At 41.5% G+C, this 211,000-nt stretch overlaps 1 protein-coding gene and 1 long non-coding RNA gene across 3 annotated transcripts; one reads left to right on the forward strand and one right to left on the reverse strand.

Annotated features, from left to right (window-relative positions):
* Positions 1-16,446: 16,446 nt before the first annotated feature.
* On the forward strand, positions 16,447-21,118 carry LOC120521782. Its single transcript, XR_005632192.1, has 4 exons — positions 16,447-16,520; positions 16,690-16,781; positions 20,607-20,671; positions 21,049-21,118. It is a non-coding gene; the product is annotated as an uncharacterized LOC120521782 (long non-coding RNA).
* A 30,714-nt stretch (positions 21,119-51,832) lies between these two features.
* On the reverse strand, positions 51,833-157,843 carry LOC120521723 (NACHT, LRR and PYD domains-containing protein 3-like). Of its 2 annotated transcripts, XM_039743127.1 has the most exons (10): positions 157,241-157,843; positions 131,680-131,775; positions 129,767-130,000; positions 119,134-119,293; positions 114,163-114,228; positions 112,888-114,073; positions 68,408-68,581; positions 65,105-65,278; positions 53,032-53,205; positions 51,833-52,268 (listed from the first exon to the last, which is right to left on the reverse strand). In XM_039743127.1, exons 1-10 carry the CDS (start codon positions 157,817-157,819, stop codon positions 52,169-52,171), a joined length of 2,943 nt encoding a protein of 980 aa, XP_039599061.1. In that variant the 5' UTR covers positions 157,820-157,843; the 3' UTR covers positions 51,833-52,168. The 2 variants fall into 2 exon arrangements, with proteins under 2 accessions (XP_039599061.1, XP_039599066.1); XM_039743132.1 differs by lacking the exons at positions 65,105-65,278; positions 68,408-68,581 and having other exon boundaries at positions 51,836-52,268.
* Between the last annotated feature and the right edge of the window lie 53,157 nt (positions 157,844-211,000).

Consider the following 211,000-nt stretch of genomic DNA (forward strand, 5'->3'; position numbering starts at 1 on the left):
AAACTTGCACTTCTGTTATAATATTGCTCAAACTGAGCCACTTATTAAAGCATGTATTTACAGATGATGACGATACCATTATTAAGATGAAATGCAGAAAAATATGTTTATTACATTATACAGATAAATTGTTAACATCATTTAAATAATCTATACTGTTAATAATTAAACATGTGAGGATACAGTGTCGCAGCACTAGTGATGAGCTGGCGTCCTGATTGTTCCTGCCTCATGCTGTATTCTTACTGGGACTGGCACGACACTGGATGGAGAGATGGATAGAATAATTAAACACATACTATGAAGATATTTTAATGTTCTTTAAAAGTTTTGAAGAATCAAAGTTCTAAGCTTACAGATGGCTATAGTCTATTACAGAGCTGATTGTATGGTGATTTGGTATTTGGATAAAGAATACTAAGGAAAGGAATTGGAGGTTAGTATGTTTGAATGAGACAGTACTGCTACAATAAATTATTTCATCGAAGGTCGCGCATGGCGCAGCAAGCATCTTGCAGGAGGCAGGAACAATCACTTCACCACCATGTTCCCATGTTTAATAACGTTTTTTAACTTCTATTAAAAATAGGAAAATGATAATCAAGTATACATCACAGTATTGTAATTATTCAGAGAGCTGTAATATCACGAATGTAATGGATTCTGTGTCCTTTCGGAGGAAGAGAAAGCCCGGAAGCACTTAGTGATTTACACACATAGAAGATCAAATACAAAACAAAGCATTTAAGGTGCTACTAGTAAATTAAACAATTTTAAGATGAAGTTTATGATGTTCTACTTTAATGACAAAATAAACTACATGATTAAAGTGGAAATTTCGAGATTAAAGTTGACATTCCTTGCTTTTGTCCCACTGAGTGCCTTTTTTTTTCTCTGTACCCTAATGAGCTTTCATATGACACTCAGACGGTGGGCTACGACTCACCTTTTCACGGCAACTTTGATATCTGACCACTTCTGTTTTATTTCGGGCACTGTGCAACTTTGTCAGCTTGAGCTTTTGAGTTTCTCCGACACTCTATGTCACTTGATCAACTTCCTTTTGTTGATTATACTTCTGTTTACACTAACAAATAGTACATTTTTCTTTGCCTCCATTTGGTATTCATTGAAATTCTATTTTCCCTCGTGCTTAAGGGCTATTTATATTGATCTGAATATTCAAAGAGACATAATTCTGGGAGGAGTTAGGGAGTGGCAGCAGACTCATGCATGTGCGCTAATTTTGACGCTGACTGGGATTTATGTAGCGGAAGAATGTGGAAGCTGGCATTCGCACAGATTTATGCATCTGGATTTTTTTGTGTGCAAATACATTTCCACTTTTGTGCTTACATTAGTTTATAGTGTGAATTCTACGTACGGCGTTATGCATGAGGCCCCTGGTGCTCAGTTTGAAACTTACCAGGTCGTCTTGACAATGTCTACAGGCCGAAATGCATTGAGATACTGCCATGTGATTGGCTGATTTTGTGTTAGCAAACAGTTGAACAGATGTTCTTAATAAAGTGGCTGTTGAATGTGTGTGTGTTTGTGTTACATACATATTTATATATTGTTGAGGTTCTGTAAAATCTTCATTTCGCCTTGGGTCAAATAAAATAATATCTAATCTGATGTAATCTAATCAGCCCTCCATCCAGCCAAACATTTGCTCTTTAGCCCACATATGCTTACCAATTTACCAAGTCCTGAAAGATCATCCTTCATATCCTCCGTATGATCCTCCTCCTCCAAATCCTCCTCCTCCTCCTCCAAAGCCTCTTGCTACTCTCATGTGTCCCCTGTAAGGATTCAACGTAGATGACAAATTAGGAGTGCATTTCCATCCCTGTCTGTCTCCTCTGTCCCTTGAGAAGATGATTTCTAGTTGTGTGATCGCTGGCACAGTAAATAATCACATTTTTATTCTCATCACATAATTCACCACATTTCACAGCCTGCTCCTTATCTAAACCAAATGAAAATTGTCCATCACAGAGTCCTGCCACCTCGTGCTAAAGGCTCCTCTGCGTGTCAACACCATTTAGAGGGCAGGCTGCCATTAAAGCCTCCTGCCATCAGACCCCACTTACCGTCTTGCTGTGCCCATCACAGTATGGAGGCTCAGGCTGTCTATTTCAGTGCCCTCAACACCACGGCTGTCCACATACACACACTTTATGGACTTCAGCTATTCAGCGGTCCTCTAATTCTCAATAAGTATTTTAAAGGCTTGGTGATGGCACTGAACTTTCAACTGGAAAAATTAGATTTTTTTTTTTGCATGGTTAGCGTTTTATTATTTTAAAGTTTAAGACATCAACATGAGAAATTCACATATAACAAAACAACAACCTTATAACAGTGGATTGAACACCAAAACAGCCATTAAATCCAAACTTAAAAACCCCTTCAAAGCTTAAGACCTGCTCTGAGACTCCCTCTGCTCCGGACCACTGTACTGTATACTGTATATACACATATTTAACAAAAGGGAAAAAGTCAAAGAGACACAAAAAGGGGCTGAGACAGAAACAGTTTATATTAACACAAACACGAACACCGAGGATGTGAAGAAAGACGACTGGAGACAAGAATCGTTACTTGTAAGAGACCACCAGGGCTCCTGATAAAAGAAAACAAAGGGGAAGGCATTTTAAAGGTTCAAGCAGCTCCTGAAATGTTCACAGTTAGAACACAATAAAACACCTTGGAGACCCCGAGGAGGGCCTGATCAAGGGGGTCCTCACATCAGAACAAATCAGGACATCGAGAGCACATCACTTATCAAATGCTGACAGTCGCTTTGTGTCGCCTCGGTGTGAACACAAGTCTTCTCTAAACTTATTGTTTGGCTCACTCCTTTATCTAAGGTGACTTTCAACATTTAAGATCCAATTTGTTTCATTTCTTTGTATTTCCACGTGGAGCACCGGCAGGTGAAGTGACACAACATGTCAGTATTGGGATTGAAGTCCAAAGCCCTGCTGTTCTGTCAGAGTCGTGTTTACTGACCACAGCTCAGCATTTAATTCTGCTGGACAGGCAGACCTGATGACCAAACTCCTCAATTTAGGACTCAGTGCCACTGCTGTTGGGTTTTGGACTTCCTAACCAACACACCTCAGCATGTGTGAATGGCAGCGTCACATCCTCCAAGCTGACCTCCAGTACTGTCACTCCACAGGCTGGTGTGCTGAGCCCCCTCTTATGACTGTGTGGGCACACAAGGCTCACTTCATCATTAAATCTCATTGTTACTTGGCCACGTCAAGACTCATTTTTAACAATAATGAAATGACTTATAGAGAAGAGAAGAGGTCTACCTGCTGACTCAGTTGGGCCAGGACAGCAATCTGACGATTGATATCAGAAACAAACAAGGAAAGATCATCAATCAAGGAAGTAAAAAGCAGACCACACAGAAGCTGACATTAGAGAGAAAGCTGTAGGGAGATCAGCAAATATAATTTCTGTGATTGATCATCACTGACAAACCAAAGGGGACACAACAAATTTTACCTCTTGTCAAAAAAGCTTCATCAGCATATCGAGTTCCTCGGATGTCTGTGGGCAGCTCACATTTCTCCATCTTTTCTAATAAACCTCTACAAGTGTGAAGTGGAGTCTTTCTTCATGGGCTGCATCACATCCTGGTAAGGCACCTGCTCAGCTCAATAATGTGAGGCCCTGAAGAGGTTGGTGAAGGTGGCACACAACATTACTGGCACTCAGCTGCCTCCTCTCTTAGAGAGACAGACATGGTCACTAAACACCTCAGCCACCCTGGCAGCTGTCTTTCTTACTCATGCCCTCAGGGCCGTTGGCACTCGTACACCTTATCTAATTAGACGTTTGTAAAGTTTTACCTGAGAACGTGACACAGCGCTCTGCATCTGCACGTAGTGAAGGTCTCTACAGAACAATAAACTGAACTGAATTGAATTGAACTCGCTGATTTAAGGACAGTTTCTACTCACAGGTCATAAGTTTTCTGAACAGTCAATCATAAGAACAAATCTTATACATCTGCCAGAGATAAGCTGACTTAAGATGTGTCTTTGATATGAAAGAGATGGTGATTGGATGAGTGTGTCTACAGTAAGAGTGAGTGACGTAGTGTGTTTGTGTGTGGGGGTCTCTGTTACAGCTGGGTTTGGCCCCAAGTATGTTTACTCTGTGAGAAGTGGGCTGAGGGTCTATTCAACTTGATGAAGTCTATATTGCTGTTTATGATATGGCGATGTTTATTCATGAGGTGACAGAAAACAACGGCACCCACTGCTACTTCAGAATCAATAAATGAACATCTGATTTCAAAGTAAAGACAAACCGCTATGACATGATGGCAATTTCATTATAACTATGTTGAACAAAGAAGATTGCTCTCTCTCACATGAAGCTATTTAACTCATCTCTTTAGATGTTAGTATTATTAGTTATTATTTATTACATATTTACAATTCTAGTGATGATTTTTGAATTTATAAAGCTATGAATTGTTATTTTACCTTTACGTTCATCTCAAAGCACAGTCATGGGAGTCAAACAGCTAAGAATTTCACTGCATGTTGCACTCTTTGTAGAATTTGTTTGTGATAAATGAAATTTGATTTGTTTGTGACGTTCTGACTTGCAGAAACAAAGCGCAAAGTAACGTCCCAGACCTGCAGATCAAAAGTCCTTGTATTTAAATGTGTTCCTTCACCAAAGAATCAAATTTAGTTTTAATGGTCGAGATTTACAATTTCTGTTTTTGTCACACACTTGCAGCCACACATCACGTGAGGAAATATTTGTTAGTTTGGTTTAACTTAAAGAACAGATGAGAATAATTAAAGTGTTTGAGTTCCTCCCACACAATACGGTGGTTTCAAAGCTGGAATTGACAGAAATTCTTCAGGGGTACATCATCTGATTCTACTCACCTGAAGGCCAAGGTATCATTTGGAGCTGGTGAGATTACAAGGGAATCCTCTTCTGAATTAGGTCGAATGTGAGACACCTGAAAAGTAAGAACAGAAGTACAATGAAGCTTTGGGAAATGGAAACTAAATTTCAAATGACCTGCTGTTTAAAAGTATGGAGATGAAATTTACCAAAAGGAAACCTGCAAGAAAAAAAAGACATATTTGTGTACAAATGTCACAGGTCAGAACTCACAGAAGCCATCGCCATCGAGCACAGGCACAGCAGAACCAGCAAGGTGGTGAATCTCATCATGGCAGTGGTGCTGATGCTGAGACGTCTGTTCAGATAAGCAGCAGCAGCAACACCTCCTTGTATTACTGATCAGTTTTTAGGGGTCAGTTTTGCATTGTAGATATGATGTCTACTGGGATGTTCAACTTTCCACAGGCTGTGTGGTAAGAGGAAACGTCAAATTTATACATTAGATGATTGTGTCATTATTCAGTTCCAGAAACATTCTGTTAAAAAGTCACAGAGTTAAACATAAAGGTCATAATCTGTGTTTAGATGTCATGACAAAATTAAAATTGACATTTAAAAGCAGCGTCACCCTTGCGTTTGATTCTCTGCCCCTGACCTCATGTCTGTCTGTCTGTTATAAAACAGCATCTGGTTTGTGTATTTTTAAGGTAATTTGCCTGAAGAGTTTCATTTACATTCAGATGAAGCAAACAGAGCGTGCTGTTCAAGTCCGTGAATTATGTCAAGCCTCCATTGACAAACCATTGGCTGGTTTTCAAAACCGTCCGTCTTAAAACAGAGAAACATTGCACGTCACCTCCATTACTGACTCATCGACTTATTCATTTTCCTTTGAGAGGTAACTTCAACTTGTATGGTTTGAATGTTTTCTTCACTTGTTTATCCAATAGCTGCTCCTGATGGCCAAACAGATCCCAGTAAAAGTCAATCAGAGTATTGGTGCAGCAAAATGAAAACTCTCGGGCAAAACCTAATTTCAGAAAACACTGGGATGACCACTGAATGGCTTTTCAATCAGTTTTTTACAGATTTGTTTTTATGTCATTGCTTAAAGAGCAAATTAGGAGTTGAGAACTGCACAGAATTTAGATCAAAACAAATCATTTTTTATGGAGACAAATACATCCTCAGAGGTCTCAGCAGGAATAGTCTGGGAAACTCTAAAGGTCTTGTTAAAAGGACAGATTATCTCATATCTTTAACACAGAAATAAATTAGAAACCAAGAAGGTATCAGAGCTAACCAGTAAAATTACTAGAATAGATGAAGAACATGCCAGGTGTCCAAGTGAGGCTCTTCATAGGAAAAGGCAGGCTGTGCATTCAGAACTCAACATCTTAACAACCAAAGAAACTGAATAACTCATTTTTAAATCAAGACATCATTACTATGAACATGGAGAGAAAGTTAATAAGATCTTAGCTCAACAAATCCACAAGCAAAAAGTTTGCAATACAATCCCAGCAATCACCAAAATGAAAGGAGATAAAATCATTGACCATAAAATATAATGCACAAATTTAGAGACTACTATAAATCCTTATATTCTACTGAGTTTAAAGAAGACAACACACAATCTAATGCATTTCTGGATGCATTACAGATACCACAAATAAATACTCTCAGTGCAGAGGAATTGGATAAACTTCTGGCGCTATCAGAATTACTAGATGCTATAAAGTGACTTCAGAGTGGGAAAGCAGCAGGCCCTGATGTCTACCATGCTGAATTTTATAAGAAATTCTCCAGTCAGCTAGCTCCCCTTTTATTAGAAACATTCACAGAAGCCAGAGACAACCAAAGTCTACCTCAAACTTTTCTCCAAGCATTAATCAATGTCTTTCTTAAACAAAATAAGAACTTATTACAATGTGCATTATACGGACCAACCCCTCCTTGAACCGTCACCTTATCGTGGTGGAGGGGTTTGCGTGTCCCAATGATCCTAGGAGCTATGTTGTCCGGGGCTTTATGCCCCTGGTAGGGCCACCCAAGGCAAACTGGTCCTAGGTGAGGATGAGACAAAGAGCGGTTCAACAAACCTCCAATGAAGAATAAAAACTTGGACGACGTTTTCCCTTGCCCGGACGCGGGTCACCGGGGCCCCCTCTGGAGCCAGGCCTGGAGGTGGGGCTCGATGGCGGCCTGGTGGCGGGCCTGCACCCATGGGGCTCGGCGGGCACAGCCGAAGAGGTAACGTGGGTCCTCCTCCCCATGGGCTCACCACCTATGGGAGGGGCCAAGGAGGTTGGGTGCAGTGTGAGTTGGGTGGTGGCCGGAGGGACCTTGGCGGTCTGATCCTCGGCTACAGAAACTGGCTCTTGGGACGTGGAATATCACCTCTCTGAAGGGGAAGGAGCCTGAGCTAGTGCGCGAGGTCGAGAGGTTCGGCTAGATATAGTCGGACTCACCTCGACGCACAGCTTGGACTCTGGAACCAATCTCCTTGAGAGGGGCTGGACTCTCTACCACTCTGGAGTTGCCCCGGTGAGAAGCGCCGAGCAGGTGTGGGCATACTTATTGCCCCCACTGGAGCCTGTGCATTGGGGTTTACCCCGTGGGCGAGGGTGGCCTCCCTCCGCCTTCTAGTGGTGGGGAAGGGTCCTGACTGTTGTTTGTGCGTATGCGCCCGAACAGCAGTTTGGAGTATCCACCCTTTTGGAGTCTCTGGAGGGTTGCTAGAGGGCATACCTGCTGGGGATTCCCTCGTTTTGCTGGGAGACTTCAATGCTCACGTGGGCAATGACAGTGAGACCTGGAAGGGCGTGATTGGGAGGAATGGCCCCGATCTGAACCCGAGCGGTGTTTTGTTATTGGACTTCTGTGCTCGTCACGGATTGTCCATAACGAACACCATGTTCAAGCATAAGGGTGTTCATATGTGCACTTGGCACCAGGACACCCTAGGCCTCAGGTCGATGATCGACTTTGTGGTCGTGTCGCCGGACTTGCGCCATATGTCTTGGACACTCGGGTGAAGAGAGGGCGGAGCTGTCAACTGATCACCACCTGGTGGTGAGTTGGCTTCGATGGTGGGGAAGATGCGGTCAGACCTGGTAGGCCCAAGCGTGTTGTGAGGGTCTGCTGGGAACGGCTGGCAGAGTCCCCTGTCAGAAGTAGCTTCAACTCCCACCTCCGGCAGAACTTCAACCCGTCCCGAGGGAGGTGGGGACATTGAGTCGAATGGGCCATGTTCCGTGCCTCTATTGTTGAGGCGGCTGACCGGAGCTGTGGCCGCAAGGTGGTCGGTGCCTGTCGTGGCGGCAATCCCCAAACCCGTTGGTGGACACCGCGTGAGGATGCCGTCAAGCTGAAGAAGGAGTCCTATAGGACTTTTTGTCCTGTGGGTCTCTGGAGGCAGCTGATAGGTACCGCAGGCCAAGCGAACGCGGCTTCGGTTGTTGCTGAGGCAAAACTTCGGGCATGGGAGGAGTTTGAGAGGCCATGGAGAACACTTTCGGACGGCTTCGAGGAGATTCTGGTCCACCGTCCGCGCCTCAGGAGGGGAAGCAGTGCAGTGTCAACACCGTATATGGTGGGGATGGTGCGCTGCTGACCTCACTCGGGCGTTGTGGGTCGGTGGGAGGAGTACTTCAAGACCTCCTCAATCCCACTAACATGCCTTCCAATGAGGAAGCAGAGCCTGGGGACTCTGAGGTGGGCTCTCCCATCTCTGGGACTGAAGTCACCGAGGTGGTCAAAAAACTCCTTGGTGGCAGGGCCCCGGGGTGGATGAGATACCGGAGTTCCTTAAGGCTCTGGATGTTGTAGGACTGTCTTGGTTGACACGTCTCTGCAACATCGCATGGACATCGGGACAGTGCCTCTGGATTGGCAGACCGGGTGGTGGTCCCCTCTTTAAAAGGGGACCGGAGGGTGTGTTCCAACTATAGAGGGATCACACTCCTCAGCCTCCCTGGAAAAGTCTATTTGGGGGTTCTGGAGAGGAGGGTCCGCCGGATAGTGAACCTCGGATTCAGGAGGAACAGTGTGGTTTTAGCCCTGGTCGCGAACAGTGGACCAGCTCCTCACCCTTAGCAGAGTCCTGGAGGGTGCATGGGAGTTTGCCCGACCGGTCTACATGTGTTTTGTGGACTTGGAAAAGGCATTCGACCGTGTCCCTCGGGAATCCTGTGGGGGTGCTCGGGAGTATGGGGTACCGGACCCCTGATAAGAGCTGTTCGGTCTCTGTACAACCGTGTCAGAGCTTGGTCCGCATTGCCGCAGTAAGTCGAGCCCGTTTCCAGTGAGAGTTGGACTCCGCCAGGGCTGCCCTTTGTCACCGATTCTGTTCATAACTTTTATGGACAGAATTTCTAGGCGCAGCCAGGGTGTTGAAGGGGTCCGGTTTGGTGGACTCAGGATTGGGTCACTGCTTTTGCAGATGATGTTGTCCTGTTTGCTTCATCAGGCCGTGATCTTCAGCTCTCTCTGGATCGGTTCGCAGCTGAGTGTGAAGCGGCTGGGATGAGAATCAGCACCTCCAAATCCGAGAGCATGGTCCTCAGCCGGAAAAGGGTGGAGTGCCCTCTCAGGGTTGGGGGAGAGATCCTGCCCCAAGTGGAGGAGTTCAAGTATCTTGGGGTCTTGTTCACGAGTGAGGGAAGAATGGAGCGTGAGATCGACAGGCGGATCGGTGCGGCATCCGCAGTGATGGGCTCTGCATCGGTCTGTCGTGGTGAAAAGGAGCTGAGCCGTAAGGCAAAGCTCTCAATTTACCAGTCGATCTACGCTCCTACCCTCACCTATGGTCATGAGCTATGGGTAGTGACCGAAAGAACGAGATTGCGAATACAAGCGGCTAAAATGAGTTTCCTCTGCAGGGTGTCTGGGCTTTCCCTTAAAGATAGGGTGAGAAGCTCAGTCATCCGGGAGGGGCTCAGAGTAGAGCCGCTGCTCCTCCGCATCGAGAGGAGTCAGATGAGGTGGCTCGGGCATCTGATCAGGATGCCTCCCTGGTGAGGTGTTCCGGCACGTCCAACCGGGAGGAGGCCCCGGGGAAGACCCAGGACACGCTGGAGGGACTATGTCTCCCGGCTGGCCTGGGAACGCCTTGGGATTCTCCCGGAAGAGCTGGAAGAAGTGGCCGGGGAAAGGGAAGTCTGGGCCTCTCTACTTAAGTTGCTGGATTATACAGACCAATTTCACAACTTAATAATGATGTTAAGATGTTGAGCATGGGAAAGGTGCTATATAAATAAAATGTATCATTATTATTTATTATTAATATCACACGATTAAACTGGATTTATTAAAGGCCATCACTTAGCTTCCAATTTTCGACACCTGTTTAATTTTATATAATCATCTGCAAAGTCAAACACCTCAGAGATATTATTATAATTGGATGCAGAAAAAGCATTTGATATGATTGAACTACCTTTTCACTACATTAGAGAAATTTGAATTTGGCCTGAACATTTGTGCATGGATCAAACTACTGTATACCAATCTAGAAGCTTCAGTTTGTATTAACAACATTTAATTCAGACTACTTTAAACTAGAACATGGTACTAGACAAGGATGCCCCCTGTCACCACTACTTTTTTCAATCGCCATCGGACCACTGGCAATACATTGTTGAAATGCTTATCAGAAAAAGGGGATAATCAGAGAAGGACTTGAACAGAAAATTTCTCAATATGCAGATGATATGGTCCTGTATAGTATATATCAGACCCACAAAATACTGTGCCTGCAGACCTAACAGCACTTACAGAATTTCAAAAGATTTCTGGTCTCAGAATTAATTTGACTAAAAGTGTGCTCTTTCCAGTGAATTCTCAAGCGTACAATATTAGATTTGACACCTTCCCTTTCATTATTGCAGATCAGTTTAAATATCGAGGGGTAAACATCACAAGTAAACATAAAGCTCTTTATCTACAAAATTTTGTCATCTGTATGGAAAAAATTAAACAAGACTTGCATAGATAGTCAACCCTTCATCTCACTCTAGCTGGAAGAATTAACACTGTTAAGATGAATATCCTTCCTAAGCTTCTCTTTTTATTTCAAAACATTCCAATATACATCAATAAATCGTTTTTTAAGCAATTAGATTTAAACCATAACCTCATTTATTTGGAATTCAACACATCCATGTATCTTAAGAGTGACTCTACAAAGACCTAAGGCAGAAGGTGGCATGGCTCTACCTAACTTTCAGTTTTATTACTGGGCAGCACACATACAAGCTATAAAAACCTGGACACAGATAGATGAACATATGCACAGGCTTTGTTCACAATAAAAACAAAATCCTGCAGTACTTCTTTAAATTCCCTGCTTTGTGCCCCTATGAGTGCAAGTCATCGCCAATATACAGATAACCCAATTGTGTTTCACTCACTCAGAATATGAACAAATGTAGAAAGCATTTTAAGATGGAGAATCTTTTATCTGTGGCACCTCTGCATGAGAACCACCTCTTTCAACCCTCACAAACATATGCAGTTTTTAATATCTGGAAAACATTTGGGATTAAATTGCTCAAAAATCTGCACATAGACAACGTCTTCGCATCTTATGAACAATTACATTCCAAATTTAACTTTCCAACAACACATTTCTTTTACTATCTTCAAATTAGAAACTTTGTCAAACAGAACCTGCCCGATTTTCCTCATCTCCCACCTTCCTCTATGCTGGAAAAAATATTGCTCAGTTTCGAGGACTCAGACAGCATTTCTTCAATATATATAAAATTATTTTACAGTCCCTCGCTTTCAAAGATCCAAGAGGACACTGGGAAAAAGATATTTCAATTAATATATCAGAAAAGGAGGGGAAAATAGCAATGCAGAGAATTCACTCGAGCTCCATATGTGTAAAGCATACAATTATACAACTTAAAATTATATATCGAGCACATCTGTCTCGACTAAAACTCTCCAAAATGTTTCCAGGGCATGATCCAACCCGTGAATGTTGCAATTGAGCTCCAGCCTCACTGGGTCACATGTTTTGGGCCTGTGCCAAATTAACATTATTCAGGACAAATCTTGAATTACCTTTCAGACAGTCTTGGTGTCACAATCCCTCCTAATCCACTAACAGCTGTGTTTGGTGGGCTCACCGAGGGGCTTAAAGCAGAGAAGGACAAACAAACCGTGATTACCTTCACTACACTATTGGCACGCAGATTTATTTTGCTAAATTAGAAGAATCCTAACTCTCCTCTTTTAAGTCAGTGGATAACTGATGTTGTATAATATTTGAAATTGGAAAAAATCAAATTAACACTTAGGGGATCTGTGCAGAAATTTTTCAAAACCTGGCAGGATCTAATAAATAATATTTTAGTATAAGCTCTTAAAGCACCGAAGAAGCAGATTCTCTTCCCATTTCATTTTCTTCTCCATTTATCTTTATCCACCTATTAAACTCTTCAATATATTTATTTTTACAAGCTTTAAGTTTTACTCCGTTGGCCATGCTCTCTTTCTCAGGGATGGGGGTTGATTTGTTTCCAATCCTATTTTTTGTAAAAATGTATCTATTTGTATGGAATGAATACAATAAAATCAATAAAATTAAAAAATAAAAATAAAAAAATAAAGATCAAATTAAGTCATAGGTTAAGTGCACATACCTCTTTAGGATGAGGGTGTGTAGGGGGAGCTCCGTTAAGAGTCCTGCCTCAGATCTAGATGTACGAGAGATGTGCACAAATCTGGTAGGTGTGAAGAGTCACACAGACCTCAGTGAAAGTCAAGGAGCCGCTACCCCAGAACGTACCTGAAGCTGAGTATGAGAAGCCATGGGAGAAAGGAAAAGGGTCCAAAAGTGATTAGGATAATACTCACCACTGGAGAGAGTGCTGGAGAAGCTGATGGCTGCAGGTGGGCATGTGAGTGAGGGCACTTAAAGTGTAGGTGAGAGGCTCTGGCCAGTGGAGACACAGAGGTCACATTGTACTCTCTGATTGGAGGATCGAGGCAGGGTCACAAAGCACCTGAGAGGTGGTCTTGATGGCAGCAGGAAGAGCCCATACATCAGGAGCTAAGGGGAGCCAAAGCACAGATCATTGTAGTAGGGGGGATTGGATTGAGCCAGTAGTAGCTTGTTGCTTTTTTGTGAAAGTCTTTATTTTTCTTGATTTAGCAATTACAGGAAGAAGAAAAGATGTGCATTCTTTTGTTTATAAGTATTTTTCTTTTTTAATTTTTATTCAAAATTTATTTTAATTTGTGTTATTGTGTATTGATGACACAACACTTTTTTGGATATTCTTTATTCTCATTCTTTATGTTATTATTTTTTCACCATTCTTTTTGGTGTACGTACCACTGGCTCTCAGTAATGAACACCCTGGGTTCGAGGTCATGCCAGAGATACGGGGCATCACATGCACAGGGCTTTGAACAGACAGACAGCAGCACCCCGAGTGTCGCTAATGAAGTCTCCATTTACATCCACAGTTCAGAGGAACACCGGCTGGAAAACAACGGACCTCACTTCCTGTCCATCACATAAGCTTATAATGGAAAAATGGAAAATATCAATTATATGGACTAAGTTGAGTTTGCTATTAACATTTTTTGAATGTTTAATTTGTAATGTTTAAAGTTATTTAATTTTTTCACAACACCACCATCTGGTGGGAGATGGTAGATAATGGTAATGACCCCCTTGCCCCAAAATCAGAGACACCTGAGGCTCTCTACCTGACTAGATGACAGAAGTACTTGTGTGTGCAAAACTACAGGCGACATCTTTCTGAAATCACGCAATTCAAATTTCTGCTTTTCATGGCAGGAAGAAGAGTCTGCAGTGGGCTGCATGTTAAAGACGGCACTTCAACGCTTGTCTGGTCTCGGGTGCAAGGCTTGTGTTTTTATCTTTACACCAATAAGCCTATCGAAGATATCTGTATGCATTTTGAAAACACACTGATTTGACTAAATGCATAAAACAGCAAATATCACAGTTTCATTATTAATAGTACATTTCATGTAATATTTGTTTTTAAGTGTTGATAATTTTATCTTTGTTAAGATGCGTTTCTGTCCTCATGCATTTTTACTTTAAGTCAAGTAAATTTTTGAACAAGTACTTTTAGTTTTTTTTTAAGTAATAATATTTTTACTTGACCACTGGTTTGGGCGACTCTACCCATCTCTGAAAGTAACAAGAAAAACAAGAAAAAGATGAGAGAAAAATAAACAGCAAATAACAGAAGAAAGTAGTGAAATGTTGAGAGCACAACGCTATGAGTCCTGACGTTGTCTTTGTGCAAAAATGTCCGAGGTGTACAAATCAGGTACATCTTGAATCATTTTGATATTAAAACTGTTCTTGTGCTGTCTGCTCGACCATAAAGATGACAAATGCAGTTGTGTTCAAAATAACAGCAGTCCGACATCACTAACCTGATCAATCACCGTCTTTGGTAGAAATTATATTTCTACACGACAATTAATTTACTAGCAGGTGTAGCAGAGTAATTGAAAACCAACAGACCCCACAGTCATGACATGCATGCTGCTGATTCTGTGTTCAAAATAACAGCAGTGTGGAGTTCAATTAGTGAGGTCATTCATTCGGCGTCAATCACGGCCCTCATTTAAAGAAGGAAGGCAGCAAATGTTGTCCATGCTGGTCAGAGTGCATTTCTCTCTGAAAATCGGAGTAAAATAAGTCAATCCAGACATCGTTCAGAAGAACAGCGTACTTTGACTAAAAAGTTGGTTGGTGAGGGGAAAACATAAAGAAATGCACAACGTGATAGGCTGCTTAGCTAAAATGCTCACAAATGCTTTAAAATGGCAAGCAAAACCTGAAGGACGTGGAAGACAATGGAAAACTACCATTCGAATGGATAGAAGAATAACCAAAATGGCAAAGTCTCAGCCAATGATCAGCTCCAGGAAGATCAAAGAAGGTCTAAAGTTACCTGTGAGTACATGTGATGCCAAGCTATCAGCAAGAAGCCCCCGCTAAGTCCCATTGCTGATAAAAGACAGACGTGCTGAAGTGGTGACAATTTACCAAACAACAAGCCACAGTTCACTGTGAAGACGGAGAAGCATGGTGGAGCAAGCATCATAATATGGTGTCAGGCCTATTTATCACATACCAGGAATCATGGATCAATCTGAACAGCTCAAAATACATGAAGAGCTCATGTTGCCTTATGCCCTTGAAATGAATGTTTCAACAGGACAACCACCCCAGACACACCAGTAAATGAGCAACATCTTGGTTCCAGACCAATATGATTGACGTTATGGAGTGGACAGCCCAATCCCCGGACCGTAATCCAATAGGAGTGACATCACAAATGCTGTTTCTAAGGAAAAACCAAGAAATACAGAAGAATTGTGGAATGGAGTCCAATCATCCTGGGCTCAAATAAGAAGTTGGTCGACTCCATCCTACACAATTGTGCAGCAGCTCTCAGAAACATTGGCTAAACAATGAAATATTAGTTCAGTGATTCAAAGGAAAGAAAAACCTTGAAACAGTTTATACAGTGAATGTTTGAGTTTGTATAGAAGAATGCAGACACTGCTATTTTTTGAACAGCCTAATATTCCCTTTTCTTTACTTTCTGCAAAGGAATAACACACGTTTGATCAATTTGTCTTCATTTTTTGATTTGGACTAGATGACAAATGACTTCCAATGATCTACTATGGCATCAAGAGACGTACTGCTTATATATATTATATTTCATTAGGGGGACTCAAACTATTCTCCTAGCTTCTGGGATCATCCCACACATTAGAGTCTGCTTCTGTAAATGTAAAATGTGTGTTCTTGGAAGCAGACGTAGGATTGGTAGTGAATGTGGTTCTGCTGTTCAACTTGCTTGGAAATACAGTTATTACTTTCACACCTGCCTCAGTGTCATTATTTGGAATTAACTGAATCCAGTTCACTCTAAACAACATAAGGTGTGATTTTTCCATTACAGAACAATTACAATATTCTTTATTATTATTGATTTTATTGATTTTATTAAAATCAAATAACATTCCATACAAGCAAGTCAAGTTTAACGAAACTAGGTTTTAAACAAATCAACCCCCACCCCTGAGAGAGAGCTAGTGCAGCAGAGTAAAACTAAACTAGTAAAAAAAGTAAACAGATAAATTAATAAATGAATAACAATAAATAGAATAAGAAAGAGGGGAGGGAATCTGCTTCCTCAGTTTAAATACTTATTCTGAAATGTTATTGATCACATCCTGCCAGGTTCTGAAAATGTTTTGCACAGATCCTCTGAGTGAGAATTTAAATTTTTTTCCAATTTCAACAAGTATATGACATCAGTTACTCCACTGAAGAGGAGAGTTAGGATCCTTCCAGGTGAGCAAGAGAAGTCAATTAGAATATTCTGATGTAAGAATTTTCATTTCTTACGTTTGTTCAGCCTAAGATTTGTTCAGCTTTCCATTCCAGTAGACCTCCCACCTGCCATGTAAAGCTGTCCCACCCCACCTGATCTGTAATATAAGGAGTCGGAGTGGCTGACCAGGACAGGAGCATCAGCACCACCATGAGACTCGCCGCATTGCTGGTTCTGCTGTGCCTGTGCTCTACTGCGAAGGCTTTGGTGAGTTCAGACATGTGGCATTTGTACATTTGACATCTTTAGGAAAGTGTTAGTAAATCTCTCCTTAGAATCCATCTTTGTCTTTTCAAAGAACTTAATGATAGCCATCATCTTTAATCTGTTTTTTTATAACTAAAGCTGCTTTTTACTTTATTTCTTTTTTTCCCAGCCCTCTAGCATTCCAGCCACACCAGAGATGGGATTATCTGCATCAGGAAATGGCACAATAAACATTCCTAGTAAATCAATAATGAATGAAGTGTGAGTATAAATCAGAGGACCCGCCGCTGAACAATTAATGTTGGTTCCATCTTTGATCCCTCTGCTGTATGGGAGGCAAGTACAGAATTAAAATAAGCTGCATTAATGAATTACCAAATAGGAGGTTTTAATTACAGTACTTTGATGGACTGAAACTCTGATCAAAGGTTCTGAGTATTCTCTGATTATCATTTTTAAAGATTCTAAAGCTCACACACATGCATATCCATCCTCCCTAACATCATACATGACTGGAGGGCTTTTTGCTGACAAGTTAGCACAATGAAACAATGAATAAAAGTAGGAAACAGATGTTACTGTCTAATGACTCCAAAATTATTGCTGGAGTTATTCATTAAAGAAATGAACAATTTGTTCTTATCTGTCTTCCACAACATCACATCCTGGACTAGACTCATAAAGATGACATTGCCTGCATCCCTGCCTGCCTCCTACAGACACAAGGAAATACGTTTATCCTGTGGCTGACATTCCTCTTAAAATGAAGCCATAACTTCCTGGCAGAAATCAGCTTTACAAGCATACAGAAAAACAAAGAAATGTGGAACAACTGTCATATAGAATTAGAAGGTGATCATACTAAATTTATAATAAATCTAAATACCCAAATTGATTACCACAATTTCTTCCACACTATCAAGAGAATCATCCCACCCAATTGTGATTCATCTTCAGCTCTCAAACAAATCAAAACAAACTAGAAATGATGTGCTCAATTTAAATTGCAGTAGCGGGTTTTCAACAAATATGCCCTTTCGTCTATGATGAAAAGAAAATTTACCCTTATTTTGGTAATTAAAACTCAAATAAACTCTTTACTATTAAAACAGCCTTCATTTAGTTTACATCTACTGCACACTAGAATTTGTCATGCGTATGTCATGGATGCCACCTTGTGCTGTGTTTTCACAAGTGTGAATTATTAGACAGAAAAGGGAAAACGTCAAAAGTGTCATAACAAATTCAGTGCAGAATTTCATTTCTATTTTCATTAAAATAATTTCTTTCTTATCCAACATAAGTCTATGACAGATCAGAAATCAAGTACATTTTTATTATAATGTCCTAATTCTTCTAATACACTTTTATTAAGCTCTCCCTGCCTTGACTAAGGGAAAGTCTCCTGAACATGACGTCATTCTGCCTGAACTTCCATTAATATGTTGAGAGCAGATATCTAGTCATGTATTTCATAATCTTCTGTCATCCTTTGCTAGCTGTCGGCATCATTTTACTTCAACATGGCTAGAATCACTTCATAGGTCTGTCATATTTGCAAAAATATATTTAAATGCCTGTTAGATATTCTGGGAGCTATATATTTATTTGTATTGTATATTACTAATATTTTTACATGTAATTAATATTTTGCATTTTGGACATAATCAGGAAGCAAAGCTGAACAAAAAGCCTTTGTCTGCCTGTAATGTACATTTAAATTATTTAAACGTTAAACAGTTTTTATTCATTCATTTCTTTTCTTTGGCTATGCTGTTCTTTCCTCCTAGAGGTCCAAGTCATCATTTTCCCTAAAAATCTCTCTTTATTTTAAATTAAAGTGCTGTGAGTGTTTACTTGGTTTTCAAATGTACCTGAATGTAACAAATATTAAATTGTAAGGATTTTAACAATTTCCTCATTAATCTCAACTGAGCAGGGCACTTATTCAATACAGCTCAGAAACACTTGTAAAATGTATTTGAGTGTATAACTGGAAACTAGTCAGTTAGCAAGCAATACAGAAAAAATATGAAAAAGCACAAGACAGACACATAAGCTGTAGTTAGTTCAAGATGAGAATGAGTACCCTTACTCAAGCCCTTTAGCTGCCTCCCATGTGCACGGAGCAGATAGGAGCAGATGCCCAAACAACAACAGACGAGACAAAACCTAAACGGAGTTTCTCTTTATTTCACCATCACAAGAACGTCACGCACGTGACTCGCATTTGTTTGTTTCTTTTACGTTCAGGTGTTGTGTGTGAGATGAGTCAGCAGCTGAACTGTGAGTGTGCTGAGGGCACTGAACTGAGCACAGCTGTTATTGACATGGATTTTTAAAGAGATCTGATAAAATAATAAAATGAAAATCTGAAATATAGCAGCTTCTTAATGAGAAAATGCTTGCTGTGATGCTTAACAGTTCTAACAAAAAAGAGCAGTGAATGGGGGATCTCTGGTGAAAAAGTGACTTTCACGATACGGGAAAATTATTAAAAAAATCTGTATTACTACAATGATAGACCCAAGAGCTGAGCTGAGGGGTAGAAAGATCTGTTCACAAAGGCATTGTCAGGTGTTGAGAAGAAGAAGACGAAGACAGCTCTCTATTTGACTAATAACACCAAACACTAACTACAATCCAAGAAATGATTTGCAGAAAGTGTCACACAGCTCGTCTCGAGTAATACAATGTGAAAAATAATTCAAGGAAAAAACAAACAACCATTCACTGACATTTAAATGTTAGTTTTTGTGTTCAAAGTTTTTTTTACTTTTTGTAAACACATTTGAATTACATTTGAATAGTGACATTCGATCTAACAACCCTGAATCTTTACTGCTAAGACCTGGTTAGGGTCTCACATTGTGTCACATTTACAGACCAGTCTCACACATACTGTATGTATAGAGATGTGACAACATGGCAGGATGTCATGTTTACACCTAGTAAAGATAATTCATAAAAGGTTACCTTTGAACCAAATTAGTCATATTGAATCTCTTTTCATCTCCAATAAGCTGATCATGCTGTTCTCTGTCAAGGAACCTTTCTGATCTTTGTCTTTCATCTTGGATGTTGAGAAACTTTGTTACCAACTCAGTTTTAATTTTCTATGGTCAGTTTTGCATTGCAGGATTTTTGATGATTTTCTTTTTCTTTTGTTTTTATAAACACGGTTCAAAGCTTTACTCCCCAGTCTGAATAAGTCAAATGCTGTCCTTATACTGAGAGGATTGTGCTCCAGATGTCCCCTCTCGCTACTCTTGTCAGCACTGTCCCTTGAGTCTTTGGCAGTAGCTGGCCATTGATTCCTCATGTCTGAAATATTCTCCACAACAAATGAAAGCATTGATTTTCATTAATTGGAATTTTTTTTTCTTTTTTCTCTTGTCATTACACTTAGAGTGCTCTATTTTTATGTTTGTCTGTTAATGACAAATATGTTTGGAGATTTATAAGGTAAGAGAGGGAGACGTTTCAAGGCAAGGAAGTTCTGCTCACTAATCATGGTGCTGGGGAGCGTTGCCTATTGATTCAAATACTCAAAGCATGTGACAGTAAAGACCTTTAAACCTAAACCTATAACAATGGCTAGAACTTCTTGAGGCCTGTCTATACACCGTAGAGCTCCTCTCTATGCCCATGAGGTCCACTTGTTCTCCAGCAGAATTCTTCTTGAACCTCCTTCTCCTCCTTCCACACCCACTCTGGCCACTCTTCCTCCCTGCCATGTGACCTCTTGCCACTCATGCTGTCTCCATGACATTGTTACGCACTGAGGTGCACTTAGCATTAGGTGGCATCACTCTGTGCTGGTTTCAAGTTTCTATTTGTTTTGTGAGGAGGACTTGGCCTGCAATATGCGTTGTATTGAAAACTAAAACCATAACCCCAAGAGGTTGAGACTGATGACTTTTGAAGACAAAGAAACAAGACATAAACTGATTTCTGCCAGTACCATATTTGTGTGTGTGTTGGGATTTAATTTTACTTTTTCCTAAGCCATTTATCCTTCAACAAGAAACAATAAGGAAAGACACTGATAGAAAGACACTAATGATGTGTTTTCTGCTTTTACAGTCTGCAGTTTGGAGTAAGAGGTCCACCAATACCTGCTTGATGACATGCAAGACTAACATAAGTTGGTAAGAAAATGTGTGCTACAGATACAAAAAAGATGAATGAATAATTCACTTGCCTAGGAGGCATACAAATATTAATGGATCCATCGGTGTGATGGGGACAGGGTGTTCCACACTTCATTGGTTTTACATGTTTGCTTCCTGCCACTGCAGAACATCATCAAAGTTGTGTTAAACTTTAGTTTGGTTAAAGATGACTCCACCTAATCAGAATCAGTGTCCTAAATAAAGCCATGAATATTTCAAAGCCTCCCCAGCTCTCATGGCGAGCTGCATCTATGAAGGCTAAAATCACAGCAGATATTCCAAAGTCACATATGAATGTTCTAGGCCTGTGGTCTCTTTCTACTGATTTGATCAGCTTCTTCTTTGTTTTTCAGCCCAAAGGGACCAATCCAGGAAAGGCAATAAAAAAAAAAATGTCATTGCTTAAAATAAAATAAACTGAAATGCATTGAACCAGTTGTCTCTTTGTCCACATGTTTAAGTTTTTGTCTTTCAAGTAAATGTTTTGTTTGATTTATTTTTTTATATTCATTACTCAGAAACTATAACATCGCACAGATTGATACCAAGAATGACTTTTAGGCTGACCAGTGAAAAAAGTGATTGGAGTAATCGCCAGGATTCACGTTGTCAATGCGTCATCTCAAATTCTTATTTACGTTCCTTTGACGCACATTTACTGATACGTGACTGCTGAAGGACACTCTTCACCAAGGTCATCCACTTCTAGGTGTCGTGCTTCACACTATAGTCCTTTTCTAATTTCTGAGCATTTTTGTTTGTTTTTCAAGCAGGTATATTTTTATTATTGTTGAAATTACATTGTGTATTGGTTTCTATACCCGTTACTGGTTATGTTACTTAGAGGTGTATTATGTCATCTCACCCCACCTATATAAGATGGTGGTGCAGGTTACCTTGCATTGTAGCTTTTGGATATTTCTAAACAAACCCTATTCTTTGCACATGCTTTATCACCCACTGTAAGCCAAAGGAAACTTGTCATTGGATCAGAAAGTGATTTTATTTTATAAAGGCCAATTAGATAAATGTGACAATGTTCCCTAGATGTAGGCCCAGGAAATTAGAACATTAGAACAGGATGTGAATAGAAGATTAGGCTCAAGACAAAATTTTTTCTACAGTAAATTTTTATACAACGTCTGTACCTCAAAGTGTTTTACAAGAAAAAATAAAATGAGAAACACTAAAGTGAAAATATTAAAAATGAGCTAGAATAATAGAGATACAGCATTGTATGGTCACATGGCCAGGCAAGAGGCTAGAAGTATCCAGAATATATGGGAATCAACAGCTGCAAACATTCCTCCTTGAAAGGATAGTATCAAGTCCAACATCATGGCCATATTTTCAACAGTAAGTTCTTGGAGTGAACGGGCAGTTAAATTGTCCACTTCCAGTGGTCAAGAAAGATCAGTGATGGCAGCGTTGAGGTCTACAACATGAAGTTAAGTATAAAACAAATAAGCAACAGTCTGTCCTTTGGTAAGGGCTCTCCTTGTCCGCGAAGGCAGTCGGGGAAATGTTTGATGAACAGTCACATGAGGAACACCAGCCGGAGGGCAACCAGGAATATATATTGTGACCACACACAAAATAAGTTCCATTGAGGGCCACTAAAGCTTTAGGAAGAGTCACTTGCAGAACAGGTTTAGGATTAATGTCCCAACCTTCATAAACTTTGACAGGATGACACAGCACACTTGCGTTACTCAGTTTACAACAAGTGCCTGAAAGTGGCAAGTACCACAGTCTTCTTCAGTAACACACCTTTAAGGGGAATTATCATAGAACTGTGACCAATCCCATAAATTTAATGGCATTTTGGACACCAAATCCTCCACTGTGGGCCGCTGAACAGTTTCTTAAAAGACAAATGTTCTCCTTATGTTCAGCGTCAATACAGAAATGGGGATTCCATCTGGAGTAATATGACAAGAGTAAATTTAAAAGGTGGAATTTACCTGAGAGGAAAATTAGGAGGTGTGATGAGCCAGAAGTCAGAAAATATGTTGTGGCATTAAGTGGAGCTGCGTCAAATGGAGCAGGTTCAGGTTGATATGGAAAAGGCATCTGCAGAGAACATGACGTAAAATACCATCATGACAAAGTGTTATAACAAATAAAAGAGGGCAGAGTTTTCATAACACTTGTATTCTTAAAAGTCTAATACAACTATTTAATGTGAAAGATACTGGGAAAAATGGAGTACCTGAGCTTACCAAATGTAGAAAGCCAGTACAAATCCTATAGGAATAGTTAAAGCGGCCAAAATGTGAGAGAAGGCTAAGTAAGTATTAATACCATCTGCACCATGAGTGTGTTCAAGCTCATCCGCAGTGAGGAGATGTGAGAGGTCTCTTATATTGTGACAATATAAGAAACACACGTTATAAGGACTCATAAAATCAAGGATATTAGTGAAATTCAGGAATTTATTTAGGCTTCTATGAAGACTTTTAACACAAGAATCCCTGAAGTCTATGAATAAACTCGTAATCCTGGACCACCTTCCTATGCACCTTTCTTCATCAGCGTCTTTTATTTTGCAAATGTGTTGATCAGCACAAGCAGCAAGTAGCCTGCTATCTCATCCCCCACTGTCAGTGGCAAAATTCTCAGAGCTCAATAGTGTTTATCTGGGTATGAGGTGCCTGGAGTTGTACAGGTTAAATAATATATTGTTATTTGGAATATGTACACTTTTTGGGTGTTACACACCAATGTTCAAGAGTCCTATAATTCTGTTGCTTTGCCTCCTTTAGGCTGATTGGACTCTAATTTGGTACAGCTCATATAAATCCACTGTCCATCAGCTGCCAGCCTCCACCCAGACATTGCAAAAATGGACAATGGAGGCTGAGGAGGCTCTGAAGGATTCCTTTGAGAACACAGACTGGGATATGCTTTGTGAGTCACATGACGAGGACACAGGCTCTGCTACTGTGTCACAGAATACATCAAGTTTTGTGTGGATAACACAGACCCCACCAGGACAGTGCACTGTTTTCCCATCAACAAGCCATGAATAACAAAATATTTGAAAGGCCTACTGAATGTGAAGAAGAGAGCCATCAGGTGTCTGTTAAGACTCAACTCATATGTATGATTTATTATATAGTAGTAATAATAATAGTAGGTCAAAGTGCTAAATGCAGGAAAGCCCTGTGAAGGAACCAGCAACATCCTGAATTACGAGGCAGCAGTTTTTACCCCACACTAGTCAAATTTCTGTGAAACAGGTGCATTCCCTCTGTGAAACGCACAAACACACACATCTGTGTAGACATCTTTACTTCGTATCAATTGATATTTGGGTTTCAGTTTTCACACATTGACAGTAAAATGTAAACTGAACAATTTCTTTTTCATCGGTTTTACTCTTTAATAAAAACACACTTGTTTTGTTATACATTTTGTGAAAGTATTTATAGTTGGACTTCAGTCTTCACACATTATACACTTCATGTGAACATTTTCTTGTCATTGCTATAACATATGAAAAAGTTTCTGTTTTAGTTACGTGTTCAACATTTCTTGCCTTGCATTTCCTTTCATCCCACATTTAAACAGATCATTGTAGACACGGAGCACACATGAATGCATTTCAAATAGCAATATATTACTTTCCTGTACAATTCCAGATACCTCACTCACAGATAAAGAGACTTGAGCTCTGAGAATTTTGTGTCTGACTTCAGCTGCCTCAGTCGGGGATGAGATAACAGGCTGCCTGCCTGTGGCTGATTGACACATTTGTAAAATAAAGGGGCTTATCAGTGGTGCAGTCAACGCAGTGATGAGGAGCTGCAGGTACAATTAAGGTGGAACGGCATTACAAATATTTTCACAGGCTGCAGGGACTCTAGTGTTAATGGTGACAGAGGCCTGCACCTTTACCTAATGTACCTTCACTTTTCACATTTGTGACATCTTTAATGTCTTAAGTGACATTCCCTTACACTGCATACAGTTACTATGGCTTGGTGTTTGCTTTGTGGCCATTTGTATCCTGTTGAGTGATTTGCATCCTTAACTGTACCAACCTTGTTGACCCCCTAATGGCTTTGAATGACCAGCACGTCTTTACTGACATCTCAATTGCCTGCTCAGTTTCTTTTGTTGTCACAGAACTCAGTTTGTTCATTGCTAGTGATCTGTGCTAAATGTGCTCCACTTCTGTGCCACATCAACCGCATTTCAGTCTTACCGACTACTCCAATCCCTTTTTATGGCTGGAAATAGAATTGAAGTAACGTTGACTTATTTTTATTTTTTATTGTGTCTTCTATTTTTCTATTCTTTATTTTGTAAAGCACTTTGAGCTTCATTTTTTTGTATGAAAATGTGCTATATAAATACATGTTGTTGTTGTTGTTGTCTATGAACCTGATTATGCCTGATAAAATACCAAGCTTAGGTGATTTTTACATTCATGTTTGCTGTACTTCATAACCCTTCACTACTGAGATGGTTCAATTACTTGATTCTTTTACTCTTGTTTAGTCTGTAAATGGCCCTCCTCAAGTCCATGGTCTTATTGTATCATCCAGGCCTTCTGTCAGTGATGTTAGTATTGAAGACGTCTCTCTTTCTGATCAAATGCCAGTCATATTCAGAGCTGTAGCTCCTTCTTAAATAGTCAGTCCTGGGATTTCAAGCAGCAGCTTTTGTGCTATAAATTCTTACACTACGTGTGTTTTTACTGACGTTTATATAAATTCCTCTGGTGTGAGCTCTGAGCTTTTTTCTGCTGATTACACCTTTCTTAGTGTGTGATGTGTTTTATGGGGGGGTGGCTATTGTTTCTGAAAATGGCATTAAATGTTGCACACTTCCTACTGAAGCAAATTTCACTTGTGAAATGCAGTTTTTATAAATTTAGACGTCTGCTGTGTGTCCAGAGATAACATCAAAGCACAGCACAGTTAAATTCTACATACACTTCCACACTTGTGAAGATCAGACACTCCACATGTGAAGCCATCCCTAGTTTAATGACTCCATCTGGGCTATTAGTAAGAAGTGTCAGATGGAAAAAGATAAACGACAGACATCTTATGAGATTCTGAAAACCCATCTGTCTGAATTCCAGCAGGCTGTCAAATTAGCCGAGACAAACCCTTGTCTGATATTTCTAATAATGATCAGACACCTGAGGCTTCATGGATAACGCTGTACGTAGAATTCACACTAAAACATGGCATATGGACAAAAGTGGAAAAGTTTGTACACACAAAAAAATCCAGATGCATAAATCTGTGCATTCACCGACTTCAGCGCTCTTCCACTTCATCAATCCTGGTCAGCTGCCACTCCCCATCTCCTCTTAGCCCTTAAGCTCAGCATTCTGATGAAATGCAATGGCAAAGCACAGGGGAAAATAGAGGAATTTCAGCGAATACCTAGTGGAGGCAAAGAGAAACACACTATTTGTTGGTTTAAACAGTTTTTTAAACAACAAAAGGAAGTTGATCGAGTGACATACCGTGTTGGAAAAACTCGAAAGCTCAAGTTCACAAAGTAGCACAGTGCAAAAATAAAAAAGAAGTTGTCAGAATCAAAGTCACCGTGAAAAGGTGAGTCGTAGCCCACTGTCTGAGTGTCACATGAAAGCTTATTAGGGTACAGAGAAAAAAAAAAAATAGGGACACAGTGGGAAAAAAGCTTGAAATGTCAACTTTAATCTCGAAATTTCCACTTTAATAATGTAGTTTATTTTGTCATTAAAGTAGATCATCATAAACTTCATCTTAAAATTGTTTAATTTACTAGTTTCTCAAATCCCATCGTAACTAAAGTAGCACGTTAAATGCTTTGTTTTGTATTTGATCTTCTATGTGCTGTATGTGTGTGAATCACTACGTGCTTCTTAGCAGACTCTCTTCCTCCAACAGGACGCAGAATCCATTACATTTGTGATATTACAGCTTTCTGAGAAATTTAAATACAGTACTGTATACTTGATATCATTTTCATAGTAATAGGAGTTAAAGCATGTTATTAAACATGGGAACACGGTGGCACGGTGATAGTGACGAGCTGGCGCCCCCTTCAGTGATTGTTCATGTCTCATGCAAGATTCTTGTTGCGCCGTGCGTGACCTTCGATGAAATAATTTCTTGCAGCAGTACTGTCTCTTTCAAATGTACTAACTTCTTTTTCTTTCTCTAAGAGCACAATCACCACACAATCAGCTCTGTAATAGATGTTAAGCCATCTATAAGCTTAGAACGCTGATTCTTCAAAACTTTTAAGGAACATTGAAATATCTTCACAGTACATGTTTAATTATTCTATCCATCTAGCCATCCAGGGTCACACCAGCCGCAGCAAGAATACAGCGCAAGGCAGGAACAATCAGGACGCCTGCTCATCGCCAGCGCTGCGACACCAAGTACTCACATGTTTAATTATTAACAATATAGATTATATAAATGTTAGCATTTTATTTGTATAATGTAATAAATATGTTTTGCTGCATTTCATCTTAAAAATTATATTGTCAGGGATGTGGATCTAAAAAAAAAGGGAAACCACACTGGAACAGTAGCACTGCTTTGACGATGGGTGCTGCCAGTTTGCAAAACTGAGCGGAGAACTTGTGTACGCCAGGGTTTTAGCTAGCGTGAAAACGTGTGTGGCTCTATGCCAAGTTTAGGTTTTATACATCACGATTTAAGTGTGTGGAAACGGGAGTACGCAAACATTTTTGTGTGTATGAATTGTTTATATGCATCCATGTTATGCTCTTAAGTGGCTCACATACAGATAGACAGTGGCAAGTTCTTACATCGTTGTCCCTCAACTGGTCAGCCGACCCAGTGACTCTGTCTTGCGCTATCCCAAACACGGCTGAAACAAGGATAATGATTATAGGTTTCACAAGGTTTCTGTTCATTCCAAGGTTTGTGCCTGAGTCTTTAACATTCCATCCCAAATATCTCATGAAATGACAAAAACCCAGGTTCAATCCATGGGAAGGGTAGAAATCTTAAGTAACCTGAGACCATTAGATTGGTTCCAGGAGTGAACCAAGTAGTCCATGACAGGGTCATTGGGACAACTGACAGCAACGAGGGTTAGCAGTGTAATGACTGTGTCAGATTCCCCAAATGTCTTGTTTATACAACAGGGATGCTGTCTTCCTGGGATATACAGCAGGTGTTCTTCTTTAGCTCAAACAGTTTAGTCCCTGTGGTGGAACGTCATAGACCCAGGTCCAGCACCAGAGAGAAGCAGAAGATCTCAAGGATCAAAAGGTTTGTTACAATTTTTCAGAAGTAATGTTGATTTTATAATCTAGTCAAATGATCAAAAGTAAAATACCTAAAACTGAAGCTTTTGAAATTCTAAATCTATCACCACACTCCTTGATATTCAGGTGCATAGAGTTTTGTTTTTCAAAGTTTTCTCTTCAGCGCAGTAATTCTATTCTTAACAAAAATTTATATGTTTGTCAGTACTTCCAGCTCAGCACTGAGGCACAGATCACATTCCCTCTTTCCTGGCACTTTACACAAGCGTATAAACTTTCCAAAGTGTTTTTCAACAGCTTTCACCTCAGAGTCATCCCATTTTTTCTTCCTGACATGTTTTCCCAGACCTAAGAGATAAAAATGCACTCGATCAGTAGAATGATATTTATATTAACATTGGAGTAGAGCTGGATTTATGACATTACCTTGAGAAACACTAGTAATGCTTGTGTCCTGTTCTTGCTGTGGAGGATTGGCTTCTCTAACTAAAAACAAAATTGACTGAAATTAATATATTTTGTATTAATCACTGTGGGGCATGTCAGTAATTTACAAACGCTCAAGTCAAGCTCTGTCTGCAGCATTAAGTAAACTGTCATTGAGTTCTTATTCCTTGACATCTCCCACTTCATCCTCACTTCCTGAATAGTCACTATGTACTTGAATTTGATAAATCACTGTAAGAAGGCTCTATATAGCGCCTGACTTGACACAGATTGGACACGGGAGGGATGTGTAAAATAAGCAAACAATACCCACAGACACAACACAGTCCCAAGCACTAAGCACACAAGTCAAGCAAAGCACTCTTCTTCTTCTCTCCCTCTCTGGCACCACCGCTCCTCCCAGGCAACCTTGTCCTCCTCCACCCGACTCTGGCTGCTGAGTGGTGGTCGCTGGTTCCTTTTTATTGGGTACCCAGGTAAGGGAAAACCAGTGCCCAAAAGGAGCCAGCAGCTCCTGCTGCAGCACCCCCTGGCGGCACCTGTGGAACCCCACAGAGGTGAACAGAAATCCAACCCCCATGAAGCCCTGGGGGAGTCCGAGGCAAGGCAGTAACCCAGGGAGGCTGCCATCTAGCATCCAGGGGGACATCCTGGGCTTCCCACCATTGTCCCCCTGGCAGATGTGGTGAAGGGGCGTCCCGGCTAGGCATGGACCCCGGCCATCTGTCACAACACCTACACTTTTACTACTAAATATAATGTCAAACAACTGGAGCCAGGCTAGTTGTTCTGCATTCAGCAACACTCAAGGCTTTTAAAATGCTGAAAACCTTTTTAATGCTCTACAACCCAGCACAAAATGCCACACCCTTGCCAGGCAGCAAAACAATCTCCAAATACAGAACTGTATTAATATGTAAGAGGTCATATACTATAGCAGACAACTGTTCAGTTTGATCTCCTTGTCAATAAAATTCTGAATTGCCACACACACGTGTAGAACTGTACATCTATAAATTGTTAACACCCATGGATATGCTGTGGGTGTGGGACAAACATTAGATTAGTAAAGCTACATTAGGCTCTGGACTGTGTGGCAGAGGATGTTGTGAGCACAGACACAGATTCAGGTCACACACATAGAGGGGCCATAATTACAGCTGGAACACCCCGTGAGGACAGTGAAATAACACAACCCTCACACTTCTATGACTACGGGCTGAAGAGCTGCTACAAATATTTACCATTTTTACATGGATACTTCATATTCTTTAATATACAGTAAGATTAAATGAAGATTTCTTGTTTACCTGCTTGCCATGTGGTAAGCCTGAATTAACACATTGCTTATCAACGTTTTTTCCATTCAACTCCAGTGTTCCTTTTTCTTTAGGAACATCCCAGTACACAGACATTTTAACCTTCGTCATATAATGTTCATATCATATGGACAAGCCACTTACTGAATGATATTCATCCACACTCTTCTTAGCGGACTCTACAGTCCTTTCTCCATTTGGATGATTCTCTGTTTCATCAGTCACCTAGACAGAATGTAACACACTTTTCACACAGAGCTGAAAAGACTTCGTGCCAGCAAAGCAGCAGGTCCAGATGGTGTATCGCCACGACTGCTGAAGGCCTGTGCGCTGGAGCTGGGGAGTCCTCTACAGCGCATCTTCAACCTGAGCCTGGAACAGGGGAGAGTCCCAAGGCTTTGGAAAACATCTTGTATCACCCCTGTCCCAAAGGTATCACGTCCTAGTGACCTGAATGACTTCCGGCCTGTTGCTGTGACGTCACATCTGATGAAGACCATGGAGCGGCTGCTGCTTCACCACCTTAGGCCACAGTTCCATCACGCCCTCGACCCTCTGCAGTTTGCATACCAGGAGAAGGTGGGAGCGGAGGATGCCATCATCTATATGCTACACCGATCCCTCTCCCACTTGGACAGAGGCAGTGGTGCTGTAAGATTGTTTTTGGACTTCTCTAGCGCCTTCAACACCATCCAACCTCTGCTCCTTAGAGACAAGCTGACTGAGATGGGAGTAGACTCACACCTGGTGGCATGGATTGTGGACTATCTTACAGACAGACCTCAATATGTGCGTCTTGGGAACAGCAGGTCTGACATTGTGGTCAGCAACACAGGGGCGCCACAGGGGACTGTACTTTCTCCAGTCCTATTCAGTCAAAATACATCAGACTTCCAATATGACTTGGAGTCCTGTCATGTGTAAAAGTTCGCTGATGACACTGCTATTGTGGGCTGCATCAGGAGTGTGCAGGAGGAGGAGTACAGGAAGTTAATCAAAGACTTTGTTAAATGGTGCGACTCAAACCACTTACACCTGAACACCAGCAAGACCAAGGAGCTGGTGGTGGATTTTAGGAGGCCCAGGCCCCTCATGGACCCTGTGATCATCAGAGGTGACTGTGCAGAGGGTGCAGACCTTTAAATATCTGGGAGTGCAGCTGGATGACAAATTGGACTGGACTGCCAATACTGATGCTCTGTGTAAGAAAGGTCAGAGCCGACTATACTTTCTGAGAAGGTTGGCGTCCTTCAACATCTGCAATAAGATGCTGCAGATGTTCTACCAGGCGTTGTGGCGAGTGCCCTCTTCTCGCCGTGGTGTGCTGGGAGGCAGCATAAAGATGAAAGACGCCTCACGCCTGGACAAACTTGTTAAGAAGGCAGGCTCCATTGTAGGATTAAAGTTGGACAGTTTAACATCTGTGACGGGCACTAAGCAAACTCCTGTCAATCATGAAGAATCCACTGCATCCACTGAACAGGATCATCTCCAGACAGAGGAGTAGCTTCAGTGACAGACTTTTGTCACTGTCCTGCTCCACTGACAGACTGAGAGACCCCACACTATGCGACTTTTCAATTCCACCCGGGGGAGTAAATGCGAACATTACTCAAAGTTATTGTCTGTTTTTTTTTTTTTTTTTCATTTTTATTACTATTTAATTTAATATTGTTTCTTTGTATCAGTATACTGCTGCTGGATTATGTGAATTTCCCCTTGGGATTAATAAAGTATCTATCTATCTATCTATCTATCTATCTATCTATCTATCTATCTATCTATCTATCTATCTATCTATCATTAAATTTTTATATTACAAGCCTTCACTTGTGAAATTCGATATGATATTCTTGTGTTTTCTTTAAAAACTGTATCATTATTACTTTACATAATCATATGTAATGTCCTCTCCAGGAGATATTTTTCTAATTGTAAAGAGACACAAGTCTGGCTTTCCTTTCACGGTGATTCTCTTCACTTTACAATTAGGGTTAACATGATTGTCATTTACCAATCTTCCCAGCGAATCATCTCCTTTTGCAGCATCAATGCTGTAATTTTTAATAACAGAAAACAACACAAATACATTTAGAGAAAAATAGAGCATATTCCATATTCAAAAGTAAAACATTAACTTTAAAAAATCAAATACATACCACCAATATTTTCCTTTCCATTTGACATCATACAAGAATTCCTTAAGTGCATCATGGTATACATTTTGTTGTCTGTGACACTCATTAATGCTTATTAGGTCCCCTCTTTGTAAAGCTACACTTGCAAACACACCTCTACCTACTCACAGGCAGGAAGGAGAAAAGGAATTAATAGAGAGCTGTGAGAACAGGCGTCTGTTTAAAACCTGGATGATCCTCTACAGTCAAGGCGGTCATGTCCTGCTCCTGTAATGCAGCTTTAAAGGTCTGTGCAGGTTATTATGTGATCAAGAGCTTCCTTTTCTGGGTTAGTCCTACACTTTTTCATCTTAAAACAACTATAGAACACAAAAACTCAGTATTTCATGAATTAAAAATGCAAATTATAAATTAATAAATAAATCAAATAAAAGTAAGACTTTGTGTGTTCTGCAGTCAAGATACAAATCCAGGGCCCATTGCTCTGCCACAGATGTCAGACTGTCCAGCTCCATGCCTACAATAGAGCTTGCCTTCCTCACCAGTTTGTCCAGGTGTGAGGCGTCCTTCTTCTTTATGCTGCCTCCCCAGCACACCACCGCATAGAAGAAGGCACTCGCCATAACTGTCTGATAGAACATCTGCAGCATCTTACTGCAGATGTTGAAGGATGCCAGCCTTCTAAGGAAGTATAGTCGGCTCTGTCCTCTCTTACACAGAATATCAGTATTGGCAGTCCAGTCCAATTTATCATCCAGCTGCACTCCCAGGTATTTATAGGTCTGCACCCTCAGCACAGTCACCTCTGATGATCACAGGGTCCATGAGGGGCCTGGGCCTCCTAAAATCCACCACCAGCTCCTTGGTCTTGCTGGTGTTAAGGTGTAAGTGGTTTGAGTCGCACCATTTAACAAAGTCCTTGATTAGTTTCCTATACTCCTCCTCCTGCCCACTCCTGATGCAGCCCACAATAGCAGTGTCATCAGCAAACTTTTGCACATGACAGGACTCCGAGTTGTATTGGAAGTCTGATGTATGTTGGCTGAACAGGACCGGAGAAAGTACAGTCCCCTGTGGAGCTCCTGTGCTGCTGAACACAATGTCAGACCTGCAGTTTCCGAGACACACATACTGAGGTCTGTCTGTAAGATAGTCCACAATCCATGCCACCAGGTGTGAGTCTACTCCCATCTCAGTCAGCTTGTCCCTAAGGAGCAGAGGTTGGATGGTGTTGAAGGTGCTAGAGAAGTCCAAAACATAATTCTTACAGCACCACTGCCTCTGTCCAAGAGGGAGAGGGATCGTGTAGCATATAGATGATGGCATCCTCCGCTCCCACCTTCTCCTGGTATGCAAACTGCAGAGGGTCGAGGGTGGCGGACCTGTGGCCTCAGGTGGTGAAGCAGCAGCCGCTCCATGGTCTTCATCACATGTGATGTCAGAGCAACAGGCGGAAGTCATTCAGCTCACTAGGCGTGATACCTTTGGGACTGGGGTGATACAAGATGTTTTCCAAAGCCTGGGACTCTCCCTGTTTCCAGGCTCAGGTTGAAGATGTGCTGTAGAGGACTCCCCAGTTCCAGTGCACAGGCCTTCAGCAGTCGTGGCGATAATCCATCTGGACTTGCTGCTTGTTGGCACAAAGTCGCCTCAGCTCTCTGCTCACCTGGGCTGCTGTAATTGTGGGTGGGGATGTCTCACCTATGCTGGTATCAGCAGAAGGATGGTTGGAGGATGCAGTACTCCGAGGTGAGAGTGGGTTAGGATGGTCAAACCTGTTAAAGAAGTTGTTCATTTGGTTTGCTCTCTCCACGTCTCTCTCGATGGTGGCACCCACTTTGAGCTGCAGCCAGTGATAATCTTCATCCCATCCCACACTTCCTTCATGCTGTTGTTCTGCAACTTCTGCTCCAGCTTTCTCCTGTACTGCTCTTTGCCACCCTGAGCTGGACTCGAGTTCCTTCTGCACGCACTTGAGCTCATGCTGATCACCACCTTTAAAAGCCCTTTTCTTCTGGTTCAAAAGGCCCTTGATGTCACTTGTAATCCATGGCTTGTTGTTAGCATAGCAGCATACTGTTCTTACTGGAACTACAATGTCCATACAGAAGTTGATGTAATCAGTTGTGCATTCAACAGCCTCTTCAATGTTCTCACTATGTGACCCTGCAGGATATCCCAGTCTGTAGTTCCAAAGCAGTCTCTCAGAGCCTGCTCTGCCTCAGGGACCACTTCCTGAATGAGCGTGTAGTTGTAGGTAGCGCCCTCCCTCTTGGTTTGTAGTGAGGCTGAAGCAGAACCAGGTTATGAGCTGCGGGGTGGCGCTGTATGCATCTTTAACATTTGCATCCAGTAGGTCGATAGTCCTGTTTCCCCGGGTGTTACAATCCACATACTGGGAGAAGGCAGGTAATGTTTTGTCCAGCGTTACATGGTTAAAGTCTCCAGCGATTAGCACAAGTGCCTCAGGGTGCTGCGTTTGTAACTTAGCAACTGCGGAATGGATGATGTCACTCGCCATCTCGCGTTAAGCGGGGGATGTAAACAATAACAGCAATCACGTGTCCAAACTCTCTGGGCAAGTAATAGGGGCGCAGACTTACGGCCAACAGTTCGATGTCCCTGCAGCAAGTGGAGATTTTAACGCTTACATGTCCTGAGTTGCACCACTTTGTATTGACATAGAGAGCGAGTCCTCCTCCTTTCTTCTATCCGCAGGTACTTGCGTCTCTGTTTGCTCTAACTGTGCTAAACCCGGGTAGCTCCACGTTAGCATCTGGGATGATAGACGTTAGCCATGTTTCACTAAAACACAGCAAGCTGCATTCTCTGTAGGTTCTGACATTTTTCACCAGCACAGCCAGTTCGTTGATCTTATTTGGTAGTGAGTTTACATTTCCAAGGATCACAGAAGGCACCGAAGGTTTATAGCGCCACTTTCTCACAAGCCTCTTGGCTTTTATCCTAGCGCCGGCTTTGTTGCCCCGATATCGTCTTCTTACCTCGTCAAGTAAATAGGGAACCACACCTGCACGGGCATTTGTTCTCAGCGCTTGAAGTTGACTACTTGAATAGGCGAATCTGGGCGTGTAAAAATCCAAGTCAAGTAGTAAAAGTAATAAAAAGTGTCCAGGAGCGATTCCACATAAAAGAAAGTGGTAGAAGTGAATGAATTTCAATAATAATTCATTTCTGTTTAAAATGCCAGGTTTTGAACTGTTTGCATCATTTTTATTACAGAGTTCATGATTTTGTACTAAAGAGCTTAAAATATCAGATTTTCTTCAAATGCAAAATTTTAAGTATGGCATTCTGTCACATATACAGGATTGTACAAAAATCTTATATATTCTTTAAATGTTACTTTTTCTACATTTTTTTCCAATTTGTTGCTAAGCCTTTTTTGTACAGTGGTGCATGTGAAAAATATTTAAAATATGCAAATAAATAAAACTGTCACATACCACGGTTCAAATTAACCAGTGCAAATATACAGTACGTAGCTTCTTTGGAACCTCTAGAAAAATAAATCCATCCATCCAAATCCAAATGGGTGTAAGACAGAAATCAAACCAAAATTAGACTCTTGCATCAGTCACACTTCCTCATGTGGAGTTCATTTAGAATTAGGTGTTTTAGCATAACCACAATTGTCCTTCTCAAGTGTGTAAAAAGATTGGGGACTGGGCTCTATAAAAGCCAACCCGAGGCTAAGAGGAGCATGGCGGTGATAAGCCGAGATGTGAACACAGATGTCTGGAGCTCTGTGACAGCCCTGCAAAGTACTCCTCAACCGTGCTGCTGTGAACTATTCATTCAAATTTAGAAAATGACTTCTCAGTAGGCACTGAGCACATAAGTACACAACAAATTCAACATTTTCACTACTGGGCACAGGCATTAGGCACATGTAAAAAAATGTGGAATAAAAAAAATCGAGTGTGGCCAAGACTTGAGACCTGGGTTTGTTCCCGGGTCTTTCCTGTGTGGAGTTTGCATGTTCTCTCCGTGTCTGCATGGGTTTCCTCCTGCAGTCCAAAGACATGCAGGTTAGGTGCATTGGTGATCCTAAATTGTCTCTAGTGTGTGTGTTTGGTGTGTGTGTGTGTCCTGCGGTAGGCTGGCGCCCTGCCTGGGGATTGATTCCTGCCTTGCGCAGGGTGTTGGCTGGGATTGGCTCCAGCAGACCCCCGTGACCCTGTAGTTAGGATATAGCAGGTTGGATAATGGATGGATGGATGTGTTGAAGGAAATTTTTTTATATTAGCATAGAGAATAGCAAATTAACATAAAGAGCCATAAAAAGTAATTAAAAGCTTCTAAAACATTAGATTAAGCATAAATTAGAATGTTAAGCAAATAAGATAGGTCAAGTGAATAGTTAACTAAAAATCAGTCATTTTACATTATTTTTAAGCTCACAGCAGAATTGCTAGTGCGGGAAAAGAACAGATAAGGAAAATAAGATTGAGAACACTTGTGTCAGAGATAGGAAGCTAAAAGAATGATACCACAGAGAAAAGATGGCTCTAAAAGGCACATACGAGGCCAGCTGAAATATTGAATCAGCAAAGATGGCAAAAAGGCATTGCTGCCAAGGTCAGGTGATGTAATGCAAGGAAAATGACAAAATGTGTCATTCTATATATATTTAGAAAATTACAACACTAGCATTTAACCAAAGTACTGGAATTAAATATAAATCAAGCATGCCACACAAATGATTACATAAAGGCACCTGCCATAGTTCAGTTTTAATTAAAGCTTAAAGCTTTAGGCCACTATTATAAAAAGTTTGGAAAGCTTAAAGGAAACCCATATATGGAATTAAAGCCTTGGCCAGTTAGAGAAAATGGGAACAGAATAGAAAAATAAAAATACCAGGAGGGGGCCAGTGATAGGAAAGTAAGGAAATAATAAGGGTTCACATGGGAACTCAAGGTTTAGCCGGACAGGAGTAGAAGGGAGGGAGAGAAGATGAGCAAAAGAGGTCGGAACAGATAGGAAGTGACATAAGAAAAGCCCAAAGATGGTAAGAGGAAGTCATCCACCCAGTCTTAGACCAATCAAAATAAGCCCAACAGAGGAACAATGGGCAGTAAAGAAAGGTGCAAAATGAGCTACTTGAGCAAGGACAGAGTGATAAGAAAATGATATAGAAGTTTTGGATTTTGTACTGTTGAGGGGCTCAGCTCAATCTGGCTGTATTGGGTTGAGTCCTTGTTGTTTTTTGTGTTGTTTTATTGCAATAAAGCTTTGAAACTCTGTCTGTCTATCCCGAGTCCTAATAGCCTTCATTTTCAGGTAAAAAGCCTACTGGTGACAAATTTTACACCACGACAGATGGACCTTAGATGTCCATTTATTTTTTTAGATGGATCATAATGGCAAGGTGAGCCAAGCCAAACCAGAAGTATTGTTATTTTTTTTTGGTATATTTTCAAATTTTTTTCCTGAATAAAAATGTAGATTTTATTCTAGGTTGCACCTTTCAAGAATAACACTAAGATCGACATCTTTTCATTTGATACATTTATACTTATTTATTTAGCAACAGTTAATTTATTAATGCATCCTCGCATTAGTGCCCTTAAATAGCAGTATTATGAAACCCTTTTAATTATTTAGTTATAAAATTATTCAGCCTGTCAATGAATATTCTATTTAATGCCCTTTAAAAAGAGTACAGTTGTGAACCTTTTCATATAAACTTTTCTATGCTTGAAGTCTGAACAGCTATTTAATATGCATTTTGACACTTGGTCTTAATTAACTTTTTAATTAAAATGTCCTATAATATCTGTTTTTCCATTACTTACATTTACATGTATATAAAGAATAAGGGTTTGGTACACTGCCTTCCAAAAACAGTTATAAAGTATATTAAATTTGGTTACAGAACAGATTTATCAGACAGACATTTTAATATTACAATTGATGATGTGGCCAGGAACTCTGAACTTCAACCAAATGTGATTTTTGTCACACATGTCTGTTTTCCAAACCAGGTTAATTCTAGGCAGCACATGTTAAATGCTTAAAATATGAATGCATTTATCGCATTTTAATTAAACACTCATACTGCGTAAAAGAAAAGGAAAGCAATCACAATCAAAACACAGCATTTGAAATAGTGGCCCTGATTTTTCTAATTTAGGTTTTTAATGCAATGTCTCTTTCATGGAAGCATTTTGTGCATTTCAGCTTTTTAATGAATTAAGAAAGTTTAATGTTGAAAAAACATTAAATTCTGCAGAGGCGGCTACTACGAGGAACAACTGAGTGTCGTATAATTAGTTCAACACATGAAAATAAAACACACATTTGTCGTAGAACACTTTTGGAAGACTACAGAAAAAAAAGAAGTAAAATGATGAAGACTCGCAGTGTGATCTCCACTGACTCTTCAAAGCTGGGTGAGCCCTTCACACTTTTACATTCTAATCATTCAGTGTGCCACAATTGGATGTCTACACACAATTAAGGTCATGCCAAAGGATATGATGACAGCGAATGGCAACACAAATGATGAACACAAAATTATATGTGCAGTGCAGTCAGTCCAGCCCAGTTTGTTAAAGTGCCTGTACGGGCATCTCTGCTGTTTGGTGGACAAACAGTCATGTTGGGTCTTGTGTTACTGATGCATGGATACAAATCTGAAGCACATGGCTGTCTTTGGTATTACAGAAATTTTAATGTCTACCCCACTTTTATGCAACATATTGAAATTGAAAAGGCCATTCATAACAACAACCACATTTTTGCTGTAACACATTTTCATGCAAGGGCAGCAGACTGGTGCAGTGGCAGCACTGTTGCCTCGCATTAAGGAGACCAGGGTTTACATTTTGGGTCCTCCGTGTGTAGAGTTTGTATGTTCTCTCTGTGTTTGCACGGGTTACCTCTGGGTGGTCCAGTATCCTCTCACACTCCAAAGACTTGTAAGTTAGGTGGATTGGTGATCCTAAATTGGCCCTGGTGTGTTTATCCTGCAATGGACTGGTGCCTTGTCCAGGTTTTTTTTCCTGCCTTGTTCCCTATGCTACCTGGGATAGGCTCCAGCATCCCCAACCCTGTTCAGGACAAAGCAGTTTGTCTGATTTTCATACAAAGGATGAGCTCAAAGAGCTTTAGAAGATGGTAAAGAAATAGTTATAAGTAAAGAAAAAACAAATAAGATTAGGTAAGAAGAATAATACAAATAAATAATACACATTTACATAAGAAACATATATAATGAGTAGAAAGTAAAGTCTTTAAATGAAGAATTGTTTTTTTTTTGCTCACAAGATTTTAAAATGATGTCTTTATGTCTTTATAATAATTTTAAAAAGGTGAGTTTAGGGAAGGATTTTATAATTGTGGGGTCTTTAATTACCCAAAAATGAACTTGGAGGACAGCTTAAGGGCTCTGGTGATGGTGAGTTACCCACTGAGCCAGGGGTTGACGCTGTGTGCTAATGTCTTTTCTCTTACTCGCCCTACAAAATGGAAGACTGACAGCCATTCATCTTTTCATGTCACTTTCGTTGTCTGCCCTCCTGGACACGGCCCTTCCTGCCTTGAAGCCATATGACCAGCAGTTCGGCCATCTTTAAGTCAGTACTGTTTTGAACTAACATCTGAAAAGATGTTTTCACAACTTGCTGCATGCTTTTTATTTTGTGCAAATCCTTTCACGTTTTTATGTCTCCTTTTACACTGAGCTAACCTTACAAATAGTGGAGTAGAAGAGCAGGAGTTTTTAGACGTAATGAGTGACCGTTCATAACTCACCAACACAGGGGGCTGCCTGTCTAGATTTAGTGTTCTGTAATAACCAGGACAGGATAGAAGGAATAAAGATGATTGGATCAATAGGATTAATTCACCAGAGTGTAAAAGACTTCACACGGCTTTGGCAGAATGCATATTCTAAAACAAAAACAGGTACATTTAATTTTAATAGGACAAAATTTGAGCATATACAGCAAAGCCTCGTGATCAGCAGTGTTGAATTTCCAGTGTTACTATCCTAAAGTTGATTCCAGTGTCCATCAACATGGTGTGAAGAAGACTGCTGTAGGTGAAGCCTGTCCAGTGGATGACTTGTTTTGGAGTGTTAGAGTCTGAGAGCGTTCATTGGGAGGTATTTCTGGCCCCTGCCTGCTCCTTATCCTGCTGGATGAAAGATGCCATGACAAGAGTAAAGAAGTTTTTATGTTGTATGGTGATAAATGAAGCCGTATACTCATTGAATATTGATATAGGTAATGTTTAGAAAAATAACATTATAAATTGAGTGGGGCAGTGTTAGCACTGCTGCCTCACAGAAAAGATGCCAGGTTCCTGTTTGGCGTCCTGCAGCGTGGACTTTGCATGTTCTCTCCATGTCTGCCCAGGTGTCCTCAGGGTGCTCCTGTTTCCTCCCACAGTCCAAAGACATGCAGGTTGTGTGGACTGGGAATACTACATTGGCCTGTGTGTGTGGTGTGTGTGTGTGTGTCTGTGTGTGTGTTCACTTTGTAATGGACTGGCGTCCTGTCCAGTTATTGTTCCTGCCTTGCACCCTATGTTTGTTGGGATAGACTCCGGCAAGCACCCACCCGTAAACCCCCTGTGACTCTACTCAGGATTAATTGGGCTTATAAAATGGTGTAGTGTGGTATGTTATAAATTAGCATGTGCCGTAGCAGCTTCACCCAATAAATTCCACGAAATGCTTTCCAAGTTAGCGTATATAAATAGTGTTAGCTGGCTCAGTCAGCTTGTTAGTTTATTGCTCTTAGGTGCCATATAGCCGTTGACAAGTTGACTAAAACTATCTGAGGTTAAATGTATTTCTGTACCTCGATGAATGAACACATAAGTTACATGAACTGATCAAAGTTAACTTTCAAATTCACGTCATAACTGACGTTATCCATCATTGTTTTAATTTGTCCCTCTCTGATGCTTGAATAATTTGTTTTAGCGCCATTTTATATGTAGCTGATAAACTAATCATAGCTGTCTATGATTTTGTTTGTTAAATTAAACATATAAACCTTAGCTTTGAAGCCATAGTAAAATTAAAAGTTGACTACCCATCTTTGGGTTTAGCACTTTGATTTCATAACAAGCAAGATTTTCAGGTTAACATTACTTGTCATAGGAAGCTCTTATAGCCAACACAATCACTTCACTCATGATGAACTGGCTAAACAATAATATCCATTCAAAATCGACGTTAGCATGCCTGTGCACTTATGTCTGCTGTACTGACTAATACACAGTTAAAATATTAGTGGATCCATAGGTGTATTTGTAGCAAGAGCATCATGACTGCTAAAATTTATAAAACAATTTACTGTTACTTCAGAGGGTCCTTTAAGGAAGAGGTGACAAGTAGCAAGTGACAGATTAAAACTAATGACCTTTTACCGCAGGTAAACAAACATGTAGTTCTGAAGTAATTAATGTGCTATTTAATTAAAATATTGAACCTGACAGCAATTAGCCTTTAGTATGTCATCATTTACACTTATTTACACTCAAGTAGAAACGGGACACTGGACTCCCTGCCCTTTACGTATTCTTTGAGTTGGCTCGCTATACTTAACAGGACGGCTCACCTTTTGCTGCACCAGTTTGAAAGCCCATATAACTGGAAAGAGCTGACATTTTTACAGGTGCTGTTACTATTAATGCTCTGCGGCTACAAAGGACAAAAAATTGTGAAAAATTGTCAGCCTCACCCACTGACCCTCACTATTGAATGTTGAGAACTTGAAAATGAAAATTCAGCGAGCAGCAGGTGGCGCCAGTGCTTATTTGCAAATGGCGGTATTTCATTTTCATTCTCATTTTCATTCTCATTTTTCTGCACAGACTTTGAAAAGAAAATTGCATTTTCATGTTATAATTTTAAGGTTTGTTTTCATTTTTACAGAAAGTTCCTCCCATACTCTGTGTGTTGGTAGCTGAAATGACGTGAGGACAGAACAAGGCGATGTTCATGTTATACTCCTTTTAGTTGGTAATCTTTCTTAAGGTTGCCATTTGAGACTTTTTCTTTTTTAGTGATTAGGACTTATCTTTATTTACAGATAACTGGACATGGCTCCATGATTTTATAAGTTACCTTACTATCTAATAAAGCTCTGCTCTGTGTTGCCTGTTTCTTCATTCCTTACATTGTATTTAGTGCTGCACACTTTTCGAGTTGTAAGGTCTCACTCAGGTGGTCTCGATGTGAAGGCCTTCGTCAGCAGAATTAGTTTTCTTTGACTTTGTGGATGACTGTTTCCTGTTATCAGCACCATATCAACTTTAAACAGAGATCTCATGTAAAAGGTCTGACAAAGCCCTGCTTGGTAATCAGTTATTAATAAAGGTAAGAAATGAAGAAGCTCACGTCCTCTCCTGTCTCTCACCCTGAAGGCTCCTGCAGTTTCAGCTCCACTCCTCTCATCCATTTTGTCAGCTGTTGTTTCCCACGTTGACATGGCTGCCCCGTTACTGTTGGTGTGAACGTCATCTCCACCCTGGAGCCCTTGTGTTTATGTTATTGGGATCTACATGAACTTCAGTGGTTCTCGTTCATTAGCTGTTGGGTTTGCGTGTCTCCATTGCTCTCTGAGTGTGTCCTGTTGGTTTGCTCACCGGTGGGCTTCATCGTATGTCACACTTTACACACATCTTGTGTGCCGACTTTATGTGTTTCTTAGATTGGTTTGGCAGTTCTAATATTTTGGGTAATCACACAATCTTGAGTGGTGACAACTCAGCTGTTAGTGCAGCCATTGTGAAGCTTGGAGAGGGGAAAGGGTTAACACGTAAAGGGCTCAATACGCCATCTTGATACCACAGAAGACAGCAGACTGTGAAGGTGAGTCCATTTTCTCAGTCACTTCTCCTGTTCATGGTCGTGGAGAGTTGCTCCTTGTCCTGGCAGTAAATGCTGAATGGAGGAAAGAGCCCTGGACAAAGTGCCCCCAGAATGCACACAAAGCACTCGCCATGCTGACTCAAACTGGCAAACCACCCAAGTGCCAACATCAAATTACAACATGTGATTTTGTTTCACTGCCTTTGTTTTTTGTTTTATTTCCTTATTTTTTCGGTGGCACGGTGCTGAGTTAGTGTTGCTGCCTGCCAGCTCCAGTGAGTCCTCACTTCTCATTCCTGCCCGAGTTCTGTCACTGTGAGGTCTGCCTGCTCTCCCCTTGTCAGTTCTGTCAGTTCTTCTTTTGGTTTTCCTCACACATTCATTAAAGACACGCAGGTCAGATTGGCTCTGGGTGACTATGTGTGTGACTGGCGTCCTCCCCTCGGTGTTTGCTGCCTTGTGCCCAGTGCTGATGGGATAGCAGTAAGCAGTTGTGGGCATTGCCCCTCATCCAGTATGTATGCTGTGGTCAGGGCCATCCCTAGGAGGGCCACAAGCTTTATATCCGTAGCACTGCATTTATATACAGTTGGGCTGTGTGAGTGCTGAGGTCCATGGGAGAGACATGTGGGCGCTGCACACTCACGAGGAGGTCCTGACCAAAGACCAGTGATGCCAGTCTCGCTCAGCCCTGAAATATAAAGGACGGTGTGGCAGCAGGTGCACCAGCATGTCAGCCATAAGGAGGAGGACACCATCCCTTTTCTCCTTCATCATATTTATTTCTCCAATCCTTTTGTTTTGCTTGTCTTTTGCTTTAAGGCAATTAAATCTGATGTTTCTTCAACTGGGACTCCAACACTTTAAGACATGTTGTCTTGGTTCAGATTAACTATATTAACATTTATACAAACCATAATCCTAAAATAAGTTGGCAGAGAATGTAAAGTGCTGTGTGAACCCTCTGACCTGCCATATTAAATTGAAAACAGAGAAATGGCAAGAATTTCAGTTTCTCCACAGCAACTACCCCAAAATATCGAAACCTGATTTGACTGCAGTGTGGTGATGTTATAGAAAAAAATAATGTTGTGGCCGTATCTTCTTATTATTTGTCAATATGTGTTGTTAGTAATGCTGCAGCAAGAAGGACATTCTAATGCACTTCATTCCTTTTTAGCCCTCAGCCCCCATGATTAATGTGAGGGTCCAGGAGGGGTTTGTGTGGTGTGGCTGCACCTTCATACACAATCTTCTGCTCCTTCTGCACAGTTTTCTTGGAATGTACATATCATTAGCTAAATGTCGGCTCTGTAGCCCAAGCTCTTTGGAGAGCGCGAGCGATGCTGGACTTTCCTGGGTTGATGATCTTCACCCTTGATTATCGTGTCTTGCTGCACTCAATAGAGCAGTTTGTTATGCTAGAAGCAGTAAGCACATACACGTCCATCTTGGCCAAGCGTGGGCTGTTCTGATTTTTAATTGGTACGCACATCTTTACTTTACTACTGTATGTCCATTCCATTACTTGGACACTGATTTGTAGTGTCGCTGTATTTTTACTGGCAGTATTTATTGAGTTACAAGCAGACTTCAGTTTTATGTATTTTTGAGGACTGTTAGTAAATTTACAGATGGTGGACAAACCCATCGTCATCCCAGCCCTCCATCTGCTTACTTTAAAGAGGGATGCCCCGCACATCTCCATTCTCTGAAACTCTTTGTGCATACATTCACACCTACATAAAAAAGGGGGGCCACATACAGTGGACGAAAAACACCAAAGACACAGCTGAGTGAATGACAATAACAGTACAAAAACTGTAATCATCTAATAATAATAATAACAACAACAACAACAACAACAACAATAATAATAATAATAATAATATATCCTCAAATTGTTCCTACTGATTACCCTTTTCAATTCTAAGCATACACATTCAGTTGTCTTCTCTCTCTCTGGCAGTTCTGATGTCTCTCTGCTAATACTTTTTAAATCCTTTGAATTTATCGTGTCTTCTCACCTGTCTTATGTTTCGAGAATGTGGCACAACTGATCAGCGCCTGTTGATTGTTAATTAAGTTGCTTTTGAAACGTTCATATTAAAGTCCCAGGATTCCATGTCACATATTCATACAAACACACACGCTGGCCATTTAATCTGAGCTTTAACAAACACTTTCTAGTAAACAGTGACATTCTTTAGCAATGTTCGGCTTCTTTTCCCAGAATTCCTGCCTATGCCTATTTTGCATATGCCTCAGGATTTGATCTTCTCCCAAATTGGTAAACTCCCTCATGAATATTAATGAGCTGCCTGCTGCTTCAGTTTCACAACATTTTGATTACAGAAATGTCATCCTTCCCAGCTGAGTCGTCATGTTAATAACTGTAAAATAAAAACTCTCTGAAATAAAACACACAAATGTTAAATATTACAATTTGTATTTTGCACACTGTAAAAGCACACACATTAACAGCATTACGTAGAGTAAGCTGACTTGGTCACGGGGGCTAACTGCGGTTTGAATGACCGAGGTGTGTGACTTGTGACTTTGATTGTGTTTGACTGTTGGTGTCACACCAGGGAGTCCCAACATCTCAGAATCAGCTGCTGTCCTGAGATTGTCACAGATTACAGTCTAAGGGGACACAGAATGAACTGACAAACCAAAAACATCCAGAGATTGGTGGCTATTGGGGTGAAAACACAACAGTTAATAAAAGAGACGAGAAGAAGACGGCTGGATGTATTCAAGATAAGATAAAGGACACAAACACTCAAATGTCACTTCTTTATGAAGGAGCTCTGTGGACCAACATCTCTGAAGACACAACACACTGGTGGGCTACAGCAGCTGAAGACAAGGCCGAGGTCTGTGCTGTCAGCTCTGAAGAGGACAATGAGGCCACAGTGGCTGTGTGATCAGCAAAACTGAAGATCTGAAACATGTCACCTGGCCTGATGGATCTCAGTTTCTGCAATGACATGTCAATGGTGGTCTGCTCTGATTGGGCCTAAACAGTGTGTGTCTACAGCTCATCCTGCCCTCTTGGCTACATTGTTGTCTTCTTGTTAAACTTTAGACCTCCTGATATCAGTTGAGTGTCACTGGATTGTCACAGCGTTCCTCAGCATGGTGGCTGATCACTCGCATCCATTAATGGCCACAGTGGACACTTTTAAAAATGGAGGATCTTAGCAGGATAACACAACATGTCACAGAGCAGGTGTCACCTCAAGGTGGCTCATCTAACATGACGCAGACTTCAGTTGACACCAATGGCTGCCTGTCTAGTCCAATAAAGCACTTCTGGGATGAGCTGGAACTGCAAGTGAGGAGCAAAAATGTGAGGCTGAGAAGTCTGAAGGACTGCGTGATGCCAACATGGAGACAGAAATCCATAAGGAGCCATTCATGTGTCTCAAGGGGTCAACACCTTGGGGAATTCAGGCTCTTTATAGGCAGAGGAGGCCTACCTGGTGTGCTAAATAAAGTTGCCACTGGGTGCCCCTGCAAATCTTGAGCACTTTGCTCTTCTCCTGCTCAACCGCTTTACACTGTTAAGTCCAGCGGCCATGTCTTTGTGCACACGTCATCATCTGCACTCACACTCACTCGTCACTCTTTGTGTCTTCTGCTCATCTCTCCTTGTCGTCCCTCTGGTGTCCCCCATAGCAAGTTTGTCCCCCGCATGTCCTTTTCTCTGACACCCCACCAGCTGCCCCTCAGACTCACACACTTGAACCTTTGCTCCTGTCTGTGCAGATCTCATCTTCATGACGCTCATTTCTATTTCTCTTATTTTTATCTTCTTCTTCTTCTTTATTCTCCCAGTATGTCCTCACAAATTCCCAGTCCATGTGGTCACCTGCCCAGTAAGGTCACTCTGATTCTGGTCACTCCTGGTTGGGGTCACTAAGTGGCAAGGCCTCTCCCAGTAGCAGGAACTGAACACAAGCAGGATGGACAGGCCATCACAGAGGGTCCACACTCAGTGGGTCTAACTGACCACCTCAGCATCTCAAAGTCTTTAAACATCAAATAAGAAAAAGAAGAAAACTGTGAAGGAAAACTACTGAGAGAAAAGGAGGAAACACATGTGGACCCCCAGCTCTCCTACCCGTCCTAAACATGTCACTTGTCACTGAGGTCTGACCTCGCCAGGCTAAGCTGGTGCAGGATGTGACGTCAGGCCAAGTCTTCAAGGCAGGCATCCTGAGCAGATGGCGGACCACCGCAGACCCTCACAGTTGTTGTCCCCTTCACTCAGATGACTTTCTTCTCTTGAGGACACTAAAGATGTCCCTCAGTGACTGTGACGTGTGTTGAACCCAAGTCTCTGTGGCCTGTAGACACACTAAGGCTGTGTGCTGTATGAGCCAATCAGTGATCAGAGTTCATCAAATGTTACAAACTTCAGATAAAAATGATTAACATGTGGCATTATGGGATAGGAGGAGAGGCCAACATTAAAGGAGATGCAAATGGAGGAGTTATTATGAGATATCAGCAGACAGGAGGAGTAGAGAACAAAAAGAAAAAGCAGATGTGCAGTCAGGAGAGAAGGAGAAGAAGAAGTGAGAGGTGGAAATGAAGAAGAGAAACCCAAAGAGACAAGTGACACGTCCTCACCAGCAGAGGGCAGGACTTGGGGACCTGCAGGACTGGCTGACGGCAGACACTCAGATGTCTTATAAGACGTCCTGGACTGTCAGATGAACACGTCTGATCACCTTGAGAGAACTTCCTCCATCACAGTCCTGATAATAATAAGAATATTAATAATTATAAGGACAAGACTGTCACCTGACGTCACCACTGAGCTGCTTGTCCTTGTCCCATCTTGCTCCTTGTTCTTCAGATCTCGTTGTGTCCATCGATTTCATCCAAAAGTGTGAAGTCAGCATCACTGATGGGCTTTGGCTTACAGTTGTGATTTGAACTCACGTCCTCTGATTTGATGTCATTTAACGTTTTCTCTGAATATTTACTAACTGACTTTTCACAGCACATTCATCCTTATCGTCGTTTTCTTGAATGTTATTAATATTTTCAGTTCTGTTCCTTGTATTGTCACTATTGTCATTATGTCACTCAAAGTCCTGTGACCTCCTTGCTGGTCATTCAAGGAGACACAATGAGTCAGCGGTGGGATCTGAACTGGCATCACTGTGGTGGTCCGGCCTGTCCTTGAGCCACACTGTCTGAGGTGACACTGAGCTTTGACAGAGCAGATGGCCGACTTGTGTGAATTCCTTTAGACGTTTAACCCTCTGGAGAAGACACCCAGTAAGTTTAGAGGCACTTTGAACCCAAACACAGCTGTTAATGGGTTAGGAGGGATTGTGAGTCCAAGGCTGTCTGAGAGGTAATTAAAAATGTTTGTCCAGAATAGTGTTAATTTGGTGCAGGCCCAGAACATGTGACCCAGTGAGGCTGGGACTTGGTTGCAACGTTCGCAGGTTGGATCATGTCCTGGAAACATTTTGGAGAGTTTTAGTCGAGACAGATGTGCTCGATATATAATTTTAAGTTGTATAATAGTATGCTTTGCGCATATGGAGCTCGAGTGAATTGTCTGCATTGCTACTTTCCACTCCTTTTCTGATATATTAATTGAGAGATCTTTTTCCCAGTGTCCTCTTGGATCTTTGAAAGGGAGGGATTGTAAAATGATTTTATATATTGTAGAGATGAAGTCTAAGTACTTGAGATTGAGCAATATTTTTTCCAGCATGGATGAGGGTGCAAGATGAGGAAAATCTGGAAGGTTCTGTTTAACAAAGTTCCTGATTTGAAGATAGTGAAAGAAATGTGTAGCTGGAATATTAAATTTGGAATGTAATTGTTCATAGGATGCAAAGACGTTGTCTATATAAAGATCTCTAAGCAAGTTAATTCCAAATTTTTTTCAGATATTATAAATTGCATAGGTTTGTGAAGGTTGAAAGAGGTGGTTCTCTTGCAGAGGTGCCACAAATAGAAGCTTCTCCGTCTTAAAATGCCTTCTACATTGGTTCCAGATTCTAAGTGAGTGGAGCACAATTGGGTTATTAGTGTATTGCCAATAACGTGTGTTTATTGGAGCACAGAGCAGGGAATACAAAGAAGTACTGCAGGATTTTACTTCTATTGCGGTCCAAGCCTGTGTATGTTCATCTATTTGTGTCCAGGTTCTTATCGACTGTATATTTGTCGTCCAGTAATAAAACTGGAAGTTAGAGAGCCATGCCACCTTCTGCCTTTTGTCTTTGTAGGGTCGCTCTTTTGATGCGTGGATGTTTAGAATTCCAAATAAATGAGGTTATTGTTGAATCTAATTGCCTAAAAAATGATTTATTAATGTATATGGGGATGTTTTGAAATAAAAAAGGAGTTTAGGAAGAATATTCATCTTAACAGTGTTAATTCTTCCAGCTAGTGTGAGATGAACGGTTGACCATCTATGCAAGTCTTGTTTAATTTTTTCCATGCAGACGACGAAATTTTGTTGATAAAGAGCTTTATGTTTACTTGTGATGTTTACCCCGAGGTATTTAAACTGTTCTGCAATGATAAAAGGTAGGGTGTCTAATCTAATATTATATGCTTGAGAATTCACTGGAAAGAGTACACTTTCCTGTAAAAATACTATTTTAGCATTTTGACCTGTTAGGCGAGAGAGTACTTTCTTTCTCTTTAATTCGTGATTTGATTGAGTTTTTGATTTCATTTTATAGTCTTAACTGGGAGTGAGATAGTTTAGGTCTTAATTTCCTATTTCCCCTAGAGTTGTTGCCATATAGCTTATTATTATGTTGATAGTTATAATTATAAAGATAGTGAGGATAGATTAGGTATAGATCAGGCCTGCTCTCTTTCTCTCCCCCCCTTAACCTCCACCCTCCCTTTTTGCCTCCCCACCACACAGTCCCGGTCCTCTGACATACCCAGAGACAGAGCACGTCCAAAGAAAAACAAGCACCAATGCAGCGGCGCTTTAGGGTTAAAAGATAGAGATATCTGTTACCAATATAGTCTTAAAAAAAAAAAGAATAAAGAGTTTTGCACTTAAAATATATATATATAGTCTTCAGCAATTTTAGTGCATTAAGATGATACACCCAGATAATAAACCCGGGGGATGGTGTTAAAAATGTGTCCAGAATAAGCATAACAAGTCTTAATGCAGTAATAGCAATAACAATAAACCAAGGGTATGATATTGAACAGTCTTGTTTAGGGTAAAGATAAAATAATTAGAAAAGAAAAAGAAAAAAAAAAAAAAGAGAAAAAAGAATAATTAAGCACAATAAAACATAAACAGATAGCCCCCTAGTAATACTAAGTAATAATGAGAATATATGCTGATAAAAACTCGTATTTTAAAACAAACTGATCAGATAGTAGATTATTAATCCTTGCTTTATCATTAACCGCCATGACTCATTATTATGTATCAGAATAGTCCCAGGATCAGCTTTCTTAATCCCTTTTCTGCTTCTTCCTTGCTAGCGAAGACATAGAATTGACCCGGCCATTCCACTTTCAGTTTTGCTGGATACAAGAGGCTGTATTTGACACTGGCTTGCCGTAGCCGCTGTTTAACATTATAGAAGGCTGCGCATTTAGTAGCTGTTGCTGAAGAGAAGTCAGGGAAGATACGAATGTGGTTATTTTCATATGTAATATCTTCCTTGTTTCTGAGGAGTGCCATCACCTCTAGCTTAAATGCTAATCTTTCAAAACAAACTATAAAAGATCTTGGTCTAGGTCTAACGGTGTTTGATCCGCGTAGGCGGTAAGCCGCTGCTATCTCAGATTCTGCTTTAAAGTCCTCCACGATTATTTTGGAAAAAAGTTCAGCTGCGAATTTCACAGGGTTTGAACTTTCTCGATTCTCAGGCAGACCTTCAATTCTGACATTATACCTTCTACTCCCATCTTCCAAAGCAGCCAGTCTGTCTCCGAGTTTTTTGCATTCGGAGCTGACATTAACTGCTTTTTCCTCGGCACTGGCAGCTGCCTTTTCGGCCATTTCAATCCGATACGTGAATGTCTCCTTGAGATCCTCCAATTGATCAGTAAGCGTGCTCAGTTTAACCGAAGTTTTTCTCAATGCGCTCTTCAATTTTACCCAGCACCTGTCGAAGCTCAAGTTGCACCTCTTGACGCAGCCTTTCATTTGCCTGTTGGAATTCCTGTCGTAGCCAATCATTTTCCTGTTTCATCTCCTGTTTCAATTCCTGTTTCAGTCTCTCATGTGCCTTTGCCGTTGCTTTCTCATTAGCCTTCTCACTTTTCTTTATATCTTGCATGAGCTCAGCGAGCATCACCTCCAGTTTAGACATTTTAATTGTGCTGTCTTGTACCGAAGATGAAGCAGCAGACTCTGCTGAAGCCGGTGTCCCCGCTGCTCCCGGCTTGCGTAGTTCCGTAATTTAAGCCGCGGACTTCAAGGCCCTTTCCAGCTTCAGGTGATCTTCTCCGATCGGCGAGCTATCCAGATCTGCACTCACGATTGTACCCTCGCTCCCCTTTTCGCTCTCAGCCAGCGACGATGTAGCGGACCGTGGTCCCGAGGAGTCTGTACTTTCGCCCATCTGATCCAGGTCTGTCTCTGAGAGGCCGTGTCTCAAACTAGGGCTTGCTGATCGTAGCTTGGATGTAGCTTTAGTCTTCGATTCTTTCGGACCCCCCTTCTTGTTGGCCATGTTTATATGTGCTTACATATACTGTAGCAGTCCCTCTCGGGTTGAATAATAACAAAATATCTCAGGATAATAAGCAAATAATATGAAAAATAACACCGCTGCTAGCGGAGCTCCACTTCAGATGTCTCACTTGTTTAGGCCGCTGCTCACTACGAGCACACGACTGGAGGGGACGATGAAGTGGAGACGACAGAATAAAAAAGAAAATCAAAATCAAAACGGAGCCTCGTGGGAGTTAAAGTGTCACCAAAGAAGAATCAGCAGGTGGCAGACAGGACTTGGGGGACAGACACAGGTTCAAATGACACCGAGTGACGATGGAGACGAGCGCTGATGGCGTCCTGTGATGGACCAGCGTCCTGTCCAGGGTTTGTCACAGACTCATCCCCAGTGTCACTACAGCATCATGCCCCCTGTCACCCCACAGCTGGACTGTCCTCCTCTCTTTGCTCCTCCCAGGGACAGACGACTTGGGGGGCTCTTTACAGGATGGCCCCAATTGCTTTACTGCCTCTAGTGGTGAAACTTGGGGGGTCTGTAGGTCCAAATCTACTTGAGTTTTTTCACCAGTTGAGGGTCTCAAGGTGTTAAAAATAAAAGTGACGTTAACACAGGCTGAGGGGACACGGAGAGTTTATTAAATGAGGAGCAGAGTGGAGAGTAGAAGAAAAAGAAGAAAGAGGAGAATTTAGAGGTGAGTGAATGGGGGGCTCCATCACTGACAGGGGGGTCAGTCTGATCACCACTGCTGGTCTTCTCATGTGTAGATAATCAGCTGACGTCCAGACCTACTCAGCTCCTGCCGTAGTGACCTCAGGTTCCTCTCCTCACTCTCACTGATCCCGTTGTACCGCAGCCTGAGAGGAGACACAAGTGTGAGTTACAAACAGTAGGGGGCGCCACAAACACACTGGATTGTCACACTGACATGCCTCCTGATGTCACCCAGAATTCCTCTCAGTGTCTCCTCCAGAGTCACATGACGTGTGTGTTGGCCTGTCAGTCACTCAGTCCACTCACCGATTGGTCAACATCCTCTGAAGGCCTGCTGGTCGCGTCACATTTCATAAAGAAGGTGGTCTGTCCAGTTGACGTGCTGTTGTCCCTCTGTCCCCCTGTGGTCACTTCCTGTCTGTCTCTCTAGTGCTCCGTCTCTCTTCATTTTCTCTTCCTCTCCTCCTCACTCTCATGTCTTCTCTCATTTTGTCCCCTGCTCGTCTCTCATCGTCCATCTTGTTTCTTTCTGTTGCTCCACTGATCCCTGTCTGCTGCTCTGCTCTTTCTTGTTTGTTCCAAATGACCCTCAGCCCCCAGACTGTCATGTCCCCCTCTTCTCCTGTCCACACTGTCTGCTGTCCTGATCCCCCCTGTGTCCTTGTCCCCCTGTCTCTGGCAGGACTCTCAGCTGCTGTCCATTTCGTCTTCTTCTTGTCCATCTCACACTCCTCATCCTCCTCATCTTCCTCTGTCTGTCCCTCCTTATCTTTGTTGTCCTTCCTGTCTGTCACCTCAGTCAGCTCCACTTGTCACTGTCACTCTGGTCACTCCATGTGCTGTCATGTGATCAGCCCACCCATCAAAAACACAGTCACACCCCCACCCCTCCCCCTCTTTACTCACCCCAGTTCTTTTAATTTACAGTTGTCACTCCTGAGCCCCCCACGCAGCTGACGAGCCCCTGAATCTCCCAGGTTGTTGAAGCTCAGACTCAGATATGTCAGCCGTGAGTTTGGAGACGAGAGGACCGAGGAGAGAGCTGAGCAGCAGGCCGAGGTGAGACCACAAGACCCCAACCTGTGGAGAAGAAGAGAGACGAGTGAGGACAGACAGACAGACAGACAGAAGGACACACAGCTCAAGGGCTCAATGACTGCGCCGTCTTCACTGAAATGCACTTTGACCCTGAGACCACCGCTGTCCTTATAAGGTAAGGCGCTATATACCTGACAGCGTCTTCTGCCTTCCTGCCACACTGACTGTTGACAAGTCACTCAAAGTGATATGTGGACAGGAATGTGAAGGACATGAGGCTGACAGTGTCCTGCACTCGGGGGTCCACACAGACTTGTCAAAGCCAATGTCAGCGGAGTGACCACCTTGGATTTGTGTCTGTAACTGAGGACTCAGCACATGGAGGGGCTTTGACTGATTTGCAGGACCCCATCCACAGATTCCTGTCAGACACACCGGTCACTGCTGGACATCAGAGAGCGCGACACTCGAGTGTCTGTCATGGTGGGCTCTCCTGATGTCAGACCACTTAGACAATAAGGACACTCTGTCTGTCTATTGTGACAAAGACTGGACTGACTGTGTGATCAGTGACATAATGGACAGGGTGGACAGGACTGACATGTGACACTTCTGACACTCACATGTCACATGCTGACCGGTGCCACTGACCAGCTGACCTCAGTCCACTAAAGGCCTCACTGCTGGTGACCTCAGTTTTCTTATTTCTCTCCTAATGTGTAATAAAGCCAGTGGATGAGCTCTGAATGGACACTCAGCATCCCAAAGTCCTGTCCCCTGGGCACAGAGGTGGTCCGAGTGGACTGTGAAGTGACCCCCATTACTGCTGACCACTGCTGTCCACTCCCAGCTCTCCTTTGACCGGAGCTGACCATTCAGAGCAAAATGTCAGAGTGACCTGCTAGCATCGCCACCTGCTGGTAGGAGTTAGAAATGACACAAGTGACATCTCAGTGACATCAAACCACACGGAGAATTAAAGAATAAAAAGAGAAGAAGAACAGCAGCTGGGCCACCGAAAGAGAAAAGAATCAGAAGATCACAAGAAGAACACGTCAGGGGCTCAGAAAAGGACGAGAATCATCAGGAATTCAGCAGTCCGGAACACCAGGATTAACTCACCTGTGAAGATAAGAAAACAAATCAAAAGAACAACAACACATCCCATAATAAACGGACAAAATATGAAAGAATGTGAAAAGAAAACCAAACGATCGTCTCTTCGTAGCTCAGTCCTAAATCACAAGCAAATCCTTTTTAGTTCTGAAGACACAAGTGAAGCCCCCCATGGCAGCCTGTTTGAGGGGGTCCTGCTTCTCGAGGTCCCACCACATAAACCTCACAGTCTGAAGGCCAACGCGATTCTCTCAATGACTTCTTCAGGGCAAACAATAAAACATAACACATGTAAGTAAATAAATCCTAAAAAGTCACTCTGTGGCAATGACAATGACGTGTGTGACATTAAAGAGTATTGGTGTCCACTGCAGCTGTCCCCATGTTTAAGACCCCCGTCATTTGTGTATTCTCAATGTCCCCTGTTCAAGGTGCCAGTGTTGTAATAAAGGGTGACACCATTGTCATCAATCAAGTGACGATTTTACTAAGAAACAGGCGAGACTCGAGCTGTGAGGGTAGAATACACGACAATGTGGTCACGTCACAAGTCTGATGTGCAGGACATCAACAGAGGGGCACGTGGACATCAGGAGCAGAAAAGTGACGTCAGAGAAGGGCTGAGCAAATGTCACTTTGTCACTAAGGGTCACAAGGGGGGACAACTGAAATCAGAAACTAATAGAAAGTGCTGGAGATTGTGATGGACACTTGAGGCCACAGGAAGTGAACTGGACTGTCAAACTGGGAACAACAACAGCTGCTGGTCTGCTGAGGTGATGAGGAGCACATGAGGGCTTAGTGGCTTTGGGGGAGATGGTGGTAACGGGTGGTCTGCAGTGTCCTTTATTAAAAAAGGTGACATTTATGTGGAGTGTGTGTGTGTGTGTGTGTGTACTCCAGAATACTGACATCTGTTAGTCTGACCTGAGGACAGCATTGAGAGAATCACAGAACACGTTGGCCATCAGACTGAGAGGTTCAAGTGGTCGGACCTCGAGAATCAGGACCCTCAAACAGGCTGTCATGGGGGCTAAACTTGAGCCTTTAGAAGGATTTGTGTGTGTGATGAGGGACTGGGCTATGGACAGACACTTATTTGATGTTCTCGTCACATTTGTCACATTTTGTTGGTTTATTATGGGGTGTTCTTGTTCTTTGGATTTGTTTCCTGATCTTCACAGGCTGATGACGATGAGCTGATCTGCTAAATTCCAGGTGACCCTGAGCTCCTCTCAGACCATCACAGTTCTCTTTGGGGTCTTTGGATTCTTTCCTTTTGTATTTGAGCTTCTTCTTGGGCGTTAGAAATGCACAGCCCTGCCATATTTGCGGGTCACATGACTGTCATCTTTGTCCCACTCTTGTTGACATCAGCAGCTCATCTCTTTGTGATTTCATTTGCCATCGTTGACATCAAATCAGGCAGAACAGGCCAATGGACAGCATGTGGGTGGGCTAAAGATGGCAGGATCTTCACAAGCTTTGAAATCTCAAACCTCCACCAAAAGTAACACAAGTCGGCCATCTACTCAGGTGTCACCTCAGACAGTGTGGCCCAGTAGCTCAGGGACAGGCCTGACCGCCACAGTGATGCCAGTTCAAATCCCAACGCTGACTCACCTTGAATGACCACCTGGACACAAACACAGCAAGGATGTCACAGGACTTTGAGTGACATAAAGACAAGAGTAACAATAAAGGGAACTGAACTGGAAATATGAATAACATTCGAGAAAATGACAATGAAGATGAATGAGTTGTGACAAGTCAGTCAGTAAATATTCAGAGAAAACGTTAAATGACATCAAATCAGAAGACGTGAGTTCAAATCACAGCTGTAAGCCAAAGCCCATCAGTGACGCTGACTTCACACTTTGTGAAGAAATCGATGGACACAACGAGATCTGAAGAACGAGGAGCGAAATGGGACAAGGACAAGCAGCTCAGTGTTGACGTCAGGTGACAGTCTTTTTTTTTTTTTTATTTATTTATTAATTTTATTACAATCAATACATAGCAATCAAGTTTTTACAAAAAAAGAATTATGCTAAGAACAGATCGATCCCCACCCTTGAGAGAGAGAGCAAGCCAAATGGTGTAAAATTTAAGGCTTGTAAAAATACCTAAATCAACAAATTCTCTGTGCTTTATAAACTCATTTCAAAATATTACTGATTAGATCCTGCCATGTTTTGAAAAAGTCTGCACAGATCCTCTAACTGAGTATTTGATTTTTCCAATTTTAAATAATATAACACATCAGTTTCCCACTGACTTAAAGAGGAGAGTTTGGGTTCTTCCAGTTTATCAGAATAAGTCTGCGTGCCAACAGTGTAGTGAATGCAATCACAATTTGTTTGTCCTTCTCCACTTTAAGCCCCTCTGGAAGAACCCCAAACACAGCTGTTAATGGGTTAGGAGGGATTGTGAGTCCAAGACTGTCTGAGAGGTAATTAAAATTTTTGTCCAGAATAATGTTAATTTGGTGCAGGCCCAGAACATGTGACCTAGTGAGGCTGGGGCTTGGTTGCAACGTTCGCAGGTTGGATCATGCCCTGGAAACATTTGGAGAGTTTTAGTCGAGACAGATGTGCTCGATATATAATTTTGAGTTGTATAATTGTATGCTTTGCGCATATGGAGCTTGAGTGAATTCTCTGCATTGCTACTTTCCACTCCTTTTCTGATATATTAATTGAGAGGTCATTTTCCCAGTGTCCTCTTGGATCTTTGAAAGGAAGGGATTGTAAAAGGATTTTATATATTGTAGAGATGGAGTCTAACTCCTTGAAATTGAGCAATAATTTTTCCAGCGTGGATGAGGGTGCAAGATGAGGAAAATCTGGAAGGTTCTGTTTAACAAAGTTCCTGATTTGAAGATAGTGAAAGAAATTTGTAGCTGGAATGTTAAATTTGGAATGTAATTGTTCATAGGATGCAAAGACGTTGTCTATATAAAGATCTCTAAGCAAGTTAATTCCAAATTTTTCCAGATATTAAAACTGCATATGTTTGTGAGGGTTGAAAGAGGTGGTTCTTTTGCAGGGTGCCACAGAAAGAAGCTTCTCCGTCTTAAAATGCTTTCTACATTGGTTCCAGATTCTAAGTGAGTGGAGCACAATTGGGTTATTAGTGTATTGCCGATAGCGTGTGTTTATTGGAGCACAGAGCAAGGAATACAAAGAAGTACTGCAGGATTTTACTTCTATTGCGGTCCATGCCTGTGTATGTTCTTCTATTTGTGTCCAGGTTCTTATCGACTGTATATTTGCCCAGTAATAAAACTGGAAGTTAGGTAGAGCCATGCCGCCTTCTGCCTTTTGTCTTTGTAGGGTCGCTCTTTTGATGCGTGGATGTTTAGAATTCCAAATAAATGAGGTTATTGTTGAATCTAATTGCTTAAAGAACGATTTATTAATGTATATTGGTATGTTTTGAAATAAAAAGGAGCTTAGGAAGAATATTCATCTTAACAGTGTTAATTCTTCCAGCTAGTGTGAGATGAAGGGTTGACCATCTATGCAAGTCTTGTTTAATTTTTTCCATGCAGACGACGAAATTTTGTTGATAAAGAGCTTTATGTTTACTTGTGATGTTTACCCCGAGGTATTTAAACTGTTCTGCAATGATAAAAGGAAGGGTGTCTAATCTAATATTATATGCTTGAGAATTCACGGAAAGAGTACACTTTTATTCAGATTAATTCTGAGACCAGAGAGCTTTTGAAATTCTGTGAGTGCTGCTAAGACTGCAGGCACAGAATTTTCTGGGTCGATATATACAGTACCATGTCATCTGCATATAATGAGATTTTCTGTTCCAGTCCTTCTCTGCTAATCCCCTTTATCTGATCAGTATTTCGACAATGTATTGCCAGTGGTTCAATGGCAATTGCAAACAGCAGTGGTGACAAAGGGCATCCTTGTCTTGTGCCACGTTCTAGTTTAAAGTAGTCTGAGCAAATGTTATTGATGCAAACTGAAGCTTCTGGGTTAGTATACAGTAATTTAATCCATGCAAAAATGTTGGGCCAAACCCAAACTTCTCCAAAATAGTAAAAGGTATTTCCATTCAATCATGTCGAATGCTTTTTCTGCATCCAATGATAATAATATTTCTGGGGTGTTTGATTTAGTTGGTGAGTATATTACATTAAACAGGCGTCAAGATTTGAAGATAAGTGTCGGCCCCTAATAAATCCAGTTTGGTCTTGTGATATTACTGAGGGAGCACTTTCTCCATCCTTCTAGCTATGATTTTAGAGAGTATTTTAACGTCGTTATTCAGAAGTGAAATTGGTCTGTATGATGCACATTGTAATAAGTCCTTATTTTGTTTTGGAAAGACAGTGATTAGTGCTTGGCGAAAGGTTTGTGGAAGAGATTGGTTATCTCTGGCTTCTGTAAATGTTGCTAATAGGAGGGAGCTAGCTGAGCGGAGAATTTCTTGTAAAACTCTGCAGGGTAGCCGTCAGGGCCTGCTGCTTTTCCACCTTGGAGTGACTTTATAGCATCCAGTAATTCTGATAATGACAGAGGTTTATCGAGTTCCTCCACACTAAAAGCGTCAATTTGTGGTATCTGTAATTTATCCAGAAATGCATTAGATTGTATATTGTCTTCTTTAAACTCAGTAGTATATAGGGATTTATAGTAGTCTCTAAAAGTGTACATTATATTTTTGTGTTCGATGATTTTATCTCCGTTCGTGTTAGTAATTACGAGATTGCGTTGCTACATCTTGCTTGTGAATTTGTTGCGCTAAAAGCTTATTAGCTTTCTCTCCATGTTCATAATAATGATGTCTGGATTTGTAAATTAGTTGTTCGGTTTCTTTAGTTGTCAAGAGGTTTAATTCTGAATGTAGAGCCTGCCTCCTCTTATGTAGAGTCTCGCTTGGTAGTCTGGCATGTTCTTCATCGATATTAGTAATTTCGCTTTTTATCTCTGCTACTTTCTTCGGATTTATTTCTGTGGGAAAGATATGAGATAATCTGTCCTCTTAAGAAGGCCTTAAGAGTTTCCCAGAGTATTCCTGCAGAGATCTCAGGGGATGTATTTGTCTCTAGAAAGAATTCAATTTGTTTGGATATAAATTCAGTACAATTCTCGTCAGCTAATAGAAGCGGATTGAGACGCCATCTCTGGGGTGAGTGTATGGGGCTTAGTAATTTCAGCTCCAAGATCATCGGAGCATGGTCTGAAATAACAATAGCATCGTATTTACAAGATTTAATCTTAGGCAAGAAGTTATTATCTATAAAGAAGTAATCAATCCTTGAGTAGCAATGATGTACTGGTGAGTAGAAAGAATATGTTCTTGAATTTGGGTTTAAAACCTCCAGGGATCTGATAAGTTGTGATCAGTTATAAACTTTGTAATTATCTTTGCGGTGTTAGTTGCGTCCCCCTGTGGAGGAAGTCTTATCTAAAAGTGGATTTAGAACACAATTAAAGTCCCCAGCCATTATAAGTTTATGAGTGTTCAGATTGGGAATGGATGCAAATAAATTTTGTATAAATTCCTTATCATCAACATTAGGTGCATAAACATTTATCAAAATCATTTTACAGTTAGATAAGTCTCCCATGACCATCACATATCTCCCTTCAGGATCCAATACTACATCTGATGCTACAAATGGTACTGTTCTATGTATGAGAATTCCCACCCTCTAGTTTTCTTTGTAAAACTAGAATGGAACATTTGGCCAGTCCAGTCTTTTGCAGCGGAACTGATCCTTACTTAGTAAGTGGGTTTCCTGTAAAAATACTATTTTAGCATTTAGACCTGTTAGGTGAGAAAGTACTTTCTTTCTCTTTAATTCGTGATTCAGGCCTTTAACATTCCAGCTTACGAAGTTAACTGTCCCATCATGGAGACACTGATTCTGAGTTTTTGGTGTCATTTATAGTCTTAACTGGAAGTGAAATAGTTTAGGTCTTAATTTCCTATTCCCCAAGAGTTGTTGCCATGCAGCTTATTATTACGTTGATAGTTATAATTATAAAGATTGAGATGATAGATTAGATATAGATCAAGCCTGCTCTCTTTCTCTTCCCCCTAACCCCCACCCTCCTTTTTGCCTCCCCAGGTGAGGCTAAAACCCACTTCATGCAGTCCCAGTCCTCTGACATACCCAGAGACAGAGCACGTCCAAAGCACATCAAGCCCCCATGCAGTGGCGCTTTAAGGTTAAAAGATAGAGATATCTGTTACCAATATAGTCTTTAAAAGAGGAAAAGAAAAAAAAAGAAAAGAATTTTGCACTTAATATATATATATATATATCTTCAGCAATTTTAGTGCATTAAGATGATATCCCCAGATAATAAACCCAGGTGATGGTGTTAAAGATGTGTCCAAAACAAGCATAACAAGTCTTAATGCAGTAATAGCAATAACAGTAAACCAAGGGTATGATATTGAACAGTCTCATTTAGGGTACACATGAAATAATTAGAGAAAAAAAAAAAAAGAGGAGGAAAACGTAATTAAGCACAATAAAACATAAACATTTAGCCCTAGTAATACTAAGTAATGATAAGTAATAAGTAATAATAATAATAAGTAATAATAAGAATATGAGAATATATGCTGATAAAAAACCCGTATTTTAAAACAAATAGATCAGACAGTAGATTATTAATCCTAGCATTTATCATTTACCGCCATGACTCACAATTATGTATCAGAATAGTCCTGGGATCAGCTTTCTTAATTCATTTTCTGCTCCTCCTTGCTAGCGAAAACATAGAAATGACCCTGCCATTCCACTTTCAGTTTTGCGGATACAGGAGGCGTATTTGACATTGGCTTGCCGTAGCGCTGTTTAATATTATAGAAGGCTGCGCGTTTAATAGCTGTTGCTGGAGAGAAGTCAGGGAAGACGAATGTGGCAATTTTCATATATAATATCTTCCTTTTTTGAGGAGTTCCATCACCTCTAACTTAAATGATAATCGTTCAAAACGAACTATAAAAGATCTTGGTCGGGTCTGACGGTGTTTGATCAGCGCTGTAAGCCGCTGCTATCTCAGATTCTGCTTTAAAGTGCCCCGATTATTTTAGAAAAAAGTTCAGTTGCGAATTTCACAGGGTTTAAACTTTCTCGATTCTCCGGCAGGCCTTCAATTCTGACATTATACCTTCTACTCCCATCTTCTAAAGCAGCCAGTCTGTCTCCAAGTTTTTCTCCGAGTTTTTTACATTCTGACTGACATTTACTGCTCTTTCCTCGGCACTGGCAGCTAGATGTTCGGCCATTTCGATCCGATTCGTGAATGTCTCACTAAGATGCTCCAATTGATCAGCAAGCGTGCTCAGTTTAACGAGTTTTCTCAATGCGCTCTTCAATTTTACCCAGCACCTGTCGAAGTTCAAGTTGTACCTCTTGACGCAGCCTTTCATTTGCCTGTTGGATTTCCTGTCGCAGACATTCATTGGCCTGTTTCATCTCCTGTTTCAGTCTCTCATGTGCCTTTGCCGTTGCTTTCTCATTAGCCTTCTCGCTTTTCTTTATATCTTGCGTGAGCTCAGCGAGCAACACTTTCAGTTCAGATAGCTCAAATGTGCCTTCTTGTACGTAGATGAAGCAGCAGACTCTGCTGAAGCGGTGTCCCGCTGCTCCAGTCCGCGTAATTGCGTAACTGAAGCCGCGGACCTCCCGGCCTTTTCCAGTTTCAGGTAATCCTCTCCAATCGGCGAGCTATCCACATCTGCACTCACGATCGTACCTTCGCCCCTTTTCGCTCTCAGCCGGCGACGATGTAGCGGACCGTGGTCCCGAGGAGTCTGTACTTTCGCCCATCTGATCCAGGTCTGTCTCTGAGAGGCCGTATCTCGAACTAGGGCTTGCTGATCGCAGCTTGGATGTAGCTTTAGTCTTCGATTCTTTCGGACCCCCTTCTTGTTGGCCATGTTTATATGTGTTTACATATACTGTAGCGGTCCCTCTCGGGTTGAATAAATACAGGATATCTCAGAATAATAAGCAAATAATATGAAAAATAGCACCACTGCTAGCGGAGCTCCACTTCAGACGTCCATCTCTCGCATCGGACGAGACCAAAGTTCAGGTGACAGTTTTAATCTTATAATTATTAAAATTCTTATTATTATCAGGACTGTGATGGAGGAAGTTCTCTCAAGGTGATCAGACGTGTTCATCTGACAGTCCAGGACGTCTTATAAGACGGAGTCCTTATTGGGGTCCTGCAGGTCCCCAAGTCCTGCCCTCTGCTGGTGAGGCCGTGTCACTCGTCTCTTTGGGTTTCTCTTCTTCATTTCCACCTCTCACTTCTTCTTCTCTTTTTCTCCTGACTGCACATTTGCTGATTCTTTTTGTTCTCCACTCCTCCTGCCCCTGATATCCTATAATAACCTCTCCATTTCCATCTTCTTTAATGTTGGTCACTCCTCATATCCCATAATGCCGCAGGTCAGTCATTTCTTTCCTGAGGTTTGTAACATTTGCTGAACTCTGATCACTGATTGGCTCATACAGCACACAGCCATAGTGTGTCTGCAAGCCAAAGAGACTCGGGTTCAACACACGTCACAGTCAGTGAAGGGGCATCTTTAGTGTCCTCATGAGAAGAAACTCATCTGAGTGAAGGGGACAACAACCGTGAAGGTCTGCGGTGGTCCGCCATGTGCATAGGATGCCTGCCTTGACGCCGCATGACATCATGTCCTGCACCAGCTTAGCCTGCCAAGGTCAGACCTCAGTGACAAGTGACATGTTTAGGACAGGGGTGGGCTGGCGCTCTGCCCGGGATTTGTTTAATGCCTTGCGCCCTGTACTGGGTGGGATTGGCTCCAGCAGACCCACGTGACCCTGTAATTAGAATGTAGCAGGTTGGATAATGGATGGATGGATGGATGTTTAAAGACAGTGAGCCACTGGGGTGGTCAGTTAGAGCCCCTGAGTGTGGAACCTCTGTGATGGCCTGTCCATCCTGCTTGTGTTCAGTTCCTGCTACTGGGAGAGGCCCTGCCACTTAGTGACCCCAAACAGGAGTGACCAGAATCAGAGTGCACTTACTGGACAGGTGCACCACATGAACTGGGAATTTGTGAGGACATACTGGGAGAATAAAGAAAAAGAAGATAAAAATAAGAGAAATAGAAATGAGTGTCATGAAGATGAGATCTGCACAGACAGGAGCAAAGGTTCAAGTGTGTGAGTGTGAGGGGCAGCCTGGTGGGATGTCAGAGAAAAGGACAAACCTGTTGTGGGGGACAAAAGAGGGATGACAAGGAGAGTGAGAGATGACACAAAGAGTGACAAGTGAGTGTGAGAGCAGATGATGACGTGTGCACAGATATGGCCGCTGGACTAAAGAGTGTAAAGTGGGCGTGCAGGAGAAGAGCAAAGTGCTCAAGATCTGCAGGGGCACCCAGTGACCACTTTATTAGGCACACCAGGTGGGCCTCTTCTGCTTCTGAAGAGCCTGAATTCCCCAAGATGCTGACCCCTTGAGACACATGAATGGCTCCTTATAGATTTCTGTCTCCATGTTGACATCACGCAGTCCTTCAGACTTCTCAGCCTCACATTTCTGCTCCTCACTTTCAGTTCCAGCTCATCCCAAGAAGTGCTTTATTGGACTGGACGTGCAGCCATTGGTGTCAACTGAAGTCACCGTCATGTTAACTGAGCCACCCTGAGGTGACACTTGCTCTGTGACATGTCGTGTTATCCTGCTGAGATCCTCCATTTTTAAAAGTGTCCACTCTCAGCTGATTAGCAGTTACGTGGCGGTGAGTTGGGAGGCCACGACACTCTTGAGAACTTTAGACAGAATAGAGAAGTGAGTGATGGACTGAGACTTGTTATCTCAGATTGCCACATCAAGACCAGACTGTCCTAATGGTGAGGATGCAGAAGAGACCTTCAGGGTCACTGGCACAGAGCTGGTGTCACATGATGGACTTATTATTGTCATGACAGTAATGATTAGGACATAAAGACAGGATCTGAGAAGAGTGGAGGAGATGGGGTCCAGTGCTCAAGTAGGTGGTCTCATCTGACAGAGCAGGTCCTCCTCATCTTCCTCTGTCTGTCTCACCTTATCTTTGTTGTCCTTCCTGTCTGTCACCTCAGTCAGCTCCACTTGTCACTGTCACTCTGGTCACTCCATGTGCTGTCATGTGATCAGCCCGCCCATTAGATAGATAGATAGATAGATAGATAGATAGATAGATAGATAGATAGATAGATAGATAGATAGATAGATAGATAGATAGATAGATACATACTTTATTAATCCCAAAAGGAAATTCACATAATCCAGCAGCAGTATACTGATACAAAGAAACAATATTAAATTAAATAGTAATAAAAATGAAAAAAATTAAAATTAATGTTAATATTTACTCCCCCGGGTGGAATTGAAGAGTCGCATAGTGTGGGGGAGGAACGATCTCCTCAGTCTGTCAGTGGAGCAGGACAGTGACAAAAGTCTGTCACTGAAGCTACTCCTCTGCCTGGAGATGACACCATTAAGTGGATGCAGTGAATTCTTCATGATTGACAGGAGTTTGCTTAGTGCCCGTCGCTCTGCCACAGATGTTAAACTGTTCAACTTTAATCCTACAATAGAGCCTGCCTTCTTAACAAGTTTTTCCAGGCGTGAGGCGTCTTTCATCTTTATGCTGCCTCCCCAGCACACCACCGCGTAGAAGAGGGCACTCGCCACAACCGTCTGGTAGAACATCTGCAGCATCTTACTGCAGATGTTGAAGGATGCCAACCTTCTCAGAAATTATAGTATTAATAACACATTCACACCCCCCACACCACCCCCTCTTTACTCACCACAGTTTCTCTAATTTACAATTGTCACTCCTGAGCCCCTCACTCAGCTGACAAGCTCCTAAATCTTCCAGGTTGTTGTTGTTCAGTCCCAGATATGTCAGCCGTGAGTTTGGAGACGAGAGGACCGAGGAGAGAGCTGAGCAGCAGGCCGAGGTGACACCACAATCAGACAACCTATGGAGAAGAAGAGAGACGAGTGAGGACAGACAGACATAGAGAAGGACACACAGCACAAGGGCTCAATGACTGCGCTGTCTTCACTGAAATGCACTTTGCCATCAAATCAGGCAGGACAAGCCAATAGAAAGCAAGTGGGTGGGCTAAAGATGGCAGGACCTTCACAACCTTTGAAATCTCAGACCTCCACCAAAAGTAACACAAGTCGGCCATCTGCTCTGTTAAAGCTCACGTGTCACCTCAGACAGTGTGGCCCAGTGGATCAGTGACAGGCCTGACCACCACGGTGACTCCAGTTCAAATCCCACCGCTGACTCACTGTGTCACCTTGAATGACCACCTGGACACAAACACAGCAAGGAAGTCACAGGACTTTGAGTGGCATAAAGACAAGAGTGACAATAAAGGGAACTAAACTGAAAGTATAAATAACATTTGAGAAAACGACGATGAGGATGAATGTGCTGTGACAAGTCAGTCAGTAAATATTCAGAGAAAATGTTAAATGACATCAAATCAGAGGACGTGAGTTCAAATCACAGCTGTAAGCCAAAGCGCATCATTGATGCTGCCTTCACACTTTGTGATGACATCGATGGACACAACGAGATCTGAAGAACGAGGAGCGAGATGGGACAAAGACAAGCAGCTCAGTGGTGACGTCAGGTGACAGTCTTGTCCTTATAATTATTAATATTCTTATTATTATCAGGACTGTGCTGTTCTAATATTGTTATTAAACTGTTTGGTACATTTCTACCACCCCCCCCTTTTTAATTTAATACATATTGGAATGTCCCCATCTCCTTCTTTGCTATTGGTGCTGCTTTAGCCATAGCTTTACCTACCGCCATATTGTTTTTTAGGTTAAGGAAATCATCGTCCTTTTACTGTCAAGGTGTCAATGGTTTTCACGTCCTAATACTTTTTATGACTTCTTGCCAGAAACCTCAATTAAAGTGCACAGAATCTCAGCCTTGACTTTCTTTGTGAGTAAAGCTATCTGTCCACGTTCACTACAACCAACGGGGCGACGCACACTCCGTACGGACTGAGTCTTGGGAGAGAAACCTCGTTAATACAGCGTTCGGGGACGGAATAAGGACTGTTGACTGCGTGATGGAAGTTCTCTAAAGGTGATCAGACGTGTTCATCTTACAGTTCAGGACGTCTTATTAGACATCTGAGTGTCCTGCAGGTCCCCAAGTCCTGCCCTCTGCTGGTGAGGCTGTGTCACTCGTCTCTTTGGGTTTCTCTTCTTTATTTCCAGCTCTCACGTCTTCTTCTCCTTTTCTCCTGACTGCACATTTGTTTCTCTTTTTGTTCTCCACTCCTCTTGTCCCCTGATATCCCATAATATCTCCTCCATTTCCATCTCCTTTAATGTTGTCCACTACTCCTATCCCATAATGCCGTATGTCAGTCATTTTTATCTGAAGTTTGTAACATTTGCTGAACTCTGATCACTGATTGGCTCATACAGCACACAGCCTTAGTGTGTCTACAGGCCACAGAGACTCGGGTTCAACACACGTCACAGTCAGTGAGGGGACATCTTTAGTGTCCTCATGAGAAGAAATTCATCTGAGTGAAGGGGACAACAACTGTGAGAGTCTGCGGTGGTCCGCCATCTGCTCAGGAAGCCTGCCTTGAAGACTCGGCTTGGTGTCACGTCCTGCACCAGCTTAGCCTGCCAAGGTCAAACCTTAGTGACAAGTGACATGTTTAGGACGGGGAGGAGAACTGGGGGTCCACATGTGTTTCCTCCTTTTCTCTCAGTCGCTTTTCCTTCACAGTTTTCTTATTTGATGTTTAAAGACTTTGAGCCGTTGAGGTGGTCAGTTAGACCCCCTGAGTGTGGACCCTCTGTGATGGCCTGTCCAGCCTGCTTGTGCTCAGTTCCTAATACAGGGAGAGACCCTGCCACTTAGTGACCAGAATCAGAGTGACCATACTGTGCAGGTTCACCACATGAACTGGGAATTTGTGAGGACATACTGGGAGAATAACGAAGAAGAAGAAGTAGATCAAAATAAGAAATAGAAATGAGCTTCATGAAGATGAGATCTGCACAGACAGGACCAAAGGTTCAAGTGTGTGAATGTGAGGGGCAGCCTGGTGGGATGTCAGAGAAAAGGACATGCGGGGGCAAACCTGCTATGGGGAACACAAGAGGGACGACAAGGAGAGACGAGCAGAAGACACAAAGAGTGACGCGTGAGTGTGAGTGCAGATGATGACGTGTGCACAAAGACATGGCTGCTGGACTAAAGAGTGTAAAGCGGGTGTGCAGGAGAAGATCAAAGTGCTCAAGATCAGCAGGGGAACCCAGTGACCACTTTATTAGGCACACCAGGTAGGCCTCCTCTGCCTATAAAGAGCCTGAATTCCCAAAGGCGTTGACCCCTTGAGACACATGAATATCTCCTTATGGATTTCCATCTCCATGTTGACATCACGCAGTCCTTCAGACTTCTCAGCCTCACATTTCTGCTCCTCACTTGCAGTTCCAGTTCATCCCAGAAGTGCTTTATTGGACTGAACAGGCAGCCATTGAAGTCACCGTCATGTTAGATGAGCCACCTTGATGTGACACCTGCTCTGTGACATGTCGTGTTATCCTGCTGAGATCCTCCATTTTTAAAAGTGTCCACTCTCAGCTGATTATCAGTTACGTGGCGGTGAGTTGGGAGGCCACGACACTCTTGAGAACTTTAGACAGAATAGAGAAGTGAGTGATGGACTGAGACTTATCTCAGATTGTCACATCAAGACCAGACTGTCCTAATGGGGGGATACAGAAGAGACCTTCAGGGTTGCTGGCACAGAGCCAGTGTCACAGGATGGATTTATTATTGTCATGACAGTCAGGATTAGGACATGAAGACAGGATCTGAGAAGAGTGGAGGAGATGGGGTCCGGTGCTCAAGTAGGTGGTCTCATCTGACAGAGCAGGTCCTCCTCGTCTTCCTCTGTCTGTCTCTCCTTATCTTTGTTGTCCTCCTGTCTGTCACCTCAGTCACCTCCACTTGTCATTGTCACTCTGGTCACTCCATGTGCTGTCATGTGATCAGCCCGCCCATCAATAACACATTCACACCCCCACCCCTCCCCCTCTTTACTCACAGGAGTGTCTTTAATTTACAGTTGTCACTCCTGAGCCCCTCACTCAGCTGACGAGCCCCTGAATCTCCCAGGTTGTTTCTGTCCAGGTTTAGATATGTCAGCCGTGAGGTTGGAGAAGAGAGGACCGAGGAGAGAGCTGAGCAGCAGGCCGAGGTGAGATGACATGTGAACAGCCTGTGGAGAAGAAGAGATACAAGTGAGGACAGACAGACAGAAGGACACACAGCACAAGGGCTCAATGACTGCGCTGTCTTCAATGAAATGCACTTTGACCTGAGATCACCACTGTTCTTTTAACACCAGAATTACCAGAGCCTACGAAAAAACTCGTAATTCCGTCCCACCTTAAACTGCTTCTTAAATCCCTTCACACCTCTCCAGAGCCCTTTGTCTTCTAAATGTGTTGATAAAGAGAAGCTCGGAGCAGCCAGCTATTCCATCCCCCCACCAATTTAGAACGTGCACGAACTTCAGCTTGATTGAGTGGGAGTGAAGTGGAGTTTTAGAGTGGAAATAATAGATCGTTGTTTGGAACACACGCATTTCATGTCTGTTCCGTTTCTACAGTAATCTGTGTCAACACATTGTTAAAACAGAAACGTTTTTTATATTCTAGTAGTAGATGACAAAATGTAGGCATAAACTATATAATGTATGAAGCCTGAAGTCCAAATACCAAAGAAACATTTTCACAAGAATAACACAATTGCGCTTTTATTCAAAAATATAACTGCAGAAACAAAAAGCCGCCTTAACATGCGACATTGACAGCCATTTATTGTAATTGCCTCCATAGTTCAATAGACTCAGCCCCCGCTTGGGAATCAAAAGGTTACGAGTTTGATCCTGCGCCCCTCCGTTTGAGAAGTAAACTGCTCTTAGTCTTACTATTTTAGAATAAAGCATACATTTGATTTCAGTCTATAACAGCCGGTGCAATTTATGATCCTTGTAAAGGTTAGCTTTTTTTTTTTTTATTCACTTTTCATTCTCTCAGTCGCGTTCAGAATCAATCCATACAACCCCATCTGACACGGCTGTTTTCACTAAAGACGCTATATCTCTGCAGTGTACCACGATGCATACTAACGCCAAACACCCCACCCGGGTTCTGACACACAGACGCTGGCGAAGCTGCCTTCTTCGTATCTCACCGTCACTTGATTTTCTTTTTTTTCAGTTTTATTGACTGTTCCTGCCAGTCCCCGCATGTTGCCGTATGCTGTTTCATTTGTACTCCAGGACATGCAGAGGAAAGAATGGTAAAGACCAGTAACTTCGGCGCTATATGCAATCATTAGACACTCCCCATCTGCCCGTGTTGTTCAAACACAGGAACATATTGTAGCGACCCGGCAGTCAGCGCTGCCGGAGTGATGCATTGTGGGAAGGTTGTACGTTCACTGATTTTGCTAATGTTTTTCCTGTTGTATTTATTAATGTCTTAACTTGTAAATAATGTTGTGTTTGTGTTCAATTAGTTCAATTAGTTGGGTGGGTTATTTATTTTGTAAAAAGTACCGGTTATGTGAAATGTGTCTTCGTGCATGACCTTGACAATGGCAGTGCAATAATGTCGAGCTTTGTTTACTGGCTATCTGTGAATAAAGAGATACAACAGGACAGAGCTGTTATTCATTGCTAAGATTTCATCTAAGCAATTAATGCCGAGACACTCGGAGTCGTGCGGTGTATGGGACACGAGTGCTCGTTGCTTAAGAAGCTGGGTACAGCTGTGTGCTGCCGAGACACTCGTAGTCGTGCGGTGTATGGGACACGAGTGCTCGTTACTTAAAGAGCTGGGTACAGCTGCGTGCATAACGCTGGCAATCCGCTAGCCGACAGCTTGGGAGAGGTGCACGGCAGAGATCGGCTTTAAAAACTTCAAGACTCGACCACGGGTCGCTACATTGGTGTCAGAAGTGGGAGACCAGGCTGTTTAGAAGACGCCGTTATGGAACAGAGTCTTGAAGAATTAGAGCGTGCCATCTTAGAGAACAGCGTTACGTTAGAGCGCCTGATCAGCGGAGCTGTGCGGAGAAAAGCGGCAGACCGGCCTGATGGTACCAGTATTCCCCGGACAGTGTTGCGATCTTCTGAGCACGGCCAGAGGGGGCCGTCGGCTGCAGCGATACCCCAGGTTACCAGTCGGACGGTCCGCTTCTCACGGTCACCTGCTAAGCTGCCGATACAGCGGATTGACTCCTTTAGAACCATACCTCGCACAAGTGGATCTGGCCGCGATACACAATGAGTGGAACGCGAGGAAGCTGACACACTTGGCCCTTGCCTTGGAGGGTCCCGCACTTCAGGTACTCATTGATCTGTCATCGGAAGAGTGTCATGATCTTCAGGCTCTCACGCTGCTCTCACCCGTCGCTTTGGACAAAGAACTTCAGCAGAATGCAGCAGAGACAAGCTGACTAGCCGACGTCGGCATGAAGGTGAGAGTATAGGAGCCTTTGCCGCTGACGTCAGGGTATATACACGAAAAGGTTACCCTACTTTCGACAGCAGTGAGGGAAGAACTCGGTCTTCATGCTTTCCTGCGGGGCCTCACACCAGAACGTCTTCGCCAGCATGTCTGTCTATCGTCACCCCGAGATTTGAGCGAGGCACTAAAGAGGCTGAGCGGGTTGAAGACGTACTACAGGCTGAGTCACCGACAAGGCGAACGCCACGACCGAGTCGACTAACAAGAGCCGTTGAACGAAGGGTGGAAGGGGACCTGTCTGAGGCAGTGGAGGTCAGCCGCGCCCAATCAACATCAACCCCAACAGAGACAACGAGTGGACTGCTGTTTTCGATGCGGAGAACCAGGGCACTTTGCCAGGGATTGCCCTGCCCCAAGTCCGTTGCCTCGTACAGCATCACCGCAGGGAAACGACATCGGGGTGAGGCCGTGAGGGGACCCTCGCTCCGTTTTTCAGCACCCCTCAACAAAGACTGCTTCAAAGTTGGGCGCTGTGGATTTTCCACTGGACTATACCTAGACTGCACTATTGATGGACGGCCATGCAGTGCCTTAGTGGACACGGGTCCACTATTTGTTTGCTAAGAAAAGGAGTGTTGCCAGAAACAGCTAGTCTTCTTCCCGAGGGCTGGACCCCCACAAATAGCGAACTACGCACGGTTACGGGTGAACGGACAGTAATGCCCGGAAAGAAACTGTTATCTGTGTGGTAGGGACGAGCCAGACCAACCACAATTCTGGCTTGCGGACATTAAAGACCAGTGCATTATTGGGTTGGACTTGTTGGCCCACTGGGGAGCATGTGTTGATGTGTCTAGGGCCGTCCTCTGCCTAGGTAATGAGACTGTGTCGCTCAATCGGGCTGGAACCGTCCTGGAAGGGCTGCTGGCTTGGATTTGCCTGGATACCACGGCTCACCGGCTCCCGACCGTTGTTCGGAAGATGCAGAGACTCAAGGGGACCCCCAGGAGAATGTTGCAGCTCAGACCAGTGCTTCCCAACGGTTTTCCTCACGCGACCACCCATCAGCTGAGACAGTTGCGCTGTAGAGGAATTGGGCGTCAAGTGGGGAACATCTGAACAGCGCCACAGCAGGAGCAACTTCAACAACTATTGAGAGACTTTGTGGACATTTTGCGGCTCGAGAGGAGGACTGTACTAGAACGAATTTAGTGAAACACCACATAGACACTGGCCATGCCGCTCCCATTCGTTTGCGCCCCCACCGATTGCCTCTTGCGACGTCAAGCTGCCGAGGAAATGATTTGTGAGATGGCAGCCAACGACGTTATTGAGCCTTCGGACAGCCCCTGGGCTGCACCAATGGTCATGGTACGGAAGAAAACGGGGTTGGCGCCTGTGTGGACTTTCGGAGGTTAAGCGAAGTCACTCGAAAAGACTCATACCCACTGCCACGCATCGATGATGCATTGGATTATGTGGCTGGATCCTGTTGGTTCAGCACCTTGGACTTGCGCAGTGGGTATTGGCAAGTGGAACTGGCACCAGAGGACCGACACAAAACCGCATTCACCATAGGACAAGGGCTGTGGCAATTCAAGGTGATGCCGTTTGGACTGTGTAACGCCGCCACCTTTGAAAGACTGATGGAGCGGGTCCTAAAAGACATTCCCCGAACCCGATGTGTGGTCTATCTGGACGATCTGTTAATCCATGCCAGAGACTTTGATCAGGCTGTCCACAATTTAAGGGAAGTCTTGACAGCCATTCGTAGCGCCGGGTTGCGGTTGAACCCCGTGAAATGTAACCTCCTCTCCCGACAGACTCAGCTTCTGGGACATGTGGTTAGCGAGTGGAGTGGCTACCGACCCAGCGAAGGTGACTGCCGTGAGCAACTGGCCCCCACCAGCCAACATCACCGAGCTGCGGAGCTTTCTGGGCTTAGCCTCATACTACCGGAGATTCGTGAAAAACTTTGCAACCATTGCTAGCCCCTTGCACCAGCTGACGAGTAAAGGCCAACAGTTCGAGTGGACGGAGGACTGCGCCGCTGCCTTTCAACAACTAAAAGCTGCTCTTACCAGTGCACCTGTCCTGGCTTACCCTGACCCCAACCAACCCTTTATTTTGGACACTGACGCTAGTAATGTGGGGTTGGCGCAGTACTCTCCCAGAGGGGAGACCGGAGAGAGTGGTGGCCTACTATAGCTGCAGCCTCAGTCGACCGGAGAAAAATTACTGCGTTACCGGCGGGAGCTATTGGCAGTGATCCTGGCAGTACGACACTTCAAGCCTTACCTTTTGGGCACTAAGTTTACATTCGAACTGACCATGCTAGCCTTACATGGCTGTTAAACTTCCGGCAACCTGAGGGCCAGGTGGCAAGGTGGATAGAAATACTTCAGGAGTATGATTTTGAGGTGCAACACCGACCAGGACGGCAGCATGCAAATGCTGATGCCCTCTCCAGGCGACCATGCATCCTCAACGACTGTCGATATTGCCGGCAAGAAGAAAGGGGTATGGGACCATCATCAGCAGCAGCCGGGCTAGAGGACACTGATGGAGCAGGGGAACCATTCACCATCGACCAGTTACGGCAACTACAGGCAACGACCAAGTGCTAGAAGGTAAGGGGTTGGCTGGAGACCCAGGAATGCCCCGATTGGCAAACCGTGTCTTCCCAAGGGCCTGAACTCAAGTTGTTACATTCTCAGTGGGGCAGCCTGGAGTTGCACGATGGCGTGGTCTACAGACGATGGCAGGCACCAAGGGGGAACTGACCGTTTGCAACTTCTGGTTCCCCAGGCTTTACGTACAACGGTCCTCCATTGGGTTCATGGAGCAGCTGGATCTGGGCACTTTGGAAATGCAAAGACAGTGCGTCGGCTGCGGCAGCGATTCTATTGGCCGGATGTCGACAAGATGCAGAGATGCACGTCCACTGCTGTGCGTTTATGCGGCGCAGAAAGGACCTGGCAACGCTCTCGCGCCACTACAACAGTATCTTGTCGGGGCTCCCATGGAGAGGATTGGGGTAGATGTACTGGGTCCTTTCCCTATCACCGAGGCAGGAAATCGTTTTGTTTTGGTGGCGATGGACTACTTTACTAAATGGCTGGAGGCATATGCCATTCCAGATCAAAGTGCCTCCAAGAGAGGTGAGATGTTTACTCGATTCGGGGTGCCGAATGAACTGCACAGCGATCAAGGGCGGAACTTCGAGAGCCGTTTGTTTAAAGAGGTGTGTCAGCGGCTGGGGTGAAGAAGACCGAACCACTCCCCTTCACCCTCAAAGCGATGGACTGGTCGAACGGTTTAACGGTGGGCGTATAGGACGGCTGTTCAGGAATCAAGTCAGTGCACACCGGCGGGGCTGATGTTCGGAAGAGAGATGCGCACGCCGGTGGACTTGGTGTTTGGCTCGCCCCCTGAGCCTGAGCTTGTTGGCGGTCACGAAACGGACTATTTCCGACGATTAAAAGAGCGGCTGGACACCGTGCATCAACTGGCCAGGGAGGCCCTAGCGGGAGCTGGAGCCCGTCAGAAACGGGCATATGACATTCGGGCTCATGGTCCAACTTTCAAGCAAGGGGACAAAGTGTGGGTCTTTTGCCCACAAAGGAAACAGGGTTGTCCCCAAAACTGACACACCATTGGCAGGGACCGGGAGAAATTCTGGACATGATTTCGGAAGTTGTTTTTCGAGTCCGAATACCTGGAGGGGGCAGACGGGTGGTGCTACATAAAGATCGTTTATCACCATACCACCCATTGGCCCCAGCACCAGAAGGAATTGGAACTCAAAGTGGCTCTCCAACCTCCACACTCGGTGTCGAGACAGACATTGAAAGTCTCCGGACTGAACCTGACACGAGTAGTGGAGAGTCAAGCAGGCCAAAGTGTGTCCGTCGCCGACCGGGATATTTAATCGACTTTGAATGTAACGACTAGGGTTGTGAGGACACTAAACCCTCTTGGGAGGGGGCTATGTAGCGACCGGCAGTCAGCGCTGCCGGAGTGATGCATTGTGGGAAGGTTTTACGTTCACTGCTTTTTATAATGTTTTTCCTGTTGTATTTATTAATGTCTTAACTTGTAAATAATTTTGTGTTTGTGTTCAATTAGTTGGGTGGGTTTGGGTCATCGCCGTCCGGGGTTATTTATTTTGTAAAAAGTACCGGTTATGTGAAATGTGTCTTCGTGCATGACCTTGACCATGGCAGTGCAATAATGTCGAGCTTTGTTTACTGGCTATCTGTGAATAAAGAGATACAACAGGACAGAGCTGTTATTCATTGCTAAGATTTCATCTAAGCAATTAATGCGAGACACTTGGAGTCGTGCGGTGTATGGGACACGAGTGCTCGTTGCTTAAGAAGCTGGGTACAGCTGCGTGCTGCCGAGACACTCGTAGTCGCGCGGTGTATGGGACACGAGTGCTCGTTACTTAAAGAGCTGGGTACAGCTGCGTGCATAACGGTGGCAATCCACTAGTCGACAGCTTGGGAGAGGTGCACGGCAGAGATCGGCTTTAAAAACTTCAAGACTTGACCACGGGTCGCTACAATATATTGGTGTAAAAGTATAACAAAAGTGCACTTTTTCCATCGCCTTTTCCTGTAAGAAGCAATGTACACACTTCTCTCTATGCTGTGGTTTCTATTACACACCTGAAAGAAAGAGACAATATATGTGAAAATATAATCGCACTAATGCAATATTATTTGAAAACGAACAGCGTCAAATTGGGTGTGAATTTATGCAGGAACTGGAAATTCTCTGATGTGGGACCTTCAGCCAGGGAAGAAAGTACAGTGTCAGGTGCTCATTCAGTGTAATAGAAACCATAGCACAGAGAGGTGTGTACACTGCAACAAGTACACGTGTCGTAAATGTAGGAAGGACGGTCCTTGGGTGTGTGGGAGCTGTTAATATTTGAATGTGATGATTTTATATAGCACGGAATGAAAATCTGCACTTCTTAGCATTGCACCATGCAAGATGTCATATCAATCGCCTACTGTAACTTGCTTTCTTTTTTCTTCGGTTATACAGGTAGTTTTGAATAAAAGTGCACTTGTTTTGTTTGCGAAATGAAGTGTCTGTGTGCACTTTTCATGGCATTACACGTGTATTTTTTGAGCATGCCCGTTTGAGCAGTATAAAAAGTATTGAAAAGTATAACAAAACAACGGGCAGATGGGGAGTGTCTGATGATTGCATATAGCGCCGAACTTACTGCTCTTTACCATTCTCTCCTCTGCGTGCCCTGGAGAACAAAAGAAACAGAATACAGACGCGCTATAGCTCTGCGTTGTACCACGATGCATACTAATGCACCAAAAAAGGGTTCTGACACACAGACGCTGGCAAAGCTGCCTTCTTCGTATCTCACCATCACTTGATTTTCTTTTTATTCAGTTTTATTGAGTGTTCCTGCCAGTCCCGGCATGTTGCTGTATGCTGGATATTTTCACATGTATTGTCTCTTTCTTTCAGGTGTGTAATAGAAACCACAGCATAGAGAGAAGTGTGTACACTGCTTCTTACAGGAAAAGGCGATGGAAAAAGTGCACTTGAATAAAAGTGCACTTCTGTTATACTTTTACACCAATATATATTCCTGTGTTTGAACGACACGGGCAGATGGGGAGTGTCTGATGATTGCATATAGCGCAGAAGTTACTGGTCTTTACCATTCTTTCCACTGCATGTCCTGGAGTACAAAAGAAACAGCGTACAGTAACATGCGGGAACTGACAGGAACACTCAATAAAACTGAATAAAAAGAAAAGCAAGTGACGGTGAGATACGAAGAAGACAGCTTCGCCAGCGTTTGTGTGTCAGAACCCGGGGATGGGGAGGGGATTTGGCGTTAGTATGCATCGTGGTACACTGCAGAGCTATAGCGTCTTTAGTGAAAACAGCCGTGTCAGATGGGGTTGTATGGATTGATTCTGAACGCGACTGAGAGAATGAAAAGTGAATAAAAAAAAGCTAACCTTTACAAGGATCATACATTGCACCGGCTGTTACAGACTGAAATCAAATGTATGCTTTTATTCTAGAACAGTAAGACTAAGAGCAGTTTACTTCTCAAAACAGAGGGGCGCAGGATCGAACCCGTGACCCCTCGCTTCCCAAGCGGGGCCTGAGTCTATTGAACCACGGAGTCAGTTACAATAAACTGGTGTCAATGTCGCATGTTAAGGCGGCTTTTTGTTTCTGCAGTTATATTTTTGAATAAAAGCGCAATTGTGTTATTCTTGTGAAAATGTTTCTTTGGTATTTGGACTTCAGGCTTCATACACTATATAGTTTATGCCTACATTTTGTCATCTACTACTAGAATATAAAAAACGTTTCTGTTTTAACAATGTGTTGACACAGATTACTGTAGAGTACAGACATGAAATGCGTGTGTTCCAAACAACGATCTATTATTTCCACTCTAAAACTCCACTTCACTCCCAGATACTCAATCAAGGCATGAGCTGAGAGAAGTTTGTACACGTTCTAAATTGGTGGGGGGATGGAATAGCCGGCTTCTCTTTATCAGCACATTTAGAAGACAAAGGGCGCTGGCGGAGAGGTGTGAAGGGATTTAAGAAGCAGTTTAAGGTGGGACGGAATTACGAGTTTTTTCATAGGCTCTGGTAATTCTAGTGTTAAGGTAAGGCGCTATATACCTGACAGCGTCTTCTGCCTTCCTGCCACACTGACTGGTGACAAGTCACTCAAAGTGACACTGGACAGGAATGTGAAGGACATGAGGCTGACAGTGTCCTGCACTCGAGGGTCCAGACAGACTTGTCAAAGCCGATGACAGTGAAGGGACCACCTTGGATTTATGCCTGTAACTGAGGACTCGGTACATGGAGGGGCTTTGACTGATTTGCAGGACCCCATCCACAGATTCCTGTCAGACACGCCGGTCACTGCTGGACATCGGAGAGTGCGACACTCGAGTGTTTGTCATGGTGGGCTCTCCTGATGTCAGACCACTTAGATGATGAGGACACTCTGTCTGTCTATTGTGACAAAGACTGGACTGACTGTGTGGTCAGTGACATAATGGACAGGGTGGACAGAACTGACATGTGACACTTCTGACACTCACATGTCACATGCTGACCGGTGCCACTGACCACCTGACCTCAGTCCACTAAAGGCCTCACTGCTGGTCACCTCAGTTTTCTTATTTCTCTCCTAATTTGTAATAAAGCCAGCAGACGAGCTCTGAATGGACCCTCAGCATCCCAAAGTCCAGTCCCCTGGGCACAGAGGTGGTCTGAGTGGACTGTGAAGTGACCCCCATTACTGCTGACCACTGCTGTCCACTCCCAGCTCTCCTCTGACCTGAGCTACCCATTCAGATCAAAATGGCAGAGTGACCTGCTAGCATCGCCACCTGCTGGTAGGAGTTAGAAATGACACAAGTGACATCTCAGTGACATCAAACCACATGGAGAATTAAAGAATAAAAAGACAAGAAGAACAGCAGCTGGGCCACCGAATGAGAAAAGAATCAGAAGATCACAAGAAGAACACGTCAGGGGCCCAGAAAAGGACGAGAATCATCAGGAATTCAGCAGTCAGGACCACCAGCATTAACTCACCTGTGAAGATCAGGAAACAAATCAAAAGAACAACAACACATCCCATAATAAACAGACAGAATGTGAGAGAATGTGAAAAGAAAACCAAACAATCGTCTCTTCATAGCTCAGTCCTAAATCACAAGCAAATCCTTTTAGTTCTGAAGACACAAGTGAAGCCCCCCATGGCAGCCTGTTTGAGGGGTCCTGCTTCTCGAGGTCCGACCACATAAACCTCACAGTCTGAAGGCCAACGCGATTCTCTCAATGACTTCTTCAGGGCAAACAATAAAACATAACACATGTAAGTAAATAAATCCTAAAAAGTCACTCTGTGGCAATGACAATGACGTGTGTGACATTAAAGAGTATTGGTGTCCACTGCAGCTGTCCCCGTGTTTAAGACCCCCGTCATTTGTGTATTCTCAATGTCCCCTGTTCAAGGTGCCAGTGTTGTAATAAAGGGTGACACCATTGTCATCAATCAAGTGACGATTTTACTAAGAAACAGGCGAGACTCGAGCTGTGAGGGTAGAATACACGACAATGGGGTCACGTCACAAGTCTGATGTGCAGGACATCAACAGAGGGGCACGTGGACATCAGGAGCAGAAAAGTGACGTCAGAGAAGGGCTGAGCAAATGTCACTTTGTCACTAAGGGTCACAAGGGGACAACTGAAATCAGAAACTAATAGAAAGTGCTGGGGATTGTGATGGACACTTGAGGCCACAGGAAGTGAACTGGACTGTCAAACTGGGAACAACAGCAGCTGCTGGTCTGCCAAGGTGATGAGGAGCACACGAGGGCTTAGTGGCTTTGGGGGAGATGGTGGTAACGGGTGGTCTGCAGTGTCCTTTATTAAAAAAGGTGACATTTATGTGGAGTGTGTGTGTGTGTGTGTGTGTACTCCAGAATACTGACATCTGTTAGTCTGACCTGAGGACAGCATTGAGAGAATCACAGAACACGTTGGACATCAGACTGAGAGGTTCAAGTGGTCGGACCTCGAGAATCAGGACCCTCAAACAGGCTGTCATGGGGGCTAAACTTGAGCCTTTAGAAGGATTTGTGTGTGTGATGAGGGACTGGGCTATGGACAGACACTTATTTGATGTTCTCGTCACATTTGTCACATTTTGTTGGTTTATTATGGGGTGTTCTTGTTCTTTGGATTTGTTTCCTGATCTTCACAGGCTGATGACGATGAGCTGATCTGCTAAATTCCAGGTGACCCTGAGCTCCTCTCAGACCATCACAGTTCTCTTTGGGGTCTTTGGATTCTTCACCTGTGAAGATCAGGAAACAAATCAAAAGAACAACAACACATCCCATAATAAACAGACAGAATATGAGAGAAGGTGAAAGAAAACCAAACAATCATCTCTTCATAGCTCAGTCCTAAATCACAAGCAAGTCCTTTTAGTTCTGAAGACACAAGTGAAGCCCCCCATGGCAGTCTGTTTGATAGATAGATAGATAGATAGATAGATAGATAGATAGATAGATAGATAGATAGATAGATGGATTTAAAGGCACTTTATTGAACCAAAAAATATAACAAGAACAAACATCAATATATTAAAAGTACACATACAACAAAAAATATTATAAATAACCTATACAAAGAAATGAAAGTAAAAAATCCCTATTAACCCCGTGTAACCCCACACACAGTTAACATATATTTTATATTTTCTCATCGCCCCCCAGTGTCCTCATCATTTATTTTCATAATAAATAAAACTAGGGGTGGCATGGTGGCGCAGTGGGTAGCACTGCTACCCAGTAGTTAGGAGACCTGGGTTCACTTCCCCGGTCCTCCCTGCGTGGAGTTTGCATGTTCTCCCTGTGTCTGCGTGAGTTTCATCCAGGTACTCCGGTTTCCTCCCACAGTCCAAAAACATGCAGGTTAGGTGCATTGGTGATCCTAAATTGTACCCTAGTGTGTGCCCTGCGGTGGACTGGCGCCTGCCTGGGGTTTGTTTCCTGCCTTGCGCCCTGTGTTGCCTGGGATTGGCTCCAGCAGACCCCCGGGATCCTGTAGTTAGGATATAGCATGTTAGATAATGGATGGATGGATAAATACAACTAAGGCCCAGTCAGCATCAATTCCCAGTGTTGTTCACAAAGTATCTCTTGCTACAAATAACTTCAATTTTTACAATTTTCCAACGAGTTATAAATTGATTTTTAGTTCACCCTCCTCAACAGCACACAGTACCCCTTTCGTACACCACATTCTCAAAAATATGAATTTTGTGCATCAGTTTATAGTATGTAAATTCCAGTTTGATTCTCGAGTGAATATTCAGCCTAAACAGTAAGAGGATGTCCACAGTTCCATTTCCATATTGTTTATTTTTCCTACTTTTTAAAATTGCTAGTTTTGCTTCTCCCAGCAAAAAGTTCATTAACTGTGTCCTGTGCCTGTTGTTCTTATTATATGCAGCTCCATAAATAAACATCACAATATTAAAATCTGATCTTAGTATTCTAGACAAATCAGTTAAAAACTTGAAAAACACTCCTAATCTTACGCATGATGTGAACAGATGAAAAATGGTTTCCCTTTGCCCACAAAACTCACATCTGTCATCCTCTATACGTTTGATTCTGTTTAAGAAGGAGTTTGTGGCTATGATGCCGTGCCCAATCCTCCATTGTAGGTCGGATGTCCTTTTGTTGCTCGGAGGCTTGTTCAGCTCCCTCCAGGCCGGCACCCTCGCACCTACTACCCCTAAATGTTTCCTCCATTGCGAATCAATGATTGTCTTCAGGGAAAAAAATGAATCACTTTTACACTATATTGACAAAATTCTTTTTTTGACAGACACATAAATGACACCACATTTCCCTTGTCAAATGTGATAATCGAGTTTTTGGGGATGGAGTTGACATCGACTGCAGGATAGACCTGTAGATCTGTGCTGGTGGTGCTGATGGAGTCTTAATGCCTGTGATGTTCTTTGGCCACAGAAGACAGAAAGCCCTCGATCATCCACACTGACTTCACACCTAAAATTGAAGCCAAAACTGAAGGCTCCACAAATGTCTGTTGCTCCTTATCATATATGTGGCTGATTTTTAAAATCCCTTTTCTAATTAATAAATAAGTAAAACTTTTACTCCTCAGTTGAGAGCACAAGAACAATGAGTTAAAAATCAAAGGCTCATCGTGCAACCAACCTGATGTACTGAAATGTCTTCTAAAAACAAGATGCCAGGTCAATAAAGCACTCCTATAAAATTTGGGTAACACTGAAAGGTCCATGTCATTAATTTCCATTACCAAAAGCTGCTTGTCAAATCCATAATCCCCAACTCGAAAAAAGAAATGAAGTGCCAAATCCCTCCAAATCAGATGGTGAGAACGAAACAAAAACTTTTGAATTGCCAGGAGTCGAAAGCCTGCGACCTTTGATGGTACATCGATGAGTCCCTGACCTCCTTGTTCCACTAGTAGAAACAGCACACTCTGTCGCAGCCAATGCAGACCATCCCAAAATAAATCAACCAACAGTTTTTGGATCTTATGTAACATCCCTGGAGGAGGATCTCCACACATGAGTTTATGCCAAAGCATCGATGCAACTAAGTTGTTTACCACAATTACTCTCCCTCTAAAAGACAGTTTGGCCACAATCCATCTCCATTTGTTCATCCGAGCACTGACTTGATCCAAAATGCCCTCCCAATTACTCTCATTCAGTCCTTCACCTCCCAACATCACCCCAAGGTAATGGAAACACTTCCTGTTCCAGGTCAGATTTGCAGGAAGCTTTGGCGGTGGACGTTCAACCCAAGAGCCAAGTAGTAGAGCATTGCTCTTAGCCCAGTTGACTTTCGTTGAGGAGATGCTTTCAAACATTGTTTGGCACAAAACTACCACATTGACATCATGGTCAGATTTGACAAATATGGACACATCGTCTGCATAGGCCAAACATATGGCAGTGATCATTAGGCAAGAAGGGAGGTCCACACCCTGCAGTCTCTGAATGATCTGAAAAAGGAATGGCTCAATCGACAAAGAGTACAACATTCCTGATAAGGTGCACCCCTGTCGAATCCCCCTCTTGACCAGGAAAAGGGCACTCAACGTGCCATTAATCTTTAAATACCAAAAACCTTAGTATACAAGAGTCTGATCATTTTGATAAAATTTTCCCCAAACCCAAAGCATCTCAAGGTGTTAAACAAATATCTGTGATCAACTCTATCAAAAGCCTTCTCCTAAACAATAGATAAAATTCCCAGATCAATGCTATACATTTTGGATGCTGCAATCACATCACGCATGAAGAAAATGTTATCAAAAATGGAGCAGTCAGGTACACAGTAAGCTTTACAAGAACTAACCACCAAACTCATTACAGTCCTCAGATGGTTTGCCAAAGTCCTGGAGAAAATCTTACAGCCTGTACAGAGCAGACTCACGGGATGCCAGTTCTTTATCTGGCATAGATCTCCCTTTTTCGGAAACAGAGTGATCACTTCTCTTCTACAGCTCAGAGGTAACTCCCATCTTTGAAGCTGTCCATGAACGCTGCATGCACGTCAGCCCCCAATAAAGACCAGAACTGTCTGTAGAACTCAACGGGAAGGCCATCAATCCCTGGAGACTTTCCTGTGTTTAGATGGGAGAGTGAATCCGACATTTCCTGAAAAGTTATTTCAGAGTCCAGTTTTAGCTTAAAATCATTTGGGATCCAAGGAAGTCTATTGAGAAAATCAACAATTGCCAAATGATCGATAGAATTGTCCTTAAATAAATTTGTATAAATAAGAAACTGCAAAGTCTTGGATGTCTTCAGTGGTGCTCAGTTCTCTCCCCTCTGCATCGTGCAGCATGTGAATCAATTTGCTTTAGGCTTCTTTCTTCTCCAACCCAAAAAAAAATTTTTGTAGGTGCATCCAAATGATTAATATTTTGAAAATGTGACCTCACCAGGGCCCCTTGTGCACGTAAATCCAAAAGATCAGCAAGGGAACGCAGAAAAAATCTCCTCATCAAATCCCCTTTTTAAAGCATCCTGCAGTTTGAAAATGTCTTCTTCTAAGGCTGCCATGTTCAGCAGTAACTTTCGAGTGACTTCCTGTGTGTATTGTTGACAAAACGCCTTTATCTGAACTTTCGAAATGTCCCACCACTACTTGAGTGAATCAAATCTACATTTGGTAACAGTCCACTGCTTCCAAAAAAACTCAAAACATTTGACAAAATGGGCATCTGCTAGTATGAAACGTTGAAATAGTGACAGTGTTCAGATTGTGACCGGGACAGTAAAAGCAATCTAATCGAGCCATAGAAATATTTCCATTCCATCCCTTCACCCAGGTGTGCTGTCTGTCTGATGGGAATTTATGATGCCAGACATCCACGAGATCGGCCCGTTTTAAAAGAGCTGCTAGGACTTGAGCAGAGCCAGGATGAGGTTCAATGCCATTGCGATCCAACATGTAATTAACTGTGCAATTAAAATCACCACCCACCAGCACAAATATGCCATTAACAAAAGAATCGACCACCTTTCATAACGATTCAAAAAAACAAATCCTTTCTCTCCCCGTCTTTGAACTGAACCACAAGCAATCGTCCTTCCACCACCAAACTGATGGCAGTGACCTGGAATTGTACAGATTTTGAAAACAATACAGCCACCCCAGCACTAAGACTTGAACCATAGCTAAGAAAAACCTGCCCCCCCATTCTCTTAGCCAGTCTGGTTGATTCTGAAGGTCAGAATGAGTCTCCTGAAGCAGGCTGACATGCAAAGCTTTCTGTTCTAAGACGTTAAAAACTACAGCCCTCTTTGTCCCTCCTCTACAGCCATTAACTCTCAATGTGTAGTGACTGCCAATGGGAGTCCACAAAGAGACGACACCAAACAAATGAGCCAACTAAAGAGACAATCCATTATTTTGGGTTGAGTGACTTGCGCACTTTGCCGATAACATACTTTAATCGGGTTGCTTCTTTTTGCTCCATGCCTAACTGAACTGCTTCACGCATAACTCTTTATGCAGACACGAGAAATAACTGCAGATCTGGAAAATGATCTCCAACCTTCACTCCTTTTTTGACAGCAATAAACTCCAAAAAGTCTGAATACTGGCCGTACTATAATTGCCTTTTAGCAGATACTGAGAGGTGTCAATGTCACTCTCACCCTCAACATTGTCCCCTAACTCATTCGCGATGTTACTTTGGTTTGCCAGACACTCGCTATGTTCCTTAGATGACTTATCGGCTTTTCTTTGCCTGTCGTCTATCCGTTGATTGCTCCTTCCTTTTTCGAGTGGAAACTTTAACGGGCTCATTGCTCGCACTCAATCCTTCACACACCACTGCACTGCCGCTCGCCACAACAGCCACTCCGCCGTCAGTCTCGGCTCTCTCACATCTCTGCCCCTCAGCAGCCCCCTTCAATGAACTCTCCAGCAGGAGACTGTGATCGGAATCGTTCATTTCTACAATCGTATCAATGATATGAGGCTCATTTACAGCTGGCACCAGTAACGCAGCTTCTCCTGAGCAAACTGCCGCCACCCCAGTGCTGTTGATCTCAGGCGATATGTGAACTTCAGTCGGTGTGCTCTCTGCCGTCTCGTGGAGCTCAGGATTGACTGATAGGTGATCAACTGAACCGCCGGCCTTGGCTGACATATCTGTAATACTCAGAAGCAGACTCTTCTCAGGAGCCACCGTCACCAAATTACTAAGGGGCTGATCACAAACAACACCCGCTGCAGCCATCGACTCCTTCATATCAGTCTCACACTCATCCATACTTTCAACCTCTTCGCCACTCTCAGATTCATGCTCACTATCTTCAGTGTTCTCTTCATTTAAATTCTCCTCAGGGTGAGTAGTAGAACCCGCAAATACCACTGATCCAGTTTTACACTGCGAGGCCTTGTGTCCTGCTCTACCACAAGTGAAACATTTCATGGATTCAGATGTGACAAACACAACATAGTCACTGCCGTCCACTTTAAATTGGCGGGCTGCATTGATATTGTCATTCACGTTGTTTAGTATCATGTATGCATGTCTACGAAACGAAACGTGTTTTAATTCATGTCGTTTACATCCAAGAGGGATCATGGTTAATTCTGAAACGATCTGGCCATAGCGCTTCAGTTCATTTACTAGAACATTGTTCTTTAAAAATGGAGGAACATTTAAAACTTTTACTTTTTTAGCTGGTATTGATAAAGGCAAAACAGAGACAAGCGCTTCGCTTATAACTAACCCTTCCTCTACCAACTAATTCACCAGGGATTCCTCATTTACAAAAAACACCACCAATTTATTCATTCTCGATGCTGAGCGAACATTTTTATATCCAACTACTCCTCCAACTGCCTCCACACACGTCTCAACAGAGACCATCGGATCTGCCAAGATCTTAGCGCCATTGCGGTGGGAGAGATTCTTATAAAACTTTGGCAATAAACCCGGCACTGACTCTTTGGACACGGCCATAGCCAAAAACACGCCAAGGCCATGTCTTAACTAACAACAAACTTTACAACAGTAATATATCTAAGAGAAAAGAAGAAAAGAACAATATGATAGAATAATACAAACACTCACAGAGACCCTCCATGAACAAAGCCGGCCTGCCACCCACAACCACGCCAACCCAGACCAGAGCAATCAACAGACAGAGAGTCCACAGACAGAAAGGATAGATAGATAGATAGATAGATAGATAGATAGATAGATAGATAGATAGATAGATAGATAGATAGATAGATAGATAGATATTTTTTTTTCATTTTTAAAATGAACTTTATTGTGAACATAAGAAGAAACATTAACATAACAATATACACAGTCAAATGACAAAAAAGCCAAATTCCAGAATAAACAAAAGAGCCGTACATCAGACCACCCATTACTCCCCCTTTACACTCCTCCTACTCCGCACAGTAATAAGCACATGGTATTGATGCCCACCATTGCTTTCTCTTTCTCTTGCCCACCTCAGTGAAATCAGAAATTAATTTTCACCCCCTTCATCAACTGAGCACAGCCCCTTTCACCCCCACACATTTTCAAACCCCCCCATTCTATTCATCTGTTTATAATACGCATATTCCATTCTTATTCTTGAATAAACATTCAATTTAAAAATCAACAACAACACCAACATTTATTTCTATAGCACATTTTCATACAAACAGTAGCTCAAAGTGCTTTACATATTAAAGAATAGAAAAATGAAAGACACAATAATAAAACAAAATAAATCAACATTAATTAACATCGAATAAGAGTAAGGTTCAATGGCCAGGGGGGACAGAAAAAACAAAAATCTCCAGACGGCTGGAGAAAAAATAAAATCTGTAGGGATTCCAGACCATGAGACCGCCTAGTCCCCTCTGGGCAAACAAATATCTGTAGGTTCAGATCCACGTTGCTTATTATTTCGACTTTTTAAAATGGCCAGCTTTGCTTCACCTAACAGAAAGTTGAACAGTTGCATCCTGCATCGAGTTTTCTTATTATATTTACATCCAAAAATGAACAGGACTTCATTAAAAGTTCCAATCAAATCGGAACACAAAGCTTCAAAGAATCTGAAGAATCCCACCAGTCGATTAAAATACAAAAACAAATGAAAAACTGTTTCTTTCTGTCCACAGAAAATGCAAGAATCAGTTTCATCTTCTTTAATAATTTTTAAAAAGGACTTGGTGGCAATGATCCCATGCCCGATTCTCCACTGTAAGTCTGCAGTTCTTTTGTTGCTCGGTGGCTTGTAGAACTCCCTCTACGCAGACCCCCTGTGCCCCTCCACTGCCAGCTTCTCCCTCCATGGAGTGTCCAGCACAGACGCCAATGCAGTGAAGTGAATCACCTTGACGCAGTACTCATAGAGCTCTCTCTTGGACAGAGAAGCAAAGCCCACCACTGTTCCTTTGGTGAAGTGAACAACTGAATGTTCTGGCAGTAATGAGAGGTCCACCGCGGGGCAAACATCCAACTTATTAACAGTGGAGCCGATGGATTCATTTAGCAAGTGGTAGTCTTTAGCTATGGAGGACAGAAACTGCTGAATCATCCTGATTGACTTTACTTCGAGAAGAGAAGCCAAGACATCAGCATCAATAAATGATTTGGTAGTGGCATCATAAATCTGTGCCAGTTTCAGTACTTGATGCTTAATAAGAATTGAGACAAAACTGTCACTGTGCAAGAGGGGGCATGAAAAGACAGAATTATAAATTAAAGGCTCATTTTGAAGCCACCCAGTTGTATTAAAGTTCCTCCTAAACACCACATGCCATGTTAATAGGACACCTCTGTAAAATTTTGGTAACACAGAAAGGTCCAGTTTTTGTAGATTTATAACCAAAAGTGCTTCATCAAACCCTAACCCGGCCACACGATGAAGGAAACTCAACGCCAACTCCCTCCAACTCAGGGAATATGAAACGCAGAAAAGCTTCAGTAGGACTTGGAGCCTGAGGGGTGCGACTTTTGAGGAGATATCTAGAAGTCCCTGACCGCCTTCTTCCAACAGTAAAAACAGCAGACTCTGCTTTAGCCAATGCAAGCCATCCCAGAAGAAATCAAGCAATATTCTTTGGATCTTCTTTAAAAGCCCCAGAGGGGGGTCACCACACATGAGTTTGTGCCACAGCATTGAGGCCACTAAATTATTGATGACGATCACCCGCCCTCTGTATGACAGTTTAAGTACGATCCACTTCCACCTGTTCAGACGAGAGGTCACTTTCTTTAAGAGTCCCTGTGGTGTTATGGGTCCATAGCTCGCTGAGCAAAGGCCATTTTTTAAATAAATAATCACCGCTCTCGCGGCGGTTTAGCAAGGGCATTGGGCCATAGCAGGCCGCGGGACAATCCGCAGTGTGGGCGTTTCTCACCGAGTGCACAGGTGAGGGACTGCCCACATTCGTGATTGCTCTAGTGGCTAATTTGCTATGGCCCCTCGCATTATAAAAGAAGCGCGAGTTGGATAGAGGGGAGAACGAGAGTAAAAAAAATAAAGGAACGAGAGAAAGGAAGACGGAGGTTACAGGGAGCGATGAAGCAGGCGGTGCAGGAGAGAGAGAGAGACACGCGGAGCGTGTGGTGAGCGCGTGAACAAGCGCTCGTGGGCAGCTGAGAGGAAGCTGGGTGTTAGGCCGACACCCAGGGGTTTGAGTTGATGTTGCTCCCGTTGAGCGACTACATAGCGGGACCAGAGGAAAGCGACGAGCCGCAGAAGGCCGCGGAAAGGCAGCAGAAGTTGGGAGGCTTGGTGGTGGAGTCCCCAATGTGTGCGTCCTGGCCATTGGTGGAAACCAAGTCTCGGGGACTGGGATGAGAGCCAGACCAAAGCCAGGGATCGGGAGGTCTCCAGTCTCGTGTGTGTGTGTGTGTGTAGAGGAGGGCAGCTGCAGAGAGCGTCTTGCCTGCTTGCTAAGCCCAAACGGGATAAGCAGGTGAGACGCTAACAGAAAAGAAGCACTGGACTTGTTGTTTTTGTTATTTTAAGAACTGCTTCCTAAAGAACATTTTAACCTCTGGTTTTTAAAGGATTGTTTTTTTTTTGTATGGTTTTAACCTCCACGTGTCTTTTATGGATTATTTATTTATTTATTGAACTTTGAGAGAAGCACTGCACTTTATTATGAACACTTTGTTCTGTGTTGACTGTTTTAAATAAAAGCACTTCTGCACCTTTTTGTACCATCCCCTTGCTCACTTATTGCCTCCACTGACTAGCTCACTCGGTAACATTATCGACGGTGTTGGGTTCAAGGGCTGCCAAAAATCAGATGGGAGCATGGAGCCAGAACCCACATCGTCACAGTCCCTCCGAATTACTCTCGTCCACCCCCTCACTGCCCATGACCACTCCAAGATACCTGAAGCACTTCCTGTTCCACTTTAGGCCACCAGGCAAGTCTGGTAGTGGACATCCAGACCAGGGGCCTCATGTATAAACGGTGTGTACGCACAGAAATGTTGTGTAAGAACGTTTCCACGTTCAAATCGCAATGTACAAAACCTAAACTTGGCGTAAAGCCACAAACATTTCCACGGTACCTCATACTCTGTCGTACGCAAGTCTTCCGCTCAGTTTTGCAAACTGGCGGCACCCAGCGTCAAAGCAGTGCTACTGTTCCTGTGTGTTTATCCTTTCTTTTCCTGACGCGGCTTTAGAAATACACTGAAATTAACCGCATATTGTTTACTAGCAAAATACCCGCGCTTCGCAGCGGAGAAGTAGTGTGTTAAAAAAGTAATGAAAAAGAAAAGGAAACATTTTAAAAATAACGTAGCATGATTGTCAATGTAATTGTTTTGTCACTGTTATGAGTGTTGCTGTCATCAAGGATTTGATTATCATTATTTATTTCAATCAGGTTCGTATTTGGAGGATGTGTTGTGTTCAAGTTACATTCCGTGTCTGTCAACCGTTGTAAAGATGACAGGTTTCATTCATCGATTCCTTTTTTACTGCATCAATAAATAGCTCGTCTTCCTCTTTATTTGAGGCATCACACACTGCATGCACAGGTTTTTTTTACACTGTCTTCCTTTAGCTGGACATTGATTTTTTTCCACCGTGTGCTTTGTTTCCGCAGCAGCTGCACTTATGAATATGCTTGTATGCGTCACTCGCTTCATATTCTTTTGCTGCATTCTCAATTGTGTACTGCGTTTTTTGTTCAGCGCTCTTTGGAGCTCTTGCTTTTTGTCTGCGTACTGAGTTCACAGTCAGTTCACGTGAGCCGCTTGGAGTACATGCATCGAAGGTTCTCAGCTGTGCTTGTGCTATCCCGTGTGATGTTGCGATGTTAGCTCAGACTCGGCAATGCGTATTCTCATTAAATTTAAAGTTAAGCTTTACACCTTGCTTTCCTATTCATTTGCATAAGCACAGTCCTTCACCAGCAAGTTTAACTCTGTCATAGCAATTTTAACTCCGTTACAAAGTAATCCAAAGTCTCGTGTATAACCCGCGTCTTCTCATTAAACTTGTATCTCACGAATATCGTATTCGTCATAGGCATGACAAACACCAGCGGCAGCGTGTCTATAAATTTAATTTAAACTTGCGGTTTACACTGTGCTTTGTTTCCGCTGTAGCTACACTTATCAATATGCTTGTATGCGTCACTCGCTTCATATTCTTTTGCTGCCTTCTCAATTGTGTAATACGTTTTTTGTTCAGCGCTCTTTGGAGGTCTTCCTTGTTCTCTACATTTGCGCTCACAGTCAGTTCACGTGAGCCGCTCGGAGTACATGCATCGAAGGTTCTCAGCTGTGCTTCTGCTATCTCATGCGATGTCCATCGCTTTATTTAATGTTAGCTCAGACCCGGCACTTAAAAGTTTCTCTCGCACTTTCGCTGAGTTTGTGCCAAACACTATTCTATCCCTGACCATCTCATCCTTGTTTGCATAAGCACAGTCCTTCACCTGCGAATATTTAGCGGCAGCGTGTTTCTATTTGATTGCTGCTGACGGACGGCCTTATATGGGCAGGCACTCAATTACGTGGGAGGCGTGACAATGAGGGATGCAACTCCACCTTACACGGCAACCGAGCTGTAGTCTATGGCCGGTATATATGTACATAAGTAGGTTCCAGTTATGACCATTACGCGTAGAATTTCGAAATGAAACCTGCACAACCTGCAGACCAAAACCTAACTTTTGTAAGTAAGCTGTAAGGAATGAGCTTGCCAAATTTCAGCTTTCTACCTACACGGGAAGTTGGAGAATTAGTGATGAGTGAGTGAGTGAGTGAGTGAGTGAGTGAGTGAGTGAGTGAGTGAGTGAGTGAGTGAGTGAGTGAGTGAGTCAGTGAGTAAGTGAGTCAGTGAGTCAGACAGTCAGTTAGTGAGGGCTTTGCCTTTTATTATTATAGATTAGTTTAATGCATCTGATTGTAATTAACCAGTAACAATATAATGGTCCACGGAATGGTCAAACTATTCTAAATACCATAGCTGCTTTAGTGTTGTTACTCTCACTGCACCTTCGTTTTCTTCTTCTTTCAGCTGCTCCCGTTAGGGGTTGCCACAGCGGATCATCATTTTCCGTATTACTCTCAGTGCACCACTCGGAGCAGCTGATCGGAAAGAGAATTATCGGTATACAGCAGCGTTTCTCAACCTTTAAGTATTTGCGACCTGAGTTTTCATAACAGTTTTAATCGCGCCCCACAACATTTTCTTGAAATGTAGATGCATATTTTATTATACTGTACCTACTTAACTTTTATCGACATTTATCTAACTCTATATTTATTGTTCTAGTATCAGAATGTAGTTTAAGTTAATTTGTTTTGGTTTCAACAGATTTTTTTTCATATTTTCTTGTTTTCTTTTTGTCACATTTTCACGCCCCCTTTTTGTTACTTTGCGCCCCCCTAAGGGGGCCTGCCCCACAGGTTGAGGACCACTGGTATACAGCATGAAGCACACGCTGCCTCAGCCATGCTTCCTATTTGAAATGCTTCTCACATGGCAAACACTTCAAACCTTTCCTGTGCGGACCTCGCGGTTCAGAAACAGTTTCATCCCAATAGCTCTAAACGCACTCAATCAGTCCATCAAGTGCTCCTTGTAGAACTGTTTGTACTTATGAGTACAATCACCTCACTGTACATTTGCACTTCAGTTATAATATTACACAACTTGAGCCACTTTATACAGCACGTATTTACATATGATGACAATATCATTTTCAAGATGACATGCAGCAAAATATGTTTATTTTATTATACAGATGAAACTTTAACTTCATTTAAATAATCTATATTGTTAATAATTAAAGGACACAGTGTTGCTACGCTAGCAAGGATCTGGTGCTCCGCTCACGATTGTTCCTGCCTCGCACTGTATGCTTCACTGGGACTGGCGTGAAGGATAGAATAATTAAACATGTACTACAAAGATATTTCGATGTTCCTTAACAGTTTTTAATAAACGGTGTTATAAGCTTACAGATGGATTAACGTCCATTACAGAGCTGATTGTGTGGCGATCAGTTACTTGGAGAAAGATAAGGAAGGATAGGAATTGGAGGTTAGTAAGTTTGAAAGAGACAGTACTGCAGGGGTGGCCTTATTATAATAATAACTAGCAAAATACCCGCACTTCGCAGCGGCGAAGTACTGCATTAAAATTTTTATTAACAAGAAAATTTAACCTTTTCAAACTGAGGGAAAATATGCCAAAAATTATTTGTTAAGGATCTCTTTGTATACCACATTGTGAGTTCGGCCCTCCGGTTGTAACATGACCAAGCTGTGCGCTGAGCTTACTCTTGAGCATGTAACGTCCAGTTGGCCATGTGAACAGTAATCTTATCTCAAATCTCACAGCTTGGATTGCTGCTGTCATAATCGGTTTGAGTTTCATGGTTTGTTTCAATTACGACAGTATTTGCAGGATTTGTTGTGTTGAAGTGACATTTGGTATCTGTCAAGCGTTGTAAGCACACAACCGGTTTCATCGATAAAATCACATCCATCTTTTGAGAGTTTAAACATTCATAAACATCACAGCGTCCACTACTGAAATCGTCACCTGTCAATCTAAGATGTTTAAGAGGCATTGGCGGTTGTCGAAAGGTGTAAAATATTTGGCCATTTCGGTACACTTGAAAGCGACAACTGAACAATTCAGCGGCAGCCATCAACTCACATGCAGATCCATCGGTGAAAGACTTAAGCATTTCACTCTTCTAGTGCTCCTGTGTAGTCTAATTATCTCCTGTACCGTCATCAGTCCACACCTTGAACCTGTCCCAGTCATTCAATACATAAGACAAAATGTTCCTCTGGATATCAAGAGTGAGCCTGATATGGCCGTGCAATATGTAACAAAGAGAATGGAAAAGGTAGGTGCCATCTCCGGGCATGGAAACCACTCGGTAAGTGACAGTTCTTTGATCGATGGTGATCACCTCAATAGACATGTTAATGCGGGTACGGTTGGAATGATAAAGGAAATGGTTACCTGAATAATGTAAAGTAAGTCTAAAATACCTATACAATAACTATAATTGTAATAAACAAACAATAAAAAAGCGGAGAAGCGGTGGATTAAACAAAAAGGCTGTAGTTATCAGTAGGGAGACGTGAATCCTGTGGTGAAGCAAGGAAGGGAATGTAGAGACCGGAGCAATGGACAGTCTTATATAGGCAGGCAGCCAACAACGTGGGAGGCATTGGGATGGGGGACCCAACGCCGCCTCACACGGTGACCGAGCTGCAGGCTATGGATGTATATATGTACGTAAGTAGGATTCAGTTAGTGTTGGGAACCCGTGTACCAAATTTCTTGAAGATGGGCCCATAAGTAACAAAGACTGTTGAAAAGTTCAATATGGTGGCATCATACCACCAAAATAAGTACGTACATTGGTTTCGGTTAGTTCAGGGAAGCCTCCTATCAAATTTCGAGAAGATTGGGCCATAAATAAGAAAGTTCAACATGGCGGACGTTGTTGACCGTTATGACCATTGCGCGTAGAATTTCGAAATGAAACCTGCTTAACTTTTGTAAGTAAGCTGTAAGGAATGAGCCTGCCAAATTTCAGCCTTCTACTTACACGGGAAGTTGGAGAATTAGTGACGTTGGAAAGTTCCATATGGTGGCCGACAGTGGTGTCATACCAACAAAATAACTACGTACATCGGTTTAAGTTAAAAGTTTAATATGGCAGCCGACAGTGGCATCATACCACCAAAATAAGTACCAAATTTCAGCCTTCTACCTACACAGGAAGTTGGAGAATTAGTGACGATGGAAAGTTCAATATGGCGGCTGACAGTGGCATCACACCACCGAAATAAGTACGTACATTGGTTTCGGTTAGCGCAGGGAAGCCGCCTACCAAATTTCGTGAGGATGGGGCCATGAATAAGAAAGTTCAATATGGCGGATGTTGTCGACCATTATCGACCGTTATGACCGTTACGTGTAGAATTTCGAAATGAAACCTGCTTAACTGTTGTAAGTAAACTGTAAGGAATGAGCCTGCCAAATTTCAGCTTTCTACCTACATGGGAAGTTGGAGAATTAGTGATGAGTCAGTGAGTGAGTGAGTGAGTCAGTCAGTCAGTCAGTGAGGGCTTTGCCTTTTATTAGTATAGATGTGCAAAAAGCACCTTCCACTCCACTATATTCATAAATCAATAACAATAACAAATACAATAAACAATCCTCCTACTCCCAGACACATTGTTCCCTTCCTCCCTACTCAGCTCCTCCGTCTAGGATTTCCCAGAGTCCTTTATAGTCCATGACCCGGTCAGTGTTTGCTGTTTATCGACACATTTAGAAGACAAAAGACGATGAAGAAGAAGTGGGAAGCGTTTTAAGGTGGGATGGATCTATGAGTTTTTTCGTAGGCTCTGGTAATTCTAGTGTTAAAAAGTCAAACAGAGCGGCCCTCTTTGCAGCTGCCCTAGAGCCATTCACATTTAAACTCCCAATGTGTAAAGACTGCATTGATGATACACAAATGGGAGTGAACAGTACTGCACATGTCAACCAAAAATAAAGAAGATGCAAGAACAGATCCATTATTTCTGAAAAATGGACTTTCGCACCCTGCTAATAACAGCCTGGTTGTTTCCTTCTGGTCCATTCCCAGACACATCACCTTCTGAGCGGACACTACAAACAATAGAAGGTCAGGGACATGATCCTCTACTCTATTACCCCTCTTACCTTCAATGAAGTCTAAAAACTTTTTAATGCCTGCAGTGCTATACCTGCCACCGAGTCTGTATTGGGACGAGGTCGTACTCCTCACTGAGACGTCAGTGTCACCGCCGTTGTGCTTACAATCACTCAGGTCACTCACTCTGACTTCTAAGAGTCCTGCCATACCCTTTGAGATGGCTCACCAGTCACGTGACTTTCCTTTGCAGATTTTTTAGTGTCTGATTTTTCTTTTCGTTTTCGAGTGCGAACTGTGAATTCCTTTTCACACCCCCCACTCCTGCAATCTCCCTCTGATCAGTCTCACCACTCACACTCACTGCTGTCTCACTCCTCTGTCCTTCCACAGATCTCATCTTGGTGTGCTCAGTCAGGCACCCGTCTGCACTTGCTGATGTTTCTGTATTCACATCAGTAGCCTGAGCTTAATTCACAGCGGGGCCGATGGCCGCGGATCTATTTGTGTTAACCTTCGCCGTCTTATTCCCACCGCTGCTGACCTCCGCAGTCTCCAGCTTATCTTTACTCAGTTCTCCATCCACAGACTCGCACTGGGCACATTGAACTGACTCGTTTACAACAGGATCGCTGGGCTCAGCCAACGCATTCCCTGCAGTAGTCAGCAGGATCGTCTCAGGAGCGACTGTTAACACTACAGTGGGGAGCAAATCAGTCACAACCTGTGCTCCAGCTACAAGCTCAGTTACCTCTGCAGTCTCCTCATCCTACATACTGTCCACCTCCTCACCGCTCTCATACTTCGTCTCATCGCTCTCTGAAGCAGGGGCAGCATTTCGGCCCACTGGTAAAACGGTCTCATTTTTACATTGAGAGGGCTTGTGTCCGGCCCTCCCACAGTTAAAACACTTCATCGAGTCCGAAGTAACAAACACCACATAATCACAGCCATCAACCTGGAATCTTAGAGCAACATTAATGTCTTCATTCATGATGTTCAATACCATAAAAATCTGTCTCCTAAATGAAACAACGTGTTTCAATTGTTTCATTTTACAGCCCATCGAAATCATCACTACATCCGATAGAACTTGGGCATAGCGGCACAGTTCCTACACCAAAACATCATTCTTTAGGAACGGTGGGACATTTGAAATGATAACCTTTTCTGCAGGCGCTGACAGAGGTAAAAGAGGAACCAAACCGTCATTAATAATAACCCCTTCGTTGACAAAAACCACCACTGCCTTATTCATTCTTGAGGCTGAATGAACATTCTTACAGTCGACAACGTTACCGACAGCCACAACACACTCTTCAGCCGAAACGTGTGGCTCTATCAGTACTTTAGCCCCATATCGGCGGGAAAGATTCTCATAAAACTTAGGCATTAGACCAGGCGAAGACCCTTTGGATGTGGACATGGTTACACAAGCCAAAGCCACGTCTTATCTGACAAAACCCCCAGATATAGAAATAAAAGAAGAAATAAAAGATACAAAAAAAAGGAAGAAAAACAAAAATTTACAGAAACACAGAAACGCCAACCTCAAATGCCACGACTCAGACACAGCCACCCCAGACCACACTAATCGAAAGACACACCGACAGCAAGACAGTAGAGATAGATAGATAGATAGATAGATAGATAGATAGATAGATAGATAGATAGATAGATAGATAGATAGATAGATAGATAGATAGATAGATAGATATGTGAAAGGCACATATGATAAAGATGATGAGGGGCTTCTGTTTCTGGTGGCAGCTTTACTAAACTGGTAGACAGATGTGGGCTGAAGTCACATCCAGGGTCTGTCATAGAGTTGGGGTCTATTGCTATAAAGAATAACTTTGCTTATATTTGGAGGGCTCTGCTTCCTGGTGTCAGACAGTTCAAGCAGGTGAAGGCCTCTGCAGGGTCAATCTCCATGGCCAGGGCCACAGAAATCTCATTGCTAACTGCTCTATCAATCTCATGGTCTTTTCTGACCACATTCTGGTCTCTCTTCAAGTTTCCTTTCCTTCTCCTAATGTCACTGGCAGCGTCGCCCCTTCTGTACATAAATTTCTTTTTGGTTTTGCTACTGTTTCTGTGTTGTTTCCCTTCTTTTTCATATTCGCCTCCATGACAATGGCTTAATTGCATATCATTTACAAATTTAATTCACTTGAGTGTAATCATTCTGTAACAATATAATGGTGCATGGAATGAGCAGACTATTCCAACTACCATAGCTGCTTTAGTGTTGTTATAAGACATCAGAAATGGAAGAATTACAAGAGAGTGCATATTTATAGATGATGATGACTGGCTTCTAAGTCTATTTCGATTTCCCAGAGCTCTCCTCTTGGCGCTGTGTGCTGAACTGGCGTCGGCTTTACAAAGGCAGACTTTGAGGAATTGCACTCTACCTGGTCCCTTACAAATTCTGTCCACTCTCGGGATTTTAACCACAGGAGGCTTTCAATGTGAACTTGCTGACTGATCGGAAATTTCACAAACATCACTGAGTCGCACCATGCCAGCTGTATAGGATGGTATTATCCTCTTGTCATCCAGATAGATAAGATTTACTTACACTGTGCTTGAAGTGGGAAACATAAAAGAGCATTTCGCAGCAATGTAAAGTTTTCTAAATCTAATTGCAGTGGTCAGCTGCACACATTGCTATTGCAACAACAAGTTACATCAGTGAGGGATGAATCACCAAAAGAATGAGCTGCCGTTACATCATCAATAGCAGGAGCGCCTATAAAAATGGCAAACCCATACAATACCCGCATGTGCTTTTGTTTCAACTAGCGTGACAAAAGGCAAGCAGTCCTCAAAGAGGCATGTAGAGAACAGAGAATCAATCCGTTGTAGCGCTCAGAGTCGATGCTCCACTATAAGGGCGCCTTCAGTGAATGAATCAGCTTATGTAAATAGAAAGCATTTCCACTCCATTAATGTGCACAGAAAGTGTGTCTCATTGCGCAGGCATGTAGTGTGCTGTATAATGTGGCACACAGTCATGTCTTGCCCGTACCTGAGGATATATGACATGGTATGATGACCCTGACCCTGACCCACCAAATAATCAGCCAATTCAGACAGCATTACAACTTTGTTAATTAGCAGAATGTAAAAACAGATAATCAGATGCAGCATTTATTTTTTTAACCAATTCATTTAAATTGTGCTCAATATCACATAGTACAGCACTTATAGTCCTTATTTTATTGGCCATATCTCTTACAGCATCCACTATTGCATTTTGTGACTCCAGAACAGTCCATCAGCACACAGCCAGATGGTCACCCAGTGGTTTCCGAGGCAGAGGTATGTGAGAAGCCAGCAACTGAAGATGTGGTGGGCACAGCAGCACCATCACTGCTTGAAACAGCATCCTCGGCACAGGGGTCAGCTTTTCTAATATTGTCTAAAACAAAATAAACAGACGGTGGGCTGCGACTCACAATTACACATTGACTGTGATATCTGATCTGACCACTTCTTTTTTATTTCAGGCTATGTGCGACTTTCTGAACTTGAACTTTCCAGTGTCTCTGCCATGCTTTTGTTGCTTATACCACTGCTTAAGCCAACAAATAGTACGTTTTTATGTTTTTCTTTGCCTCCACTTGACATTTGCTTAAATTCTTCTTTTCTCACATGCCTTTTTATTGTCTTTTAACCAAACACTGAATAGAAGGTGATATTTATATTGATTTGCATATTAAAATATGTGAAATTCTGGGAGGAGCCGGGGTGGGGCTGTAGGAATGTGCACGTGTGTTAAATTTCATATTCATTGGAATTTATAAGGCGGAAATGCATGGAACTTGGCGTACACACTGATTTATGTATCTGGATTTTTTTTGTCCGTATGCACATTTCTAGTTTTGTTCATATGCCATGTTTTAATGTGAATTCTACACACTTCGTTATACATGAGACGCTCTGTCTTTAAGGCCTCACTATTACCCAGGGGTCTCATGTACAAAACGTGTGTAAGCCATTTCCTAAGCAAAAGACAGGATTTATAAAAGGTGAGCGTGGCATTAAAATTAGATTAAAGTTTCAGTCATTCATAGTCTTACACAGACTTGTTTGGTGCTGCCATTTTAACAACTTGAGGCAGCAGGAGAATGAAGTGAACTGGAAATCTCTTTTCTTTGTGCATTTCAATGACAATCTGATGTCCATCTGTCCATTTTCTAAACTTCGTTCTTCTAACCTGTAACAGAACAGGTGTCGTGTCATGTGAGTTCAGGGCGGAGGTCTCTGTAATGAGGACGGCTTGAAGATGTCTAAATTTACTGATAAGTCAGGTGTGATCAGGAAAAAGGTCACAAATACAATTAAACATATTTAACACTAGAATTACCAGAGCCTACGAAAAAACTAGTAAATCCGTCCCACCTTAAATCGCTTCTTAAAATCGTTCACAGCTCTCCACCAGCGTCTTTTGTCATCTAAATGTGCTGATAAAAATCAGGCTGCAAGTAGCCGGCTATTCCATCCCCCCACCGACTTACAACGTGCACAAACTTCTCTCAGCTCATGCCTTGATTGATTATCTGGGAGTGAAGTGGAGTTTTAGAGTGGAAATAATAGATCAATATTTGGAACACACGCATTTCACGTGTGTTCCGTTTCTACAGTAATCCATGTAAACACATTGTTAAAACAGAAACTTTTTTATATTCTACTAGTAGATGACAAAATGTAGGCATAAACTATATAATGTATTAAGCCTGAAGTATCAAAGAAATACTTTTTCTGTAAATTACACCGGCTGTTACAGAATGAAATCAAATGTACGTTTTTATTCTAAAATAGTAAGACTAAGAGCAGTTCACTTCTCAAAATGGAGTGGTGCAGGATCGAAATCGGACCTTTTGATTCCGGCAGCTGATTCTATTGTGCCACAGAAGCAGTCATAGTAAACTGGTGTCAATGTTGCATGTTAAGGCGGCTTTTTGTTTCTGCAGTTATATTTTTGAATAAAAGCGCAATTGTTGTGTTAGATTTATATCTTTTGTGAAAGTATTTCTTTGATACTTCAGGCTTCATACATTATATAGTAAAAATGCACACAAGACTCCAGATGAGGCCTCACCAGTGTGTTATAAAGGTTGAGCAGAACCTCCTGTGACTTGTACTCCACACATCAAGGCTCTATATAACCTGACATTCTGTTAGCCTTCTTAATGGCTTCTGAACACTGTTGGGAAGTTGATAGCTTAGAGTCCACTATGACTCCTAAATCCTTTTCATAAGGTGTACTCTCGATTTTCCGACCGCCCATTGTGTATTCAAACCTAATATTTTTACTTCCTATGTGTAATACTTTACATTTACTGACATTAAATTTCATCTGCCACAAATCTGCCCAAGCCTGTATGCTATCCAAGTCCTTCTGTAATGATATAACGGATTCCAAATTATCTGCTAATCCACCTATCTTGGTATCATCTGCAAACTTAACCAGCTTGTTACTTATATTCCTATCTAAATCATTTATATATATTAAAAATAGCAGCGGCTCTAGCACTGACCCCTGCTGGTCACCACTCTTAACATCGGCCAGTTCTGATGAGGTTCCTCGCACCATCACCCTCTGCTTCCTGTGTCTGAGCCAATTCTGCACCCATCTAAAAACATCACCCTGAACTCCCACTTCTTTTAATTTGATGCCCAACCTCTCATGTGGCACCTTATCAAATGCTTTCTGAAAGTCCAGATAAATAATATTATAAGCTCCACTTTGATTGTATCCTTTTGTTGCCTCCTCATAGAATTCCAGCATGTTAGTAAAACACGACTTCTCTCTTCTGACCCCATGCTGACTGTTCAGAATAACTCCTGTTCTTGCCAGGTGTTGCTCAATCTTATCCTTAATAATTCCTTAAGTCCTGTGATGCAAGTTAAGGTTACTGGCCTATAAGTTGCTTGGATCTGCCTTGTCACCCTTTTTATATAATGGGATGATATTTGCCATTTTACGGTCCTTCTGAATCTCTCCAGTGCGCAGTGACTTTCTAAAAATATGTGTCAAGGGTTTATATCTGTACTCACTAGCCTTCTTAAGAACTCGAGGGTAAATATTATCTGGTCCTGGTGATTTGTTTGATTTCAGCCTATTTAATCTGAGCAGCACTTCTCCCTCTACAATTTCCAAATCCCTCAGTACCTCCTTAGTAGTCTTGTTTACCTCTGTGAGGTTATCCACTTCCTCACTTGTGAAGACCTCAGAAAAATGTACGTTTATGGCATCCGCTATTTCATTGTCTGTATCTGTTAATTCCCCTTTACTATTTCTGATGCACTTCACCTCTTCCTTGACTGTCCTTTTACTACTAAAATACTGAAAGAAGATCTCAGGGTCGTCTTTCGCCTTATCTGCTATATTCCACCTCAACCGAGTTTTAGCCTCCCTGATATCCTTCTTAATGGTTACCCTCATGTTCTCAGACGCTCTACGAGACAGGTGAAAGCACAGATTTCCTGGGACCGGACAATGCAGCATCATCTCCAGCCGAGAGCGAAAGTGGGAGCGAATATGCAAGTGATTAAGGCCAGGAGAACTCATCAATTCCAGAAGCATCATTGAAACTGAAAATGGCCATACCGTCCACGATGTCAACTACTACTCACGAGCCAACAAAGTTGACTCTAACTGGTCTTGCCACTTCACCTGCGGAGGACAGAAAAGATTGAAATGATCTGTTTGAGCTGAAGACGTTAATATCATATTGAAATAGCTGAACAACTGGCAAAGGCTGCAAATTCTGAATGCAAAGTGCTTGGAGACAGACTTGCTGCAGTAGAAGATGGATGCAGAAGGAATAATATTAGAATCAAAGGTCTCCCTGAGAATCATGAAAGTCCAAACCCAGTGAATCTCATAGCTGAACTATTCTCTAAAGTAATTGGAGAGGAAAAATGAAACAAATCAGACACCAAGATAGCAGCAGCTTACCACATATGTTGATCGAATACCTCAAAACTAAGGACTCTCATCGTGCTTTTCGAACAATGACAATTTAAACTACAGATAATGTTATTTCTCAGACAGAAACAAGAAATTATATTTGAAAATAACATTTGTATATTTCCTGATTTCTCACCTTCAACAGTTGCTAAACGTGTTGCATTTTATAACATTAAACAGTAATTATGGAAAGCCAAGATAAGATACAGCCTCTTAAATCCTGCCAAACTGATATTCAAGGCAAGTTCTATATTTTTACTTCTACGGAAGAAGCAGAAAAAGAGCTAAGAAAACTGATCCCGACACTTTTTGAAAAACTGATACTGATACAATAACTATACATCCTAATTCCTTCTCGGCCACATTTGTTTATGTTTTAATTATTATTATATGCATATATGTATGTGTAATTCTTTTTTTTTAGTGGACTGTTTAACATCGTAGCCTTGGTTTATTGTATTAGGGCTTACTATGCTTATCCAGGGCTACTGTTTAACATCATTACCTGGGTTACTCTCTCAAGAATGTTCAAGATTATATTTTATGCTTATAGTATTTGGACTGTATTATCAATCTATATCTCTATTTTGATCCTTATATGCTGCTGCTGGGAGGCTTGTTTTGTTTTGGACGTGCTCTGTCTCTAGGTATGTCAGAGGACTGGGACTTTATGAAGTGGGGTCCAGGCTAATGTGGGGAGGCAAAATGGGGGGCCAGGGGACTGGGTGGGGGGAGAAAGAGAGCAAGCTATCGTTAATCGATCCTTTTAATCATTATAATTCTAAGTACCAACATAACAATAGGCTTCATGGCAATAACTCTTGGAAAAACTGGAAATTAAGGTCAAAGCTGTCTTATCTTAAATTAAGACTACAAAATGACAACAAAAGTTCAGAAGCAATGTCTCCATAACCAAACAGTTAACTTTGTTAGCTGGAATGTTAAAGGTCTCAATCATAAATTAAAGAGAAAGAAAATATTCTCTCACCTAACAGGTCTAAACACAAAAATAGTATTTACAGGAGATCCACTTATTAAGCAAGGATCAGTTCTGGCTGCACAGACTGGACTGACCAAATATTCCATTCCAGCTTTACAAAGAAAACAAGAGCTGTGGAAATTCTTATACACAGAACAGTCTCATTTGTGGTATCAGATGTAGTATCTGATCCTGAAGGGAGATATCTGATTGTCATAGGTAATTTATTTAATTGTAAAGTGATTTTGACAAATATTTATGCACCCAATGTTGATGATAGGAAATTCATACAAAATGTATTTGCATTCATTCCCAAAGTGAACACTGGCTGGGGACTTTAAATGTGTTTTAAATCCAGGCCCAGATAGGTCTCCTGCCACAGGGCCGATGAAATCTAATACTGCAAAGACAATTACACAGTTTGTAATTGACCACAACTTATCAGACTCCTGGAGATTTCTAAACCCAAACTCAAGTACATATTCCTTCTACTCACCAGTGCATCATTTCAACTCAAGAACTGATTATTTATTTGTAGATAACAATCTCTTGCATATGATTTAATCTTGTAAGTACAATGCTATTGTTATTTCTGTCTATGCCCATTTTATTTTGGAGCTAAAATTATTATGCCCCACATACTCATTTCACAGACGGCATCCTAAACCAGTTTTATTAGCAGATGAGAACTTTACAGAATTTATATCCAAACAAATCAGTTTCTTTCTAGACACAAATACATCCTCGGAGGTTTCTGCAGGAATACCCTGAAGGTTTTCTTAAAAGGACAGATTATCTCAAATCTTTCCCGCAACAATAATTTGGAAACCAAGAAAGTATCAGAGGTAATCAGCGAAATTACTAGAATAGATCAAGAATATGCCAGGTGTCCAGGTGAAGCACTTCATAAGGCTCTGCATTCAGAACTCAGCCCCTCAATAACTAAATAAACTGAACAACTCATATTTAAATCAAGAGATTATTACTATGAACATGGAGAGAAAGCTAATAAGATCTTAGCTCAACAAATCCACAATCAAGAAGTTTGCAATGCAATCCCAGCAATCACCAACACAAACGGAGACAAAATCATTGACTATTAAAATATAATGCACACATTTAGAAATGAGTCGGAGCTCTAAAACAAGAGAGAGTGCACCGGCTGAAGATGATAGAATGTCTGAAGACAGTGTCAGTAAAAATGTGGAGTTGAGCACTGAAGAGGAAGTTGTGTCAGTCGTTAAAGTGGCACCGGAGGACAAAGTCCTAAAGATGGCACTGCTGTGCCTCCTCCAAAACAGATGTAAAAAATGAGGAGAGCCTTTGAAAGCAGCCACTGACTGAGAGAACACCTGAAGGGACTGGTGGTCAACAAGAGATACTCACAGAAGGACAATATAGTGAACAGGGCCAGGTAAAGAAAATGAAAGACAAAGCTACTAGCAGTGGACTAGCAAAAAAAAGAGTAACAAGGCAGAGAGTTTGGCTACCATTGCCACAGGTCAGCAGAGCACAGACTGCACCAAATGTAAAAGAAGTGTGAGAGAGGAAGAGGAGGATGAGAGGAACAACTCTGATGAGTCTGACACATCAGTCAGGGCTGACCGTCCATCTCACATGTGTTTATTTTACATGGGGGTACAGTATCGAGAGCATCATGCAGTTTCTGGAGTTTGTAAAAGGGAAGCGTGGAGTCAGCATTATCAACCACTTTCCTGACTTCAATTTATTCTCAAGTTTGGCAATACATGTGATACACTGGGTTGTTAAATTAGGAATGGCTAAAAAAGAGGCGCTACATTTGAAGAACATCACCAGCAAAGTGAAGCACTCCTTCAAATCACAAACACAATGATAACAGGCCGATTAGTAGTAAAAGCACCGAAGTGCGCTGAGTGTCAGTGTGCTATGAGGTGCTTTAGTGCGATGGAAATAAACAAATCAGTCCAGCCATGACGTTCAACATACAATCTGAAGTATCAGAAGAAGCAGGAGGATAAAGCCCCTCTAAAGATGGCAGGGGTGGTGTGATATCCCGTGTAGTGGGAAGTGGCCCCAACTTACACTCTGGACATCTGATAGTTTATGAACCGAACAGGATCAGTGGAGAGAGGAGGCACAGACAAAAAATGAAGGGTGAATGGTGCAAGTTTAATTACGAAAGTGCGGTACAACCAAAATGCAGTAGTGTCAGGTGGGCTTTGAGACACACTCCTTCAACACTGACACTTCTTCAGAAATAAATAAAACCATAAAAAATATGGTGCATTTACAAAACAGTGCACTCCTACAAAAACTACACACACACTCCAATTATGAAGGTTGTCTTCTTTTATCTCTGGCTCAAGACGCTCCTCCAGCAGGAAAGAAAAATGCACAAAAACAAGTGTGTGTACATACAAAACCAATTGCACCACACCTAAAATCAAAATGGTCCCAGCACCAAATAAGTATATATACCTCCACCAAAAATGATTACTAGGGGAGATATATAACTCTATATACAAAAGAATATATCCCTGTTGGCCGGTGACTCCTTAATATAACCAGCAAGATTGTCCAGCCAATCTGCCAACCCATCTACCTCACGCACCTATCCAGGTAGACGCTAGCATGTTCACGCCATGCCCCGGGCAACTATGTGTTTAAAATCGAAACCAAGCTCAAGCACAACCGTTGCCAACTCACCAGTAAGTAAAAGGATTTCTTTACAATATGGGATCCCCATCTCTGACTCAACGTAGTTGATAATGCCGGCTTTTTCTTTCAGACGCGCCGCACCTCAAACCGCCTAAGCTGGGCAGGCTGCGAGGACACCGGTGTGTAAAATAAACACATGCTGAGGAGCCCATACTGGCCATTATACCGGCTCCATGTGTGTCCAGACACACCGCGCCTCACAGTGTTAACCCGCTAGATGGCCCCGTGTTCCCGCGGCAGCGTCCTCAACACACAAACAGTAAGAGCATTTCCTTATAATCATATAAGTACCGCTGCTTCGATTTCAAGGCTGCTTCAACTTAAATTTGGTAATGCACAGGCCGCACATTACCACAGGTGGTGAAGAGGAGCAAAGTCCTCAAAAGAAGCTCATTATTTAGTGATCAGCCTACCAACAGATCCTCACATGTGGTCATGAGCTCTGAGTAGTGAATGAATGAAGACATTCAGGAGGATAAGGGGCTGAGACCAGAGTCCTGCACCGGACTATTAAACTCCATCTCATGAAGAAGGTAAGTACTTTAGAAATACACAAGGAACTCTGAACTGAACAACCATGAGAGGTAGATGAGGTGGTCTGGGCATGTGATGAGTATAACAAGAAATAAAAGGAATTCAACCCTGTAATCAATGCATCATCTCTGTATTATAAAAAATAAAAATCCTGTGGTAGGGAATGACTAAGAGACGATACGTGATCTTCACATTAAGATCAGGGAAGACATTTAAAAGAAACCGCAAGATGAAAGAGAATGGCCAAAGAGCGCCTTGTGGGGACCTTAAACATGAGACTTTGTGCCAAGAGATTGACCCAGGACCGTCTCGTGATGACGTGGAAATTGAGATTCTTGAAAGACAGGCCCTACTTACAATCAAAATAAAAAAATCCCAAATGCAGCAAAACATTCAGTTGTGTGAAGGATTTGAGCACACACAGATCGAGGGCTCTCAGCACATATAAAGCGTATAAGGACAATACATTATAAATGAAACGTCGATGACTAAGCAAAGAAGAAAGCAGCGCAGAGAAAAGAGACTCAAAAGCGTTGGAGAGAAAAAGGAGCAAAAAAGAAAAAGAATAATCTAGGTGTAAATTCAGAAAATAAGGAAAGTAATTATCAGCCCGGAACAAGTGGAATTGAAACAAAAAGCAGGTCCAATCCAGCTCAGAATTAAAAGACAAAGAGTAAAACACAAAGTGGAACTTCATAAAGATGTTCACAGACGTTGGTGCTATACGGTACACATTCAGAGCAGGTTGGAGATTATGAAAGCAATGGAATTCAAAAGGCTCAAAAAAAAACAAAAAACAGCGTAATACACTTGTGGAGAAAGTTAAAGAATATGAAAGTAGGAAAATTAGAAAGTATAAAAAAAGAAATTAAAAATCGCAGAAGTGCAAACAAACGGAAATTATTACTCACAAAAGGGAAAATAATCACCACGGACCAGGTGTCATTAACAAAAGCAGGACAAAGTGAGGTCAGAAATAAAAGACAGAGTAGAAAATAAAGTAAAACGTCATAAAAAGGTTAAAAAACAAGGGGGCCAAACACATTCAGAGCAGGTTAGAGAAAATGAAAACTGGAATTCAAAAGACTCAAAAAAAAACATAGGCGCAAAACACATGCAGAGCAAGATACAGAATATGAAAGCAAAAAAAAACGACAGTGTCAAAACAAAGACAGTAAAAATTGCATTAGCGGAAAGAAAGAGAAATAATTACTCAGAGAAATAGAGACTAGAGATCAAATATATGGACATAGGTGATACGGTATGTCAGCAGTATGTAAATATTGTAAGGCTTTGAAGTTTAAGACAGAGAATTTCAAAAACGGGGTTTACCTCACATGCATTTATTGGTTACTTTGTAAAAAAAAATTATTAACTGCTGATGGTGTAGATAATTTTTTTTGTGCTGAAATTCAAAACAGAGAAACCTATCCTGAATTATGGTACAAAGTCATTAACACGAGAATTACCAAAGCTTACGAGAAAAATTCTTGCCCACCTTAAATCCACTCGCACGTCTCTATTCAGCGTCTTTTGTCCTGTGAATGTGTCGATAATCCCAAGCAGCAAGCAGCCTGCTATACCATCCCCCCTTTCCCAACTGTTTGTCTCTTGTTTATCAGGGAGTCAGACACCTCGAGCTGCATAGGCTAAAACAATATATTGTTATTTGGAACACATGCATTTCACGTGTGTTTCGTGTCTACAAAGATCTATGTAAGTGTAGGATGACAGAAATGTTGAACGCATACCTAAAAGACAAACTTTTTCCATGTTTTAGTACTAACGACAAAATGTAGACATGAAATGTATAATGTGCGAAGACTGAAGTCCAAATATCAAATAGGCACTTTCACAAAAGATACAAGCAGAGTTGGGTTGTAACGAGTTACATTTACTCCGTTACATTTACTTGAGTAACTTTTTTAATAAATTGTATTTCTAAGAGTAGGTTTACTGCACCATACTTTTTACTTTTACTTGAGTACATTTGTGAAGAAGAAACGCTACTCTTACTCCGCTACACTCGAATCGTTACTTTTTTTCCATTATATACGCTATATTCCAAACATGCACAGCCGGAAGGCGGACGCTGCGTATTCTTTAGCTAAAACTCCCTAAACTGTTTCCCATTCATTCTCTATGGTAGTGCTAATCCACTACCGATGCAATCTATTTTCTGTCACTTCCGTTTCTGGGAGCGCTGTTCTGTGCTTTTCGCCGCTCTGCCTGCCTGCCTGCCTGCCTGCAGCGTCTGCCTTCATAGACATGCTGGGGAGTTTTTCTTTTTTTCTTAAGTAAATTGATAAGTTTAAAATGTCAATCGCAGTTATTTCTGTTGATTAATTAATGCTTTCATTGATTATAGCTAATACTGTTATCAAGTGGTCGCTATTTTTGCCTGTTGTATACAATTTATCTAGCGTCTTTCACATCTATCTCCACTCTCACTCTCATTGTAAAATACATATACATTATATATAAAACGAAACTACTATATAGCTAATACTGTTATGTATCTGTCTAGTGCCTTCTCTGTCTGCCAATTATATAAGTGCCTTCCCGATCTATCCATTTATCTAGTGCCTTTCACATGTGAATGTACTCTCACTTCCTGCTTGCCTTTCTGCCACACCTGTTATATAGTGCGTTTCACATCTATCTATCTATCTATCTATCTATCTATCTATCTATCTATCTATCTATCTATCTATCTATCTATCTGTCCTTCCCTCTAGCTGTTTTTTTTCTCCTGACAGTTTTATATCTTCTATTATACAGTGCCTTCCCAGTTTATCTGTCTAGTAACTTCTCTGTCTGTGTATTATTCAGTGATCTGTCTGACAGTGTGTGTCTTACAGAACTTAAAAATAAGAACGATTATAAGGATACTTGTTCATGTTAATTGCAGTCTCGCTTTTTAAATATTTTAAACAGAGCATCCCACATCTATTATACAGTAACTGTGTCAACTATCCGCGACTGGTCAGTCATGGTAAAGTGAGACTTGTTGTACGTGCACAAGCTGCCTTGTTCTAATGTTATTTTCTATCAGCTGTGCTATTTGAAGGGCAAGTGAATCTGCAGTATTAGACTGTCAGTGTGCAGGAGATCTCGTCACTGTAAGAAGTTTGTACTGTTCAGACATACATGTTACCTACTGTAGGTATCGGCTTCAAAAGGTTTGTTGTGAAAAACTGAGATTTGGAACTTTGTGTTATTTGTGCATCTTTATTTTGTAAAGATGTTATTTATTTTTACTCATTTTTTATTTTATTATTTGGAAATAGCAGAATTTGCACATTGTTTTACATTTTTGTCTGTCTTACAACATTTCTAAAAATAAATAATTTATTATGTTCAAACAGTTACTCAGTACTTCATTAGTCTTTTAACCAAATACTTTTTTACTCTTACTTGAGTCATTTTTTGGATGACTACTTTTTACTTCTACTTGAGTAATATTATTTTGAAGTAACGGTACACCACCTCTGGGTACAAGTATAACACATCAAGTGCACTTTTATTCAAGAATATAACTGCAGAAAAAGAACCCGTGTTAGTGTGCGACATTGACACACCTTTGATTCGGCCGCTTTGGTGGCACAACGGTATTAACTGTTGACTGGTAATCAAAACTTCACGGGTTTGACCCCGGATAAGTCCGTTTTGAGAAGTGAGCTACTCTTATTGTTACTATTTTACAATAAAAACATACATTTCATTTCAGTCTGTAACAGCCGGTGTAAATTTATGATACTTGTAAAGGTTAGCATTTTTTTATTCAGTTTTGTTCTCTCAGTCACGTTCACACTCACCCTGATCTGACACTACTGTTTTCAAATAAAGACGTGCTATAACAGAGGTGAACAAAGATCGGAGAAAGAGAACACAAGCCCTCCCCGCAAGAAACGTCCACTCACATATAAGAACAACACAGCTGCACCAGGCGTAAAGGTGAAATATGGCACCGTTTGGATACAGGATGAAGTCCGGCGCCATCATGCCAGTCAGTTTGCCCCACACCTGTCCTTCAAAGAAACAGCACGGCTTACAGATCTCGCCAACGTATCATGCAAACTCCTGTTTGTGATTATGTTTTGTGATGGTCTTTACATAAGAAGCATTTATATGTTACTTATTTAAAAGCCAGGTTGAACGTTATCTACCTCGATGTATTTACGTATCTTCCTATAGTGTAAAGTCACAAGTAGACTGAAGAGCTTCCTCTGTTTGATCGGTAAAGGCATGCTCACAAATTACACGTGTAATGCCACAGAAAATGCCTGCTGACACTTTAGTATGCAAGCAATGCTACGAGAATGCAGTTAGACTTTTTTTGGGGCACATGCACCGTCCAGATCTAAACACTAGCGTGGAGAGTCACTCGCATACTGAAGAGTCTCGGAAAGTCTTTTACCCGTGGGGTGACTGGGATCTTTTCCTGAATAAGATCAAACACAGTTGTGTAGGATGAGACAGCTGAAGTCACTTCACTACACATGTACTGTGTCAGTGTGCCCGTGTCGATCAAACACAGGAAGCTCTGCAGTTTACTTGTGCCTTTACGCTGTAGGAAGTAGAAAAATTACGGTAAATAACATTCGATCTGACTTTTATGTAACATATAAATGTTAATGTCTTGGGCACATACACCATCCAGATCTAAACACTAGCATAGAGAGTCGCTCGCGTACTGAAGAGGCTATAGCTGAAGGTGGAAGCTGCCGTCTTTGTACTTTGTATATAACAGCCAGATCAAATGTTATTTACTTATTTACCTTTATTTGTTTACTTACTTCCTACAGAGTAAAGTCGCAAGTAGACTGCAGAGCTTCTCAGGTACATATAAAGTACAGCGACGGCAAAAGTGCGACATACATTCTTTCTTCGATGTAGAACTGTCGTCATCATCTAAGTTCACCTCTGTTATAGCGCGTCTTTATGTGAAAACAGCAGTGTCAAATGGAAGGTGGGGGGGTGGGAGAGTGAACGCGACTGAGAGAATAAAACTGAATAAAAATAAAACAAAGCAAACCTTTCATCATAAATTTACACAGACTAAAATGAAATGTATGTTTTTACTCTAAAATACAGTAGTAATAAGAGTAGCTCACTTCTCAAAATGGACTCGTCCAGTCAACAGTTGATACCGTTGCGCCACTGAAGTGGTCGTATCAAATGCGTGTCAATGTCGCACCCTAATGCAGGTTGTTTTTCTGCAGTTATATTTTTGAATAATAGCACATTTATTCTGTTATATTTGTACCTTTTGTGAAAGTGTTTATTTGATCTTTGGACTTCGGGCTTCACACATAATACACTTCATGTCTACATTTTGTTAATTATTACTAAAACATGAAACGTTTCTGTTTTAACGATGTGTTTACATAGATTGTTGTAGACACGGAACACACATGAAATGCAAGTGTTCCAAATAACGATATAGTATTTATAAAAGGTGTAATTTTGCTTGACTTCTCACTCTATACAACTCTAAGCAACTGACACGCAGGAAAACAGACTTAAGCTGAGAAAACTGTGCGCCGGTGGGGGAATGTGATAGCAGGCTGCTTGCTTCTTATCAACACATTTACAGGACAAAAGATGCTGATGGAGAGGTGCAAAGCGATTTAAGGTGGGATGGATCTACAGGTTTTTTCGTAGGCTTTGGTAATTCTAGTGTTAAACACATGTCTCACTGACCTCATTAAAAAGACTCAGCATATTGGGATTTGCAAGATTCCAAATATTGTTTTTACAGAAGTTCTGAAATAAAAGTGAAAATAATGAAGATAGATAGATAGATAGATAGATAGATAGATAGATAGATAGATAGATAGATAGATAGATAGATAGATAGATAGATAGATAGATAGATAGATACTTTATTAATCCCAAGGGGAAATTCACAACAAATAGCAACAATTCAACATGTATGTCTGAAATACCAACAATTCAAAGAAAAAAAAACCTTAAAAGTGTGTATCTGGAAAACCAAACACGGGGTTTGGCGAGCGAAGTGAACGGGGGCGAAGCCTCCTAGTTGTGAAAAATCAAACCTCCAACTTCCTGGTCATCCATTTTTTGGCCCACAGTCTGTCTGCAGATGGTGCAAAGGAACTGGAGATTCAATGATTCTCTGGGATTCTGCACATTCTCTGCACTCTCGTGAACACACTTTAAATTTAATTCTCAGCCTCTATGGTCACATTCACACAATATAATGTTTCACATCGTTGTTTAATTACCCGCTAATGCAGTAAGAATATGAGAATTTTTATCCATCTTTTTAATCTCCTGATCTACACCAGTGGTACTGGCTCATCGTCTGCACGAGGGGTCTTTAATGACTGTAAGACTCTGAAACAGATACAAGAGTGTGAGGTCAGGATGGTTCAGACGTGTTGTAAAGGATCATTGAGAATGAGATGGTATAGTTATCATGTCATTAGCGGTTGACCTCTTCTCCTGTTGAGTGGGTGGGGCTTATTAGAAAGTCCTATGACAGTGGAGCTCAGTGGCCTGACACAAAGTACCATTACTGACAGATAAAACTCGTCAAAGTCGCATCACTCACCAGACTTTACTGCAGCAGCTGAGCCCCGGCTCCAGTATCTTGATGCTCTCAGGGGTCAGAGGTGTGCCTGACATATTAAGTTCTTTAAGTTCTCCACAGCAACTGATGACAGCAGCCAGGACAGCACAGTCCACAGCAGATAAAGTCATGTTGCTAAAGTCCATCTTTAAATCCTCTCCAATGGTGTCTCTAATTAACTCCTTATTCTCAGCCTCACAGAGCCACTGACCTACTTGCAGAGCTTCATTTTTGGCTTTTTCAGGTGTCATGAAGTGGCTCTTCAGTGCAGAGCAGATCATCCAGCAGTATGATGGACTGAAGCACATGGTGTACAAGATGGTGTTCTCCTTGACATACTGAAAAGCCTCACCAGCCAGAGCAGTGTCACCAAAGAACTTCTTAAAGTACATCAGCCTTTGTTCAGGGAAAAACCCCAGGATCTCTACAAACCGATCGACTCTTTCCAAGTCCATGGCTTCCAGCACTGTTGGTCTGCTTGTTATCAGGACTGAACAGCCCTTCAGTAATGTCCGACTGACCAGACTGGTGACCAGGATGTGGACAGGCACCTCAACATCTGGGTCTGAGCAGAGCTGACTCTGGGTGAAGTCCAGTTTGTGTTTGTACTCATCCAGTCCATCGAATATAAACAGGAGAGTTTCAGGATTCTTCAGAACATCTTTCAGTGGATCATTACTGAGATATTTATAGTGCCTTTCAATCAGTTTGGTCAGTGACATTTGTGGCTCATTCTCATTGTCTAGGAGGATAAGCTCTATAAATTTAAACAGGAACACAAATGCAAACCTCTGGTAGTGAGTGCCTCTGGCCCAGTCATACATGATCTTCTGAATCATGGTGGTCTTTCCTATTCCGGCCATCCCACTGACCACTATGATGTTGACTGGATTTACACTTACAGGACTTTTCCTAAACAGCTGCTCAATGCAGATTCGTTCACATTTCTCTGCTGCTTCTTTCTTCATGAGTTCTTCATGAAGCCTACCAGTCTTCACAAGTTCATGTTCAGTCTCCTTATGGTTTCTTTGGTCCTGTTCAATGGCCACCAACTCTGTGTATTGAGTCTCAAAGCCCACAGCTGTGGTGTGTAGATCTCCAGAAGTAGCCTGAGCCTCCACAGTCCTTGTGGATTCAGACACAGTTTGTCTGTGTTTCTCATGGAGATCTAGAAGTCAAAATGAGAATAAATGAGGAGACCTGATGAGCACAGGACTGGAGGAACTGCTGAGCAGATGTGTGAAAGTAAGGAGTTACCTTTAATATGAGGGTCAAGGGCAGGTGGCTCGTTTCTGGTGTCTATCTCCTCTAAGAGCTTCAATCCTGTAATAAAAGAAATAAAGACAGGTGGATCAATCACAGCTTGGGGGGCATCCTGAACTTTATAAAACTGGGCTCCATTATTGTAAATGTGTATAACTTTGATGAATTAGTGATAGACATATAATGGGACATGGGGGCCACACCAGTGACATGTACCCAGTTTTTTTGGAAGCTGTTAGTCATTCACATGAAGGAGACACCAGAAATGAGAAAATCCACTGAGTAGAATAGTGGGCATATTGAGAGCAATGCCAATGTAAAGAGTCCAGAGCAAAACTCAGATAGGATGGACAAATAAGAACATCAGAGCACTGGACACATGTGCAATGTACAAAAACAGGCCAATTCAAATTACAGCATATCACTTTTCACATTTACTTACATTAAACTTCATTGTCTATAAATCTCCCCACTCCTGTATTCTTTTTAGGTACTGTAATAATTCAACTAATTCTTCATTATCTGCCCTTCCATCTAGTATGGTATAAGTGTGAAATTTAACTTATGATATTCTTATCAGATTGTGTATGTAGTATATAGTATAAAGAGCACCAACTCCAGCACTGACCCCTGAAGGACACCACTTTTACCGTCTATACATCTCCAAACCCCGCACACATAGATAAAGAGACTTGAGCTGGGAGATTTTTTTGCCCGAGTTGAACTCTGGTGGTGGGGGGATAGCAGGCTGCTTGCTGCTTATGCTGATCGAAACCTTTACAAAACAAAAGAAGCTGAGAAGGAGAGGTACAAAGGAATTTAAGGTGGCCCGGGATTACAAGTTTTTTCGTAGGCTTCAGGGATTCTAGTGTTAATCAATTTGGAGAGATGCAACTGCAAGTTCAAGAAAGCACAAACCCTAGAGTTTCAAAAACCTCTCAGTTTAAGTGTGCTTTCGGTACTAAGTGTGGCACGTCATATCAGTCAAGCACCGTGGCACCAGCGCCTTCATCGGCAGTCACACATGAACAGTCGGAACTCGATAGACTCCTACAAAAGCATAATGAGCTTGAGTCTATAGTGAAAAAGGGGAACGACTGAAACACCTTCCACTAGCGCAAGGGCTGACACTCAGAGTTCCAGACAAGATCTGATAGATGTGCTCATGCAAAATCAAACCGAATGTTAGAAGACAGTCACTGAAATGGCTAAAATGTTAGCCAAAAAAAAGGAAGCTAAGATGTTAACACTTCCCATTTATGGAAAAGCTTTGACAAGGGTAGGTCACCTCTAAAGTACGGCCAGAGATCAGGAAGTATCTTCACTACAAGTATTTCTGATGCTGCTGAAAGGGGGACTCGAGAAACCTCCGTCAAAAAGACTGTTACTGACTTCTGTGGATTTAAAAAGCCTTGTGTATTCTGCAATAGCCAGCATACTCTCATTGAATTAGTAAAGTCAAAATGTTACCGCATAAAGAAAGAACTGACTTTTTAAAATCAGGAGGTTTATGTTTTCGCGGTCTCAAACAGGGGCACCTTGGTAAGAATTGTAAAGAATGAAATGTCAGACATGTTCTTTGCAGCACCCAGATATCCTGTATATAAAAAAGAGGATGGAGCAACATCTACGACTACAGCCAGGGTAGCAACATCTGCTGGGGGGTAAACCGAGACTGGAACTTGTGCTTTTACTGGGGCCGGAGAAGAATGTGTACTGCATGTGGTTCATGTTAAGGTAAAAATCTAAGAAGAGTGAAAGGTATGTAGAAACATACGCCTTTATAGACCTCGGCAGTACAGTAACAATCTGCACTGAAAGGCTCCAGAGACAGTTAAACCTTCAGGGGAGAAGAACACAAGTACAGTATACCTCAAAACTATGAGTAACTATTATGATGATGATTCAAACATGCTAACTGAATGCTCTGTCAGATTTGCCAGTCTGTGGTCTCAATGATGATGAATATATTGATTTGTCAAAGGTCTTCACGCAGGTCTCCATTCCAGTGAACAGAAAAAGTATTCCTCTACAAGAGGATATCGAAAAGTGGTCATATCTTAAAGAGGTACGACTATCTCATAGTGACTCTAAAGTTGATCTTATAATAGAAATCAAATGCCCAGAAATCTTCAGGCAGTCATGAATCATACCTAGCCAAGGAGATGGAGCTCATGATGTGAAAACTAAACCTGGATGGGCAGTTGGGTGGACCATACAAAGTGTTAGATGACCTCACTAAACAAAGTGGTAAGCGTCCCAAACATTCAATCAATCGTGTGTCAATAATAGAAATTGAAGATATGTTGCTGCAACAGTATAACACAGATTTCTCAGAGCGCAGCTGTGAAGAAAAAAGGAGGAGATGTCACAGGAGGACATCAAGTTCATGTGCATAGCCTCAGAATCTGTGAGACTGGTAGGTGGCTACTACTGTTTAAATTTGCCATTAAAGGATGAAACACTTACAATTCCAAACAATCGCTGTATTGCTGAACAGGGTGCTATTGGACTCAAGAGAAAACTGAGCAAAAACTCAGGTTTCCACAAAGACTATAAAACGTTCATGAGAGACATTATTGACAAGATTTATGCTGTCAAGGTACCCAAAGAAAGCCTGAATTGCAATGAAGGCAGAGTGTGGTACATCCCACATCACGGTGTGTGTCATCCAAAGGAAAATAAGATTTGAGTGGTCTTTGATTGCACTGCCACCTACTAGGGGACTTCACTTAATGAACAATTATTAAAAGGCTCTGAACTAATTAACACACTCATTGGCGTCCTTACAAGATTCAGAAAGGAGCCAGTGGCATTAATGGCAGACATTAAGTCAATGTTCTACCAAGTTAAAGTCCCAGATAAAGACACTAATCTTTTATGCTTTTTATGGTGGCCTGAAGGTAATCTAAGTAAAGACCCTGACGAATTCAAAATGACAGTACATCTTTTTGGTGCTACTTCTTCACCCAGTTGTGCTTCTTATGCAATGCCAGCTGAAACTAAATATCCTATAATTCTTCACACACATTCACATATTGCTTCTCTCATATTGCAGCATATTCATAAAAAAATCAGACATTGTGGGCACAACTATGTGCTCACAAAGCTATGCCAGAAATACTGGATACCTCAAGCAGACTCGACTATCAGAAAAATCATTTCAAAGTGCACAACATGCAGAATATACAATGCAAAATCAGATGAGTAAAAAATAGCAGACTTACCAGAAGATTGTCTAGTACCTGACCAACCACCGTTCACTAATGTTGGAGTTGATTAATTTGGTCTTTTTCAAGTCAAAAGAGGATGAAGTCTGGTCAAGTCTGGTACGGAGTAATCTTCACTTGTTTAACAAACAGAGCTGCCCACATAGAGATGGCACACAGCTTAGACTCTGATTGTTGTATCAATGCCATACGCTGATTCATGTGCAGAAGAGGACAAGTTAAAATCATGTGCCCATATAATGGAACAAACTTTATTGGAGCAGAAAGAGCTCTACGTGAAGCGATTAAAAATCTAGACCAAGAAAAAATCAGCAACGGTATCATGAAGAAAGAAATCAAATGGATTTTCAATCCACCATCAGCCTCTCATCAAGGTGGAGTGTGGGAGACAAATCAGAAGAATAAGAAAGATTCTAAACTCAACACTAAACCAGCAGACACTCGATGATGAAAGTCTACAAACAGTGATGTGTGAAGTTGACTCAATCATCAATAACAGACCTCTGACAAAGACATCAGACGACCCAAATGACTTGGAGGCTCTCACACCCAATCACTTGATGTTAATGAAGACACAACCTGACAAGCCTCCTGGACTCTTTTCTAAAAACGACCAACACACTCGAAGACGCTGTAAGTAACTTCAATACACAGCTGGTTTGTTTTGGAAAAGATGGACTAAGGAGCATTTACCAACACTTCAAGAACGTCAGAAATGGCTTACAGCAAGAAGAAACTTTGAACAGGGGAGGTTGTTTTAATTGTAGATGATGCTGCACCCCACAATTCCTGAGTAATTAAAGGAGCGACTCATCAAGACAATGGCAGATGGCAAAGGGGCAGTCAGAAGAGTTTGTGTGCAGCACACTGGACAGACCTGTGAATAAACTGGGCCTGCTGCAAGAAACTGCCAAAGTTTGAAATAAGAAATCCTTAAATGTTTGTTTGCAGTGTTCTTATTAGTGACTTGAAAACTGCGTTAGTTAATGTTAAAATAAAGTTAGTGGCTCTTATTAAGTAAAGTATAGTATAGTAATTATGTCAGCTCCTGCATAGCTAATTAGGGGTCAGAAATGTAAGAGCCAATCTTAGAAAGTGAATTCTTAAGTTAAATTCATATTAGTGTTTGTGTGATCTCTACAGAACATTAGCTTCTACATAGAATATGGTGTAGTCTTTCACGCCATGTAAGTTAATATGAGATTGAACTTTCTTGCTATATAAATAATAATGTGTGTTAATTGAGTCAGTGTGTGTTTGGAGTTTGTCTCATTGCTAGCATGGCCTGGTAGACTCATTTAGCAGTTTACAAGTGAGATAACTTCAAGAAACAAATAAGATATAGAAGCTTTAAACAGGACTTTTCTTAAACAAGATCTTTTCTTTTCTTTGCTGTATCAATTATTTCTCTATTTTTGTGTGAACTGTTTTACTTTGAATTTTTACTAAAGCTTTTAGAAATTAAGATATTTTGTCTGTGTAATCATTTCAGCGTGTCAAGCTATCGTTGAATCCAATGAAGCAAACTAAAGCTGCAGAACCAGAGTAATTCTGAATAAACGCAGCTACATAGTGTATAATAAAACAATCTCAATATTAAATTAAATGTCAAAGAGCAGGCCTTCTTCATGTATCTCACCACTCAATGTCCTCTTGTCTTCACTCTGGTCCTTTTAAAGAGGACAATAAGAGGACATTGAGTGGCATTTCACAACAACATGAACAGACGCTGTACCTGATGGAGTCGATGTCTTGATATCCCACTGGATGATCTTTTCCAAACTCTTTTTCAGACATGATAGCTCATTTCTCAGGTCCTCAGAAGAGAAATCAGCAGTGATAGTAAAGCTGAGCAAGCCTCCATCAGCAGGAAGGACACAGCGAGATGAGAAAGTCTGCATCAGGAAACAAGAGGGGATGAAATTTCAAAGAGGATCGAGAACAAAAATCATTTGTTAGAAGATCTTTAACACCATCCCAATGACTTCAAAATTTTTTATTCACCCTGTAAAGCCTACTTCACCCAAAACACGCATGAGGAAACTCCTATGTCCTTATCAGCGCAGCAACTGCCCACCGATAACCACCTTTGTTTTGAGTACGTCTGCACGAAGAAGGGGCCTGAGTTGCCATGAAAGCCTGCATATTATAATCTTTTTAGTTAGCCAATAAAAGATGTCATTTCATTTGACTTTTCACTACATCCATAATGGCCAACACGGTACAACATCCTCGTACTACACCTTTGTTTTGTAAATGTGTCAGTTAGCAGCGCTGAACCTCCATTGACCCATCCCTCGTTCAGACAGCCGTTTGTCCCTCCTGACACTTACACTCTCTGTGTAACACCACCAGCTCAAATTCTCTAACTTAAAGCACAAATCTGCTTTGAAAAATTATATGACAAAGAGTTGTAAGGAGATATGTTAGCAATGATATATCAGTATTTGAAATGCATACAGTTCATGTGTGTTCCATGCTACAATGATCTGTGTAAATGTACGACAAAACAAGAAATTTTACGTCTTGTAGACACAAAGCAAATGGATGTCTTTATTATATCAAATATAACTGCTTGAATGTGATTTTTTATTTATGATAATCACGCTTCTGTGAAGTCAACCATTAACACTAGAATTACCAGAGTCTACGAAAAAACTCTTAGATCTGGCCCAGCTTAAATCCGTTCGCATGTCTACGTCAGCGTCTTTTGTCCTGTAAATGTGCCGATAAAGACAAGCAGCAAGCAGCCTGCTATTCCATCCCCTCACCACCGCAGAATGTGCACAAAGATCTCCCAGCTCATGCATTGGCTTGATTGATTATCTGGGAGTGAAGTGCTGGAGTTTTACAGTAATAATAATAGATCATTATTTGGAAGACATGCATTTCATGTGTGTTCCATTTCTACAATAATCTGTGTAAACACATTGTTAAAACAGAAACATTTTTCATATTTTAGTAATAAATGACAAAATGTTGGCATAAACTATATAATGTGTGAAGCCTGAAGTCCAATGATCAAATAAACACTTTCACAAAAGGTTCAAGGACAATACAACAGCTTCTGTGGTGTAGCCGGTAAGATTTGCTGACTTGTAATCAAGAATCCCCGGTTCAATCCTGACTGCCTCTTATACAGGTGCTGGTCATAAAATTAGAATATCATGACAAAGTTGATTTATTTCAGTAATTCCATTCAAAAAGTGAAACTTGTATATTAAATTCATTCATTACACACAGACTGATGTATTTCAAATGTTTATTTCTTTTAATTTTGATGATTATAACTGACAACTAATGAAAGTCCCAAATTCAGTATCTCGGCAAATTAGGATATCAATTAAGACCAATGCAGAAAAAGGATTTTTAGAAATGTTGGCCAACTGAAATTTATGAACATGAAAAGTATGAGCATGTACAGCACTCAATATTTAGTTGGGGCTCCTTTGGCCTGGATAACTGCAGCAATGCCACGTGGCATGGAGTCGATCAGTCTGTGGCACTGCTCTGGTGTTATGAGAGCCCATGTTGCTCTGATAGTGGCCTTCAGCTCATCTGAATTGCATCTTCATCTTCACAATACCCAATAGAATTTCTATGGGGTTAAGGTCAGGTGAGTTTGCTGGCCAATCAAGAACAGGGATACCATGGTCCTTAAACCAGGTGCTGGTAGCTTTGGCACTGTGTGCCGGTGCAAGGTCCTGTTGGAAAATGAAATCTGCATCTCCATAAAGTTCGTCAGCAGCAGGAAGCATGAAGTGCTCTAAAACTTCCTGGTAGACGGGTGCATTGACCTGGGACCTCAGAAAACACAATGGACCAACACCAGCAGATGACATGGCACCCCAAACCATCAGTGACTGTGGAAACTTTACACAGGGCCTCATGCAACGTGGATTCTGTGCCTCTCCTCTCTTCCTCCAGACTCTGGGACCTTGATTTCCAAAGGAAATGCAAAATTTACTTTCATCAGAGAACATAACTTTGGACCACTCAGCAGCAGTCCAGTCCTTTTTGTCTTTAGCCCAGTCGAGACGCTTCTGACGCTGTCTCTTGTTCAAGAGTGGCTTGACACAAGGAATGCGACAGCTGAAACCCATGTCTTGCATACGTCTGTGTGTGGTGATTCTTGAAGCACTGACTCCAGCTGCAGTCCACTCTTTGTGAATCTCCCCCACAGTTTTGTTTCACAGTCCTCTCCAGGGTGCGGTTATCCCTATTGCTTATACACTTTTTTCTACCACATCTTGTCCTTCCATTCGCCTCTCTATTAATGTGCTTAGACACAGAGCTCTGTGAACAGCCAGCCTCTTTAGCAATGACCTTTTGTGTCTTGCCCTCCTTGTGCCAGCTGCCAATGGTCGTCTTTTGGACAACTGTCAAGTCAGCAGTCTTCCCCATGATTGTGTAGCCTACAGAACTCGACTGAAAGACCATTTAAAGGCTTTTGCAGGTGTTTTGAGTTAATTAGCTGATTAGAGTGTGGCACCAGGTGTCTTCAATATTGAACCTTTTCACAATATTCTAATTTTCCGAGATACTGAATTTGGGACTTTCATTAGTTGTCAGTTATAATCATCAAAATTAAAAGAAATAAACATTTGAAATACATCAGTCTGTGTGTATTGAATGAATCTAATATACAAGTTTCACTTTTTGAATGGAATTACTGAAATAAATCAACTTTGTCATGATATTCTAATTTTATGACCAGCACCTGTATTTACTGTTTTCAGTAGTGAGCTGCTCTTATTGTTAATATTATACAGTACACACATACACTTGGTTTGCGTCTGTAACAGCCCCTGTACATTTATAGGACTTGTAAAAGTTATCGTTATTTTTTTCACTTTTATTCTCTCAGTCACGATCACGATACATACTACCGACCTAGGGATCTGACGCTGTTAATTTTCATTTGAAACTGGGAGTAACTGTAGATGTGAGTGGTATTTTGAGGTAATGGAATTGGACATTCACTCAACTGGAGGGATGAAAGCTGACACACAAACACTGGCGAATCTGCCTTCTTCATATCTCACCATCACTTGAACTTTTTTTAGTCACTTTTATTGAGTGTTCCTGCTCCTGATCCTGAATTAGTATGCATCTTATGGTCTATGATGTTAAAAAAAAAACATAAAAACAGAGACATAGGTACCGTATATATGAATATTTGGAATTATTCATTTTATGACCTGTATAGTACATTTTGGAAAACATTGTGGCACAGATGCAACATTATTCATATTGTTCATATTCATTCACTTAACATGTTGCGCTTGTAATTGGTGACCGCGTGTTTGTTTTTTTTTTTTTCCAATCTTGCCAATCCCCACATGTTGCTGTTTCTTTTGTACTCCAGGACATGCAGATGAAAGAACAGTACAGAGAGGTCAATTCAGCGCTATATGGAATCATCAGAAGACATAAATCACTTGCAACGAGTGCAGAATGCAGCTGCTAGAATCCTAACTAGGAAAAGAAAATCCGAACACATTTCTCCAGTTTTGATGTCACTACACTTGTTGCCTGTGTCATTCAGGATTGACTTTAAAATACTGTTTATGGTTTATAAAGACTTAAATAATCTCGCCCCATCTTATATATCGGAATGTCTGACACGTTATATTCCAAATCGTAATCTCAGATCCTCAAATGAGTGTCTCCTTATAATTCCAAAAGCTAAACATAAAAGAAGTGGTGAGGCGGCCTTCTGCTGCTATGCACCTAAAATCTGGAATAGCCTGCCAATAGGAATTCGCCAGGCTGATACAGTAGAGCAGTTTAAAAAAACTGCTGAAAACACATTACTTTAACATGGCCTTCTCATAACTTCACTTTAACTTAATCCTGATACTCTGTATGTTCAATTCATAATAATAACTATTCACAGTGGCTCCAAAATCCATACTGACCCCAACTCTCTTCTGTTTCTTTTTCCGGTTTTCTTTGTGGTGGCGGCCTGTGCCACCACCACCTACTCAAAGCATCATGATGCACCAACATTGATGGACTGAAAGCCAGAAGTCTACGTGACCATCATCATCAGGTCCTTCCATGAAAACCCTAAATACAAAGAGGACTGTTTGACTTATGTTAGGTAGATTGCCCAGAGGGGACTGGGCGGTCTCTTGGTCTGGAACCCCTACAGATTTTATTTTTTTCTCCAGCTTTTGGAGTTTTTTTTTGTTTGTTCTGTCCACCCTGGCCATCGGACCTTACTTATTCTATGTTAATTAATGTTGACTTATGTTTATTTTTTATTGTGTCTTCTATTTTTCTATTCAATTTGTAAAGCACTTTGAGCTACATTTATTTGTATGAAAATGTGCTATATAAATAAATGTTGATTGATTGATTGATTGATCAGATTCAAATGTTAACAGTTCACACGCACGCAAGGACCGTCCTTCCTACATTTACGACATGTGTACCTGTTGCAATGCGCACACTACTGTCTGTGCTGTGGTTTCTATCACAAACCTGAAAGAAAGAGACAATATATGTGACATTTTGAAGAAATCATTTTATGACTTGAATAGTACCAATCAGAAAACATCATCGCACGAATGCAATATTATTTGAAAACGAACAGCGTCAGATTGGGTGTGAATTTATACTGTCGCTGTTAGTTAGAGTCAGATCAGGAGGTTAGAGCATGATCGTGATTGAGAGCTTGACCTGGCGGCGATCAATGCACATGTACTGTGCAAGGCATGCATGGGGTCCACTGAGAAAAGAAGAGTGTTCATGGTTCACCTTGCAGAGGAACTTCATTGTCACATCTTACTAGAAAAGGTGATGGAAAAAGAAAAGGAGGATGCAACATCGACAAGATTCTGTTCCAAGACAGCCACTTCCCCAGGAAAGTAAACTCAGCCAGTGTCTGGTGCTCTTTCAATGTACTAGAAACCAAAGCATAGAGAGAAGTGTGTACATTGCAACAGGTACACACGTCGTAAATGTAGAAAGGACGGTCCTTGCGTGTGTGTGAACTGTTAACATTTGAATTTGATGATTGCATACTGTATAGCGCTGAACTGACCACTCTGTACTATTCTAAAAAATCAAGTGACAGTGCGATACGAAGAAGGCAGATTCACCAGCGTTTGTGTGTTAGCTTTTATCCCTCCAGATCAGAGAATGTCCAGTTCCATTACCTCAAAACACCACTCACATCTACAGTTACTCCCAGTTTCAAATAAAAATTAACAGCATCAGATCCCTAGGTCGGTAGTATTTATCATGATCGTGACTGAGAGAATAAAAGTGAAAAAAATAACGGTAACTTTTACAAGTCCTATAAATGTACAGGGTCTGTTACGCAATTCAAATGTATGTGTGTACTGTATAATATTTACAATAAGAGCAGCTCACTACTGAAAATGGCAAATATAGGAGGCATTGGAGGTTGAACCGGGGAGTCTTGATTACAAGTCAGCAAATCTTACCGCTACGCCACGGAAGCTGTTGTCTTATCCTTCCACCTTTTGTGAAAGTGTTTACTTGATCTTTGGACTTCAGGCTTCACACATTATATAGTTTATGCCAAAATGTTGTAATTTTTTACTAAAATATGAGAAACATTTCTGTTTTAACGATGTGTTTACACAGATTATTGTAGAAACGGAACACACATGACATGCATGTATTGCAAATAACGATCTATTAAACTCCAGCACTTCACTCCCAGATAATCAATCAAGGCATGAGCTGGGAGAACTTTAAGCAGGTTCTGCGGCGGTGGGGGGATGGGATACAGGACAAAAGACGCTGATGGAGAGGTGTGAACGGATTTAAGGTGGGACGGATCTACAAGTTTTTTCATAGGCTCTGGTAATTCTAGTGTTAAACATTTTTTTTTATTGAGCTTACTTTTACAAGTACCATACATTTACACTGACTTTATTATATCAGATATGTCCGTTTGAAAATGAAACACATTATCACACATATGAATGTAAACATCTTATTTTGTACCGACTGATATTTGGAGTTCACAGTCTTTACACATTCACAGCGACATGTCATTTAAGTGATTTATTTTAATTTGTTTTCAATTTTTGATAAAAGCCAAATTGTTTTGTGACTGTGAAATCCAAATATTTTCATATTAAGATGTGGAATGTGAAGATACTCTCCAAAGTCCTAGCTAGAAGGATTGAGAAAGTGCTTCCTCCGGTAATATCACAAGACCAAACTGGATTTATTAAAGGCCGACAACTTCCAATCTTCGACGTCTATTAAATGTAATATATTCAACCTCAAAGTCAAACACCCCAGAGATATTATTATTGTTGGATGCAGAAAAAGCATTTGATATGATTGAATGGAACTACCGTTTCACCACATTGAAAAAAATTAGGTTTAGCCTGAACATTTGTACATGGATCAAACTACTGTATACCAGTCCAGAAGCTTCAGTTTGTATTAACAACATTAATTCAGACTACTTTAAAGTAGATCAGTGTACCAGACAAGGATGTCACCTTGTCACCACTGCTTTTAGCAAACACCATTGAGCCACTGGGCAGTTCACTGTCAAAATGCTTATTAGATAAAAGGGATTATCAGAGAAGGACTGGAACAGAGAATTTCTCTGCAGATGATATGTTACTGTATATATCAGACCCACAAAATACTGTGATTACAGTCTTAACAGCACTTACAGAATTTCAAAAGATCTCTTGTCTCAGAATTAATCTGAATAAAAGTGTGCTCTTTCTATTGGATTCTCAAGCACACAATATTAGATTGGACACATTCCCTTTTATCATGGCAGATCAGTTTAAAAACCCCGTGGTCAACATCACAAGTAAACATTAAGCTTTTTATCAATAGAATTTCAATGTCTCTACGGAAAAAATTAAGCAAGACTTGCATAGATGGTAAACCCTTCATTTCACTTTAGCTGGAAGAATTGACATTGTCAAGATGAATATCCTTCCTGAGTTTATTTTTCTATTTCAAAACATTCCAATATACATCAATAAATAGTTTTTTAAGCAGTTAGATTCAACCATAACCTCATTTATTTGGAATTCAAAACATCCACGTGTCCAAAGAGTGACCCTGCAAAGACCTAAGGCAGAAGGTGGCATGGCCCTACCTAACTTTCAGTTTTATTACTGGGCAGCAAACATACAAGCTATAAAAACCTGGACATGGACACAAATAGATGACCATACACAGGCCTGGTACGCAACAGAAATAAAATCTTGCAGTACTTCTTTATATTCCTTGCTTTGTACCCCATTAAATACAAGTTATCCCCAATTTACTAACAATCCAATTGTGCTTCACTCACTCAGAATATGGAACCAATGTAGGAAGTACTTCAAGATAGAGATGCTGTAATCTGTAGCACCTCTGCACTATAATCACCTTTTTCCACCTTCTCAAATGTATGCAGCATTTAATGTCTGGAAAACATCTCTCTCATTTAAGATTGTCCAAAATGTTTCCAGGCCAAAATCCAACCTGGGAATGTTGCAATCGAGCTCCAGCCTCACTAGGTCACATGTTTTGGGCCTGCATCATATTAACATCATTTTGGACTAAAATCTTTAAATACCTTTCAGACAGCCTTGGTGTCACAATCCATCCTAATCCACTAACAGCTGTGTTTGGTGGGCTCACAGAGGGGCTTAAAGTGGAGAAGGACAAATAAACTCTGATGGCTTTTACTTCACTATTGGCACGTAGACTTAACTTGCTCAACTGGAAGAATCCTCTCTTCAATTATAAGTCATTAGTTAACTGATGTTTTATATTATTTGAAATTGAAAAAAAATTAAATTCTCAAGTAGAGGGTCTGTATAAAACTTTTTCGAAACCTGGCAGAATCTAATCAATAACATTTTAGAATAAACATTTACATTAAGGAAGCGGATTCTCTCCCCTCTTATTTATTTATTTAATTTTACTATTATTAAAATTTTACTCTGTTGGCCTAGCTCTCTTTCTCATGGCTGGAAGTTGATTGGTTTCGAACTTCGTTTTGTGAAACTTGACTTGCTTGTATGGAATGCTACTGGATTTTAATAAAATCAATAAAATTAAAAAAAAGAAGACATGGAATATTAAAGAAACACTTTCACAAAAGGTATAATGAAACAGTTGTGCTTTTATTCAGGAATAAAACCTGTGACGGATGGCCAAGGCCCATGCCCGGCTGGGATGCCCCTGCTGCATATGTACCAGGGGAGCAAGCATGGGAAACACAACATATCCCCATGGACACTAGATGGCTGCCTCCCTGGGTTGCAGCGGTGCCTCGGACTCCCCCAGGGCTTCATGGGGTAGGAGTTTTGTGTAGCCCTGTTGGGTTCTGCAGGCGCAGCCAGGGGGTGCTGCAGAAGGAGCTGCTGGACCCTTCTGGGCACTAGTTTCGCCACACCTGGATGTGCATCCAAATGTCGGCAATCAGGCACCTGGAGCACTTCCGGGTGCCCAATAAAAGGAGCCAGCAGCCACTCAACCACTCAACGGCCAGAGTGGGGTGGAGGAGGACGAGGTTGCCTGGGGGGAATGGTGGTGTGAGGAGAAAGTGTGTGGTGTGTTGGTGCTTTCGGGACTGTGTTGTGACTAGGGGACATGGGGAAGATGTGCCCTTCAGCTGAAGAAAAAAAAAGTTTATTTATTTTATACGTGTGCCTCCGTGTCCAAACTGTGTTGGGTCGGGTGCATATATAGCGCCTTTTTACAAACTGAATAAAAAAATGATTCAAATGACATGTTGCTGAATGTGTACAGACTTGGAAGTCCAGTAGTGTTTCCATATCAAGGCGTTTTCATGCATGAGTGTGTGTTTGTGTGTGTTTCACATTTATTCAGTCATACCTGAAATAATAAATACATTTCTGTTGAATTACTGTCTGTGTAGGTTTCTTGGTTGCAAAAATTAATATGAAATGGCAATTTAGGTCTGCGTGTCAGTAGATGTCACAGAAGTGCGATTGGCGGTTATCAGCAGAAAATTTGTTAAGGTGGTAAGGCCATTCGAATTTCCTCACATGTGTTGGGAAAAATAAGGTGATCAAGGGAAACAAGTTTGGTGGGGATTCCTGTGTTAATAAATTGTTTCTTGCTGTACCACCTCAGCTCAGGAAAAGTTATTTTGGGAAATTCTTCAAGGTGGCCATTTCCAAAAAGAAAGAGGACTCGATACCCAAGTGAGACAATCTTCTCTCTGGTCTTAGATAGTCTGTGTTTGTTACGTTCACCGTAAACTTTGTGTTTTGTTTTGCTCTTTATTTCTTTCCTTTTCATGCTGCTTATTTAACTATTGGTTGGTATCTATCACCATGGCAATATCCCAGAAATTGTCACAATTGACTATACTGTACAAAGGTCTTCAATATTGCAGTATGCTTATGACGTCTGTTTTATTCTTTCCAGTTTCTTATACGTGCCCCAGATGGAGACAGGGTTCACATCAAGGATGACACAACAGAGAGACAGAAGACAAACCAGTAAACTACGTTATGTGTCAACACCACATGTGGGCAGTCAACTGGGATTGAAATGTGGAGATCACCTCTCATTCATTTATTGGTTATTAATGACAGAGTATTTCAGTGTAGAGAGACATAAGAGATCGACTTGACTTTCAATAAGCTGTTCATGCAGGACACCATAAGAGCAGAGTAATCAGACTGTAGATAAGGGGACTGAGGGACAGGCCAGGTGGGCAAAAGAACTGACTTGACAAAGAGAGCAAGACATTGGGCTTTTTAGAGTTCTGAGGTGAAATCAATTCAATTAAATATAAACAAATATACATGAAGTAAGAGAGCTCCTCAGTATAATTACACAATGGAAGGTCTGCACTAGAAGGTGTAACTTGTGATGAAGACTTGTGGCCCTTTGTGTACTCATCACCATCCTCAGCTAGTAGAGATTAGAGAAGGCTAGTGAGAAGCTGAGTTATATAGTGTCCATGATGTGTGAAGTATAAATCAAGAAGAGAATCTCCATCACATGAAGAACACACTTGTGAGTCCAGTTCAGGAATATTGTGTGCAGTGCTGGTCTCCATATTAGAGAAATGAACAAACAGCACAAAAGAAAGACGAGGGAAGAGAGACTGGACTGTGGGTTTGAAGGATTTGAATCTTATGAGTTTTAGAATAGAAATATTAGGAGGTGATATGACAGAGATGTTTAAAAAGCAGAGACTCAGAGACTTTTATACATTTTGACAATATTAGAGGAATATGAATAGACATTCTGTGTTGGTTTGAATGACCTATCCTTGTCATGTTGTAAAAACTCCTCAGATCTTTTGAATTTCTTTTTAAATGTTCTCAGGTCCCACACATCCCAATCTGACTAGGTTTCCTGTAAGGAGCTTCCCTCACCTGCATGAAGTGGACGTGATCCTTGTTGTCCAAAAGCTCCTTCAGCTCAGTGTCTCTCTTCTTCAGCTCCTCAATCTCCTTCTCTAGTTGTTCCATGACTCTTTCAGCCTTCTCTGTTTCTCTCTTCTCTTGTTCTCTCATCCTCTCAAACAAGTTCTTCTGAGCTTCTTCAATGCAGTGGATCAGATCAATGAAGCTTTTCTCATTTTCCTTTACTTCTCTTTCCACAGATATCTGATTGAATAAAGAAAGACATTGAATTGAGTCACATAATAAGAATTACCAGTCATGAAACACTTTGTGGGCATTTTAATGTTGTAAAGGATAGTTTGGATTGGCTGGCATCCTGGTCAAGATGTTTGGTGGTACCTCACTGAAACAACAGACTAGAATAATGGGAGGGCAGTCAGAGAATTATTAGCCAGGACAACATGTTCATCTAGTATTCTGGGTGGCAAGGTGTCTGCAAGGGTGAATGGGATATGACATCTGAACAGTCAGCCCTTTAGAGGTCCTTTAGAGATATTAGAAGGACCTACTGAGGGGACAGTTCAATTATCCTATGAGGACTATAACACAGAAGGGATTCTGGTGTGTTTCTCTTATGTACTGGAAGTACCACATGGTCTCCTAGTAAAAATTGTCTCTCCAGCCCAGCCAGGTGAAATGGACATGGAATTAGAGAAGAAGAAGAAGATGATGATGAAGATGATGATGATTTTGGGTATTGTAAACAAATGCCTGTGTGATGGAAGGTAATTGTGTGAAAATTAGAGTCTTTAGCACCAGAGACGTGTGTGGGGTAGTTTTGTGCTGGTTTGGTTTGGTTCTGGTTTGATGCTCCCTGTTGATGACAATATCAAACATAAATGGAGATATTACACACAAGTGTGTTGTGGTTGGTAAGGAATTCTGATTTAATTTCACTTCATGAACTCTTGGCTTATTTATTGTCCCTCTTATTTCCAATGTCAAACTCAGGGCTGAGTCTTCATTTCTAGTTCACTTATTAACTTTTTTATTATTACTGATAGCCTTTGCTACTATGGCTTATATTTGAATGGCTCACCCAGGTGTTGTAGGGGGTGTTAGTGTGCACTCCAAAGTGGCATAGGACACAACACTGGCTAGAGCAGTGACAGGTAGGTCACAGTCTGATGTAAGTGTAAGGTAAGCAGTACACACTGTCTAAGCTCATTAACCACAAAGCTGGAGATGTCCACCTGTTTTCAAGACCTTGTATTGCTAGGAGTTGACTCAGGTAATCCTGAGATACCAGGCAGGAATGAAAAACCCTAAAGGTTGACCTCCACACTAGTCTGCTGAAAGAGGGAAGTAGTGATAGTTGGGGATTCAAATATTAGGGGAGATGAGATGAAGGTTTGTTCCAGAGACTCATGTAGTGTGTTACCTTCCTGGCTGACAGCTGTCATTGTCATTGTTATCTACAGAGTGCCAGATCAGCCGGACAAACTTAAAAAATAAAGCTGAGGAGCAGAACTGACAAAGTGATCATCTCAAAAAGTCTATTTGTGCCTTGTGGCAGTCCAGGAAGACTGAGGGGATAAGAAGGTGCAACACATACCTGTAAGATTAACATGTATCTATTTTTTACTATCATTAATAAATAAAATACTAAGCAACACATGTTAAGAAAAGGAGTGTTAGTGAGCGGTCAGCATGGGTTTAGACGGGTGAGTTCAGGTTTCACTAATTTAGGGTCCTACTGTCTGAATCTGCAATGAAATAACAAGAAGCACTTTGACAGTGAAATACCATGGAGGATAAAATAAAATGTCTTCTGTCCTTCTGTCTGCCCCTACACGTCATCACCAGTGAAGCTTTGCTGGCTTTTCAAGTTTTCATTTATTTCTCATGTCCATAATTTGAAGGGTCGTCTTAATTCAACTCACTTTTATCTGCTCCACCACATTTCTCATCTCCTTCATTTTCTTCTCTCTCTCCTCAAGTCTCCTCCTGATTTCACTCCGTGTTGCCCCCAACTGTTCCTGTTTGGACACACAAGAGGACACACATGGTCTTATCAACATTTACTTTCACATTTTGAGTTCTTGTTCTCTTTGTGCAACCTGAAATTTTTACAACACATTTGTTTTGCATTTTGTGGCACAACTAACTTTTTTTGTCACACTTGCCTTCATATTGACACTCGAGGTGATCCACAGATTTGACTCAATAAATATGAATAGCAACACAAGATTAAAAGAAAAGTTTAACTTACCAGTAAGAGTGAAGATGGAGTTTGAGCTTGAAGAGAGTGACAAATGAATACAAGAGTTTGAAGGCACACTGTAGATGTAGAAGATATGGGATTTCAGAACCCAGGAGGACATGGACACGGAGTGGCAGCAATGGTAGGACCTACAACATCATCTGATAACCAAAGTTAGACTTGTGAGAACATTGTGATGTGTTTGTCATTTTTCTGAGTCAGTTGAGATAAGTGAAGCCACTAAGACGTGTTTGTGATCAGTTCAGTAAGAAGGTAAATTTAATGGTCCACTCTGCACTATAAATTATATTTTTGTATTTTATGTTGTTTATCCCATGTGTTGTGTAGTGATGACTGATCTCAGGTTTTCATGGAGAACAAAATCTTCAGAGACAATCACACAAAAGCGATCAGGTTTGGTTTGGCATGTGAGAGAATTCACAGAGTGGAGATCACTCTTATTCAATAGACTGTCATGATATTCACTCAATAGATTTAATACACGTGACTGTGATCTGAGATACCGAGCACCATATCAATAACAGAAAGAAACAACATTTTCTAGTATTGACAGCTTCCAAAGGCGGATAGGCAGGAATTCAAATACAATCATAACAACATTGGTGTCATTTCTGCCCCCCACCCTGTCTGTTTCCACATTGTAAACTGAAATAGTGAAAATGAATTTTATTAACACAAAGACTTCTCAACTACAGTATAGTAGCTGAATCCACATGTAGACATGGAGACCAAACCTAAATTTACACAATAAGGTCCACAAATATCCTCATCTAACTCTGTCAAGATCTTACTTTACATCAAAAAATACCAAAACATCTGGAAACTCAGATACAGTAGATTAAAATGAATTAAATTATGAAACTACCAAAAAGTAAATCCAGGTCTCTGTACCACTTTCCAGCCAGGACACCATAATTATGAAGAGCTCATAAAATGGTCCACACAAATCACTTTTCACTTTCTATGTCTGTGGTTCAGACCTGCTGTTAGAATATTTATCATCAAATAACCCAAACACGCGTGCTGCACTAAATGATCCAAACATCCATTTTTAACCTGCTTATCCAATGTAAGGTGGTGGGGAAGCTGGAGTCTATCCCAGTAATAATCAGGCACAACACAGGGACACACACACACACACACACACACACACTGAAAGGCTAATTTAGCAACCCCAACCCACCTGACATGCATGTCTTTGGATTATGGGAGGAATCTGGCGCACTGAAAGAATATCCATATGTATACAAGAAGAACATACAAACGTCATACATGGAGCACCTCGGAAATGAATCCCAATGAAAAAATGTAACATGATAATAACATAAGGATAACAGAAGAAGAACTGCAGGTCTAACAGTATATACAGACAAAGGACAACAATGAAAACGCATAAATCTGTGTTACTTTACTTTGATCTTTTTCCTCTTTCCCATAGAGAAAGGCACATAGATTGTGATTTTTATTTCTCTATTTTTTCTCAAAATAATTTCCCAAGAAACATTATTCATTCAGAATGGATCAATTCCTAGTTACTTATCAAGTTTCTAGAACCTGAATTGTCATGGTGATTCTAGCATGTCATTTAAAGCACATATTACAAAGTTGTCCAAATCATGTTTCTTCCATCTTAAAAATGTTGGGAAATTAAGGCGCTTTCTAAATAAACAGGATTCTGAGAAATTAATTCCTACATTTATCTCTAGTAGGATTGACTACTGCAATGCGGTGTTCACTGGCTGTTCAAACTTTATACAGCCTCCAGTTAATCCAAAATGCGGCTGCAAGAATTATCACAAAAACAAGAAAATATGAACACATAACTCCAGTTCTTAAATCCTTACACTGCCTCCTGGTTAAGTTTAGGGCAGATTTCAAAATATTCCTTTTAACATATAAAGCATTAAATGGGAAGGTCCAGCTTACTTGTCTGAACTTATCATGACTTACAAACCTGAGCGCACATTAAGATCTCAAGATGTACCCAGTCACAGTCAGTAGTTCTCAGAATTAAAGTGTGTGTACTTCTGATTTGGTTCCTGTTGACTCCACGTCGAGGTGATGTTTTGTTCTGATTGCTTCTCTTGCACGCATAGAATGATGTTCAGTGCTCTTTATGTTTCTTTGTCAAGATAATTTTCCCACTCTGGCTCCTTGCCCCTTGTGACTGTTGGCCATAGCGTAGTTTACAGTAATTGAGCTTTCACACATACTGGTCTTCGTTTGCTACCATAAAAATGATGTTTGCTTGGTAATCTTTGATCTCTTCACTCCATTCTTCATCAAGATTACAAGGATGCTCTACCTGTGGTCTTTCGTGTTTGTTCACCTTCCTTACTTTCCTTGACTGGACTGAATGTGGCCCCCATGTCCAACCCCATTACAGATGCTCTTCATCTCATCTTGTCTGGCACTGCATTACCCTTTGGAGTTAAAGGGATCAATCCTGCCTTTGATATGGCCACACCTGAAGCAATACGGGTCCTGCTCTGCGCGAGAAGGTAATCAGAGTTCTGTTACCTGCAAAGAGTTATAAAGGAAGTAGTGGACATTTTCCTTCTGTAGGTTTCTCGGGTGCACATACGTTCAACCTTTTTCCTGCTAATTGGTTCTGTCTATCGAGGCTGGTAGGGTTGAGTCACTCAACAAGTGATAAGCAGTGCCACACTGAGACACCGCTGGGGGTATTTGCCTGTGGTTGATCATTCTGGTCATATGAGACTAAAACCTGAATGTCAAGGAAAGGCCTGGTGGGGTCAGCTGACACTAAACTGAGGTTAAGAGTCAGCGAAAGAATGATTGGCACCCATAGCTTAAACAAAAGACAGTCTCTCCTACAGCTGGATGTCTGCCTTCAGGCTATCACAGCAATTGATTTTTGTCCAAGAATCCAGATCAAATGACAGCCAAACACTAAACGACATAAACAGACAAAGAATTAGAATGGGGTCCTCCATCAGCGGCCCTGGATTAGTGACGTGATTCTTAAAAATAAAAGGCCAGTCCAGACACTTCATTGCTGTTTCAGGTGTTCTTTGCTAAATGGTTGCTCATCTTTAAGTAAAGTTGTTTTAATTATCGACATTCTACTGAGGACACAGCCACCTTCATGTCTGCTTACTGACAATGGCTTAGCCAATCTGACAGAATTTCTTTATTTGAAGCAGCACCAAAAGAGTTTGTGTCCCTTCAAAAATCAGAAAATGCAGAAAAGAAAAAGGTGTTGAGCAGTTTTATATGTTGAGCTGAATCTGACTTCTCAAAATGGAGGTGAATTCAATGAATTTGAGGTATGAAAATATTAAACAGAATCAGTTACATCTGAAGCAGTAATTTACAGGCCTCCTGAGCCGAGGTCGATACGCATGACTGGTACTGATGGGTGTTTTTAATGTTGGCACAGATCACGGGGGTACAACTTCGATCCTGGAGAGCTGCACTGGCAGTTTTCCTTGCTGCCACTTTCTTACCCAGTCACCAATTTCTGCTGTTATTTGACTTCTTTTCCACTGTTTTTCATTGCTATGTTTTTTAAGACTCGTTCCTCTGAATTGTTAAATGGCATCCAAACACAAACGAGATATGAAGTGAGGAGCCAACAGCAAACTCAGAGCCGCAAACTCCAGCCAGTTTCTTAATTTGATGTCAATTCTTGTCGTTAATTAAACCTGTGATTTAATCCCATGGCTTGTCACCTCTCTTCTCCAAAGGCAGACATTTCCTAAACTGTTGGTTTTCTTTGTTCTTAAAGCCCAAATGTTTTGTGGACCTGAGCAGATCAACATGATGGAGACCTTCAGCTTTCTTTATGTTCAGATATTATATGACGGACACAGGGAGCTGGTTATGTGTTGGCCCATTTTGTATCCCATTATGTTTAGCTTCTAATTGAGGGGTCTGAGTCTTAAATAACAAGTCATTTAAAATGAAGGTGAAAGAAGTTAATTAGCAGCACAAACTGGTAACTGATTTAGAAAAGAGTGAGAATGAAACCCTGCAGCCACCGTAGTGCTCATGGACTGGAGCTGGACACCCCTGGCATTGATGGTCAAACGGGCATCTTCACATGTTATTTACACACCTGCCGGGCTTGATGGGCTTTTATCAGACTGGTGAAGGTCAAAGTTTATCTGACAATCAGACATTAGCTGGTATAACCAGGGGGTTAACATTCAAAATATCTTTTCTACTGCACTTAATGATCACAAATAATCACTAATTAAGTGCACGATTACTTATTTTGAATTACAATGAGAATATCTACAGCAATGCTACATTGAAATATTTGGGCTGAATTCATTGTAAGAATCTTAAACCTGGTTCTGTAGTGCAGTATTGTTTGGTTGACATGTCACTATGACATGTCTCTTTAACACTAGAATTACCAGAGCCTATGAAAAAACTCGTAGATCCATCCCACCTTAAATCCCTTCGCACATCTCTGTCACCATCTTTTGTCCTTTAAATGTGTTGATAAGCAGCAAGCAGTAAGCAGCCTGCTATCACATCCCCCCACCCCGCACAGTTTTCTCAGCTCAAGTCAGTTTACCTGCGTGTCAGTTGCTTAGAGTGTATAGAGTGAGAAGTCAAGCAAAATGACACCTTTAATAAATACTATATCGTTATTTGTAACACATGCATTTCATGTGTGTTCCTTGTCTACAACAATCTATTTCAGGGGTGCCCAAACTTTTTCGGCTTGCAAGCTACTTTTAAAATGACCAGGTCAAAATGATCTACCTACATTAAAAATTATATATATATATTGTCACACACGTGCGAGTTGGAGGCAGTCAAAGAGCCTAAAGGTGAGTGAAATCTCGTGAGACAAGGGTTTATCACGTGGTACTTACCTAAATCTCTTTCTATCTACAGAAAACCGGTCGACAAATAAAACATTTCCAAACTCACAAATCCAAAATGGCCGCAATGACGTCACTTCCGGTTTCCATCTGATGACGTCACTTCCGGTTCCCACTCGATTACTCCAGTCTACTCCTGGTGACGTTGGTTCCGTGGTCCCGCCTCCAATTGTCACTTCCTGCCAACCACTTCCTCCCATCATCCCATCTGCTATATAAATGCCATTTTGTAACAGTATATCATTCATTGTGTACTGAAAAGTAATTTTTGAATCATTCTTTTCATTGCTGTCTGGACGACAATATACGGGGATAAAACCCCAAATCTTTTTCTATTTTGAAAGGACTCTTAATTTTATTACAATATATATATATATATATATATATATATATACTGTATATATATATATATATACTGTATATATATATATATATATATATATATATATTGTGGACTATGCCCGGCTGTTTAGTCGGCGGGATCCATTGTTCATCATGAGCGAAGAACAAGACCTAAATACAGTGCTTAATACGATCATGGGAGATCTCCAAACCCTGAAGATCAAGATGGGGGAGACCAGGACCCAGTTAGCAGAAGCCAAGGCTCGTTCTCGTGCTGGTGCATGGACGGAAGTGGCTCGGTCACAGCCAATTCAATTAACCCCTTTAACTGAAGAAGATGACGTCGAGTCCTATTCTTTGATTTTTGAACGGACGCAAGCGAACGCTTGGCCGAGGTCGGAGTGGGCGTACCTACTGGCTCCCTATTTGAAGGGAACGGCGCAGAGGGCCTATTACGACTTAACCGAGGAACAGGCAGCCAATTATGATGCTCTGAAGACTGAGGTGTTCAAGCGCTACGGCGTTTCACCAGAACAACAGGCGAGAGAGTGGAGGGAGTGGCAATTTGATCCTGAAAGGCCGCTAAGAACGCAGGGCTTTGAAGCTTGGGGAAAGGTGTGTCACTGGCTACAGCCCGACATTAACTCCTCCCATAAAATAGCTGAGCTTCTGCGTGCATGTAAACCTTCGTACATGCCCTCCCTGACCACATCGCCCAACAAATAAGAAAGCATACTTCGAGGATATGGACACCCTGATTCAAATAGCAGAGCGTCATTGGGCAGCCTATAAATCGGGCGGTCGGAACGGACTTCTCCGAACCCAACAGATACGTGGGCAGTCCTGAGCCCCCGACAAACTCCCGAACCTGCCGTCGTAGAAGGGACAGACAGCCGCCCCTCGCTGTTTCAAGTGCGGGAGATCGGACATCTGTCCCCGAGCTGTGCCTACGAGCCTATGGATTGCTCGATAGTAAGGGGAGAAAGGTACTGTGCCACAGTGAATAACCCTCTGTCTCTTCCATATACAGGTGCAGTTATTATATAAATGGCAGAAAGGTAAGGGCAATGTTTGATTCGGGAGTAACATTTCCATTGTTGCTACCGTTACGTATTACGCAACAGTGGACTAAGGGAAAACTAGTCTAAAATGTATACATGGGGATATTAAATATTACAAAACAGCCAGGTGTGTAATATCAGTAGAATATAAAATAACCAGTATGGCTATGGCAGTGTTACCCGATCCCCCTTTTCCAGTCATATTAGGAAGAGATTGGAATAAAATTAACAGCGGTAAGAACGTAACTGCATCTAATAAGAATTTGGGCTTAGTAATGGAGAATAATGCTCGACTGCCTCCACGCTGTCCCTCAGTAGCACGGATCCATACGGGTACCCAGTGCGAAAGTTTTGATGTCCCATCGTCCTCTGCGGAGCTGATACAGTCGACGAGAAGACGTAGAGACAATAGCCCCTCCCATTGAACTCGAAAGAGATCCTATTCAAAACTTAACGCACAATTTAGATTAACCCCATCATCATTCAAAAGAGAACAATGGAATGATGATTCATTAAAAAATGCTAGAAATGCAGTAGTATCTACTGACGGTTATACAAACCTAGATCCCATGCCACCGATGCCGTTCTTTGTAATTAAAAATGAATTATTATATAGAGTGGCAGAACACGAGGGTGAAGTGCGGGCTTTGTTGTTAATTCCACGTACGTTTCGGCGAAACGTATGTGAATTAGCACATGCCCACCTTCTAGGAGCCCATCTAGGCTCCGAAAAAACTTTGGAGAGAATAAAACTCAGATTTTTTTGGCCGGGAATTAATGAGGAGGTCAGGCGATTTTGCGCTTCATGTCCGAGTGTCAACTTCGCCAGATACCCAGAAGGTCTAAAGCTCCTCTTATTCCCCTTCCCCTTATTGACATCCCGTTTGAACGAGTAGGTATAGATCTCGTTGGTCCATTAAAACCCTCGTTAAAAAGCTTTAAATATATTTTGGTTCTAGTAGATTATGCCACTCGCTTTCCAGAGGCTGTTCCGTTGCGCTCAGCTAATTCAAAAAATATCGCACGGGAATTAGTAGGGATATTCGCGTGTTGGGATCCCCAAAGAGGTCTTAACAGATCAAGGGACTCCTTTCACTTCAGAAACGTTCAGGAAGTGGCCAAATTACTCAGGATAAAACATCTAAAACATCGGTTTATCATCCTCAAACTGATGGATTGGTTGAACGTTTTAATCAGACGTTAAAACAGATGTTACGCAAGGTAGTTAACGAGGACGGAAGAAACTGGGATCAGTTGCTTCCTCTCGTTTTGTTTGCCTACGGGAAGTCTCAAACCTCAACAGGGTTTTCTCCTTTTGAATTATTATATGGAAGACAACCCAGGGGGATTTTGGACATGTTAAAAGAAGGTTGGGAGGAGGAGGTACTCCCTACCTCAAATATTCTTGAATATATCGCAATTACGCATAGACTAGAGAAAATCAGACCTATCCTAAAAGAGAATTTAGAAAAGCGCAAGCAGCAGTCACGTTATTATAATAGAAACACCACCATTCGGAATTTGTCCCGGGTGATCGTGTTATGGTATTAGTCCCAACCTCCCATTATAAATTATTAGCTCATTGGCAAGGACCTTATGAAATTAAAGAAAGAAAAGGTCTCGTCGACTATTTAGTTAAACAACCTAATCGTCGACCGAGTGAAAGAGTATATCATATTAACTTGCTGAAACCGTGGAAGGAAAGGGAACCCGATCCCTCCTCCGGACAGCCTAGTTCACTTTTATGTCCTGTGCCAAACTTAATTTTGGTTCCGATTTGACATCAGAACAAGACAAGATCTCGAAAAGGCTATCTTGTCTGTACCTGAGGTGGTGGATGAATTACCTGGACGTACTGCATTGATTGCATGATATTATTACGGACCCTGGAGTGATTGTCAGGGAGAGACCTTACAGACTCCCGGAGGCAAAGAAAGCGGAAGTGGAGTTGGAAATTAGGCGAATGCTGGATTTAGGGGTTATCGAAGAAAGCTATAGCCCTTGGTCTAGTCCAATTGTTCTAGTTTCTAAACCCGATGGGTCTTGGAGGTTCTGTAATGACTTCCGCGACTCAATCAGGTCTCTAAATTTGATGCGTTATCCGATGCCACGAGTGGATGACCTGCTCGATCGCTAGGAAGCGCTCAATTCCTAACTACCCTTGACATGACAAAGGGTATTGGCAAATTTCCTTAACGGATTCTGCAAAAGAAAAAAACGCATTTAGCACTCCCAGTGGACATTGGCAGTACAGGGTCCTTCCATTTGGTTTGCACGGGGCGCCAGCTACTTTCCACGCCTGGTAGACACACTGCTACGGCCCCACAATTCCTATTGTGCGCCTACCTAGATGACGCGTCATCTATTCCAGCACATGGAAGGATCATGTATGGCAGGTGAAAATGGTACTTTCCACACTGGCAGCAGCAGGGCTTCGTATTAATCCAAAGAAATGTTTCTTTGGATTGAGAGAAGCCAAATATTTGGGCTATCTAGTGGGGGGAGGTGTCGTGAAACCACAATGTCTTAAAATTGATGCCATCATAAATTGGCCCGTCCATAAATAAGCGCAAGTACAAGCATTTTGGGATTAGCTGGTTACTATCGTCGCTTTGTGCCACATTTCTCAGAAATTGCTACGCCCTTATCTAATTTGACAAAGAAACGGGCACCTATAAAAGTGGTATGGGATGATACAGTAGATAAAGCATTTAGTGACTTAAAATTGGCCCTTACGTCAGCACCTGTTTTAAAATCTCCTGACTTTTCTCTTCCTTTTGTTCTCCAGACCGATGCATCGGCCACAGGACTGGGTGCCGTGTTGAGCCAATGTATCGACGGTGCTGAACACCCGTTATGTATCTGAGCCGGAAACTGCTGGACCGTGAGATGAAGTATGCTGCGGTGGAGCGAGAGGCCCTGGCGATTAAGTGGGCTATCACATCATTAAGGTACTACCTATTGGGGCGAGAGTTTACTCTGGTGACGGACCATGCCGCTTTACAGTGGATGTCCCTTCATCGGAGTAAATCCTCGCGTCACTAGGTGGTTTTGGATCTTCAACCATACCGTTTTAGCGTTACTTATCGTAGAGGGTTCCTTGCAGGCCAACGCAGATGCTCTCTCCCGGGTTCACGACCTCTCGGTGCAGGTCGCCCGACCGGATGGGTCTGGGCTGAGGGGGGGGTCATGTCACACACGTGCGAGTTGGAGGCAGTCAAAGAGCCTAAAGGTGAGTGAAATCTCGCGAGACAAGGGTTTATCACGTGGTACTTACCTGAATCTCTTTCTATCTACAGAAAACCGGAAGACAAATAAAACATTTCCAAACTCACAAATCCAAAATGGCCGTGATGACGTCACTTCCGGTTTCCATCTGATGACGTCACTTCCGGTTCCCACTCAATTACTCTGTCTACTCCTGGTGACGTTGGTTCCGTGGTCCCGCCTCCAATCGTCACTTCCTGCCAACCATTTTCTCCCATCATCCCATCTGTATATAAACGCCATTTTGTTACAGTATTCATTCATTTGTACTGAAAAGTCATTTTGAATCATTCTTTTCATTTCTGTCTGGACGACAATATATGGGATAAAACCCCAAACCTTTTCTATTTTGAAGGACTCTTTATTTATTACAATATATATATATATATATATATATACTATATATATATATATATATATATATATATATATATATATTGTAGACTATGCCCGGCTGTTTATCGGAAGGGATGATGTACTTCCGGGGGGAAAAAAGGACTTTTATCTGACCCGGAAGTGATAAGGAATTATGGCCTGAAGGATGAGAAACACTTCCGGGTCTGGAACTATAAAAGGACTATGGGAGCTCCCAGACGGCGAGCTGAGCTGGGTGGTAAGTGGGCAACGCATCTGGGAGTGGAGGATTGTTGATTATTGATTTATTATTGTGGTTATTGGTTTACTAGCAAAATACCTGCGCTTCGCAGTGGAGAAGTAGTGTATTAAAGAAGTAATAAAAAAGAAAAGGAAACATCTTGAAAATAACGTAACATGATCGTCAATGTAATTGTTTTGTCACTGTTATGAGTGTTGCTGTCATATATATATATATATATATATATATACACACACATACACACACACATTATATATAGTATATATATATATCTATATCTATATCTCTCTCTCTATATATATACACATACATACTGTACATACATACACACACACATTATATCAATATCTATATATATATATACTAATAAAAGGCAAAGCCCTCACTCACTCACTCACTCACTGACTCACTCACTCACTGACTCACTGACTCATCACTAATTCTCCAACTTCCCGTGTGGGTGGAAGGCTGAAATTTGGCAGGTTCATTCCTTACAGCTTCCTTACAAAAGTTGGGCAGGTTTTATATCGAAATTCTACGCGTAATGGTCATAACTGGAAGCAGTTTTTCTCCATTTACTGTAATGGAGATGAGCTTCAACGCCGTGGGGGCGGAGTTTCGTGTGACATCATCACGCCTCCCACGTAATCACGCAGTACATAGAAAACCAGGAAGAGCTCAAAAGCGCTGAAGAAAACATGCATTATATAATTGAGAAGGCAGCTAAACAATAAGAAGCGGCGAAAGTGACATATACAACCATATTCATGAGTTCTGCTACTTCGAAACAAAGCACGATGTAAACCTACACTTTAAATTAAGTTCATAGACAGGCTGCGCTGGCGCTTGTAATTTAGTGCCTGCCCATATAAGGCCGTCCGTCAGCGGCAATCCAATAGCAAACTGCCACTAAATATTCACGGGTGAAGGACTGTGCTTATGGAGAGGAAGATGAGATGGTCAGGGTGGTGTTTGACACAAACTCAGCTTAAACTGCGAGAAAGTTTTAAGTGCCAGGACTAAGGTAACATTAAATACAGCCATGGACATAGCAGGAGATGGCACCAGCACAGCTGGGAACCTTCGATGCATGTACACCGAGTGGCTCACGTGAACTGCGCAGTGCACAGATAAAAGCAACAGTTCCAAAGAGCTGAACAAAACGAATTACACAATTGAAAAGGCAGCAAAAATATGAAGCGTCTGATAAGCATATTCATAAATCCAGCTACTGCGGAAACAAAGCACACGTGGAAAAAGTCAATGTCCCGCTAAAGGAAGACAGTGTAAAAAACCCGTGCATGCAGTGTGTCAGGTCTCAGATAAAGAAGAAGACGAGCTGTTTATTGATGCAGTAAGAAACGAATCGATGAATGAAACCTGTCATCTTTACAACGATTGACAAACACGGAATGTAACTTGAACACAACACATCCTACAAATACGAACCTGATTGAAAGAAATAATGATAATCAAATCCTTGATGACAGCAACACTCAGTAACACTCACAAAACAAATACTGTATATTGACAGTCATGTTACGTTATTTTTAAAATGTTCCCTTTTCTTTTCTAGCTTTTTAACACACTACTTCTCGCATGATACGCTGGTATATATATATGTATATATATATCCCGATCTACATACTCGAATAATGGATACTTTATTCGCCATCAATGATTGTTTTGGTAAAGCCATACTCAGTGTATTCATTAGATGAACGGTAAAAAAGTAAGGGCGAGGGGAGGATGACTTATTGAGGCATGCAGGCTGTAGTGCGCGTCAACTCTATCTGAATTGCGATCACATTTGAAAAATATATCTTTTCAAGTTCTATTTAGTCCATATGTGTCAAACTCAAGGGCGCGGGCCACATCCGCCCGGCGTGTAATTATATCCGCCCCGAGATCATTTTATATACTGTATTATTGTTATTAAAGCCGGGTATATGAAGCGCTGGTAACACAATAAACTACAGATCCCATAATGCAGCGCTTCAGCTGCCTTGCCGAACACTTACGCGTTAATCAAGTCTACCTTATGATGCTGCAAGTTATTGCGAAGCTAGCTCACACGATGCTGAAGAGAAAAGTTGATTCTGAAAATAGAGCCTTTAAAACCGATGGGAGGCTGAGTATATGTTTACTGAACCCGTGTGTCTCATTTGTGGAGCTAATGTGGCTGTAATTACAGAATTTAATCTAAGACGGCACTATGAGACAAAACATCAGGGTAACCTGAATGCAATGCAGAAGATACAGAAAGCAGAAGAATTAAATAAGAATCTGACACTTCAGCGGACGTTTTACCGTGCACAATCACAAAGTGATTTCAAGTGAAGCTGCTTTTATGGGAGACACAAACCACTTGCCCCACTTTTCCTGTTGCCAAGTAATGTTAAACCAAGTCGTCACTACGGTGTTCCCAAATACGCACTTTGCTGATAAACTGAGCGCACTGAGTTTGCACGGCGCTTTGGTGACTTTGAAGAACAAAAAAAGTCCGTCTACATGCGGCTCGAACCTTGTGCATGTTTGGTAGCACATATCTGTGTGAGAAGCTCTTCTCAGTGATAAAGACTAACAAAACAGCACACAGGAGTCGCCTCACTGATGAGCACCTGCAATCCATCCTGAGAATCTCCACAACACAGAACCTCACACCAAACAGAAACGAACCTGTGCCAAAAAAGATGCCAGGCGTCCAGCTCTAAAATGACATATGAGCAAAGACAACTGAATGATTTGATTTGTTATTGCTGAAAGGAACACATTTTATTTATATTTCCAGGTTTTGTTATGCAGCATGTTCATATTTGAATTTGTATAATTTTGACAGGATATATTTTTATGGAGAGCAAAATCTTTTGGGATATTTAAAATCTAAGTTTATTTTTTATATAAAATTACATAAGAGTAAAGAAATTTGAATGTTTGTTCTTTTAATGTTTACTTTATTTCTAACTTGTATAATTTAGACAGGATATATTTTTATGGAGAGCAAAATATTATAAGTTGTTTAAGGTTTGAGTTGATTTATTCAGGAATAATATTCCTGTCTGTTTTACCATTCCTACCAAAGATATTTCTGTCGACTAAATAAAAATTCCTTCTATTTAAAATTTAAATAGAACTTGAACAAATACGATAGTTCATAATATCCACGCAGACTTGCACGTAAGAGCGGAGTTATCCGTTTTAACAAGCAGCGTATTGCACTGATACGAAATAGCTGTGTGTGTATATATGTAGATATGTATGTATATGTATATATATGTTTATATATGTGTGTGTGTATGTATATATATATATATGTATTTGTGTGTATATATGTGTGTGTATGTATAGATATGTATATATATATATGTTTGTGTGTGTAAATATATATATATATATATATATATATATATATATATATATGACAACAACACTCATCACTCACAACAGTGACAAAACAATTACATTGACAATCATGTTACGTTATTTTCAAAATGTTTCCTTTTCTTTTCATTGCTTCTTTAACATACTACTTCACATGTAAGCTTGGTATTCTGCTAGTATATATATATATATATATATATATATATATATCAAAATACCTGCAGCTTCGCAGCGGCGTAAGTACTACCTTAAAAGTTTTATTAAGAAGAAAATTAAACCTTTTTAAACTGAGGGAAAATATGCCAATAATTATTTGTTAAGGATCTCTTTGTATACCACATTGTGAGTTCGGCCCTCCAGTTGTAACATGACCAAGCTGTGCGCTGAGCTTACTCTTGAGCATGCAATTTCAGTTGGCCATGTGAACAGTAATCTTGTCTCAAATCTCACAGCTTGGATTGCTGCTGTAATAATCGGTTTGAGTTTCATGGTTTTTTCAATTACGACAGTATTTGCAGGATTTGTTGTGTTGAAGTGACATTTGGTATCTGTCAGCTGTTGTAAGCACACAACCGGTTTCATCGATAAAACCACATCCAGCTTTTGAGAGTTTAAACATTCATAAACATCAAAGTGTCCACTACTGAAATCGTCACCTGTGAATCTAAGATGTTTAAGAGGCATTGGCGGTTGTCCAAAGGTGTAAAATATTTGGCCATTTCGGTACACTTGAAAGTGACAACCTAACAATTCAGCGGCAGCCATCAACTCACATGCAGATGCATAGGTGAAGGGCTTAAGCATTTCACTCTTCTAGTGCTCCTGTGTAGTCTAATTATCTCCTGTACCGTCATCAGTCGACACCTTGAACCTGTCCCAGTCATTCAAAACATAAGACACAATGTTCCTCTGGATATCAAGAGTGAGCCTGATATGTCCGTGCAATATGTAACAAAGAGAATGGAAAAGGTAGGTGGTATCTCCGGGCATGGAAACCACTCGGTAAGTGACAGTTCTTTGATCAATGGTGATCACCTCGATAGACATGTTAATGTGGGTACGGTTGGAATGATAAAGGAAATGGGTACCTGAGCAATGTAAAGTAAGTCTAAAATATCTACACAATAACTATAATTGTAATAAATGAACAATAAAACAGAGGAGAAGCCGTGGATTAAATAAAAAGGCTGTAGTTATCAGCAGGGAGAAGGGCGAAACAAGGAAGGGAATGTAGAGACCTGAGGGACGGACGGTCTTATATAGGCAGGCAGCCAGCCAACAACATGGGAGGCGTTGGGATGGGTCACCCAATGCCGCCTCACACGTTGACTGAGCTGCAGGCTATGGACGTATATATGTATGTAAGTAAGATTCAGTTAGCGTTGGGAACCCAGCGCGCATTCAAATTTCTTGAAGATGGGCCCATAAGTAACAAAGACTGTTGAAAAGTTCAATATGGCGGCCGACAGTGGCATCATACCACCGAAATAAGTACCAAATTTCAGCCTTCTACCTACATGGGAATTTTGAGAATTAGTGACGTTGGAAAGTTCAATATGGCGGCCGACAATGGCGTCATACCACCGAAATAAGTACGTACATTGGTTTGGGTTAGCGCAGAGAAGCCGCCTACCAAATTTCGTGAAGATGGGGCAATAAATAAGAAAGTTCAACATGGCGGACGTTGTCGACCGTTATGACTGTTACGTGTAGAATTTCGAAATGAAACCTGCTTAACTTTTGTAAGTAAGCTGTAAGGAATGAGCCTGCCAAATTTCAGCCTTCTACCTACACGGGAAGTTGGAGAATTAGTGATGAGTCAGTCAGTCAGTGAGTGAGTCAGTGTGTCAGTGAGGGCTTTGCCTTTTATTAGTCCATCCATCCATCCTCTTCCGCTTATCTGAGGTCGGGTCGCGGGGGCAGCAGCTTAAGCAGAGAGGCCCAGACTCCCCTCTCCCCAGCCACTTCTTCCAGCTCTTCCGGGAGAATCCCAAGGCGTTCCCAGGCCAGCTGGGAGACATAGTCCCTCCAGCGTGTCCTGGGTCTTTCCCGGGGCCTCCTCCCGGTTGGACGTGCCCGGAACACCTCACCAGGGAGGCGACCAAGAGGCATCCTGATCAGATGCCCGAGCCACCTCATCTGACTCCTCTCGATGCGGAGGAGCAGCGGCTCTACTCTGAGCCCCTCCTGGATGACTGAGCTTCTCACCCTATCTTTAAGGGAAAGCCCAGACACCCTGCGGAGGAAACTCATTTCAGCCGCTTGTATTCGTGATCTCGTTCTTTCGGTCACTACCATAGCTCATGACCATAGGTGAGGTAGGAGCGTAGATCGACTGGTAAATTGAGAGCTTTGCCTTACGGCTTAGCTCCTTTTTCACCACGACAGACCGATGCAGAGCCCGCATCACTACGGATGCAGCACCAATCCGCCTGTCGATCTCACGCTCCATTCTTCCCTCACTTGTGAACAAGACCCCGAGGGGACCACCACCACGGTCTGCCAATCCAGGAGGCACTGTCCCGATGTCATGCGATGTTGCAGAGCCGTGTCAACCAAGACAGTCCTACAACATCCAGAGCCTTAAGGAACTCCGGGCGTATCTCATCCACCCCCGGGGCCCTGCCACCAAGGAGTTTTTTGACCACCTCGGTGACTTCAGTCCCAGAGATGGGAGAGCCCACCTCAGAGTCCCCAGGCTCTGCTTCCTCATTGGAAGGCATGTTAGTGGGATTGAGGAGGTCTTCGAAATACTCCTATAGGACTCCTTCTTCAGCTTGACGGCATCCCTCACTGCCGGTGTCCACCAACGGGATCAGGGATTGCCGCCACGACAGGCACCGACCACCTTGCGGCCACAGCTCCGGTCAGCCGACTCAACAATAGAGGCACGGAACATGGCCCATTCGGACTCAATGTCCCCCACCTCCCTCGGGACGTGGTTGAAGTTCTGCTGGAGGTGGGAGTTGAAGCTACTTCTGACAGGGGACTCTGCCAGCCGTTCCCAGCAGACCCTCACAACACGTTTGGGCCTACCAGGTCTGACCGGCATCTTCCCCCACCATCGAAGCCAACTCACCACCAGGTGGTGATCAGTTGACAGCTCCGCCCCTCTCTTCACCCGAGTGTCCAAGACATGTGGCGCAAGTCCGACGACACGACCACAAAGTCGATCATCGACCTGAGGCCTAGGGTGTCCTGGTGCCAAGTGCACATATGAACACCCTTATGCTTTAACATGGTGTTTGTTATGGACAATCCGTGACAAGCACAGAAGTCCAATAACAAAACACCGCTCGGGTTCAGATCGGGGGGGCCATTCCTCCCAATCACGCCCTTCCAGGTCTCACTGTCATTGCCCACGTGAGCATTGAAGTCTCCCAGCAAAACGAGGGAATCCCCAGAAGGTATGCCCTTTAGCAACCCCTCCAGAGACTCCAAAAAGGGTGGATACTCCAAACTGCTGTTCGGCACATACGCACAAACAACAGTCAGGACCCTTTCCCCCCACCCGAAGGCGGAGGGAGGCCACCCTCTCGTTCACCGGGTTAAACCCCAATGCACAGTCTCCGAGTTGGGGGGCAATAAGTATGCCCACACCTGCTCGGCGCCTCTCACCAGGGGCAACTCCAGAGTGGTAGAGAGTCCAGCCCTCTCAGGAGATTGGTTCCAGAGTCCAAGCTGTGCGTCGAGGTGAGTTCGACTATATCTAGCCAGAACCTCCTCGACCTCGGCGCACTAGCTCAGGCTCCTTCCCTTTCAGAGAGGTGACATTCCACGTCCCAAGAGCCAGTTTCTGTAGCCGAGGATCAGACCGCCAAGGTCCCTGCCTTCGGCCACCACCCAACTCACACTGCACTCAACCTCCTTGGCCCCTCCCATAGGTGGTGAGCCCATGGGGAGACCTTTTTATTAGTATAGATGAATAGTATGGAGTGGAGGGTGCTTAGTGCACATTATTATAATAAAAATAATAATTGTAGCACTTTTACCAGGTGTTTGGCATGGTACCTGAGGGTTCAAGTGAGCGATACTGCCCCCTACTGTCACAATATATATATATATATATATATATATATATATATATATATATACTGTATATATCTATAATAATAAAAGGCAAAGCCCTCACTGACTCACTGACTGACTCACTGACTGACTGACTCATCACTAATTCTCCAACTTCCCATGTAGGTAGAAAGCTGAAATTTGGCAGGCTTATTCCTTACAGCTTACTTACAAAAGTTAAGCAGGTTTCATTTCGAAATTCTACACGTAACAGTCATAACGGTCAACAACGTCCGCCATGTTGAACTTTCTTATTTATGGCCCCATCTTCACGAAATTTGGTAGGCGGCTTCCCTGCGCTAACCCAAACCAATGTACGTACTTATTTTGGTGGTATGATGCCACTGTCAGTCACCATATTGAACTTTCCAACGTCACTAATTCTCCAAATTCCCATGTAGGTAGAAGGCTGAAATTTGGTACTTATTTCGGTGGTATGATGCCACTGTCGCCCGCCATATTGAACTTTTCAACAGTCTTTGTTACTTATGGGCTCATCTTCAAGAAATTTGGTACATGGGTTCCCAACGCTAACTGAATCCTACTTACGTACATATATACGTCCATAGCCTGAACCTCGGTCACCGTGTGAGGTGGCGTTGGGTGACCCATCCCAACGCCTCCCATGTTGTTGGCTGGCTGCCTGCCTATATAAGACCGTCCGTCGCTCCGGTCTCTGCATTCCCTTCCTTGCTTCGCCATGGGATTCACATCTCCCTACTGATAACTACAGCCTTTTTGTTTAATCCACGGCTTCTCCGCTGTTTTATTGTTTGTTTATTACAATTATAGTTATTGTATAGGTATTTTACACTTACTTTACATTGTTCAGGTACCCATTTCTTTTATCATTCCAACCCCCATTACCATGTCTATTGAGATGATCACTATCGATCAAAGAACTGTCACTTACTGAGTGGTTTCCATGCCCGGAGATACCACCTACCTTTTCCATTCTCTTTGTTACATATTGCACGGCCATATCAGGCTCACTCTTGATATCCGGAGGGACATTGTGTCTTATGTATTGAATGACTGGGACAGGTTCAAGGTGTGGACTGATGACGGTACAGGAGATAATTATACTACACAGGAGCAATAGAAGAGTGAAATGCTTAAGCCCTTCACCTATGGTTCTGCATGTCAGTTGATGGCTGCAGCTGAACTGTTCGGTTGTCGCTTGAAAATACCGAAATGGCCAAATATTTTACACCTTTCGACAACCACCAATGCCTCTTAGACATCTTAGATTCACAGGTGACGATTTCAGTAGTGGACACTTTGATGTTTATGAATGTTTAAACTCTCAAAAGCTGGATGTGATTTTATCGATGAAACCGGTTGTGTGCTTACAACGCTTGACAGATGGCGAATGTCACTACAACACAACAAATCCTGCAAATACTGTCGTAATTGAAACAAACCATGAAACTCAAACTGATTATGACAGCAGCAATCCAAGCTGTGAGATTTGAGACAAGATTACTGTTCACATGGCCAGCTGTACGTTACATGCTCAAGAGTAAGCTCAGCGCACAGCTTGGTCATGTTACAACCGGAGGGCCTAACTCACAATGTGGTACACAAAGAGATCCTTAACAAATAATTATTGGCATATTTTCCCACAGTTTAAAAAGGTTTAAATTTCTTCTTAATAAAATTTGAATGCAGTACTTCGCCGCTGCGAAGCGTGGGTATTTTGCTAGTATATATACAGTATATATATATATATATATATACACTGAGTATCAGAGGTGGGTAGTAACAAGTTACATTTACTCCGTTACATTTACTTGAGTAACTTTTTAAATAAATTGTATTTCTAAGAGTAGTTTTACTGCACCATACTTTTTACTTTTTCTTGAGTACATTTGTGAAGAAGAAACGCTACTCTTACTCCGCTACATTGGGCAACATTCAAATCGTTATTTTTTTACATTAAATAAAGCGTGACAGACAATTTTCAATCTTTCAATTTTTCTTTTTAAATCCCTTCTTTAGTCGATATAAATTGGAAGGCTATCTAGATCACTTAGATAGCCGGAGTTTTGCAGTAGCTCGCGTGTTTGATCGTGCGTGCGGGATGACCAGTGTGTTAGAAGAAAGGATATTTCAAACTGGCCGCCCTGTATGTCAATCAAGTGGCAAATGCCATAAGGAGGATATATGATAGACCAACATTTAAAAAAAAAAATTTTTTTGAATGCAACGCGATCTACCTGCCAGTCGATCGCGATTGACTTATTGGGCACCCTTGATCTATGTAAACACATCATTAAAAAAGAAATGTTTTTCATGTTTTAGTAATAATTGACAAAATGTAGACATTAAGTTTATAATGTGTGAAGCCTCAAATCCAAATATCAAAGAAACACTTTCACAAAATGTACAACTATTACAGAACAAGTTTGCTTTTATTCAAAAATATAACTGCAGAAAAACAACACGTGTTAGGGTGCGACATTGACATTGCGGCTATTCCATCCCCCACCGTCGCATAACATTCACTAAGTTCTCCCAGCTCATGCCTTGTTTGATTATCTGGGAGTGAGTGCACTGCTGGGGTTATAGAGTGGAAATAATAGATCGTTATTTGAAACACATGCATTTTATGTGTGTTCCGTTTCTACAGTAATCTGTGTAAACACATTGTTAAAACAGAAACTTTTTCATAATTTAGTAATAAATGTTACAAAATGTAGGCATAAACTATAGAAAGTGTGAAGTCTGATTTCCAAAGATCAAATAGACACTTTCACAAAAGGTTCAAGAATAATGCAACAGCTTCCGTGGCGTAGCAGTAAGATTTGCTGACTCAGGGTGCAGCAGGCCTGCTGTGCCTCAGAGACCCGTGTTTGATTGAAAGTGTTATTTTTTAACCTCAAATGGACATAAAATGTATAAATTGGTACACACTGTCAGTTAATGAGATCGTTATATTTTCATGTGGGATGCTCCTTTTAAAATATTTTTTAACAATTGAGACTTCAATTACATGAACACATGTCCTTATAACTGTTATTTTTAAGATACATAACACACAGACAGATAGGAAGGAAAGGCACTATATGATAGGCAGACAGGGAAGCTGCTGTATAATAGTAAAATTACTGTTATTACTATATAGATAGACATGGAGTTCACTGTATAAAAGACAGATGTTGTGATGTGGGATTTTGCATATAACTTGATAAATGTTTTGTATGTCTTTATTTATAATTTAGGCAAACCAATGTAATTTAGTGGTACCTTGGTGAGAGGCAATCTTGTTTATCCCCCCCATGGTTACGACTTTTCTTTGTAATTTTACGACAGGATTTGGGGGATGTGTCTTAAACCAGTTTGATGAGCATTTCTTTGTTAAAGTCTTTTCCCCCATCCCCCACACAAAGCCAGGTTAGTGTAATATATGGTCTTTTTGCAGGAGATAAGATGTTCTTTTTCACCCATTGGTCTGAGGTAGGGCTGTTTGGAATTGGCTTGTCTCAGAGGCCTTCAAGTACCATGATATCCTATTTGCTGTAGGGAGTTGGACAGAAAACCTATAAATTTGCTTGCTCAACCAAATTTCTCTCTCTGACCCACATATGATGAAGAAGCATCTCTCTTGCTAACCTGTGAGGATGAAGACAACACAATGAAGAGCACAGCTCAGCAGCCATATTGAACAGACATGTGGCTGAAAGCTGAGCACCAATGATGCCTTAACTAGAGACATTTTAAGTAACCGCAAGTCTGTGTGCCACCTGAATTACACATCACCATTTTATCAGGTTGTATGGTTGCCAATATTCAAATGTACTTTGCATTTTGTTATTATTTATGAATATTATCAGTAATACATTATTTTATGTGTAACTTAACTCCTGCTTGTCTTTTACTACATCTAATTGCCTGAGGTTATAGATATAGAAAGGAAGGTGGGGATAAGTTATATAAAATGGTACCTTATAAACAGTGGTAAGTCTGTGAGATTAGGCATTCTAAGGCTGCATATTAATAATACAATAGGGCTAAGTAGAGCAATTTATATACTACTCTACCAAGATAAAACAACAGAGGAAGCACTACTAAATGAAAAATGGTACAGCCTTTTCATTAATCAACAGATACTTTAGGAAGGCAAGCAGATAATGAGAGTACAAGTAGATGTGAAAAGCACTAGACAGACAGATAGATATGGAAGGCACCGTATAACAGATACAAAACTGTCAGAAAAAAACAGGGTATACAGTAAATAATATACAGGCAGAGAAGCCACTAGATAGGCAGATAAATAGGCAGACATGAAAGGCATTATATAAGATAGATAGATAGGAAAGGCACTATATACTAGGTAGAAAGGGAAACCAAAAAGTAATAATACTATTATTACTACAAACACAGATAGACAGGAAATTCACTGTATAATAGGCAGACAGCGAAGTCACTATATAAGAAAACAGACAGAGAACGTACTAGACAGATAGATCTCAACATTAGCAATATATTAGTTTTATTATATATATATATATATGTATAAATATATACAGTATGTGTGTGTGTGTGTGTATCTGAGATTTATGTCAATAAAATAAATGAAAATTGTCTGTTTATTATTCAACACACGCTGCAGGAAAGCAAGAAGGCCGTTAGAGTACATATAGATCTGAAAGGCGCTAGATAGACAGATAAATAGGAAAGTCACTGTATAATAGATGTGGGATACTCTTTTTAAAAACTATGGGGCTTCACCCCCTGCTCTCTTCGCTCGCCATCCCCTGTTTTTGTTTTTCCGGATACACCCTTTTAAGATTTTTTTTTTCTTTGAATTGTTGCTATTTCATTAGTTTCACTTTTATTTCAGAACTTCTGTAAAATCAATATTTGGAATCTTTCGAGTCCCAACGTGCTGAATATTTTTAATGAAGTCAGTGAGACATGTTTTTAATGACTTTCAACAATAATTCAGGATAGGTTTCTCTGTTTGGACAAAACAATCTTCATCATCAGCAGATAATCATTTTTTTTGTGCAAAGTAACCAATAAATGCATGTGAGGTAAACTTCGGTTTTGAAATTCTCTGACTTCAAACTTCAAAGCCTTACAATATTTCCACATTTCAGACATATCACCTATGTCCATATATTCGATCTCTATTCGCCTTTTCGTTATTTCTCCGAGTAATAATTTCTCTTTCTTTGTGCTAATACGATGTTTACTTTGTTTTGACATTGTCGTTTTTCTGCTTTCATATTCTGTATCTTGCTCTGCATGTGTTTCTACGAGTCTTTTGAATTCCATATTTCATTTTCTCTAACCTGCTCTGCATATGTTTGGCCCCTTGTTTTTAAACTCTTTATAAACTCTTTATGATGTTTTAGTTTGTTTTCTACTCTGTCTTTTATTTCTGACCTCACTTTATCCTGCTTTTGTTTCACTGACACCTGGTCCGTGGGGATTACTTTCCCTTTTTTCGAGTAATAATTTCCGTTTGTTTGCGCTCCTGCTATCTGTACTTTTTTTATACTTTCTAATTTTCCTACTTTCATATTCTTTAACTTTCTCCACATGTGTATCGCACCAACATTTTTTTTTTTGGAGCTTTTCTAATTCCACTGCTTTCATAATCTCTTACCTGCTCTCTATGTGTATAGCGGCAACGTCCCGATTGGACCTGCTTTTTTTTCAATTCCACTTGTTCCAGACTGATAATTACTTTCCTTATTTTCTGAATTTACACCTTGATTATTCCTTTTCTTTTTTGTCTCTCCAACACTTTTGAGTCTGTTTTCTCCGCGCTGCTTTCTGCCTTTGTCTTTTCGCTCGCCCACCCCCGTGTTTGGTTTACCGGATATACAATTTAAAGAGACTGTTATTTTTCATGGAAATTGTTACATATGCATTATTTTCACTTTTACTTTGAAAACCTTTGTTACTTGCCTTTTATTTCTGGCTCAGTGCGCAGTTACATCTCTTTCTCGCCAGACGTATAATGCTGCTCGCGTTGTGAAGGAGGGTGCGGCTGAACGCATGCTAAGGATATGCTGTCAGATCATCGGCTGTCTTTTTGCTGCTTGCGAGCTGCCTGTTCTGATTGTCACATGTTGTTGTTTTAAGAGCTGGGAGCACATGATGCTTGTCTGCCAAATGCAATCCAATAACTGCTATGTTAGATGTCTGTGGACTTGTTTTAAAGGATGGCTCATTGCCTTGTCTCGCATGATGTTGTAAAAACAATAACTGTCCTTTATTTACGGCTACGGCTATTTACAGTTAAATCTCTTTCTCTCAGGGCATATAATGCTGCTCTCATTGTGAAGGAGGGGGGCAGCTGCTGTCGTTTTTGCATTGAGTGATGCGAAGGTGAAAAGACTTTGTTTTTTGCTCTTTGCCTTTTATTGCTGACCTCACTTTCTCCTGCTATTTTTTCAATTACACCTGGTCCTGATGATTCATTTCCTTTTGTTTGTGCTGATGCAATCTTTTAGTCGTCGAAGTTTTATTTATAATGTATTGTCCTTTATACGCTTTATATGCACTGAGACCCCTGTATCTGTGTATGCTGTGTGCCTTTACACTACTGATTTGTTTTGCCTATTCTCTTTTGTCTCATGGTTCTTTTATTTGTCTTCCGTGATCTTAATGTGAAGATCACGTATCGTCTCCTAGTCATTCATTCTACAGGATTTTTTTATAACAAAGAGGAGTTAAAAATTGAGACTGCAATTAACATGAATAAGTGTCCTTATATAACTGTTCTTATTTTTAAGTTCTGTAAGACACACACTGTCAGACAGATCACTGAATAATGCACAGACATAAGTTGATAGATAGATAGATAGATAGATAGATAGATAGATAGATAGATAGATAGATAGATAGATAGATAGATAGATAGATAGATAGATAGATAGATAGATGTGAAAGGCACTATATGACAGGTGCTGCACAAAGGCAAGCAGGCAGTGAGAGTGGAGATAAATGTGAAAGATGCTAGATAGATTGTATACAACAGGCAAAAATAGCGACCACTTGATAACAGTATTAGCTATAATCAATGAAAGCATTAATTAATCAAAAGCAATAACTGCGATTGACATTTTAAACTTAACGATTTACTTAAGAGAAAAAGAAAAACGGCCCAGCACGTCTATGAAAGCAGGCTGGCAGGCAGGCAGGCAGAGCGGTGAAGGTTAAAAAGAAAAAAAAAATAACACTTTCTCCCCAGCAGGGAATCAAACTCAGGTCTTTGAGGCACAGCAGGCCTGCTGCACTCTGAGTCAGCAAATCTTACCAGCTACACCACAAAAGCTGTTGTATTGCTCTTGAACCTTTTGTGAAAGTGTTTATTTGATCTTTGGACTTCAGGCTTCATACATTCTATAGTTTATGCCTACATTTTGTAACATTTATTACTAAAATATGAAAAAGTTTCTGTTTTAACAATGTGTTCACACAGATTACTGTAAAAATGGGGCACACATGAAATGGGTGTGTTCCAAATAACGATCTATTATTTCCACCCTAAAGCTCCAGCACTTCACTCCCAGATAATCAAGGCATGAGCTGGGAGAAGTTCATGTATGTTCTAAGCTGGCTGCTTGCAGCTTGTCTTTATCAGCTTGTCTTTATCCTACTCACCTCTTTTTCTTCTCTTTCCGTCTCCAGCTCCACTATTTCATGACTTTTATGTCCAGTCACCACACACATCATGCAGATACACAAATCATCAGTTTTGCAAAATATCTCCAGACGTTTCTGATGTTTTGCACAGAGTTTCCTCCTCAGATTTCCATCAGGATCAGTCAGCTTGTGGTCCTTCCAGGCTGCTATCTCATAGTGAGGCTGCAGGTGAGTCTGACAGAAGGAGATCATGCAGGTTAGACAGGATTTCACCGCTCTGAACTTCTTCCCAGTACAGGCGTCACACTCCACATCTCCAGGGCCAGCATATTTCTGAAATGGAGAAGAACTGAGTCCTGTCTTCTTTAGATTTTCTAGGATTTCATTCAGCACAGTGTTTCTTCTCAGTTGTGGCCTCAGATTGTAGATTTCTCTGCACTGAGGACAGCGGCACACTTGGCTCTGATCCCAGCAGTCAGTGAGGCACTTCAGACAGAAACTGTGACCACAATGCAGTGACACGGGGTCAGTCAGGATGTCCAGACACAGTGAGCAGGTGAAGTCATCCTGTGATATAAACAGCTGGGCTTCAGCCATCGTTCAGTCTGAGGAGAGGCAGGCAGAGAGAATCAGTCAGGCAAACAAGGAAGTGACTTATGTGAGAAGGAGGAGGAGGAGGAGATTTAAAGAGAAAGCTGAGAGCACAAACAGAGAGAACATCTGAGGAGACACTGAGGATGAACATGTGAGATAGGAGCCCAGAGAGTGAAGATCACAATGTGACAATATGACATACACTGACAGATGAGATGCAGTTAAAGTTTAACTCACTTCAGTATATATTATTTATTTATTACATACTGAAGTCCACATTAGAGATGCTGGATGTTTTCCAGATTATCAGATTTTCTTGGCTTTACATTTCAGAATTTTACTTTAGAATTTTAACCACCTGATGTCACAGTCAGCTCGGCCTCCTTAGATGCATAGTGTTGGGTAATAGAAGGCTTGTGAAAAGTTTACCTGACCCGGTCTTGAGCCTGTTACACCGACACAACCAAACATGACAAAGGTGGTCTTTAGCTGGCTGTTTGACTTGCTACTTAGAGTTCTGATGTAGCTTAGTGCAGATGAACAGTTTTACGACACCAAGCCTTATAGAATGACGTCCAATTCCATGTACAGTTCTATGTCATCATTTTGGGGTTAGAACAGAGAACTCTTGAGGCACTCTTGGTCTCTACTACATGGTTCTTGCCTGATCTCGTTGAACTGTGCCAATCCCACCCTCCCCATTGTGGCAGCACAGCCTTTCAGGGTGGTGATTGGCAGCTGATGTGCACAGTAAGGAAGTCTACACCATGAAAGCTCCAGAACAACACTGTTTGCTGTCATTTTTCACGCATGTCCATCTGGGGAATTTGAGAGCCCTCAGCGGAGGTACCTGAATCTGTCTTAAAGGCTTTGAAAGAGCCCTCTAGCTGGACAGTCCAAATGACAGCCAGTCTGTGCCCACTGTCTCATCACTTCAGTGAAGGGTGTAGCTGTCCCCAAGCTTTGAGGCATGAACCTCTGATAAGACCCCACCAGACTCTGGGACCTCATTTTCACTCACAGTTTCTTTTGTGTTTTTTCTCTTTCTGTTATTTCATTAACTTCTCTTTATTAGTTGATTTTCTTAATTGTTTCCTGAGATGTGATTCTAAGACACTGAGGTACACAATAATCGTTCTGAGCTCAGGTGCCTTCAGTAGTTCAGGCTCAGTACCTTCTATGCTGTATGTGAAGCAGTGCTGTATCTAAGTGGAGATGAGTTCTAGAGTCCTTCAAGGTGAATTCAGCTGACCGTACGCATTGTTAATTCTTCAATCTGTTTCAGTGTTTTCTGCCTTTAATGTCGTATTTTAACAACAGTGTGGGGTATTTCAGGTAAATGTGCCCTGCTATGGTGCCCTCACACTGCCTGTGGGGTCTTTCGATTCTGGTTGTTTCTCTGTGTGACGTAAGCAGCATCATCTTTGAAGAGATCTGCACAGTGAAAGATCAGGGTCTGCGTTTAGATGAGGAAGTTGTCATTGTTTTGTTCAGCTGCTTGTGTTCTTTAATATTATTTTCCTAAGATCTGAAATGGAAAGAGGACAGAACTGTAGAATTGTCAATTTTACCTGCTGAGACCTTTCTGGTAATAATTCAGTTTAGGTATTGACAAAATGTGTCTACTACTCATTTACTATTATGTGACAAGACCACAAGAAACACTTCTTTGGGTCTTCATAACACTTACTAAGCATCAGTGAAGTGTTTATTCATCTCTGCAGTGTGGCCTGCTAACAGAACTTCACTTTGGTGGTCTGAGGTGGCTTACCACAGACGTGTTTAAGACCTGTGAATCCTTCATATTCATAATCGATGTGACCACCATGACGATACGCCACACTGCACACAGGTGAATGACCGCCGGACTGATGCTTTGTGAGTGTCAGTAAGAACAGAAGAAGCCTTTGTGAAGGTCTTGTTACATAACAGGATTCAAGTAACGGAGACATTTCTGTAGTGTGTTTGTAATTGTGGACTTAAGTGGCAGTGAGATAAAAAAAATATAACCAACATAGCCACATTACTGAAAGATGGCAGGAAGAAAAAGAAAGAAAGAAAGAAAGAAAGAAAGAAAGAAAGAAAAATATCAACAAGTGGATGGGTTTATAGCTCAGTAAGAGTTTACCAAATGTAACTCAGAAGTGAATTATGCCAGGAGTGAGTGCAAGGGGAATTCATCTAGTGATAGGTTCAAGTTCAAAGTCGCAGCGAGGTTGATAATTAACTCAGAGCCTCTGAAATTTAAAATTCACAACATTTGGTAAGGAATGAACAAACACTGACATGGAGGTGGGCAACAGACAGCGAATGGGGTAAGTAACATCTGAATTGGCCAGAGCCAAAAAGCTTGAAGTGCAGCGTTCATTGCATTCAAATGATCAATCAGCACTTAGGAGAAGAAGTGAAGGAAGGAGAGAAAAGAATAATTACGGATTTGTCCGACTTCCAGAAAACCTGTCTGTAGATCAATACAGCTGAGAAACTTCATTATCAGGGACTCGAGTGTGAAGACCGTTCATTAGGAGTTCATATTCTATTGGATCTTTGAATTGTGTCATTTTGGAAATATGAGAAGCAACTTCTCCCTCCGTTTTCTTACATGTACTGTCACGATGGGTCACTCTGATCATCAATGTGCCAGATTTGTTTGTGATCTTCTTCTATGTCCATATTTATCAAGCATCTCAGAATTACAATTAGGTATTGCACTAAACATCTGACTAGGATAAGAGTCTGTTCTACTACAGAGTAGGACATGAGAAGTAGTTATGAGGAGTGTTACACTCACTCCCCGCTAGGTGTAAAAGTTCATGTTTGAGGATGAGTGACATCACGATCAGCCACAAACTCTCGCTCATGAGGGCGTTTTGTAGTTTCATTATGACCTTCTGTTTTTTTCTGATACTAATGCTATGCCTTAATAATAATAATAATAATAATAATAATAATAATAATAATAATAATAATAATAATCATAATATTTAAAATAATAGAAAATGAAGAAGAAGTAAAACATAATAAGGTGGGATACTGTGCTCAGCTGCACATCATTTTTCCAACTTTGCGATAACTTAAAGAATAATACTGCAACAAAATGTAAAGGCCGAGACACATAGACACACACGCGTGTGCACTGATTAGGAGTAAAGCTCGATAACAGGCACATATATTAAACATTCAATGATCCACAGCCGTACTTTCAGAAGGACCACCTTCCTACTGTTGTGGCCATGACAAACGCCTTGTCAACTATCAGTTACTGAACGCAGCCACTGCTGTATGTTACACTGTTTCTAAAGTCACGTTCATTCTTCCAGTGTCACTGATCATCTTCCAGAGTTGTGTGCTGTGCCTCTCTCCATGATCCCACTTTTATTCTGTGTGGTTCTGTTTATCAAATACTCCAGGAGTCTTCGCCTGTCTCTTTAAACCTTTCTGGTCTTATAAAGTGTAACAGGAATGTTAAGAGGTTCATGAAGTGCACATTTCAGTGTACCTGTGTGACATTTCACAGTCAATCACCCACCCAGCATCGCTTGTCTTCAGGGTCGTATGCTAGCTACTATAATACAGTTTGCCCCTGTGACCACCTGTGTGTTCATACTCCTTAATACAATGAAAGAAGACTTTCTTCCATAAGTGTAGGCAAAAACATCCTCACAGAACTTGCCAGCACAAACTCCTTGGCGTCTCTCTTTCTCTGTCTTTACTGATGTCCTCCCCTCTCTATGCGATCAGAGGTTCTCTCCCTCAGTATTGCCACCACCTAAATGCTTTAATACAGATAGATTCGGCCCCAAGTCTCATAGTGGTGCTTCACGTTGCTACTTTTTATTAATGCTGTGGTTGTAGCACATGAGTCAAACTGGTTTTGAACTTCCCACAGGAAGAATGAACATATATTGGTCCATCCATTCATTTGTCTTTGAAAGCACATTTTTCTGTGTCTACTTTCCTTTTTTTTGGACAAACCTTGCTTCACGTCGCTCTTTCTTTTCTTTCTGCTTGCTCTGTCCAAGCACTGTAAACAATTGGCTTTGATTTGTTCTGTTAAGTGACACATCTAGAGCCGTCCACCTCAAGATACAAAGCACTGCCTGAATATCACTAATCATTGCCATTCATTTATCAGAAATGCTCCACAGTCCAGATAGTGCTGTCTGGACCATGGCCTGCCATTTAGTGATGCCCAGTTTAGGGCAACATTCAACTTTTTCTTTTTTTTGCAGTTTTCCATCACATGACATCACCAACATTAATTAGAGGTTTTAAATATCAGAGAATCCAAATCTAACATTTCATTTTACCTTTAGAGTTTGTCTGGTTACTGTGACTCTGTTATGAGCACTGCCATATTGGGAGCATTTATTTACTGTTGCCTTAGTGACACTCTGACCAGGTGACCGCAGATTAGTGACACTTGATGTCACCAGCACACCGCAGTGAGATAAAAGTCACCATTGTGCTCTTGCTGGTATTCTGAGATTGTGGATTCTTGTAACTTTGTGTTTACTAGACCTCCTGTTGAATGAACTCTAATCTCTAACATGACTCTAATCTCATATTTAGATCCGTGTTTTGTCCTGACAACTGGATTGTATGCCTTTGTGTTCTTTCTGCGTAATGGTGGCTTGTCCTTTTCACCTCAAAGCCATTCACTCCTGATCTCCAGCCAGTTCACAGACTCTCTCAGTTTTCTTCATGTTTCAGTCGCTCTGGCTGTGTCTGTCTGATCTTCACATGTCAGAGGGTCTCACAATAACCTAATGAGGCAGACCACACATTAGCATCCCGTTGTTTAATTGATTTTTATGATGCATGTCTCGCTGTCTGCCTGCATGTATGTCTGTCCGCTTTTTATGAGAGAACCACTTCATGGATTTAGATCATTTTTTTTCTATAATTTGCTTGAACATGTCAGTTGTGACTTCTCTCATCATGTTAAGTATCATAGCTTACTCGTGGCACCGATTTATTTGCACAAATCCAAGAGAGACACAGCGGGCCAAGGGGAGGATGGTGGGGCCTTTGATTTTATTCTTCAATTAAAGTACACTTGTTCTGTTATACATTTCGCGAAAGTGTTTATTTGATATTTGGATTTCAGTCTTCACATATTACTCACTTCACGTCAACATTTTGTCATTATTACGATAACGTATAAAAAAAGTTTCTGTTTTAGTTATGTGTTCAACATTTCTTGTGTCACATTGCCTGTCATCCTACATTTACACAGATTGTTGTAGAGACGGAACACACATGAAGTGTTTGTATTTCCAACAATGATATGTTAGTTTCTTATACACCTCACTCTCAGATAAACAGATTTCAGCTGTGAAAATTTTGTGTCTGACTTTAGCTGCCTCAGTGGGTGATGGGATTGCAGGCGATTATTGTGGGCAACTGGCGCAGTGATGAGGAGCTGTGAGAAAAATTAAGATGGCCTAATTAAGGGCATTATGAATCTTTTTACAGGCTTCAGGGAGTTGACTATCTGTGAACTTTTTATTATGAATTTCCTCAGCTCTTATGTGTTTATGTGTTTCTGTTTCATTTATCCTTTGGTTATTGTGTGTCTGATATGTTGGGTTTTATTGTACAACACTTTGGTCAGCCTTGATGTTGTTTTTAAGTGCTTTATAAATAAATAAATAAATAAATAAATAATTCTAGTTTTAACTGAAAGGAGAAATTCTTACATATTTGTTTGTGCGGTATGACTGAATCTTTACTTAGCATTGAAGAATAATGTGTGGCTCTTATTAAAATGAAATGTTGTAATTGTCTCTGCATCCAGCCCTGCATGTAGGCCCTCCATCCTGCAGGGAAAAACCTGGGGTTTGGTGGCAGAATTGGCACTCCAGCCACTGTAAAAAACCCTCACACTGTTCCTTGTAAGAGCCAAACCTTCGAAGTGAATGTTAGCAACAAATTCACAAAAGTTTTTACTTAATTTGAACAGAATGCAGCTTCAACCTGACAACAGAGATAACAGAAGATTCGGTTTGTCCCTCTCTCTATAAGCTAACTTACTGGAATCTTTTTAATGTTCAGCTATATTTCTGTATTTAGGCAGTTGAGTGATCTCAGATTGTAGGTAGACAGCCATGTAGAAACATCAACTGTTAGGCAGCATTTTCAACTGCTGTGGAAATCCTCGACAAATGCAGCAACACTTGCTCCTTGTTTCTCCTCTCAGTGGGTAAAATGCACTTCTGTGCCCCGTAGTGAGCACCAGCTTGGAATCACACCGTGGAAAAGTCATAAAAATTTCACAGCGAGCTTGTATTAAACCATCTTTGAGCATGTAAATCCACAGTTGCGCTGTGCTGGGAAGCCCTTAAATACTGTTGACGAAAACAAACACAAGGCACTCAGCTGAGGTGCTCTCAGTGCTCTCACTTTAATGTTATCCAGGTGCAGTTTAGGTTTTGAGGGTGGAAGTTTAAAGAAGCCCACAAATCTAAAGTCCCAGGTGAGCAGGCAAGGAGCTCCAGCATTTCCATCATTCAGCCATCGTGAGGTTTCATGTGTCAGGAGTGGTAAGACATTTTTTATTATTATGGAACAATAAACCAAAGTGAATCTAACTAGGAGTTTTACCGCTGCCTATTTAAAAAAGCCTATGAAATAAACAAAAACTGATAGGGTTTATCTTTTAAAATGAAATCTACAAACCAATAAAGTGTGCAGAAAGTGAGAGGTCCCAGTCCTCTCTGAATCTTAGCCTTTGCATACGTGACTCTCTGGATTTTGTAGATCAATGTCAGTTTATATAGTTAGAGCAGGCTTAGTTAAAGATTCATTTTTAATCTGCTTTGTGTCTTTCACAAACTGTGCCTGGCTGCAGGGCTTCACAGGACTGTAGAAGGTTGAGTTAGATGTGTGAGTTGGAAGCACATGGAGTTTATAAGTAAAGGTGGCCATCATCAGTGGTCAGTTCTCATCACCCCTACCAGTGTGTCTGCTTCTCCTGAACACATCACTCCATTCTCCTCTTTCTGTCTTCTCTCCATCATTGATGTCTCCGGCCTCCTCCTTAGTCATCACACTGCCTGTCCGCTTGTCTTTGTCCCCTCACACCATCTCTCCCTCATTCATTTCTGGAGTCACACACATCATCAACACCTCACTCAGCACAAACACTTTTACTATGATGGTCAAACAGGTCCTAATAAGTCCACTTTTTAACACTAGCATTACTGGAGCCTACGAAAAAACTCATAATCTCGGCCCACCTTATATCCTTATATGTTTGGTAAATGTGTCGATCAGCACAAGCAGCAAGCAGTCTACTATTACATCCCCACCCTCAATGGAGCTCAACTCTCCCAGCTAACACTCAAGGCTCCTTATCTGTGTGTGATGTACCTGGAGTTGTAGAGGGTAAATAACACAGTATATCGTTATGTGGAACACATGCCTCCTACTCATGTGTGTTCCATGTCTACAAATATCAAGGTGGGTGATGGGATAGCAGGCTGCTTGTTGCTTGTGCTGATTGACACATTTGCAAAACAAGAGATGCTGATGAGAAGAGGTGCTAAGGGATTTAAGGTGATCCGGGATTACGAGTTTTTTCGTAGCTTCGGTAATTCCAGTGTTAAAAAGCCCACACTTGACCCATCTCAAGTAGGCCATTACAGACCAGGCTCTCCTCTTCTCTCCTTTTATCTAACACACTTGGACCTTCTGTCTGTCAACAGGTCTCCTCTTTCCTCTTGCAAAACAGAGTACTTGATACTAATCAGTCAGGCACCAAGAAGGTCCATTCCACTCACATGGCTCTGCTGACTGTTGTCGACACGCTATGGCTGACTCAACCTACCAGTGTGTCATTCTCCTTGATCTCTCCTCTGCCACTGACACAGCTAACCATCAGATCCTTCTCACCACCCTATCTAACCTCAGCAACACTGGGACTGCTCTCAGATGGTTTGAGTTTTACATCTCGTGCAGATCCTACCGTGTGTCCTGGCCTGGAGAGATAAAGTATCAAAGGGACATCAGGAAAACATGGAATGCTCCAAGAATCAGTGCTCGGTCCACAGCTCTTCTCTCTGAACACCACCTCAGTAGGTCCCATCATCCACTACCATGGATTCTCACATCAGTGCTACACCAATGACACACAGCATTGACTAGTGTTACCATACAGTGTTATCTAGTATCTCAGTATATCTTATGGATGTATCAACCTGGATGAAGAAATCATCTCCATCTCAACCTGGCAAAGACAAAGGTCCTTGTTTTACCAGCCAGTCAATCTATTGAACACCCCAGCTTTGTCCAGCTCTGCTTATCAGGTATTACTAATACCTGCCAAGTCAGTACATCATTTTGGGGTGGTGATCGAACTCCAGCTCACCTTCACTGACCAACATTGCAAATGCCTCTCATTCCTACAAATTCACTGTGTATAACAGCCAGCCATTGGTCTTGTCACGTCTGGATTACTGTCACTTTTTACTAGGAGCAGTACCAGCTTGTGCTATTGAGCTACACCTGATGATTAAAAAACAAACACAGCCATGATGGACACTGGTCACTGCTATTTTCAGGCCACTCCACTAGCAGGACACATTCAAGCCCAGCCCTTGATGCTGGAGCAGAGCAGTCGGTGGGTCAGCATCTACTCATTTACATTTATTTGCTTAACAGACGCTTATAACCAAAGCAACTTACAAAAAAGGTAAACAATCGAGAAACATTAGGCTCGGGCTTGTTTGTTCAGCAAGTGTAATAGGACAGGTAACAAAAGTTGATTGCCACAAGTGAAAAAATGTAATAACTCATATATTTAACACTAGAATTACCAGAGCCTATGAAAAAACTCGTAGATCCGTCCCACCTTAAATCGCTTCTTAAAACCATTCTCACCTCTCCACCAGCGTCTTTTGTAATCTAAATGTGCTGATAAAGAAAACTGCAAGTAGCCGGCTATTCCATTCCCCACCGACTTAGAACGTGCACAAACTTCTCCCAGCTCATGCCTTGATTGATTATCTGGGAGTGAAGTGGAGTTTTAGAGTGGAAATAATAGATCATTATTTGGAATACACGCATTTCACGTGTGTTCAGTTTCTACAGTAATCCGAGTAAAAACACTTTTTTAAAACAGAAACGTTTTTCATATTGTAGTAGTAAATGACAAATTGTAGGCATAAACTATATAATGTATGAAGCCTGAAGTCCAAATATCAAACACTTTCACAAAAGGTACAAATATAACAGAACAAGTATGCTTTTATTCAAAAATATAACTGCAGAAAAAAGCCACATTAGCATGCCATATTGACACACACTTACTACAGCTGACACAGTAGCATAATGGTATCAGATGCTGACTAGTAATCAAACGGTCATGAGTTCGATCCTGCACGACTCAGTTTTGAGAAGTAAACTGCTCTTATTCTTACTATTTTAGAATAAAAACATACATTTGATTTCAGTGTGTAACAGCCAGTGTAATTTATGATACTTGTAAAGGTTAGTTTTTTTTATTTTTATTCACTTTTCATTCTCTCAGTTGTGTTCAGGATCCTTCCCTACCCCCCATCTGAGAATGCTGTTTTCACATAAAGATGCGCTGTAGCTCTGCAGCGCATTTGTGACTGCATTCTCGCACTCAATGTTATAACTGAAGTGCCTGCGTGCACTTTTCGTGGCATTACACGTCTATTTTTTTTTAACATGCCCGTGTCGCTCAAACACAGGAACATATGTTGATGTACAAGTATAACAAAACAAGTGCACTTTTATACTAGACTATAAGTGAAGAAAAAATAAAGCAAGTTACAGTATGCGGTTGATACGACAGCTTGCGTGGTGCAATGCTAAGAACTGCTGATTTCGATCCGTGCTATATAAAATCATCACATTCAAATATTAACAATTCCCACACACCCTTCCTACATTCACGACATGTGTACTTGTTGCAGTGTACACATCTCTCTGTGCTATGGTTCCTATTACAGTGAATGAGCACCTGACATTGTACTTTCTTCCCTATATAAATAACATTCAAGCTATAGTGCGTCTCCAAATAAATCTCATTAGAGCTATAGCTGCGTCTTTATGTGAAAACAGCAGTGTCAGATTGTGGGGATCGTGAACGCGACTGAGAGAATGGAACTGAATTAAAAAAATAACGCTGTTCGTTTTCAAATGATATTGCATTAGTGCGATGATGTTTTTACATATATTGTCGCTTTCATTCATCTTGCGGTTTGTAATCAGTGACCGCGTGTTTTTTCCCCGATCTTGCCAGTTCGCACATGTTGCTGTATGGTGCTGTTTCTTTTGTACTCCAGGACATGCAGAGGACAGAATAGTACAGAGCAGTAAGTTCAGCGCTGTGTCTCTCTCGTACGTATGTGTGCGTGCACCTGCCTGTGTCTCTCTGGCTGTGCGTGCGTGCGTGCGTGGCGGTGCCTGTGTCTCTCTCGCGCAGTGTGTGTGTCCGCGTATGCCTGCCTGTGTCTCTCTCGTACGTATGTGTGCGTTCCAGCCGGGCCGAGTTACCTTATTGCCTCTCCTGCTTTGGGTAAGAACCCCTGTATCTATTATTTAAAATATCTGTCTAACCTTTGCTTTATCACTCGTAACCTCTGTTATTTTATCTAAGTCAAGCCGCCTTCCCCATCTCCCTGAAAATCCTTTCACAGAAAGGTTAAGCACCCAACAACTGAATCTTCTATCTCACAGAAAGACCAGCAGCACCGCTTTTAGCAGCCCCCTGCCAGCAGGCCTGTGTGTCTGCTCTGTATCTCTCTCGCTGTATACATTTGCTGCGGCAAGCTGACAAGCGCAAACACGAGCTGCGCGCGAGTGAGTGAACGAGCCGCGCACTCCAGTGCTTGTTGGTCAACAGCTGTCTGTGTAATTCCCAACTCTCCTGGCCGCGTGGAGCTTTCTAGCTTTTCACTTCAGCTGTACAACTCAGAGGCTGACACAGAGTTGTAATCTCCCACCCCCAACTGCCCCACGCCACTGAGGAATTCTTTGAGGTCCTTCTGGGAGTAGAGAAAGGCAATTTCAAACACACGGAGGTCATTTTTCATCTCTTTTCAAAAAATGTGTCGCTCGCATGAAGCTAAGGGGGAGGGGGTGTTGGTTCACCCTTTAGCTGTGCAACTCAGGGTCTGGTACCAACAATGTTCAGATCTAAACAGACCATAAGATCTGACACAAAATAAGAAATTGCTGTCTAAACAGAGAAAGGACAGCTGTTTAAAAATTACTGGAGATGCAGAGATTACGTTTGATCAGATACATTCCATTACCTGTAAATTGTCTGGCAAATGGACCATATCTGTGATTATAAATTACCATTCAAACTTCAAAAAAATTCCTGTCTTTTCGTATAAAATAACACCGCGAGTGGATCTCGTTATCACTCGCATGCAAACCACTCAGAACGACAAGATCAGTTTCTCTGAAAATGGTTCGTCTTATCGGCCTCATTTGAACGTTGCTTTGTAATTTTTAATGGCTAAAATACAATATTAACATTCTTCATACTGACTATTTTGCAGAGAGCATCGTCCCAGTAAGCATTATTTTTGGATTATTATTATTAAACCTATACATGACGATTATATGCGTTAAACAAGCATGTATTAAAAAACATAGGTCTGATTCCTTATATTTTTTCCTCAAATTTGTATATTGGAGCCGATTTGGGAGACGGTAAAATCGTTTTTTAAAAATATCTTGTTTAATACGTGCATGGAATGGTTAACCACATGAACTGTCCGTGTGAGTGCATTTTGAGTATACTGTATGCCGGGTGTGTATTGGCATATGTGTCAGTATACATGAATCAAGTTTTATTTAAAAACGTACGGATGAATTTTTGATTTTTTTTTCTGTAGAAATTTATATACAAATAGATTCTGCGATCAATTATGAGGAAACAGGTAAGAATATTTTAAAAAATGGATAAAGTGTTTACAAAGTTCCTATGTGTGTGCGTGCTCGTGCTTGTGATTACGAACGCTCTTGTAATGTATGCGCTTTCATTCATTTCACTAAATGAAATTTTAATTCAGAATTGGCGAGCCCGGCTGTCTAATCTGAAAAAGTTTGTGTCCATCTTACTCTATGGAGTGCTCGTGCGCTTTGTTAAAATGCTTCGGGTTGTTATAAATAGCCTATCATGTGCGAGAGTCTGTCTAGCCACCATAAAATAGAATTTTTTTATATTGCCGTGCTTCTATCGGTCTCAACTGGGAGTGAAAAGGGGGTTGATGTTGTAGCAGTAGGGGGCACTATCGCTCCCTTGAACCCTCAGATACCATGCCAAACACCAGGTAACTATTCATTAACCAAACACAATACAATACTAATAACAATAACCAACCCTCCACTCCCAGACGCGTTGCCCTCCTACCACCCAGCTCAGCTTATTGTCTGGGAGTTCAAATGGTCCTTTTATAGTACCTGACCCGGAAGTGTTCTCAGCCTTTAGTCCATAATTCCTTATCACTTCCGGGTCAGATAAAAGTCCTTTTTTCTCACCCCGGAAGTACATTCCTAATTCCTTCCGTTCATATGACTTGGAAGTACTTCCGGGGCATAGGGCAAATAACACTCCCCAAGCCTCCCTATAGCGGCTCCTGGTGGCCCCCATGGTTTCCAGCAGGGCTGTCCATAAAAACTACTATGTCCATGAGGCTCTGCTGGAATTCGGAGGCCTTCCATGCCGCTGTGAGGGCTCCCTCTGGTGGCCTGGGGGTATTGGCCGGGATACAAAGCTGGCCATGGACCACACTCGTATTTAAACGTCCTGGGTTATTTATCTGCATGAGCTGTGTGTGTTTGTGTGTGAGAGAGAGTGTGTGTGGACTGTTGTTTTAAAGAGCGTATTCATTTTGTTTGAGCTGCAGCAGACATTGTGAGCGGGAAATGTTATTTTAAAGAGCGTATGCATTTTGTACTCCTGCCTGTGTGTGTGTGTCTGTGTGGGGGGTCCTTGTTACAGTTGCATCTGGTCAAAGAGCATTTGTTCAATGTGAATTCGGACACAGGAGGTCTTATTGATTTGCTGACAACTGATATTAAGTGAAGAGATTTAATCAGGCTAACCAGAGACAGCTCAACATCAGGAGAAGAGACCCTGGAAGCCCCCTTAACTCAAGTCTGAGTGGACATCCTCTCACCAAATCATCCCACCAATATTCAGAACAGTTGGGAGACAAGTGATGTGGTGCTCTGCCAGTATGGAGAGGGGGACATGAGGTCAGATCACTGAGTGATGCAATTCTAGCAAGAACAACATTCATTTGGATTGATTTTATAAAAGTGGGGAGGATTAGAAAAACAAACACCAGACGTACAGAGAAAATATTATAGAAAATATTAAAGAACTTGAAGGTGACAGCACAATCCTGAGTTCTGTTTAGCCAGGAGTGGTTGTGTTTTCGTGTGACTGTTAGACGGCTGGCAGCAGCATTTGGGATGAGCTGAAGATGAGCAAACCGATGACCGATTAACTCCCATGAGTTAATATTACAACGAGTTGCAATAGTCAGGCTGAGAAGAGACAAATGCATGAACTGGTGCTTCAAAATCATCGACAGAAGGAAAGCTAATCTAAGAAAGCTAAGAAAGCCTGAGCTAATCTCCTGAGCTGATAGAAACAGACTTTAACAATGGAGTTCATTTGTCTATCAAATCTGAGGATATTATTAATGACCTGAGCCGTTTCAAAACAGTTCTTTGTATCCCCACAGACTGCTCAAGATGGATGATGAGGATGTCATGGTCAGCTGTATCAAATGCTGCAGTCAGATCTAACAGCAACAAGACAGCTGGATCCACAGAGTCACTTATTAAAAAGAGATAATTTAGAATCCTTAGAAGTGCAGACTCCATGTCGTGATGTGGTGTGTGTTAAAATCAAACTGAAATACTTAGAAAATGCCATTTTCATTTTAGAAAGTTTGGAGCTGTAGAAAGACAAACTTCTCCAGAATTTTAGAGTGAAGGGAAAACATGGAAATGAGTCTGAAGTTTGACAAGTCTGTAAAGTTCAGATTTGTTTTACTAATTAATGGCTGCAGCACAGCATGTTTACAGAAGGTTGGGACTGAACCAGTCTGAAGACATCTCTTTATAATGTTCATAATGACAGGCCTTACCACTTCAGAAACATCTTTAAGAATACGAGTAGTAACAATGTCTAGTGGACAAGTTGTGGGATTAACGTGACTAATTACTTCTACCAATAGAGTGAGAGATACAGGCTCAAAGTGACGACAAACAGCTGTAGACGTAGGAGGGACAGACGGGTCATCAACAGAGGGTGTCACGTGGGATCTCATGTTAGCAATATTATGAACAAAAAATTGGAGAAAATCCTCGCAGACTGTTGTTATCATGTCAGGCCATGTAGGAACAGACAGGTGAAGAATAGTGTTTATAATGTTAGGTTTATGACAATTATTTGAAATAGTATCTGAAAGTACTTTATCCTAGCAGATTTGACCTCTTTCTGATGATTAGATTAACTACCCTTGAGAATATCAAAGGACACCTGAACTTGTCTTTTTCCACTTGCACTCTGCTCACCTACATGCCCACCTCAGGGTGTGACTGGCATCATTTAACTATGGCTCAGGTTTACATTTTGAGCACTTTACACAGAACAACAGAGTCTAAAATGTTAGAACAAATGTCATTAAACAGAGTGACAAGACCACCGTTGCTCAGCTGACGTGGGGGGAATCACTCAGCATCCATAAAAGCCACAGAGAATTTACTAGTAATGGTGGAGTTCACTATGTGAGAGCAGCGAGTCTCAACACTAATGTTGACTGTTTGGCAAGTAAAGAAGCCTCAGTTATAACCGTCATGTGATCAGAAAAGCAAACACCATCAATATCACTGTTACAGATGAGTAAAGTATACGATAAAACAACGACTAATGTGTGTCCATGATCGTGTGTTGGGCCTCTCACAGACTGAACAAAATTAACAGAGTCAGTGAGGTTTAAAAAGTCTTTAACTAGGGGTTTACTCAGGCAGCACACATTAAAATCCCCAAGAAATAAAAGTCTGTCATAATTTGGTGTAATTATTACCAGAAATTCATAGAACTCTCATATAAAATCCTTGTTAAATTTTGGAGGCCGATACACCTCTGCACACAACATAGGACAGAGCGGTCCATTTCAAACAACTGTAATTCAGAGCTGCAGTAACTGTCAGTTTTCAGTTGGCGACAGTAATAACGGCTTTTAAATATTGTCACTAATCCATGGGGAACTAAAAAAAACACAGGGGATACTAATTCAGTGAAAGCCGTTAACTCACAGGCAGGTAGCCATGTTTCAGTCACAAATCTAAAATCTAATCCTTGTGAGGTGAAGAAATCTTTTAAAATAAATGTTTTGTTAGCTAGGGATTTAGCACTTGTTTCTTCATTTGAATCAACTGAATGGACTGTTTGGGCACACAATCCAGATGACAAAGGTTGAGAGAATCCACTCCACCCCTGTAGAAATGTGGCGATCGCCAACAAAGGAGCTGATCATGGTGGCTTGAAACAACAGGCTGGATCCATTTATATAAATGTTCCAGGGAGCGCCATGAGATGAAAACATAAGCTGAACCTTAGTGAGGATCAATCACCAGAGAAGATGGCACGTGAGATTTCAGCATCTACAAGTAGGTCCCCACACTTTCCTAGTCTTCTATGATGCTTCCTTCAGGACAACAGGCAGGGCTTACAGCACAGGTACTGCCGGTACATCTAGCAGAAAAGATGGAGGGTGGGTACTCTGACTTAAACGATTGTAATTAAAGGTTTTATCAAATGTCAATCTTATGAAGAGATTTCACAATCATAGACCAAAGACTTTGTGAATTAAAAAAAGATGTAAACAGGGCAATCAAAAACCAAAACGAACGCTGATGCTGACAGCACCATCTTAGGTTTAGCCAAGACATCGATACAATGTGTATTTTTGATCAATCGTCTCAAGTCCTACACTAATCTGGACATTACATGGTGGTTCCACAACCCTTCATCGTGTTTTGTTTTGATTCATTTATATCCAGTTAATCTTGTGAGAAGCAAAGGAAACTCATTTTAGGTTTGATGTCTGCCATAACATTACTGAAACCTAATATAATATCATCAGCACAGAAAGAAATGTCATGGAGAGACTTTGATAGAAACAGAAAAATCTCATTCTATTGATGTCCAGCTACAGACAAAGGCTCAAGGGAGAGTGGACATCTTTGACAAGATCCTCTCAGTATAACACCTGAATATGATGGAGGACCACTGAGGAAGGAGGACTAAATCATCTTGATAAAATATCTTTAAAAATCCTCCCCAGAAAAACTCATTTTAGTCATCAAAAAATTTCTCAGAAACCAAAGACAAAAGTGTGGCAGGAGATCTGGAGTGAGGTGATGCCTTTATGGTGTGGAGTACTCACTCTAATTATCTGAGGACACTTAATGTAATTTTTAATTAAAGTACCTCAGTCCAGATGGGACAATTTATTAATAAAAAAGTACAATATTTACCTCTCATGTCACAGGAATATTTTGGCACAATGTCAGACCCCTGCCATGACTCAGCAGTAAAGTGGTCTCATGTCCAAGACAGATGGTACTGAGGACTACCAATGAATCATCTGACGCTCACATCTGGACAGCTGATCTCATAAGCTCCTAAATGTTTAGTCAGAATTCCGTCAAGTTCAGGGGTTTACTGTTATTCACAGCACTGAGTGTTACATTTGAATATTTAAGAATAATTTTGACATCAACTAAAGAATCTGTTTGCTTTGTTTTTACTGCAAGTCAAAATCAGAAACAAAGGAAATTATGTTTATAAAGGATGATAACCATTGTGATGAAAATAATAGCAGGACTAGGAACAAAACTCTGCAATGATTTCTATAATGGGATTTAATTGTAAACATGGCTAAAAAAACAATCACACTGAAAAATTGCTAGAAGATGAAAAAATGAAAGGATAAATGGAAAGAATAGTAAAGTGACGGGTTTGGGTCATAAATGAGTAATCAATCACAATGCAACAACGGCAAGCAAAATTCCAAGTCCAGAAAAAAAAGCTGAACGATCCTAACACTCAAGTGTTCATTTACCACTAAACAAAAACAAAAGATTTTAAAATAAATTTGACTGAAAACTCAGAGGCTGAACTGAATGGAAGTCCATGTGTTTTATATACACAGTCCAATCAGGAAGAAAACGTCGGCCATGTTTATTAAGAAGATGACACAAAACAGCGGCACCCACTGCTATCTCAGAATAAACAAAAAACAACAAAGAAAAAGTGAGACAAACCACTAGGAATTTATAACAATTATATTATCACTATGTCAAATAAAGAATTACGATATACAGTTAATAATAATAATAATAATAATACATTTTATTTATATAGCACCTTTCCCATGCTCAAGACACTTACATAATTATGATAGAACGGCAGGGTATACAGTATATAGTATTGTACAAACCAGATAAATAAATAAAGAAGAGTAAGACAGTAAATTCAGAGAAAAGCCTAACAGACAACATAATTGATGGTCTGCACACACACACACAGGTTAAATGAGCATCTTGACATGGAGGTAAACTGAGAGAAGGGGAATAAAGTCAAGTAGTGCTAAAAGCCTTAATGAATAGATGAGTTTTAAGTTGTTTTTTAAAAGAATTCGTGGAGTCAGCTGACCTGATTAATTTTGGTCGGTCATTCCAGAGTCTGGGCACTCGCTATACAGCTGAAGGCACTGCTGTCACCCATGGAGTGTAGATTAGTGTGGGGCACAACAAGATGGCCAGAATCAGAGGACCTTAGTGGGCGGACAGGCACATAGTGATGGAGAAGGTCACTGATGTAGTTTGGCACGAGGTTATTTAAGGCTTTGTAGGTTATTAGTAGGATTTTATATTCAATTCTGTAAGACACAGGGAGCCAGTGAAGACGGAGCAGGATGGTGTGATGTGCTCGCTGCTGCTGGTTTGAGTAAGGACTCTTACAGCCGAGTTTTGAATAAGCTGGAGCTGTGATATAAGATTATTAGGGGCACCTGCCAGTAGGGAATTACAATAATTGATGTGGGATGTGATAAAAGCAGGGACAAGTTTCTCAGCATTAGAAAAGGAGAGGAAGGAGCGAACACAGGATATGTTACAGAGGTGAAAGTCAGAAAGTTTTTTAATGTGATTCATGTGGGCGGAATAAGAAAGGGAGGAATCAAAAATGACATCAAGATTCCTTGCAGTAGAGGCAGGTCTGATGAGATCACCGCCAAGATGGACTGGGAAGGAGCTCATTTTATTAAGTTGCACTTTAGTGCCAATTTGCAGGTGTTCAGTTTTGTTACAATTTAATTTTAAAGAGTTCTGCTTCATCCAGGTTTTAATTTCACTGAGGCAAGTTGTGAGCTGAGAAAGCTCTGATGAAGTTTCACTTTTAACATTGAAATAGAGTTGAGTATCGTCTGCATAAAAACGATAGCCCAGTCCATAGCTACGAATAATATGACCGAGGGGAAGCATATAAATACAGAAGAGAAGAGGGCCGAGGACAGAGCCCTGAGGAGCTCCTTGTGTGACTGGCGCTGAGCTGAATCTGCTGTTGCCAAGACTAACAAACTCTTGCCTATCAGTCAGATAGGACTTGAACCACTGGAGGGCAGTGCCAGAGATACCCAGCATGTTCTCCATTCTGGACAGTAGAATGTCATGTCTGACCTGAGTGTCAAATGCTGCACTGACGTCTAACAGAATTAATATGCTGGTTTGTTCAGAGTCTGCTGCCATAAGCAAATCATTGGTTACCCGTAGCAGAGCAGTTTCACAGCTGTGCTGCGCCCTGAAACCAGACTGAAAGGGTTCCATCATGTAAGTAGTTACAACTTACATAAACACAGAGCAGGGTAATGTCTGGAACCTGCAGATATTTCTTACTGTATATGAAGGATTAAATGTGTTTCTTCAGGATGGAAGTGAATTCAGCTTTAACAGGCGAGATTTAGAAATTCTATTCTTTGTCACACACTTGAGGGCACACGTCTTCCAAATCTGCTACTTTAGCTTCAAGTGAAGAAGTGTTTTCCAGTGTGGTGTAATTTAAAGTAGAGATTAAAGGATCGAATTGATTGTGATGAGTCCCTTGATAACCTCACACACGACAGAAAGATCAGTGAAGGAACTGACAGAAATCCTTCAGCAGCACATCCTCTGATTCTACTCACCTGAAAGCTCTTACAGCTCTGATGATTTCTCCTCAGCATCACCCGAAGAGTCATATATCTGAAAAGTAAAAACAAACAAACAGTGAAACTTTAGAAATTGGAAAATTGGAGTTCAGACAAACTACTGTTTAAAAGTAAGAAGAAATTTACCAACAAGAAACCTGCAGAAAATAGGATTTTACAGAGATATTTCAGTACAAAAGATCAGAACTCACAGAAGCCATCGCCATCGAGCACAGGCACAGCAGAACCAGCAAGGTGGTGAGTCTCATCATCATGGTGGTGGTGCTGACGTTGAGACGTCTGTTCAGGACAGCAGCGACAACGCCCTGTATATCTGATCAGGTGGGGTGGGCCAGTTTTACACGGTGGTCATGACATCTTCTGGAGTGGAAAGCAAATTCAAATCGGATCTCATTTGTCATTGAAGAAGAAAAAGAAGAAACTGCAATCAAATTACAAGCCCTAAAGGTCAAGTGTCCAGCTTTAAATAGTCTGTGTGGTCAGACAAAAATTACAAATTCTTGCATCAGATGATTGCCTAATAATTCAGCACATGAAACATTCTGTTCATAAGTCACCGTGTTAAACCTAAAGACCATCAGTTGTAATGTAATGTAAGCCTGAAATGTTTTACCCAAACACAATGGAAGAGCAGAATAAAATGCCATAGTATTCATATCGTAACATAGCCCCCCTTCTAGGGCACTGACTCTGAACAAGCCATCAGGTTTGAGGGGAAAGCGAGCCTGAAAACTCAACAGCAGATGAGAGGACCTGAGCCTCAGAGGAACAAATCAACAAATGACCTTCCAGACCAAAACCCTTCTGATGCACAAGGTCCTCCACCATTGAAGCCCACTGGTAGACTCAGTAATGCTTTGGATTTCATTTTCACTCAATTCCTTTATTTCTTTCTGATGCTCTTCATTCAGTGCAGACGCAGAGCTCAGTGACAAGTTCACAAGTAAAATATGAATACTAACTTTACAAATGACTGATTACATAAAGAGCACAAATAAAGACTCTGATCTGTTTAAACAAAGTCATTTGAAACTGATGACCATAACTGATGAGTCCATCACTATCAGTCCATTAATTCATTGCTGAATGACACTTAAAGGGGGCATTCACTGCTGGGACCCTGATGGTGTCACGGCCCTCTTTCTTGATTTATCTAACATGTCACATCCCCCAAAGTCTTACACTACATGACCAACTCTGCTGGCATTTCAATTATGGAGGTGCTAAATTTTTAGGCATTGAAAATATTTGGCCAAAACTAACAGAAAAGGCACATTTTAGGTCAAAAGAGTAAAAAGGCAGATATGTGGCTGAATGTGTGACGCTGTTTGAAAACATTTGAGATCCACAGTCACAAACAGCACGTCCTGTTCTACAGGTAGTGACAGACACGTCACACTGCCGAGGACTGTGGTGGTCTGTTTAAGTCATGGTGATGTGTGGTGAGAATCTACAAAGAGCAACAAAAGAAAAAGAAAATGGAAAAATGAAGGGAGAAGAAGAAAGAGAAAGAGAAAGAGAAAGAGAGGGGATCATAGTGGGAGGAAAGGAACTGACTGGGACAGCAAGCAGCGACATTCATGAAGTTGAACTTAACAAGCAAAGTGAATCACAGCCAAGGAATGGACACCACGACAAGCTCACTCCATTTATGATTTGTTACTGTTTTTCTTATTTTCAGTTTTTTAAAAAAATATTCTTTTCTAAAAAATAATAAAATGATTACAATTTTATAAAAAAAAAAACCATGAATCTAAATGAAATTCATTTAATTTAGTCTTTAATCAATGACACAAAAACAAATCTGTGAATAATAATTAAAAAAGAGATTTGACATTTGGTGTTCAGCCTTCTTTTTTTATTTGATTTGACTTTGGCTGAGAATTTTCATTTTGCTGCTCCACTCGTTTCATTAACTCATACTGGGGATCTGTTTGCTCACCAGGAGCAGCTATTGGATGAATAACAGAAAATATACAAAGCGTACAAGATGAAATAACCTCTGAGATGAAAGTCGACTTTTCGGGTTAACTCTGTGACTCTTCAACAGAATGTTTCTTACTCATAATAATTACACACTCGTCTGATGTCAGAATTTGACATTTCCTTCTAAATGCACAGCCTATAGAAAGCTGAACACAAGAACTTCAAGTCTTTTGATTTGGTTGACGTTTTCTGTACTTCATCTTCTTCCATTGCAAACGAGGTCTGATATGAATTGACTTTCCACCCCAGTAGACGTCATGACCACCATGTAAAACTGGGCCGCGCCCGCCTGATCTGCAATATAAGGAGGTGTTGCTGCTGACCTGAACAGACGTCTGAGCGTCAGCACCACTGCCATGATGAGATTCACCGCCATGATGAGATTCACCACCCTGTTGGTTCTGCTGTGCCCGTGCTCGATGGCGATGGCTTCTGTGAGTTCTGACTTATAACATTTATACATAAATACGTCCACAAAACCTTTTTTTGCAGGTTTCCTGTTAATAATTTTCTTCCTTGTAATTTTAAACAGCAGTTCATCTGAATTCTATTTTCTAATTCCTAAAGTCTCCTCAGACTCTGATTCTTATTTTTCAGATTTCTGACTTTCCAGCTGACTCGTTTGGTGAATCGTCTTCAACCATAAAAGCTGTGAGAGCTGGTGAGGTGAGGTGAGTAGAATCAGAGGATGTGCTGCTGAAGAATTTCTGTCAATTCTGTCTCTGGTCCATCTGTCATGTGAGAGACAATTAGGGGATTCATCACAAACAATTTAATCTCTTAAATCTCGACTGTAAATAAAAATAAACTAAAATCCATTTTGTCACTCAAAGGTAAGGTAGTAGCTTTAGAACAAGTGTGCCGTCAAATGCCTGATAAAACACAGGAGTTCTAAACCTCAACAGTTAAAGCTGAATTCATACAAGGATTTTTTATCTGCAAGTCCCGGACGTTAACTTGTACTTTGTATGTCACCATCTTCTTTGTTAATTATAGTTATAAAGAAATTGTTATTTTCTATGTAACCAGTAAGGGGCGCCACTGAGCCCCAAACCCCACACCCAGTAACGTCTAACCCGGTCACAGATTTAAATAATGGATATTTTTACTCCAATTAGCACTAAACACAATGAACCTCAGCCAACACCAAACAAACAGTAAACCTTCTCCTCTCCTTCCTCCTCCAGCTGAGTGTTGCCCACAGAGTTTCATGGGAAGTGCAGCCTTGTCAGGGTCAGAATCTGGAGGCGGTGGGCTCCTTTTATACTGGACCCAGCACAGCTTCTCATTACCCAGCATGACTTGTGTGGAGTTCTTCTGAGTTATTTAGGATCCTGGGTGGTCCTCCACTGACAGTGCAGCCTTTTGGCCCCCAGGGACCCCAAGAGGGATGCACATCAAGAAAATCCCCTTCCCATGAACCCCTGGCACCTTCCACTTTAACACTAGAATTACCAGAGCCTACGAAAAAACTCGTAATTCCGTCCCACCTTAAATCGCTTCTTAAAATCGTTCACAGCTCTCCACCAGCGTCTTTTGTCATCTAAATGTGCTGATAAAAATCAGGCTGCAAGCAGCCGGCTATTCCATCCTCCCACCGTCTTAGAACATGCACAAACTTCTCCCAGCTCATGCCTTGATTGATTATCTGGGAGTGAAGTGGAGTTTTAGAGTGGAAATAATAGATCATTATTTGGAATACACGCATTTCACGTGTGTTCCGTTTCTACAGTAATCGTGTAAACACATTTTAAACCAGAAACGTTTTCATATTGTAGTAGTAAATGACAAAATGTAAGCATAAACTATATAATGTATGAAGCCTGAAGTCCAAATATCAAACACTTTCACAAAGGTACAAATATAACAGAACAAATATGCTTTTATTCAAAAATATAACTGCAGAAAAAAGCCACCTTAGCATGCCACATTCACACATATTTACTACAGCTGTAACGATAGCGTAATGGTATCAGCCGTTGACTAGTATCCAAAAGGTCATGAGTTCGATCCCACATGGTTCTGTTTTGAGAAGTAAACTGCTCTTATTCTTAATATTTTAGAATAAAAACATGCATTTGATTTCAGTGTGTAACAGCCAATGTAATTTATGATACTTGTAAAGGTTAGTTTTTTTTTTTTATTCACTTTTCATTCTCTCAGTCGTGTTCAGGATCCTTCCCTACCCCCATCTGAGAATGCTGTTTTCACATAAAGATGCGCTGTAGCTCTGCAGCGTACTTGTGACTGCATTCTCGTACAAATGCTTGCGAACTGAAGTGCCCGCGTGCACTTTTACGTGGCATTACGTCTATTTTTGAGCATGCCCGTGTCGGCTCAAACACAGGAACATATGTTGGTGTACAAGAATAAAAACAAGTGCACTTTTATTCTAGACTATAAGTGAAGAAAAAATAAAGCAAGTTACAGTAGGCGGTTGATACGACAGCTTGCGTGGTGCAATGCTAAGAACTGCTGATTTCCGATCCGTGCTATATAAAATCATCACATTCAAATATTAACAATTCCCACACACCCTTCCTACATTCACGACATGTGTACTTGTTGCAGTGTACTGTACACATCTCTCTGTGCTATGGTTCCTATTACACTGAATGAGCACCTGACATTGTACTTTCTTCCCTATATACATAACATTCGCGTATAGAGCGTCTCCAAATAAATCACATTCGAGTATAAGCGTCTCCAAATAAATCACATTCAGTATATAAGCGCGTCTCAAATAAATCTCATTTGAGTTATAAGCGTCTATATGAAAACACCATTGTCAGATTGGGTTTCGTGAACGCGACTGAGAGAATGGAACTGAATTTATTCAGTGCAGCAGTTTCAACGCACAGTACATGCAATATCATTTGAAAACGAACTGCGTCAGATCGGGCGCATATTCAAACCGATGGGGCGCTGTTGTTTTCAAATAATATTGCATAGTCGATGATGTTTTACATATATTGTCTCTTTCATTCATCTTGCGGTTTGTAATCAGTGACGTGTTTTTTCCCCGATCTTGCCAGTTCGCACATGTTGCTGTATGGTGCTGTTTCTTTGTTGTCCAGGACATGCAGAGGACAGAATAGTACAGAGCAGTACGTTCAGCGCTATATGCAGTCAGACAGACAGACAGGCAGAAGGCACTAGATATATAAATAAACAGGAAGGCACTTTATAATAGATATATAAAAAACAGCTAAGGGGATAGATATATAGATAGGTAGGAATATAATAATAAAATTATATATCTATCATAGTCTGCCTATCATATAGTGCCTTTCCTTCCTACCTATCTATATATCTATCCCCTTAGCTGTTTTTATATATCTATTATAAAGTGCCTTCCCTGTTATTTTATTTATATATCTAGTGCCTTCTCCTGTCCTTCTCTGTCTGACTGCATATAGCGCTGAACTTACTGCTCAGTACTATTCTTGTCCTCTGCATGTCCTGGACAACAAAGAAAACAGCACCATACAGCGTTTGTAATGCTTGAACTAAGATAACAGCACCATACAGCAACATGTGCTAACGGCAAGATCGGAAAACACGCGTCACTGATTACAAAACGCTAAGATGAATGAAAGAGACAATATATGTAAAAACATCATCGCATTACTTACGTAATATTATTTGAAAACTAACAGCGCCCGATCGGTTTGAATATACCGCATCTGGACGCAGATTCGCTTTCAAATATTGCATGTAGCTGCGCGTTGAAACTGCTACACTGAATAAATTCAGTTCCATTCTCTCAGTCGCGTTCACGAAACCCAATCTGACAATGGTGTTTTCATATAAAAAACGCTTATAACTCAAATGAGATTTATTTGGAGACGCATATACTCAATGTGATTTATTTGGAGACGCGCTATACTCTAATGTGATTTATTTGGAGACGCCATATATGAATGTTATGTATATAGGGCAGAAAGTACAATGTCAGGTGCTCATTCAGTGTAATAGGAACCATAGCACAGAGAGATGTGTACACTGCAACAAGTACACATGTCGTGAATGTAGGAAGGGTGTGTGGAAATTGTTAATATTTGAGTGTGATGATTTTATATAGCACGGATCGAAATCAGCAGTTCTTAGTATTGCACCACGCGAAGCTGTCGTGATCAACCTACTTCTACTGTAACTTGTTTTATTTTTTCTTCACTTATAGTCTAGAATAAAAGTGCACTTGTTTTTATTCTTGTACACCAACATATGTTCCTGTGTTTGAGCCGATTACGGGCATGCTCAAAAAATAGACGTGTAATGCCACGAAAAGTGCACGCCAGGCACTTCCAGTTCCTAACATTTGTACGAGAATGCAGCGTCACAAGTACGCTGCAGAGCTACAGCGATCTTTATGTGAAAAGAGCATTCTCAGATGGGGGGTAGGGAAGGATCCTGAACACGACTGAGAGAATGAAAAGTGAATAAAAAAAAAACTAACCTTTACAAGTATCATAAATTACATTGGCTGTTACACACTGAAATCAAATGCATGTTTTTATTCTAAAATATTAAGAATAAGAGCAGTTTACTTCTCAAAACTGAACCATGTGGGATCGAACTCATGACCTTTCAGATACTAGTCAGCGGCTGATACCATTACGCCATCGCCTACAGCTGTAGTAAATATGTGTGAATGTGGCATGCTAAGGTGGCTTTTTCTGCAGTTATATTTTTGAATAAAAGCATATTTGTTCTGTTATATTTGTACCTTGTGAAAGTGTTTGATATTTGGACTTCAGGCTTCATACATTCTAGTGTTAAGTCATGTCGTTGTCTAGCGGGATGCCTGCGTGTCCTCTGTGTCACACACACCTAGCAGGTTGTCTCACTTTTGATATCACATACTTGTTAATTTATTTCTTCTCAAACAGCAATGGGTGCCACAATTTAGTATTGTGTTGTAATTAATTTCATTTCATAAATCATTTTAGAATAATGCTTCTATTATTTTCATCCAAATGTTCTTAATCTCCTAAGGACATAAATTATTTTTTATCTAATCTTGATGTACTTCAAATCACAAAGCAAGAAGACTCTTCACTTGATACCCCAATTCCTCCACAATAGTCACATTTAGCCCACCCTGCCATGAATACGAGCAAACGCCCTGACGCGTGACAGAATTCTGTCTAAACATGGAGGAGCATTTGGAGAGCAGACATCCAGCCGTGAACTTCAGATGCTTCACTCGTCCACTGCCAGCTCTCACCACCATCTGGCCTGAACATGAGGTCACTTTACTGCTGACACATGGCAGTGGTCTTACATCGTGATGATTGTTGTCCTGGCCCAACTGAGTCAGCAGGTAGACCTCTTCTCTTCTCTATAAGTCATTTCATTATTGTTAAAAATGAGGCTTGACGTGGCCAAGTAACAATGATATTTAATGATGAAGTGAGCCTTGTGTGCCCACACAGTCATAAGAGGGGCTCAGCACACCAGCCTGTGGAGTGCCAGTACTGGGGGTCAGCTTGGAGGATGTGATGCTGCCATTCACACATGCTGAGGTGTGTTGGTTAGGAAGTCCAAAACCCAACTGCAGCGGCACTGAGTCCTAAATTGAGGAGTTTGGTCATCAGGTCTGCCCGTCCAGCAGAATTAAATGCTGAGCTGTGGTCAGTAAACACGACTCTGACAGAACAGCAGGGCTTTGGACTTCAATCCCAATACTGACATGTTGTGTCACTTCACCTGCCGGTGCTCCTTGTGGAAATAAAAAAGAAATGAAACAAATTGGATCTTAAATGTTGAAAGTCACCTTAGATAAAGGAGTGAGCCAAACAATAAGTTTAGAGGAGACTTGTGTTCATACTGAGACGACACAAACGACTGTCAGCATTTGATAAGTGATGTGCGCTCGATGTCCTGATTTGTTCTGATGTGAGGACCCCCTTGATCAGGCCCTCCTCGGGGTCTCCAAGGTGTTTTATTGGCTTCTAACTTCTAACTAGGAACATTTCAGGAGCTGCTTGAACCTTTAAAATGCCTTCCCCTTTGTTGTCTTTTATCAGGAGCCCTGGTGGTCTCTTACAAGTAACGATTCTTGTTTCCAGTCGTCTTTCTTCACATCCTCGGTGTCCGTGTTTGTGTTAATATAAACTGTTTCTGTCTCAGCCCCTTTTTGTGTCTCTTTGACTTTTTCCTTTTGTTAAATATGTGTATATACAGTATACAGTACAGTGGTCCGGAGCAGAGGGGGTCTCAGAGCAGGTCTTGAGCTTTGAAGGGGTTTTTAAGTTTGGATTTAATGGCTGTTTTGGTGTTCAATCCAGTGTTATAAGGTTGGTGTTTTGTTATATGTGAATTTCTCATGTTGCTGTCTTTAACTTTAAAATAATAAAAAGCTAATCATGCAAAAAAAAATCAAACTTTTCCTGTAGAAAGTTCAGTGCCATCACCAAGCCTTTAACATACTTACTGAGAATTAGAGGACCGCTGAATAGCTGAAGTCCATAAAGTGTGTGTGTGTGGACAGACGTGGTGTTGAGGGCACTGAAATAGACAGCCTGAGCCTCCATACTGTGATGGGCACAGCAAGACGGTAAGTGGGGTCTGATGGAAGGAGGCTTTAATGGCAGCCTGCCCTAAATGGTGTTGACACGCAGAGGAGCCTTTAGCACGAGGTGGCAGGACTCTGTGATGGACAATTTTCATTTGGTTTAGATAAGGAGCAGGCTGTGAAATGTGGTGAATTATGTGGTGAGAACAAAAATGTGATTATTTACTGTGTCAGTGATCAGACAACTAGAAATCATCTTCTGAAGGGACAGAGGAGACAGACAGGGATGGGAATGCACTGCTAATTTGTCATCTACGTTGAATCCTTACAGGGGATACACAAGAGGAGGAAGAGGAGGATTTGGAGGATTAGGAGCATACGAAGGATGATCTTTCAGGACTTGGCAAATTGGTAAGCATATGTGAGCTAAAGAGCAAATGTTTGGCTTAATGGAGGGCTAATTAGATTACATTAGATTAGATAAGATTATTTTATTTGCCCCCAAGTGGAAATTAAAATATTATAGAACCTCAACAATATACAGTGGTACCTCGGTATACGTCTGCTTTGGAATAAGTCCAACTTGGTATACGTCCTGTTTGGACACAAAAAATTTTGCTTGGTATACGACCTTTGTTTGGAATACGACTCGCGTGCTAACCTTGTTTACCTCTCTCGAGACAAAGCCACGACTGCCCACCAGCGTTAGTTCGCCAGTTGCTAGCATTCAGTGAACAACCCGCACTATAACTCTCTGTGAACTTTCACGTGTGTGATAGAGCGGGTCCACAGCTCCTGTCAAAGTCCAGCTTTAAAATAAATAATCACCGCACTCGCAGCTTGGTGAGGTGGCTGAAGGTTGTCAGGGCGATTAGCGATGTGGGCGTTTCTCACCAAAGTGCACTTGTGAGGGACCGTCAGCATTCAGGATTGTTCCTGGGGCTGCTTATCTTGATAAACAGAAGCGAGTTGGCTTGCAGGGGAGTAAAAAAAAAAACCAAACAGACGGGAGAGAGAGAGAGAGAGAGCAAGAGCGCGCATGGATGAAGTGGCTGAAGCAGGCAGAGTGGGAAGCAGGCACCAGGCTTCTTCTTGTGTTTTTTTTTTTTTGTTTTTTAAAGAGAAGACTTTTTTCTATTGTTTTTAACCTCCACGTTTCACTTCTGATTTTATGGATTATTTATTGGAACTTTGGAGACTGCACATTAATTTGAACACCTTGTTTTGTTAATTGTTTTAATAAAAGCACTTTGCACTTTTTCACTATCCCCTTGCTTTGTTGTTACCGATGAGGTTAGCAGTGAGGCACATTACCGACGGTGTAGGATTCAAGGGCTCCCCGGCAGCAGATGGGAGTATACATACAGCAAACCTGCATCGTCACAACGTGATTTTGTGTTTTTTTCATGTAAATTTGAATTGATTGTTGAAAAGTATGAAGGTGGCATGCGTATCCAGGACATGGCTGTTGCATACCGTTTGCCGAGAACGACGGTATCTATGATTGTGAAAAACAAAGATGTTATTAAAAAGTAAAGTGAGGTAAAATTTTCATTTATTTCATCTAATTGCTTTTGAATTTATGTATTTTAGTATTAAGCAGTGTTTAAATTATTTTATACAACCCCATCAATGTATAATATGCCAATAACAATAGGTTTTTTTTTCATGGGAACGGATTAATCATTTTCCCATTATTTCTTATGGGAAAAATTTGTTTGGTATACGTTCTGTTTGGTATAAGTCAAAGGATCTGGAACGGATTAAGGACGTATACCAAGGTTCCACTCTATATATACTCATACACACACAAACACACACGCACACAGCAGCCTCTTTATTAGGTACACCTGTTCATCTGTTTGTTAACACAAATATCTAATCAGCCAATCACATGGCAGCAACTCAATGCATTTCAGCCTGTAGACATTGTCAAGACGACCTGCTGAAGCACAAGCTGATCACCAGAATGATGAAGAATGGTGACTGAAGTGACTTTGAACGTGGCCTGGTTGTTGATGCTAAATAAACTGGACTGAGTATTTCAGTAACTGCTCATCTACTGGGATTTTAACACACAGCTATCTCTAGGGTTTATAGAGAATGGTCCAAAAAGGGGAAAATATCCAGTGATCGGCAGTTCTCTGGGCAAAAATGTCTTATTGGTGCCAGTGGTCAGAGGAGAATGGCCAGACTGATTTGTGCTGATAGAAAGGCAACAGGAACTCAAATAAGCACTCGTTACATCTCAGGTAGGACCACACCGAGTGCCATTCCTGTCAGCTAAGAACAGAGAACTGATGCTACAATACGCATGGATTCACCAAAACTGGATAATAGAAGGTTATAATAATGTTGCCTTGTCTGATGAGTCTCTGTTTCTGCTGTGACATTTGATTGGTAAAATCAAAATTTGGTGACAACAACATTAAAGCAGGGCTCCATACTGCCTTGTATCAACTGTTTAGGCTGCTGCTGGTGCTGGTGTGATGGTGTGAGGGATATTTTCTTGGCACACTTCAGGCTCCTCAGTACCAACTGAGCCTCATTTAAATGCCACAGCCTACCTGAGTATTGTTGCTGACCATGTCCATCCTTTTATGAGCACAGTGTTCCCATCTTCAGATGGCTCCTTCCAGTAGGATAACCTGCCATGTCACAAAGCTCAGATCATCTCAAATTGGTTTCTTGAACATGACAACGAGTTCACTGGACTCAAATGGCCTCCATAGTCCCCAGATCTCAATCCAGTAAAGCACCTTTTGAATATGTTAGAAAGGGAGATTTGCATCTTGGATGTTCAACCGACAAATTCACAGCAACTGTGTGATGCTATCGTGTCAAAATGGAACAAAATCTCTGAGGAATGTTTCCAGCACGCTGTTGAATCTACACCATGAAGAATTCCAGCAGTTCTGAAGGCTAAACGGAGTGAACCCGATACTAGCAAGGTGTACCTAATAAAATGGCCAGTGAATGTGTATGTGTGTATATATATAAGACATATAATACATATATATATATATATATATATATATATATATATATATATATATATATATATATATATATATATATATATATATATATATATATATATATATATATATATATATTAAAAGACACATCAAAACATCTGGATTGGATAACAGAGAGCTGCTGCTGTCAATAACAGGGCTCATGATGGCAGCAACCTGTGTTTCAAGCCTGAGAATATTTGAGAATCCCACAGGTGTGACGTGAGGTGACGTGGAGATGGAGTTTCATTATTGAAAACTTGCCTGTACTTTCGTTGTAATATCAATACAAGTCCTCTTTAAATTTAGTCTGACATAAGGTGAGTCCTGTTCAGGACTGTAATGTTACCCCCACCTGTATTTGACACCTCCACCAGCAGTTTGGTCAGACGCTGCTCAAGGCCTTCATACTCCTCACTTTCTATTAATTCATGAGGTCAGAGAGCATCAAAAAAGTCATCTTTGAAAGTTCAAGGTCTCTGATTTCTTTGTACTCATTTGACCAGATGTCTCCTTCTCTTGTAGGCCAAAAGGACCAAACCAGACCAATTGTTGCCAAGAAGAAGAAGTCAAAGAATGTCTATTAGTTTAAAATAAAACCAAACACATTGCAACCAACTAGATGGCTCCTTGTCCACTTGTCTGATTGTCCATCTTTGATTGTCTAGTTGATTTCTGTTGTCTTTGGTGACCTTCAACAAGAGCAGACTTGGTGCTATGAAATGCTCTGAACCTGACTGGAGGGACTCCATTAGATTATCATTACAAAGGGGAGACAGCAGCTGTGAAAAAATAAACATTTCAAGAATTTAGAGAGGAATCACAATTTAGAGATAAGACAGAAAGAAACTCGGTTCAAGTCCATGTTTATAAGCCCAGGCTGACCACTGCATGTTTAAATGATGGAGGGACAGTAGCAATGGCAGGTCAACAATAACATCAAAAGTCTCTCTGAAGAGACGAGCTGGAATGACATCAAGAGGGGAGGATGTGAGCTTCATAATAAAGTGTGGATCTGCATGTAGAATTACGAAGACAGAGTAACCGATTGTGTGGCACAGAACTAACAACAGAAGAATTTACAGAAATATCACAACAAATATATTTAGTGAAGGAATTTATAGCATGAAGGCTGTTTCTTGAGACCCCAGTAGTGACGATTTGAGAAGGTGGCACAGCACTGAGTATGACTGGCATTTTCTCATCTTCACTGACAAAGAAACCAATTTATAAAATAAGATCAAGCATATGACCCTGAACGTGAGTTGGACCATTAACGGACTGAACAAGATTAAGATAATCGAACAATTGAATAAACCTGGTAATGAACAGTTTTAAAGTACAAGAAACATGAATGTTCAAATCACCTACAATTAGTATTTTATCAGATATAAACTTGACCAGTGACAAAGAAAACAGAAAATCTCCAAAATCTTTACATCATTTAGGAGGTCCATAAACAAGAGCGACAGGCACTGCACCTCTTAATTCAGCTTTTAACAATTGTCTCTCAAATGTTAATTACGTTTCAGTGGGAAGTGTGTAATATTTAAGGACATTTTTAAACACAATGGTCATCCCGTCCCCAATACTTTGGCGTGTTAACAAAGCATACGGTCAGCAGTTGAAAGTTCTAACAGTGGTGTTGACTCACTAAAGTCCAGCCAGGTCTCTGTTAAAAATAAAAACTCCAATCCAGGAGGCACAATAACATCATTTTAATTAAAAGTCTTGTCTTGTCATGCTTGTGTTTGTGAGACTATCAAATATCACAGGCCGCTCTAAAAAATTACTTCAATTCTACTACCAGCCACAAAAAGGGATTGGCGTAGTCGGCAAGATTCAAATGCTGTTGATGTGGCGTACAAGTGGACCTCATTCAGTGCAAATCACTAGCAACGAGCAAATTGAGTTCTGTGAGATCAGCAACAACTGAGCAGACAGTTGAGATGTCAGTAAAGATGAGCAAATCATTTTATTTCAGTGGGAGATAAACAAGGATGGCACAGTGAAGAATAAAAATCAGTCAGTGTGATACAAATAGGTCACAAAACAAACAACACGTCATGGGGATTGTGTGCGGTGTAACAGAATGTCACTTATTAATTATAAAGATGTCACAAATGTGGTAATTAGGTGACTCTGTCAGCCATTAATCAGTCAGACGTTTGGAGGAGGAAAACAGAAGCAGATCAGTGAGGATGAACGGACCTGACTGTGTAAAATGTAACTGTGGAGAGAATGGCGAATATGTGTTGTAACAGCAAACTGGAGGAGCTCACCCAGGTGTCCATCACAGAGATCATAAACACCAGTAGAGGGAGATTTAGGTGGTGTGGTGGACGGCTGGGATGCCCCTATAATGGAAGGACCGGGGGGATGAGAGCATATTCAGGGCATTGCCTCTCCCAGAATGCTAGAGGACAGCCCCTCTGACTCGCAGCGGGTCCACAGGTTTGGAGCATGGAAGCTGAAGTCTGCTGAGGCATGTGGTCTCCACCAGGGGGTGCCTGGATGATTGCTGAGCCTTTGGTTGAAGTTTGTGGAGCATCTGGAGCACTTCTGGGTGACCTATAAAAGGGGCCGCCTCACTCCATTCAGGGAGCCAGAGTTGGGTGGAAGAGAACGGAGTTTGTCAGTAGGAGGGGAGGCAGACAAACAGAGAGAGGGAAAATGGAAGAAGAGAATTGTGCTTTTGTGTTGTCCTTTGAACTCTGCTATACAGGTGAGAAACGGGGGAAGGCGTTTCCCACAAGATCACCAGAAAAAATAAAAAGCAGGTGTTTTGCACTTTGTGTTCTGCATCTGTCTGTGTCGGGTTTGGGCTGCGGGAGCACCCTCTGGTGGCTACAGTGGGCAATGGTCACGTTAGCCCATTAAAAACTGCACACCATCTATGGGCATGAAAGCCATGGCTGAGGTGGCAGACGAGGATGAGGAGTCTTAGCCTGGCACTTCTAAACTAACCCTCAGAAAGAGAGAATAGCGAGGGATTTAATTAATAGCAGTGCTGGCACTCAGGTTTCAGGGCATCAGATCCTGGCCAAAGTGGCAGTGCACCCATTTATCATAAGAAGAGCACATGCAGCAGACGCCAAAACAACAAGGAATCCAGATTAATGACAACAGTATGTTGAAAGGGACGCCACAAGGAGAGCTGGCAGATTGAAATGTCTTGGAATGACCTGAAGTGGGCTCTGTAGATCCTGACCATAATCAAGATGGCTCATTAACTCCTTCACCACCTCAGATTTCTCTGGAAAGGCCAGATTTCTCTATTTATGACCAACAACTTGTACAGGTGCCTAGTGAAGTCCATCGTCTGTGGCTGCTTATCATCCAGGTACGGCACCTGCTCAACCCAGAGCCAATGGGCACTACAGAGGATGGTGAAGCGGGTACAATATTTTGACAACCACAACTGCCTGTTGTTCAGGACATAAGAGAAAGGCAAACAGTTTTTTGAGCAGGTCTGGGTCAGGGAGTTCATCATGCTGGACTGTGATCCTCAGAATGAGACGCCATCTTTCAGGAGCTCTCTAAAAAGAAGAGGTGAGGTCTCGGTGGCCATGGCCATGTGTTCTGTTACATCTTGTTAAACCTGTTCATTTTATTAGAATTTGCAGTTTAGCTCCATCTAGTGTGTATATTTGGTATTTTCCCTGCCTTCTCCTGTCATGTGACGTAATCAGGAAGTTAGTTTCGATTCAGGAAGGCTGCTGTCCTGTGCGTGGAAGCTCACCAGTCGTAGTCCTCTGTCATCTGCCCTCATCTTCATATTTGTGATATCATCGTCTGTATGTATTACTTTACTTTAAAGTTACCTTTCCTTTTATACATATTAGCAGACAGAAGTTACTCCTTTAGAGGTTTATTTGTGTATAATGGCACAGTAATTTACATTTGAATGACATGTTTGTTGTTTAATATTGTGACACTCAGACACACTCAAAGTATAAAAACATTTGTTCTTTTAATATTGATGGAGTTGTACATTCAAGTAATGCGATCGCTACAAAACGTCAATACTCAACTTCAGCTCGCTCCTTTAGTCCCGATACCCAGACTCACACACCAGGCAGCATCGGTTAGAGGTGGTGGGCAAACTCCAACCCCCCTTTAAACTTTAATAAAACACGCCTGTTACCAAAAGTTATAACTCAACATTAAACACAGTAATTGTTTTAAAATCCATCATGAATTAAATCACAATTAACTGTTTAATTTTAGCTGCAGTGCCACAGAGCCTCCTGGGAGGTCAGTGCCGTCCGTCACTACATCACCCCCACCCAAGAGGGTTCAGTCATCCTCGTCACCCCCACAGTCTACAATAAAATCCTAATGCCTGTGTGAAGGACGTCTTAGGTGCTGGGGTCTATTAGAAGGCTCCACAGGAGGGACTGTTGGCTCTGGTGTTGCTAAGTGGATTGGCGGGATGTTGGGGATTTCTGATGCCCTCCTGGGTTTTAAAGGTGCCAGTTGATCCTGAGCACCATTAGCTTGTTTCTTTCGGGTTTCCTGATCCCATGCAGTACTTCAGAGAGTCTCTCCAGGATCGCACTTGGACCTTCCCAGAGGCTGGCAAGTTTTGGGCACAATCACTTTTTGTGACGGGGGTTAAACACCCACACCTGGTCTCCAGGATCAAAAGGTCACCCCAGATAATGGTAGTCATAAGTTCTTTTCTGGTAGGCTCTGGCTTTAGTCTGGTGGCTCCTAGCAAATTCGTGGACTGTCTCCAACTGGTCCCAGAGCTGGGTCAGATACTCCAGACTTGGTTTAGCAGGAACCTCTTCTTCAGGATGCCACCCAAAGATGAGGTCAACTGGAGTACGGAGCTCACGACCAAACATCAGGTCTTCTGGGGTGCATCTGGTTGACTTGAAAATGGCTGAGCGTTAAGTCCATAAAACATGTGGTAGACGTCAGTCCCAGTCCTGTTGGTGGGTTGACGTGAGTATAGCCAGTTGAGTGGTTAAAGTTGGCTGGAATTGCTTCACGAACCCATCACTTTGGGGATGTAGGTGTGTGGTTCTGGTCTTGGGCACCCCCATTAGCTGGTAGACCTCTTTGAACAGTTGAGCTTCAAAATTTTTCCCCTGATCACTATGGAGTTTTTCCAGTACCCCAAACTGGCAAAACATTTTGGCTACCAGCTTTTCAGCTGTTATGATGGCAGGGACCGGAAAACCCTCTGGCCATTTGGTGAAGTAGTCCATTGTGACAAGCACAAAGGGGTTTCCATCCTCAGTGCATGGGAAAGGGCCCAGGATGTCTACACCAACTCTTTCCATGGGTGCCCCTACCTGGTATTGATGCAAAGGGGCACAGGAGCGATCTGTAGGCCCTGTGTATGCAGTGCAGATGGTGCAAGTTACCACATGCAGCTCCATGTCCTTTAACAACCCATTAACATTTTCCACGTAGCCGCTGCAGGGTCTTCACCACTCCGAAATGTGCTGCCTCCACCAGGCCATGGACCATGGAGAGCGGACTTTTGGAGTGCTGGAGAAACCACCACCTGCCAGAGCCTTGCTCCCCAGGAAGGCTCCACTCATTTGTGATATAAGATATGTCTGCTTGGCTGGTGCAGAGGTAAGAACTGCTGTCTCTAAGTCGAGAGGTTACAGGTTCGAGCCTGGGTCTTTCATACATTAACTGTCTTGAGTAGTGAGTGGCTATTATTATTACTATTATATAATAAAAACATACATTTGATTTGTGTCTTGTGGAAGTTCAGCTCGGACACAGACAGACAGACACAGATGGTTCAAACACATGTATTTATTTACACTATTTACAATCTTTATAAAATCCCGCACAGCACACAGTGCCCCTGCACCAAACACCCTTAAGTCCAGGCCTCACAGCAGTCCTTCCGTTTACCGCCTCTGTTCCTCTCTCCCGAGCTTTGTCCTCTTCTTCCCGACTCTGGCTCCTGAGTGGTGGAAGACGGCATCTTTTATATCCACCCAGACGTGCTCCAGGCGCCCTCTGACGATCTTACTGGGACACTTCCGCCACACCAGGAAGCACTCCGGGGTGTCCCTGGTAATCCTTTTGGCAGCACTTCCGGGTGTGGCGGAAATGCTGATGTCCACGGCTTCTCAATCCTCCGGGCACCCCCTGGCGATGGCCACGGGCCCTTGCAGGGTTGAGCTTCCATGCTCAGTTCATGTGGCCCCCATACAAACCAGGGCGATTGCCCCCAGTCGACCACCACAGTCTGTGATAGGTGGTGTAAATGTATGGTACTTGTAATGGTTAGCGTTTTTTTTATTCACTTTTATTCTCTCAATCACATTCACGCTCCCCCCGATCTGACACTGCTGCTTTCAAATAAAGACGTGTTATAACAGAGGTGAACTCAGATGAGGAATAAGGTTCTACATCAGAGACAGAGGACAGAAGCCCTCACCACAAGAAACATCCACTCACATATAAGAACAACGCAGCTGCACCAGGCATAAAAGCGAAAGATGGCACTGTTTGGATGCAGCAAGTGGTCGGGCGTCATCCTGCCAGTCAGTCTGCCACCTCTCGACTTGGAGACACAAAAACCAAGCAGACATATGTATGTGTGCATCATACCCTATCCCAATTTCTTTTACTGTTTTAGTTATGTATTCAACATTTCTTGCCTCTCATATCCTGAGATCCTAAATTTACAAAGATTGGTGTCGACACGGAGCGCACATGAAATGCATGTGTTCCAAATAACAATATATTATTTACCCTCTACACCCTGATAAACAGACTTGAGCTGGCAGAACTTTGTGTATGACTAAAGATGCAGCGGTGGGGGTGATGGGATAGCAGGCGACACATTTATAAAACAAAAGACGGCGATAGAAAGGTGTAAAGGAGTTTAAGGTGGCCCACATTACTAGTTTTTTTGTAGGCTTCAAGGATTCTAGTGTTAAAACTCCATGGGACACACATGAGGCAATCATGAATCCAGTGTTAATGAAGGTACAGGTCAATCATCCATTTCCACAGCTGCTTCTGGAACTACTCCACCTCTACCTATACTTCACCCAAAAACTTGAACGTACTGATCATTTACTCATGTCAAATGCACATTGCACTGATCTGTAATATCACAGTGGCTGCCATCAATTCACAGTTTTTATCACTCCTGCTAATTTGTTTGCTTCCCCTGAACATCCATCCATCCATCCATTATCCAACCTGCTATATCCTAACTACAGGGTCACGGGGGTCTGCTGGAGCCAATCGCAGCCAACACAGGGCGTAAGGCAGGAAACAAACCCACACACCATGCACACACTAGGGACAATTTAGAATCACCAATGCACCTAACCTGCATGTCTTTGGACTGTGGGAGGAAACCGGAGTACCCGGAGGAAACCCATGCAGACACGGGGAGAACATGCAAACTCCACGCAGGAAGGACCCGGGAAGTGAACCCGAGTCTGCTAACTTTGAGGCAGCAGCGCTACCCACTGTGCCACCGTGCCGCCCTCCTCCTGAACATGCCACACCATTCTCCTCTTTCTCTTCTTTCTCCACCACTGACATTTCCAACCTCCCCCCTGGTCCCCCTTCTGCTCATCCCTCAGACTGTGTCTATCTCACTCATGTCTGCAATCACACACATTAACGACACTTCAATCAGAACAGGCACTTTTACTACGATGTTCTAACAGGCCCTTATAATTCCATTTTTTATAAAGCCCACAGTTGACCCTTCTCAGGAAGATCATTACTGACTGGTCTCTTCTCTCATTTTATCAAAAGCTCTTAAACATGCTGACTTTAATCAGGTCTTTTAATTCCAAGATCAGATTACTTGATGCTAGTCAGTTATGCTACAAGATGGGCCATTCCACCAACACGGCTCTGCTGACTGTTGTTGACATGCTATGGCTGGCTCAATCTACCACTATGCCATTCTCCTTGGTCTCTCCTCTGCCTTTGACACAGTCAGCCATCAGATCCTCCTCATCACCCTGTCTGACCTCAGCATCACCAGGACTACTGTCTGATGAGGTTGGAATCCTACATCTCGGGCAGATCCTTCCGTACCATGGGTGCATCAGGCAATCACAGGGATGCCCTAAACAGTGGTGAGTGGTCACCTCCTGTTCTCTCTGATCACCACTTAGGATGCCCTATTATCCAGTCCCATGGATTCTCATATCATGATGCTCTACTCCAATGACACACAGCTGTGCTTGATGTTCCCTTCAGATGACCGCAAAATGCCATCTAGAGTCTTAGCATTTCTCACTGATATCTCGACCTGGATGAAGGAACATTATCTCCATCTCAACCTGACAAGGATGGAGCTCTTGTTATATCATCCATTCCATCTAGTCAACACACCGTTTCATTTAGGACTAACACCCCCAGTCTCGGTATGTAATCTTAGGATGGTGACCAATCAGCAGCCATCCTTCACTGACCACAATTCAAATGTCTCTCATTCATGCTGATTGACTCCACATGTGGTCCATCCATTGGTCCTGTCACATTTGGACAACTGTAACTATTGACGTGCAGGGGTATCATCACGTGCTACTTAATCACTACAGATGGTAAAAACAAGAGGTAGCTCCACTTTTCAGGTCATTCAACTGGAAGAACACGTTAACTACCAGGGCATGATGCTTGTCTAGAGATCAGTCAGTGGGTCAGCACCAACTACTGTATATGTATGTAGAATCACTCTATCTATCTATCTATCTATCTATCTATCTATCTATCTATCTATCTATCTATCTATCTATCTATCTATCTATCTATCTATCTATCTATCTATCTATCTATCTACAGTGCATCCAGAAAGTATTCACAGCACATCACTTTTTCCACATTTTGTTATGTTACAGCCTTATTCCAAAATGGATTAAATTCATTTTTTCCTCAGAATTCTACACACAACACCCCATAATGACAACGTGAAAAAAGTTTACTTGAGATTTTTGCAAATTTATTAAAAATAAAAAAATTGAGAAAGCTCATGTACATAAGTATTCACAGCCTTTGCCATGAAGCTCCAAATTGAGCTCAGGTGCATCCTGTTTCCCCTGATCATCCTTGAGATGTTTCTGCAGCTTCATTGGAGTCCACCTGTGGTAAATTCAGTTGATTGGACATGATTTGGAGAGGCACACACCTGTCTATAGAAGGTCCCACAGTTGACAGTTCATGTCAGAGCACAAACCAATCAGGAAGTCAAAGGTCTGTAGACCTCCGAGACAGGATTGTCTCGAGGCACAAATCTGTGGAAGGTTACAGAAAAAATTCTGCTGCTTTGAAGGTCCCAATGAGCACAGTGACCTCCATCATCCATAAGTGGAAGAAGTTCGAAAACACCAGGACTCTTCCTAGAGCTTGCCGGCCATCTAAACTGAGCGATCGGGGAGAAGGGCCTTAGTCAGGGAGGTGACCAAGAACCCGATGGTCACTTTGTCAAAGATCCAGAGGTCCTCTGTGGAGAGAGGAGAACCTTCCAGAAGGACAACCATCTCTGCAGCAATCCACCAATCAGGCCTGTATGGTAGAGTGGCCAGACGGAAGCCACTCCTTAGTAAAAGGTACATGGCAGCCCACCTGGAGTTTGCCAAAAGGCACCTGAAGGACTCTCAGACCATGAGAAACAAAATTCTATGGTCTGATGGGACAAAGATTGAACTCTTTGGTGTGAATGCCAGGCATCACGTTTGGAGGAAACCAGGCACTGCTCATCACCAGGCCAATACCATCCCTACAGTGTAGCATGGTGGTGGCTTTTGCCTTTTGCTTTGTGGAAAAGATCCTCAGGGATTGTTTTGTCACAGATTCAGTGACAAAGTGTGGTTTGTTATAATAGTTTGTTATACTATTATGTCACTGTCTCTGTAAAACACTTGTAAATGATTTTTGTTCTTTTTTGTGTCCATGCATAGCTGAGCCACATTTAGTACAAGAAGTGTCAGCATTTAGAATAGTGGGGCCCAACTAGGATAAGATGGACAAGGACAGTTGGAGGTGTGTGTGTTATTTGAGTCTGCTGTCTGATGTCAGCACCAAATCTTCTGTCCTTGTTTGGAATTGTATTATGTACCATCTGGGGGGCCTGCACGTGTAGAAAGCAGTATATAAAGCTTGGAGACTTGCCAAACCACTGAGAAACTGTTTGGACAGATGAAGACTACATCAAATCAGTCCAAAAATCCTTCCTATGCTGTGACGATGACCGACGCCGGGACCTCATCCTTGGATCGAGAAATGCTATTTGTTTCTCCCGTCTGCTATGCAGCGTAGCCGATATTAAACAAAGCTAAGTGTATTCTTTCTTTTCTGTGAGATTGTCGTCGCCTATCACTTAAGAGAGGGATATCGCCTTTTTAATTTATAATTATTTAAATACAGGTTCATTAAAACACTGCAATTGAAAAGAACATATTTCCAAGGAGCTAAAACCTCCTATTGGAAACATTCTGGCGCTGCGAGCAGGATTGTGGCTATATTAATAAACCGTATATTTATGATGAATCATATATTTAAAACATATGCTTCGAATAATGTCGGCGTGGAGGGTCTCAGCCAGGTTTTATCTCGAATTCCTGGGTGGTTTTTTAATACTTATACTGTTCCAATAGCGTGGCCTGAGCTAGAAGGAGAAATTAATCCTTCAAATGTCCAAAAGGCAGTTTTGGCACTCAAGCTAGGATGCAGGGGGAAAAAAGAATGAAAAACCGCCAGTGAATTAGGATGACTTCTGTTAACCGCAGTATGCGAGTTAGACCATAAACTTCAAAGTATGGTCATAGAGTGTGGGGAACTTAAACAAGAAATAGAAAATCTACAAGAAAAGCAAATTATTACTCAAGAATGCATGGAAAATGCTACGGCTCGGGTGAATGAGTGGGAGACTAAATGTACTGCTTTAGCCGTAGGTTTAGTGCATGCTAAGAGACGTAAACAAGGGAAAACACACCCCGTTTCCTCTTTTAAAATACGAGCCATAATGCAAGGTGATTGGAACCCAGAAACATGGGATGGCATTGTATATAACTCAGATAGTGGCGACAATATCTGGGGGGAGGACGATATGGAATCAGATGAGAGAAATCGTAGTAATGACAGTTTTAAAATTATAGATGCTAGAACGGTCATTTAAAATAAAGCCAAAGGGCACCCAGGCAGACAGCACAGGGTAACACGAACCATATGTGATTTTACACAGCAGAGTTTCTGGAAATTGGTAAACAGTATAGGCAGAGACCAGACGAGAGCTTGATGCAACAACAACAACAACAACATTTATTTATATAGCACATTTTCATACAAAAAAATGTAGCTCAAAGTGCTTTACATAATGAAGAATAGAAAAATAAGAGACACAGTAAGAAAATAAAATAAGTCAACATTAATTAACATAAAATAAGAGTAAGGTCCAATGGCCAGGGGGGACAGAAAAAACAAAAAACTCCAGACGGCCGGAGAAAAAAAATAAAATCTGCAGGGATTCCAGACCATGAGACCGCCCAGTCCCCTCTGGGCATTCTACCCAACATAAATGAAACAGTCCTCTTTGTGTTTATGGTTTTCACGGAAGGACTTGATGATGATGATGATGATCACGTGGACTTCTGGCTTTTAGTCCATCAATGTTGGAGCATCATGGTGCTTTGAGTAGGTGGTGGTGGCGCAGGCCGCCACCACAGAGAAACCAGAAAAAGAAACAGAAGAGAGAGTTGGGGTCAGTATGGATTTTAGAGCCATCATGAATAGTTATTATGATGAATTGAACATACAGAGTATCAGGATTAAGTTAAAGTGAAGTTAGGAGAAGGCCATGTTAAAGTAATGTGTTTTCAGCAGTGTTTTAAAGTGCTCTACTGTATCAGCCTGGTGAATTCCTATCGGCAGGCTACACCAGATTTTAGGTGCATAACAGCAGAAGGCCGCCTCACCACTTCTTTTAAGTTTAGCTTTTGGAATTCAAAGGAGACACTCATTTGATGATCTAAGGTTATGATTTGGAATATAAGGTGTCAGACACTCTGATATATAAGATGGACTGAGATTATTTAAGGCTTTATAAACCATAAGCAGACTTTTAAAGTCAATTCTGAAAGACACAGGTAACCAGTGTAGTGACATCAAAACTGGAGAAATGTGCTTGGATTTTCTTTTCCTAGTTAGGATTCTAGCAGCTGCATTCTGCACTAGTTGCAAACGATTTATTTCTTTTTTGGGTGGTCCTGAGAGGAGTGCGTTACAGTAATCTAGTCGACTGAAAACAAACGTGTGAACTAATTTCTCAGCATCTTTCAGTGATATAAGAGGTCTAACTTTAGCTGTGTTTCTTAAGTGAAAAAATGCTGTCCTAGTGATCTAATTAATATGCGATTTAAAATTCAGATTACAGTCAACAATTACCCCTACTAAGCTTTTTACCATCCATCCTAATGTATCCAGTTTATTTCTAATAGCCTCATTGTATCCATTATTGCCAATCACTAAGATTTCAGTTTTCTCTTTATTTAACTTGAGAAAGTTACTATTCATCCATTCTGAGATACAAGTCAGACATTCTGTTAGTGAATCAATAGAATCAGGGTCATCAGGAGCTATTGAGAAGTACAGCTGTGTGTCATCAGCATAGCTGTGGTAGCTCACGTTGTGCTCTGAGATAATCTGACCTAACGGAAGCATGTAGATTGAGAATAACAGCGGACCAGGATAGAGCCTTGTGGAACACCATATCGGATATCATGTGTCTTCGAGTTGTGATTACATGCATTATATGCAGTGGATATTACGTATGTGGGATGAATGTGGTGATAGCTGTCAGTTGACGGATGCAGAGATTAAACATTTAGGCTCGATCACTACGAATTCTAAATTAAGAAATGCGTTACGAGGGGCACTGAATCAAGTGATTGTATCGATAGTGGAATGGGTAGTAAATGCTATGAACCACGCATATCCAGATGCTAGAGACTCGGAGAAAATTGATAGATCTTGGCGTACAGCTTCTGAAGCATTTCAGAAGCTGTGAGAAATGGATGTGCAATCAGCTATTTATAAAGCTGCACCAGGAGTCGCGTTTGCTGGTCCTGATAATGAAACATTCACTGCCGGAATGCGAAACCATTTAATAAAAATTGCACCGCATCATTTAATAGGGCTCTGTTATCTATGCTCGCCGGAGTTAATCAGCAGACAGTATGGGATGTGGCTGCATTATTAGGTGAGTTAGATGAATTGGGCGCTACGGTATAGGCATCTACTGGGCAGAGACCAGTCAGAGCCATAGAAGGACATGATAAAATAAAAGTAAGCCGTTCAAGGATAGTGCATGATCTACTGCAAGCAGGGATAAATATGTGAATTTCCCCTTGGGATTAATAAAGTATCTATCTATCTATCTATCTATCTATCTATCTATCTATCTATCTATCTATCTATCTATCTATCTATCTATCTATCTATCTATCTATCTATCTATCTATCTATCTAAAAAGGATGTAGATGGCAAACCAAATGGGGAACTTTTTTGGAGATGGCAAGCTCTGAGAATGTCTAAAAAAGAAGAGGGCAGAATCACTCCAACCGCACCGCCTAGTGAGGAGGAAAAGAAACACTCCGAACAAAAACCGAAAACGATATTTTCACTTTCGAAAGAGTGGCACACACCCTGACCAACATATTGAGGGGATGGCAGGTCTTCTGTAGGCGGGGATGTACAGCTCATTCATACAGGAGACCAACGCCAGTACGTCCCACTAACAATTTACTGGGGTAAAGGAAGAAAACCACATCAGGTTATGGCATTTATGGACACTGGGGCAGAAATAACGTTAATTAATAGGAATCCACATAACTTTTCAGGACCAATTGTAAATGTAAACGGATACGGGGGCTCAGATATCCAGGCGAAATTAATCACAGTACACTTAGCAATAGGAAAGTCACCCTCTTGTAAAGCTAATGTGGTAAATTCAGAGTTGCCTGAATATATTCTGGGGATAGATATTCTTACAAGAAAGTCGTTACAAACGGAATGGGGAACATTTTCTTTTGGGATTTGTAATGTAATGTGTAGAATAGTAAAAGCAATAGTAAGAGGAAAGGCAAAATGGACCCCTTTAGAAATTCCAGTCCCTGACACACCTGTAAATTTAAAACAGTATCGTTTGCCAGGAGGTTTGCAAGAAATAGGAGAAACAGTGGAAGAGTTATTGTGGGTAGGAATTATTCGACCTGCAGTTAGCCCTTTCAATTCTCCGTGTGGCCAGTCAGAAAACTGGATGGTTCATGGAGAATGACCATCGATTACAGAGGTCTAAATGCTAAAGCACCGCAATTGACTGCTGCAGTTCCTGATATTGTGACCATCATAGAAGACATCATGGCTAATGCAGGAGAGTGGCATGCTGTTATTGACCTGGCTAATGCTTTTTCTTTATTCCAATTGCAACCCAAAGTCAAGATCAGTTTGCATTTACATGGAAGGACAGACAGTACACCTTTCAAGTACTGCCACAGGGATACCTACACAGCCCTACGTTGTGCCATGGACTTGTAGCAAGAGATCTGGCTACCTGCTCAGATTTGGAAAAGGTACAATGTTTCCATTATGTGGATGATATAATGTTAACTGGGGATGAAGCATCAGTAACAAATGCATTGCCAGTTTTAATATCCCACATGGAGAGCAGAGGATGGGCTATCAATAAAGACAAAATCCAAGGACCCGCCAAGAAGTTAAATTTCTGGGCATGATGTGGTTTGGACCAGAAAAACGAGTGCCCCAAAAAGTAATTGACTCTTTGTATAAGTTAAAGGCACCAACTAACAAAAAAGAAGCTCAATCCTTTGTGGGATTAATGGGTTTTTGGAGAGCTTTTGTGCCACATTTGGGACTAATTTTAAGACCATACATGATGTTGTCAAGAAAAAGGCACAGTTTGAATGGACAGAAAACAACAAGCTGCTTTTGAGGCAGCTAAAGAAACTTTAGTCCAACACCAAGGACTGGGACCTTTAAAAGCTAATTTGCCTTTTGAACTGGAAGCCACAGAACAGAATAATATTGCTACGTGGAGCTTATGGCAAAAGCATGGAAGTAAACATGTTCCCATCGGCTTTTGGAGCCGACAGCTGACAGGCTCACAGACTAAATATACACCACTTGAAAAGCAGCTTCTTACAGCATACTGGGCTCTTTTGCACACTGAGAGACAGACAGGTCCTGCTCCGGTAAAGCTACTCACTAACTTGCCCATTGCTGGGTGGGTTAGAGACAATGGTCTGGGCGCGAGAGCAGGCGCTGCCCAAAATCAAACTTTATGCAAGTGGAAATGGTATTTGCAAGCAAGAGCACACTTTGAAGGCAAAGACACGAGTGCCTTACAAGGGCTATGGCCGGAGCTGTGATTTATGAGGATTCAGAGGACATACCACCTGTTCTGCCTGTAGTGGAGTCGCCCTTTAAAGAAGCACCAGCATACGATCATTTGACACCAGCGTAACAGGAGAACAGCTGGTTCACAGACGGGTCAGCAACTGTGGAAGGAGGTACCAGGCTTTGGAGAGCAGTGGCTTATCAACCTCACACTGAGACCATCCTGCAGCAACAGGGGAAGGTAAATCAAGCCAATGGGCTGAACTTATTGCTGTCGCTATGGCATTAACAGAAAATCAAAGCTTCCCTATTGTTGTTTATACTGATAGCTGGGCAGTTTTTCAAGGACTAACAGTGTGGATCACAATGTGGAGAAGGGCTGCTTGGACTATTCATGGGAGAGAACTCTGGGGTGGCACAGAACTGTGGGAGCAGCTTTGGACAATGGGCACGAGAGGGGAAACTCTCATTGGTCATGTAGATGCCCATGCCCCACTGATATCCCTTGAGAGAATTTATAACCAACAAGCTGATCTAATTGCTGCTGTTCAAGAAATCAACCTGGAAGAAGCCTATATAGAGAATGATGACCTGTGCAAATATGCTGAAGTAAATGTAATCGAGCCTTCCTTAATATCATTAGCAAGGTGGGCTCATGAAACTTCAGGACACATGGGAGCAGAAAAAACATATCAATGGTGTCATCAGCGATGTACTGTATACCAGTCACTAATGATATTGTTAAACAAATAGTGAATAATTGCTCCACATATACAGAAGTAAAACAATGGCTCCTACAGAAGAAGGCAACTGGTAAACTGAAGAGAGGAATGGGACCAGGACAAATTTGGCAGGTGGATTACATTGGGCCACTTCCATGAGAAAATAAACTATTATAAGCTTTAACTGCAGTAGATACTTATTCTGGACTGTTACAAGCTTATCCATCAATAAGAGCTGACCAGAAAGCTACACTTAATGGACTGAGCCATTTAATCCAAGCATATGGAGTGCCTGAAGAAATCCAAAGTGATCAAGGAAGCCACTTTGCTGCGAGAGACGTACAAGAGTGGGCTCAAGGAGCTGGCATTCAGTGGACTCTGCATATCCCGTATCACCCACAGGCTGCAGGACTTATTGAGAGAATGAATGGCCTGTTGAAAGAACAAGTTAAAAAACTAACTGGGCACAATCATCTTAAAGGCTGGACTAAAGTTTTAAAGCAAGCCTTATTTAATCTCAATAATCGTCCGTTGGCTGGGTCCACACCTTTTATGAGACATCAAAATGTCGGAGGAGAGCCACCTGTGTGTGCCCTCCGCCTGACAACAATTAGTCCACTGGCAAACAATGAATTAACTCCCACAGGGTTATTGGTTAGGCACCTAAATCACTTACAATCAAGTTAAACTCCTCAGAAAGACTCAGCTTGGGAATAACAGGTCAGTGGCCAAAGGAATGGGAGGTTAGAATAAATGTTGAAATGCTCGTAACAGATGCATGCTTAACAGAGACATTAGAGATCTGTGTAAATGAATGGTATTTAGTATTAGAAAATCAAGGCAGTAAAGACATACACATAGCTGAAGGACAGGCCATATGTAAACTGCACATAGAAAAAGTCACACCTGTTTTAGTCAGTATTGAACAGTTTAAAGGAGAAATTGGAAGGAATGTATGAGTTTTAACTCCAGGGCAAAAGCCGAGGGCAGGAGAAATAATAACTGCAGGACCAGGAGACACTAGAATGGTTCTTTTAACACTAGAATTACCAGAGCCTACGAAAAAACTCGTAATTCCGTCCCACCTTAAATCGCTTCTTAAAATCGTTCACAGCTCTCCACCAGCGTCTTTTGTAATCTAAATGTGCTGATAAAAGAAAAGCTGCAAGTAGCCGGCTATTCCATCCCCCCACCGACTTAGAACGTGCACAAACTTCTCCCAGCTCACGCCTAAGATTGATTGTCTGGGAGTGAAGTGGAGTTTTAGAGTGGAAATAATAGATCATTATTTGGAATACACGCATTTCACGTGTGTTCCGTTTCTACAGTAATCCGTGTAAACACATTTTTAAAACAGAAGCGTTTTTCATATTGTAATAGTAAATGACAAAATGTAAGCATAAACTATATAATGTATGAAGCCTGAAGTCCAAATATCAAACACTTCCACAAAAGGTACAAATATAATAGAACAAGTATGCTTTTATTCAAAAATATAACTGCAGAAAAAAGCCACCTTAGCATGCCATATTGACACATACGTACTGCAGCTGACACAGTAGCATAATGGTATCAGCCACTGACTAGTATCCAAAAAGGTCATGAGTTCGATCCCACATGGTTCAGTTTTAAGAAGTAAACTGCTCTTATTCTTACTATTTTAGAATAAAAACACGCATTTGATTTCAGTGTGTAACAGCCAGTGTAATTTATGATACTTGTAAAGGTTAGTTTTTTTTTTTTATTCACTTTTCATTCTCTTAGTCGTGTTCAGGATCCTTCCCTACCCCCATCTGAGAATGCTCTTTTCACATAAAGATGCGCTGTAGCTCTGCAGCGTACTTGTGACTACATTCTCGTACCAATACTTGCGAACTGAAGTGCCTGCGTGCACTTTTCGTGGCATTACACGTCTATTTTTTTGAGCATGCCCGTGTCGCTCAAACACAGGAACATATGTTGGTGTACAAGAATAAAAAACAAGTGCACTTTTATTCTAGATTATAAGTGAAGAAAAAATAAAGCAAGTTACAGTAGGCGGTTGATATGACAGCTTGCGTGGTGCAATGCTAAGAACTGCTGATTTCCGATCCGTGCTATATAAAATCATCACATTCAAATATTAACAATTTCCACACACCCTTCCTACATTCACGACATGTGTACTTGTTGCAGTGTACACATCTCTCTGTGCTATGGTTCCTATTACACTGAATGAGCACCTGACATTGTACTTTCTTCCCTATATAAATAACATTCGAGTACAGCGCATCTCCAAATAAATCACATTTGAGTTATAGCGGGTCTCCAAATAAATCACATTCGAGTTATAGCGCATCTTTATGTGAAAACAGCATTGTCAGATTGGGGGGGGGTTGGATCATGAACGCGACTGAGAGAATGGAACTGAATAAAAAAAAAAAAATCCTGAAATCAAGTGTATGTTTTTATTCTAAAATAGTTAAGTACATGCAATATTATTTGAAAACGAGCAGCTTCAGATCGGGTTTGAATACACGCTGCGACGCTGAACTCCCTGTCTATCTATATAGTAATAACAGTAATTTTATTATTATATAGGAGCTTTCCTGTCTGCCTATCATATAGTGCCTTTCCTTCCTACCTATCTATATATCTATCCCTTAGCTGTTTTTATATATCTATTATACAGTGCCTTCCCTGTTTATTTATTTATTTTATTTATTAATTTTATTACAATCAATACATAGCAATCAAGTTTTTACAAAAAAAAAGAATTATGCTAAGAACAGATCGATCCCCACCCTTGAGAGAGAGAGCAAGCCAAACGGTGTAAAATTTAAGGCTTGTAAAAATACCTAAATCAACAAATTCTCTGTGCTTTATAAACTTCATTTCAAAATATTACTGATTAGATCCTGCCATGTTTTGAAAAAGTCTGTACAGATCCTCTAACTGAGTATTTGATTTTTCCAATTTTAAATAATATAACACATCAGTTTCCCACTGACTTAAAGAGGAGAGTTTGGGTTCTTCCAGTTTATCAGAATGAGTCTGCGTGCCAACAGTGTAGTGAATGCAATCACAATTTGTTCGTCCTTCTCCACTTTAAGACCCTCTGGAAGAACCCCAAACACAGCTGTTAATGGGTTAGGAGGGATTGTGAGTCCAAGGCTGTCTGAGAGGTAATTAAAAATTTTGTCCAGAATAATGTTAATTTGATGCAGGCCCAGAACATGTGACCCAGTGAGGCTGGGGCTTGGTTGCAACGCTCGCAGGTTGGATCATGCCCTGGAAACATTTTGAGAGTTTTAGTCGAGACAGATGTGCTCGATATATAATTTTGAGTTGTATAATTGTATGCTTTGCATATGGAGCTCGAGTGAATTCTCTGCATTGCTACTTTCCACTCCTTTTCTGATATATTAATTGAGAGGTCATTTTCCCAGTGTCCTCTTGGATCTTTGAAAGGAAGGGATTGTAAAATGATTTTATATATTGTAGAGATGGAGTCTAATTCCTTGAAATTGAGCAATATTTTTCCAGCGTGGATGAGGGTGCAAGATGAGGAAAATCTGGAAGGTTCTGTTTAACAAAGTTCCTGATTTGAAGATAGTGAAAGAAATTTGTAGCTGGAATGTTAAATTTGGAATGTAATTGTTCATAGGATGCAAAGACGTTGTCTATATAAAGATCTCTAAGCAAGTTAATTCCAAATTTTTCCAGATATTAAAACTGCATATGTTTGTGAAGGTTGAAAGAGGTGGTTCTTTGCAGGTGCCACAGAAAGAAGCTTCTCCGTCTTAAAATGCTTTCTACATTGGTTCCAGATTCTAAGTGAGTGGAGCACAATTGGGTTATTAGTGTATTGCCGATAACGTGTGTTTATTGGAGCAGAGCAAGGAATACAAAGAAGTACTGCAGGATTTTACTTCTATTGTGGTCCATGCCTGTGTATGTTCTTCTATTTGTGTCCAGGTTCTTATCGCCTGTATATTTGCCCAGTAATAAAACTGGAAGTTAGGTAGAGCCATGCCGCCTTCTGCCTTTTGTCTTTGTAGGGTCGCTCTTTTGATGCGTGGATGTTTTGAATTCCAAATAAATGAGGTTATTGTTGAATCTAATTGCTTAAAGAATGATTTATTAATGTATATTGGTATGTTTTGAAATAAAAAGGAGCTTAGGAAGAATATTCATCTTAACAGTGTTAATTCTTCCAGCTAGTGTGAGATGAAGGGTTGACCATCTATGCAAGTCTTGTTTAATTTTTTCCATGCAGGCACGAAATTTTGTTGATATAGAGCTTTATGTTTACTTGTGATGTTTACCCCGAGGTATTTAAACTGTTCTGCAATGATAAAAGGTAGGGTGTCTAATCTAATATTATATGCTTGAGAATTCACTGGAAAGAGTACACTTTTATTCAGATTAATTCTGAGACCAGAGATCTTTTGAAATTCTGTGAGTGCTGCTAAGACTGCAGGCACAGAATTTTCTGGGTCCGATATATACAGTACCATGTCATCTGCATATAATGAGATTTTCTGTTCCAGTCCTTCTCTGCTAATCCCCTTTATCTGATCAGTATTTCGACAATGTATTGCCAGTGGTTCAATGGCAATGCAAACAGCAGTGGTGAAAGGGCATCCTTGTCTTGTGCCACGCTCTAGTTTAAAGTAGTCTGAGCAAATGTTATTGATGCAAACTGAAGCTTCTGGGTTAGTATACAGTAATTTAATCCATGCACAAATGTTCGGGCCAAACCCAAACTTCTCCAAAATAGTAAAAAGGTATTTCCATTCAATCATGTCAAATGCTTTTTCTGCTTATTTATATATCTAGTGCCTTCTCTGCCTGTCTGTCTGTCTGATTGCATATAGCTGAACTTACTGCTCTGTACTATTCTGTCCTCTGTTTATGCTGTTTTCACATAAAGATGCGCTATAACTCAAATGTGATTTATTTGGAGACGTGCTGTACTCGAATGTTATTTATATAGGGAAGAAAGTACAATGTCAGGTGCTCATTCAGTGTAATAGGAACCATAGCACAGAGAGATGTGTACACTGCAACAAGTACACATGTCGTGAATGTAGGAAGGGTGTGTGGAAATTGTTAATATTTGAATGTGATGATTTTATATAGCACGGATCGGAAATCAGCAGTTCTTAGCATTGCACCACGCAAGCTGTCGTATCAACCGCCTACTGTAACTTGCTTTATTTTTTCTTCACTTATAGTCTAGAATAAAAGTGCACTTGTTTTTATTCTTGTACACCAACATATGTTCCTGTGTTTGAGCGACACGGGCATGCTCAAAAAAATAGACGTGTAATGCCACGAAAAGTGCACGCAGGCACTTCAGTTCGCAAGCATTGGTACGAGAATGCAGTCACAAGTACGCTGCAGAGCTACAGCGCGTCTTTATGTGAAAACAGCAGTGTCAGATGGGGGGTAGGGAAGGATCCTGAACACGACTGAGAGAATGAAAAGTGAATAAAAAAAAAAAACTAACCTTTACAAGTATCATAAATTACTGGCTGTTACACACTGAAATCAAATGCGTGTTTTTATTCTAAAATAGTAAGAATAAGAGCAGTTTACTTCTCAAAACTGAACCACGGGATCGAACTCATGACCTTTTGGATACCAGTCAGCGGCTGATACCATTACACTATCGTGGCAGCTGTAGTATGTATGTGTCAATATGGCATACTAAGGTGGCTTTTTTCTGCAGTTATATTTTTGAATAAAAGCATACTTGTTCTATTATATTTGTACCTTTTGTGGAAGTGTTTGATATTTGGACTTCAGGCTTCATACATTATATAGTTTATGCTTACATTTTGTCATTTACTACTACAAAATGAAAAACGTTTCTGTTTTAAAAATGTGTTTACACGGATTACTGTAGAAACGGAACACACGTGAAATGCGTGTATTCCAAGTAATGATCTATTATTTCCACTCTAAAACTCCACTTCACTCCCAGATAATCAATCAAGGCATGAGCTGGGAGAAGTTTGTGCACGTTCTAAGTCGGTGGGGGGATGGAATAGCCGGCTACTTGCAGCTTTTCTTTTATCAGCACATTTAGATTAACAAAAGACGCTGGTGGAGAGCTGTGAACGATTTTAAGAAGCGATTTAAGGTGGGACGGAATTACGAGTTTCTTCGTAGGCTCTGGTAATTCTAGTGTTAAATGGCCAAGGTCCGGCTTACTTGTATGAACTTATCATGACTTACAAACCTGAGCGCACTTTAAGATCTCAAGATGCCGGTCTGCTTAGGATTCTAAGGATTAATAAAATAACAG

This window comes from Polypterus senegalus, chromosome 2 (genome assembly GCF_016835505.1).
Source record: "Polypterus senegalus isolate Bchr_013 chromosome 2, ASM1683550v1, whole genome shotgun sequence".
Classification (NCBI taxonomy): Eukaryota; Metazoa; Chordata; class Cladistia; order Polypteriformes; family Polypteridae; genus Polypterus; species Polypterus senegalus.

Bases quoted from the DNA above. Each gene is read 5' to 3' on its own strand.
- LOC120521723 (XM_039743127.1), bottom strand. From the start codon at position 157,819: ATGGCTGAAGCCCAGCTGTTTATATCACAGGATGACTTCACCTGCTCA. The intron at 130,001-131,679 runs GTGAGTTGAATT...TTATTCAATCAG, and splicing joins ATGTGGTGGAGCAGATAAAA to ATATCTGTGGAAAGAGAAGT. The intron at 114,229-119,133 runs GTACAGCGTCTG...CTTTTATTACAG, and splicing joins CAAGACATCGACTCCATCAG to GATTGAAGCTCTTAGAGGAG.